General features: G+C 45.5%; 1 protein-coding gene across 1 annotated transcript; it reads left to right on the plus strand.

Annotated features, from left to right (window-relative positions):
- Positions 1-7,466: 7,466 nt before the first annotated feature.
- Positions 7,467-229,298, plus strand: LOC308122092 (protein turtle homolog B-like; the record flags this gene model as incomplete). The annotated part of the gene is made up of 20 exons (XM_080483725.1): positions 7,467-7,688; positions 40,564-40,755; positions 65,453-65,599; positions 100,418-100,569; positions 109,570-109,687; positions 128,632-128,773; positions 143,884-144,029; positions 146,512-146,654; positions 146,919-147,059; positions 147,135-147,251; positions 150,122-150,272; positions 151,770-151,893; positions 154,349-154,524; positions 170,975-171,201; positions 171,799-171,883; positions 192,638-192,802; positions 203,071-203,116; positions 216,974-218,611; positions 228,560-228,669; positions 229,108-229,298. The coding sequence occupies exons 1-20, from the start codon at positions 7,628-7,630 to the stop codon at positions 229,296-229,298; spliced, it is 4,272 nt and encodes a 1,423-aa protein (XP_080339851.1). The 5' UTR covers positions 7,467-7,627.
- Positions 229,299-288,358: the final 59,060 nt, after the last annotated feature.

Here is a 288,358-nt window from a genome sequence, read left to right on the forward strand (position 1 = left end):
CTATTTCTAGCCATTTTGTTGTGTGATCGAACCCTTGTTTCTGTTTTTTCTTTTCATTTCCCTTGGTATCTTTTATTATCGAATCTCTGAGCCGGGTTAATTTTCTGAGTATTGAGGCTCCCGTTGAACCCGTGTTTAGTTATCCAGCTGTCTAAATGTTTTGTCAGATCCGCACCCTGATTTTGAACAAATTTCCAATCTTTACATGTTAGGGTTTCACGTGGTTTTTGAACGTCCCTGTCCCATTTTGAATTAAATTTGGACGGACCGTACTACATAGGGTAGTCTATGGTTCCGCTTTATTACTTCTTCAACAGGGTAGTGGTTAATCTGTAACTGAACGCGGTAATTCTCGCTTCAACCCTCTCAGGTGGAGAATTCTTGCCTGTGCATCCACGTCAGCCCACTACTTACTTTCCTGTTGCTTTAAATGCCCGAAACCTAGTGGTTCTCAGTACATCCACACATTCATCATCATTCACACTTTTGGTGCAGGATTTTCGGAGACACAACAACCGCGGACCCCGCCGCCCTATACAACGAGTATTTCCCAGGCCCCGTTAACCTCAGTGTCTTTTCTTAATTTTACCTATAAGTGCCTAGGATTATAGGGTTTTACTACTGCGCTGCAACCCTCAGTTCAGCCAGTCTTTTAAAAACAACCAACTTACCCTTGGTGCGGTTCTGTCTCGCTTCTGGATGCCGTCAGCCGTCGGACTCCGACAGCTGGGGAGACCACCAGTCCCGGTGTTGAGCTATGCTCTCATTTTGTTATGATTTGCTATATGCTACATGTGTTGTATTAAAGTTTTTGTTTACAAGTTGTCAATGGCAACGCTGATCGATCATGTGACTAATGCTGATCTAATTGCTGACATGCAACACATGCGTAAATGAATAGGGTGTGTCCCCGGTGTGGGTGATCACAAAAAAGAGGAAATACATGTCTGTGCTGTGTCTTATGCCACGCTGAGAAAATGACTCTGCTAACACCCGGAAAAGGAGCTTAGGTCTCACCTAGTGAGCCTGCCACGGCCGTGGTCTTTCTGCTGATCTCCGCGTCTGTCGGAATCCTGAGGCGTTGTTGGCATCTGGCTCGAAGGACCAATTAAATGTCAGGTCCAACCTCTGAACATTTATTAATTCTGCAAGAAAGAACAGACACACAAGTTAAGTTTGGTTTTACTCGCGAGGAGAACAGACAGAGAGTGTTTCAGTTACAATCTCCAACCCGCTCTGAAAAACCTCTGCCGCCTCCTCTCTTTTTATTAGGGTTCCTCTTATCTGATTTCAAGGCACTTCCCATCTGCCGACCACATTCCTCCTTACCATGAAAGATCACAGTGGAGAAATACAAGTCGTAATAGATGAGAAAGAATGTTGGTACAATGAATGTGATAACTTTCGTAAGATTATTCCAACATTATTGATCAAAATATTGATACTATTGATCAGAACATTGGTACTATTGATCAGAACATCATTGATCAGAACATTGATACTATTGATCAGAACATTGATACTTTTGATCATATCATTGATACTATTTATCAGAACATTGATACTATTGATCAGAACATTGGTACTATTGATCAGAACATCATTGATCAGAACATTGATACTATTGATCAGAACATTGATGATTTTGATCATAACATTGATACTATTTATCAGAACATTAATACTATCGATCAGAACATTGGTACTATTGATCAGAACATTATTGATCAGAACATTGATACTATTGATCAGAACATTATTGATCAGAACATTGATACTATCGATCAGAAGATTAATACTATCGATCAGAACATTGGTACTATTGATCAGAACATTGGTACTATTGATCAGAACATTATTGATCAGAACATTGATACTATCGATCAGAAGATTAATACTATTGATCAGAACATTGGTACTATTGATCAGAACATTGGTACTATTGATCAGAACATTATTGATCAGAACATTGATACTATCGATCAGAACATTGATACTATCGATCAGAAGATTAATACTATCGATCAGAACATTGGTACTATTGATCAGAACATTGGTACTATTGATCAGAACATTATTGATCAGAACATTGATACTATCGATCAGAAGATTAATACTATCGATCAGAACATTGGTACTATTGATCAGAACATTGATACTATCGATCAGAACATTGGTACTATTGATCAGAACATTGATACTATTGATCAGAACATTATTGATCAGAACATTGATACTATCGATCAGAAGATTAATACTATCGATCAGAACATTGGTACTATTGATCAGAACATTATTGATCAGAACATTGATACCATCGATCAGAACATTGATACTATCGATCAGAACATTGGTACTATTGATCAGAACATTGGTACTATTGATCAGAACATTATTGATCAGAACATTGATACTATCGATCAGAACATTGATACTATCGATCAGAAGATTGGTACTATTGATCAGAACATTGGTACTATTGATCAGAACATTATTGATCAGAACATTGATACTATCGATCAGAACATTGATACTATCGATCAGAAGATTAATACTATCGATCAGAACATTGGTACTATTGATCAGAACATTGGTACTATTGATCAGAACATTATTGATCAGAAGATTGATACTATCGATCAGAAGATTAATACTATCGATCAGAACATTGGTACTATTGATCGGAACATTGATACTATCGATCAGAACATTGATACTATCGATCAGAACATTGGTACTATTGATCAGAACATTGATACTATTGATCAGAACATTATTGATCAGAACATTGATACTATCGATCAGAAGATTAATACTATCAATCAGAACATTGGTACTATTGATCAGAACATTGAAACTATTGATCAGAACATTGATCAGAACATTGATGCTATTGATCAGAACATCCTACTACAAAGACCAGAACACATCATCGGGCTTAAAGGTACAGCACTAAATTGGTTTCGATCATCATTTATCAGTCAGGTTCCACTTCGTTCATGTTTACGATAACTCTTCAGTCCAGACTGAAGTTAAACATGGAGTTCCACAGGGTTCTGTCTTAGGTCCTATAAGTTTCACTTTATACATGCTTCCTATAGGGAATAATATTAAAAAACACTTGATGAACTTCCGTTGTTATGCAGATGACACACAAATCTATTTATCCATGGAACCAGAGGATAATAACCAACGTTCTAAACTAGAAGCCGTCTTGAAGACATAAAGGTTGGATGAGCTGTAATTTCCTGCTCCTGAACTCTGATAAAACTGAAATTATTATATTTCGCCCAAAACATGTGAGAGAGAAATGATCTAAAGATCTAGTACCACTAGATGGTATTACTTTGTCCTCCAGTACCACTGTGAGGAACCTGGGAGTTCTTTTGGACCAGTATTTATCCTTCAACTCCACATTAAACAAATCTGCAGGACTGCCTTTTTTCACCTCCGTAATATTTCCAACATTAGAAACATGCTGACTCAGAGTGATGCTGAAAAAGTAATCCATCATTAATTACTTCCAGAGTAACTATTGTAACTCCCTATTATCAGGGTGAAACAATAACTGATTGAAAATGCTGCAGCCAGAGTCGTGACAAGAACCAGCATCAGAGATCAGCTCACTCCAATACTAACCTCGCTTCATTGGCTCCCTGTTCAATCTAGAAAAGAATTTAAAATCCTCCTTCTAACTTAGAACGCTCTTAACAACCAGGTTCCATCAGATCTTAAAGAACTGCTAGTCCCAGATCTCCCCAGAAGAACTCTTGGTTCTCAGTGCTGCCCCCTGGAGGTTTTCTAAAAGTAGAATGGAGGTAGAGCTTTCAGCTTTCAGGTTCCTCTGATGTGGAACCAGATCCCAGTTTCAGTTAGGGAGGCTGAAACAGGCTCTACTTTTAAGGTTCTACTCAAGACTTTTCTATTTACTGAAGCTACAGTGAGGACTGCTTCAAGACACTTTCACTCTCTCTCTACCTCTCTCTACCTCTCTCTACCTCTCTCTACCTCTCTCTCTACATCTCCCTCAACCTCTCTCCCTCTCTCTCTCCCTCTCTCTACCTCTCTCTCTACCTCTCTACCTCTCTTTACCTCTCCACCTCTCTCGCTACCTCTCTTTACCTCTCTCTACCTCTCTCTCAACCTCTCTCTCTACCTCTACCTCTCTCTACCTCTATCTCTACCTCTCTCTACCACTCTCTCAACCTCTCTTTACCTCTCTACCTCTCTCTCTATCTCTCTTTACCTCTCTACCTCTCTCTACATCTCTCTCTACCTCTCTTTACCTCTCTACCTCTCTCTCCACCTCTCTCTCAACGTCTATTTACCTCTCTACCTCTCTCTCTACCTCTCCACCTCTCTCTCTCTACCTCTCTCTACCTCTCTCTCTACCTCTTTCTCCACCTATCTACCTCTCTCTACCTCTATCTACCTCTCTCTCTCTACCCCTCTCTCTACCTCGCTCTACCTCTCTCTCAACATCTCTACCTCTCTCAATCTCTCTTTACCTCTCTACCTCTCTCCACCTCCCTTTACCTCTCCACCTCTCTCTCTCTACCTCTCTTTACCTCTCTCTACCTCTCTCTCTACCTCTCTCTACCTCTCTCAACCCCTCTTTACCTCTCTATTTCTCTCTCTACCTCTCTTTACCTCTCCACCTCTCTCTCTCTACCTCTCCCTCTCTCTACATCTCTCTCTACCTCTCTCTCTACCTCTCTTTACCTCTCCACCTCTCTCTCCCCCTCTCTCTACCTCTCTCTACATCTCTCTCTATTTTTCTTTACCTCTCTACCTCTCTCTCTACCTCTCTCTATCTCTCTCTACCTCTCTTTACCTCTCTCTACCTCTCTCTCAACCTCTCTCTCTACATCTACCTCTCTCTACCTCTCTCTACCTCTCTACCTCTCTCTCAACATTTCTACCTCTCTCTACATCTCTCTCTACCTCTCTCTACCTCTCTTTACCTTTCTACATCTCTCTCTACCTCTCTCTACCTCTCTCTCAACCTCTCTTTACCTCCCTCTCTACCTCTCTACCTTTCTCTACATCTTTCTCTACCTCTCTCTCCACCTCTCTCTCTACCTCTCTCTACCTCTCTCTCAACCTCTCTCTCTCTACATCTACCTCTCTCTACCTCTCTACCTCTCTCTCAACATTTCTACCTCTCTCTACATCTCTCTCTACCTCTCTTTACCTTTCTACATCTCTCTCTACCTCTCTCTCTACCACTCTACCTCTCTCTACCTCTCTCTACCCCTCTCTACCTCTCTCTCTACCTCCCTACCTCTCTCTACCTCTCTCTGTACCTCTCTCTCTACCTCCCTACCTCTCTCTACCGCTCTCTAACTCTCTCTCTACCTCTGTCTCTATCCCGCTCTACCTCTCTCTCTACCTCTCTACCTCTCTCTCTACCTCTATTTACCTCTCTCTACCTCTTTCTCTACCTCTCTACCTTTCTCTACCTCTCTCTCTCCACCCCTCTCTCTACCTCGCTCTACCTCTCTCTCTACCACTCTCTACCTCTCTCTACCTCTCTCTACCTCTCTGTCAACCTCTCTCTACCTCTCTTTACCTATCTACCTCTCTCTCCACCTCTCTCTACCTCTCTTTACCTCTCCAACTCTCTCTCTACCACTCTCTCTACCTCGCTCTACCTCTCTCTCTACCTCTCTACATTTCTCTACCTCTCTCTCTACCACTCTCTCTACCTCGCTCTACCTCTCTCTACTTCTCTCTACCTCTCTCAACCTCAACCTCTCTCTACATCTCTCTCAACCTCTCTTTACCTCTCTACCTCTCTCAACCTCTTTACCTCTCTACCTCTCTTTACCTCTCCACCTCTCTCTCTACCTTTCTTTACCTCTCTCTACCTCTCACTACCTCTCTCACTACCTCTCTACCTCTCTTTACCTCTCCACCTCTTTCTCTACCTCTCTACCTTTCTCTACTTCTCTCTCTCTACACCTCTCTCTACCTCGCTCTACCTCTCTCTCTACCTCTCTCTCAACCTCTCTTTACCTCTCTACCTCTCTCTCCACCTCTCTCTACCTCTCTCTCTACCTCTCTTCACCTCTCTTTACCTCTCCACCTCTCTCTCTACCTCTCTCTCAACCTCTCTCTACCTTTCTCTACCTCTCTCTCTACCACTCTCTCTACCTCGCTCTACCTATCTCTCTGCCTCTCTACCTTGCTCTCAACCTCTCTACATCTCTCTCTACCTCTCTTTATCTCTCTACCTCTCTCTCAACCTCTTTACCTCTCTCTACCTCTCTCTCTACCTCTCTACCTCTCTCTACCTCTCTCTCTCTCTACCCCTCTCTATACCTCTCTCTACCTCTCTCTACCTCTCTCCCAACCTCTCTTTACCTCTCCACCTCTCTCTCTCTCTACCTCTCTTTATTTATCTCTACCTCTCTCTCTCTACCCCTCTCTCTACCTCTTTCTACCTCTTTCTTCCTCTCTCTACCCCTCTGTCTACCTCTCGCTCTACCTTTCTCTACCCCTCTCTCTACCTCTTTCTACCTCTCTCTACCTCCCTCTCTACCTCTCTCTCAACCTCTCTCTACCTCTCTTTACCTCTATACCTCTCTCTACCTCTCTCTACCTCTCTCTCTCTCTACCCCTCTGTCTACCTCTCTCTCTACCTCTCTACCCCTCTCTCTACCTCTCTCTACCCCTCTCTCTACCTCTCTTTCTACCTCTCTCTCTACCTTCCCGACTTAAACCAGGGGGGGTTTCCAAGGCCCCCCCAATCTATCTCTCTGTCTATCCTATCCTTTCCTCTCCCCCCCTCCTCCGACTGGGTTCTACAAAGGTTCTTCCTGTTAGAGGAGTTTTTCTTTCCACAGTCACAAATCAATCTGCTGCTCATGTGGATTCCTTGGGTTTTTCTCTGTTAAAAGCTCCTAGAAATGACTGTTGTATTGGGTGCTATATAAATAAAGTTGAATTGAATTGAATTGAATTAATGGTGAAACTAAACTATGTCTGATTATTGTAGGTTTACGGCACAAAACTGCACTCCTGCTTTAGTCTTTATAATTGAAGCTGTAAGTCATCCATCCATTGTTCTATACTCAGGGAGAACTTGTAATCTCCACACAGATTTCAACCCAAGACATTTTCACTATGAGTCATCATTTGTTTCAGATTTAAAATTCCATTTAATCTGTATTTATTGAAGAAAAACTCTACTAGATAAGATATGAAGCTTCTGTTGACACAGTGTTTCAGTTTATATTTTAATCTATGTTAACATTGTGACGATGGTCAAAGCTGTGAGCATTACGACACGCTGTGAACGCAGCGCTCCAGCCAACTGAGCGGCAGCACAGGCAGCCAATCAGCGGGCAGTGGCCCTCCCGCGCCGGCCAATAGACGCCTGGCGGGGGCGGGCCAACGGCTGGCTGCTCGGCCCCAGCTGCCGCGATCCCATTGGCGCAGGTGATCCGTGTGAGGATGTGAGTGGAGCGCGAGGAGAGGGGAAGCGAGATGGAGGAGTGAGCGTCCAGCCAGGATCCCGCTTCGCTCCCGAGCCCCGTCCGGAGCCCCGTCCCGGCCGATGAGAGGCGTACCGACTGGGCGCTCTGAGATACGATGAGGTCAATCTGCGGCCGGTGACAGTACTATGATTTGGTATGTGGCCACTTTGATAGCAAGTGTCTTCAGCACCGGAGGATCGGCTCAAGGTGAGGGCACCGTCACGTCCGCCGTCCACCTCCATCCCCCGGTGTGCCCACGGCCCCCGGCTCCCTGCATGTGTGTGTTTCAACTTTGAAGGCGTGTTTGTGTCCCACGTTCCGCCAGGAACTTGATACAGCTGCGGACAGAGTCCCTGTTGAGTGTCTCGCTGCTCCGGGTCTGGCTCCCGGGTCTTGGCTCTCTGATACCGGGTCTGTCCCCCTCACTCTCCAGGAGCTCAGAAGACTTTCCCGGCTGCACTGGAAACACTTTGCGGGGAGTGACAGGTGATGTCGTGGAGTTGTGCTGTGCGGGGATCAAGCTGCGGGACTGCAGCAGCCGGTGTATGTCATCATTGCGGTGCGATGGTGGAGATGTCATGAAACCCTGCTCAATACCGACAGTGTCCGCTAGAGCGAGCTCTCCGTCCCCCGGGCTGAGGAGCAGGTGTTTCTCCATCATCCTCAGGCGTGATGCAGCTCTGCAGCTCTGCAGCTCTGCAGCTGTGCAGCCTAAGTGAGCCAGAGCTTTAAGGAAAAAAAAAAAAAAGCAGAACAAAAAGAAGAAAATTAGAAACATGGAGGAAAAAAAGAAAAAACTGAGGAAACTGACAAAAAAACAAGAAAAAATTAGAAAAAATAAAAAGCAATAGGAGGAAAATGAAAACATAAAAATGAAGAAAAACTAGAAAAAGTCAAAAATCAAAGGAAAAAATAATACAAATAATAAAAACGATGTGTTGGAGCTGCTCTCACTGTTGGGTTAGGGTTAGCAGCTGGAAACCAGCCCAGAGGGAGAAAAGGACTTTCCATTTAAAAAGTAGATCTACATTGCACATGTGAGACTTCATTAATGAAAGCAGATTATCTGGACCTAGAGCTTTTTGTTGAGATGCTTTTTCAATATTTCCAATAATTAGTATGTTTTGTGGCTCTCAGGTTGTATTTGGTGTCAAAGGGTGAAAGTAGTAGTTTTGGTGTTAAATGCTGCAGAGCTGAGATCAGCTGGAGGCAGAGCATGCTGCGCACTAATCTGCCCTCTCTGATCACTCTGATCACTCTCTGATCACTCTATAATGTTTGCATTAGGGAAAGTCTAACTCTTTCCTGCAGCTTTAAGTTGCTCCCTGCTGTAACACACCTTGTCTCCCCCTCAGCGTCTCCTCCTGTTCACATTTCAATGTGCTGCAGCGTTCTACATGCAGGACAGCAGATCTCCGTCAGCAGGGGGGAGACCTGTCTGTGTGTGTGTGTGTGTGTGTGTGTGTGTGTGTGTGTGTGTGTGTGTGTGTGTGTGTGTGTGTGTGTGTGTGTGTGTGTGTGTGTGTGTGTGTGTGTGTGTGTGTGTGTGTGTGTGTGTGTGTGTGTGTGTGTGTGTGTGTGTGTGTGTGTGTGTGTGTGTGTGTGTGGACAATAAGATGTGGTGGGGGGCCCTCAGCCATTCCTGGAGTAGCGTGGATTGATCTGAACTCCTCCAGACCAGGGACAGATCCTAATATTTATCCCACTAGTCGAGAGGACTAGTGAGCCATGGGTTGCACTAGTCCTGCAGACGTTGCACTCGTCCTGCACCCAGTGAAATATATTTTGTTAAACAAAAACAGTTTCATGTTACATTAAAATCATGATCATAGTAATAACAATAGATTTTTTTTAATGCTGCATTGTGTTGCAGGTACATCATCTTAGAGTTCTTCCTTTCTGTTACACGGCAACAAAGTAGCGAACGTAAAGTCAGAATGTGGCCACCCCCTGCCTGTACTGCCTCTTCACCTCAATATCTTCATTAGTCAGTGTTTCCAGGGCTTCACATTAAGGATGTTCACAACTTTTTACTTTAGAAGTTTAGTGGAAATGTATAAGCTTGGGTAAAGTATGAATTTGACCAATAAATACTTTGTAATATGTTTCTGTGATTGTTTTTTTAATTAAACTTGAGGTTATTTGACTCCAATTAAAAATGACAAACCTAATAGGATTTCACAAATAATTTTACAGTTTAACTTTCCATTAGAGTATACTTGCAGATTCTGACATAGTACTGAAACATTTAGACATTTAGGCCACGACAACGAATTAGAGTGTATGCATGGCGTTAATCCCTCCTGCAGAGACTGATGGAGGCTACAGAGCCTGTTACTGCTCATCTCCCCCTCCCTCCTGCTCATCCTGTTGTAAACAAACATGGCGGCCGCGTAGTGGTACGACCCGTAGTGGTACGACCCGTAGTGGTACGACCCGTAGTGGTACGACCCGTAATAAACTCCTCTCTACAGTAAAGTATGAAATGTACTAATGTATACATGTATTCTCTCTAAAGACAACTTGAGGTTAGTATCAGGACAGTAAAGGAAGCAGTACAGAGTATTTTTGTTCCATGTGGACAATGTGGAGGTCTGCGTGACGTCATCATCTCATAATAAACTAGTTCTACCTTTAGAACCTCAGAATGACTTTATTAATCCCTGGGGAAACTCTTGAGCAAGGCAGCAGCAACACAATGTTTCCAGCTCTAACGCAGCTCCAACCATTGGGACTATTTTCAGAGAGTTTAGCGTGGAGTAGCACGCAGCTTCACGGAGGAGTGAATCGCCTGCTGACAGCCTGGAGGAGCTGCTGCTCATTGTTCTGATGTCAGAGCTGTTCTCCTCCCAGAGCTGGAGTCTGAAAACACTGAGGTCTGGCTGCAGAGCGCCGCCCTGCTGGACTTCGGCTTTGCTAACATCCACGTTGCTGTGTTGCTTTGCTAACATCCACGTTGCTGCGTTGCTTTGCTAGCATCCACATTGCTACATTGCTTTGCTAGCATCCATGTTGCTGTGTTGCTTTGCTAACATACACATTGTTGCGTTGCTTTGCTAACATCCACGTTGCTGTGTTGCTTTGCTAGCATCCACATTGCTGCATTGCTTTGCTAGCATCCCCCGTTGCTGTGTTGCTTTGCGAACATCCACGTTGCTGTGTTGCTTTGCTAACATCCACATTGCTGCGTTGCTTTGCTAGCATCCCCCGTTGCTGTGTTGCTTTGCTAACATCCACGTTGCTGCGTTGCTTTGCTAACATCCATGTTGCTGTGTTGCTTCGTGGTGTTCTGAGTGTAAAATCCGTCCAAACAGCAACATGTTGCCATGAAAAGCTGGATAGCACAATGCTACTTCCCTAGCCTGCTCGCTGGCTGCAGAGCCAGGATTTCCTGGCAGAGCTGCTGGGGTTTTGCTTCAAGGCTTTGAAATGATCCTGACATTGTTTCTAGACGATGCTGACGTGTGTGTCTGCGGTCAGATCACTGTGGCGTGTTGCTGGTGAGGTCTGCGGTCAGATCACTGTGGCGTGTTGCTGGTGAGGTCTGCGGTCAGATCACTCTGGCGTGTTGCTGGTGAGGTCTGCGGTCAGATCACTGTGGCGTGTTGCTGGTGAGGTCTTCCTCAGTCTGACAGTTGTCCTGATCTGCTCACAGATCTCAGACAGAGTACAGAGCTTCCTCTCCTGGTGAACACTGAGGCAGCAGTGGGATGGGGGGGCGGATGTAGCACAGTACCTCCAGCAGGCAGGACCCCCCCCCCCATCCTGAATGGCAGCATGACGAATGTGAAGTAAATGTGTTTCTACTCATATCCAACCCTCAACCCCCCCAGCTCACTTTACAGTCCAGCTCTCCAATTCAGCGCAGTCAGCTTCTTCTCTGTCAAATTTTCCAGAGCCATTAAACATTAATGGGATTGGGCCATTAGATACCTCACCATGAGCTCTACATTCAGCTCCCGACCCGGATCTCCAGGTCCAACCCTGAATGTTCTGGAGATAGTTCACATTGTGACCCTGACGAGGGCTGCACATCATGTCACATTGACGGTCATCATGGCATCCTGTTTGGACAATCACATGGAGCCATGCTGCTCCACCCACCCAGTGTGTGCAGGTGTGGGTGACTGCAGCCTGTCCAAATCCAACGCCTGCATGAAAAAGCAGTTTCAGTATGATCAAGGTAGAAATTACAAGTTTCACTTTGGGTCAACAAATCAAAAAGGGTTGGCACTTTGGGTAAATTGGAATTTAAAAATCCGTCCATCCATATCCTCCCTCTTCTCCGTTTCCGGGTGGTGGTGGTGTCAGTCTGAGCACCGTCACCCAGATCACATTGCACCATTAAGAACCTTCCTGCAGGTGGAGAGCCCACAGGAAGGTGGCGCCCGGCGTGGGACATGAACCCTCTACCCTGAGACTGAGTCTCATGCTCTACCAGCTGAGCTACGGGGTACGGAATTTAAACATTACTTACTAAAGTTTTACTAGTTTTACTTTACTGCGCGATGCCTTCTGCAACAGCTGACAGCTGGCAGCTAACATACACGCTGCTACTGCTACGAGCTGCTCACATCTGGTATTTGCGCTAGTAGCCACGCTGCTATGGCTAATAGCCAAGCTGCTACTACTAATAGCTCTTATTCACGCTAGTAGCCACACTACTGCTGCTAAAAGCTGCTATTGGTGCTAGTAGCCATGCTACTACTGCTAATAGCTGCTAAAAGCTGCTATTAGCACTAATAGCCAAGCTGCTACTACTAATAGCTCTTAGTCACGCTAGTAGCCACGCTGCTACTGCTAAAAGCTGTTATTAGCGCTAGAAGCCACGCTGCTACTGCTAATAGCTGCTAAAAGCTGCTATTGGTGCTAGTAGCCATGCTACTACTGCTTAAAGCTGCTAAAAGCTGCTATTCGTGCTAGTAGTCACGCTGCTACTGTTAATAGCTCCTATTCGCGCTAGAAGCCACACTACTACTGCTAATAGCTACTAAAAGCTGCTATTCACGCTAGTAGTCACGCTGCTACTGCTAATAGCTGCTAAAAATAATGTACTTATTGTTTATTTCCCTCAGAAGCATCTTCCTATTGATACATGATAATAATAATATTATTACCTATAACTTATATAGTGGTTTTTGTAACACTCAGACGCTTAACATAGCGAAAAGAAAAATAAGGAGAAATAACAATGAAGATAAAAGAAGAGTGCAGGGAAAAGCAAGGTTGAACAGGTGGTGTTGTTCCTGATGGGTTGTGGGAGTGATTCCAGAGGGAGGAGGTGTGAGGAGGTTTGTGTGAGCAGAGTCGAGATGGGGAGTGGGGCGGTGTTGTTGCTGGAGGTTGGTAAGGTAGGGAGGGGCAAGGTTATAGAGGCACTTTTAGGTGAGGAGGAGGAGCTTATACTGAATGTGATATTGCACAGGGAACCAGTGGAGGTTCTGCAGGGTGGTGATGTGTTCTCTGGACTGGGGGTGAGTGAGGAGGCGGCAGCAGAGTTCTGGATGGAGGAGAGGATGACAGTGATGATGGAGGAGAGGATGATGGAGGAGAGGCTGATGGTGATGATGGAGATGATGACTGGGTGATGATGGAGGAGATGATGACTGGGTGATGATGGAGGCGATGATGACTGGGTGGTGATGGAGGAGAGGATGACGGGGTGATGATGGATGACTGGGTGGTGATGGAAGAGAGGATGACAGTGATGATGGAGGAGAGGATGATGGAGGAGAGGATGACAGTGATGATGGAGGAGAGGATGACTTGGTGATGATGGAGGAGATGATGACTGGGTGATGATGGAGAGGATGATGGAGGAGAGGATGACTGAGTGATGATGGAGGAGAGGATGACTGAGTGATGATGGAGGAGAGGATGACTGGGTGGTGATGAAGGAGAGGATGACTGGGTGATGATGGAGGAGAGGATGACTGGGTGGTGATGGAGGAGAGGATGACTGGGTGATGATGGAGGAGAGGATGATGGTGATGATGAAGGAGAGGATGACTGAGTGATTATGGGGGAGAGGATGACTGGGTGGTGATGAAGGAGATGATGACTGGGTGATGATGGAGGAGAGGATGACTGAGTGATGATGGAGGAGAGGATGACTGAGTGATGATGGAGGAGAGGATGACTGGGTGGTGATGAAGGAGAGGATGACTGGGTGGTGATGAAGGAGAGGATGACTGGGTGATGATGGAGGAGAGGATGACTGGGTGGTGATGAAGGAGAGGATGACTGGGTGATGATGGAGGAGAGGATGACTGGGTGATGATGGAGGAGAGGATGATGGTGATGATGAAGGAGAGGATGACTGAGTGATTATGGGGGAGAGGATAACTGGGTGGTGATGAAGGAGAGGATGACTGGGTGATTATGGGGGAGAGGATGACTGGGTGGTAATGAAGGAGAGGATGACTGGGTGGTGATGGAGGAGAGGATGACTGGGTGGTGATGGAGGAGAGGATGACTTGGTGATGATGGAGGAGAGGATGACTGGGTGGTGATTCAGGAGAGGATGACTGGGTGGTGATGGAGGAGATGATGACTTGGTGATAATGGAGGAGAGGATGACTGGGTGATGATGGAGGAGAGGATGACTGGGTGGTGATGGAGGAGAGGGTAATGGTGATGATAGAGGAGATGATGACTGGGTGATGATGGAGGAGAGGATGGAGGAGAGGATGACTGGGTGGTGATGGAGTTGAGGATGACTGGTGGTGATGGAGGAGAGGATGACTGGTTGGTGATGGAGGAGAGGATGACTGGTTGGTGATGGAGGAGAGGATGACTGGGTGGTGATTCAGGAGAGGATGACTGGTGGTGATGGAGGAGAGGATGACTGGGTGATGATGGAGGAGAGGATGACTCAGTGGTGATGGAGGAGAGGATGACTCAGTGGTGATGGAGGAGAGGATGACTGGGTGGTGATTCAGGAGAGGATGACTGGTGATGATGGAGGAGAGGATGACTCAGTGGTGATGGAGGAGAGGATGACAGTGATGATGGAGGAGAGGATGACTGGGTGGTGATGGAGGAGAGGATGACTCGGTGGTGATGGAGGAGAGGATGACTCAGTGGTGATGGAGGAGAGGATGACAGTGATGATGGAGGAGAGGATGACTCGGTGGTGATGGAGGAGAGGATGACTCGGTGGTGAGATGCTGGAAATTGTGAAACTGACTCAAATGAGTGAAATGAGTCAGACACCCGGTTCACTTGGATGAATGACTGAAAAAGCTTTGAGTCAGTTTAAGGAGTTGGGTTTCTCATCACTACTGTAGTAAAGTCCCATCTTCCCAAACAGCCACACACTTCATGCCATCAGACACACTGTCCAATCCACAGAGCTGAGGGTGGAGCCCAGGGTGGAGCTGCCTGAACACTCCAAAAAATCAGCTGATGCTTCGGTTGCATATCACAAATATGTTTGATTCAACATATTTCATTCTAATGGTTCATTCTAATACACGTTGTTCAGATAAGCTCATAAAAAGAGAGTCAATCTACTTAATGTGATTAAATGAGATTAACTGAAGAAAAGATCTTTTTGAGCCTAAATAGCAGCTTTAGAACTCAGAACATTCAGAATGCCGCGCAGCATTCATGCCCTATGTGGAGAGCCATTTTCTGACCTTGTGTATCACAATTCATTCTTTTATTGTGAGTCTTATGTTGACGGCAGTGACTACCAAAGAGTGCACATTGTGTAGAATCACACCATGTGGTCACCCGGAGAGACCCGGACTCCACAAGGTGTCCTCTAACAACTTGAGCAGCTCACTGCTGACACCAGCTCTTCTTCATCTTTCGCTGTGTCCCTGAGAAATGATGCAGAACTTTTGATCAAAGCCCCTTGAATTCCAGGAAACACTGGACCTGGGAGCAGCCTGGAGAAAAGGGTGGTGTGAAGGAACCCTCAGGGGGTCAGGGAGCTTCTCTAAGAGCTGCTGGAGGAAGAAGACATGTTGAGAGCAGCCAGAGAACGCTGGACCTGATGGAGCAGGGAATAGCTGTCATGTCTAAATACTGACATATTATTGTGTCTCCACCCGGTGAACTGAGTTCACAGTGAACTGAGTTCACAGTGAACTGAGTTCACAGTGAAATGAGTTCACAGTGAAGTGCGACAGGATTGGTGCACTGCAGTCCTGTTTTATAGCCCCAATACTTTGGTTTCTCCTTCATTACATGAATTCACACTCAGACCATTGATTAGCTCTGAGCTCCACCCTCAGTGTGGTGGTGCAATGTGCTCCCCCCTCAGTGTGGTGGTGTAATGTGCTCCCCCCTCAGTGTGTTGGTGTAATGTGGTCCAGCCTCAGTGTGGTGGTGTTATATGCTCCCCCCTCAGTGTGTTGGTGTTATATGCTCCCCCCTCAGTGTGTTGGTGTAATATGCTCCCCCCTCAGTGTGTTGGTGTAATGTGCTCCACCCTCAGTGTGGTGGTGTAATATGCTCCCCCCTCAGTGTGTTGGTGTAATATGCTCCCCCCTCAGTGTGTTGGTGTAATGTGGTCCAGCCTCAGTGTGGTGGTGTAATGTGCTCCACCCTCAGTGTGGTGGTGTAATATGCTCCCCCCTCAGTGTGTTGGTGTAATATGCTCCCCCCTCAGTGTGTTGGTGTAATGTGCTCCACCCTCAGTGTGGTGGAGTAATGGGCTCCCCCCTCAGTGTGGTGGTGTAATGAGCTCCACCCCAGAAATCCTTTGATTCTTCAACATTGTTCAGATGGTAGGAAGCTGATGTGGTTCTTGTCTTAATGGGGCTGTTGAATTTCAGGGTGGAGTCCAGAACTCCACCCAGATTTCTGCCTGATTTGATGTCCTGAGTGACCTGGAGTCAAGATGAGCACTGACCTTTAACCTTTCTTCTTTGGGGACAAAAACAATGAGCTGAGTTTTCTCTGGGTTGAGTTGTAAAAAGTGCTGACTCATCACTCCTTCATTTCCTCAGCCTGTATCAGGGGGCGTGGTCATTCACTGACACTGAGATATAGAGCTGAGTGATGTCCATTTACGAGCAGGCCTGGTGAGTTTGAGCTCAGAATATTGAAAGTAGAAGAAATTGGACTTGGACACGCACAAACTGATATTTCAATGTTTTTATAGTGTTGAATAAAAACCTCTGAAGCTCTCTGGGCCTTCTGCCTAAGGTGGTGCAACCTGGAGGCTTTGATCTTTTGGGGGGGGGGGGGCATCAAAAGCCCCGTTTCTACTGCACAAACCATCCGTCCCGCCGGGACTGAACGGGATGGTTCGGTCTGGTTTGGGTTTTCCTGTGTTGCCACTGCAAGAATTGTGGATGGTACCGAAATAACCTCTCCAAAGATGGAGGCTTTTCCGTCGCCCTGCTTTTGAGGTACTCAGGACATCTGAACCGTCTGGTTTTGAGAAGCCGCCTGCTTATTGGTCAGTGATTTATTACACACCCGCAATATTTTAATATGTCGGCTGTATGAATCCTCTGTTGTTAACATATTCAGCTTTGCACGGGTTGGTTTTTTGGGTGTTTTTTTGCGGCCACAAGAGCAGACGCAAGTCAGGACAGAGACCGGGACTCTGGAGCAGACGCTACGGCCGTAACCGAACTGGGATCGGAGCTCGGAGGCAGACGTGGACGTCCGTTGTCCAGCTGGGAGCAGCTCCGGTGTGCTGCCGAGTCCCCGTGTTGCACACACTGGCCAACTCTGGCGCACCGGCGTCCCGACACTGAACTTCCTGCTGGAACCCTAACCCTAACCCTGCTGGAGTGTGCAGACACGGAGCTACGGGGGCTGGTGATGCGATGTGATGCGACGTGACAATCGGATTTGGACCGCGTCCACACACGGTGCGCCGGAGCGCCAGGACACCGGAGCTGCCTTGAGCCCCGGTGTCAGTCCTTCAATCTCGTGCTCCCTCTCGGCGCCAACGTGTGATGCAACGTGACACCGGCGTCATGTCTTGCGCCGCGGGACCGGGGCCGGCTGGCGTTTGCTCTCTGGAAACCAACACGGAAGTTGCGGCTGCAGCTCTGTGGCTGCAAAAAATAAAACAATTAAAAAGTTAACAAAACAACTAGTAAAGTGGAGCATGTAAACAACAATGTAGTATTCATATGGCCGGGTTGGCCTGAGATTACTGTTTCAATGTCACATATCTGCAGAGCTCATCATCCCAACTACTTTTTAATCGTACCTTCTGCAGTGGAAACGCACAACAGATTTGGGGCTGGGTAGGCTTTACCATTGCGCTCCGTTATGTCCCGGCACATTTTGTGCGGTGAAAACGTGGCGACAGAGCGACGTCAAGACTTTGCCTTCTCCAAGGTGGTCCAAAGCGAACCGAACTGAAACAAACGGAATGAAACCAAACCAAACTGAACCCAACCAACAATGTACATGAACCAGTTCAAAGTTCAGTTCATAGTTCATAATTAAAAATTTTGAACTCAATTCACAGTTCCAAAGAATAACTAGTTCATAGTTCTTTTCTTTTTTTAACATGTTGCTGTGAGCTGTTCCCCTCAGAATCCTGGCATTTCCACATTGTTGCATCCATTCAGTCCTCACTAGTAGCAGCTTCTTTTTTCTTTTTTCTTTTTTCTTTTTTCTTTTCCCTTGTCCTGTTCGGCAGCTTGGGCCAACAATATGATGTGATTGAGAGCCTTCGGAGTCAGAACAGTTTTTGGTCTTGCAACAGGGAGAGACCTGGAGTCTCCTCCTGTTGTCTCCTCCGTCAGAAGTTGGCATGGCTGCTGTACACGACCGGGGGGGAACGCTCAAAGAGAGGGAGAAGAGAAGAGAAGGGGAGGGGGAGGGGTGAAGGGGATAACATACAATACCCTTGTTGTGCTACATATATTATTTGCAGTTATCACACTGATCCAAATACTTTACAACTGTTTTGGGATTAAACCAGCCTGAGCAGCTCTATCTAGACAGTAAGATGATTTCTTAGATTAACCAGCCTGAGCAGCTCTATCTAGACAGTAAGATGATTTCTTAGATTAACCAGCCTGAGCAGTTCTATCGGGACAGTAACGTGAAGCAGGAACATGAATTAACAAAGAGGCAACAACAAAGCATGTTTAAAAAAAAAAAAAGGTAGTGGCATGTCGTCCAGAAAGTACTGTAACCATACCAAGATGAAGTATTCATGGTGGAGACAGAGTCTGAGGTAGAGCTGCTGTCTTCTACTTGTTTTTGTAGTGATGCTTCACATTTTGATTGATTGATTGATTTTATTAATTTCAAGCAGAAACTGATCCATAGTTTCCATCACATCACACATAAACAATACATAGTAATACAAATGAAATAACTGATTACAACAAAATAAGTTTCTTTTGCTTGAAAGGGAGTGAAAAGAAGTAAAAATACTTGTTTACTTCCACCCCCAAGTACAATATATAACTAAATAATATTTGGAAGCTATCCTGTACCTATTTTAGCTTAATACTATCATTATGGTAATGAAAAAACTGTACATGTAAACATACAATTGTATATACACTGCTCAAAAAAATTAGAGGAACACTTTGAAAACACATCAGATTTCAATGGTGAAAAAGAAATGTTGGATATCTATACTGATATAGACAGTTTAATGTCTCAGGAACAAAAGGATGCCACATCTTTTGATTGAAATAAAAGTTTTCAGCATACACAGGGCTCAGTATATAGACACCCCAAAAATCAAAGTGAAAAAATGATGTGGCAGGCTCGTCCATTTTACCTAAATTCAATTTCTGCAACTCAAAATTCTTTTCAATATCTTGTGTGGCCCCCACGTGCTTGTATGCATGCTTGACAACGTCACGGCATGCTCCTAATGAGACGACGGATGGTGTCTTGTGGGATGTCCTCCCAGATCTGTCTAAGGGCATCAGTGAGCTCATGTAAAGTCTGAGGAGCAACCTGGCGGCGTCTGATGGACCGAAACATTATGTCCCAGAGGTGTTCTATCGGGTTTAGATCAGGTGATCGTGAGGGCCATTCAATTGTGTCAATTCCTTCATCCTCCAGATACTGTCTGCATGCTCTTGCCACATGAGGCCGGGCATTGTCGTGGACCAGGAGGAACCCAGGACCTACTGCACCAGCGTAGGGTCTGACCATGGGTGCAAGGATTTCATCCCGATACCTAATGGCAGTCAGACTGCCGTTCTCTAGCCTGTAGAGGTCTGTTCGTCCCTCCATGGAAATGCCTCCCCAGACCATCCCTGACCCACCACCGAACGGGTCATGCTGAATGATGTTGCAGGCAGCATAGCGCTCTCCTTGGCTTCTCCAGACCCTTTCACGTCTATCACAGGTTCTCAGGGTAAACCTGCTCTCATCTGTGAAAAGCACAGGGCGCCAGTGGCGGACTTGCCAATTCTGGTGTTCTATGGCAAATGCCAATCAAGCTCCACGGTGCTGAGCAGTGAGCACAGGGCACACTACAGGACATCGTGCCCTGAGGCCACCCTCGTGAAGTCTGTTTCTGACTGTTTGGGCAGAGACATTCACACCAGTAGCCTGCTGGAGGTCATTCTGTAGGGCTCGGGCAGTGCTCGACCTGTTCCTCCTTGCACAAAGCAGCAGATATCGGTCCTGCTGATGGGATGAGGACCGTCTATGGCCCTGTCCAGCTCTCCTAGAGTAACTGCCTGTCTCCTGGAATCTCCTCCATGCTCTGGAGATTGTACTGGGAGACACATCAACAGCACGCATGGATGTGCCATCCTGGAGGAGTTGGACAATCTGCGCAACTTCAGGAGGGTTAAGAAATCGCCTCATGCTCCCAGTCGTGATAATGACTCTAGCTAAAGCCAACACTTGTGGAAAAACAGTTGAAAAAGATCAAGAGGGAGGAACTTGAAATGGCCTCCACCTGCAAAACCAGTCCTGTTTTGGGGGCCATCTCGTTGTTGCCCCTCTAGTGCACCTGATGGTAATTCCATCAACACCAATGCAGCTGAAACTGATTAACAACCCCCTCTGCCACGTACCTGACCAAAACCTTATCAGAAAAGTGCAATTGAATTCATGCCATACCCTGATAAAAAACTGTTCCTTTAATTTTTTTGAGCAGTGTATATACACAACATCCATAGATAAACTGTCATAAACACTTACATTACCTCATCATCACTGCTGGTTTTAACTCCAGCCTTCATTCTGTCCAACACCATCAACAAACATCCCAAGTTCTTACTACTGTCAGACCCAACAGCAGGTAGAGCCCGTCCTCTGTCCTGTAGCGCAGCAACACCTTTTCTTTCTACTTCCATTTGAACTGATAAATCGGTGGCCATTGCTTGAGGTCACTCCCCAACCCATTCCAGAGCCGGACCCCCCCTGGTTTTTGGAGTTTCCATAGTGATTGTAATGAATGTTTGTAATTGTTACCCCAGACTTCAATACCATACGTTAAGTAAGGCAGAACAAGGAAACAGTACAAGAAATGCAGAGCTTTGTGGTCCAAAAGATATTTTGATCTATTAATTAAAGATATGTTTTATGAAATCTTATTTTGTATATGTTTGATGTGTGATTTCCAATCCAGCTTAATGTCAATAATCATTCCTAAAAATGTATTTCTGTATTTCTGACACTTTTTCAATTATTGTTCCTTCTATCTTTATTTTGATTTCTGTATCTCTATCATTTCCAAATAAAATGACTCTAGTTTTATCAAAGTTAAGAGACAACTTATTTATATCCATCTACATGTTGATTTTAATTCCTCATTAGCTATATCAATTAATATGTTTTGATTATCATGAGAATAAAATATATTAGTATCATCTGCAAATATCATTTTCAGTATATTGGATGTTTTAAATATATACTTTATATATAGAATAAATAATTTTGAAGCCAAAATATTTCCCTGCAGAACTCCATAAGCAATGCCCCGACTCTCTGATTCAAACCTCCCCATCTTCACAAACTGTGTTCTCTCTGATAAACCAGACACCCCCCTTATCAAATACCTTTCCTGTGTTTTCAGCAAGAGTGAATGATTGATAGTGTCAAAGGCTTTTTTTAGCTCTATAAATATTCTGTGTGTCTGGAGCCAGTACTCTCCTCCACCGCCGCTGGAGTTGCCATGGTTGTGGATGTGTTTGATCTAAAACCATATTGTCCTTTATTAAATATGTCACATGTCTAAGAAATGTACTAATCCTTTATTAAATAGTTTTTCTAATATTTTGAGAACTGAGGGAGCAGAGAGAGCGGTCTGGATGTGTTTGTTTCCATTTGTGAACATGGGTATTACTTTGGCTGTTTTCATGTTCTTAGGAAGTATTCCTGTGTGGAATGATATATTCCACATGTGAGTGAGACTTCTCAATACCTTCAATTACTGTTTCTACAATAAACAGAACAATCAGTTGATGTTTTGCTTTTACAACTATTGACAACATTTTTAACTTCAGCCTCACTCACATTTGAGAGAAAAATAGTTTTTGTAATTCTTTCAATCAGATTCTAATCATCCATGTTATTGTGTTCTGGGATTTCTTTTGCCAGTTCAGGGCCGACGTTTACAAAAAAACCATAAATGTGGATAAAGATCCTTTTTAGTTTCACCTTTTAATAGCTTATTTGGTATGTTCCAAATCCCTTTAATATTTTTATTTTCATTCAATACATCAGTGTAATATTTTTTCTGGCGAGTTCTTATTATGTTTGTTCATTTATTTCTATATTGCTTGTATCGCCTTTCTGTCTCATCTGTTTTTAATGTGAGCGACTGCCTGTATAAATCATTTGTCTTTTTACAAGCGTTTAATAAACCCTTGGTTAACCAGGGAGAGGTTGTTTTATGTTTAGGTGTATTGCCTTGACCCATTGGGCAATGCTTATCGTAAAGTGTGCAAAATATTTCAAGAAAATTGTTGAAGGCTCTATCCAGCTTTTCTTCCAAACTTCATTTAAAAGGTCAGATTGAAAGTGAGAAATGGCATCTTCCCTTCTTATTGGTTTAAAGATAGAATATTGTATATGTTTCTCATTTATGTGATTATCATTATATAAAGCAAATACTGGTAGGTGATAGTAGTTCTGTCACGTACCATTAATCCTCTAACTGAGGTATGTTCAATGTTATTTGTAAAATGAGTGGAGCGCTATGAGATGTGATTCTACTGCTCGTATTAGAGTTGGAAATAGACTCATACTATGTATTCTGTTTATAAATTCATCAGTCACTTTTCTTTTTTTTTTCTTTCATAATCTTTTTTTTTCATTTTGATGATGTATGCGGTGGTGCGACTCTGTGGTGGCTGCTGTTGCCAGATTGGCTGTTTCCCCCGAGATGATAAAGCTGCTGTTGCCAGTTTGGCTGTTTTCCCCCGACATTATAAAGTCCGTTTACGGTGAGCTTTAGCTGGGTTTTCACTGGAAGGCTCTATGGAAATCTGGCAACTCTCTTAAACAACGTTGAACTGTGAGAGCGCCGTTCACAAACGCCAGAATGAGCGCCGCTCATGTAACGTTTATCAATCAGAAACACAGAACGTTCTCTATCGTTACTAGGCTTCCCCTCCACCCAGAGATATATTGTATATATATATACCTCTATTGGAGTACCTGAACCCTCGGGTCAGGTGATGTGGATAATTTCTTTACTACAACCCACCTGTGGACGTGGCTGACCGCCTATTTAACCTGCAGATTTAACCTGTGTCACTGAGTTTCTTAGACGAGGAGCGTTGACAGCAAACACAGTGTGTGCCGCTTACCTTTACGGGTTGGAGAGAGAGCGATCGTCTCTCGTGGTGCCTGTGTTACGGCTGTCTTCGCCATTTAAATATCCTTGCTATCGCATTCTCTGTGTTAGCATAGAGCCTCTGTCGAGAGGCTTCTGTGCGGGGAACACAAGGGTCCTGTTCCCGGTCCCGATCGGGCGATGGGAAAAGGCTCCGTGAGATTGCTGACGGTCCATGGCGGCAATAAGCCGGCGTTTCCGTGTGGAGACGTCACACGTGAAGGACACAGGGCTCTCTTCTCTGTCCGCTGGGGCGTTGAGAAGTGGCTCACAAGTGCTGATTTCCACTCAGTTTTCATACGACTTCCTGATAAAGTTCGAGAAGAGGAGTGTGTACTGGTTTCGGGAGCACTTCCTTCCGGTAATCCCGTGCGGGGTTCTCGTGGATTGGGGCTCTGACCTAAGTGATGATAATAATAGTATTAAATAAATAAATAAAGCTCTATATATATATATATATATATATATATAAAAAAGACAATAAATTCATTGCGTCCATGGTTCATTGCTGTGTGGTGTGCCCATTGAAGATGGACACGATGTCTGGGGGAGGAACATGCAGCAACAGCTGTGGCCAAGCCATCTTTTTGTATGGATTGTTCAATTCTGCCGATGCGATCCCTAGAAGCTCGGCTCTGTGTTTTTAGAGCTAAGCGTAGAGGTGTGGTTGCATCACTTACTGTTCCTCCACAGACTAAGCACCTTAGGATAGGAGAATTGGGGGTGGCTCTGCTGTGGATTCCCACCCAAACTCTCCTTTCAGACCTGGTGTCAGTTGTAGGGTTGAGGACCTCGACACTGACAACCAAGAGGACATGGATGAGGAGATTGATGTCTTAGGCATGTCTGAAGATGGTGAGATCGAGGGGCTGGCTGAGGAGGGCGATCAGGCCAAGGAAACTAAACGCCAGCAGTTTAGGGGTCTAGGGGTCTAGTTCAGAGGGCTTCTCAGGCCTTAGGGCTTAGACTGGTAACAGCCCAAATCCCTCCTCTCTCACGCTTTGACGATGGGGAAGGTACCACCGATGAGGATAGGCCATTCGGGGTACCCCTCCTTCCTGATGTAGAGGACCTGATGCAGAGGGCATTTCAGAATTCCACCGCTAACCTTGTCTATTCAGCTACGGCTAGACGAAATTCTGCCATGCAGGATAAGGACAAGGTGGTTCTTTGCCTCGGCTGGATCAGTCTGTATCTGCCCTCCTGTTTCCGGCCAGCCCTGTATTAGGGCCAGCTACTCCATCAGGTGAATGCAAAATGCTGGATGCTTCGTTGGCAAAACTGCATCGGACAATGGCAGTTCAGACACAGCTGGCAAATACAGCATCAATCCTGACTCTGTACCAGCGGAGGTTGGTACATCTCCTAAACTCTGAGGTGGATACCTGCCTTATCTCCGTGATTTAGCTAGTTTCATCTACGTTGACAGCGTTGATGAAGGAACAGGCGGTGGTTGCTGGGAAGAGCCTGTCATCGCTCTGGGTCACCAGTCGCCAACTTTATTTGTCCAGATAAAGCTGCAGCCAGAGGCCAAAGGTGCTCTCCTCAAATTGCCTGTTGTACCGACAGCCATGTTTGGCCCTTGTGCCACTACTCTGCTGCAGCAGGTACAGGAATCCCACCACTGTGCTAAGGAGGTTTCCAGTGCACTGACCCCAGGACCAGGTCCAGGTGGTTGGCTCAGACCAGCGGAAAAAGGGTGGAAGCTCCCATACTGCAACAAAGGTCAGGCTGGGGTCCTGCTGATCTGAGAACTACACTGGAGACACGCCAGGGGCATGCAGGTGTCTGGGGGAGCAGCTAAGGGCAAATCTGGCAAAGGCAGGGGCAAGTCAAAGCCCCGGTCTTTTTCCTGACAACAGGTCGTACCCGGCCTGCTTCCAGCCAGCCTCAAGTCGGATTGCAGCCTGGAAGTCGCTGGGTGCGAGCTCCTGGGTGGTTTCGAGCAAACTGAATCCGATACTCCTGGATCCCATGATCCAGGGGTATCGGATTCAGTTTGCTCGGTGTCCCCCAACCTCGAGGGTGGTGGTGGATATTGAGCGAAAGGCTGTTCTTCAGTCGGAGGTCAGCACCCTTTTGAAGAAGGGAGCCATAAGGGAGGTACCCTGTGGGAATAGACAGGCTGGATTCTATTCCCGTTATTTTCTTGTCCCCAAAAGAGATGGGACACTGCGACCTATTTGGGATTTGAGAGGTCTGAACCAGTATCTCAAACGCCTGCCATGCAAGATGCTGACCATTCCTCGAGTAAGACAGTCCATCAACAAAGGAGACTGGTTTGTGAGAGTGGACCTGAAGGATGCCTACTGTCAGATTCCAATCTGGGACAAGCACTGGTGTTCTCTCTGGTTCGTATTCAACGGCAGGGAATACGAGTTCCGAGTCCTGCCATTTGGCATCTCCTTAGCCCCCCAAACCTTCACAAGGTGCATGGAGGCAGTACTGGGGCCTCTATGGCTGAAAGGTATACGGGTGCTAAACTACTTGGACGACTGGCTCCTATGTGCGCACTCAGAGGCTCGGTGCCGGGCAAATCTGGATGTTCTCTTGGACCATGTCCAGCACCTTGGCCTGTTGGTTCCATCCCAACAGACAAAATTCCTCGGTCTACAGATAGATTCCCAGGCAGGGCTACTGTCACTGACAATGGAAAGGCAGCAGTCCCTCAGGACATGCCTCTCCCAATTCCGGCAAGGGACCAGGGTCACAGGGAGGCTGTGTTTCCGACTTTTGGGTCTAATGGCGTCATCAGTTCGGGCTGTGCCTTTGGCCCTCCTGCACATGCACCCGGTACAAAGGTGCCTCATGTGCTACCAATGGAGTCGCATGACTCGCCTGGATGCAGTACTCCTCATCACCAGACGTTTACGGGCGGCTCCACTCTGGTGGGAAAACAAGGAGAACCTTGCCAAGGGCAGCAGGTTGGGTCCAGTGACGCATCGCCATCTCGTGATGACAGATGCGCTGGGGCGCAGTGTTCAGGGGGAGCAGGGTCAGTGGGCGCTAGAGCTGTCATCGGACCACTTACAATATCAACATGTTAGAACTGATAGCAGTCCATCTCGCCCTGCGACATCTTCTGCCGTAGCTCCAAGACCAGCATGTGCCGGTGAAGACAGACAGTGTGACTGCGGCTGATTTATCAACAGACAAGGCATGTTGGTTCCTCCCGTCTTTGCAGGCTGGCACACCGCCTATGGCTTTGGGCACACCCCAGGGTTCTGTCCCTGAGGGCAGTCCATGTGCCGGGGGTGGACAATCATGCAACAGATCAGTTGTCAAGAGGGGGTCCGGACCCAGGAGGGTGGAGACTACACCCTCAGGTTGTCCATGAAATTTGGCTCCGCTACGGATGTGCAGAAGTCGCCCTATTTTGCGTCACGAGAATCGACCCACTGCACTCTCTTCCCATGATCCTCCTCTCGGAGTGGATGCTCTTGCCCACCCATGGCCACAGGCGTTGCTGTACACCTTTCCCCCATTTTTCCTCCTTCCATCCATCCTGCGGAAGGTACCGATGGAGGAGAGGAGGTTGATCCTGGTGACTCCATATTGGCCACACATGACCTGGTTCTCAGACATCCTGCCATTACTGTACAGGACTCCATGGGAGCTCCCAGTGCGCCGGGACCTACTGTCTCAAGCACAGGGAACTCTGGTTCACCCCTTCCCTCAGGGCCTCCGGTTGTGGGTATGGCCTCCGAGGGGTCAGAGTTCCTAGCAATGGGGCTCTCCCGCTCGGTCGTTCGGTGAGCGGGTGCTGAGTGCAGACCAGCAGTAGTTATAAGTTTCCACTGTCAGCCAGCATTGGGTAGGCTGGTTGACTAGCTTCTTTACTTTCTAGTGAGGCCCTCGCGACTTGCAGGGCCAACTCCCCTTTGGTAGCGTCTGGCGCCAGGGTTCAGGCAGCAGCATCTTGCGTCCTGCAGAGCTGGCAAGGCTTTGGTATTATGTAGTCTATATAGTTTTTGAAACACATGGGTTTTGTAGAGCACTTTGTGGTGGGGACGTCTCATTGGAAGCTCACATATCTCAGGGGGGATGGTGCTGCCCATTGCAGTGTGTCTTTCAGATCTCCACGAGAGATATATATATATATATATATATATATATATATATATATACAATAGATCTCTGGGTGGAGGGGAAGCCCAGTAACGATATATAACGTATGGTTACGTTTGTAACCTTGGTTCTCTGAGTGGAGAGGATTCCCCTCCACCCTGAGGGTACTCTGGGATTCGTTCCATCAGTTAATATCACTCGGGAGGGGGCTGACGCAGGTTAAATAGGTGGTCAGCCACGTCCACAGGTGGTTTGTCTTAAAGAAATTATCCACGTCACCTGACCCGAGGGTTCAGGTACTCCAATAGAGATATATATATATATACAATATATCTCTGGGTGGAGGGGAAGCCTCTCCACTCAGAGAACCAAGGTTACAAACGTAACCATGCGTTCAGTTCACGTTTGCCCAAAATAAGAACGAGTTCATGAACGACCGTTCGCTGAACTCGTTCAGACACAACACTGCCAACCGAACCAAATGAAACCGAACCGAACTGAACTGAACCAAACCGAACCAAACTGAACCAAACCAAACTGAACCAAACCAAATGGAACCGAACTGAACTGAACCAAACCGAATCGAACCGAACCAAGCCAAACCGACCTGAACCAAGCTGAACCAAAGCATAATAATACAGTTTCTAGATAGATTTTACTAGATGCATTTTACTGATCCCCAAAGGAAAATGCTATCTATCTAGAAACTGTATTATCATGGTACCAATATGGAACCAAACCGAAACGAACCAAATCAAACCAAACCGAACCAACCTGAACCCAAATCGAACCAAACCTAGTCAAACTGAACCAAACTGAACCAAACCATAATACAGTTTCTAGATAGATAGCATTGTACTGAACCCCAAACGAAAATTAAACTGTCCTGCAGTTCATCAATAAACACAAAAACATCAGCCACACTTCTAGTCTGGTTCTGCAGGTTTCTTTTCCTCTGACTCTGGTTCTGCAAGTTTCTTTTCCTCTGAGTCTGGTTCTGCAGGATTCTCCTATGCGTCTGGTTCTGCAGTTTCTTCTGAGTCTGGTTCTGCAGGATTCTCCTATGAGCCTGGTTCTGCAGGTTCCTCCTCCTATGAGTCCAGCTCTGCATGTTCCTCCTCCTCTGAGCCTGGTTCTGCAGGTTCCTCCTCCTCTGAGTCTGGTTCTGCAGGTTCCTCCTCCTCTGTGCCTGGTTCTGCAGGTTCCTCCTCCTCTGAGCCTGGTTCTGCATGTTCCTCCTCCTCTGAGTCTGGTTCTACAGGTTCCTCCTCCTCTGAGCCTGGTTCTTCAGGTTCCTCCTCCTCTGAGTCTGGTTCTACAGGTTTCTCCTCCTCTGAGCCTGGTTCTGCAGGTTCCTCCTCCTCTGAGCCTGGTTCTACAGGTTCCTCCTCCTCTGAGCCTAAATCTGCAGTTTACTTCCTATTGAAGGGACTTTTGTGGTTTTTCACAGTAAAAGTGCCTATAAATGACAGTTATGTCCGTGGCCAGAATAGAATCAAAAAGAGAAGCAATAAAGCCTGAGTTGATGGTGTTTTGGTTTCACCATATTGTCTCTCTGCTTTTACCCCAACGCTCCTCTATTATTTACCCCCGAGGGCCAGAATCTGCCCGGCAGGATAAACAGGGGCCGGAACAGTTTTTTACACTATGTCAGTAAAAGTTGTTTGAAAATTCCGCAATAGTTGTTTCAGTGCTGCATCTCTCTCATTTCATCCATGTATAAGTTGAATTGTTCTCTGTTCTATTTGAAGTATAAAAGCTGCTATATAAATGCACTTGTTAGTACTATTGTTGTACTTTTTGTTCTAATACACCAGTTAGATGCCAAACAAACAAAATGAATGAATTGACTGAGCAATCAGAGAGAAAAGTGATGGGATGAGGACATTCCTCTGATGTGTCCTGTCGTCTCAATCCTGAAGGCCAAGATGAGAATCAGAACGTCTGTTTCTGTTTAAGTCAGAGATCAGAGGTGAAGAACACTCCACCACCCAATCCTCCACTCTTCTACTCGCAGTACTATCAGACAGTAAAACTTGCTGTAAGGTGTTTCCACATCAGCACCAGGAGTTCCTGAGTTCTTAATGTGACCTAATGCATCTGAAGATGGTTCTGGAATGGGCATGACGTTCCTCATATTCCTGGAACATCTTTTTGGCTCAGATGAATCTTCAAGAAGATCAAGAACACCCGCCTCCATCAGACACACCTGAGACATGGTTCATGTCCTCTGGGTCCTCCTTCACAGATTGAGCCCTGGGCGGCAGCCCACATCTCTCACAGCAGAACCCACAACTGAATAGAACAAATTCTCCTGATTGTACCAATGCTGACAGAGCGTAGACCCAGAGCGTAGACCCAGAGGGCTTGTATCACCTCATGTTCTCTGTTTTGTGACTGTGGGCCTTTGGAGGCTCGTTGGTATTAAAGCTGCTGCATGCAGAGAGTTGAAGTGCTGATCCACTCTGCTGACCGCTCTGGTCTGCTGCAGATCAAGTATGGGTCGGTTATATAAACTAACCTGTTCAGTCCAGTCAGAGTTCAGCTGAAGCTAGTATGGGTCGGTAATATAAACTAACCCGTTCAGTCCAGTCAGAGTTCAGCTGAAGGTAGTATGGGTCGGTTATATCAAACTAACCCGTTCAGTCCAGTCAGAGTTCAGCTGAAGCTGCTTTAGCCTTTGATTAGTCTTCCTCATGGTCTTCATCACTCTCTGCACTCTTTCTGCTGCTGCGTGTTTTCTGAAGCACATGGATCATTTAGAACTCTGCTGTGTAGAGCGGTCTTTATATTAATATATATAAAACAGTCCAACCCAGTCACTACCATACTCTTGTCCAAAGTATCTGTCTGACCTCGAGACGGCAAAACATCGATTTCATCCATTTATTGAATTTGGAGCTAAAAACAAGTTTTTGTCCTCCCCACAGTTTCTGGCGTTCCGCTCCACCAATCCTCGTTAGTTTTCATAGTTGCTGCTTCACTTTTACTTAAACCTGCTTTCAAGCTTGAATTTGTTGAATGACGGCGCCTCATTTACCTTTTTATTTTGGGATAGTTTATATTCATTTTAACTCTGAGGACGATCACAGCAATCCGGTTGCACTTTGGACAATATTTCTGATGTCTGCAGTCAGGTTAAGTGCACTGAGAAACATTTTTTTAAATGGAATTGGAACTCAAATTTGCCTTTAAAAAATTCAGAATTTTTTTCAGAGCAAATGACCTGAGCCTGCTCTGACCCCAGACTCACTGTCCTACTGTCCTACAACATTGTGGTCCTTATAGAGGACCCAGGAGCAGCCAGCGGACCATAGAGACGAGCCACTGGCTAAAAACATTCAAAAGAAGATTTGTGAACTTTAATCCCACGTCACATTGTTCAACACCACATATGGACAAAATCCAACATAAACATGAAGACGTAGATCTGTGGAGAGAAACATGAAGATGTAGATCTGTGGAGGGAAACATGAAGACGTAGATCTGTGGAGGGAAACATGAAGATGTAGATCTGTAGAGGGAAACATGAAGACGTAGATCTGTGGAGGGAAACATGAAGACGTAGATCTGTGGAGGGCAACATGAAGACGTAGATCTGTAGAGGGAAACATGAAGACGTAGATCTGTAGAGGGAAACATGAAGATGTAGATCTGTGGATGGAAACATGATGACGTAGATCTGTGAACATAAACATGAAGATGTAGATCTGTGAACATAAACATGAAGACGTAGATCTGTAGAGGGAAACATGAAGATGTAGATCTGTGGAGGGAAACGGCTCAGCTGCTGTGGAACACATTCAGCAGTACAAACGTACAGACGCAAGTCATTGTTCCATATTTAGTTATTAAAAGTTGATAGTTATTTGTATTCAGACCTTTTACGTCACAGTATGATGAGTGGACGTTACTGAAGCCTGGAGGACATTCCAGCTTTGTCTTCCTCCGTCTTTCCACACCAACATTATGGAATATTACAACACATCATTCTTCAGCAGATTCAGACCTGCATGATTTCCCTTTAACCAGGAGTTACAGTCCTCCTGGCAACAGACACAGACACCTGTGTGTGTGTGTGTGTGTGTGTGTGTGTGTGTGTGTGTGTGTGTGTGTGTGTGTGTGTGTGTGTGTGTGTGTGTGTGTGTGTGTGTGTGTGTGTGTGTGTGTGTGTGTGTGTGTGTGTGTGTGTGTGTGTGTGTGTGTGTGTGTGTGTGTGTGTGTGTGTGTGTGGTGGTACCGCGCCATGGTGTCCTCCCTGGAGTCTTTGATTGTAAATGAGCTAAACCCTTTGGGGGGGGTCTGCTCTCTCACCAACACACAGTGAAGTCAGACCTTTTTTTTATAATAGCACGATCTGCAATGATGTCACCAGCAGCCAATCAACACATATCACTGCGTGTGTGTGTGTGTGTGTGTGTGTGTGTGTGTGTGTGTGTGAGAGAGATGAAGGGGAGAGAGGTTTGGGTGTTCACTGGGAGAATCACACGCTCAGTTATTATCTGCTTCTTCCTGTGCATCTCTTGAACACACACACACACACACACACACACACACACACTTGAAAGTGCACGTTCCCACCACGTAACACACTGGAGGTGTGATCTGCAGTGCTGCTCAGCTCCACGATGGTGATAATGCTCTCCAACATCCTCCTGGTTGCTCTCCTCATATTGTTTGATTCACATTGAGTGATTTTTATTTTTTCATTCACATTTGGGCCGAATTAAATGATGAATATCTTCTGTTCTGTGGAAAACCAAGACAATTACTTGCTTTCTCACAATGACCTCAGTTCAAGGTGACTGGGGCTTTTCTTTCCTCCTTTACTCGCTGCAGCTTTCATTTGCATTTGAAAGCTCAAGCTGTGGAGTGAAGACGGATCATTTATGGTTAATGCTGATAAGAATTTACGCCCCGGCCTGGAATAGATATTAAATTGTAATGAAAGTGGCCTGATTTGTTTCTTCTGCTAGCACACACACTGGCAATTGTAAGTGCAATGTTGTTCTTTGAGTATTTCTGTTGTTGGTAAGCTCTTTTTCTGATTCTTAAAAAGACAGTACATCATTTAGAATAGTCATTACCAGTGCACCATATTTCACAAAGCCAGATGCACAGATGAAATATAAAAATACCATAAAAGACTGAACTGTAATAAATCACGCTTCCATGTTGAAGATGAAGCTCTACTGCCCCCTAGCTGCCCTCTGGCTTCCCCCCTGGCTGCCCCCTGGCTGCCCCCCTAGCTGCCCCCTGGCTTCCCCCCTAGCTGCCCTCTGGCTTCCCCCCTGGCTGCCCCCTGGCTGCCCCCCTAGCTGCTCCCTGGCTTCCCCCCTAGCTGCCTCCTGGCTTCCCCCGTGGCTGCCCCCCTGGCTTCCCCCTTAGCTGCCCCCCTAGCTGCCCCCTGGCTTCCCTCCTGGCTGCCCCCCTGGCTTCCCTACTGGCTGCCCCCCTGGCTTCCCCCCTGGCTGCCCCCCTGGCTTCCCCCCTAGTCCCCTTGGTTGCCCACCGGCTGCCCCCATAGTCCCCCTAGCTGCCCCCTGGCTTCCCCCCTGGCTGCCCCCCTGGCTTCCCCCCTAGTCCCCTTGGTTGCCCACCGGCTGCCCCCATAGGCCCCCTAGCTGCCCCCTGGCTTCCCCCCTGGCTGCCCCCATAGCCGAAGTGTCTGTGTGGGGTCACAAAGGTTTTGGGTGGCGCTCGGTGAACATTCATGGTGAAATCAGTGACGTCTGGATGCTTCTCATTTCCTGCAGGATTTCATGTTGGTTTTTTTTCTCAAGCTCATTTAGGTTCCAAAACTCTTGATATCAGAACCAGAACAGAGAAAAAATACTCAAAACTAAGAAGAGCTCTTAAACTGCTGCGTTCCATGAAGTGACAGGGAGAACCTGCCACCCCACCAGGAGCTGATAATCTCTTCTAATCCTCTAAAATCTACATCCAACAGGAGCACAGCAAACCAGCAGCTGGCATCAAGGTGAAACACGCATGGTTTACTTTCGACCACTAGGAGGCAGTATTGCAATCAATCCTCTTCCTTTTCTTCCAAAGAAGAGATTTGCTCTGCATAAATACAAAGAATAATTAAAAACAGACCACCTTTCTTAGATTAGTAGTCCAAGTTGTAGTTGTCAACATGTGCAGATGTCAGCACTATTTCAATGACATTAAACTGTTCTCTCCCGGGGAACTATTTTCTGACGGGCCGTGTTGTGAACATTAACAGAAGTCTATTTGAAGAAGAATTAAAATGAGAGAAACTTAGCATAAGCACTGATTGCTAACGAGCCATGGATCTCTCAATCCTCAACATTGAGCAATTCTGCCACTTTTCCATTTTCTAACCTGCTAAATGTTCTGAAGTGAAAACAGAGAAGAGACTGTGTCCGTCTCCCTGGGCGTCCTCACCACCACCTGACATCTGCCCTGGATTCTATTTGCAAATGGACCAGTGGTGACGTTAGTGGTAACAGTTAGTGTGCACACGTGGCTTTCAGCTCTCAACTCAACTCAACTTTATTTATAAAACACTTTAAAACAACACAGTCGGCTGTACGCAGACAAGAGCAGATCAAAATATAAACTTGATTAACAACACAGAATAAAAAACAACATAGAACAATAAAAACAAAATAAAACAATAAGAATAAGTAAAACTGTAAAAACAATAAAAGTCAAGCTCTCAGACTGAGTTAAAGTGTTTTCAGAGGTTTTACCAACAGGAAGTGAGTCGGCCTGTTTGATGTGCAGAGGAAAGTCATGGTGTCAGACAGACACACCGTCTCACTCCATCAACAGAGGGTCTTCTGTTCGGAGGACAAAGGTCCAGCAGGTATTGGACATGTCCCATTGGCCCAGCCATGTTTCTGACTGCCACCATGCTGTCAGACGAAGATCAGTGGAGAGAAGCCTCATTCATGTGGTTAATGTCCCCCTCCGTCCTCCGTTGGATCTGTCACTGTCGTCCTTTGGCCAACTGGCTCCGGTCCAGAAGTCTCAGACGTTTCTTCTTTAGAATGTCGTGGCGCTGCGGTTCAAGTGGAATGATCTGCAGTAACAACAGACTCCTAAACAGCAGTAAGACATCACGTCCTCATTCCTCTGTCTCTTTCTACTCAGGGACATTGACGTTGTTGCCTGTCTAAAGATAAAGTTCAGAAGCCTCCCCTCCCTTTTTCTTTAAAAATAAAACAAAAATGAACATTTGTTGTGTAAAATGTTCTTTAAAAAGGCTCACTGAGTGCTGGGTGCTTTGAACAGTGGGCAAAGCCAGGACAAGCAGGTCCTCTGATGGAGCAGAAAGGACAACTCTTTGAAACTGTGGGGTTACTCAGAGACACAAAGACATTTACTGCTAATACTCCATGTAAAACACGCCGGTGCAAACCTCCAATATGTTTGGTCAGTGGTGGTTGGTTTCACTTTTAGAGCGGCCCTCCACGGTGTGTCTGCTCTGTCTCTGAGTGTCTCTTTATTTACGTCCTTTACACTGCTCTGGTAAAGACCTTTCCCGCTCTCAGAGCCCAGGGACGTCCACACATTACCACTGAGCAGAGGACCGTCCTATCACGTCCTGGAAGGTTTGGTCTGATCATCAGCCTGGAGGAAGACATCAGGTGTCTTTAGTCCATCGATCCAGAGCTGCAGGAGCGCACTGTCCTCCTTTCAAAACGCAGGCATCTCAGGCAGTGGATCAGTCAGGTCCCTCCCATCAGGTGATCTTAGGCAGTGGATCAGTCAGGTCCCTCCCATCATCTGATCTCAGGCAGTGGATCAGTCAGGTCCCTCCCATCAGGTGATCTCAGGCAGTGGATCGCTCAGGTCCCTCACATCATCTGATCTCAGGCAGTGGATCAGTCAGGTCCCTCCCATCAGGTGATCTCAGGCAGTGGATCGCTCAGGTCCCTCACATCATCTGATCTCAGGCAGTGGATCAGTCAGGTCCCTCCCATCAGGTGATCTCAGGCAGTGATCTCAGGCAGTGGATCGCTCAGGTCCCTCCCATCATCTGATCTCAGGCAGTGGATCAGTCAGGTCCCTCCCATCAGGTGATCTCAGGCTGTGGATCGGTCGGGTCCCTCCCATCAGGTGATCTCAGGCAGTAGATCAGTCAGGTCCATCCCATCAGGTGATCTCAGGCAGTGGATTGGTCAGGTCCCTCCCATCAGGTGATCTCAGGCAGTGGATCAGTCAGGTCCCTCCCATCAGGTGATCTCAGGCAGTGGATCGGTCAGGTCCCTCCCATCATCTGATCTTAGGCAGTGGATTTGTCAGGTCCCTCCCATCAGGTGATCTCAGGCAGTGGATCAGTCAGGTCCCTCCCATCAGGTGATCTCAGGCAGTGGATCGCTCACGTCCCTCCCATCAGGTGATCTCAGGCAGTGGATCAGTCAGGTCCCTCCCATCGGGTGATCTCAGGCAGTGGATCGGTCAGGTCCCTCCCATCATCTGATCTTAGGCAGTGGATCGGTCAGGTCCCTCCCATCAGGTGATCTCAGGCAGTGGATCAGTTATGTCCCTCCCATCAGGTGATCTCAGGCAGTGGATCGGTCAGGTCCCTCCCATCAGCTGATCTCAGGCAGTGGATCGGTCAGGTCCCTCCCATCATCTGATCTCAGGCAGTGGATCAACTTGTCTTGAGGGTCACATGAAAAGTACTCTTGATAAAAGTAAGAGTAAAAACAGCGATCTAGTTATTTAGTGACGGAGAGAGACGGAGACAGAGAGAGACGGAGACAGACATACAGGAGACACTGACAGTTGAACTGAATCCTCCACCCTTCTACTCGCAGTACTATCAGACAGTAAAACTTGCTTTAAGGTGTTTCCACATCAGCACCAGGAGTTCCTGAGTTCTTAATGTGACCTAATGCATCTGAAGATGGTTCTGGAATGGGCCTGACGTTCCTCATGTTCCTGAACACCTTTTTGGCTCCAATGAATCTTCAGGAAGATGAAGAACCAGCTGTACTGGTGAAGTTAGTAACTGAGCGTGTGGATTAGTAGTGATGTGTTGATGTGTTCTACAGAGTGTCAGCATTCGCTCCCTGCAGCATCCTCCTCTCTGATCAACTCCATGGAGGTTCTCTGAATGCTGAGCGCTCTGGAGTGTGTCCACTGTTCAGTAGCTGCTGGGAGAAGACCTGGGGGGGTGGAGTCATATACTGTATACAGTATATCTAAACCCAGTTGCTGACCTGACTTGTTCTACGCCCTGGGTGAACACCCGCCTCCACCAGACACACCTGAGACGTGGTTCTCATGTCCTCTGGGTCCCCTTCACAGATTGAGCCCTGGGCGGCTGCCCACATCTCTCAAAGCAGAACCCACAACTGAATAGAACAAATTCTCCCGATTCAGCACATTCCTGACAGATTAATGAAAGTGATGATGAGCGATGGCCAGAGCAGCCTGCTGCAGAGCAGCTTTACTCATTAACTCGTAACACGGTGGAACAATAATGCTGACGGTGCGTAACGACTGGTGGTGATCCTCCATGTTTCCTGCTCTTACTTGTAGCTCAGGATAAAAGGTGGGGACTGATGGTGATGGAGTGACGCCTCCACCCTGAATCCTAGAATCCAGCTCAAAATGCTGATCCTGGTCAGGAACTGAGGTTCCTGCCAAACTTGTGGTGGTTCTGTGTGTGAACGCTCCTTTAACAGCTCCTCTACCGGTTCCTGTCTTTTCTCCTCCTGACTTCAAACTTCATCCACCAGATTAATTATTGTTTTAATGACCTCAGCATCAGCAGAAGGTTCCTCAGCTTTGACCAAGAGAGCAGCGATGCTGCTGCTGCTCTCTTGTACCAATGCTGACAGAGCGTAGACCCAGAGCGTAGACCCAGAGGGCTTGTATCACCTCATGTTCTCTGTTTTGTGACTGTGGGCCTTTGGAGGCTCGTTGGTATTAAAGCTGCTGCATGCAGAGAGTTGAAGTGCTGATCCACTCTGCTGACCGCTCTGGTCTGCTGCAGATCAAGTATGGGTCGGTTATATAAACTAACCTGTTCAGTCCAGTCAGAGTTCAGCTGAAGCTCCTTCTGCTGCAGCTCACCTTGGTTCTTTTTTACATTTGGACTCACTGCTGGGTGACGGAGGTTTGGAGGGTGGTGACATTGTAATCTGTGGACGTCCGAGTGGAGCAGCATTGACGTGATTACTCTGGCTTCGACTACGGTGTGGGATGAGGATTAAAAAGTAAAGCAGCACTTTTTTACCCACAAATCACTTTATTTCACCTTGATGTGGAGCTGATGGGCTGCGGGCCAGACAGGAGGCTCCGCCCACTGAGGACCTGTAATAGGATCTTTTTTTAAGAGATGTTTGATTTTCACGGACCCCTTGCAATTACACCACAGACCACTAGGGGTTGGTGGACCCCTGGTTGAGAATCACTGCTCTAACACTAGTCCCCTTTCCACCAGTGAATGGACCATCAACCTCAGAGGAGTCACTGGTCGACTCTTCATCCTCATAGGACGAGTCACTGCTCGACTCTTCATCCTCAGAGGAGTCACTGGTCGACTCTTCATCCTCATAGGACGAGTCACTGCTCGACCCTTCATTCTCAGAGGAGGAGTCACTGGTCAACTGTTCGTCCTCATAGGAGGAGTCACTGGTCAACCCTTCATTCTCAGAGGAGGAGTCACTGGTCAACTCTTCGTCCTCATAAGAGGAATCACTACTCGACACTTCATTCTCAGAGGAGGATTTACTGCTCGACTCTTCATTCTCAGAGGAGTCACTGCTCGACTCTTCATTCTCAGAGGAGGAGTCACTGCTCGACTCTTCATTCTCAGAGGAGGATTTACTGCTCGACCCTTCGTCCTCATAGGAGGAGTCACTGCTCGACCCTTCGTCCTCATAGGAGGAGTCACTGATCGACTCTTCATTCTCAGAGGAGTCACTGCTCGACATTTCGTCCTCATAGGAGGAGTCACTGCTCGACTCTTCGTCCTCATAGGAGGAGTCACTGGTCAACTCTTCGTCCTCATAGGAGGAGTCACTGCTCGACTCTTCATCCTCATAGGAGGAGTCACTGGTCAACTCTTCGTCATCATAGGAGGAGTCACTGCTCGACTCTTCATTCTCAGAGGAGGAGTCACTGCTCGACTCTTCATCCTCATAGGAGTCACTGGTCAACTCTTCGTCTTCATAGGAGGGGTCACTGCTCGACTCTTCATTCTCAGAGGAGGAGTCACTGCTCGACTCTTCATCCTCATAGGAGTCACTGGTCAACTCCAGGCACATGTACTACATGCCTGGAGTTGAGCTGTGTCCATAGTGACGTGTGGATGTGGCCATGTTGGCAGTGGACAGCATGAAGCTGAAATAAATAAAGGCGTCACTTAAAGACATTACACCACAATCACAATGAGAAGCTGCATTAGTTGTTTTAGCGAAAATGTGCTGAATATTGCCAACAATCATCTTTTTACAAAGATTTAACAAAGGAGCAAGAACAAATACAGAAGTACATGAATTCACACACACACACACACACACACACACACACACACACACACACACACACACACACACACACACACACACACACACACACACACACACACACACACACACACACACACACACACACACACACACGCCCACACACAGAAAGATTTACAAAACTCCTATTTTGATGTATAAATGTTGATAACAAACCAAAGCTGCTGAAGCTGTAGTAAACCTGTTTCCATCTCTTCTCCAGTCACATGTAGTCTGTCTGTCTCAGTCAGTGTCTCTCAGTCAGTGTCTCTCAGTCAGTGTTTCTCAGTCTGTGTCTTAGGTCAGTGTTTATCGGTCAGTGTCTCTCAGTCAGTGTCTCTCAGACAGTGTCTCTCAGTCAGTGTCTCTCAGACAGTGTCTCTCAGTCAGTGTTTCTCAGTCTGTGTCTCTAGGTCAGTGTTTCTCGGTCAGTGTCTCTCAGTCAGTGTCTCTCAGTCAGTGTTTCTCAGTCTGTGTCTCTCAGTCAGTGTTTCTCAGTCAGTATCTCTCAGTCAGTGTCTCTCAGTCAGTGTCTCTCAGTCAGTGTCTCTCAGTCAGTGTCTCTCAGTCAGTGTCTCTCAGTCAGTGAGGAGGAGGAGACATGAGAGGAATCTGACTACTGTTAGGGTGAAAGAATTACATGTGAACAATCCAGCCTGTGTCACCTGGTACAAGGTGCTGGTCCATGTTATACCTGTAATATTTGGTTTATTTCTACCATAACGTCCTTCAGTCAGTCTGTAGTCTCAGTCTGTATTGTGGAACATTTGATTTATAAAGTCTCAGTTGGACTAATAGCAGGTGAACAAGCTGTAAACAAAGTCCAGCTCATGGCGGCTGCTACCAGTTCACTGGTGGACAGAAATACACAACAATAACTTTATAATCACAAAATTCAAACTATAGTAATGTTCCATCTTACCTGTGAAAAGTAATCCCAGAGCCCTGCTTCCTACAGGAATACTCCACACGGTGCTCTGGTGTCTTGGATTCTCTGCTGCTGCAGTTTGTCTTTATGGACTTGACGACTGGGCCAAGATGGCCGCTGTAGTTCCTGCTCCGCGGCGGCCTATGTAGCATCTTCTCTTTGATATGTCTATGGGACATGACTCGATCGCTTTCCATCTCGGTTCGTCACATCAGCATATATAATAAAGGCCTTTATCATATACGTCTGTGCCGTCACAAGTCGGATTTCCGTGCTCCTGTTCTCACCTCCGGATCACCTCCAGACTTGTGCGCCTCCCTTTCCGGTAGAGATTGTATTTGTAAATTTGTATCGCAGTTTGTGAAAGTGTTTTATGTTTTGTTAATTTGTTTTCTGAAATGTAAATGTGTTATGGTAATGTTATTTTGTTTTATGAAATGGAAAAAGGTCAATTTGTCTTACATTTTGCAAAAGTGTTTCACATGTTGTAATGTTGTTTTGCTCCTCCCGGCCACAGTGCTAATGCCTGAGCACACAGCAGCAGCTGGCTGCTCACTCAGTGTCACTTCTACAATGTGCTGCACTTTTAAAGTAGTTGTTGCATCACCAAAGCCAAAATAAAAATAGTTCCTGTGTTTTAACAATGGAGGACAGCAGCTCTGTAGCTTACAGCTGCACCACTCATTCTACAGACTGAACTTCTTTGCAAAGTGCAGCACAAGCCCTCATTCTGATGTTGAAATGTAAAAGACATTGACAAATGCCCACATTACTGGATATGTGTCTGTATGTTTCTGCTGACGTATGAAGTGAACTAACTGTGGCTTGTCTTGTTCCCTGAAGGTGCCCACGGACTGCGCGAGGAGCCCCAGTTTGTGACGGCTGGCGCAGGAGAGAGCGTAATTCTGGGATGCCACGTGTCTCAGCCCCTGAACGGCCAGCCCTACGTGGTGGAGTGGTTCAAGTATGGAATGTCCATCCCCTTCTTCATCAACTTTCGCTTCTACCCTCCACACGTGGACCCGGAATACGCTGGTAAGCCTAGAGGGTTCATCCAGTGGCTCAGTGTGTGCTGAGCTTCAGGTTTTGTTCAGCTTCACACCATGTCAACGCTGCACATCGCATCATTTCCTGTTCATCTCAGATAATCTACATGTGCACGTGACACAAGAATAATTGAAAACACTGTAGTTTGCATACAGGGCCACTAGTTGGTGCTTTTTCCCAAGGATGTGAGACTATGCAGATGATATTGTCATTTTCTAGGCAGGTCAGGAAAAGACTGGTGATCAAGACCAGTGGACTTGTTCTCCAGCTGCCTCTCTGCCACCTCCAGCTGTCACTTTTACAACCCTCCTCAAACTTGGAGTTGTACTGAAACACCATCAGTCCCCCTGAAGACGCTCACCTGCTCTGATTTCATTGCTGATTCTACTCTGCAGCAGCTCAGATTAGTCAGCACAACGCTATTTATAGTATTCATAGTATTTATAATGTTTATAGTCTTGTTGGGGGTGAAGATTCCATGAACTCCTCCAGAAGTTTCTCCCCCGAAGGAAATACACCAGGGACAATAATCAGGCCATAAAACAGCAGGGGAGCGAGCCAGACCCCGGACGTGGCCAATGAGGATGCTCAAATCCAACCTGGACACCACAGGGGTCCGACATTCTAGCCTGGGTGAAACTTCTCATACCAAATCTCTCTGCTTCTCAATCTATCCTTCGACGGAGACACATGTCTCTGCCTCAGGATGATGAAGAGAGCACCCGAATAGGAACAAAAGAACAGAAGAAACATCAAGGCCAGCCCGCTGGACGAGCAGGACTCAGTTTGGACTACATCTTCTGTTTTCCTCTATTTTTCCTGTTTTTGAGGGATTCTTGAGACCAGAGCCATCGTCTCCTCTCCAAAATCATCCTCTCAGCTGTCCACTCCTGCAGCTGAAGCCAAGCCTCTGAATTCAGGACGCTGAATTCAGACCCGGTAACAACCAGTTACCACAGCCTCACAGAACCAACAGAACCACGGATGGTGCTGTTCCAACAGAACCGGAGGGTGAGAGCTTTGTCTGGGCAGAATAGTTAGAATGATGTTCTGTTGAAAATGCAATGTTTTTCAATGTGCCGCTCAGAAGGCCGCAGCATCTCCTATGTTTGTGTATGCGCGTTCACGCGCACCAACCAAGTCCAGGACTCTGGTTTTCCAACTCAGAACCAGAGGTCCAAGTGAGCTCCAGGCCCACTGGGAGCTCTGTGTGGAGGAACCAGGGTTCAGAACCGAGCCTCGCAGAATTCTCTGTCTTTCTCTTGTCTTCCTCCTCTCTCATTCTCCCCCTTTCTCCACTAACCCGGATCTCCTCGTAGCCCTGCTCCCTGCTTATCTGATCAAGATAAGCTCACACACACCAACTGCATGTTATCTGCTGCAAGAGCAAATCTACTTCGATCACAAGAGTTCTAACTGCAGGTCCCGACCTCCCCTTAGGACTCCGGTGCTCAGAACCGGGCCAACGGAACCGCCCGTTCGTTACGCCCTCGGTAGACTGCCTCGCTCCGAGACCGTCTTGTTTATCTGGCCGCTAAGCAACCGCCGCATCCCCAGAAAGAGCGAGTCAAACGCCTCTAGTGGTCGCATGGGTCATCGCAATCCCTCTTGACATCCACGTGGTGGACACATCAAGTCATTGCGCTCTCCCTCTGCGCGCCGCTGCACGCCCCTAGTGGCCATCACAGTCACCGCATTGACCCGCCGACGTCTGCCTCCACCTGGTGGACGTTCGAGGTCATTACACCTCCACCCTCATCTCTCCACACACACACACACACACACACACACACACACACACACACACACACACACACACACACACACACACACACACACACACACACACACACACACGCACACTCTCTTTGTACATAGTGTTGCTGTTTAATAGATTAGATCTCCGTGTTAGATGTCGTTTGCTACTTGAATGTGTTGATTTATGAGATGATTTCAGAATTATTTATGAATTAATACATTTTTATTAATAAACGCCTGTTAGCTGAATTGAACGCTTCTTGGTGATTATTGTGTATTTATTGTTGACAATTCACTGGTTTGTAACAGTCTGTGCTCTGATATCACACCTTCCAATTTATTTAAGATTGTTATATTTTACACTGAAATATTACCTTACTTAAATAAACTTTTACAAACGAGACTGATATTTTGGTATTAGCTATTTCCAGTTTATCTGGTGGTGCCCCAATTTATTATTAATACATAAATAACACATTTATGCAAATTAATAATTTTTTTATTAATAATTTTTTTTTGATAATTTATTCATTTTTTTCTTTAAGTAATTACTCAATTACTTTAGGAGTTGTTAATGAGTAAATGACCGTTTACTTCCATTAATAATTTAAATTTTTCATAAATTACTTCCAGTGATTTATTACTTTCAGTAATCTATTACTTACAGTAATTTAATTCTAATAACCAACCATAAATCCCAACAGTCTTTATAGGGTAATAGTATTTATAATGTTGATAGTCTTTATAATGTAATAGTATTTATAATGTTTATAGTGTTTATGGTGTTAATAGTGTTTATAGTGTTGGGCTTTATGGTTGGTTATTAGCATTAAATTACTGTAAGTAATAGATTATTGAAAGTAAGAAACCACAAAATAATTTTTGAAAATTGAAATGATGAATTATGAATTAATTATTATTATTAATTATTAATGGAAGTAAACTGTCATTTACTAATTAAAAACTACTAAAGTAATGGAGTAATTACTTAAATTTTATAAATTATCGCAAATTTATTGATCAATTATTAATTTGAATAAATTTGTTATTTATTCATTAATAATAAATTGGGGCACCACCAGATAATCTGGAAATAGCTAATACCAAAATATCAGTCTCGTTTGGAATAAGGTTTATTTAAGTTCTGTGTAAAATATAACAATGTTAAATGAAAAGGAAGGTGTGAGATCCGAGCTGTTACAAACCAGTGATGGAATTAAAGTTTAGAGTCCAGGCATAGTGTCAGGGTCCGAGGACAACCCAAAAACAGACTCGCACAACAAACTGGTGTTTGCTGGTTTATTTAAACAATCAAGGCAGGCAAGACTGCGTTCGGCTTTCAAAGAGGCAGTCCAAGTCCAAGCAGGGGTTGGTACACCCGCCACCCGCGCCAGGAGAACTGAACGCGGGATGCGGTCAGAGAATGCAGTGGGGCCGTCACCAGACTGAAACCCCAGCTGCCCGTTGAGCGCGGTGGTGGACAGGGGTTTCTCCAACGGATGCTTCCCCAGGTGGAGCTGGTCAACCAAGGACTGGTCCATCAGGTCAGCATTGGCCCTGGAGTCAATAAGCACCACCTGCTGGACAAAATGAGAAGCACAGGAGAGAGTGAGTGAGGCCGCCGCCCACGCCTCAGCTCGGCCGGTCAGATAGGAGATGGCGAAAGCCACCCAGGTACGGTCTGAGGGGTAGCTGGAGGGCTGCAGTTCAAACAAATGTAACCCGCACCGTGTTAGAAAGGTTCGGCAGTCCCCCAAGGCCCCCGAGAACTGGGTTGGTGCTGCCAACATCGGAACCGGAGCACCCGCGGCACTGGCGGAGGCGAGCATCGAGTTCCCTTCACGGCCATGAAAGACCTTGACTTGGTCACCCACCGCCGCTATGGCACCACCGAGGCGTCTTGGAGCCCCCGGACCCAGGCGTCCGCTGGGTTCATTTGTGGCTCGATTGTGCAGTCAGGGTCCGAGGAAAACCCAAAAACAGACTCGCACAACAAACTGCCGTTTGCAGGTTTATTTAAACAATCAAAGCAGACAAGACTGCGTTCAGCGTTTAAAGAGACAGTCCAGGCAGGGGTCGGTACACGGGGACATCCAAAACACAAAGGGTACGTCCGAATTGTCCCTCCTATCTCCTTATCTATGGACTTTACCTTAACCCCGGATGACATCACAGGGTTAAGGAAAGTGTTAAGAGGCTCCCTAAAGGAGATAGTGAAAGGTGTTAGGAGGCTACCTAAAGGAGTTAGTGAAAGGTGTAAGGAAGATTCCTAAAGGAGTTAGTGAAAGTTATTAGGATGCTTCTTAAAGGAGTTAGGAAAGGTGTTAGGATGCTTCCTAAAGGAGTTAGTGAAAGTTGTTAGGATGCTTCCTAAAGGAGTTAGTGAAAGTTGTTAGGAGGCTTCCTAAAGGAGTTAAGGAAAGGTGTTAGGAAGCTTCCTAAAGGAGTTAGTGAAAGGAGTTAGGAGGATTCCTAAAGGAGTCAGTGAGAGTTGTTAAGAAGCTTCCTAAAGGAGTAAGTGAAAGGCGTTAGGAGGATTCATAAAGGAGTTAGTAAAAGGTGTTTTAGGGGGGTTCCTAAAGGAGTTAGTGAAAGGTGTTAGGAGGCTTCCTAAAGGAGTTAAGGAAAGTTGTTAGGAGGCTTCCTAAAGGAGTTAAGGAAAGGTGTTAGGAAGCTTCCTAAAGGAGTTAGTGAAAGGAGTTAGGAGGATTCCTAAAGGAGTCAGTGAGAGTTGTTAAGAAGCTTCCTAAAGGAGTTAGTGAAAGGAGTTAGGAGACTTCCTAAAGGAGTTAAGGAAAGGTGTTAGGAGGCTTCCTAAAGCAGTTAAGGAAAGGTGTTAGGAAGCTTCCTAAATGAGTTAAGGAAAGGTGTTAGGAGGCTTCCTAAAGGAGTTAGTGAAAGGTGTTAGGAGGCTTCCTAAAGGAGTTAGTGAAAGGTGTTAAGAAGCTTCCTAAAGGAGTTAGTGAAAGGTGTTAGGAGACTTCCTAAAGGAGTTAGTGAAAGTTGTTAGTATGCTTCCTAAAGGAGTTAGTAAAAAGTGTTAGGAGGCTTCCTTAAGGAGTTAGTCAAAGGATTTAGGAGGCTTCCTAAAGGAATTAGTCAAAGGTTTTAGGAGGCTTCCTAAAGGAGTAAGTGAAAGGCGTTAGGAGGCTTCATAAAGGAGTTAGTAAAAGGTGTTTTAGGGGGGTTCCTAAAGGAGTTAGTGAAAGGTGTTAGGAGGCTTCCTAAAGGAGTTAAGGAAAGTGGTTAGGAGGCTTCCTAAAGGACTTAAGGAAAGGTGTTAGGAAGCTTCCTAAAGGAGTTAGTGAAAGGAGTTTGGAGGATTCCTAAAGGAGTCAGTGAAAGTTGTTAGGATGCTTCTTAAATGAGTTAGTAAAAAGTGTTAGGAGGCTTCCTAAAGGAGTTAGTCAAAGGATTTAGGAGGCTTCCTAAAGGAATTAGTCAAAGGTTTTAGGAGGCTTCGTAAAGGAGATAGTGAAAGGTGTTAAGAAGCTTCCTAAAGGAGTAAGTGAAAGGCTTTAGGAGGCTTTATAAAGGAGTTAGTAAAAGGTGTTTTAGGGGGGTTCCTAAAGGAGTTAGTGAAAGGTGTTAGGAGGCTTCCTAAAGGAGTTAAGGAAAGTGGTTAGGAGGCTTCCTAAAGGACTTAAGGAAAGGTGTTAGGAAGCTTCCTAAAGGAGTTAGTGAAAGGAGTTAGGAGGATTCCTAAAGGAGTCAGTGAAAGTTGTTAGGATGCTTCTTAAATGAGTTAGTGAAAGGTGTTAAGAAGCTTCCTAAAGGAGTTAGTGAACGGAGTTAGGAGACTTCCTAAATGAGTTAAGGAAAGCTGTTAGGAGGCTTCCCTAAATGAGTTAGTGAAAGGTGTTAAGAAGCTTCCTAAATGAGTTAGTGAAAGGCGTTAGGAAGCTTCCTAATGGAGTGAAGGAAAGGTGTTAGGAGACATCCTAAAGGAGATAGTGAAAGGTGTTAAGAAGCTTCCTAAAGGAGTTAATGAAAGGTGGCTTCATAAAGGAGTTGGTGAAAGGTGTTTTAGGGGGGTTCCTAAATGAGTTAGTGAAAGGTGTTAGGAGGCTTCCTAAAGGAGTTAAGGAAAGGTGTTAGGAGGCTTCCTAAAGGAGTTAGTGAAAGGTGTTAGGAGGCTTCCTAAAAGAGTTAAGGAAAGGTGTTAGGAAGCTTCCTAAAGGAGTTAGTGAAAGTTGTTAGGATGCGTCCTAAAGGAGTTAGTGAAAGGTGGCTTCATAAAGGAGTTAGTGAAAGGTGTTAGGAGGCTTCCTAAAGGAGTTAGTCAAAGTAGTTGGGATGCTTCCTAAAGGAGTTAGTGAAAGGTGGCTTCATAAATGAGTTAGTGAAAGGTGTTAAGAAGCTTCCTAAAGGAGTTAGTGAAAGGTGTTAGGAGGCTTCCTAAAGGAGTTAGTAAAAGGTGTTAGGAGGCTTCCTAAAGGAGTTAAGGAAAGGTGTTAGGAGGCTTCCTAAAGGAGTTAGTGAAAGGTGTTAGGAGGCTTCCTAAAGGAGTTAAGGAAAGGTGTTAGGAAGCTTCCTAAAGGAGTTAGTGAAAGTTGTTAGGATGCGTCCTAAAGGAGTTAGTGAAAGGTGGCTTCATAAAGGAGTTAGTGAAAGGTGTTAGGAGGCTTCCTAAAGGAGTTAGTCAAAGTAGTTAGGATGCTTCCTAAAGGAGTTAGTGAAAGGTGGCTTCATAAATGAGTTAGTGAAAGGTGTTAAGAAGCTTCCTAAAGGAGTTAGTGAAAGGTGTTAGGAGGCTTCCTAAAGGAGTTAGTTAAAGGTGTTAGGAGGCTTCCTAAAGGAGTTAAGGAAAGGTGTTTTAGGGGGGTTCCTAAAGGAGTTAAGGAAAGGTGTTAGGAAGCTTCCTAAAGGAGTTAGTGAAAGTTGTTAGGATGCTTCCTAAAGGAGTTAGTGAAAGGTGGCTTCATAAATGAGTTAGTGAAAGGTGTTAGGAGACTTCCTAAATGAGTTAGTGAAAGTTGTTAGTATGCTTCCTAAAGGAGTTAGTAAAAAGTGTTAGGAGGCTTCCTAAAGGAGTTATATTAAAGGAGGCTTCCTAAAGGAGTTAGTGAAAGGCGTTAGGAGGCTTCCTAAAGGAGTGAAGGAAAGGTGTTAGGAGGCTTCCTATAGGAGTTAGTGAAAGTTGTTAGGATGCTTCCTAAAGGAGTTAGTGAAAGGTGTTCGGGGACATCCTAAAGGAGTTAGTCAAATGTTTTACGAGGCTTCCTAAAGGAGTTAGTGAAAGGTGGCTTCATAAAGGAGTTAGTGAAACGTGTTAAGAAGCTTCCTAAAGGAGTTAATGAAAGGTGGCTTCATAAAGGAGTTGGTGAAAGGTGTTTTAGGGGGGTTCCTAAATGAGTTGGTGAAAGGTGTTAGGAGGCTTCCTAAAGGAGTTAAGGAAAGGTGTTAGGAAGCTTCCTAAAGGAGTTAGTGAAAGGAGTTAGGAGGATTCCTAAAGGAGTCAGTGAAAGTTGTTAGGATGCTTCTTAAATGAGTTAGTGAAAGGTGTTAAGAAGCTTCCTAAAGGAGTTAGTGAACGGAGTTAGGAGACTTCCTAAATGAGTTAAGGAAAGCTGTTAGGAGGCTTCCCTAAATGAGTTAGTGAAAGGTGTTAAGAAGCTTCCTAAATGAGTTAGTGAAAGGCGTTAGGAAGCTTCCTAATGGAGTGAAGGAAAGGTGTTAGGAGACATCCTAAAGGAGTTAGTGAAAGGTGTTAAGAAGCTTCCTAAAGGAGTTAATTAAAGGTGGCTTCATAAAGGAGTTGGTGAAAGGTGTTTTAGGGGGGTTCCTAAATGAGTTAGTGAAAGGTGTTAGGAGGCTTCCTAAAGGAGTTAAGGAAAGGTGTTAGGAGGCTTCCTAAAGGAGTTAGTGAAAGGTGTTAGGAGGCTTCCTAAAGGAGTTAAGGAAAGGTGTTAGGAAGCTTCCTAAAGGAGTTAGTGAAAGTTGTTAGGATGCGTCCTAAAGGAGTTAGTGAAAGGTGGCTTCATAAAGGAGTTAGTGAAAGGTGTTAGGAGGCTTCCTAAAGGAGTTAGTCAAAGTAGTTGGGATGCTTCCTAAAGGAGTTAGTGAAAGGTGGCTTCATAAATGAGTTAGTGAAAGGTGTTAAGAAGCTTCCTAAAGGAGTTAGTGAAAGGTGTTAGGAGGCTTCCTAAAGGAGTTAGTAAAAGGTGTTAGGAGGCTTCCTAAAGGAGTTAAGGAAAGGTGTTAGGAGGCTTCCTAAAGGAGTTAGTGAAAGGTGTTAGGAGGCTTCCTAAAGGAGTTAAGGAAAGGTGTTAGGAAGCTTCCTAAAGGAGTTAGTGAAAGTTGTTAGGATGCGTCCTAAAGGAGTTAGTGAAAGGTGGCTTCATAAAGGAGTTAGTGAAAGGTGTTAGGAGGCTTCCTAAAGGAGTTAGTCAAAGTAGTTAGGATGCTTCCTAAAGGAGTTAGTGAAAGGTGGCTTCATAAATGAGTTAGTGAAAGGTGTTAAGAAGCTTCCTAAAGGAGTTAGTGAAAGGTGTTAGGAGGCTTCCTAAAGGAGTTAGTTAAAGGTGTTAGGAGGCTTCCTAAAGGAGTTAAGGAAAGGTGTTTTAGGGGGGTTCCTAAAGGAGTTAAGGAAAGGTGTTAGGAAGCTTCCTAAAGGAGTTAGTGAAAGTTGTTAGGATGCTTCCTAAAGGAGTTAGTGAAAGGTGGCTTCATAAATGAGTTAGTGAAAGGTGTTAGGAGACTTCCTAAATGAGTTAGTGAAAGTTGTTAGTATGCTTCCTAAAGGAGTTAGTAAAAAGTGTTATGAGGCTTCCTAAAGGAGTTATATTAAAGGAGGCTTCCTAAAGGAGTTAGTGAAAGGCGTTAGGATGCTTCCTAAAGGAGTTAGTGAAAGGTGTTCGGGGACATCCTAAAGGAGTTAGTCAAATGTTTTACGAGGCTTCCTAAAGGAGTTAGTGAAAGGTGGCTTCATAAAGGAGTTAGTGAAAGGTGTTAGGAGGCTCCCTAAAGGAGTTAAGGAAAGGTGTTAGGAAGCTTCCTAAAGGAGTTAGTGAAAGTTGTTAGGATGCTTCCTAAAGGAGTTAGTCAAAGTAGTTAGGATGCTTCCTAAAGGAGTTAGTGAAAGGTGGCTTCATAAATGAGTTAGTGAAAGGTGTTAAGAAGCTTCCTAAAGGAGTTAGTGAAAGGTGTTAGGAGGCTTCCTAAAGGAGTTAGTGAAAGGTGTTAGGAGGCTTCCTAAAGGAGTTAAGGAAAGGTGTTTTAGGGGGGTTCCTAAAGGAGTTAAGGAAAGGTGTTAGGAAGCTTCCTAAAGGAGTTAGTGAAAGTTGTTAGGATGCTTCCTAAAGGAGTTAGTGAAAGGTGGCTTCATAAAGGAGTTAGTGAAAGGTGTTAGGATGCTTCCTAAAGGAGTTAGTGAAAGGTGGCTTCATAAATTAGTTAGTGAAAGGTGTTAGGAGGCTTCCTAAAGGAGTTAAGGAAAGGTGTTTTAGGGGGGTTCCTAAAGGAGTTAAGGAAAGGTGTTAGGAAGCTTCCTAAAGGAGTTAGTGAAAGTTGTTAGGAAGCTTCCTAAAGGAGTTAGTCAAAGTAGTTAGGATGCTTCCTAAAGGAGTTAGTGAAAGGTGGCTTCATAAAGGAGTTAGTGAAAGGTGTTAAGAAGCTTCCTAAAGGAGTTAATGAAAGGTGGCTTCATAAAGGAGTTGGTGAAAGGTGTTTTAGGGGGGTTCCTAAATGAGTTGGTGAAAGGTGTTAGGAGGCTTCCTAAAGGAGTTAAGGAAAGGTGTTAGGAGGCTCCCTAAAGGAGTTAAGGAAAGGTGTTAGGAGGCTTCCTAAAGGAGTTAGTGAAAGGTGTTAGGAGGCTTCCTAAAGGAGTTAAGGAAAGGTGGCTTCATAAATGAGTTAGTGAAAGGTGTTAGGAGACTTCCTAAATGAGTTAGTGAAAGTTGTTAGTATGCTTCCTAAAGGAGTTAGTAAAAAGTGTTATGAGGCTTCCTAAAGGAGTTATATTAAAGGAGGCTTCCTAAAGGAGTTAGTGAAAGGCGTTAGGATGCTTCCTAAAGGAGTTAGTGAAAGGTGTTCGGGGACATCCTAAAGGAGTTAGTCAAATGTTTTACGAGGCTTCCTAAAGGAGTTAGTGAAAGGTGGCTTCATAAAGGAGTTAGTGAAAGGTGTTAGGAGGCTCCCTAAAGGAGTTAAGGAAAGGTGTTAGGAAGCTTCCTAAAGGAGTTAGTGAAAGTTGTTAGGATGCTTCCTAAAGGAGTTAGTCAAAGTAGTTAGGATGCTTCCTAAAGGAGTTAGTGAAAGGTGGCTTCATAAATGAGTTAGTGAAAGGTGTTAAGAAGCTTCCTAAAGGAGTTAGTGAAAGGTGTTAGGAGGCTTCCTAAAGGAGTTAGTGAAAGGTGTTAGGAGGCTTCCTAAAGGAGTTAAGGAAAGGTGTTTTAGGGGGGTTCCTAAAGGAGTTAAGGAAAGGTGTTAGGAAGCTTCCTAAAGGAGTTAGTGAAAGTTGTTAGGATGCTTCCTAAAGGAGTTAGTGAAAGGTGGCTTCATAAAAGAGTTAGTGAAAGGTGTTAGGATGCTTCCTAAAGGAGTTAGTGAAAGGTGGCTTCATAAATTAGTTAGTGAAAGGTGTTAGGAGGCTTCCTAAAGGAGTTAAGGAAAGGTGTTTTAGGGGGGTTCCTAAAGGAGTTAAGGAAAGGTGTTAGGAGGCTTCCTAAAGGAGTTAAGGAAAGGTGTTAGGAAGCTTCCTAAAGGAGTTAGTGAAAGTTGTTAGGAAGCTTCCTAAAGGAGTTAGTCAAAGTAGTTAGGATGCTTCCTAAAGGAGTTAGTGAAAGGTGGCTTCATAAAGGAGTTAGTGAAAGGTGTTAAGAAGCTTCCTAAAGGAGTTAATGAAAGGTGGCTTCATAAAGGAGTTGGTGAAAGGTGTTTTAGGGGGGTTCCTAAATGAGTTGGTGAAAGGTGTTAGGAGGCTTCCTAAAGGAGTTAAGGAAAGGTGTTAGGAGGCTTCCTAAAGGAGTTAGTGAAAGGTGGCTTCATAAATGAGTTAGTGAAAGGTGTTAAGAAGCTTCCTAAAGGAGTTAGTGAAAGGTGTTAGGAGGCTTCCTAAAGGAGTTAGTGAAAGGTGTTAGGAGGCTTCCTAAAGGAGTTAAGGAAAGGTGTTTTAGGGGGGTTCCTAAAGGAGTTAAGGAAAGGTGTTAGGAAGCTTCCTAAAGGAGTTAGTGAAAGTTGTTAGGATGCTTCCTAAAGGAGTTAGTGAAAGGTGGCTTCATAAAGGAGTTAGTGAAAGGTGTTAGGATGCTTCCTAAAGGAGTTAGTGAAAGGTGGCTTCATAAATTAGTTAGTGAAAGGTGTTAGGAGGCTTCCTAAAGGAGTTAAGGAAAGGTGTTTTAGGGGGGTTCCTAAAGGAGTTAAGGAAAGGTGTTAGGAAGCTTCCTAAAGGAGTTAGTGAAAGTTGTTAGGATGCTTCCTAAAGGAGTTAGTGAAAGGTGGCTTCATAAAGGAGTTAGTGAAAGGTGTTAGGATGCTTCCTAAAGGAGTTAGTGAAAGGTGGCTTCATAAATTAGTTAGTGAAAGGTGTTAAGAAGCTTCCTAAAGGAGTTAGTGAAAGGTGTTAGGAGACTTCCTAAATGAGTTAGTGAAAGTTGTTAGTATGCTTCCTAAAGGAGTTAGTAAAAAGTGTTAGGAGGCTTCCTAAAGGAGTTATATTAAAGGAGGCTTCCTAAAGGAGTTAGTGAAAGGCGTTAGGAGGCTTCCTAAAGGAGTTAGTGAAAGTTGTTAGCATGCTTCCTAAAGGAGTTAGTGAAAGGTGTTCGGAGACTTCCTAAAGGAGTTAGTGAAAGTTGGCTTCATAAAGGAGTTAGTGAAAGGTGTTAGGATGCTTCCTAAAGGAGTTAGTGAAAGGTGGCTTCATAAATGAGTTAGTGAAAGGTGTTAAGAAGCTTCCTAAAGGAGTTAGTGAAAGGTGTTAGGAGACTTCCTAAATGAGTTAGTGAAAGTTGTTAGTATGCTTCCTAAAGGAGTTAGTAAAAAGTGTAGGGAGGCTTCCTAAAGGAGTTATATTAAAGGAGGCTTCCTAAAGGAGTTAGTGAAAGGCGTTAGGAGGCTTCCTAAAGGACTGAAGGAAAGGTGTTAGGAGGCTTCCTATAGAAGTTAGTGAAAGTTGTTAGGATGCTTCCTAAAGGAGTTAGTGAAAGGTGTTCGGAGACATCCTAAAGGAGTTAGTCAAATGTTTTACGAGGCTTCCTAAAGGAGTTAGTGAAAGATGGCTTCATAAAGGAGTTAGTGAAAGGTGTTAAGAAGCTTCCTAAAGGAGTTAATGAAAGGTGGCTTCATAAAGGAGTTGGTGAAAGGTGTTTTAGGGGGGTTCCTAAATGAGTTGGTGAAAGGTGTTAGGAGGCTTCCTAAAGGAGTTAAGGAAAGGTGTTAGGAGACTCCCTAAAGGAGTTAAGGAAAGGTGTTAGGAGGCTTCCTAAAGGAGTTAGTGAAAGGTGTTAGGAGGCTTCCTAAAGGAGTTAAGGAAAGGTGTTAGGAGGCTTCCTAAAGGAGTTAAGGAAAGGTGTTAGGAAGCTTCCTAAAGGAGTTAGTGAAAGGTGTTAGGAGGCTTCCTAAAGGAGTTAGTCAAAGTAGTTAGGATGCTTCCTAAAGGAGTTAGTGAAAGGTGGCTTCATAAATGAGTTAGTGAAAGGTGTTAAGAAGCTTCCTAAAGGAGTTAGTGAAAAGTGTTAGGAGGCTTCCTAAAGGAGTTATATTAAAGGAGGCTTCCTAAAGGAGTTAGTGAAAGGCGTTAGGAGGCTTCCCAAAGGAGTTAGTGAAAGTTGTTAGGATGCTTCCTAAAGGAGTTAGTAAAAAGTGTTAGGAGGCTTCCTAAAGGAGTTATATTAAAGGAGGCTTCCTAAAGGAGTTAGTGAAAGGTGTTCGGAGACTTCCTAAAGGAGTTAGTGAAAGGTGTTAGGAGACTTCCTAAAGGAGATAGTTAAAGGTGGTAGGAGGCTTCCTAAATGAGTTAGTGAAAGGTGTTAAGATGCTTCCAAAAGGAGTTAGTGAAAGGTGTTAGGAGGATTCATAAAGGAGTTAGTCAAAAGTTTTATGAGACTTCCTAAAGGAGTTAGTGAAAGGTGGCTTCCTAAAGGAGTTATTCAAAGGTGTTAGGATACTTCCTATAGGAGATAGTGAAAGGTGTTAGGAGGCTTCCTAAAGGAGTTAGTGAAAGGTGTTAAGCTTCCTAAAGGAGTTAGTGAAAGGTGTTAAGAGGGTTCCTAAAGGAGTTAGTGAAAGGTGTTAGGAGGCTTCCTAAAGGAGATAGTTAAAGGTTTTCGTAGGCTTCCTAAAGGAGTTAGTGAAAGGAGCCTTCTTAAAGGAGTGAAGGAAAGGTGTTACGAGACATGCTAAAAGTGTTAGTGAAAGGTGTTAAGAAGCTTCCTAAAGGAGTTAAGGAAAGGTATTAGGAGGCTTCCTAAAGGAGTTAAGGAAAGGTGTTAGGAAGCTTCCTAAATTAGTTAAGGAAAGGTGTTAGGAGGCTTCCTAAAGGAGTTAGTGAAAGGCGTTAGGAGGCTTCCTAAAGGAGTGAATGAAAGTTGTTAGGAGGCTTTCTAAAGGAGTTAAGGAAAGGTGTTAGGAAGCTTCCTAAAGGAGTTAGTGAAAGTTGTTAGGAGACTTCCTAAAGGAGTTAGTGAAAGGTGGCTTCATAAAGGAGTTAGTGAAAGGTGTTAGGAGGCTTCCTAAAGGAGTTAGTCAAAGTTGTTAGGATGCTTCCTAAAGGAGTTAGTGAAAGGTGGCTTCATAAATGAGTTAGTGAAAGGTGTTAAGAAGCTTCCTAAAGGAGTTAGTGAAAGTTGTTAGTATGATTCCTAAAGGAGTTAGTTAAGGGGGTTAGGAGGCTTCCTAAAGGAGTTATATTAAAGGGGGCTTCCCAAAGGAGTTAGTGAACGGTGTTAGGAGGATTCCTAAAAGGAGTTAGTGAAAGGTGTTAGGAGACTTCCCAAAAGGAGTTAGTCAAATGTTTTAGGTGGCTTCCTAAAGGAGTTAGTGAAATGTGGCTTCATACAGGAGTTAGTGAAAGGTGGCTTCATAAAGGAGTTAGTGAAATGTGTTAGGAGGCTTCCTAAAGGAGTTAGTCAAAGTTGTTAGGATGCTTCCTAAAGGAGTTAGTGAAAGGTGGCTTCATAAATGAGTTAGTGAAAGGTGTTAAGAAGCTTCCTAAAGGAGTTAGTGAAAGTTGTTAGTATGATTCCTAAAGGAGTTAGTTAAAGGGGTTAGGAGGCTTCCTAAAGGAGTTAGTGAAAGGTGTTAGGAGGCTTCCTAAATGAGTTAGTGAAAGGAGGCTTCCTAAAGGAGTTAGTGAAAGGTGTTAGGAGGCTTCCTAAAAGAGTTAGTGAAAGGTGTTAGGAGGCTTCCTAAAGGAGTTATATTAAAGGGGGCTTCCCAAAGGAGTTAGTGAAAGGTGTTAGGAGGATTCCTAAAAGGAGTTAGTGAAACGTGTTAGGAGACTTCCCAAAAGGAGTTAGTCAAATGTTTTAGGTGGCTTCCTAAAGGAGTTAGTGAAATGTGGCTTCATACAGGAGTTAGTGAAAGGTGGCTTCATAAAGGAGTTAGTGAAAGGTGTTAGGAGGCTTCCTAAAGGAGTTAGTCAAAGTTGTTAGGATGCTTCCTAAAGGAGTTAGTGAAAGGTGGCTTCATAAATGAGTTAGTGAAAGGTGTTAAGAAGCTTCCTAAAGGAGTTAGTGAAAGTTGTTAGTATGATTCCTAAAGGAGTTAGTTAAAGGGGTTAGGAGGCTTCCTAAAGGAGTTAGTGAAAGGTGTTAAGAGGCTTCCTAAATGAGTTAGTGAAAGGAGGCTTCCTAAAGGAGTTAGTGAAAGGTGTTAGGAGGCTTCCTAAAAGAGTTAGTGAAAGGTGTTAGGAGGCACCTCCCTCATCTGAACCCGAGCGGTGTTCTGTTATTGGACTTCTGTGCTAGTCACAGTTTGGCCATAACGAACACCATGTTTGAGCACAGGGGTGTCCATAAGTGCACTTGGCACCAGGACACCCTAGGCTGGAGGTCAATGATAGACTTTGTGGTCGTGTCATCTGACCTCCGGCCACGTGTCTTGGACACTCGGGTAAAGAGAGGGGCAGAGCTGTCAACTGATCACCACCTGGTGGTGAGTTGGATGCGCTGGACGGGGAGAAGGCCGGACAGACTCGGCAGGCCCAAACGTGTCACGAGGGTCTGTTGGGAACGCCTGGCCGAGCCCTCTGTCCGCGCAGTCTTCAACTCCCGCCTCCGGGAGAGCTTCTCACGGATTCCGGGGGAGGTTGGAGACATTGAGTCCGAGTGGACTATGTTCTCCACCTCCATTGTTGAAGCTGCTACTTGGAGCTGTGGTCGCAGGGTCTCTGGTGCCTGTCGTGGCGGCAACCCCCGAACCCGGTGGTGGACACCGGAAGTAAGGGATGTCGTCAAGCTGAAGAAGGAGTCCTATCGGGCGCTGTTAGCTCATAGGACTCCTGAGGCAGCTGACGGGTACCGGCAGGCCAGGCGGGCCGCAGCCCGGGCCGTGGTGGAGGCAAAAACTCGGGCCTGGGAGGAGTTCGGGGAGGCCATGGAGGAGGACTATCGGTCGGCCCCGAGGAAATTCTGGCAAACCGTCCGGCGCCTCAGGAGGGGGAAGCAGTTTTTCACCAACACCGTTTACAGTGGAGGTGGGGAGCTGTTGACCTCAACTGGAGATGTCGTCGGGCGGTGGAAGGAATACTTCGAGGACCTCCTCAATCCCACCATCACGTCTTCCGCTGAGGAAGCAGAGGCTGGGTTCTCAGAGGTAGACTCGTCCATTACCCGGGCTGAAGTCACCGAGGTAGTTGCTAAGCTCCTCGGTGGCAAGGCACCGGGAGTGGATGAGATTCGCCCTGAGTTCCTTAAGTCTCTGGATGTGCAGGGACTGTCGTGGCTGACACGTCTCTGCAACATTGCGTGGCGGTCGGGGACAGTGCCTCTGGAGTGGCAGACCGGGGTGGTGGTCCCTCTTTTTAAGAAGGGGGATCGGAGGGTGTGTTCCAACTACAGGGGGATCACACTCCTCAGCCTCCCTGGGAAAGTTTATTCCAGGGTACTGGAGAGGAGGATCCGGCCGTTAGTCGAACCTCGGATCCAAGAGGAACAATGCGGTTTTCGTCCAGGTCGTGGAACACTGGACCAGCTCTATACCCTCCACCGGCTACTCGAGGGTTCATGGGAGTTCGCCCAATCAGTCCACATGTGTTTTGTGGACCTGGAGAAGGCGTTCGACTGTGTCCCTCGGGACGTCCTGTGGGGGGTGCTCCGGGAGTATGGAGTCCGGGACCCTTTGCTAAGGGCTGTCCGGTCCCTGTACGCCCGGAGCAGGAGTTTGGTTCGCATTGCCGGCAGTAAGTCGGACCTGTTCCCAGTGCACGTTGGCCTCCGGCAGGGCTGTCCTTTGTCACCGGTTCTGTTCATAACTTTTATGGACAGAATTTCTAGGCACAGCCAGGGACCGGAGGGGGTCTGGTTTGGGGACCACAGGATCTCGTCTCTGCTTTTTGCAGACGATGTGGTCCTGGTGGCTTCATCAAACCTGGACCTTCAGCGTGCACTGGCGCGGTTCGCAGCCGAGTGTGACGCAACTGGGATGAGGATCAGCACCTCTAAATCCGAGGCCATGGTTCTCGACCGGAAAAAGGTGGCTTGCCCCCTTCAGGTCGGTGGAGAGCCCTTGTCCCAAGTGGAGGAGTTCAAGTATCTCGGGGTCTTGTTCACGAGTGGGGGGAAGATGGAGCGTGAGATCGACAGGCGGATCGGTGCAGCGTCTGCAGTTATGCGGTCGCTGTATCGGTCCGTCGTGGTGAAGAAGGAGCTAAGCCAAAAGGCGAGGCTCTCGATTTACCAGTCGATCTTCGTTCCTACCCTCACCTATGGTCATGAGCTTTGGGTCATGACCGAAAGAACGAGATCCCGGATACAAGCGGCTGAAATGAGTTTCCTCCGTAGGGTGGCTGGGCGCACCCTTAGAAATAGGGTGAGGAGCTCAGTCACCAGGGAGGAGCTCGGAGTAGAGCCGCTGCTCCTCCGCATCGAGAGGAGCCAGCTGAGGTGGCTCGGGCATCTGTTTCGGATGCCCCATGGACGCCTCCCTCGGGAGGTGTTCCGGGCATGTCCCTCCGGTAGGAGGCCTCGGGGCAGACCTAGGACACGCTGGAGAGACTATGTCTTTCGGCTGGCCTGGGAACGCCTCGGGGTCCCACCGGAAGAGCTGGAGGACGTGTCTGGGGCGAGGGAAGTCTGGGCTTCCTTGCTTAGACTGCTGCCCCCGCGACCCGGCCCCGGATAAGCGGAAGAAAATGGATGGATGGATGGATGTTAGGAGGCTTCCTAAAGGAGTTATATTAAAGGGGGCTTCCCAAATGAGTTAGTGAAAGGTGTTAGGAGGATTCCTAAAAGGAGTTAGTGAAAGGTGTTAGGAGACTTCCCAAAAGGAGTTAGTCAAATGTTTTAGGTGGCTTCCTAAAGGAGTTAGTGAAATGTGGCTTCATACAGGAGTTAGTGAAAGGTGTTAGGAGGCTTCCTAAAGGAGTTAGTCAAAGGTGTTAGGAGACTTTCTAAAGGAGTTAGTGAAAGGTGTTAGGAGGCTTCCTATAGGAGTTAGTGAAAGTTGTTAGAATGCTTCCTAAATTAGTTAGTGAAAGGTGTTAGGAGACTTCCCAAAAGGAGTTAGTGAAATGTGGCTTCATACAGGAGTTAGTGAAAGGTGTTAGGAGGCTTCCTAAAGGAGTTAGTCAAAGGTGTTAGGAGACTTTCTAAAGGAGTTAGTGAAAGGTGTTAGGAGGCTTCCTATAGGAGTTAGTGAAAGTTGTTAGAATGCTTCCTAAATTAGTTAGTGAAAGGTGTTTACAAGCTTCCTAAAGGAGTTAGTGAAAGGTGTTAGGAGACTTCCTAAATGAGTTACGGAAAGGTGTGAGGAGGCTTCCTAAAGGAGTTACTGAAAGTTGTTAGGATGCTTCCTAAAGGAGTTAGTGAAAGATGTTAAGAAGCTTCCTAAAGGAGTTAGTGAAAGGGGTTAGAAGGCTTCCTAAAGGAGTTATTGAAAGGTGGCTTCATAAAGTAGTTAGTGAAAGGCGTTAGGAGGCTTCCTAAAGGAGTGAAGGAAAGGTGTTAGGAGACATCCTAAAGGAGATAGTGAAAGGTGTTAGGAGGCTTCCTAAAGGAGTTAGTGAAAGATGTTAAGAAGCTTCCTAAAGGAGTTAGTGAAAGGTATCAGGAGGCTTCCTAAAGGAGTTAGTGAAAGGAGTTAGGAGACTTCCTAAAGGAGTTAGTGAAAGGTGTTAGGAGGCTTCCTAAAGGAGTTAGTGAAAGGTGTTAGGAGGCTTCCTAAAGGAGTTAGTGAAAGGAGTTAGGAGACTTCCTAAAGGAGTTAGTGAAAGGTGTTAGGAGGCTTCCTAAACAAGTTAGTAAAGGTGATCACTTTGCTGAGGCAGTCAGACTTTCACTGAGTGACGTCATAATAGTGCGACAGCGGCTCAAGTTAGGGACGTCTGCCATGGTGGGGAAAGAACTACAAGTTTCTGAAAATGGCCTACAAAAAGTTCATCTGGGTTCTAGATGATTTCAAGTTGTTCTAGGCCAGTCATTCTCAAAGTGTGGTACGTGTACCACTAGTGGTACTCGGGGCTCCCTCTAGTGGTACGCCAAAGGATCACTGAAATAAATATAAATGCTCTGACATCAACAGTTATTCATGGTAGCAGGCAAGAATTGATGGCAAGAGGTGGAGGTTTTTAACCCTTTGGGCCCTAAAGCTCATTTTGACTGTTTTCACTGCTGTTGTTTTTACCTTCATATCTCACTATATAAAGGGTTTTTCTTGAAAATTGTACCGGTGCCTGAACTAATCAGTAGCGGGGTCACAGGCTGTGCCAGTCGGCTGATGGTGGGCACAAGGGGGGCATCTCCGCCTGTACAGCTCCGGACAACGTTTCTGAACATGAATTTCCAAGAGTTCCTCCCCTGTACCATGAATAACGACATATACAATCGAGTTCTTATAAAAAAGAAAGTTTTTATGTGAAAACGGTTATTCAGCGGTGCTTTCTGTGGACTGACCCCGACAAAGGGACCTCATTTCTGCGTTTATACCCTAACTTAGTGTGTACTGCACCTGAAAACATGGGATGTAGCAGCTCTGTGAGAAAAGGCCTATCTGAGCTGATTATTGTGAAAAAAGTGAAGTATTTTGTTTGTAAAATTACTTTTCAGGTCGAGTCCCGGAGGTTAGCGGGTCGCTAAGCGTAGCATTCCGGGCGATCGTGACAGGAAGGGCTGCCGCTGCCGTGACGCTGCCGTGACGCTGCCGCAACGCTGCCGCAACGCTGTCGCCGCAACGCTGTCGCCGCAACGCTGTCGCCGTAACGCTGCCGCCGTGACGCTGCCGCCGTGACGCTGCCGTCACGCTGCCGTAACGCTGCCGCAACGCTGCCGTCTGCCGCAACGTTGCCGCAACGCTGCCGCCGTAACGCTGCTGCCGTCACGGTGCCGTAACGCTGCCGCTGTAACTCTGCCGCCGTAACGCTGCAGCCTGCCATCACGCCGCCGTCACGCTGCCGTCACACTGCTGTCACACTGCCATCACGCTGCCGTCAAGCAGTGGGACCCCAGCCCAGTGGGACCCCAGCCCAGGTCCCACTGCTTCACCTCACTCAGCAGTGGGACCCCAGCCCAGTGGGACCACAGCCCAGGGTCCCCACCGTCTCAAGCAGAGGAAGTCAGTTCATCTAGCTTGGCTGTTAATCCAGTAAAAGAGACTCACTGTACTGGTTGCTGAGGCAAACTCCTTGCTTGGATCCTCTATTTTAACACATTTTAAAACTGTCAGAAATGCTTCAGTTCTACTCTAAACTGAAACTGTTTTCTGATCAACTAAGTTGGACAGAATGTGATTCTCCTGTGCTGGTGGCATCTCCATGATGAAGACCCTCCAGAAAACAGTTACTTCTATACCTCTTACATATTCATACTTGATCCCCTTTGATTGGTCACTTTTCATCTGCAGTATTTGGCCATTTACAAAGTCATTGGTACTGCCATTTAATGAATTCATCATGTCATTAGTTATATTTTCTTAAAACAACATCATAGTTTGATTTTTGCTGCAGTAAACGTCAGGAGCTTCTCTCTGTCCACCATCTTGATGTCATCCCAGGCCCCTGGTACTTTTGCACCTGTTGCCTGGTTCCTCTTTCTGGTTCCTCCTTTTGGTCTTGCACAACATGTACCCGACAGTGATACCTGCCTTTTAATCCTGTGTGTGTGTATTGTGTGTATTGTGTGCATGTTTGTGCTCGTGGGTGTGCTTGTGCTGTGTAGAGAATGGCCATTGTACAATTAACTGTTGATTCTTTTGTAACTGATGTTGTAAAAATGTGCTATACCAAAAAAGTTGATTGATTGATTGAAGTAATAATGCCTATAAGTTAAAACTGTACATGAGAACCCAGCAATACCCCGTTCCGTGGCTCCATTTTTTCCTTGGGAACGAACACTAGGTAGTTTTTGCCCTTAGTGGTTTTTGCCATAGGGTTAACACTGGTCTTTACAGGCCCCTCCTGTCCCAGGTTGACTGGTCTTTACAGGTTCCTCCTGTCCCAGGTTTACTGGTCTTTACAGGCTCCTCCTGTCCTAGGATGATTGGTCTTTACAGGCTCCTCCTGCCCTAGGTTGACTGGTCTTTACAGGCCCCTCCTGTCCCAGGTTGACTGGTCTTTACAGGCTCCTCCTGTCCCAGGTTGACTGGTCTTTACAGGCTCCTCCTGTCCCAGGTTTACTGGTCTTTACAGGCCCCTCCTGTCCTAGGATGACTGGTCTTTACAGGCCCCTCCTGTCCTAGGATGACTGGTCTTTACAGGCCCCTCCTGTCCCAGGTTGACTGGTCTTTACAGGCCCCTCCTGTCCTAGGATGACTGGTCTTTACAGGCTTCTCCTGTCCCAGGTTGACTGGTCTTTACAGGCCCCTCCTGTCCTAGGATGACTGGTCTTTACAGGCTTCTCCTGTCCCGGGTTGACTGGTCTTTACAGGCCCCTCCTGTCCTAGGATGACTGGTCTTTACAGGCCCCTCCTGTCCTAGGATGACTGGTCCTTACAGGCCCCTCCTGTCCTAGGATGACTGGTCTTTACAGGCCCCTCCTGTCCTAGGATGACTGGTCCTTACAGGCCCCTCCTGTCCTAGGATGACTGGTCTTTACAGGCCCTCCTGTCCCAGGTTGACTGGTCTTTACAGGCCCTTGTTTATCAAAAATTACTTTAAACTAGATCTTAAGTGTTTAGCTAGGCAAGGGGTGAGCGAGCTTTCAACATAAAAGCCCTTGACTCCTTAAAAATAAAAGTCCTTGTATATCAAAACATTGTTGACTTCAAATTGGATATTACGTGTTTAGCTAGGCTAGGGGTGAGCTGGCTTTCAAAATAAAAGTCCTTGTTTATCAAAAATTACAATGTTGATTTGAAAATGGATATTAAATGTTTAGCTAGGCTATGGGTGAGCAGGCTTTGAAACTTTATTTTGAATATACAAATGTAAAGAAAAAGAAAGGAATGAAAAGAGAAACATTTAAATTTATATTGGTAATATAACAACAACAACAATGAAACAACACATCCCATTTGATCCATATTTGTATGAGGAAAAGGAGTAGGAAGAAGTAAAAAGAAAACTTCTTAACTAATATCCCTCAAACACTCGGTGACAAAAGTCCCTCATAATTTATAACCAACAATTGTCCAGAAGACTGTGATAGACTGTCCTACTGTTAATGCAGTATTCTCTAGTACAGTGGTTCTCAACCTTTTTGGGGTCCTGGACCCCCTGCATATTTAAGATCAACCCTGAGGACCCCCCGCCCCGCCCCCCACCCCTGTAAATGTAATAAGACAGGGGTCCTCAATTATTTACCCCCTGAGGACAAACATCAGAGCAGCAGGTCAAACCAGGGGCCGGAACAGTCGCAGGTTTTTTTCATGTCAGTAAAAGTTGTTTTAGCTGATGTTACCATGATTACTACTGTCATTGTTATTATCATCATTGTTATTATGAGTAGTAGTAGTCAAGGTAGTAGTAATAATTTAAGCTGGGATTTTCAAAACTTGTGTTGAGGGTCACATGAAAAAGCACATCCTCCTCTCTGATCAACTCCATGGAGGTTCTCTGAATGCTGAGCGCTCTGGAGTGTGTCCACTGTTCAGTAGCTGCTGGGAGAAGACCTGGGGGGGTGGAGTCATATACTGTATACAGTATATCTAAACCCAGTTGCTGACCTGACTTGTTCTACGCCCTGGGTGAACACCCGCCTCCACCAGACACACCTGAGACGTGGTTCTCATGTCCTCTGGGTCCCCTTCACAGATTGAGCCCTGGGCGGCTGCCCACATCTCTCAAAGCAGAACCCACAACTGAATAGAACAAATTCTCCCGATTCAGCACATTCCTGACAGATTAATGAAAGTGATGATGAGCGATGGCCAGAGCAGCCTGCTGCAGAGCAGCTTTACTCATTAACTCGTAACACGGTGGAACAATAATGCTGACGGTGCATAACGACTGGTGGTGATCCTCCATGTTTCCTGCTCTTACTTGTAGCTCAGGATAAAAGGTGGGGACTGATGGTGATGGAGTGACGCCTCCACCCTGAATCCTAGAATCCAGCTCAAAATGCTGATCCTGGTCAGGAACTGAGGTTCCTGCCAAACTTGTGGTGGTTCTGTGTGTGAACGCTCCTTTAACAGCTCCTCTACCGGTTCCTGTCTTTTCTCCTCCTGACTTCAAACTTCATCCACCAGATTAATTATTGTTTTAATGACCTCAGCATCAGCAGAAGGTTCCTCAGCTTTGACCAAGAGAGCAGCGATGCTGCTGCTGCTCTCTTGTACCAATGCTGACAGAGCGTAGACCCAGAGCGTAGACCCAGAGGGCTTGTATCACCTCATGTTCTCTGTTTTGTGACTGTGGGCCTTTGGAGGCTCGTTGGTATTAAAGCTGCTGCATGCAGAGAGTTGAAGTGCTGATCCACTCTGCTGACCGCTCTGGTCTGCTGCAGATCAAGTATGGGTCGGTTATATAAACTAACCTGTTCAGTCCAGTCAGAGTTCAGCTGAAGCTCCTTCTGCTGCAGCTCACCTTGGTTCTTTTTTACATTTGGACTCACTGCTGGGTGACGGAGGTTTGGAGGGTGGTGGAATTGTAATCTGTGGATGTCCGAGTGGAGCAGCATTGACGTGATTACGTCAGATGAGTTTAGACTCTGGTTTCGGCTACGGTGTGGGATGAGGATTAAAAAGTAGAGCAGCACTTTTTTTTACCCACAAATCACTTTATTTCACCTTGATGTGGAGCTGATGGGCCGCGGGCCAGACAGGAGGCTCCGCCCACTGAGGACCTGTAATAGGATCTTTTTTTAAGAGATGTTTGATTTTTCACGAACCCCTTGCAATTACACCACAGACCACTAGGGGTTGGTGGACGCCCGGTTGAAAATCACTGCTCTAGTAAACAAGCAGACCATCACTTAGATAAACTACTGTACTTGTCAAGTATCAATCCCCTCAGTTTAAGAAATGATATATCATTTCTTAAACTGAATTATATTTGCTGATTGTTTTATCTGAGTACTTAACCTGCTCCACCTCTTTACTCCACACATTGGGACACAGAAGCTTTTTAGACTTGTTTGCTCTTTAGGAACCTTGGAATTGATCTTTCTTCTAAAATCAGACCCTCTCACTGCCTCACTGAACATTTCCTGGATGTTTCCTGCTAATAACTGATGCTCTGCTTTATACAAAACCTGAATAGTGTTGAATTCTACCAGATCCATGAATTTTAACATTCTTGATTGTAGAAATAGTGAATTAGTGTGTTCACACAAGTCAACCATAGAGACAATTCTTATTGCTCTTTTCTGTAAAACACATATTGTTTGTAATGAACTTGTGTATGTGTTTCCCCAGAGCTCCACACAGGAAGTTAAATAAGGAAACACAGTGAATTCTAAAGACTGAAGAGTGATTTATGGTCCAGTAGATCTCTGGCTTTGGCCATGACGGTCAGACTTCTGGATCCTTTATGTTTGGATGTTTCATGTTTTATTTGAGCGAATGAGTTATCATCAATAATTACACCGAAAGACTTGTTCTGATCCGCCCTCTCTATACCTACATCCTCTATTATTACATTTTACCAGATAGATTATTTTATATTTACCAAAGATTATGATTTTTGTTTTACACAAATTTAATGATAATTTATTTTTGTCAAAAAATAATTTTATTTTATTTAGTTCTGAAGAGACTAACTCCAAACGTTGCTGCAAATCCTCACCACTACATAAAATATTTGTATCATCTGCAAATAATACAAAATTCACGAGTGTTGATATTGTTGATATATCAGGATTAATTGTGTCAAATGCTTTTTTAAGTCAATGAAACTCCAGCTGTGATTTTGTTAATGTTAAAAGAGCTTGCTATTTCTTCAATGAGTTCAGTTAAAGCTGATGATGTTGACCAGTTCGATCTAAATCCATATTGACTCTGATAACAGCTTGTATTTTTCTATCAATTTGTTGTAATGTCTGTTCTGTGTGTGCGTGGTGTGCTGTCTCCAGCTACCACTAGAGGGAGCTTGCGTACCACTGGTACCACAGTTTGCCAATCAGAGATTTTGTGATGATCAAGCATTAAGTTTAATTCAGCTGAATTGTAAAGGTGTTGAATCCATCTTGAATCACGTCCTGCTGTGTGTGTGTGTGTGTGTGTGTGTGTGTGTGTGTGTGTGTGTGTGTGTGTGTGTGTGTGTCTGTGTGTGTGTGTGTGTCTGTGTGTGTGTGTGTGTGTGTGTGTGTGTGTGTGTGTGTGTGTGTGTGTGTGTGTGTGTGTGTGTGTGTGTGTGTGTGTGTGTGTGTGTGTGTGTGTGTGTGTGTGTGTGTGTGTGCAGGCCGGGCCAGCCTGCACGGCAAGTCAGCACTGCGGATCGAGAACGTGCGCTCAGATGACCAGGGCTGGTACGAATGTAAGGTGCTGATGCTGGAGCAGCAGTACGACACCTTCCACAACGGCAGCTGGGTTCATCTGACCGTCAACGGTAAGCAGCACAAAGTACCCTGGCCTCACGGCGCCCCCTGCTGGCCCAAACTGCTTTAAGGAGCAGTCAAACAAAAGTCCTGGGGTAACAAACTCCCTACACAAACAAACGCCCTCTCTGAAACACACACGACTGAAAGAATGAGTAGAGACACTCCCTGTCTCATACTGACCCCTAACACACACACGCACACACACACACACACACACACACACACACACATTTTCTCAGAATTAACGACTCTGTTCCTTTAAATCTATCAGACGCTGGAGTTTAGAGACAAAGGAGTCCTGAAGGAGTAACAGTGGTGGTAACCGCACCGCCACAAATGATTCTGTCTGTTGATCAAATGTCTGCAAGGAGCAGCCGTGTTGACGGAGAAGCTGTGAAGGTGGATTATTTCTTCTTCCTCGTGTTTCAGTCAAGTGAAGGATTTGACTCAGACGTTGGAACCTAAAAAGCAGAACTTTTGTATAAAGTCTAACTTGTGTTTGTCTGGGATTCACCGGATGCCTTTGATGAAACTCTTCATGCAGCGCCACCTTCCTGTCAATAAGGCGAAGCGCAGAGTGCTGGAAGCAGTCAACATTACATCATGCAGCAGTGACTCTGAACAGCCTGCTGGTGTGCTGGACTGATGGAGGAGCCACATCCACCCATCAGCTCTGCTGCTATTTATAGCCCCCTGCAATCCAGCACTCTCCATGTTCCTCCGTCAGCCTCGCTGGCACTGGGGGTGGAACGCTGCTTCTAGAGTCCTGCAGACGTCCATGTTGACTGTGGCGCAGCTTTTTCCTGCTCTGGCGTCTCATCTATAAAACCTTGTTTAGGATTCTTACTAAAAACGTAAAAAGCTGAAAATGGTGTGCGCCCCAAAACATTGGATCGATAAAACACACACCTGCTGGCACTTTCCTTTTATAGACCTCAGTTCACCTGGAAGGTGAGGATTCAGGCCCCGCCCTCAACACGCCCTCTGCAAGCGTTCTGGGAAAACCAACACTGGTCGGAAGGCGGGGTCGTAGCGGGCGGCCTCAGGGATCGCTATTCAGCTGGTTCCTCAGCGACTTCTGGTGTGTAGTCCTTAAAGATCTGGATCGGTGCCCCTCGGTACTCCAGCTGATCAGCTCTTCAGTCAGTGGGATTATTACCGGCCAGGGTTCTATGTGCCCGCTCCAGCTCTGGAGGAATGTCTGGTCACCGAGGGTGGTGGGTCTGAGTCCTGGATTGACTCAAGGAGGCAGAGTACCCTGATGTTGTTTCTGCACCTCTAAAGATCAATAGCCTTAGCTGTTAGCGTAGCATTGCTATTTGCTAATGCCACACCTCTCCTCCAGTGCTTGGACTGGTTGGTCTTGCAGCTCAGCTCAGTGAATGTTCTGCTCTGGTTGTCTGCATTTTGTGGAGTCTCACTTCCAGAGCAGCGACAGCAGAAGTCGGCTGCGACGCTCGCTCCACCTTCTTCTAGCATATCAGCTCTGCGAGGTAAAAGGGACTAATGAAGCCTCTTATTGTATTTGTTTACTAGTTTGTTAATAAAAAAGTCTTACTAATTGCTCTCTATATACTAGCTGTTTATTAAGTACTATACTTTTCACCACTAGGAGGCGCTCTATATACTAGCTGTTTATTAAGTACTATACTTTTCACCACTAGGGGGCGCTCTCATTCTAAGAAAGGTCAGAATGTTGTGATGTGGTTTATGAACACATTGTGTGTAAATTACATTAACATTGACTGTAACTGAAGAATAATGAAGAACCAAGCTTTACCACCAGCTGCCGCTCTATAAATAGACAATTAGATGAATATACTGTATACGTGTAGACATGGAAGTACAGCAGGAATGTATGGGTGGACAATACGCAGAGGTAATTATATTTACAATATTGACAGTATTCACATTGTAAGAGTACTACGACCGTGGTATTTACACAGTATATTTCTCAGTTTCTGTTGTTGAACAATTTAGATGCTACTGGTCAATGCTACTGCTGGTTAATGATCCTACTGGTTAATACTACTACTGGTTAATGATCCTACTGGTTAATGATCCTACTGGTTAATGCTGCTACTGGTTAATGCTACTACTGATTAATGCTGCTACTGGTTAATGCTACTACTGGTTAATGCTACTGCTGGTTAATGCTCCTGCTGGTTAATGCTACTACTGATTAATGCTGCTGCTGGTTAAGGCAAGGCAAGCAAATGTATTTATAGAGCAGCGTTCAAACACAAGGCAAATCACAGAGCTTTATAAAGAAATGAAAGAAATACAGAATAAAGAAATACATTAAAGCTTTAGAAGAAATGAAAGAAATACATTAAAACAAATAATGAATAAAAGTATAATAATAAGATAAGAGATTATTCAGATTAGTTTACTAAGTAAGTAAAATCTATTGTTTATTCTACATCCTGTGCATCTAGGAATGTTTTGTTGGGGTCAGCGTGTGATCAGAATATGCAAATTACCCTAGTGGTAGGCTACCGGAAGGTTCTACCCTGTCAGAGGTAATTTACATATAAACGAATCGCCAAACAGAAGTAAATTGTTATTTACGGGTTGACAATTACTGATCACTAGCGGTAGGCCACCAAAGTAATGGATTACTGGAGTAATAGATTACTAAGGTAATGTACCAAGTGTAAGTTATGCAAAGCTATAAAGGTTGATTGGAGTAAATAGTCAGTTATCGGCCAACAGCTTTGAGCTAAAAAGGGTCGCCTGACGGGAGGAACCTCCACGGGGTCCAATCGCGAAGGCGGTCCACCAGTGGCACGACCGGTCAACAGGCGTGACGGGTCACTCCTTTGTTGACAACTGCGGGTCAGTGGCGTGACCTACCGAAGCGCCTGTGGACCCACAGGAGGCGACTCGCTGGAGTAACCGGGGAAAAGCTCAAGCTGCGAAGGCGTCACAAATGGCTATTGACCTATCAATGAACAACGGTACTTGATTACGAGTGATGATTAAATTACGGAGAGCAACCTATGATTCAAGTTATCAATGAAACAAACCTGCGATTTGTAAGTCAATAACTGAGGGGAGGCTGAATTACTTCGGTGGAGTGGACCACCGAAGGTGATCTGCAAGTAATTTAGAATGGATTGTTAATCAAACAAGTTTGGTTATTTATCTAATAACAATCGGGAGTAATCAAGGAGGAGTTGGAATTAATTAAGTAAAGTCGGGGTTTACTAATTAAATACAATGAGTTATTTGAATGAGCTAAACCATTGAAATTGAATTAAATGCAGTTAGGATTATTAATTGGATAAACTTGCGCTTTATGAATTAATAATACTGGATAATTGGATGCTGAGATGCACGAAAACCACTTAAAAATGATTAAAAGCACTCTTGAGTATTAATTGAATAAATTGACTAATTTATTAATTAATAAAGCATACACATTATCTATCTGCAACAAAAATAAATGAACAATAGCTTAGAGACAATTCAAGTTGTGATTAGGTTAACTGGGTAACAGATCAATCAATAATAGTGCGGGTAATTAACCACAGAAAATGCGATGAAACACTTAAAATTATTTAAAAGCAATGCGGGTTATTCCCGTGGAAAACCTGCATTCATTCGCCAACGCCTCCTAGGTGTGTTAAATTACCCAAAGCGTTAAAATCATTGAAATTGATTTAAACCATTCAAACTATTAATCAATTGAATATTACCGTTACTTAATCAAAGTCGGGGCACCAGCTGAAGTTAGGGTCTTAAACGAAACATCAGTCTTAAAAAGGAAAGTTCAATTAAAATGTTTAAATTATTATTTCTGATTGAAATGATAATCGCAATTTAACTGAAGCAGGAAAGGAAGGCTGTAAATCCGAGCACTGACTGTTACAACCAGCAGTTGTCGCTGAAAAGCACACAAAAACCACCAAGAATCGTTCAATTCAACTATTAAGTGTTTATTAACAAACGTCTATTCCTAAATCATCAATCTATGAATCACATCTAATCAATAAACATCAAGCAAGATCTCATAAAACAACACAATACAAAACAAAGCCAGCTAATAAAGTGTGTGTGTGTGTGTGTGAGTGTGTGTGTGTGTGTGTGTGTGTGTTCGAGTGTGGGGGAGCGATGTGTGTGAGTGGGTGTGTGTGTGTTCGAGTGTGGGGAGCGATGTGTGTGTGTGTGTGTGCGGGTTTGTGGAGCGAAAGGGGCGTGACTTGGTGAGAGGGTAATGACCACGAACGTCCACCAGAGGGAGGTAGACGTCGGCGGTCCGGTGTAATCACCCGATCTGGCCACTAGGTGCGCGTCGGCGCGCGGGGCAGTTGTGATGACTTAATGCAACCACCAGATGGCGGTACGAGCGGTTGCAATTACCCACGCGACTACCAGAGGGCGCCAAACGGCTCGGCGACCCGGCGAGGAAATCGATGTGATTACCCACCCGGTCACCAGAGGCGCTCGGCGTGCTCTGCCTGGGATAGCGTGACGTCACTGAGCTCCGCACGGGCCGTAGCCGTCGGGAGCGCGCCGGATTCCTTGTGGCCGAGAAATCCGAGCCGCAGTGAACTACACACGGTCCCAGGGACGCACTGAAAGGAGGCGCTTGGAGGCAGCGGCGGCCGTACCGTGCGCTGGTTAGTGAACAGGGAAACAGAGGAGAAGAGGAGAGAGAGAGAGGAGAGAGGAGGGGGTGTCTGACTGTGTACACTGACGCGACCGCCTCAGCTTACACGTACAGAGTCCAAAAACGGCTGTTCAGGCAGATATGGACTCTGGGAGCAGAAGCGTGAGCTGAGGATGAGGAGGCTCGCGCGTGCGTGCGATGATTCGCGTGGATGGCCGTCCACGCGTAGACACAAAAGTACTCAGAAACAGGGATCGGCGTCCCAAAGTTACAAGTACCAACAATAAACACACAGCAATAATAATATCACGTTATTCTAATTCCTGCCCAGACTCTAAGCCTTACTTGGTTGGACGAGGGGGAAACGTGCTTCCGTGGCCAGGTGAAATCCGTCGATTTGTGGCCGCGGGCGGTTCTCTGGCGTCCCAGAAAATAGAGACCTGACGTGGACTACGGAGGGGAAACCCGTAGTGTGATCCGAGGGGCGATCAGCAGCTTCTTGCGATGAGGGGGGGAGTGAAGAAGCGATGCTCAGGTCGGTCTGCAGACGAGCGTGCGGTTGCAGCGCGCGCTCGGGGTCCGGATGATGCAAACAAAAAAAGGAAGAAAAAAAAGAAGGGGAAACCAAAAATAAAGGGAATTCCCGCTTTTCTTGAGCTCGTCCAGCGAGGTGAAGAAAATTCAGGCCCGGTCCAGGTGCGTTAACACGAGGCGCTTTGTCTCCTTACGAAAAGGTGCGTCTGGGTTGACGCGATTTCGTTTTGGAAGAGGCTGGATCTCTTCCCGGGCCTGAATTTATACCGTTATGATGTCTTCCGGGCTCCCCGCGGCGTTGGCCGTGGTTCAGCCAATCCACGCGGGGTTGGCTTGCGCGTCACCGGGCCGGTGACCCGGTGATGACGGGATTTTGGGTCCTCCTGCCGTCGAGCTGCAGTGCCGCAGCTAGAGGAGGGGGGACCCGGGGGCCCCCCAGGGGGGGGTCATGTGATCAATGGCGAATTTTCCAGGGTTGAGCACATGGTTTCTTTGTTCTCAAAGAAACGTGGCTCACCCCCCTCCTCGCCCCCCCCCCCCCTTCCTCATGAGGGTGAGTGAACAAAGGATTTTGGCTCCAACATCCCCCCTTTGTTCCGAAGAGTGGGATGCAGGTCACAGTCTTTGGAGCAAACCTGGGCCGAACAATCCATAGAATCTGTGAACGTCCCCATGTCCTGTGAAACATACTGTCCTTCTCTGTCCACCAGTTCACATGTGAGGTTATTTCCTGAGCAGGCTGGGCTAGTCTGGGCAGGCTAAGGCTAGTCTGGGCAGACTTACTATTTCTATTCTAACTATCTAAGCACACATACATTTCATTTCTTAAGGGTCGTCACCAGTGAACATGAAAGAGGTAGGAAAGGGACAGGAGAGTGAGAAATAGGAAGGGAACGGGTGGTTAGGAAAAGGGTTAGTAGGCCGTGCCTTCACCTCTTGGTTGGGTGAGGGCTGGCCTATTGTGTGTTTGTGGATGGGCCCACAAAACGTGGCGAGACCAGGGTCAGGGAATCCAGTCGGGCCTGTAGTTTCTGGATGTACTTGTACATCGCGTACGCCACTACGGCCGTGATGATCCAGCCACTGAGCAACATTCCGAGCGCTGCCATGCTGATGGGATGGTCTTGGTATGGGTGTCCACCTGCCCGCCTAGGGAAAGTGGCTGAGAGCCCTGTGGGCTTTAAATTGAATTTAATCAATTTGGTTCCCTCAGCCAGAAGCTGGCTTTGGAGGGTGGCATCAATTGTGAAATTGTGCCCGACGAATGCATCCATCATCTCAATCTCCACCTCGTGTCGGTCGGCATCGAGATGATGGAGGATTATGTCGTCAATGTGTACTGTAGCCCCTGGTGGGACATTGAGGAATATTGTTTGATTGGGCAGGGTGAGCTTGGTGGCTATATCATGGCGGTCGTAGGACATGGTCGCTTCAGAATGAGGTGTGTTGACGAGCCATCGACTACCTGCTCTCTCTACTCTGGTCTCGGTTCCTTCATCTTTGATGGACAGACTACCTTGACATTTCTGCTCCGGGGCGTCTGCCCTCAGCCCACATAGATAGTTGGTGACATCTCTAATGAAAGGGTTGCTGGGACAGATCCAGTGAATGTCTTTGGTGTTTGTGCACATGCTGAGATTGGGGACCAGGTAGAGTGAGGGGTTGTCGTCGTGGTAGGCGAGTGTGGGTGGCGTTCGGAGGTGTACGTGTGTGTTACCCTCCCAGAATCCCACATTCAATACGGTTTTTAAACGGTACACATTCTGCTTTTCAATGATTGGTAGGTTTAGGATAAATCCTAACTCTAGGTTCTGTGGGTTCACAGAGATCGGAATAGCACTGCCGAGACTATATGCCAGATGTACCTGTGAAGGTTGTACAACAGTGGTGGTAGTGGTCTTGAGAATCTGTTCAACCAGTGTTAGTGGAACTAAGTACGTGGGGATCTTCCCGGTACTGAGGCTACTCACGGAGGAACTGACTTCTCTAAGGAGATCTTGCATAAGATCCCTGACTATTCGCACATACGTTATGTCCTCACTGACGATACTTGACAAGGTTGTTAAGGCATGCAAGGTGTTATTGATTAAAGCAGAATGCAAGTTTACAGTGAGTATGGTTCCCTGAACCGTTTTGGTCAAGCCTTGTAACTGTTCACTCTGTATTAGGAGTCTCTGTTGGATTTCCGGCATTTCTTCTTCGAGTTCCCCGACATGTCTCTGAAGGGCCTTCAGGCTGACCGAGTTGGCTGCGGAGAGGCCAATCGAGAACAGCGAGCCGATGCCTGCTGCTGCGGAGAGCAGTGCACCGAGGAACCGCTTGGGTCGCTTACCGTCGCTGAGGTCTTTCTCAGTGACCATGAATTTGTCCAACTGTTCAAGCATGTGAACCGTTGCCTGTTTCGCATGCTCGATGGTGTCGGTGGTCTGGATTCCGCTTAGCCTTCCCTCAGTCAGCTGGGGGGGCTTGCGGATGTGGTTGCGGTATACATCCCAGGGGTCTAGGCGCACGTAGAACCTCTGGGTGTATAAGCCGCACCGGGTGATGAGAAGTCCAGGCGACCCCTGAAGGATGATGCCCGTTGGGGGGCCTGGTTCAACTATCACCATGGATGAGGTGACTCGGAGGCTGAGCAGGATGCCAAAAATCCAAGGGAGATCCATCCTGGAACAGATGAAGCGGAGAGATGTGATCACTATTGGGGAGTGGATGGTGGTAGCAGGGTTAGTGCATGCAGGGTGTTATTTGCATGCAAGTTGCCAGGCCCTACTAGTGAGCTTGTTATTGGTCTTGGCCGAGAAGTTCTCCCCCCTCGCTTGGAGGGGTTTCAACCTCTCGGCCCGGGAGACTGAATGGCTTGAATGGTTTGATCTGATTTGCATGGACCCATTTGTATACCGGGGGTTGTCTTGGCTTTGGGATCCTGATCCGGTAAGCCACCGGTGACAGTTTCCCCACGATTTCAAACGGGCCCGACCACCTCGGGAGGAACTTCCTTGAGGTCCCTGCGGGATGAGCATATTTGAAGTAGAACACCTTGTCGCCCACCTGGTACTCCTTTGGGGATGCAGCGCGATCATAGTAGGCCTTTGCCCCCTGAGCGCTGGCTTCCAAGTTTCCTTGGGCCCAGGAGAAGGTGGTTTTAAGGTGTTCCCGCAAATCGGTCACGTATTGATGTGCAGTGTAGGCTGTGGCCACACTGACATCTTCGGGGTGGTACAACAAGTGGAGTGGAAGGGTCATTTCCCTGCCGGTCATCATCTCAAAGGGAGTGACTCCTGTGGAGCGGTGCGGGGTGGACCGAATGGCCATGAGCACCAGGGGGAGTTTCACGTCCCAATCCTTACCATTGCTGCTGACATACTTCCTGAGCATGTGCGTGATGGTACGGTTGGCCCGTTCAACTTGACCAGATGACTGGGGGTGGTATGCCAGATGGAATTTTACCTCCACTCCTAAGATGTGGTACAGGTTTGTCATGACTTGGGACGTGAAGTGAGTACCTCTGTCGGAGTCGATGGAAAGGGGAAGTCCCCAGCGGCTGAACACGTGGTTCAGAAGGAGCACAGCGGTCGTGGTGGCTGTGTCGTTGGGTGCTGGGAGGCACTCGACCCACTTGGTGAAGGAGCAAGTGACTGTGAGGAGGTATTTGTTACCTCTGGCGGACTTGGGGACAGGTCCGACCCAGTCTACTTGCAGGTGCGACCACGGGAAAGTGACCCCCCTCCTTTGGAGTGGGGCTCGGTTCAGTGGTTGTGACGGTTGGAACTGGCAGCAAACTAGGCAGCTCTGGACGTATAGTTTGGTGTCATGGGCCATGGTGGGCCAGTATGCCACCTGCTGGAGGGTTTGGAGGGTTGCGTGGGAGCCGCGGTGGCCACCCACCGGTAAATCATGTGCGTGTGCTAACATGATTCCCCTGTGGTCGGTGGGAACCACCCAACGGGTGGGACCCTGGCCTTTAGTGTGAACCAACAAGCCCTTCTCTAGCGTCAGGTGTGGCAGCTCGCGGAAGAAGGCTTTCAGTTCGGTTGGGCTGCCCGCTGGAGCTTGTGGGGTCCCGTCCGTGTACAGGTCCTCCACCAGCTGTCGGACAATCACGAGCACGGGGTCTTGTTCCTGCATCGCGATCAGGTCTGCATCACTTGGCTTGCGTCCGAGGTGAAGTGTCTGTGCGTCAGCGTCGGCACCCTCTTGCCTCTCTCGCGCTTGCCTGCGGGTGATAGCGTTGACCCCACACGGTTGAGGAGGGAGCCACTCGTGTCGGAATTCCCAAGGCCTACCCTGTTCTGCCCCCAGCTTGGCTAAGCGATCAGCCTCATCATTCCCAGCTTTGTCGGGTCCTTCAACTTGGGAATGACCCTTGACCTTTTTCCAGTACACAGTCATTCCCTTGTCAGTGACGAGCTGGTCACATGTCAAAAACAGCTCGGCGTGTTTGACGTCTTTGTTCCGGGCATTCTTCATGCCATTCGCTTTCCACGTGGGGAAGTGCGAAATGAAGCTATGGCGGGCATAGTTCGAATCAGAACAAATCACCAGTTGTCTGATGGATTGCCCAGCTGCTTGCTGGAGGGCGATGACCACTGCTGCGATTTCGGCGTACTGACTGGTTTTCGGACCCAGCTGGAAGTGATCAGGCACCTCGCTTCTGCCGACCCAAACAATGCCCACGCCTGCCCTCATTTGGCTGTCGTGGTGGAAAGAGCAACCATCGACATAGACTTTCGGCATGCCGTCACAGATGTTTTCATCATGGTAATGATGATTGGAAGGGAGGGTCTGTGTCTTGACCAGGAGAGGTTGGATGTTGGACTGTCCCTCACAGTCACAATGTTGGCACGCAGCCAGACCTTGGCCCAAAGCCATTTTGTGGTTTTGTGCGTATTTAACCTCGATGTCATAACCTTGGAGTGCCATCATCCAGGCCGCGATGCGGCTGTTGGACACGCGTCCTTCCCTGAGACGTTGGCTGTTCAGGAAAGAGACTGGTTGATGGCAGGTTTCGATTGTCACCTTCTGACCCCCAATGTAGCTGCGGAAGTGCTCCACAGCCCAGACGGTGGCGAGGAGAGATTTCTCACAGTCGGAGAACTTAATCTCTACACTGCTAAGAGGTCGGCTGGCGTAGGCCACGACTCTCTTGTCTGTGTCGTACTTCTGTGCCAGAGCCGCGCTCAGGCATTGAGCAGAGAACCCTGCCTCAAGGAGGAACTCTTTGTCCTTATCTGGGTACGCCAGACAGGGTGCCACGCAGAGTTTCTCCTTCATGAGGCGGAAGGATTGTTCTTGGGGGGCTCCCCACTCAAAGGCCTTGTCTTTGCGGAGGAGTTCTGTGAGGGGTCTGGCAATGTCCGCATAATCCTCGATGAATTGACGGGAGTAGTTGCAGACCCCAAGAAAGCTCCTCAGTTCTGACACATTAGTTGGGGCTTTGATGTCTTGGATGGCGCGAATCCTCCCCGCTTGGGGTTCGATTCCGTCAGCGCCAACTGTTAACCCCACGTATTCAACCCTGGTACGGCACCACTGACCTTTGCGAAGTGCCAGTTTGGCGCCTGCCGCCAGGAGCTGGTTCAAGACGTGTCTTATCTCGGCTAAATGCTCCTCAAAGGTGCAGCTTCTCATGAGGATGTCATCCACATAGATGAGGTTGCCTCGGGCGGCGGCGTCACTCATCGCTTTGTGGAGGAAGATGTTGAACTCAGATGGTGAGTTTGAGTAGCCGAATGGGCACCGGTTCCAGGTGTACTGGCGGTTGCCAAAGGAAAAAGCAAGTTTGTACTGGTCAGATGGATCCACTTTCATGGTCCAAAATCCATTTGCCACGTCGACTGTGGAAAAGAAACGAGCACCTTTTACTTTGGCCAGCTCCTGATCCAGGTGGATCATGGGCCAGCGAGAAAGAGGAACCTGTTTGTTCAGCGGGCGATAGTCGATGGTAAGCCGCCATTTACCAGTGGGTTTTAATACTGGCCAGATTGGCGAGTTGTACGTCGAGTTGCACTCTCGGATAATGTTCTTCTCTCGCAGTTTGTCAAGGATCTCCTGGATGGATTCATAGGCAGCCAGCGGGATTCTGTACTGGCGTACGAAGGATGGTGGCGCCATTGGGTCGGTAGGAATGCGCACTAGGTGAAGGTCTGTAACCCCACAATCATGTGCATCCCTAGCAAAGATCGCTTGAAATTCGCGGAAAACATTTCTGAGTGCTTCTCGTTGTTCCCGTGTCGTGAGAGCATCTGCTTTTTCAAGTTGCTGCTCAATCTCTGACTCAAAACCAGAGTACGGTTCCTCCGGTGCAGACCCTGGCTGCCCACCGGGGTTCTCAGCACTTTCTGGTTGAGTCGCCAGCGCGTACACTATCATGTCACCTTCGGTGCTGAGGGTTGAACCACAGATTGCCTCCTGTGCGAGGGCTTCGTGACGAGCAATGGTGATCATGCGGGTGGGGAACGTGTACAACACCTTGTCGAGTGTCTCGTCCCTGATGAGGGATGGAGGTAGGTCGCCAATGACGGGCACCCTGAGCTCGAAGTCGTGAAATGAGCTGTCGACCAAGACGCCTAGTGGTTTTCCCGCATTCACCTGAACCGGATTGTGGGTCAGGTTCTGGACTAGCAGGTAGGCTGAGCGGTTGGTTAGCTCTAGAAGGGGTGTGCCACAAATTGTCAGGCAAAGGTCAGAAAAGCACGGTAAGGGTTGAAAGAATGCTTGTGGGCCAAGCATCCTCTGCCCCTTGAGCAGTGCGAGACGGATTGGGAACCCGGCTGTCCGTGCTGGAATTGTGGCTTCCAACTCACTAGCAGCGTGACACGCCTGCGGGATCGTCTGACCGGATGCCATTTGCTCCGGCTCGGTCGTCAGATGCTGCGTGTCCGCGCTCGCCAGTGACCACAAAACCTGGTTCACGGCGTCCAGCTGGACTCCAAGCCTGACAAGGAGATCCGCTCCTATGTGACAAGGAGGGCGGAGCTGCGGGACGACACTCATATAGTGCATGGCTTTCTTCTGCCCTATCTGCACGGAGAGGGCACATACACCAGTTGCTTTGATTAGTGTCTGCGGCGACCCTGCAGCAAGCAGGCGATGGCTGTGCTGCACTTGGACAAGGAGTGCGTTGTGTTGGCACAGATCCTTTAGAAGATCGGCATCAATGGCAGATTTCTCTGACCACAGAGCCAAGAGTGTCTCTGGGACCAAGGTCCCATTCAGGTGTACCCCCCCCACGATGTGGGGATTGTATAGTGGAGATCCATCGTTCGCCAGTGCGCATAGGAATGATGGATGCTCTCTCAGAGACTGATAGCTCCTAGACTGCCGCGACTGCTGGCCGTCAGGGAGCATGACAAGAGGGGTGTTTGAGCCAGATTCTTTGGAAGGCGTACACATGGGATTAGAACTTCTGGACTCGATGGCAGCGTTCATGCTGTCAGAAGAGGGAGGGTCCATGTCTGGACCGATTCGAGTCGGGTTGCGTACTTGGGCCCAAAGGTACCCGCGACGGCAATCGATCAGTGGGGCTAATCGGTTAAGGAGATCTTGGCCAATGAGTAATGGTTCTGTGTCCAGCGTGGTGACATAGATGGGATGCACCAAAGACATCTCTTGGAAAGTGACATCCACCCAGACGCGTTGGGTGATGGGTGAAGTGTCCTGAGTGAAGCTTCTGATGTTAATGCTGCAAGCTTCGACCTGCAGTGGCTTTCCAAGAGACAGCAGAGCTCTCGCAAGCTCGGCGAAGGTGGCTGAACACATTAGGCTTATTTCGGACCCGGAATCTAACAGCGCGAGGGCGTTTACACATCCTCCCACCACCACGGATGTGTAGATGCGGTTGGCGTTCTCTCGGTGCACGAGATTGCCTAAGAAAGTCAGGAACGGCAAATCGGTGGACTGGGAAGCTGTCGTTCTTGAACGTTCTCCCGCCTCACCTGTTTCTCCCCCCCACCCGACAAGGTAAACCTTGTTTGTGGTGGGTCGGGGCCGCCGCTCTAGTCAGGAGGGAGGGGGCCTACGTCCCCGTCCCCTTGAGGGGGGGTGGCGCCCCCTTTGGTTGGACAGGTCCAAGTTCTGTACAGCCTCTTTGATGCAGGTTTGAACCCACTGCTGTAGCTCAGTCTTTAACTGGTCAGCTCTGTAGCGACCGTGGTCCCTTTCCGAACCTTTCATTTTCCACTTTGAATTCGGGTCGGGCCCTTTCTTCGGTTGGAAGTTTTGTTCTGACCTGGCCCATTTTCCACCCTTTTGATTCTGTTGTCCCCCCTTTTGATTTGGTTGTGCGCCTTTCTGCTCAGACGGAGAGGGTGTACCAGACCCTCCTCCAGCATTCGTTCTGGGTGTCGGCAACTCATCGCCCTCAAGCCTCAAATCCGTGTTTTCCCTTGGCTCCATTTCCAGGACCCTCTGGTCAATGTCAGGCTTCTTACCCGGGCATTGACGCAATTCCCACACCATCTGCGCGTGCTGGCGCAGTTCCTTCATGGTGGGTTTGGCGGTCCTGCAAAATAGAGCCACATCGAACCTCCCACTGTCGTGGAGGTTGTTGACAAACAGAGACTTGAAGGCGTGATCTTCCTCCAACCCCGGTGCATTGCGGCCTTGGAAGTAGGCCACTCGTAGGCGCCTGTAATACTCCTTTGGAGGTTCAGACTTCCGTTGGGTGATCGCGAATGCACCAAACGTTGCCGAAGCAGGGTCATTGTACAATGAATACTCTTCCCGGAGAGCCTGGCAGAGGGTGGAGTACCGGTCTCGGGTGTCTGGCGGCAGGGATTCCATGAAAACATGGACTGTTCTGGACGTTGTTTTCCAGAGAAGCTTTAGCTTCTCCCGCATGGAAGGACGTGCGATGTCGAGGAGGCAGCGTTCAACCTCACGGAGGTAGTCCTCGATACTCGCGTCCTTGTTGCTCGGGTCAAAGCGTTCGATGTCCTTTGCGAGGGATTCGAGCTGGCGGGTCCGGACATCCCACCCCCTCACGGGACTGGGGCCGTCAGAGTCCTCTGACGACAGTTCCCCGTGGACTGCTGTCTGACGCGGGTCGGGGCCGCTAGGGCCATACAAGGGAGGTCTACTGGGGTGTAGAGGCACCCTCCTGGACCCCTGCTCCCGACTGCTAGCGTCGCGTGGGGGCTGCAGATGGGAAGGAGTGGCGGAGTCGTCGAAGCGCACCGTGCTGCGGCTGCGCGTGGGCTGAAAAGAATCACCATCTAAGCTATATGAGGCGTCATACCTCTGCGTTGTGGCGCATGAGGAGTCGATAGTGCCAGACCTCTCTGGCGAAGCCAGATTACGACGACCCCAATTAGGGTCACGTTGCGCACCTAGGGTGGCAGTGTAAAGCTGGTGTCGGAGATTTTCTTCCCTCTCCATGCCCATCGCGATTAGCGACTGAGCTTCTTCTAGGTTTTCCTTTAACTCCTGGATCTGAGGCTCACTCTCTAGTGTGCACTCATCGACCTTCGTCTCCTTATGAGGAGGCAGAGCCCGTTGCTTCTCGGGCTCTGAAGGCTGATCCTCGTCCTTGGAGGCGTCCAGCTCCTGTCGGAGGCGAGCGTTGTCCTTGGATAGCCTCTGGTTGTCCAGACGCAGCCGATCCGTACGCTCCTCCGCCTCCTTTGACTGTAGCTCTGCTCTACGCTGGTAGAGCAGGCTGATCTGGCCCAGGACGTCCGGCACTGTACGTGCCGGCTTGTCCCCTGGGTTGTTGACAAAACTTACCAGCTCTCGGATCTTTTCTTCGCAAATCTCAACGCTGTAGCGTTCGAGATTTGCTTTCTCCTCCAAGGAGAGACGGACGAGGTGGGACACCACGTCTCGTATGGCCGGCTCAGTTAGCACCGGCGGAGCCTCGGCTCCCTGTGCCCGGGAACTCTTACCCTCCATTGAGTGGTTGAGATTTACGCCCGAAGTCAACAACGTTAGCTGTGGTTAACGGCAAATTAGCTTTGCTACTGCACAGGTAACGGCTGTACCTGTGTCTTACAAACCTCTCGGTTTCGTTAATTGCTCGAGCTGCACCCTATCCAAGTTAGTCAGATGCGTCTAACACCTTGGCGAGCAATATTGTTAGTGTCTATTAATCGTAGTCAGAAATCTTAACACAGCGTGTTAATCATGCGTAGAATGCAGGGAAAGCAAGGCACTAACCACTTCACAACTGATTTCACACCACAAGTGACTTTGTTCGACAGTGCTGAAAAAGTGTATCTTGAAAACCAATTCTGGGAGAATAAAGTTAACGGCTACACCTTAAGTGAACGATTCAGGATTATTTTGTGCAGTTATTCGTAACAATGCTGGTTTACAACAGCCTCACACGGGGCACCATTATGTTGGGGTCAGCGTGTGATCAGAATATGCAAATTACCCTAGTGGTAGGCTACCGGAAGGTTCTACCCTGTCAGAGGTAATTTACATATAAACGAATCGCCAAACAGAAGTAAATTGTTATTTACGGGTTGACAATTACTGATCACTAGCGGTAGGCCACCAAAGTAATGGATTACTGGAGTAATAGATTACTAAGGTAATGTACCAAGTGTAAGTTATGCAAAGCTATAAAGGTTGATTGGAGTAAATAGTCAGTTATCGGCCAACAGCTTTGAGCTAAAAAGGGTCGCCTGACGGGAGGAACCTCCACGGGGTCCAATCGCGAAGGCGGTCCACCAGTGGCACGACCGGTCAACAGGCGTGACGGGTCACTCCTTTGTTGACAACTGCGGGTCAGTGGCGTGACCTACCGAAGCGCCTGTGGACCCACAGGAGGCGACTCGCTGGAGTAACCGGGGAAAAGCTCAAGCTGCGAAGGCGTCACAAATGGCTATTGACCTATCAATGAACAACGGTACTTGATTACGAGTGATGATTAAATTACGGAGAGCAACCTATGATTCAAGTTATCAATGAAACAAACCTGCGATTTGTAAGTCAACAACTGAGGGGAGGCTGAATTACTTCGGTGGAGTGGACCACCGAAGGTGATCTGCAAGTAATTTAGAATGGATTGTTAATCAAACAAGTTTGGTTATTTATCTAATAACAATCGGGAGTAATCAAGGAGGAGTTGGAATTAATTAAGTAAAGTCGGGGTTTACTAATTAAATACAATGAGTTATTTGAATGAGCTAAACCATTGAAATTGAATTAAATGCAGTTAGGATTATTAATTGGATAAACTTGCGCTTTATGAATTAATAATACTGGATAATTGGATGCTGAGATGCACGAAAACCACTTAAAAATGATTAAAAGCACTCTTGAGTATTAATTGAATAAATTGACTAATTTATTAATTAATAAAGCATACACATTATCTATCTGCAACAAAAATAAATGAACAATAGCTTAGAGACAATTCAAGTTGTGATTAGGTTAACTGGGTAACAGATCAATCAATAATAGTGCGGGTAATTAACCACAGAAAATGCGATGAAACACTTAAAATTATTTAAAAGCAATGCGGGTTATTCCCGTGGAAAACCTGCATTCATTCGCCAACGCCTCCTAGGTGTGTTAAATTACCCAAAGCGTTAAAATCATTGAAATTGATTTAAACCATTCAAACTATTAATCAATTGAATATTACCGTTACTTAATCAAAGTCGGGGCACCAGCTGAAGTTAGGGTCTTAAACGAAACATCAGTCTTAAAAAGGAAAGTTCAATTAAAATGTTTAAATTATTATTTCTGATTGAAATGATAATCGCAATTTAACTGAAGCAGGAAAGGAAGGCTGTAAATCCGAGCACTGACTGTTACAACCAGCAGTTGTCGCTGAAAAGCACACAAAAACCACCAAGAATCGTTCAATTCAACTATTAAGTGTTTATTAACAAACGTCTATTCCTAAATCATCAATCTATGAATCACATCTAATCAATAAACATCAAGCAAGATCTCATAAAACAACACAATACAAAACAAAGCCAGCTAATAAAGTGTGTGTGTGTGTGTGTGAGTGTGTGTGTGTGTGTGTGTGTGTGTTCGAGTGTGGGGGAGCGATGTGTGTGAGTGGGTGTGTGTGTGTTCGAGTGTGGGGAGCGATGTGTGTGTGTGTGTGTGCGGGTTTGTGGAGCGAAAGGGGCGTGACTTGGTGAGAGGGTAATGACCACGAACGTCCACCAGAGGGAGGTAGACGTCGGCGGTCCGGTGTAATCACCCGATCTGGCCACTAGGTGCGCGTCGGCGCGCGGGGCAGTTGTGATGACTTAATGCAACCACCAGATGGCGGTACGAGCGGTTGCAATTACCCACGCGACTACCAGAGGGCGCCAAACGGCTCGGCGACCCGGCGAGGAAATCGATGTGATTACCCACCCGGTCACCAGAGGCGCTCGGCGTGCTCTGCCTGGGATAGCGTGACGTCACTGAGCTCCGCACGGGCCGTAGCCGTCGGGAGCGCGCCGGATTCCTTGTGGCCGAGAAATCCGAGCCGCAGTGAACTACACACGGTCCCAGGGACGCACTGAAAGGAGGCGCTTGGAGGCAGCGGCGGCCGTACCGTGCGCTGGTTAGTGAACAGGGAAACAGAGGAGAAGAGGAGAGAGAGAGAGGAGAGAGGAGGGGGTGTCTGACTGTGTACACTGACGCGACCGCCTCAGCTTACACGTACAGAGTCCAAAAACGGCTGTTCAGGCAGATATGGACTCTGGGAGCAGAAGCGTGAGCTGAGGATGAGGAGGCTCGCGCGTGCGTGCGATGATTCGCGTGGATGGCCGTCCACGCGTAGACACAAAAGTACTCAGAAACAGGGATCGGCGTCCCAAAGTTACAAGTACCAACAATAAACACACAGCAATAATAATATCACGTTATTCTAATTCCTGCCCAGACTCTAAGCCTTACTTGGTTGGACGAGGGGGAAACGTGCTTCCGTGGCCAGGTGAAATCCGTCGATTTGTGGCCGCGGGCGGTTCTCTGGCGTCCCAGAAAATAGAGACCTGACGTGGACTACGGAGGGGAAACCCGTAGTGTGATCCGAGGGGCGATCAGCAGCTTCTTGCGATGAGGGGGGGAGTGAAGAAGCGATGCTCAGGTCGGTCTGCAGACGAGCGTGCGGTTGCAGCGCGCGCTCGGGGTCCGGATGATGCAAACAAAAAAAGGAAGAAAAAAAAGAAGGGGAAACCAAAAATAAAGGGAATTCCCGCTTTTCTTGAGCTCGTCCAGCGAGGTGAAGAAAATTCAGGCCCGGTCCAGGTGCGTTAACACGAGGCGCTTTGTCTCCTTACGAAAAGGTGCGTCTGGGTTGACGCGATTTCGTTTTGGAAGAGGCTGGATCTCTTCCCGGGCCTGAATTTATACCGTTATGATGTCTTCCGGGCTCCCCGCGGCGTTGGCCGTGGTTCAGCCAATCCACGCGGGGTTGGCTTGCGCGTCACCGGGCCGGTGACCCGGTGATGACGGGATTTTGGGTCCTCCTGCCGTCGAGCTGCAGTGCCGCAGCTAGAGGAGGGGGGACCCGGGGGCCCCCCAGGGGGGGGTCATGTGATCAATGGCGAATTTTCCAGGGTTGAGCACATGGTTTCTTTGTTCTCAAAGAAACGTGGCTCACCCCCCTCCTCGCCCCCCCCCCCCTTCCTCATGAGGGTGAGTGAACAAAGGATTTTGGCTCCAACAGTTTTAAGTCCTGATTTAAAAGAAGTTAGTGTGTCAGCAGTCTTCAGGTGTTCAGGAGGTTTGTTCCACAGGTGAGGAGGTAGGAACTAAAAGCTGCTCCACCTTGTTTCTTCTGACTGTAGAAACAGTGAGTCAACCTCTTCCTGATGACCTCAGAGGTCTGGAGCTTTGATCTTCTACAATTCAATCTGAGATGATTTAGGCCGAGACCCTTCAAAGCTTTCAAGAGCAGAAGGACCATTCTGAAGTCCTTTGATACACAGGCAGCCAGTGGAGAGGGTGGAGCAGGGGGATGAGCTCCACCCTCAGTGTGGTGGGTGAATGTGCTCCATTCTCAGTGTGGTGGTGTGATGTGTTCCACCTCAGTGTGTTGGTCTAATGTGCTCTACCCTCGTAGTGGTGGTGTAATGTGCTCCCCCCTCAGTGTGGTGGGGGAATGAGCTCCACCCTCAGTGTGGTGGGGGAATGTGCTCCACCCTCAGTGTGGTGGGGGATGAGCTCCACCCTAAGCATGTTGGTGTATTGTGCTCCACCCTCAGTGTGGTGGTGTAATGTGCTCTAGCCTCAGTGTGGTGGTGTAATGTGCTCCCCCCTCAGTGTGTTGGTGTAATGTGCTCTAGCCTCAGTGTGGTGGTGTAATGTGCTCTAGCCTCAGTGTGGTGGTGTAATGTGCTCCCCCCTCAGTGTGGTGGTGTTATATGCTCCCCCCTCAGTGTGGTGGTGTAATGTGCTCCCCCCTCAGTGTGGTGGTGTAATGTGCTCCCCCGTCAGTGTGGTGGTGTAATGTGCTCTACCCTCAGTGTGGTGGTGTAATGTGCTACACCCTCGGTGTGGTGTTGTAATGTGCTAAACCCTCAGTGTGTTGGTGTAATGTGCTCCCCCCTCAGTGTGGTGGTGTAATGTGCTACACCCTCAGTGTGTTGGTGTAATGTGCTCTAGCCTCAGTGTGGTGGTGTAATGTGCTCCCCCCTCAGTGTGGTGGTGTAATGTGTAAACACTCCGTTACAATAATCCAACCCAGTGAAAATGAAAGCAGAAGAAGTTTCTCAGAATCTTGTTAATGCTCCTACTAGTTATTGCTGCTACTGGTTAATGCTCTACTGGTTAATGCTCCTACTAGTTATTACTGCTCCTGGTTAATGCTACTGCTGGTTAATGCTCCTACTAGTTATTACTGCTCCTGGTTAATGCTACTGCTGGTTAATGATCCTACTGGTTAATGCTGCTGCTGGTTAATGCCCCTACTAGTTATTACTGCTCCTGGTTAATGCTCTACTGGTTAATGCTACTGCTGGTTAATGCTCCTACTAGTTAATGCTGCTACTGGTTAATGCTCTACTGGTTAATGCTCCTACTAGTTATTACTGCTCCTGGTTAATGCTACTGCTGGTTAATGCTCCTACTAGTTATTACTGCTCCTGCTCTACTGGTTAATGCTACTGCTGGTTAATGATCCTACTGGTTAGTGCTGCTACTGGTTAATGCTGCTGGTGGTTAATGCTGCCAGTGGTTATTGCTGCTACTGGTTAATGGTCCACAGGTTAATGCTCCTACTAGTTAATGCTGGTACTGGTTAATGCTGCTGCTGGTTAATGCTCCTACTGGTTAATGCTGCTACTGGTTAATGATGTCACTGGTTAATGCTCTTACTAGTTATCGCTGCTACTGGTTAATGCTCCTATTAGTTTTTGCTGCTACTGGTTAATGCTGTTAAATATTGGTTAATGCTGATGCTTCCCACTGAGCAAATAGTGGTCCAAGACATGTGTAAAATACGGGTTCTACGTCCAGAAAGTGTTTCGATACGTCTTTCTTAAATGTTGTATTTACATCTTGTCTGGACGTCAATGAAAATACATTGAAGAAGAATGCTCATTGTTCTATCACGTGACATAGGTTCTGTTTAGTATTACCAATACCAACCCACACTCACATAAGCAAACTCCACAAACACCTCCAGCTAGATTTGAACCCACAACCTTGTCTCTGTGAGGCGAGCGCACTAACCACTGAGCCAATGAAACAACTTATCAGCACTGTCACTCATTGTAAAACATTTACTCATGTACATCGTTGTATTCTAAAGATGAAAGGTTCTCAAAGTGACGCGTTTCTCTCTGGAGACCTGAAAGGTCCAATACCTCGTGACCAAGACAATAAATGGTCAGAACTCAGACTTTGTCCATTAAACTTGACATGCTGTCTCCTCTTGCCTGTCATGATGGACGTCCCTCATTATTTTAATGACAAATCAGTCATCCTGCAGGCAGTTGGACTTAACAGACAACTTGTGACCCGTCCCTTTCAACTGATTCTGGGTGTCTTAGATGTTTATGTGTCAAATAGAATCCAGAGCACCGCCTGTTTAAACCTCTATTTCCTACTAGTTAATCATGTGTGAATCTCTGAGACAGGTTTTTCAGACTCCAGGCCCGTCTGACATCGCTGATCCTTGCTGTTCTCCAGTTTCACTCATAAACAGAACACAGTAGAACAGACTGATTTACACGGACTTTCCCACAGATCTCTTTTGTATACTTTATTTTGTTTTGTTTTCAACCATAAAAATTGCACTCTGACTTCCAATGTCAAAACCAGATGAGATGTTCTCTAACTTCCTGGTCAGAAGTGGAATTGTTTCATCAGTTTCTGAGCTTGATGTTCTATGTATCCTGTTTGTGTGTGTTTCAGCAGAGAGGCAGCAGTCCTGACAGTGACAGTACAGCCTACCTTCATGCTTCATTGTCCACCCATTCTCCATGTTTCCTCAGATCTACCAGAAGATGTGCTGCATGTTTGCCTGTGGCTTTGGGATTTCAGTGGCCAGCGCTTCTGATTTGCAGTTATTGAGAGTCCGCGTGTCCTTGAACGCACCACCAAGGAGTGTTCTAGAAATAGCACCTGCTCATAGGCAGGTCACATGACGAGAGGGGAACTCAGTGCTTTGGGGCTGTTGTCAGTGAAAAGGTGCTACATAAGTGAGTCCATTTCTTTGTTAGTGCAGAGAGCCTCCAGCTTCAGTCCTAAAATGATTAGACTGAGCATATGAAAGCAGGAAGTATGAGCCAATACAATCGGTATTGACTGTGTGTGTGTGTGTGTGTGTGTGTGTGTGTGTGTGTGTGTGTGTGTGTGTGTGTGTGTGTGTGTGTGTGTGTGTGTGTGTGTGTGTGTGTGTGTGTGTGTGTGTGTGTGTGTGTGTGTGTGTGTGTGTGTGTGTGTGTGTGTGTGTGTGTGTGTGTGTGTGTGTGTGTGTGAAACGAGGGCGGGGTCATTGTAAACCCCATGTTTTGGTATGAAGACGTGCCAGTACCCCTCCTCATGGTGCCGCCAGCCTGGGAGCTAGAGAGGTGCAACACTCCTGAAAGGCAAAGAGGAACCACTTCCTGGAGTGAGAAACATCCACCAACCTTCACTGCACATTTCTTTACAAACACACTCTGGACTCGTGTGGAGAGGAACTCATCTCCAGCCTTTAGCTGAAGAAGAGAACCCCAGACAGGGGTTCCTCTCTCGCCCCTCCTGTTTGCAATTAGCATTGAACCTTTAGCAGAAATGATGAGAGAACCCTACACTAAGTGGAATTACAGATAGAGGAAAAATGTATTACATGTATTTGTACACAGATGGCCTGCTTCTATACATTACTAACCCACTATCTTCTATACCAACACTCCTGAGTGACTTGGATGATTTTGGGAGTGTCATTGACGGATCTCTACAAAGATCAAGTAAGAAAGGCAGCAGGTCCCTCTCCAGAGGTTCTGTGACAGAGCCAGGAGCTGTGGAACCTGGCAGGCGTCATTCATCCTCTATAAGAACAAGAAGACATTTCAGCTGTCCGAGTCCTGCCCAACAAAATGACCTCAGAAAAGTGCTTGTGCTCTTCCCACCGTCCGGGCCAAAGGCTGTGCCGTGTGCTGCTAGTCCGTATCCGTCACATTTCAATCATGTTCAGCATCATGTTCTCATTAGCATGTTAGATGGCAGAGTTACGCGATGCGCCTGAATGCATCACTCATGCTGTCAGCTCCTGCAACTAAAACCAACCAGCATGGCGGCTCAGACACAAAACTTCTCTTTTATTACTGAAACAGTTCAGAGAAACGTTCCTGAAAACATTTGAAGTGAGAAATAAGCTGCTTCATGTGACTGCTGGAAGGGGTGAGGCCTGTTGTGAGGGGGGCGTGGCCTGTTGTGAGGGTGCGTGGCCTGCAAGTTGGACAACTTTTTCTCGGAGTATAGAATAGAATAGAATAGAATAGAATGTATTTATATAGCACCTTTCCCAGACATCAGTGACAAGGTGCTTAACACCACTAAAAACTGAAAAAATTAAATAAATAATGAAAAATTAAATGATCATTAAAAGTGTAGAAGCAAGAAAAAAGAAAAACATCCATGGTTTTACAGAAAAGTCAAATTGAGCAACATTGAGCAGCTCCAGGACAAAAATGTCTTTAACTGCTTCATGAAAACACCACAGGAGTCAAGACATCGCAGCTTCCACAGCTTTGGTTCCAGAGCTTCAAAGGCCCAGTCACCACGGGTTCTGAGCTCAGTGTGTGGAACCGTGAGCAGCATTAGTTGTTCAGACCTCAGCGTTCTATTTGGGGCAGGTGGAGGAAGGAGGGTGGAGATATAAGACGGGGTTTGGCCATGTAGTACTTTAAAAGTTAATACTAGTATTTTAAAACCAACACGGAACGTGATCAGGAACCAGTGAAAGGAGGAGAGGATGGATGGATGTGAAAGGAGGAGAGGATGGAGGGATGTGAAGGGAAGATAGGATGGAGGGATGTTAAGGGAGGAGCAGATGGAGGGATGTGAAGGGAGGAGAGGATGGATGGATGTGAAGGGAAGATCGGATGGCGGGATGTGAAGGGAGGAGCAGATGGAGGGATGTGAAGGGAGGAGAGGATGGAGGGATGTGAAAGGAGGAGAGGATGGAGGGATGTGAAGGGAAGATAGGATGGAGGGATGTGAAGGGAGGAGAGGATGGAGGGATGTGAAGGGAAGATAGGATGGAGGGATGTGAAGGGAAGATAGGATGGAGGGATGTGAAGGGAGGAGAGGATGGAGGGATGTGAAGGGAAGATAGGATGAAGGGATGTGAAGGGAGGAGAGGATGGAGGGATGTGAAGGGAAGATAGGATGGAGGGATGTGAAGGGAAGAGAGGATGGAGGGATGTGAAGGGAGGAGAAGATGAAGGGATGTGAAGGGAGGAGAGGATGGAGGGATGTGAGGGGAAGATAGGATGGAGGGATGTGAAGGGAGAAGAGGATGGAGGGATGTGAAGGGAGGAGAGGATGGATGGATGTGAAAGGAAGAGGATGGAGGGATGTGAAGGGAGGAGAAGATGGAGGGATGTGAAGGGAGGAGAGGATGGAGGGATGTGAGGGGAAGATAGGATGGAGGGATGTGAAGGGAGGAGAGGATGGAGGGATGTGAAAGGAGGAGACGATGGAGAGATGTGAAGGGAGGAGAGGATGGAGAGATGTGAAGGGAGGAGAAGATGAGGGGATGTGAAGGGAGGAGACGATGGATGGATGTAAAGGGAGGAGAGGATGGAGGGATGTGAAGGGAGGAGAAGATGGATGGATGTGAAGGGAGGAGAGGATGGAGGGATGTGAAGGGAGAAAATCTAGAAAATCATCTTACTGTCTAGATAGAGCTGCTCAGGCTGGTTTAATCTAATAACAGTTATAAAGTATTTGGATCAGTGTGATAACTGCAAATAATATATGTAGCACAACAAGGATATTGTATGTTATCCCCCCCCCCCTCTCTCTCTCTCAATATTATCTTCTCTTCTCTCTCTCTTTGAGCGTCCCCCCCTCTCCCCGTCCAGCAGCCATACCAACTTCTAATAAAGCAGCAGCAGGAGGAGACTCCAGGTCTCTTCCTGTTCAAGAACAAAAACTGTTCTGACTCCAGAAGGTTCTAGATCACATCATATTGTTTGGTCAAGCTGCCGAACAGGACAAGGGGAAAAATATATATATATATAATTTATTTATTTATTTATTTATTTTTCTTCCCCTTGTCCTATGTTATAATAAATCCTAAAACTTTACTTCAGGGGCCACATACAGTCCAGGTTCATCTTGAGTAGTCGGACCGGTAATATATTGCTGTAATAACCTTTAAATTTACACTCTAAAGTTTCTCTTTGTTGTGGTAGTACACAGTGTACACGATGGGACTGTCCTGAAGGAAATTCTCCCGACAACTTTGAAGGTAAATAACAGTGAACTATAAAATAAAGGCCTGCCTGAAACATCTGAGGATCCAGAGGTCTTGAGCCTGCAGGACCAACAGGATCCAGAGGTGCTGAGCCTGCAGGATCCAGAGGTCCTGAGCCTGGAGGATCCAGAGGTCCTCCGCCTGCAGGACCAGCCGGATCCAGAGGTCCTCAGCCTGCAGGACCAGCAGGATCCAGAGATCCTCAGCCTGCAGGGTCTAGAGGTCCTCAGCCTGCAGGACCAGCAGGATCCAGAGGTCCTCAGCCTTCAGGACCAGCAGGATCCAGAGGTCCTCAGCCTGCAGGACCAGCAGGATCCAGAGGTCCTCAGCCTGCAGGACCAGCAGGATCCAGAGGTCCTCAGCCTGCAGGGTTTAGAGGTCCTCAGGCCACAGGATTGGTTGTCAGGCTCTGGGCCCTGGGTCTGCAGGTCTCCGAGTCTCCAGCCACTTACAGTCCTTACTGCCACCAAGTGCCGAAATGTGATCTTAACAAAATCTTCATTCATCCATCCATCCATCCATCCATTTTCTTCCGCTTATCCGGGGCCGGGTCGCGGGGGCAGCAGTCTAAGCAAGGAAGCCCAGACTTCCCTCGCCCCAGACACGTCCTCCAGCTCCTCCGGTGGGACCCCGAGGCGTTCCCAGGCCAGCCGAAAGACATAGTCTCTCCAGCGTGTCCTCGGTCTTCCCCGAGGCCTCCTACCGGAGGGACATGCCCGGAACACCTCCCGAGGGAGGCGTCCATGGGGCATCCGAAACAGATGCCCGAGCCACCTCAGCTGGCTCCTCTCGATGTGGAGGAGCAGCGGCTCTACTCCGAGCTCCTCCCTGGTGACTGAGCTCCTCACCCTATCTCTAAGGGTGCGCCCAGCCACTCTACGGAGGAAACTCATTTCAGCCGCTTGTATCCGGGATCTCGTTCTTTCGGTCATGACCCAAAGCTCATGACCATAGGTGAGGGTAGGAACAAAGATCGACTGGTAAATCCAGAGCCTCGCCTTTTGGCTTAGCTCCTTCTTCACCACGACGGACCGATACAGCGACCGCATAACTGCAGACGCTGCACCGATCCGCCTGTCGATCTCACGCTCCATCTTCCCCCCACTCGTGAACAAGACCCCGAGATACTTGAACTCCTCCACTTGGGACAAGGTCTCTCCACCGACCTGAAGGGGGCAAGCCACCTTTTTCCGGTCGAGAACCATGGCCTCGGATTTAGAGGTGCTGATCCTCATCCCAGTTGCGTCACACTCGGCTGCGAACCGCGCCAGTGCACGCTGAAGGTCCAGGTTTGATGAAGCCACCAGGACCACATCGTCTGCAAAAAGCAAAGACGAGATCCTGTGGTCCCCAAACCAGACCCCCTCTGGTCCCTGGCTGTGCCTAGAAATTCTGTCCATAAAAGTTATGAACAGAACCGGTGACAAAGGACAGCCCTGCCGGAGGCCAAAGTGCACTGGGAACAGGTCCGACTTACTGCCGGCAATGCGAACCAAACTCCTGCTCCGGGCGTACAGGGACCGGACAGCCCTTAGCAAAGGGTCCTGGACTCCATACTCCCGGAGCACCCCCCACAGGACGTCCCGAGGGACACAGTCGAACGCCTTCTCCAGGTCCACAAAACACATGTGGACTGATTGGGCGAACTCCCATGAACCCTCGAGTAGCCGGTGGAGGGTATAGAGCTGGTCCAGTGTTCCACGACCTGGACGAAAACCGCATTGTTCCTCTTGGATCCGAGGTTTGACTAACGGCCGGATCCTCCTCTCCAGTACCCTGGAATAAACTTTCCCAGGGAGGCTGAGGAGTGTGATCCCCCTGTAGTTGGAACACACCCTCCGATCCCCCTTCTTAAAAAGAGGGACCACCACCCCGGTCTGCCACTCCAGAGGCACTGTCCCCGACCGCCACGCAATGTTGCAGAGACGTGTCAGCCACGACAGTCCCTGCACATCCAGAGACTTAAGGAACTCAGGGCGAATCTCATCCACTCCCGGTGCCTTGCCACCGAGGACCTTAGCAACTACCTCGGTGACTTCAGCCTGGGTAATGGACGAGTCTACCTCTGAGAACCCAGCCTCTGCTTCCTCAGCGGAAGACGTGATGGTGGGATTGAGGAGGTCCTCGAAGTATTCCTTCCACCGCCCGACGACATCTCCAGTTGAGGTCAACAGCTCCCCACCTCCACTGTAAACGGTGTTGGTGAAAAACTGCTTCCTCCTCCTGAGGCGCCGGACGGTTTGCCAGAATTTCCTCGGGGCCGACCGATAGTCCTCTTCCATGGCCTCCCCGAACTCCTCCCAGGCCCGAGTTTTTGCCTCCACCACGGCCCGGGCTGCGGCCCGCCTGGCCTGCCGGTACCCGTCAGCTGCCTCAGGAGTCCTATGAGCTAACAGCACCTGATAGGACTCCTTCTTCAGCTTGACGACATCCCTTACTTCCGGTGTCCACCACTGGGTTCGGGGGTTGCCGCCACGACAGGCACCAGAGACCCTGCGACCACAGCTCCGAGTAGCAGCTTCAACAATGGAGGTGGAGAACATAGTCCACTCGGACTCAATGTCTCCAACCTCCCCGGGAATCCGTGAGAAGCTCTCCCGGAGGCGGGAGTTGAAGACTGCGCGGACAGAGGGCTCGGCCAGGCGTTCCCAACAGACCCTCGTGACACGTTTGGGCCTGCCGAGTCTGTCCGGCTTTCTCCCCGTCCAGCGCATCCAACTCACCACCAGGTGGTGATCAGTTGACAGCTCTGCCCCTCTCTTCACCCGAGTGTCCAAGACACGTGGCCGGAGATCAGTAGACACGACCACAAAGTCTATCATCGACCTCCAGCCTAGGGTGTCCTGGTGCCAAGTGCACTTATGGACACCCCTGTGCTCGAACATGGTGTTCGTTATGGCCAAACTGTGACTAGCACAGAAGTCCAATAACAGAACACCGCTCGGGTTCAGATGAGGGAGGCCGTTCCTCCCAATCACCCCTTTCCAGGTCACACTGTCATTGCCCACGTGGGCATTGAAGTCCCCCAATAGAACAATGGAGTCCCCAGTTGGAGCACTATCCAGCACCCCTCCCAGGGACTCCAAGAAGGTCGGGTACTCTGTACTGCTGTTCGGTCTGTAGGCCGAGACAACAGTCAGAGACCTGTCCCCTACCCGAAGGCGTAGGGACGCGACCCTCTCGCTCACTGGGGTGAACTCCAACACATGGCGGCTGAGCTGTGGGGCAATAAGCAAGCCCACGCCAGCCCGCCGCCTCTCACCGCGGGCAACTCCAGAGAAGTGGAGTGTCCAGCCCCTGTCAAGGAGCTGGGTTCCAGAGTCCAAGCTGTGGGTGGAGGTGAGCCCGACTATATCTAGCCGGTATCTCTCTACCTCCCGCACAAGCTCAGGCTCCTTCCCCCCCAGCGAGGTGACGTTCCATGTCCCAAAAGCTAGGTTCCGTGTCCGGGGATCAGGTCGTCGAGGCCCCTGCCGTCGACTGCCACCCAATCCACATTGCACCCAACCCCTACGGTTGCCTCTGTGGGTGGTGAGCTCACAGGAGGAAGAGGAGGGACCCGCGTCATCCGTTCGGGCTGGGCCCGGCCGGGCCCCGCGGGCAAAGGCCCGGCCACCAGGCACTCGCATTCGAGCCCCAACCCCAGGCCTGGCTCCAGGGTGAGGCCCCGGCTGCGCCTCGCCGGGCGACGTGACTTTCCTCTTTTGTTGTATTTTCATAGGGGGCTTGTTGAACTGCTTTTGGTCTGACTCATCACCTAGGACCAGTTTGCCTTGGGAGACCCTACTGGGGGGCAAGCCCCCCGACAACGTAGCTCCTAGGATCATTCGGGTACTCAAACTCCCCCACCGCGATAAGGTGGCAGTTCAAGGGGGTCATAATGACATAATTTCTTCTCCCAATGAAGTTAGTTGAAAAAACGTTGCGTCACAAGATCAAGACGAGGTTTGTTCATGAATCAAGAAAGGAATCAAAAACAACATATTGAACCAACAGCTGGGGTATGAAATAACAATGAATTTATTCCCTGTTTTTCAAATAATATTGCATTTATTTATTTGAGATCAATTTAGATCAATACAGTAAAACTGCAAGAACAGGATGGACAACATCCTTTTTCCCGATTTCCGACATCAAAAGGAAAATGGAGTGATGGCACGGTACACGGACCAATGTGGTCTGATGACATTTAAAGACCAGGAAGAATAAATTGTAAATCAGATAAGTTGTGTGGTGTGAACATGAAAGGCATCACCTCCCGACTCTGTGACAGTGACCGTCACAAGTGGAATGGCTGAAGTGGTGGAAAACAGCTAAAACCACAACAACTGGGGAAAACAAACCTGCTAGCACAGCTACAAAAAACAAACGAAATGACGGTGAAGTAAAAGCGTAAAAAAAACACCATGGTGCAAACTGCAAAAAATTCAAAATTATTTAAAAAATATTGAAAACTACATTGAAAGCAGATACAAAAACAACAAATATAATGACAAGTTTACCGTCCAACATTATGGTTCAAGTAGAGCTCGCTCCCTATTATTATCAGGGACCAAGCCCCAAAGGCCGGGCCGCCATTATGTGCTAAATAAACTAGCTAACATGCTATTGCGTGCTACATAAACTAGCTAACATGCTAATGTGCAGTTTGTGGACTAGCTAACATGCTAATGTATCCTTTGTGGATTAGTTAGCATGCTAATGTGCAGTTTGTGGACTAGGTAATATCCTAGTATGTGGTTCATGGACCAGCTATCATGCTAATGTGCAGTTTGTGGACTAGGTAACATGTGGTTTGTGGACATGCTAACATGCAGTTTGTGGTCTTGCTAACATGCGGTTAGGGGACAAGCTAACGCGAAGTTAATGGAATAGCTAACATGCTAACAAGCAGTTTGTTGATTTGCTAATATGCTAATATGTCAATGCCAAAAACTCCTTCAAAATAAAAGTCCTTGTTTTTTACAATGACAATGTAACCCTTCAAATTGGATATTAAGTGTTCAGCTGGCTTTCAAAATAAAAGCCCATATTTTTTTTCAAAATAAATGTCCTTGTTTATTAAAAACTACACCATAATCCTGAAACAGAATTTTTTAGGTATTAGCTAGATTAGGGTTTAGTTGGCTTTCAATATATACCCCCCCCCCCCCCCCTCCCCAAACACACACATTGTTCGAAATAAAAGTCATTTTTTGTTAAAACCTTCAAAATTTATATTTTATCAATATTTAAATAGGCCAGAGGCCATGATTGGGCCAACCTATTTTTATTATTATTATTATTATTATTATTATTATTATTATTATTATTACGTTTTAAAATTTATTTTTCTCTTATTTTGAAAAAGAGCCTGACTTATTTAGTAAATGAGAGATCAGCAGTCATACATAAACTTTCAGTTCTGCCGTGAGCTGCAGTGCCACCTGGTGTCCCGCTGAGGAATCTGACACAGGGTCATTTACATAGCAGCTGTGACTGGCGGTTTTTCTGGGGGGGAGGGGTGGCGGGGTGTCTATGCCGACAGCGGTTCAGAAATTTGACATTTCACTACTTTCAGGTCGTATTGTCAGCCCACATCTCCACTGCACACTGACGTGCGCTAAACCTCGGCATGCACCATCTTCCACCATGTGTGATAGGACCCCTTCAGAATGTGTGAGGACCCCTTCAGTGTGTGATAGGACCCCTTCAGTGTGTGATAGGACCCCTTCAGAATGTGTGAGGACCCCTTCAGCGTGTGTGAGGACCCCTTCAGTGTGTGATAGGACCCCTTCAGAGTGTGATAGGACCCCTTCAGAATGTGTGAGGACCCCTTCAGCGTGTGTGAGGACCCCTTCAGTGTGTGATAGGACCCCTTCAGTGTGTGATAGGTCCCCTTCAGAATGTGTGAGGACCCCTTCAGTGTGTGTGAGGACCCCTTCAGTGTGTGATAGGACCTCTTCAGTGTGTGTGAGGACCCCTTCAGCGTGTGATAGGACCCCTTCAGCGTGTGTGAGGACCCCTTCAGTGTGTGTGAGGACCCCTTCAGTGTGTGATAGGACCTTTTCAGAATGTGTAAGGACCCCTTCAGTGTGTGATAGGACCCCTTCAGTGTGTGATAGGTCCCCTTCAGAATGTGTGAGGACCCCTTCAGTGTGTGTGAGGACCCCTTCAGTGTGTGATAGGACCTCTTCAGTGTGTGTGAGGACCCCTTCAGCGTGTGATAGGACCCCTTCAGCGTGTGATAGGACCCCTTCAGCGTGTGTGAGGACCCCTTCAATGTGTGTGAGGACCCCTTCAGTGTGTGATAGGACCTCTTCAGAATGTGTGAGGACCCCTTCAGTGTGTGATAGGACCCCTTCAGTGTGTGATAGGACCCCTTCAGAATGTATGAGGATTCCTTCAGTGTGTGATAGGACCTCTTCAGAATGTGTAAGGACCCCTTCAGTGTGTGATAGGTCCCCTTCAGAATGTGTAAGTTCCCCTTCAGTGTGTGATAGGTCCCCTTCAGTGTGTGTGAGGACCCCTTCAGTGTGTGATAGGACCTCTTCAGTGTGTGTGAGGACCCCTTCAGCGTGTGATAGGACCCCTTCAGCGTGTGCGAGGACCCCTTCAGTGTGTGTGTGGACTGGTTCAGCGGGTTTGAGGACCCCTTCAGTGTGTGCGTGGACTGGTTCAGCGGGTGTGAGGACCCCTTCGGCGTGTGCGAGGACCCCTTCAGTGTGGGCGTGGACTGGTTCAGCGGGTGTGAGGACCCCTTCGGCGTGTGCGAGGACCCCTTCAGTGTGGGCGTGGACTGGTTCAGCGGGGTGTGAGGACCCCGGGTGCAGCTCTAATTGGTCCAATATGTTTATTTGCAGAGCATAAATGCATGAAGATATGAATTATTGGGGTACCATGATGACTTTGGGTAAATGTTGCAGGCCTAAGGTTACAGCTAGTCAGAGTAGAAAATAGAATAGAATAGAATAGAATGCCTTTTATTGTCACTTGTACAGGTACAGTGAGATTAAAAACAACTCCAGTGACAGAGCAGCAGATAAAAAGGGCAGAATATAGTGCAAGAAGGAGGGTGGGGGTGTAGGGGGTAAGGTGCATGGTCCAGTCCTGTGAACGGTACAGAGTGTATTTACAGGAAATAAATAAAAACTATGAAAATTATATTGCACATTATGAGGTAGTCTGTAAAGTAAAGTCAGTGCATACGAGAGTTCACAGTGGTTATGGCTTTGGGGAAAAAAATGTTTTTGAATCTGTTTGTTCTTGATCTCATGACCCTGTAGCGCCTTCCCGAGGGCAGCAGGTCAAACAGGTCCGAGCCAGGGTGGGGGCTGTCCTTGGTGTAAATGTCCATCAGGGAGGGGAGAGAGCAGCCGATGATCCTCTGTGCTGCCTTTACCCCTCTGGAGCCTCTCCCTGTCTGCAGCGGTGCAGCTGCCGTACCATACTGTAATACAGTATGTCAGCAGGCTCTCGATTGATGAGCGGTAGAAGGTCAGCAGCAGGTTGGAGTCCAGGTTATACCTTTTGAGAACTCTCAGGAAGTGCAGCCGCTGCTGAGCCTTCTTGTTGATTGCAGTGATGTTCTCTGTCCAGGAGATGTTGTTGGAGAAAAACATTCCTCATTGACTGCTTTTTATTGAGACTTTCATTTATGTTGACCGCAACATCAGGTTTAGTTATTGATTGTTCTTACTGTGGACAGTTTTGTGTGGGTTCAATCTAACAGTCATAGTCTTAGCATTAGTAGGTCGCTACATGTTTAGCATTAGTTGGTGGCTATATGTTTAGTATTAGCAGCAAGCTACATGTTTAGCATTAGCATGTGGCTACATGTGTAGTATGAGCTGGTGGCTACATGTGTAGTATTAGCTGGTAGCTACATGTTTAGCATTAGCATGTGGCTACATGTTTAGCATTAGCATGTGGCTACAGGTTATGCAGACCATAGACATAAACACTAGACGCCGCACCGCCTGTCTCCGCCCGCCGCTCCGACACGTCACAGCGGCCGCCATCTTGTGAGTGGCAAGTCTGCCCCGTCAGCCTAAACAAGTCTATGTGACAGCGACGTGTTTTCTGAAGAAAACCACGCAGATATACATTTACATGACTGTGAAGAATCATTGCTTTCATTTTTAATTTATTAAATTAAAAACTGTTTCATTTATTTATTAATTTATCCAATGTAGCATACTTATAGAAAGTCTTGAGAGGAAATGGAAGAAGTTTGCAGATGGACATTGGGACGCTGTCCTCTCCTTTTAGAGCAGCATGATGGAGCCATGACAAAAATATGCAAAAGCGTTTATTTACACGCAATGTGACATTTATATACAATGAACATGTACATTAGGGCACAAGTTATAACATTTTTTGTGGAACAAATGTAGATTTTCTTATTTACATATTTGCACACAGTAACATATCTACCTATACTACATTATTTATCGTTACATATTTACCTTTAATATTACATAAAAAAAATTGTTACATATTTATGCTATACATTTATCTATTACATATTATATGACATTATTCTTACATATTAACCTCACATTATATAGTTGTTGTTACATATTTACCTATTATATTCGTGATTTATTCATTATATTTACATATTTGTTGTTCCATATATTTACATATTTATAGATTGATAACAGTAACCACAAACTAATTTTGAGGTTGCTTCATTTCACAAATTCAGAAGCCTTGGAAAAGGACTGTCTTGCACAGCCTCTTCCGTGAATTGCCAATTTGGAGTTTTAGTGTTCTCATTTTTGCAATGTGATGGAATCTTAGTTTGTGGAAAACTGAAACTACCACTGACATGAGCCCAAAGTGATGGTTTTCAATGCCATACTGTGTGTCCTCGATGTGCCCCTTGAGAAAAAATATGTCCTGTGATCCAATGTCTGCACGGACCAACCGGTTGAGAGAGGACACGCTCATGTTCTGCCCTGGTTCTGACTGGCGAATGAAACGCTCTGCTGAATTGACAACCTTCACTGTCCACTGGGAGGGCGACCTCCCACTGCTTCCTCGCCGTTTGGTTGGTGGGAAACCTTCAAATGCGCAAAAAGTCAGTAGCCGTCATATATGACCACAGTTCAGTTAAAAGCAACTAAGTTATTTTTAAATGTAATATTCTACACACTGCAACTAAAATAGCCTCCGTTAGATGAACCCAATAGATGTTGATATTGTTGGTGTTGTTGTTTGAGGGCGAGCTTCAGCCAGGGAATAGAGAGCATTTCCCATGGCTCCAGCTCATCTATATCCCAAGTTAATATTATATGAGCTAAACACAGCAACAACAACAAAAAATATGTTTTTCCTACCTGTGGAGGGTAATCCCACGCAGTCGATTGTCCTGATTTTGTCTATTAGCACAACCAAACGCAGTACAGTGATGCGGCATCGTTGCTGACGTCCTGACAAATGACACTCACAAGATGGTGGCCGCACTGACGTATGTTCCTGCCAGTCGGTGAGGCGTCTAGTGTATATGTCTATGATGCAGACAGGCCTTTGACCTTGAGCTGCTCAAATTTACTTTTTTTGTTTAACTGTTTTTCTTGCTGCTATATCTTTAATGATCTTATCTTTGCTTGATCTTTTTTCAGTTTTTAGTGCTGTAAAGCACCTTGTGACTCACGTCTGTGAGGGGTGCTATATAAATAAAATTCTATTATATTCTACATGTGTAGAATTAGCTGGTGGCTACATGTTTAGCATTGAGCTGATACAAAGACGAAGTATTTCCCTGTTCTGTAAATTCTTCTGATGGTTATTTTACACCAAGTTTACTTTTTGTCTCCACACCAGCACCCCCCACATTCTCAGACACCCCACCGCAGTATGTGGAGGCCAAGGAGGGAGGCAGTCTCACGTTAACCTGCACGGCCTTCGGACACCCCAAACCCTCTGTGAGCTGGCTGCGAGAGGGCAGCCTGGTGGTCAGCAGTGGCAAGTACAAGGTCTGTAGGTCGTCTGCTCATGTCTGTGTCACTGACTCACAATGTTTCACCCCCACACTCACCTGTAAAGAAGAACATCTCACCCTAATCATGACTCACCTGTAAAGAAGAACATCTCACCCTAATCATGACTCACCTGTAAAGAAGAACATCTCACCCTCCTCATGATCTGCAAAAGGAATAAGTCAAGCCCAAGGGTTGTGGTAGTGGAGGTTTATCACCAGGCCAGCAGAGGTCACTAACTAGTTCAGTGATTTCTTTACCAACAAAGTTCCTGGTTTGAGATCTCAGATAGACTCAACTGACAATTCTGGTAAAATCTTCAGTGACTTCATGCATGACAGAACATGGACTTTACTCTTCAGTCAGTGGATGATCAGACAGTGGATGATCAGACTGTTGGAAGGTTGTTAAAGGGTATCTCGGAGGAGATAATTTGTTATATCGTTAATCGTTCAATCATCAGCGGAACATTTCCAGGCCTTTGGAAACGATCAAAGATTATTCCTCTACCTAAGGATGGAAAACTGCCATTTACTGGTTCTAGTTGCAGACCAATTAATTTACTCCCTATACTCAATAAATTATTAGAAAAAATTGTTTTTAACCAAATTATTAACCAAAGTATTCAAATGAAAACAAACTCCTGACAAGTGCTCAGCATGTGTATAGACGGGCATTCTACTAACATAGCTCTAGCTCAGGTGACGGATGAGAATCAGTGAGTGGGAGCTGTTCTTTTGGATCTCACAGCAGCTTTTCATGTTATTGACCACTGCATTTTAATTGGAAAAACTCAAATATTATGGGTTCTCTCAAATGGACGAGCACTTCTCTGACTACTCGTGTTCAACAAGTGTTTTTAACTGCAGTTTGTTGAATACTAAAACGACATCATGTGGTCTGCCTCAAGGGAGCTGTATGAGTACTTTTATTTTCTATATTCATAAAGGATTTTCACTCTCAGTGATGAAGGCCAGTATTGTGATGTATACTGTACTGATGACATCACGCTGTATTCTTCTTCAGCAACAATATGTGAATAGAGCAGCACTCTAGAGGAGGAGTGAGACCTGGCAGTGAAGTGGAGCAAATGAATAAACTAGTGCTGAACACATCCTGAACTAAAAGCACTGTATTCAATAAGGTGTGTTCAGCCAGGTACCAATGCTCTTCATCTTCCACGAGAGGGCGCAGTAGAGCAGGTCTCTCAAGTCAAGCTGCTGGGTATGAGACTGACCAGTCAATCTCCCGGTCCGATCAGATCGATCACACTGTTGGCATGATGGACAGAGGTACTGCTATGGCTCAGACATGTCCTGCTTATTGTCCAACCCCTGTTCTTCAAAGTATTGTGTTGTCTCACCTTCATTACTGTCCAGTACTGTGGTCCAACGCTACACAGACGCAGGAAACTTCAGATGGCTCAGAACAGAGCAGCTCCAGTTGTGTCCACTGTCCGTTTCATACTAATGTTCCAGAGATGTCTCGGCTAATGGTGGACACAAAACTACAAGTGAGTCTTCTGATGTTTATGCATAAAGTTTGGACCGACGGAAGCCCAGATACTTTTACAATAAGCTAAGATTCAAGGGTTTCTGTCACAATTATTTGACTGGCCAAGTGTCATCAGGGGACGTGGACGTCCCTCGGCACAAAAAGAAGAGGAGCAGAGGCCTGGAACTCACGTCCTTTTAATATCAGAGACACTAAAAATACATTCTTTTATTAAAGGAAGATAAAAGAACTTCTATATCAAATGTAATCATTAACTGCTTTGTGCCACTAAACATTTGTTGTTATTATTTGTATTATTATTATTACTGTAATGTGTTTTATGCTGTTTTTAATGTTGTTGTTTTTTATCATTGGACCCCAGGAAGACCAGCAACCAGTTTGTGGGAGCGAATGGGGATCCTAATAAACTATAAACAATAAACTCACCTGTAAAGAACACCTCACCCTAATCATGACTCACCTGTAAAGAACATCTCACCCTCATCATGACACCCTCATCATGACTCACCTGTAAAGAACATCTCACCCTCATCATGACACCCTCATCATGACTCACCTGTAAAGAACATCTCACCCTCATCATGACTCACCTGTAAATGATAATATCTCACCCTCATCATGACTCACCTGTAAAGGACATCTCACCCTCATCATGACTCACCTGTAAAGAACATCTCACCCTCATCATGACTTACCTGTAAAGGACATCTCACCCTCATCATGACTCACCTTTAAATAACATCTCACCCTCATCATGACTCACCTGAAAAGGAGAATATCTCACCCTCATCATGACTCACCTGTAAATAACATCTCACCCTCATCATGACTTACCTGTAAAGAACATCTCACCCTCATCATGACTCACCTGTAAAGAACATCTCACCCTCATCATGACTCACCTGTAAAGAACATCTCACCCTCATCATGACTTACCTGTAAAGAACATCTCACCCTCATCATGACTCACCTGTAAAGGAGAATATCTCACCATCATCATGACTCACCTGTAAATAACATCTCACCCTCATCATGACTTACCTGTAAAGAACATCTCACCCTCATCATGACTCACCTGTAAAGGAGAATATCTCACCCTCATCATGACTCACCTGTAAAGAAGAATATCTCACCCTCATCATGACTCACCTTTAAAGAACATCTCCTCATCATGACTCACCTGTAAAGGACATCTCACCCTCATCATGACTCACCTGTAAAGGACATCTCACCCTCATCATGACACCCTCATGTGAATGTGAATATCTCACCCTCATCATGACTCACCTGTAAATAACATCTCACCCTCATCATGACTCACCTGTAAATGAGAATATCTCACCATCATCATGACTCACCTGTAAAGGACGCCTCACCCTCATCATGACTCACCTGTAAAGGAGAATATCTCACCCTCATCATGACTCACCTGTAAAGGAGAATATCTCACCCTCATCATGACTCACCTGTAAATAACATCTCACCCTCATCATGACACCCTCATCATGACTCACCTGTAAAGAACATCTCACCCTCATCATGACTCACCTGTAAAGGAGAATAACTCACCCTCATCATGACTCACCTATAAAGAACATCTCACCCTCATCATGACTCACCTGTAAAGAACATCTCACCCTCATCATGACCCACCTGGTAGCTGGAGTGGAGAATCGTAGATCGAAAACCACGGCAGCACACACAGCTCCAGTGCAGGGCAGGTAGACTCTGCCTACCACACAGACACAGGGTCAGAGGTCAAATGGTTGAGAATCCCTGGTCTATGATGCATTTGCATGAACCATTTAAGGTATATTTCTTTTAATTTCCCTAGACCCCCCCACCAGGGATGGTCGCCGCTTAAATATATTTTGGACACCTGGAAGTTTGGGATGTTTAGACTTTAGACTTTAGAGGTTAGACTTTGCTTTATTAAGCCCTTCGGATGACTCCGTCAGGGAGATTTGAGTTCCAGCAGCTTAATAGAAGAGGAGCAGCACACAGAGGATAACAAAGATGAGTTACAGAAAAAAAGGTAATTCGCCTTAACTTAACTAAATATAGAAGTGGCAAAAAGAATAAGACTCGCAAAAAATATTACAAAATATATCAGATAATATAAACTCTTAACTAACCTTAACTTACCTAGATATAGAAATGATAACCAGAATCAGCCTCCTAACAGAATCTAGGAGTGAAAGTGGCCAAAGGTTAAACTGCTCCGTGGTTACAGACACAATTATTGCACAAGTATGATCATTTGCAGTGAAGAGACAATGAGATGTTGCACAGTTTTGCATTATGGGATGTGAGATGTGGATGGTGAGGTGGATAGCGGCTACTGCTACTTCACTTCTGTCCTCTGTCCCCTCCTCCCCCCAAGTGAGGACTTGTACAGCCTGATGGCCTGAGGGACAAAAGACGTTCTTAAGTCTGTTGGTCCCACATTTGGGAAGAAGCAGTGTCTCTCTGGACATGCTCCTCTGGTTGTTGATGACGGTGTGCGGTGTGTGGTTTAGGATGGTCACCAGGATGTTTGGAATGTTTAGGATGGTCACCTGGATGTTTAGGATGTTCATGATGGACACCTGGATGTTTGGAATGTTTAGGATGGACACCTGGATGTTTAGGATGTTCATGATGGACACCTGGATGTTTGGAATGTTTAGGATGGACACCTGGATGTTTAGGATGTTCATGATGGTCACCTGGGTGTTTGGGATGTTTATGATGGACACCTGGATGTTTAGGATGTTCATGATGGTCACCTGGATGTTTGGGATGTTCATGATGGACACCTGGATGTTCGGAATGTTTAGGATGGTCATCTGGATGTTTGGGATCTTTTTGATGGACACCTGGATGTTTGGGATGTTTAGGATGGACACCTGGATGTTTAGGATGTTCACGATGGTCACCTGGATGTTTGGGATGTCCATGATGGACACCTGGATCTTTGGAATGTTTGGGATTGTCACCAGGATGTTTGAGACGTTTACATTGGACATCTAGATGTTTCAGATGTTTGGGATGGACACCTGGATTTTGGAGATGTTTGGCATTTTTAGGATTGTCACCTGGATTTATGAGATGTTTGGGATGAACACCTGGATGTTTGGGATGTTTATGATGGACACCTGGATGTTTGGGATGTTTAGGATGGACACCTGGAAGTTTAGGATGTTCATGATGGTCACCTGGATGTTTGGGATGTTCATGATGGACACCTGGATGTTTGGAATGTTTAGGATGGTCACCATGATGTTTGAGATGTTTAGGATGGACACCTGGAAGTTTGGGATGTTTAGGATGGACACCTGGATGTTTGGGATGTTTAGGATGGAAACCTGGAGGTTTTGGATGGAAAACTGGATGTTTGACATGTTTTGGATTTACACCTGGATGTTTGGATGTTTAGCATGGTCACCTGGATGTTTAGGATGGACATCTGGATGTTTGAGATGTTTAGGATGGTCACGTGAATGTTTTGGATGGAAAACAGGATGTTTGAGATGTTCATGATGGTCAGCTGGATGTTTGGGGTGTTTAGGATGGTCACCTGGATGTTTGGGAAGTTTAGAATGGTCACCTGGATGTTTGGGATGGTCACCTGGATGTTTGGGATATTTAGGATGGACACCAGGATGTTTGAGACGTTTACGTTGGACATCTAGATGTTTCAGATGTTTGGGATGGACACCTGGATGTTTGAGATGTTTCGCATGTTTAGGATTGTCACCTGGATTTATGAGATGTTTGGGATGAACACCTGGATGTTTGCAATGAACACCTGGATGTTTGGGATTGACACCCTGGGCGTTTGGGATGTTTACGATGGACACCTGGATGTTTCGGATGGAAAACAGGATGTTTGAGATGTTTTGGATTGACACCTGGATGTTTGGGATGTTTAGCATGGTCACCTGGATGTTTGAGATGTATAGGATGTTTCGGATCTATGGGATGGTCACCTGGACGTTTGGGATGTGTGGGATGTTTATGATGGTCACCTGGATGTTTGGGGTGTTTATGATGGTCACCTGGATATTTGAGATGTTTAGGATGGTCACCTGGATGTGTGGGATGTTTAGGATGGTCACCGGGATGTTCGGGGTTTTTAGGATGGTCACCTGGATCTTTGGAATGTTTGGGATTGTCACCAGGATGTTTGAGACGTTTACATTGGACATCTAGATGTTTCAGATGTTTGTGATTGACACCTGGATTTTTGAGATGTTTGGCATTTTTAGGATTGTCACCTGGATTTATGAGATGTTTGGGATGAACACCTGGATGTTTGGGATTGACACCCTGGGCGTTTGGGATGTTTACGATGGACACCTTGAGGTTTTGGATGGAAAACTGGATGTTTGAGATGTTTTGGATTTACACCTGGATTTTTGGGATGGTTAGCATGGTCACCTGGATGTTTAGGATGGATTTCTGGATGTTTGAGATGTTTAGAATGGTCACCAGGATGTTTGAGATGTTTAGGATGTTTGGGATGTGTAGGATGTTTGAGATGTGTAGGATGTTTGGGATGTGTAGGATGTTTGGGATCTATGGGATGGTCACCTGGACGTTTGGGATGTTTATGATGGTCACCTGGACGTTTAGGATGTTTGGGATGTTTATGATGGTCACCTGCTTATTTGAGATGTTTAGGATGATCACCTGGAAGTTTGGGATGTTTATGATGGTCAACTGGATGTTTAGGATGTTTGGGGTGTTTATGATGGTCACCTGGATATTTGAGATGTTCACGATGGTCACCTGGATGTTTAGGACATTTAGGATGGTCACCTGGATGTTTGGGGTGTTTATGATGGGCACCTGGATGTTTGGGATGTTTAGGATGGTCACCTGGATGTTTGGGGTGTTTAGGATGGGCACCTGGATGTTTGGGATGTTTAGGATGGTCACTTGGATGTTTGGGAAGTTTAGGATGGTCACCTGGATCTTTGGAATGTTTGGGATTGTCTCCTGGGTTTTTGAGATGTTTGGGATGGACACCTGGATGTTTGGGATCGAAAACTGGATGTTTGAGATGTTTAAGATGGACACCTGGATGTTTGCAAAGGACACCTAGATTTTTGGGATGGACACCTGGATGTTTTGGATGGAAAACTGGATGTTTGAGGTGTTTCGCATGGACACCTGGATGTTTAAGATGGACACCTGGATGTTTGAGATGTTTAGGATGGACACCTGGATGTTTGCGAAGGACACTTGGATGTTTGCGATGGACACCTGGATGTCTGAGATGGACATCAAACATCCAGAAGAAACGCTGAAATAAAGTGAAAGTGACTCCGGTTCTATTGTCCCATGAATTAATCTGCTCTAATCTCACCAAGTCAGCATTCACAAGTCAGGAAGGTTCTGGCTTTGGCTGCAGCAGCAGTGTTGCTCTGAGCTGCTGATGTGTTGGAATTCTTCATAATCTCAGAGAATGGTATCTGTAAACTGCTCTGCTGGGTTTCTCCCTCTGTGATTGGTCACCCCTGCAAGCTCCGCCCCTTTCAGGTGAATGCTCTGATCCTCAAGGGAAACTCTGGTTGAACTAGTGAGTTGATTACCTGCTTCCTGTTAATGCTGATCAGGATCCAGAATGTTTGGGTTAGTTAATCCAGACAACAGAGATATCATGGTATGTTAATGCAGGTAACAGAGATATCCTGGTATGTTAACCCAGGTTACAGAGATATCCTGGTATGTTAATTCAGGTAGCTGAGATGCACCCTGACCACACCAGGGGTCCAACCATGACGCACAAGTATAAAAGTCCAACACGCGAAAATCCAACCGTCTCCAAGACGGACTTGTGTCCACCCAGACGCAGGACTTCGTACGGAGACACAAGGAGCTGCGTGTCGACTCACACTGACTGGTTCGGAACACTTCCAACTGGCAGGACGAGCTGGAAAAGCCGTGGGACATATTTTGTTTGTTTCTCTTTTCTTTTTCTTCAACGGGACCCACACAGCTGCAAGCCAACTTCCTTCCCCTCCAGCCGTGCAGCTTCCCGGTGACTGCCAACCTGAAGCTCGCTTCTGCACCCACGCAAGAAGTGCCAGGTGACTCACAATCCCGTTCTGTGGACGCCCCCGTGTTCCACGCCGCAAAACGCAACTCAGGTCTTCCTGTCCCCGGGACACGAAAGACCAGCCCGCGGCCGTAAATCCCAGGATTCCCCCCGGCCGCGGAGACACGTCCCCCCCACCTTCTGATCAAGTAGGAGGCTGTGTCTGGGCAGAAGAGGTAGAATAACCTGCTGCTGAGATCGCTGGGTATTGATTTAGTGCTTGTGAGACTCTGGGATGCTGATTTCCTCCTCCGTTTACAAGCACTTTGTGCCGCGTGTAGATAGCCGTCTACGCAAACCACCGTTCACGCGCACGAGCACCCAGGAGTTATCCCGCGGCTATCAGAAGCTGAGACAGTCTGAGCCGCTGACCCAACTCCTGTTGATAACTGAGAGTGTTTATAGAGAACTGAACATGTTTCTAGAGACCTGGGAGTGTTTATAGAGAACTAGAGTGTTTATAAAGAACTAGAGTGTTTATAAAGATCTGAACGTGTTTATAGAGAACTGAGAGTATTTATAGAGAACCTAAAGTATTTATAAAGAACTGAACGTGTTTATGGAGACCTGGGAGTGTTTATAGAGAACTAGAGTGTTTATGAAGAACTAGAGTGTTTATAAAGATCTGAACGTGTTTATAGAGAACTGAGAGTATTTATAGAGAACCTAAAGTATTTATAAAGAACTGAACGTGTTTATGGAGACCTGGCAGTGTTTATAGAGAACTGTGAGTATTTATAGAGAACTGAGAGTATTTATAGAGAACCTAAATTATTTATAAAGATCTGAATGTGTTTATAGAGAACTGAGAGCGTTGATAGAGAAGTGAAGATGTTTATAGAAACCTGGAAGTAATTATAGAGAACTGAGAGTGTTTATAGAGAACCTAAAGTATTTATAAAGATCTGAACGTGTTTAAAGAGAACTGAGAGTGTTTATAAAGAACTGAGAGTGTTTATAGAGAACTGAGAGTGTTTATAGAGAACTGAGAGTGTTTATAAAGAACTGAGTGTTTATAGAGAACTGAGAGTGTTTATAAAGAACTGAGAGTGTTTATAGAGATTGTAAACTGATGCTGAGATGATTTTATTGGTTATTCAACATATATATTCTGTTTGTGTCATCTGAAATATCTTTGTCGATGAATAAAAGTCACCATTTTGACAAATGTCCAACAGCTGTGCCAATTTATTCAGAACTAAGATCACCAGATTATCGTCTCTGACACTGAGTAAAGAAGTGAAAACCTTCCAACGTCCAAGTATAGAAAATTCTTCTGAACGCTTCAAACTCAAACTGTTTATCCTTTAGCAGATTCTATAATATGTTTGATTTGTTCCAAATACACACATTTATTATTGATGAAAAACTAATTAATAAATCTTGTGTGTGTTCAGGTGTCTGATGGGAGTGTGACGGTGCTCTCCATCACCAGGGAGGACCGGGGATCCTACACGTGTCAAGCTGTCAGCCCCCAGGGTGAAGCCGTCCACACCACCAGACTGCTGGTCCAAGGTGAGTCCTCCTGCTGCTGCTCCTCAACGTGTCCACAACCTCCTACTGCTCCTTAATGTGTTTACTACCACCTACTGCTCCTCAACATGTTCACTATCACCTGCTGCTCCTCAACGTGTTCACTACCTCTTACTGCTCCTTAATGTGTTTACTACCACCTACTGCTCCTCAACATGTTCACTACCTCTTACTGCTCCTTAATGTGTTTACTACCACCTTCTGCTCCTCTGCATGTTCACTACCACCTACTGCTCCTCAATGTGTTCACTACCTCTTACTGCTCCTTAATGTGTTTACTACCACCTACTGCTCCTCAACATGTTCACTACCTCTTACTGCTCCTTAATGTGTTTACTACCACCTTCTGCTCCTCTGCATGTTCACTACCACCTACTGCTCCTCAACGTGTTCACTACCTCCTACTGCTCCTTAATTTGTTTACTACCACCTACTGCTCCTCAACATGATCACTACCACCTGCTGCTCCTCAACATGTTCACTACCACCTACTGCTCCTCAACATGTTCACTACCTCCTACTGCTCCTTAATGTGTTTACTACCACCTACTGCTCCTCAACATGTTCACTACCACCTACTGCTCCTCAACATGATCACTACCACCTGCTGCTCCTCAACGTGTTCACTACCTCCTACTGCTCCTCAACACATTCACCACAAACCTACTGCTCCTCAACATGTTCACTACCTCCTACTGCTCCTTAATGTGTTTACGACCACCTACTGCTCCTCAACATGTTCACTACCACCTACTGCTCATCAACGTGTTCACTACCTCCTATAGCTCCTTAATGTGTTTACGACCAACTACTGCTCATCAACATGTTCACTACCACCTACTGCTCATCAACGTGTTCACTACCTCCTATAGCTCCTTAATGTGTTTACTACCACCTACTGCTCCTCAACATGTTCACTACCTCTTACTGCTCCTTAATGTGTTTACTACCACCTACTGCTCCTCAACATGTTGATTACCACCTGCTGCTCCTCAACGTGTTCACTACCTCCTACTGCTCCTTAATGTGTTAACTACCACCTACTGCTCCTCAACACATTCACTACCACCTACTGCTCCTCAACATGTTCACTCCCTCCTACTGCTCCTTAATGTGTTTAGTACCACCTACTGCTCCTCAACATGTTCACTACCACCTGCTGCTCCTCAACGTGTTCACTACCTCCTACTGCTCCTTAATGTGTTAACTACCACCTACTGCTCCTCAACACATTCACTACCACCTACTGCTCCTCAACATGTTCACTACATCCTACTGCTCCTCAACGTGTTCACTACCTCCTACTGCTCCTTAATGTGTTTACTACCACCTACTGCTCCTCAACATGTTCACTACCTCCTACTGCTCCTCAACATGTTCACTACCACCAACTGCTAATCAACGTGTTCACTACCTCCTATTGCTCCTTAATGTGTTTACTACCACCTACTGCTCCTCAACATGTTGATTACCACCTGCTGCTCCTCAACGTGTTCACTACCTCCTATTGCTCCTTAATGTGTTTACTACCACCTACTGCTCCTCAACATGTTGATTACCACCTGCTGCTCCTCAACGTGTTCACTACCACCTGCTGCTCCTCAACGTGTTCACTACCTCCTACTGCTCCTCAACATGTTCACTACCACCTGCTGCTCCTCAACGTGTTCACTACCTCCTATTGCTCCTTAATGTGTTTACTACCACCTACTGCTCCTCAACATGTTGATTACCACCTGCTGCTCCTCAACGTGTTCACTACCTCCTATTGCTCCTTAATGTGTTTACTACCACCTACTGCTCCTCAACATGTTGATTACCACCTGCTGCTCCTCAACGTGTTCACTACCACCTGCTGCTCCTCAACGTGTTCACTACCTCCTACTGCTCCTCAACATGTTCACTACCACCTGCTGCTCCTCAACGTGTTCACTACATCCTACTGCTCCTCAATATGTTCACTACCACATACTGCTCCTCAACATGTTCACTACCTCCTACTGCTCCTTAATGTGTTTACTACAAACTACTGCTCCTCAACATGTTCACTACCTCCTACTGCTCCTTAACGTGTTTACTGCCACCTACTGCTCCTCAACATGTTCACTAGCAACTACTGCTCCTCAACGTGTTCACTACCACCTACTGCTCCTCAACATGTTCACTACCTCCTACTGCTCCTTAATGTGTTTACTACAACCTACTGCTCATCAACATGTTCACTACCACCGACTGCTCCTCAACATGTTCCCTACCCCCTACTGCTCCTCAACGTGTTCACTACCACCTACTGCTCCTTAACATGTTCACTACCTCACACTGCTCCTCAATGTGTTTACTACCTCTTACTGCTCCTCAACATGTTCACTACCACCTACTGCTCCTCAACATGTTCACTACCACCTGCTGCTCCTCAACATGTTCACTACCTCCTACTGCTCCTTAATGATTTTACTACCTCCTACTGCTCCTCAACATGTTCACTACCACCTACTGCTCCTCAACGTGTTCACTACATCCTACTGCTCCTCAATATGTTCACTACCACATACTGCTCCTCAACATGTTCACTACCTCCTACTGCTCCTCAATATGTTCACTACCACCTACTGCTCCTCAACGTGTTCACTACATCCTACTGTTCCTCAACATGTTCACGACCTCCTGCTGCTCCTCAACGTGTTCACTACCTTCTACTGCTCCTTAATGTGTTCACTACCAACTACTGCTCCTCAAAATGTTCACTACCACCTACTGCTCCTTAACATGTTCACTACCTCCTACTTGTCCTCAATGTGTTCACTACCTCCTACTGCTCTTCAACATGTTCATTACCACCTGCTGCTTCTCAACGTGTTCACTACCTCCTACTGCTCCTCAAAGCATTCACTACCTCCTACTGCTCCTCAACATGTTCATTACCACCTGCTGCTCCTCAACGTGTTCACTACCTCCTACTGCTCCTCAACGTGTCCTCTACCTCCTACTGCTCATCAACATGTTCACTACCACCTACTGCTCCTCAACGTGTTCACTACCTCCTACTGTTCCTCAACATGTTCACTACCTCCTACTGTTCCTCAACATGTTCACTACCTCCTCCTGCTCCTTAATGTGTTCACTACCACCTACTGCTCCTCAACGTGTTCCCTACCTCCTACTGCTCCTCAACGTGTTCCCTACCTCCTACTGCTCCTCAACGTGTTCACTACCTCCTACTGCTCCTCAACGTGTTCACTACATCCTAATGCTCCTCAACGTGTTCACTACCTCCTACTGCTCCTTAATGTGTTTACTACCTCCTACTGCTCCTCAACATGTTCACTACCTCCTACTGCTCTTCAACATGTTCATTACCACCTACTGCTCCTCAACGCATTCACTACTTCCTACTGCTCCTCAACGTGTTCACTACTTTCTACTGCTCCTTTTATTTGTTTACTACCATCTACTGCTCCTCAACATGTTCACTACCACATACTACTCCTCAACGTGTTCACTACTTCCAACTGCTCCTTAATGTGTTTACTACCTCCTACCGCTCCTCAACGTGTCCACTACCTCCTACCGCTCCTCAACGTGTTCACTACCACCTACTGCTCCGTAATGTGTTTACTACCACCTACTGCTCCTCAAAATGTTTACTATGACCTAGTGCTCCTCAACGTGTTCACTACTTCCTACTGCTCCTTAATGTGTTTACTACCATCTACTGCTCCTCAACATGTTCACTACCACATACTACTCCTCAACGTGTTCACTACTTCCTACTGCTCCTTAATGTGTTTACTACCACCTACTGCTCCTCAACGTGTTCACTACCTCCTACTGCTCCTCAACATGTTCACTACCACCTGCTGCTCCTCAACTTGTTCATAACCACCTACTGCTCCTCAACATGTTCACTACCACCTTCTGCTCCTTAATTTGTTCACTACCACCTACTGCTCCTCAACATGTTTACTACCACCTTCTGCTCCTTAATTTGTTCACTACCACCTACTGCTCCTCAACATGTTCACTACCACCTTCTGCTCCTTAATTTGTTTACTACCACCTACTGCTTCTCAACATGTCCATTACCTCCTGTTGCTCCTCAACATGTTCACTACCACCTACTGCTCCTCAACATGTTCACTATCTCCTTCTTCTCCTCAACTTGTTTATTATAGCATATAGAGCATCTTCCTGGTGTAACTCCAGGTAGCAGCCAGATTATAGAGCATCTTCCTGGTATAACGCCAGCTAATGTCCAGATTATAGAGCGTTGCCCTGGTGTGACTCCAGCCAGCAGCCAGACTATAGAGCATCTTCTTTGTGTAACTCCAGCTAATGTCCAGATTATACAGCATATTCCTGGTGTAACTCCAGGTAGCAGCCATATTATAGAGCAGGGGTCTCAAACTCAATGTACCCGAGGGCCGCTGGAGGCAGAGTCTGGGTGAGGCAGGGCCGCATCAGGGATTCCACAAAAAAGTTGTCCAAAAAATCCTCAAATGTCATTATTAACAGTTTTAATGATTTCTTCTGAACATGTTAGTCCTGAACATGAATGGAACTTTGAATGAAGATCATGAACGGCTCTTCTGAACATGGTTTCTCTTGCCTACACTTCTTATCACATATCTGAGCCACATTTGGGTTGAGAGAAGAAGCAGTTGAGACTCTTTCAATGTGTTTTGGTCCCTTGAACTGTGAACCGTCAACTCTCAGATAATACTAATGAAGTGAAAGTCTACTTTCATGATAAATGTATCGTAGAATCCCGTGTCCGGGGATCAGGTTGTCGAGGCCCCTGCCGTCGACTGCCACCAAATCCACATTGCACCCAACCCCTACAGTAGCCTCTGTGGGTGGTGGGCTCACAGGAGGAAGAGGAGGGACCCGCGTCGGGCTGGGCCCGGCAGGGCCCCACGGGCCAAGGCCCGGCCACCAGGTGCTCGCATGCGGGCCCCAACCCCAGGTCTGGCTCCAGGGTGGGGCCCCGGCTGCGCCTCACCGGGCGACGTTGCTTTCCTCTTTTGTTGTTTTGTCATAGGGGGCTTGTTGAAGTCAGCCTCCTCGGGAAAGTCTATTCCAGGGTACTGGAGAGGAGGATCCGGCCGTTAGTCAAACCTCGGATCCAAGAGGAACAATGCGGTTTTCGTCAGGGTCGCGGAACGCTGGACCAGCCTAATACTCTCCAACGGGTTCTCGAGGATTCATGGGAGTTTGCCCAATCAGTCCACATGTGTTTTGTGGATCTGGAGAAGGCGTTTGACCGTATCCCTCGGGACGTCCTGTGGGGGGGTGCTCCGGGAGTATGCAGTCTAAGGGCTGCTAAGGGCTGTCCGGTCCCTGGACGCCCGGAGCAGCAGTTTGGTTCGCATTGCCGGCAGTAAGTCGGACCTGTTCCCAGTGCATGTTGGCCTCCGGCAGGGCTGTCCTTAGTCACCGGTTCTGTTCATAGCTTTTATGGACAGAATTTCTAGGTACAGCCAGGGACCGGACGGGGTCCGGTTTGGGGACCACAGGATCTCGTCTCTGCTTTTTGCAGACGATGTGGTCCTGGTGGCTTCATCAAACCTGGACCTTCAGCGTGCACTGGTGCGGTTTGCAGCCAAGTGTGACCCAACTGGGATGAGGATCAGCACCTCTAAATCCGAGGCCATGGTTCTCCACCGGAAAAAGGTGGCTTGCCCCCTTCAGGTCGGTGGAGAGCCCTTGTCCCAAGTGGAGGAGTTCAAGTATGTCGGGGTCTTGTTCACGAGTGGGGGGAAGATGGAGCGTGAGATCGACAGGCGGATCGGTGCAGCATCTGCAGTTATGCGGTCGCTGTATCAGTCCGTCGTGGTGAAGAAGGAGCGAAGCCAAAAGGCGAGGCTCTTGATTTACCGCTCCATCTTCCTTCCTCCCCTCACCTATGGTCATGAGCTTTGGGTCATGACTGAAAGAAGGAGATCCCGGATACAAGCGGCTGAAATGAGTTTCCTCCGTAGGGCGGCTGGGCGCCCCCTTAGAGATAGGGTGAGGAGCTCAGTCACCAGGAGGAGCTCGGAGTAGAGCCGCTGCTCCTCCACATCCAGAGGAGCCAGCTGAGGCTTGGGCATCTGTTTCGGATGCTCCCCAGACGCCTCCCTAGGGAGGTGTCCCTCCGGTAGGAGGCCTCAGGACAGATAGAGGACACGCTGGAGAGCCTATGTGCCTTGGGGTCCCACCAGAAGAGCTGGAGGACGTGTCTGGGGCGAGGGGAGTCTTGACATCCCTGCTTAGACTGCTGCCTCCACGACCCGGCCCCGGATAAGAGGTGGACAATGGATGGATGGATGGATGGATGGATGGATGGATGGATGGATGGATGGATGGATAGTGGAATGTGGCACATCATCTCAAGATAGCAGCAAATCTTATCAGTTTCTAATGGTCTTTGAATTGACAAGAACAGTATCATATACTCATGCTGTAACTCTTTCATATTTTATGCGAATGGTGTTAACTTTTACTTTGACACTCACCAATCATGAAGATCACCATGGCAGCATCACACCCCACACAAAACACTCTTCACTCCTGGTTGCCCACCCACAACTAATAAACCAAACTAAACTAGATGAATTAATTAACTACATGAACAAAGCAACGAAAACACAACACAATCATTACCAACACTACAAACCTAATATAACCTCAACAACAGCTAAAACGCGAGGTACAGAAACTCCCATGATGCAATGCAGCGATCCGCTCCATGATCGCGGAGCGGATCGCTCCAGTGCATCATGGGAGTTCCTGTCCGTTGTGTTTTAGATGTAAATATTGGGGGTTATATATTGGCCCTATATCCTGGCCCCAATCCATTGGTCACTTTGGAGTAGGCAAGCTCAATGAGAATGGCCAGTGAATACTGGAGCTCTGCTCTCACCATGGCCTTTGTGTCACCAACACATTCTTCCCCTCCAAGCCACACCACAGAGTGTCCTGGAGACACCCTAGATCCCGTCACTGGCATCAACTGAACTTTATCACCAGGAGACTCTTGCTCAATCATGTGCTTGTCACCCGCAGCTACCACAGTGCTGACTGTGGCACTGACCACTACCTGGTCAGCAGCAAGGTGCGTCTTCAACCAAGACAAATTCACTGCCCCAAGCAGAAGGCCCATCCTCGTATTAACACTACCAGAACATCAGGGTCTGAACTAATTAAATGCTTTACCAGAACCATTGACGAGGCCCTCGATAACTGTCCAACTGACAATGCCACGGGACGGTGGAACCACATCCGCGATGCTGTGTGCTAGTCTGCCTTGGACACGTTCAGGAACAGAGAGAGGAAAAACGAGGACTGGTTAGAGGCAGGGATTGTTGAAATGGAGCCTGCCATAGCTATCAAGTGAGCCGTCCTGCTTGAACACAAGAGACAGCCCATGGAGACAACATTAACCTACTCTACCAGTCCCACAACAAAGCCTAACAAATCGCCCGCAGGTGTGCCAATGACTACAGGCTGAAACTGTGCCAGGATATTCAGACCTCTGCTGACTGTGGTAACATCCGCACCTTGAACCAGGGCATGAAGAAGGCATTGGCCCAAGCGTCATCAAGATCGCTCCTCTTAAATCAACCTTGGGAAGCATGATCCCAGACCGCAGCAAGCAGATGGAGAGATGGCCAGAGCACTACCAGGAACTTGTAAGGGTCCGTGTGTGTCTGTGTGTGTGTTCGTCAAGTATGCATCTCTTACTCGGTTTTCACTTCCTGTTTTGTTATGTAATCCTTCGTCTGTCTGCGTCTCAGTAACTTGCCTTTGCTGTGTTTGCCTCCTCTGTGTGTGTTTGTGATCAGTTTGATTTGTCTCACTGGTGTCTTCCCTCTCCTCATGTATTTAAACTCCTCTCCTTCATGTCTCTGTGTTCAAGCGTCATTGTTGCTCCGTCTTCATGACCCCAGCCCTCTCCCTGTGTACTCCCGTGTGGACTTGTCTTGTGTTTTGGATTTCTCCTGCGTGCCGACCCCTGTCTGGAACTGAACTGCCTTCTTGAACGCAGCTCGTAAATCTGTTTGCCTTGTTCCGACAATAAAACATGCAAACTCTAGTTTTCTGTGCGAGTCTGCTTCTGGGTTCTCCTCGGACCTTGACAGAACTGTACTCCAGAGAAAACATAGTTCCCACTGCCATCGAGAACACCACTTTACTGCCCACCATGGAGGAACTTGATGCCCCACCCACCATTGAGGAACTCGGCAAGACCATCAACTCACTAGACAGCGGAAAAGCCCAGGTAATGACAGAATCCTGCCGAAAGTCATCAAAGCCGGAAAGCACAGCTCTCTCATCTAACATCGCCACGACTCCTGCTGTCATGCTGGGAAGAAGGAGCAGTGCTTCAGGACATGCGTGATGCCAAGAGCATCACACTCTACAAAAACAAAGGGGACCATAGCGATTGTAACAACTATGGTGGAATATCCCTCCTCAGTGTTGTGGGAAAAGCCCTCACCCGAGTTGTCCTCAACAGGCTGCAGATACTTGCCGAACAAGTCTACCCAGAGGCCCCGTGCGGCTTCAGAGCCACAAGATCAACATGGTCTTCTCCCTCAGGCAGTTACAGGAGAAGTGCCATGAGCAGAGATGTCCCTTGTTCATCGCCCTCATCGACCTGACTCAGGCAATCGACCTGGCCGGCCCAACAGGCCTTTTCACTCTGTGTCCTCCCAAGCTCCTGAAGCTGATCATGTCCTTCCATGATGATATGAATGGTACTATTGAGCACAACGGATCATGTTCGGACCCCTTCCTATTTAAAAGCGGTGTCAAAGAAGGGCGTGTCCTCACGCCAACACTAATTGGCATCTTCTTCTCCCTGCTGCTTCCCTACGCCTTCCGACAGTTCGCGGTTGGCATCTTCCTCCACACCAGGAGCGACAGCAGCCTTTTCAACCTGGCATGCCTCCAAACAAAGACAAAAGTATGCAAAGTCCTCATCAGGGAGTTGCTTTATGCAGACGACACTGCCTAACTGCCCATTCTGAGGAGTCACTACAGGAGCTTATGACCTGTTTCACTGATGCCGGCACCAAGTTCAGTCTCACCATCAGCCTGAAGAAGACCAATATCATAGGTCAAGACATCAGCAGGGCTCCTCAAACTTCCATCGGTGACCACACCCTGGAGGTCATCGACAATTTCACATTCCTGGGCTCCAACATCTCCAGCAACCGTTCTCTGGATGCCAAGCTGAACGTGCGCATTGGCAAGGCAACAACAGCTATGGCTTGCCTCACAAAGAAAGTTTGAGGTAACACCATGCTGACGACCAACACAAAGGTGAAGGTGTACCAAGCATGTTTGCTGAGTACTCTTCTCTATGGAAGCGAAACATGGACCTTTTACTCCTACCAAGAACGCAGGCTCAACGCCTTCCACCTGCGTTGCCTCAGGCGACTTCTGGGCAACACCTGGCAAGATCGCGTCACCAACACAACATCTTGGCACAGGCAGGGATACTCATCATGTTTGCCATGCGAACGCAGAGATGACTGTGCTGGCTGGGCCATGTCTGCTGCATGGATGACAGCCGCATTCCAAAAGACATTCTTTATGGTGAGTTGGCCACTGGCTCCAGACCTATATGGCGGCCTGTACAGCGCTACAAAGATGTCTGTAATTGCGACCTGAAGGCAAGTGGCATTGATCCAGAGGACCTGGAAACAGCATCCTCAGAACGCATCAGCTGGCGGACAACCGTGAAAACTGGAACCAAAAAATCGGAATTGAGGAGAGAGACCAGATGGCAAGAACAGCGGCTCGGGAGACAGCAGAGAATACATTCAGCGCCCAGCACAACCCAGGCCAGCACGTTTACCTGCAGCAACGTGGCAGACCCTGCCTTTCAAGGATTGGTCTGTACAGTCACAGCAGGTGCTGCAACTCCACAGAGTAATCCACAGCGCAACTACTATAGTGTTTGAGACTGGCGCATACCAACAAATCTTCCAGCCTTTTGTGTTGGTAGACTCTTCAATATCCTTGAAACTCCGCCACCACTTCCATCAGGCAGAACACCGGTCACCAGGATCTTTAGACCCCAGAATTAAAGAGAGTGTCTGATGCACAGTGGCTCTTCACCGTGCCTGAATGAATCCCAACCTCTTCAATACCTTTTCCATGTTTGTGTGGAATGGCAGTAAAGAAGATCTCAAGTTTCTTCTTGCAAAGGGGCACAAAGTCTCTGAGCAGGGGACTCCTGGGCAGTGGAATCCTGTGTAGTGTACTCCTGGGCAGTGGACTCCTGAGCACTGGATGTCCTGAGTAGTGGGTGTCCTGAGTAGTGGGTGTCCTGAGTAGTGGACTCCTAAGCAGTGGACTCCTGGGCAGTGAACTTTTGAGCAGTGGACATCCTGAGCAGTGGGCTCCTGAGCAGTGGGCTTCTGAGTAGTGGACTCCTGTGTAGTGGACTCCTGTGTAGTGGACACCTGGGCAGTGGACTCCTGAGTAGTGGACTCCTGAGCAGTGGACACCTGGGCAGTGGACTCCTGAGCAGTGGCTTGGTCAAGGTGAAAGATGGCTGCTGCTGAGACATGCTGAGTAACTGAGTTATGACAATCCAGCAAATATCTCCCAGAGGAACGGTCATCCAAGCCTTTAACGGAGAATTCGAAAGTGTTGTCTTCAATCTGTAGACAATTCTGGCGAACAGTGACTCTAGAAGCTACTCTTGTGACATGTGCTTAGCAGCCAATGAAGTCTGATAACTCAGCAACATTACCCGACCAAAGACTACGAAAAGATGGCAAAGAAGATGGCAGAGGATATGGAGGAAGTGAAAAAGTAACTGAACTTCCTGACAGGAGAGTTGAGTGCTGTGGTTCAACAAAAAGACCTGTTGAAGATGATTAGAGGAAATGCGTCAACTGAGGGAAGCGGATCAGAGGATTGCAGAACTATAAATCAGACTGGATGATCTCCAGCAATATACAAGATTGGATGACTTGGTGATAACCGGCCTGATGACAACCCACCACACCTATGTAGAGCTGCAGCAGGGGAGAAGCAGGGCGAAGACGCACCACCAGGAGAACTCCATACGCTGGAACAACAAGTCATCAACGTCTCTCACAGTGGAGACATCCCACTGGACTGACACATATCAGTCTGTCACACCTCCCCTCAGAAACAGAGCAACATCCCAAAGATCCTTCTAAGATTCACTAACCACAAACACACAGTGGAGCTACTGAAGGTGACAAAGGAACTCCGGGGAACAGGCGTCTTGGGAAATTAACACCTCACAAGACAAAATGCAGAAAAAGCAAGACAGGCAAGGCTATTGGAGAAACAGAATAGGATTCAAGGTACATGGACAAGGAAGTGTAAGGTGATGATTCAACTTAACGGAACACCAGAGCAAGCAAAAGTAAGGTCAAAAAGAGAAATGAAAGACTTGGAACAATTTCAATAACTTTACCACTTGATGTGGTAAAATGAGTCATAAAAGGAACGTACTAGAACAATAGAAGATCTTACAGACTGGAAGGCTTTAGAATCTTCTGGTTCTAAACCCTCTGAGTTCCAACAGGACCTTGACCCTGATGGGTTCTTTCTGAGAAGCTCCATTTGGACTGTGGATGTTCCTCTGAAGATGGCATCACAGGAACAGAGGAACATTGTTCTACCATCCGTTTCAACAGCAGGAACCTCGGCAAGAACTTTCATCAAATCAAAGATCACTGAGGACAAATTAAGTTTAACTTTAATGTGGGAGCAATTTCAGTGACTTGGCTGGGTAATGACAGAAGGGACATTGAATTAGAAGACTATGATTTATTTCATGAAAATAGGGTCAACAGAAGGGGGGTGGAGGTTCCCTGTTTGTGAAAAAGAATCTAAACTGTAGGATTATTCTGGAAATGATCATGACTGTTGATGACTGATGGAGTGTGTTACTGCTGAAATTATAAATGAATGAGCTGCATCTCCAGAACTGCTGCTTCATGCTTTGACCAGTTTAACAGGATCATCTCAGTTCTATTCTAAAAAGAACAGTAAGGGTCTGTAGGTATGCTGAGACTTCAGGGTTGATTTGTTGAAATCATGTGAGCTCATGAAAACAACAGATTTTATCAACAATATGTTTAGTTTGGGACTAAATCCTTTAATATCAGAACCGAGCAGAATAACTAAGATAGTACAACTTTAATTGACAATATTTTTGTTCGGGACGTCTCCATCACACTTCTCTGCCCCCGATACCGATCCGATTTTTCACAATTGAGTATCGGCCGATACCGATACTTTCCCGATCCGATACTCACATTGCTATTGCAAAGATACTCAATAGTGTATTTTTGGAGCAACTAAGATGTCTGAAGCTAAAAGCACTATTGGCAGAAGCTTTGTTTACCTAGAAATTATTGTAAAACTCACTTATTGAATCAAAATTCTTCTCAGAATGACTTAAGAACGTATTTAAACTTTATTCAGTCAGAACAACAAAAACCCAGTTACACTCTGCAGTCTTGTTTCTCTTATTTATCTTAACTTAAACAACTTCACCTGGATTTTGTGGCAAATAAAACAAATTAAAAATGAAACCCAGTGAATCAGTTTGCCTAACATATAAACTATAAAGAACATAAACAGTATTCAATAAAACCAATCAGAAGAACCCAATTCCACTTCAAAGTGTCTTTGACTGGTTGGGTGGAAAATAAGTCCTACAAAAGTACAAATACAATAATAAAAATAAATAACTAAATCTTAAACATAAAAGCTCTTAGGCTCTAATGTAACTTCTTTGTGTATTAAATTTCAGTTTACCTTAAAGCAGTATGAGAGGCTTGACGTGAATGTCACTAAACATTTACATTTCAATGTGAATTATAAACACTTCATTCCACTTCAAAGTGGTAAAACCTGTTTAACAAAAGTACTCTGAACATAGTACTCTCAAAAATTCAGAATATCCCAGTCTCCCTTCAAACTAGAGGAACCTTCTGGGTTCATTTCTTCACCATATCGCTCCTCTGTGGGGGCTTTTCCACCGGAAAGAACCAGGTTCTAGTTCTGGTCCAGGGCCAGCCTTAGCACCAGTTCTTTGTCTTTCCACCACCAAAGCCCCAGCCTATCAGGGGCTAAACTGCTGCTATGCTGGCCCCACTTCGTTGCTGGACCAGAGAGGAGCCAGACTGGGACCCATCATCGGGTGGGGGCGGAGTTATCACCGGAGTTATCACTCCCTACAAGGAGGAAGCGAGACTGTACGGGCTTTCTGAAAACTCCAGCGAACACGGAGCCCCAGAGTGGTTATAGAGAAAAAAATAAAGATAACGCGTGGGAACGATATAATAAGTCGTTCCCTGAAGTTAATAATACGAGAGAACGGGATTATTTAATCCGCGTTCGCGGAGCCGCGGCTCTCGAGATGCTGAAGAGCTCCACCTGTCAGTCAGTTACGTCGGATGAACATTATTATATCTAACGTCGCGTCCAGGTCTTGTTTCACGTTCTGACCGCCGGCTGAGGAGCTGCAGCCGCTGAGCAAGGCAGTGTGAGGCTGCAGGGGGCGCTCCGCTCCACTACGAGATGCTCCAATATTATTTTAGAACCACAGAACTTCTTTATAATGAATGCTTTGGTTCATCAGGAACTACTAAACAGTAGTTTAGAGCTACGTTTTTAGAGCTAAAATGAGCCTTTTAATGGCTTCATGTGAAAGAGAACTTTAATCAGTGTTTACCTAGGTTACCATGGAAATGGCTGTAGAGCAGCATTCTATCATTCTATACCTCCATTCATCTCCGATGTTGAACCATTTGATTCAGACACGTCCAGAAATAAAGTGAAAGGAGCAGAAATTCACAGTGTAATGTGCAAATGTTGAAAAATAAGACCCAAGATCATACATGAGTTATTATTTTCCCTCTATGTCCACTCCGGGGCTCCGGACTAAAACAAGACGGACATGAAAAAACACCAATAGAGACAAGAAGAGACGTCATGTCTTTTTTCTCTTTGGTGCATCTGAGGTTCAGGTCAGACTAGATGGAGCGACCCGGACTAAACCGATGAATACAGTCCGTCTCCTGGTTCCTGTTTGAGCGCTGTCAGCGCCAAATTGGTGAAATAAGTGACCTATCACGTTTTGGAGTGACGCAGTGACGTAGCTCTCACTGGCTCTGTTAACGGTGGAAAAATAACCAGTTCTTTGGTGGTGCTCATTTAAGAACTGGCCCTGAACTAGAACCTGGTTCTTTTTGGTGGAAAAGCCCTATGTGGGTACTTATCCTTTATTTTAAAATCCTTTATTTTAAAGTGGAGAGTTTGCTGCTTCAGTGCGGCTTTTTCTTTAGTTGTTGTTGTAAACTGAGGGTACATCCACACAACGATAAAATTATCTTTGTCCTCCCTGGCCTTCTCCCAAAAAACCTCCGTCCACACCTCACTATGAACACTGCTCAACACGAGGCTTCGGCACATGTAGTACACATGCCAGGCCTTTAGGGGCGCTGCGACTCACCAAACACAACAAAAACACAGAAGACAGACCACATAGAAATTTAGAAGTAGACTCTAAAAATCTCTAAAATCCTATATGATTAATACTTCTGAGTTTAGTGAATAGTCAGTACAGTACATTTCCTTAATTGAAAAAAAAAACAAAAACACATTGACAGATGAAAGTGAGCATAGATGCAAAAGTTTACTGTTGTAGAGTTGATGTGATGTAGAGGGTGGGCTGAAAGGAAAGCATTGCTTCTGCCCAAACCCTTTTCTGGTTGGGTCTTTCGGTTGTGTTTTGAAGGGCATATACATTTGTTAAATGTAAACAACCAAAAATAGAACTTCATTTCATTTCCTGAGTCGTGGGTTTCCTGCGTAGTGGACTCCTGGGCAGTGAACGACCTAGGCAGTGGACATCTGAGCAGTGGACATCCTGAGTAGTGGGTGTCCTGAGTAATGGACTCCTGAGTAATGGACTCCTGAGCAGTGGACTCCTGAACAGTGGACATCCTGAGTAGTGGGTGTCCTGAGTAATGGACTTCTGAGAAGTAGACGTCCTGAGTAATAATTTCGTGAGCACTTGGTGTCTTGAGCAGTGAACTCCTGAGCAGTGGACTTCTGAGCAGCCAATAGCTTTATTCATGTTAAGGCGGTCACCATGCTAACAGCCAGTAGCTTCATTAATGTTCAAGCAGTCACCGTGCTAACAGCCAATAGCTTTATTCATGTTAAGGCGGTCACCATGTCAACAGCCAGTAGCTTTATTCATGTTAAAGCAGTCAGCGTGCTAACAGCCAGTAGCTTTATTAATGTTAAAGCAGTCAGCGTGCTAACAGCCAGTAGCTTTATTCATGTTAAAGCAGTCAGTGTGCTAACAGCCAGTAGCTTTATTCATGTTTATTCTTTATTCACCTGCTTGCTTTGGAAGGGTTTAGTTGGGTCCTGTTGTACTCTATCATTGTAAGAGCGCTTTGAGATGTTTGTTGATGTGATTTAGCGCTTTACAAATAAAATTGAATTGAATTGAATTGAATGTTAAAGCGGTCAGCGTGCTAACAGCCAGTAGCTTTATTCATGTTAAAGCGGTCAGCGTGCTAACAGCCAGTAGCTTTATTCATGTTAAAGCGGTCACCGTGCTAACAGCCAGTAGCTTTATTCATGTTAAAGCGGTCACCGTGCTAACAGCCAGTAGCTTTATTCATGTTAAAGCAGTCACCGTGCTAACAGCCAGTAGCTTTATTAATGTTAAAGCAGTCAGCGTGCTAACAGCCAGTAGCTTTATTCATGTTAAAGCGGTCAGCGTGCTAACAGCCAGTAGCTTTATTCATGTTAAAGCGGTCAGCGTGCTAACAGCCAGTAGCTTTATTCATGTTAAAGCGGTCACCGTGCTAACAGCCAGTAGCTTTATTCATGTTAAAGCAGTCACCGTGCTAACAGCCAGTAGCTTTATTCATGTTAAAGCAGTCAGCGTGCTAACAGCCAGTAGCTTTATTCATGTTAAAGGGCTGAGAACGCTAACAGCGAGTAGCTTTATTCATGTTAAAGCAGTCCGCGCGCTAACAGCCAGTAGCTTTATTAATGTTAAAGCAGTCAGCGTGCTAACAGCCAGTAGCTTTATTCATGTTAAAGGGCTGAGCGCGCTAACAGCCAGTAGCTTTATTCATGTTAAAGCAGTCAGCGTGCTAACAGCCAGTAGCTTTATTCATGTTAAAGGGCTGAGCGCGCTAACAGCCAGTAGCTTTATTCATGTTAAAGCGGTCAGCGTGCTAACAGCCAGTAGCTTTATTCATGTTAAAGGGCTGAGAACGCTAACAGCCAGTAGCTTTATTCATGTTAAAGCAGTCAGCGTGCTAACAGCCAGTAGCTTTATTCATGTTAAAGCAGTCAGCGTGCTAACAGCCAGTAGCTTTATTCATGTTAAAGCGGTCAGCGAGCTAACAGCCAGTAGCTTTATTCATGTTAAAACGGTCAGCGTGCTAACAGCCAGTAGCTTCATTCATGTTAAAGCAGTCAGCGTGCTTACAGCCAGTAGCTTTATTCATGTTGAAAGGCTGAGAACGCTAACAGCGAGTAGCTTTATTCATGTTAAAGCGGTCCTTGCGCTATCAGCCAGTAGCTTTATTAATGTTAAAGCAGTCAGCGTGCTAACAGCCAGTAGCTTTATTCATGTTAAAGCGGTCACCGTGCTAATAGCCAGTAGCTCTATTAATGTTAAAGCAGTCAGCGTGCTAATAGCCAGTAGCTTTATTCATGTTAAAGCAGTCAGCGTGCTAACAGCCAGTACACATTGAAAACATGCAGAACCAGGAACAGCCCTGGAAAGTCATGCATTAAAAACACTACCGTCTTTATTTTTTTCACATACATTCTACTGCAGCTAGAAATGTACTTCAATGTACTTCTAGAAATGTATTTCGATAAAAGTCAGTTCAAAGCTGCAGCCTTATAAACGCATCACTTTAAGGACTGTAGAGCAGACTGAACTCTGGGAAATGAGCTCTGGGAACTGCAAAAACTAAAACTATCTTTTACCCTGTAAAGATACTCCCCCCATTACTCTGTACTTTCTCTTGTTTTCCACGTTCAATAAATTACATATAAATTACTTATTTGCTTTGTGTCCATTGACTTCTATGTAGGTTGTATTTTAAATGTATAAACTTAACCCAGCTTTTTGGTAATACATGAAGTAAGTCCTACATGAGAAGTCGGTTTACGACAACGTTTCCCGTGACACCTAATCCGTTAAACAAAGGAATGCGTTTCCACTGCAGCAGCGTACACAGAGACAATGGTGGAGTTAGTATGCCGGGCCACTGGAGGGCGCTGTTGCTATATTTAGTAATGAAACCACACAGACGAGTGCAGAGAACAAAATGCTTTAAACTTGAAGAAAATGGAGAGAACCCGACATCCGCATGGACTGATGACACCCCGGATGCTATCAGGGAGAGTCTCAACTATTAAACTACTGATCTGGACCATAAAACTAGAATATGGACCGCAGGTCGTACCACTACGGGTCGTACCACTACGGGTCGTACCACTACGGGTCGTACCACTACGGGTCGTACCACTACGGGTCGTACCACTACGGGTCGTACCACTACCGGTCGTACCACTACCGGTCGTACCACTACCGGTCGTACCACTACCGGTCGTACCACTACCGGTCGTACCACTACCGGTCGTACCACTACCGGTCGTACCACTACCGGTCAGCCATGTTTGTTTACAAGTGGATGAGCAGATTGAAGGGGGGGAGGGAGAGAGATGCTCAGTAAGATCGCTCATAGCCTCCATCAGTCTCTGCAGGAGTAGGAATAGTGACCTCGAAAGAATTTTTCCACCTTGAGAGCCGAGATTAGAACTTCCCAGATACAGTGGACCGTGTAAACAGACCCTCCAAAAGTGAAGAAAGTTTTGCGGATACACTCGTATTCGTTGTTGTGTAAACGGGTCCTTAGTTTTGGATTCCTACTCTGATTGTTCTCTAAAATATCTACATCCTCATGCATTTCTTTTTGCTGCTAAATGTTATTCGGACCTTGGATTTGGAAGTAATTAATCAAATGAACATATATGCAAAACAATAAAATAACAGTTCCTTTGTGATCCTGATAGAAGTTACAACACATTCGGCCTACAAACCAAGAATATCAAATTAAAAGGTTTTAAAGAGGCACTAAGCCAAAGATCCTCTTATAAAGGTAAAACATCTGCAGACATCTAATGTTGGAATAATGTCTTCAATGAAAATAATAAAAGTGAAAAAAATGAATACCTTTAGACAGGATCTGTGTCTCTGTCTGTCCTCTTCTCTCCTCTGTCCCCTCACCTCAAGCTGCCAGCTCAGAGCCTGGTTCTGTAGGTTCTCCTCCTCTGAGTCTGGTTCTGTAGGTTTCTCCTCCTCAGCGTCTGGTTCTGCAGGTTTCTCCTCATCTGGGTCTGGTTCTTCAGGTTTCTCCTCCTCAGGATCTGATTCTGCAGGTTCTACTCCTCTCTGTCTGGTTCTGCAGGTTTCTCCTCCTCAGGATCTGGTTCTGCCGGTTTCTCCTCCTCTGGGTCTGGTTCTTCAGGTTTCTCCTCCTCAGGATCTGATTCTGCAGGTTCTACTCCTCTCTGTCTGGTTCTGCAGGTTTCTCCTCCTCTGGGTCTGGTTCTGCAGGTTTCTCCTCCTCAGGGTCTGGTTATGCAGGTTTCTCCTCCTCTGGGTCTGGTTCTGCAGGTTTGTCCTCCTCAGAGTCTGGTTCTGTAGGTTTATCCTCCACTGAGTCTGTCTCTGCAGGTTTCCTCCTGTTACAGGGAGTTTTTCCTGTCCGCTGTTGACTTGTACTGGACGCTGTGTGAATAAAGTTGAACTGAATTGAATGTTGGATCCAATCTGTGATGTTTGTGACGAAGACCAGTGCCTGAGTTCAGACGTAGTTCTCCCTCCCCACCAGGCCCTCCATTCATCCTGTTGCCCCCGGAGAATATGACGGTCAACATCTCCCAAGATGCCTTCTTCAGCTGCCAGGCGGAGGCCTACCCCCGCAACCTGACCTACAGCTGGTTCTTGGAGGACGACAACGTCTTCTTCAAGAAGTAACGTCATGGCTGCCTTCTTTATTTTCTATACGATGTTGTAGATTGTGATGCCTTGTGACGTTTCGTGATGCCTCGCGACACTTTTTGACACCTCGAGACGCAAAATGACGCATTGTGAAGCCTCGTCACGCCTCGTGATGCCTCGTGATGCTTTGTGACACCTCGAGACGCCTAATGACGCCTTGTGAAGCCTCGTGACGCCTCGTGATGCCTCGTGATGCTTCGTGACGCTTCATGACATCTCTTGACGACTCATGATACATCATGATACTTTTTGACAACTCGTGATGCTTTGTGATGTCTCATGACTCGTGATGCCTCGTTACAACTTGTGATGCTTTGTGACAATTTGGGAGTCTTCGTGATGCCTCGTGACGCTTCGTGAAGCAATGTGATGCTTTCTGACGATTAGGATGCATTCTGCTGTTACCAGTATTCATTTATTCACTCATTCACTCTTTCATTCATTCATTCATTCATTATTATATTTTGAACATAAGTAAAAACAACGTACATTGAAGTTGCATGTCTAGAGGAAGCGCAAGTTCTTTAAATACACTCTCCAGTCAATTTATTTGCATCTTTTTATTTAACCAATCACGTTTTCACAAAGCAAAGCAAAACAAAGCAAAGAAAGCAAGTGGGTAAGTAAAAGACAAATAAACATATTGTGTCACTGACAGTACGGTACGGTACGGTCCAGACCTTAATGTACCGTAGTGTACCAGACCATACCATACCATCCTGTACCAGACAGGACCGGACCATACAGTACTGACACATACTGTGCAATCGAAACGAGGCTTATGCAGCAAGTCTATTGATGATGGAAGCCATGTCAAGCTGTGGAGAGGAGATCAAATCAGACACGAAGAAATAAAAAAGAAAGAAAATGAGTAAATTTCAAATGAAAAACCTTGTTTTGACATTGGACCATGTGTCGCTTGATTAACTCAACATAACGTCAGAGCCAGTGGCAACAGGCCCAAGGGCTCATGTGCTCAGAAACCAAATGATGGCATCAGGCCACAAGACACAATCAGACGATCCAATCAGACGATCCAACCAGACGATCCTATCAGACGATCCGACCAGACGATCTGATCAGGGCATCACTGCTTGGCTACACCTCAAATGAATGTCTTTAAACTCGCCGAGGTCATATTGGACGCCACATAGCTTCTACTATCCTAATGCCTGCTGGGCTAAATGCGTTTTACTTTAGGATTTACTGTATTGGTAGATTTGATCTACTCCCATCAGCAGGGGTTCCTCCATTGGTTGAACTGCGCCCGAGTTGTAACAGACAAAACGATTCTCCAGAGGCCTGAACTATGAACCGAGATCAACAGATCCAGATCTCTGTTTCCTGGTTGACTGATCCTGATCACCGTTACTACCAAGCAGGTTATCAACTCGCTGGTTCAACCCAGACCTACGTGTGCTCGTTCACATTAAAGGGGTGGAGCTGAGAAGCTCATCCGGACCTTGATCTCCTCCAGGATGGTCTGCGGTCCTCCTCATCCTCATCCAGACCTTCATCTCCTCCAGCATGGTCTACTGTCCTCCTCATCCTCATCCAGACCTTCATCTCCCCCAGAATGGTCTACGGTCCTCCTCATCCTCATACAGACCTTCATCTCCTCCAGTATGGTCTACTGTCCTCCTCATCCTCATCCAGACCTTCATCTCCTCTAGGATGGTCTACTGTCATCCTCATCCTCATCCAGACCTTCATCTCCTCCAGGATGGACTCTACTGTCCTCCTCATCCTCATCCAGACCTTCCTCTCCTCCAGTATGGTCTACTGTCCTCCTCATCCAGACCTTCATCTCCTCCAGGATGGACTCTACTGTTCTCCTCATCCTCATCCAGACCTTCATCTCCTCCAAGATGGACTCTACTATCCTCCTCATCCTCATCCAGACCTTCATCTCCTCCAGTATGGTCTACTGTCCTCCTCATCCAGACCTTCATCTCCTCCAGGATGTACTCTACTGTCCTTCTAATCCAGACCTTCATCTCCTCCAGGATGGACTACTGTCCTCATCCAGAATTTCATCTCCTCCAGGATGGACTAATGTCCTCCTCATCCAGACCTTCATCTCCTCCAGGATAGACTCTACTATCCTCCTCATCCTCATCCAGACCTTCATCTCCTCCAGGATGGTCTACTGTCCTCATCATCTTCATCCAGACCTTCATCTCCTCCAGGTTGGACTCTACTATCCTCCTCATCCTCATCCAGACCTTCATCTCCTCCAGGATGGTCTACTGTCCTCCTCATCCTCATCCAGACCTTCATCTCCTCCAGGATGGTCTACTGTTCTCCTCATCCTCATCCAGACCTTCATCTCCTCCAAGATGGACTCTACTATCCTCCTCATCCTCATCCAGACCTTCATCTCCTCCAGTATGGTCTACTGTCCTCCTCATCCAGACCTTCATCTCCTCCAGGATGTACTCTACTGTCCTTCTAATCCAGACCTTCATCTCCTCCAGGATGGACTACTGTCCTCATCCAGAATTTCATCTCCTCCAGGATGGACTAATGTCCTCCTCATCCAGACCTTCATCTCCTCCAGGATAGACTCTACTATCCTCCTCATCCTCATCCAGACCTTCATCTCCTCCAGGATGGTCTACTGTCCTCATCATCTTCATCCAGACCTTCATCTCCTCCAGGTTGGACTCTACTATCCTCCTCATCCTCATCCAGACCTTCATCTCCTCCAGGATGGTCTACTGTCCTCCTCATCCTCATCCAGACCTTCATCTCCTCCAGGATGGTCTACTGTTCTCCTCATCCTCATCCAGACCTTCATCTCCTCCAAGATGGACTCTACTATCCTCCTCATCCTCATCCAGACCTTCATCTCCTCCAGTATGGTCTACTGTCCTCCTCATCCAGACCTTCATCTCCTCCAGGATGTACTCTACTGTCCTTCTAATCCAGACCTTCATCTCCTCCAGGATGGACTACTGTCCTCATCCAGAATTTCATCTCCTCCAGGATGGACTAATGTCCTCCTCATCCAGACCTTCATCTCCTCCAGGATAGACTCTACTATCCTCCTCATCCTCATCCAGACCTTCATCTCCTCCAGGATGGTCTACTGTCCTCATCATCTTCATCCAGACCTTCATCTCCTCCAGGTTGGACTCTACTATCCTCCTCATCCTCATCCAGACCTTCATCTCCTCCAGGATGGTCTACTGTCCTCCTCATCCTCATCCAGACCTTCATCTCCTCCAGGATGGTCTACTGTCCTCCTCATCCTCATCCAGACCTTCATCTCCTCCAGGTTGGACTCTACTATCCTCCTCATCCTCACCCAGACCTTCATCTCCTCCAGGATGGTCTACTGTCCTCCTCATCCTCATCCAGACCTTCATTTCCTCCAGGATGGTCTACTGTCCGCCTCATCCTCATCCAGACCTTCATCTCCTCCAGGTTGGACACTGCATTACCTTCTTCATTGCGATCACTAGCAAAAGTCTCCTCAAGCTCCAGCTCATCCAGAACAGCTGCTGGGATCCTAATGACAGTGTCACTCTAACACTCCATGTATCTCTGGCTTCCTGTCCTTTCCAGAATAAACTAACACTCCTCATGTATCTCTGGCTTCCTGTCCCTTCCAGAATAAACTAACACTCCTCACAGTGCACTGGCTTCCTGTCCCTTCCAGAATAAACTAACACTCCTCACGGTGCACTGGCTTCTTGTACCTTCTAGAATAAACTAACACTCCTCACGGTGCACTGGCTTCCTGTCCCTTCCAGAATAAACTAATACTCCTCACGGTGCACTGGCTTCTTGTACCTTCTAGAATAAACTAATACTCCTCACGGTGCACTGGCTTCTTGTACCTTCTAGAATAAACTAACACTCCTCACGGTGCACTGGCTTCCTGTCCCTTCCAGAATAAACTAACACTCCTCACAGTGCACTGGCTTCCTGTACCAGGCCAATAAGAAGAAGATTAATTGTATTTGAATCTCTTCTGCAGGTATGTTTTAAGTTTTTACTTCATTCCCGTTCATTTGTTCCACCCTCATGCACTGTATTTATATGTCCATGAGATGGAAGTACAATAATTTTTGTATTTGATTTTATTTCATTGTTCAGATTTGATGTTCAAAAATGTACTTTTAAAAAGTTGTGAGCGTTTTAATGGCTGAGTGACCAGAGTGCATAAAGGCCAATAAGAAGAAGATTAATTGTATTTGAATCTCTTCTGCAGCTAATAAACACTCAATCGACTCGTCATTGAAGTCCTAAGCAAACCCGTTACACTGGTGTCGTGACCCTTCGGATCTTCAGATCAGCTTGATGCTCCTCACCGTTGGGTGCTGTGCAGCCTTCCAGATCTACATTTCATGATCCGTGTGGTCAGGTTTTGGAGGGTCTGTGGTTTAGGACAATTTGTTTTTGTAGTTTTTTTTTTTCTTTCCAATCACACACAATGCAGGTACAGTTGATAGTTAAAAGCAGCTGCTAAAACAACTATGGATGGGTGTAATACTCCTACTTTACCTAAAGGCAGAGGTCTTTGGCTGAAGGATCTTGCAGAAAGTAGGGCTGTCGGACATTCAAGTTTCACGCCAGATGTTCGTGCAGGAACAGGGTTAAGTCAGAGCCGGGGTTGTACTCCTACTGGTGGGTTAATGAGGGAGGGTCCCCTTATTTCCACAGCTCGCAGTGACATTGATGCCAATTACCAATTTGCAGACATGGTAGGGCAGTCAGGTGCTCAAATAGGCGAATCCATTGTTTCTAAGCTGATGCCAGCTGGTGTTATTAACATGACGAAAGACAACCAGACGGCCTCTGCTGCCCAGAACTCACAACTGACATTACCAGACATGACATTCCACAGGTGACAGTCAATGTTAGACCTGATACAGTACTTCAGACTTACAGAGGTGACAACACTGACAAATACACAGTCCAGGACTGGATTGACATGACTCAAACTCAGCTCAGAAAACAGGAGGTGCCTGTGCATGAACAAGCAGGCGAGATCATGAGCCACTTAATGGGCAAAGCCAGAGATGTTGTGAACATTGCCCTGCGTAGGGATCCTTCACTTGATGTAAAAAGGAAGCCTGAACTGATAAATGATGTTGTTCTCCACTACTTCAGTGATGCTCCCTCATATCTTCCTCTTGCTGACTTTTACGCAACTCTACCCAAACACAGAGCAAACCCTGTTGACTACTGGATAAGACTGAATAAGGTGGCAGACCAGGCTCTTGAAGGTCTGCGCAGACGAGGGAAACAGACAGAGAACATGTCCAATGAAGTGGCCCTCATGATCGTGAAACACTGTCCCGACCCAGAGTTATCCTACGCCTTGAACTGTAAACCAATCCATGAGTGGACTTCACGTGATGTTCAGCTGAGGATTAATGATTATCAGAGTGAGTTAAGGACAGCAGGTAGGACCACTGGTGCTTTGCAGCTACAAAGCCCAACATCGTCCAGCCAAACAGCACATGATCAGTGTCACACTCTAAGTTCACGACCCTTACCCTCCTCTCTCGAAGTTCAACATCATGTGCATCACCCACCATGCTCCTCTTTAGCATCTGTCTCATTCCATGGTGGTCTGGAGCACGTGCAAAGCCGAGCAACTGTACCTCCTGTGGCACAAAACCTCCAACAGTCAGAGGAGCGACTAGTCACTCGTATGGTTGACGTGTTTCAGGAGATGATGGAGAAAATGTAGCAACGCGACACTTCTTTTCGTAGTCTGGGAGGGCGGTTCCTTAGTACCCCTCGTGAAACAGGTTTTAAAGTCTGCAATGACCCAAGCCACAGTACTACTTCGCACTGCATGTCTGAGAGACTGTGTTTTGCCTGCCTCACCCCTGGCACAATCAGACCAAATTGCCCTGCAACTAAATCCTCCCGACCTCAGTCAGGAGGAAATGAGCCAACCGGTATTTAGAGGGAGGCAGTACAGGTCTCAACACCAACCCCCTAAGTGATGACATGTCAGATGCTGAGTCTGTTTACACATCGGTGAAAAACTCCTGTAAAGAGTGTGAAAATGTTGTTTATCAGAATGTTCACAGAGTTGGCAGCAGTAACAGCCTCTTCTGCACGACTGCAAACATGGGTGGAACAGTGAACATGGGTGGAATGTTGGACAGTGGTTCAATGGCTTGCAGCATCAATGAAACGGCCGAAATGAAGCTGTGTGATAACAGACCGAAAACTGATTTATGTGAACGTGGTTCTTGTTGGATGTGATGTCCACCACATCCAACGAGGCTACCTACCTCGAGCCTGGATGCAAATATTTCATATGGGGGAAGTTACCCAAAAAAACACTGCTATTTCTCCAGGCAGCAGCGTCATGGCAGAACTCACCTCCTCCCGCACAGCTCCCAGGGGTGTTTTGGTTGCAAATATTGTAACTACACTATGGGGTGACGGATGGATCCCACTAAAACACAGGTTTACTTGTGTTATGGAGACGAAATGCAAAGCTGGCTGATGTCTACCTCATTGTAGCTCTTGAAGACGTGGATAGAGATGAGAAGGCAGAGGTCCCCCTTATGAACTGCGTCCAATCAACTCCACCATCAGCTGCAGACATCAGTTCAACCAACAACAAGCTCAGGTCAGTTGGGCTCAGTGAGGTTGAAATTGAGTCTTGCGAGGTATCTGAGGACTGCCAGAGGAGAATGGCTAATCTTGTTTTGCAGTATGAGGACGTCTTTTCACGAAACCACCTCGACTGTGGAGAGGCAAAAGGTTTGTACATCGCATGCACCTGTCAGACAACAGGCCGTTCAGACTCCCTTACAGACGAGTGCCCCCTAGCCAGTATCAGAAGCTATGTCAAGTGCTGAATTAGATGGAGGCAAAGGAAATCATTCGAAAATCGACAAGTGAGTATGCATCACCTTTGGTACTTGTGTGAAAAACAAATGGGGATCTCCGTATCTGCACAGATTTTCGCTGGTTGAACAAGAGAACCGTGAAGGATGCCCATCCTCTCCCTCATCAGGCAGATTGTCTGGCAGCACTGGGAGCGAACTGTCTTTTCAGCACCATATATTTGACCTCCGGGTTCTACAATATGCCACTCCATGAGGACGACAGGATATACTCAGCCTTTACCACACCAATGGGCTTATATGAGTGCAACCATCTGCCACAGGGCCTCTGCAATAGTCCCTGGAGTTTCATGCGCATGATGACCTGCATTTTCGGAGACCAGAATTATCTGAGTTTACTATCCCATTTGGAGAATTTCTTGGTGTTTGCACCTGATGAGGAGACTGCATTGCAGCAGCCGGAGATGGTGTTCAAGAGGCTTCGTGACCATAACTTGAAGCTGGCCCCCCAAAAGTGCTTCTTTCTCAGGAGGTCTGTCAAGTTTCAACAGATCCCAGTAAGGTTGAGAACATCACGAACATGACAACCGCTGACCTCACGTAGCCTGATGGCGTGACACCATCTCAGAAGCGGATAAGGTCCTTCTTGGGAATGATTCATGATTCACTATCAGCATTTTGTGCCCAGATATTCTGCCATCGCCAAGCTGCTATTTGATCGAATGAAGTGAAAAGGAAAAAGCGTAAACACCACAGAAACAAACTGTCGGGCAGGAAGTTGTATGCCACTGACTGAACGGTGGAGCAGGTTCAAGCTTTTCAACGCCTGAAGTCCTCACTGATTCACAGCGTCGTCCTGGCTCCTCAAGATTTCACCCGTCCCTTCATGTTGTCAACTGATGCCTCCCATAGGTGCTGTTTTATCTCAGGTTCAAGAAGGTGAGACATGAGCCAGACCCATTGCTTTCGCCTGTAAGTCTCTGTCGCAATCCCAAACTAATTACTCAGCTCACAGGTTGGAGTTTCTGGCCCTGAAATGGTCCATTTGTGACTGGCTGAAAGGCCACAAATTCACAGTTTGGACTGCCAACAATCCGCTTACTCATATCTTGACGAAACCAAAACTTGAGTGTTGTGAACAACGCTGGGTAGCCAAGTTGGTGAGCTACAACCTTGATATCAAGTATGTTCCTGGTAAGCAATACATTGTGGCTGATGCCCTGAGCCCTGTACCATTTATAAAGGAGAGTGTTGATCACAGATTGGTCGCTGAACCCTATGTTGGTTTTCTCACTGAGGTCAAAGACATGTCAAACATCTCTGTCCAGAATGTCTTCCGATCATCCAGTGGTCACAAGGAAGTGAGTGTCAAAGTCCAGTCAACATGCAGCCCACTGCAAATGCACACCCAGTCTGTTACAGGGGAGGACGTGTCTGCTGTATTACAGTCACACATTGAATGGGTTGCTGGTCTGAGAGCCCATGCTGTTGAAGTGTTGCATCATCTGCCCCAGTTGATTCAACCTGGTTAAGATGCCTTCCCAGCTTACACTGAGAAGAGGCTCCGTGACAAGCAGTTGGAGGACAGAACTCTTTCTCGTGTTCTGCACTATGTGGAGAGACACTGGCGGCCTTCTAGGAGAGAAAAATCTAAGGAGCCAGTTTCCAGAGAACCAAGCCTAAGCGCTTCCAATACGTTGTCCCCGATCCACTCAAGACTGAGGTTCTACATGGTGTAGACGATGGAGCAGGACATCAAGTTCAGTTCAGGAGCCTCAGCCTAACACGACAGAGGTTTTTCTGGCTGAACCTCGACAGAGATGTAAGAGACTATGTTCGTCATTGGCCGCGGTGCATCGTCAGTAAGACCATTGAGCCTGAGGGAAGGGCTCCTTTGGAGACAATACCATCAACCAGACCATTAGAGCTGGTATGTATTGACTTTTGGTCGGCCGAAGACTCCAGAAACAAATCTGTTGATGTTTTTGTGATAACAAACCATTTCACAAGAATGGCTCAAGCATTTCCATGTAAAGACCAGACAGCTAAGCAGGTGGCAAGAGTTCTCTGGGACCGGTACTTCTGTGTGTTTGGCTATCCAGAAAGGATTCATAGCGGCCAATGTGCTAACTTTGAGAGTCAGCTGATCAGTGAGCTCCTCCGAGTCTCAGGTGTCAGGAAATCACACACAACCCCCCCCCTACCATCCAATGGGAAATGGGAGTGTGGAGCGATTCAATCGGACCTTCGGTGGCATCATACGTGCATTGTCCCCTGAAGAGAAAGCTGACTGGCCACGAAGCTTGCAGACATTAACTTTCACGTATAACTGTGCTGTTCCTGAGACAACAAGTTATGTCCCCTTTTACCTCATGTTTGGTCGAGTACCCCGCTTACCTGTTGATGTCCTCTTTTGAACTGTTCTCCATGATTCTGCTGTGGTGAACTATGACAAGTATGTGGCATGTCTTCCCAGTGACCTGAAGGAGGTGATGGAGATTGCACAGGGCCGTGCTTCAAGAGAGCAGAAGAGACATGCTCGTTTGTACAACAGGAAAGTGAAGGGACCAAACATTGATGTCGGTGATAGAGTGCTCTTAGCCAACAGGAAGGAGAGGGGTAAAAAGAATCTTGCTGACTGGTGGGAATCAACCATCTACACTGTGGTGGATGTTAACCCAGAGAGGTACACATACAGGATCCACGACACAGTAACTGGACAGGAGAAAGTGGTTCACAGGAACCTGCTCATGCTGGTCAATGTCCTCCCTGTGGTTGCCCCATGTGAAACACCAGACCCTGCTTCATCCATGTCTGTCACAGAATCTTCACCCCCAGGAAGTGATGACATCAGGGAGGATGGTGAGGCCTTGTCTGAGAGAGTGAATGAGACCCTTTGTGGAGCTAGTGAGATCCTTGATGGTGGAAGTGCAGAAAACTCATCTGTGGCTGCAGAAGAACTGCGGAGCCCTTTGACCAATCCAGAGCCTGTGGACTCTGAGAGAAGAACCACAGCATGGATCACACATCTGTCAGCACCAAGCTCATCTAAAGGGGATGTTACCGACTCAACTATGACCTCTGACGCCAGAACTGCTCAGCCTTACTTGACGGACACACCACAGATCAGCATGTGTCTTGTAACTCTGTCCCTGTGACTGCCGTGGACGTCCCGGCCAGTGTGAGAGAGCCAGACCCTGCTCTCAACACTATGACACAATACAGCACAATACAGCAGTCAGTCCACACGCTGTGGACCAGACCCTGAATACACACTGGGACCGTTCAACTGCAGAAACTCAGGCCAGGTCTAAGTTTGGTCGCCTAATCAAACCTGTGAACAGGCTTATACAAACCATGTCCAGGCAGGATGTTGTTCAGCATAGCTCTGGGGGTCTTGCTCGGGGACTAAATAAATAAAAGCTGTTTGCAAATCTGTGTTCCAGGCTTTAACTCATATTTTGTTCAGATAGCCTATGACCTTTTTTGTTCTGGTGTTCTGTTCATCTGTTTTCATTTTCCATCTTCCATTGTGTTATGAGCTTGCACTACACTGTATGTTGGGGTGTACAAGGCACCTTGTTGACAGTTGCTGGATTGAGAGATAACCGCTGCTCTCATACCACTTCATCCTTATGGGATACTTTTGTTGTTAGTTTTTTTTAATGCCGACCCCTGGTAATTTGTGAAATTTTGCTATTTCTTGTGGTGTATATTGTGAAGTTTGTGCTCAGATTCGATAGAATTCAGTGGGGGTGGGTGTAACGGAGTAAAAAATGCATTTTATTAATTATTATTTTCAATCCATGTTTGTTATTATGTTGAGTATTTGTGAATTTGATCTCAATAGATTTTTTTTATTGCCAATGTTTTATTGATTTTGCGTTCTTTCTGAATCGCCTTTTTACACTCTCCCAATTGTCCCTCCCGGGCTTCCGTAGTTCCTCCCGTCAGACTCCTCAGTGCTGGTTTTAATGGCTGAGGGTAAGTTGTACGACAATTCACTGCTGCAACCTCGTGCTGTTTTCTTTGTAAATGTCGCAATTTATGTCAAGATTTTTGCTAAATATTGTTTATCATTGTTTGGTATCATGTTACTGAGCTGTTTTGTTTTGACCTTTATTTTAACTTTTAGAGGTGTACATAGTTTCATTCATTTTGGCGCGATTTGCCCCGTGACGTCTGCACACAGCACAGCTCAGGTGAACAATGTTTTTGTTTTGTGTTTAGGACCAGAGTGCATAAAGGCCAATAAGAAGATCAATTTTTATTGAATCTCTTCTGCAGGTATGTTTTAAGTTACTTAAGTTTACTTAACTTCCGTTCATTTGTTCCACCCTCATGCATTGTATTTATATGTCTATGAGATGGAAGTACAATGATTTTTGTATTTGATTTTATTTCATTGTTCAGATTTGATGTTCAAAAATGTACTTTTAAAAAGTTGTCAATACTGGTTTTAATGGCTGAGTGACCAGAGTGCAAAAAGGCTAATAAGAAGAAGATTAATTGTATTTTAATCTCTTCTGCAGCTAATAAACAAAGACTGGTGAACACTCAATCGACTCGTCATTGAAGTCCTAAGCAAACCCGATTCATAGAAACATTTTTATTTGTCAGGATTTCTGCCATGGGATTTATCTAAAGTAACTGAACCCATTTGCGGAATGTTTCTCCATAACCAAATCGTGACAAAACCTTGAAAAGATAAGGCCACTCAACTCTGTCGAATGCCTTCTCAGCATCAAGAGAGAGAAGTGCCCTATCTGCAGTGCCATCATAGCCATGAATAATGTTAAGGACCCTATGTACATTGTGCAGACCTTAACGACCCAAAATAAAACCAATTTGATCTCTATGGACGACCGATGTAAGGGAGTCTTGTAAACGAGTATTTTTACATCTGAGTTAAGCAAGTTAAGCTTCCCTCACATTAACAACTTGAGGGAATGGCTTCTTATCTCCTTCCCTCACATTATTAACTTGATGGAAGGACTTCTTATCTCCTTCCCTCACATTATTAACTTGATGGAACGACTTCTTATCTCCTTCCCTCGCATTATTAACTTGAGGGAACGACTTCCTGTCTCCTTCCCTCGCATTATTAACTTGAGGGAACGACTTCTTATCTCCTTCCCTCGCATTATTAACTTGAGGGAATGGCTTTTTATCTCCTTCCCTCACGTTATTAACTTGTGGGAACAACTTCCTGTCTCCTTCCCTTGCATTATTAACTTGAGGGAACAACTTCTTATCTCCTCCCTTCGCATTATTAACTTGAGGGAACAACTTCTTCTCTCCTTCCCTCACATTATTAACTTGAGGGAATGACTTATTATATTGTTCCCACGTGTAATTATTATTTTCTCTATAACCTCTCTGGTGCTCCGTGTTCACTGTAGATTTCAGAAAGCTGGTTCAGCATCTCTTCCGCTTCGTAGGTAGAGATAACTCAGATAGAGATAACTCAGATCCTGCTCTGGCCCTGCTTTGGCCCAGAAATGGTGTGGGACTGGCTTAGCACCCGTTTAGCCCCTGATAGGCCGGGGCTTTGGTGGTGGAAAGACAAAGAACTGGTGTCCCTGGACCAGAACTAGAACCTGGTTCTTTCCGGTGGAAAAGACCCCTGAGTGGAGTATTGTTAGGTGAGAGGAGACTCACGGACTGGATCATAGTGGAGGGAAGTCAAGCTGCTGAGCCGAAGGAGGGGGGGCGTGTCTGTGACAAACAGGGGCTCCTGTGAAGATGGGCCGGCACCAAACCGGATCAGATGGGTGAAATCCTTGGAGCTGAGGAGGTCCAGGAACAGGTGATTTGCTGGGTCAAGTGGTCCAGAGCGGGACGGAATGAAGCAGAGTGGGACAGAGTGGAGTGGGATGGAGCTGGACGGAGCATGGGAGACAGAGCGGCATGAAGCGGAGTGGGACGGAGCAGAAAGGGACGGAGTGGGACTGAGCGGTGTGGGACGGAGGGGAGTGGGATGGAGCGGGATAGAGGGGAGCGAGATGGAGCGGAGCGGGACAGAGAGGTGTGGGATGGAGCGGAGTGGGATGGAGCGGACCGGAGTTGGATGGCGCAGGAACGGAGCGGAGTGGGGCAGAGGGGAGTGGGACAGAACAGAGCGGCCTCCAGCTGCACACTGTGGCACCAGCAGTGGCATTTCTAGATGTAAATACTTGGTGGGGCAAGATTTTATTACTCCATTGAATTCCAAGTGTGTGCACAACTTTTTAGCCACAACAATAAACAACCATATAGGTTCAAAATGTTGAGCCTGTAAGATATCCGATCAATTAAAAATAAAATCTAAGCAAATGATAGGAATTGAACCAGGTCAAGTTTTTTGTAAGACAGAAGCATAACCAGTCAACCATCAGTGAAGCTGTGATGTCAAGAGATTTTTAGAAACTGTTGATCACCGTATAATTGAGTCCACTAGCTTCACTTTCTCCACTAAAGTAAGAGTTTCAAACTTGTACTCGTACTCGAAAATAAGTGACCTAATTACTTTTGATTCTTAACTGTTTGTTAGCTTTAGCTGCTCACAAGCTGATATTTGTGATGACTCACTCCGGTTGGGTGAAGCTCCGCCTCAATCAGCGACAGCCAATCATTTCTGAGCGTCTAAATTATGTTGTTAGTGGGCGGGGCTTCAAGCCCCAGGGTTGCTTGGTATACAGGTGTACCGGTGTCACTGTTGTTGTTTTTATCCGTCACCGTGTTGTAGCATCAAGGAGAGTGGTCAGTCTCTCCGTCGGGGAGCGTCTGGAAGTGTGTGTGTGTGTGTGTGTGTGTGGGGGGGGGGGATCACTATGGATTTTGAGGACGTGGGAGCGTGGTGAATGACGCGATCATCGGGGGGGTTACGAGATGTTTTCAACAATCGAAAGTGCAGGAAACAGCGCTCCGGTTTCTTTTTACATTTTTCATTTTTTCATTTTCATTTCCAAATTTATTTCGAGCTACACAACACACAACACAGGCATAAAAGCCAGAAAAAAATACAATAAAAGAAAAAATAATAATCAACACTCTAGCTCGAAAAGGAGTGGGAAGAAGACAAGCTTATTAACTCCAACCCCTGTTCATAAACTTAAATAATAATGATAATGTAGCTGCTACAATAACACTGTTAAAATAAAACAGAAAAATAAAACAACAAAAACAACATTTTAATAATTTTTTATTTTTTTCCGAGAGGTGTGAAAAAACGCCCGAGACGGGGTGCGCTCCCACTCCCGCGCTCCGACCCGAGATCCAAAACTGAATAGTGCTTCATACTCGACTTTGTTTACCAACAGCATTCCTGGACACAACTTCAAAATAAAAGTCAAAACAACATATTTTCAAAACAATCTTCTCCCAACCGACCCTAACTCATGTGAGTGAGCACTGACTCAAACAACCCGTGGAAACTCTGTAAAAAGAGAGAGAGAGAGAGACAGACAGACAGACAGACAGACATTCATTTTGGTATCGGTATCGTGACAACACCAAGCCCCACGAGGCATCGAAATCACTTGATCTGAATGAACGGAGCCACACTAATGAAATACACACTGCATGGTGAGAGAGGGGCGAGCTACACTAATGTAATACACACTGCGTGGTGAGAGAGGGGCGAGCTACACTAATGTAATACACACTGCGTGGTGAGAGAGGGACGAGCAACACTAATGTAATACACACTGCGTGGTGAGAGAGGGGCGAGCTACACTAATGTAATACACACTGCATGGTGAGAGAGGGGCGAGCTACACTAATGTAATACACACTGCGTGGTGAGAGAGGGGCGAGCTACACTAATGTAATACACGCTGCGTGGTGAGAGAGGGACGAGCTACACTAATGCACCATCAGTGTGGATCAGGAGGAAACAAGCTGAAGCAGCAAGAGGAGACCAGGAACCAGGGAGGACAGTCCTCACAGTAATTATGTACTATATAAGAGGAAGTTTTATTCAAAGAAAAGAAAATATTAGATAGTCTTAAAGTATTAATAACATACTTTGCATGCAGTCCTTTCTGATGACACCAGGTGGTGCTCAGCCCCCCCTGCCCCCAATGACCAGTCACCCCTGGGCACCAGCTATATATAAACATATTCAGTATTATAAATACATTGTCATCTTTACATCACACGTGGTTCTGTCCACAAATACTCGAGAAATATATGGAGAAACGACTGCTGTGACACTTTGTATGTGACGAGTTCAAGTGACTGATGTGTTGTTTCCTTTCTTTTCTTGTCTGCAGTGACTTAAAGCGTCGAGTCAGTATTCTTATTGATGGATCCCTCATCATCGCCCAAGTCAAGCCAGAGGATGCTGGGAAATACACCTGTGCTCCCAGCAACAGCCTGGGCCGGCCCCCCTCTGCCTCTGCCCACCTGACGGTGCAATGTAAGTATTCACCTGGCTCATCACATCACACACTTCCAAAGAGACCAAGGCAAAAGATTTTTTTCTTAAATAGACAAAGTGTACAAAACTCTCCCTCCAGAACCAATGAGAAGGAGTTACCTTCCTTCAGTCAATCATCAGAACCAGAGTCAGGAAGCTGGTTTTCTACAGTTTGAATCTCTGACTGGAGAGGTGATGGAGGGAGAAGGTGGAGGGAAGGAGGAGAATATTACTATTGCAACAACACATCAGTAGGGTAGAACTAACCTGTCTCACGACGGTCTGAACCAGCTCATGTTCCCTGTTAGTGGTGAACAATCCTACGCTGGTGAATTCTGCTTCACAATGAGAGGAAGAGCCGACAACCAAGGATCAAAAAGAACGCTTGGCCGCCACAGCACGGTTCTCCTGTGGGAACCTTTCTGACCACTCCTGCTTAAAGCCCAAAGAGTCAGAAGGTTGCTAAAGCACCAAACAGGAGCCCAGAGTACTCGGCCATCTTGGACCAGAGGGCAAGGTTCTGGGAAGGGAACTACCAGCGAAGTCCAGAGTCCTACTGGGCAACTTCAACGCTCACTTTGGCAATGACTGGGTGACCTGGAGGGGGAGGTTGGGAGGAGAGGTCTGATCTGAACCCGAGTGCTATGGCACATGGTGCCTCTTGTGCCTCTAGTGGAGAATGGTACATGGTGCCTCTAGTGCCTCTCGTGGAGAATGGTACATGGTGCCTCTAGTGGAGAATGGTACATGGTGCCTCTAGTGCCTCTCGTGGAGAATGGTACATGGTACTTCTAGTGGAGAATTGTACATGGTGTCTCTAGTGCCTCTAGTGGAGAATGGTACATGGTGCCTCTAGTGCCTCTAGTGGAAAATGGTACATGGTGCCTCTAGTGGAGAATGGTACATGCTGTCTCTAGTGCCTCTAGTGGAGAATGGTACATGGTGCCTCTAGTGCCTCTCGTGGAGAATGGTACATGGTGCCTCTTGTGCCTCTAGTGGAGAATGGTACATGGTGCCTCTAGTGCCTCTCGTGGAAAATGGTACATGGTGCCTCTAGTGGAGAATGGTACATGCTGTCTCTAGTGCCTCTAGTGGAGAATGGTACATGGTGCCTCTAGTGCCTCTTGTGGAGAATGGTACATGGTGCCTCTAGTGCCTCTAGTGGAGAATGGTACATGGTGCCTCTAGTGCCTCTTGTGGAGAATGGTACATGGTGCCTCTAGTGCCTCTAGTGGAGAATGGTACATGGTGTATCTAGTGCCTCTAGTGGAGAATGGTTAGAGCAGGGGTTTTTGTCCGAGGGGGTGAGTAGAGCAGGTGTTGTGCTCTGGGGGGGGGAGGGGGCTGTAGAGCAGTTGTTGTTGTCTGGGGGGGCAGTAGAGCAGGTGTTGTGTCTGGGGTGGCTTTGCTCTTCGGGGGCTGTAGAGCAGGTGTTGTTCTCTGGGGGGTGGGGGGGGGGCGGGCAATTGAGCAGGTGTTGTGCTCTGGAGGGGAGGGGGGGGGGGCAGTAGAGCAGGTGTTGTTATCTGGGGGGGGGCACTGTCCATTGATTTTGAGAGAACATTTCTGTTCATGTTCTTGCTCTCCTTGGTTTTATATATTTAAACTAAAAATGTGTTATGTGTCTATAAGAAGACGTTTTATTCACAGACAAGAAAATACTGTATATAATCTTAAAGAATTAATAACATACTTTGCATGCAGTCCTTTCTAACGACACCGGGAAGGGCTCAGCCCCCCCTGCCCCTTGTGACCAGTCGCCCCTGAACACAACAGTGATGCTACATGCTACACATCATTCTAGTGTGACTGATACGGTCATTACCAGTGAGCCGGAGTGTGTGTGCGTGTGTGACAGTGAGCTGGAGTGTGTGTGTGTGTGTGTGTGTGTGTGTGTGTGTGTGTGTGTGTGTGTGTGTGTGTGTGTGTGTGTGTGTGTGTGTGTGTGTGTGTGTGTGTGTGTGTGTGTGTGTGTGTGACAGTGAGCTTGAGTGTGTGTGCTGCTCATGCTGGCTGTCCTCTGGGGACACTAACCAGACACTCGTTATGTGAGGACGTCTCTGGCCCTGGTGCTCTAGCTGCTCATGTTGGCTGCACCAAAACTAAAAAGTAATCAGCAAGCTGCCAGTATTTCATGACAATATTCATTAGTGTTCATCAGCAGGTCCCAATGTTGTGCTGATATCATTGTTATTGATTTTCCATGTCCAGAGGGACATTTGGAACCAGCCTGGGTTTGTTCCTGAAGATGTTTTGATTGTAGAAACATACTGACACTGGTTTTCTGGAGAGTCACTTCTTCGTTCTTCTGTGTAGACACAGTGAGAAGCTGCTCTCAGACCATCAACACATTCCTTCATCACCGTACCATGAGCCGACTTCCCACGAGGTGTGATGTCCCTCAGAGCGCCAGTAATCCCCAGGCGCTGGATTCCCCCGTCCTCCGCTTACTTTCACCACTTCACGTGTCTTTTCCCTCCAGATCCTGCCCGGGTGGTAAACATGCCATCTGTCATCTATGTGGCCATTGGCCTGCCTGGCTTCATCCGCTGCCCTGTAGAGGCCAACCCTCCTGTGTCTCTGGTTCAGTGGAAGAAAGACGGCCTTCCTCTGCGGATAGACAAGGTGAGCTGGAGCGGAGCTGGAGCTGGAGCGGAGCTGCAGCTTTGGTTCCTCCACCCACACTGAACAGAAATGCCTCGTTTCTGCAGCTGAAGGCTCGTACAATCCACTGCTCGTCTCTGCTGGTCCTTTCCTGTAGACCTGAGGACGGTCACATTTAGAACAAGTGTCCTTCTCTTCTGGTTTGATTGGTAAATGCTCCAGGTTGAACAGAAAGCCTTGATGAAGAACTGAATGTGTTGCTGTCCATGACCTTTCTGTCCAAAGTACCCTGGTTGGAGCCAAATGGACGACGGGAGCATCCGTGTGGCCGAGGTGACGGAAGACTCTCTGGGCACCTACACCTGCATGCCTTACAACACCCTGGGATCCATGGGATGGTCCCCTCCTGCTCCCCTGGTGCTAAAGGTAACTCTGTCCCATGAGCCCAACGGCTGCAATGAGTCCATGCAGGAGGACTGACCAGCTGTTTGACCCGGGCAGGACCCTCCCAAATTCTCAGTGGTTCCTGGTGGGGAGTACCGGCAGGAGGCCGGGAGAGAGCTGGTCATCCCCTGTGAGGCCGAGGGAGACCCCTTCCCCAACATCACATGGAGGAAGGTACAAACGTCTGCATGCACCCCTGTGTGGCTGTTCGTCCATTACAACATTAGTTACAGCTGGAATCAATGTTATGGAGACACGCGAGTCCAAACCACCTGCAGATCCAGGATGTGGACTCAGATTCCTGAAGGTGTGCAGTGATCCCATCATATTCACTCAGTATGTGGTAAGAGGAGCCAAACACGATGGTGGAATGCTTTGGAGAGAGCAGTCAAACATCTTCTAGTGTTTGGAGAGAGCAGTCAACCATCTTCTAGTATGGGGAGAGAGCAGTTCTTCTAGGGTGGAGTCAGCAGATCTAGTGTGGAGAGAGCAGTTCTTCTGGTTTGTGGAGAGGGCAGTTCTAGTGCTGAGAGATCAGTTCAAGTTTAGAGAGAGCAGCTCCAGTGTGGGGAGAGGAGTTCTAGTGTGGAGAGAGCAGTTCAAGTTTAGAGAGAGCAGCTCTAGTGTGGTGAGAGGAGTTCTAGTGTGGGGAGAGCAGTTCTAGTGTGGAGAGAGTAGTTTGAGTGTGGAGAGCAGTTCAAGTTTAGAGAGAGCAGTTCTAGTGTGGAGAGAGGAGTTCTAGTGTGGAGAGATCAGTTCAAGTTTAGAGAGAGCAGCTCTAGTGTGGGGAGAGCAGTTCTAGTGTGGAGAGAGGAGTTCTAGTGTGGAGAGAGCAGTTCAAGTTTAGAGAGCAGCTCTAGTGTGGGGAGAGCAGTTCTAGTTTGGAGTTTAGAGAGAGCAGTTCTAGTGTTGGGAGAGCAGTTCTAGTGTGGAGAGAGGAGTTGTAGTGTGGAGAGAGCAGTTCAAGTTTAGAGAGAGCAGTTCTAGTGTGGAGAGAAGAGTTCTTTTCACAAGATGGGATCCTACAGTATATGGTTGTCATAAAGATGTTGGAGCTAAAAACTTCTGCACAAACTTTAGTTTGGCATTAAGTGGTGTTGAACTCTGCGCTCAGTAGACCTGAAATAAAATCTCACCACCAAGTATTTCCATGTTGAAACACCACTGCCTCTGGTGAAGAAACATCTGATCTCAATAAATAAATTCATTAGTTCAGTTTATGTTATAGATTTCTAGAGTGTGTGTGTGTGTGTGTGTGTGTGTGTGTGTGTGTGTGTGTGTGTGTGTGTGTGTGGGTGGGTGGGTGGGTGGGTGGGTGGGTGGGTGGGTGGGTGGGTGGGTGGGTGGGTGGGTGGGTGGGTGGTGTGAATATTTGTTCTGTTTTCATAGTTTTCGGGAATATCAAGTATGTATTGGAACTGTGTGTCTTAGAATACTAAGGTACTTTGTCATGACTTTATCTGAAAACTGTGAAGTAGATGAACTTCCACATTCAGCAGCCAGGGGGCGAACTGGAGGAGGAGCTACACCATGACATCTGATTCACTTCCTGCTCCTTTGCTTCTCTACGGGTGCGTCCTAAAAGTCCCTCCTATCTCCTTATCTATGGACGGGGTTAAGGAAAGGTGCTAGGAGGCTTCCTAAAGGAGTTAGTGAAAGGTGTTAGGAGGCTTCCTGAAGGAGTTGGTGAAAGGTGTTAGGAGGCTTCCTAAAGGAGTTAAGGAAAGGTGTTAGGAGGCTTCCTAAAGGAGTTAAGGAAAGGTGTTAGGAAGCTTCCTAAAGGAGTTAGTAAAGGTGTTAGGAGGCTTCCTAAAGGAGTTAAGGAAAGGTGTTAGGAGGCTTCCTAAAAGAGTTAAGGAAAGGTGTTAGGATGCTTCCTAAAGGAGTGAAGGAAAGGTGTTAGGAAGCTTCCTAAAGGAGTTAGTAAAGGTGATCACGGTGGTGAGGCAGTCAGACTTTCACTTAGTGACGTCATAATAATGCGACGGCGGCTCTAGTTAGTGACGTCTGCCATGGTGGGGGAAGAACTACAAGTTTCTGAAAATGAACTACAAAAAGTTCATCTGGGTTCTAGATGATTTCAAGTTGTACTAGGCAGATTATCTGCTCCTTTTTCAGTCATCCTGAGTTTCCCTGAACGCTCCGATGAGCGGGTTCCTTTAAATGTTGTCGCCGCAAGGAATTTTGGGAGAACATGAGCTGGTCTCCTTTGGTAAAGGAAGCATCAGTGGTTCCTAGGCTAAAGGAGGTTCTAAAGGAAGCCTCAGTGGTTCCTAGGCTAAAGGAGGTTCTAAAGGAAGCATCAGTGGTTCCTAAGCTAAAGGAGGTTCTAAAGGAAGCATCAGTGGTTCCTAAGCTAAAGGAGGTTCTAAAGGAAGCGTCAGTGGTTCCTAGGCTAAAGGAGGTTCTAAAGGAAGAAACGAGTCTCCTTTCCTTTGCTTATTGAGAATTCAGACAGTCCTTATCATGGCCGCCACACAAAACTTCTGGGGTGGAGAAGTGGGTGGAGAAGGAGACAGGAGGGACAATTCAGACGTACCCCAGGAGAAAGAAGGGACAATTCAGACGTACCCTTCTGGTTGTTGTTTGGTTCTTAAACCTTCAGTAGATCCAGATGTTCAACCAGAATGACCACAGTGAGCCGCTCTGTGCTGATGTGACCACAGAGAGCCGCTCTGTCCGGAATTGACCACATAGAGCCGCTCTGTCCTGAATTGACCACAGAGAGCTGCTCTGCCCGGAATTGACCACAGTGAGCCGCTCTGTGCTGATGTGACCACAGAGAGTTGCTCTGTCCTGAATTGACCACAGAGAGCTGCTCTGTCCTGAATTGACCACAGAGAGCCGCTTTGTCCTTAATTGACCACAGTGAGCCGCTCTGTCCAGAATTAACCACAGTGAGCCGCTCTGTCCTGAATTGACCACAGTGAGCCGCTATGTGCTGATGTGACCACAGTGAGCCGCTCTGTCCTATATTGACCACAGTGAGCCGCTCTGTGCTGATGTGACCACAGTGAGCCGCTCTTTGCTGCCGCTCTATGCAGGTGGGGAAGCCCAGCAGAAACAAGCACAGCGTCCTGCCGCAGGGCAGCTTACGGTTCAAGTCGCTCACCAAGGACGACCATGGGGACTGGGAGTGTGTCGCCACCAACGTCGCCACCAGCATCACTGCCAGCACGCACATCCAAGTCATAGGTACACACACACACACACACACACACACACACACACACACACACACACACACACACACACACACACACACACACACACACACACACACACACACACACACACACACACACACAGACCCACACTAGATGCAGCTCCTCATCCAATCAGTATTCTGCTTTGTTTCTCTGGCGACGCCTCCACCTGGTCAATCTATGTACTGCTGTTACTGTCGATACTCCAATTACCCTATTTTCCAGACTATGAGTTACTTTGTTTAGTCATTGAGCTGTTCGTGTCACTTACATTAAGAGACGACCTGTGAGAATACACCATTTGTGAGCACTACATGTAACTATGACCACAGAAAACTGCTACAGTTTCACAGAAAACCTTTTTTACTTCTGTTTTTAACTTAAAATGTCTCCATAAAGACACCTGTCCAGGGCAGAATTTCAAGTAAAAGGGAATCATGTGAGTTCCTGGAGAAAAGAAACTGTTAACGTCAAGTATTTGCCATTAGAACTGTTCATTTTGTCATCTGGTTTCTTTTCCACCGACAAAGTAAAGCAGGATGTTTCTACCTGCTGACACGTTTCCACTGCACCTGTAGTTTCCTCAGTGTCGTCTGTCGTCATGACGATTTGATCTTGATCAGGTGACCGGCCTCACAGATCTACCACGCCTTCGCCCCCGCCTGCCGGCCACAGACTAACCCTAAATCATTTTACTGAAAAAAACTAACAATACTCAGAGTTATTTTCTACAGTTTTATGTGCAACTTATTTACCTGCTTTTCATGATCACTTATATTATATTTCAAATATCAATTTAGAACTATACAGCACCCCCATCCAGCTCAGTAGGTAGAGCATGAGACTCTCAGTCTCAAGGTAGAGGGTTCATGTCCCCATCCAGCTCAGTAGGTAGAGCGTCAGACTCTCAGTCTCAAGGTAGAGGGTCCGTGTCCCATGCCGGGCGCCACCTTCCTGTGGGCTCTCCACCTTCCTGTGGGCTCTCCACCTGAAGGAAGGTTCTTAATGGGTGCTATGTCATCTGGGTGACAGTGCTCAGACTGACACCCCCACCACCCGGGAACAGATAAGAGGGTGGAGATGGATGGATGGATGGAGGGATGGATGGATGGAGGGAATGAGGGAGGGATGGATGGAGGGAGGGAGGGAGGGAGAGAGGGATGGATGGAGGGATGGATGGATGGATGGATGGATGGAACTATACAGCAGCTTCTACTACTACTCTATAATCATCAGTTCTAAGATGCTCAGCAGTTTACTGGCAGTGTTTGTACGCATCATTGATAGTTTTAGTCGATAACTATAAAAGATGTTTGTATAGATGAACTCAGCAGAATGTTGAAGTTGTAAAAGTGCAAACAGACATTTCTTTGTAAAACGTCTTTAATTTGTATTATCAGAGGCTGATGTGTGGAAACTTGGTTTGACACCTTGAATCCCACTGAGACTCTCCAGAAGCCCCTGGTTCACCTGTCCCCCCCTGCAGGCACAAGCCCCCACCCCCCCTCCGGAGTGGGCGTGGCGGCGTCCTCCACCTGGGCCAACGTGTCCTGGCAGCCCAGCTACGACGGAGGTTTCCCGCAGACATTCTCAGTCTGGTATGGCCATGTGTGAGTCTCCCAGCATGCTTTGCTTCCTGCTGCTTTCCTTGTGCCAATTAACACTCCTGGGTCCAGTTCACTACAGTACACATGGACAGTAGAGTCAAGTCTGCTCTGCTGCTGCTCTACTACTGCTGCTCTGCTGCTGCTGCTGCTCTACTGCTGCTGCTCTACTACTGCTGCTCTACTGCTGCCCCACTGTTGCTTTACTGCTGTTGCTGCTCTACTGCTGCTTTGCTGCTGCTGCTCTACTACTGCTCTACGGCTGCTCTACTGCTGCTGCTGCTGCTGCTGCTCTACTGCTGCTTTACTGCTGCTGCTGCCCTACTTATGTTCTACTGCTGATGATCTACTGCTGCTCTACCACTGTTGCTCTGCTGCTGTACTGCTACTCTACTGCTGCTGCTGTATTGTTGCTGTGATGCTGCTTCGCTGCTGCTTCGCTGCTGCTTTTCTGCTACTGCTGCTCTACTGCTGCTCCAGTGCTGCTGTACTGCTGCTACTCTACTACTGCTGCTCTGGGTCTAGATCAAGGGGATCTGGGGGTAGTGGGTCTAGTTCGGAGGAATCTGGGGGTAGGGAGTCTAGTTCAGGGGGATCTGTTGGTAGGGGGTCTAGTTCAGGGGAATCTGGGGGTAAGGGGTCTAGTTCAGGGGGATCTGTTTGTAGGGGGTCTAGTTCAGAGGAATCTGGTTGTAGGGGGTCTAGTGGAGGGGATCTGGTTGTAGGGGTCTAGTTCAGGGGGATCTGTTTGTAGGGGGTCTAGTTTAGAGGAATCTGGTTGTAGGGAGTCTAGTTCAGGGGGATCTGTTGGTAGGGGGTCTAGTTCAGGGGATCTGGTTGTAGGGGTCTAGTTCAGAGGAATCTGGGGGTAGGGGGTCTAGTTCAGGGGATCTGGTTGTAGGGGTCTAGTTCAGAGGAATCTGGGGGTAGGGGTCTAGTTCAGAGGATCTGGTTGTAGGGGTCTAGTTCAGGTGTTTAGGACAGGAGGAGGAAACACACTCACATGAGGAGAACATGCAGACTCTCAGATGATAATCCCTGAAGGCTGCTGGAGGCTGGACTCTAGTAGGTCACACCACCTGCTGGCTGATCTAATGCTAAAGCTGGGCTGAGCTAATCCTAATGCAGGGCTGATCTAATGCTGAGCTGATCTAATGCTAATGCTGGCTGATCTAATGGGAAAGCTGGGCTGAGCTAATGCAGGGGGGATGTAAGGTTAATGCAGAGCTGATCTAATACTAATCCAGGGCTAAATTAATCCTAATGCAAGGCAAATCTAATGCTAATGCAGGGCTGATCTAATGCTGGGCTGATCTAATCCTAATGCAGGGCTGATCTAAAGCTGGGCTGATCTAATTCTAATGCAGGGCTGATCTAATCCTAATGCAGGGCTGATCTAATCCTAATGCAGGGCTGATCTAATCCTAATGCAGGGCTGATCTAAAGCTGGGCTGATCTAATCCTAATGCAGGGCTGATCTAATGCAGGGCTGATCTAATCCTAATGCAGTGCTGATCTAATCCTAATGCAGGGCTGATCTAATGCAGGGCTGATCTCATTCTAATGCAGGGCTGATCTAAAGCTGGGCTGATCTAATACTAATGCTGGGCTGATCTAATCCTAATGCAGGGCTGATCTAATGCAGGGCTGATCTCATTCTAATGCAGGGCTGATCTAATCCTAATGCAGGGCTGATCTAATCCTAGTGCAGGGCTGATCTAAAGCTGGGCTGATCTAATCCTAATGCAGGGCTGATCTAATGCAGGGCTGATCTAATGCAGGGCTGATCTAATCCTAATGCAGGGCTGATCTAATGCAGGGCTGATCTAATGCTGGGCTGATCTAATCCTAATTCAGGGCTGATCTAATGCAGGGCTGATCTAATCCTAATGCAGGGCTGATCTAATGCTGGGCTAATCTAATCCTAATGCAGGGCTGATCTAATGCAGGGCTGATCTAATCCTAATGCTGGGCTGATCTAATCCTAATGCAGGGCTGATCTAATCCTAATGCAGGGCTGATCTAATGCTGGGCTGATCTAATCCTAATGCAGGGCTGATCTAATGCTGGGCTAATCTAATGCTGGCCATGAGTGGAGTGCAAACACACACACATTTACTCCTACAGCACAGTGACAGTCGACAGGAAGCCTCAGAGCATCTTTTCAGATTAAAATGACCTCCATAAACCTTACATACTCCACAATTGTGTGTGTGTGTGTGTGTGTGTGTGTGTGTGTGTGTGTGTGTGTGTGTGTGTGTGTGTGTGTGTGTGTGTGTGTGTGTGTGTGTGTGTGTGTGTGTGTGTGTGTGTGTGTGTGTGTGTGTGTGTGTGTGTGTGTGTGTGTGCGCAGCTGAATGCAGCATACGTCAATGTTGAACCAGCAAGAAACTGTTTTGATGAAGCAGCGCAGGATCAAAACCTGTTGTGTCTCACGGTGACTCTTCTGCCCCCCCTGCAGGATGAAGAGGGAACATTTAGGGCCACATGACTGGAAGTCCATGCCAGCGCCTGGAGGCCAGGACTGGATGGTGGTACCGGGCCTGGAGCCAGAGACAACCTACCAGTTCAGCATCCTGGCCCAGAACAAGCTGGGCTCCGGCCCCTTCAGCCAGGTCGTCACTGTGAACACACCAGGTGAGGGCTCGGTCACTGTGAACACACCAGGTCAGGGCTCAGTCACCTGCAGATCCCGAGGTGTTTCAGGAAGACACCGTTAGGGCTTTTCCACCAAAAAGAACCAGGTTCTAGTTCAGGGCCGGTGCCAGATTCAGTTCTTAAATGAGCACCACCAAAGCACCGGTTCTCTTTCCACCATTAACGGAGCTGATTTCAACAATTTGGCGCTGACAGCCTCATCCAGGAACCAGGAGACGGACTGTCTTCATGGGTTTAGTCCGGGTCGCTCCATCTCGTCTTACCTGAACCTCAGATGCACCAAAGAGCCAGAAGACATGACGTCTCTTCTTGTCTCTATTGGTGTTTTTTCACGTCCGTCTTGTTTTAGGCCAGAGCTCCAGAGTGGACATAGAGGGGAACAAAATTTTGGGCTGAAGATTCCATTGAACTCCTCCAGAAGTTTCTCCCCCAGAAGAGAAACACCAGGGACAATGAACAGGCCATAAAACAGCAGGGAGCAGGCCAGAGACCCCCGGATGTTTCCAACCCCCCATGTTGGTAACCAATGAGGATGGTCGAACCCGACCCGAACACCACAGGGGTCCACAATTCAACTTGGTGAGACTCTCTTCCGACCAACCCTCTCTGCTTCTCAATCCGACCACCGAGAGGGACACACGCCTCTACCTCAGGACGGTAAAGAGAGCACCGAGTAGGTCCAAAGGGCAGAACCAACGCCAGCCCGCTGGACTAGCAGGACACAGTTTGGACTGCTTCTTCTCTTTCTGTTTCCCTTCTTTTTTGGGGGGATTCTGGAGACTCGAGCAGTGTCTGCTCTCCTCCTCTCAGCTGCACCTCTGCAGCTGAAGCCAGGCCTCTGAATTCAGCGTCCTGAATTCAGACCCGGTAACAACCAGTTACCGCAACCTCACAGAACCGCACAGCGCCACGGACGGTGCTGTCCAGCACCAAACAACCGGACAGTAAGAGAGCTTTTGTCTGGGCAGAGATATTGTTAGGTTAGCGTGAAGCTAACATGATGCGTGTTTCAATGTGCCGCTGAGAAGGCCACAGCATCTCATATGTCTGTGTACGCACGTTCATGCCCACTAACCAAGTCCGGGAATTGGGTTTTCCACCTCAGAACCATAGGTCCAAGTGAGCTCCAGTCCACTGGACGGAACCGGCCGTTCGTTACGCCCTCGGTAGACTGCCTCGCTCCGAGACCGCCATCGCGCATGCAGGACGTTTTGTTTATCTGGCCGCTAAGCAACCGCCGCGTCTCCAGAAAGAGCGAGTCAAACGCCTCTTGTGGTCGCGTGGGTCATCGCAATCCCTCTTGACGTCCAACTGGTGGACGCATCAAGCCATTGCGCTCTCCCTCTGCGTGCCGCCGCACGCCCCTAGTGGTCGTCACGGTCATCACACTTACCCGCCAACGTCTGCCTGGTGGACGTTTGAGGTCATTACACCCATTCACCCTCATCAATTCACACTCACGCACACACGCACGCACACACACACACACACACACACACACACACACACACACACACACACACACACACACACACACACACACACACACACACACACACACACACACACACACACACACACACACACACACACTCTTTGTACATAGTGTTGCTGTTTAATAGATTAGATCTCCGTGTTAGATGTTGTTTGAATACTTGAATGTGTTGATTTATGAGATGATTTCAGAATTATTTATGAATTAATAAATTTTATTAATAAACGCCTGTTAGCTGAATTGAACTCTTCTTGGTGATTATTGTGTATTTATTGTTGACAATTCACTGGTTTGTAACAGTCTGTGCTCGGATCGCACACCTTCCCTTTTATTTAAGATTGTTATATTTTACACAGAAATATTAACAAACTAACATAAATAAGAAAATTTATGCAAATTAATGATTTTTCATTAATAAATTATTTTTGATAATTTATTCATTTTTAAGTAATTACTCAATTACTTTAGGAGTTGTTCATGAGTAAATGACCGTTTACTTGCATTAATAATTTCATTTTTTCATAAATTACTTCCAGTGATTTATTACTTTCAGTAATCTATTACTTACAGTAATTTAATGTTAAATAACCAACCATAAATCACAACAAAAATAATGTGTGAATGATCTTGGGTCTTATTGTTCACCATTCCAACATTCCATAGTGACTTTCTGCTCCTTTCACTTTATTTCTGGATGTATCTGAATCAAAAGCTTCAACATGGAGGAATGGAGGTGTAGAATGATAGAACGCTGCTCTACAGACGTTTCCATGGTAACCTAGGTAAACACTCTGATTAAAGTTCTCTTTCACATGAAGCCATTAAAAAGCTCATTTTATGCCTAAAAACTCCAAGCTTTTATTAACAGTAGTTTGTAGTTTGTTTAGTAGTTGCTGATGAACCAAAGTATTCATTATAAAGAAGTTCTAAAATAATATTGGAGCGTCTCGTAGCGGAGCGGAGCGCCCCCTGCAGCCTCAAACTGCCTTGCTCAGCGGCTGCAGCTCCTCAGCCGGCGGTCAAAACGTGAAACAAGACCTGGACGCGACGTTAGATATAATAATGTTCATCCGACGTTAATGTTTTTAAATTCTATCCGACGTAGCTGACTGACAGGTGGAGCTCTGCAGCATCTCGAGAGTCTGCAGCTGAGACAGGTCCTGCTGTGTTTGATCCTCGTGCTTTGAACCACTGTGCTGATGTTAAAGACCTGATGCACTATTTTAATTCACATTGTGGTTCTATTCTCCACCAGGTGGCTCCGCTAAAACGCAATAATGTCTCTCGAAATCTGTCCTGCCCCTGGATTGACGACAATATTAGGAATCTGACAAGATCCTGTCACAAAATTGAGCACCTTTGGAACGCTACCAAGCTTGAAGTCCATAGAGGACATCTCAGGGATCTAGTGTCTTCCTTAAACAAAACAATCTAGGAGGCAAGAACTAAGTATTTCTCTCAAATTGTACCCAACAAAAGAAATCCTAAAGTGCTGTTTGCCATGATGGACTCCATTGTGTCCCCTGCTACTATGGCTATCCCTGTCCTCAGTAAGGAAGACAGCAAATACTTTTTGAACTTTTTTATCAATAAGCTCCGGGACATAAAGCTTAAAACCCCACCTTTCTTTATGTAGCCCATCTCCACCTGAACCTCCTCCCAACAGATCGGCCTGTAGTTTGAGAGAAGGCTTGTGTCTAAGTTTGGCTTCTTAATGAGAGGTTTAATAACTGCTAGTTTAAAGAATTGTGGCACATAGCCTATTGTTAGAGACTGGTTAATAATTGCCAGTATAGAATTATTGATTAGTGGCAGTGCCTCTTTCAGAATTCTAGTAGGAATTGGGTCCAACAGGCTAGTAGTTGGTTTAGCAGAAGAAATAAGGGAATTTAGTTGGGCTAGTTGTGTTTGCTGAAAGCATTCCAGATGACTGTTAGGTTTAACCAGTTCCTCTGTTATGGGGCTAACGGACGGTAGGGTTTGATGGATGTTATCCCTAAGCGTTGTAATTTTATTTTGAAAGAACTTCATGAAGTCCTCACTACATACATTGATAGGAATGGTGGGCTCAACGCTATTTTGGTTCTTGGTCAGTTTGGCTACAGTACTGAAAAGAAACTGAGGGTTGTTTTTGTTTTCCTCTATTAAGGATGAGTAGTAATTAGTTCTACTTCTACTCAGAGCTTTCTTATAAGTTTTGAAGCTATCCTTCCAGGCTATATAATCTAGGTCTGTTTTTGTTGAACGCCAAGTTCTTTCTAATCTACAGGAGCGTTGTTTAAGCTGGCGGGTTGATGAGTTAAACCATGGGGATGACTTTTCCTGTTTTTTTCATTTTCATTTTTTGAGGAGCTATGTCGTCTAGCGTTGTTTTTAGCATATCTGTCAGACTGTTTGTTAGGTATTCAATGTCTGAGCGAGCAACAGTATACGGGTCAGGAAGATTCACTACTGATTCTATAGCAGAGGGAATTCTTTCCTTGAATTTAGTTACTATGTTATCAGAGAGAGACCTGGTTAACACGGCTTTAACCGGAGGGTTAGAACTATTTAGAACAAAGTCAAAGGTTATTAAGAAGTGATCTGACAGGAAATCATTGTGAGGAGAGATGGTCAGATGCTCTATATTCAAACCATAACTTAGAATAAGGTCTAGGGTGTGTAGATGTTTATGGGTAGGCCCGTCTACTACCTGAGAGAAACCTAGAGATTCAAGTGTAGATCTAAAGCTGCATTGAAACTATCATTTTCTAGGTCAACATGAACATTGAAGTCTCCTACCATGATAACCTTATCTTTAGTCAGGGCTAGATCTGACAACAATCCTGAGAATTCAGTTAGAAAAGTTGAATAAGGTCCGATAAATAATTACAAATTCTACAGAATTTACTATTTTATTTGACGGGTGTGGCATGGTCATGCTCAGACTCTCAAAAGAACTAAAGTTGGGTTTTGGGTTAATATTAATTAGTAACTGAGAGTTCTAGATGGCTTCCTCCACCCTCCTCCACCACTTTCACCAGCTATTTGAGTGTTAGTATGACTTGGAGGGGAGGCTTCATTTAGACTAACATACTCATCTTTACGTAGCCAGGTTTCTGTTCATTCAAAGAGATCAATGTTGTGTTCACTTATCAAATCATTGACTAGAAGAGCTTTGGATGATAAAGATCTAATGTTTAGGAAACCAAATTTAATTTGTTTGTCTTGATTTTGTCTAGTTTCACACTTGATATGGATGAAGTTTTTGTAGTCATTAGAAGTTGTTTTCCCAGGTTTAGATAGTTTTATACTTGTGGTGGTCCGAGGGATAGACACAGTCTCTATGGGATGTTTAATTAAGTTAGCTATGGTTGGTGACTGCCGAGAGGGAAACTCAGAGAGGCGTGTAGGACTGCGACTCTATTGCCTGGTCCCCACTCTGCTACATCAGGATGGAGGAGCTAAGCTTTTAACTATGTTTCTAGATAAGAGGTATGCTCCATCCAACGTGGGATGGATGGCGTCCCTCCTGATGAGACCAGGCTTGCCCCAGAAGGACTTCCAGTTATTAATGAAGCCTACCGAGTTACTGGGACACCACCCTGACAGCCAGCGGTTAAAAGATGACGTGCGGCTAAACATCTGGTCACTGATGAGGTTTGGGAGGGGGCCAGAGAAAACTACTTCGTCTGAAATGGTCCGCGCGTATGTGCACACTGACTCTACGTTAGCTTTGAGGACCTCAGACTTCTTCAGGCGAAGACTCTGTCGCCTGCTCTGGCCCCAGGAAGGCAGCTAACTGTGGCCGCTGGTTGTCCTCGGTTAACGTGTCTCACTATAGAGGAGCCAATAACCAGCGTGTCCTTCTCAACCAGCGTGCTGCTGAGTGGGGCAAACATATTGGAGACACTGACGGAGGCCTGCGGGGTGTAGCGGGGGTGTCCGGTAGACTTCTTGCTGCTACGTTTACCCCTGGCAGTCACCCAACCGCCCTGTTCCCCTGGCTGCTCGGGGGCCACTGAGGGGGGGCTAGGGTTAGCAGCTACCTGCGCTGCTAAGCTAGAATGCTCCGCTCCAGCTAAACCTGGCGGCTGCCTACTAGCTACAGGGCTAGCCCTAAGCTCGACAGAGAGGAGACGTTCCTCAAGCTGACTCAGCCTCGCCTCAAGTGCTACAATAAAGCTACAGGTCACAGGTCCCTGAGTCAGTAACTGAGGTCGAGGTGTAGCTAAACATCTGACATTTGGAGCAGGAAAAGATAGGAGGAGAGGAGGGGGAAGCCATGGCTAAACAGGTGCTAATAGGAGCTAAAAGTAAAGCAAACAGAGAGAAACTGGAAGGCAATCACCTTTTCGGTTTAGGGATCCGGTTCTTTCCGTCCAGTAGTTGGTTTTAGCCACCAGATGATCTTCAGTTGTACTGTTCCTTTAAGACCTCCGAGGTCCACAAACTGAGCTCCTTAATCAGCTGTCTCACACAAGTCAAGCAGTAGTTCAGTGGAAATAGTCTCCAACTGAGACACTTATTATGTCCCCAGATAGTAGTCCCCCCTCTATCAAACAGTACCTGGGTGAACTGAGCCTTTCAGCCAAAACAAAGCTGAGGAACTTAGGGCTGATCTTTGACCCGTCCATGTCCCTGGATCACCACTGGAGACAGCTGGTAAAGACCTGCTTCTTTCAGTTACCTAACATCACCAAGCTCAGGTCCATGATGTCCAGAGAAGAGCTCCAAATGATCATCCATGCATTTGTGTCCTCACGCCTGGACGACTGCAACAGCCTCTTCACATGCCTCAACAAAGAAGAGCTGCTCGGTTCCAGTTAGTCCAGAACTCAGCCTCCAGACTTTAGACCAGCACCACCAGGAGGAACCATCTTCCCCCTGTGTTAAGATCTCTTCACTGGCTCCCTGCTGAGCTTCTTGGTGCTAACGCTTCTGTCCTACATGGTCCAGCTCCTCCTTACATTGCTGACCTCATAAAGCCCTACATGGTCCAGCTCCTCCTTACATTGCTGACCTCATAAAGCCCTACAGCTCCACTCAGAGCTTGAGAATGTCTGGGCAGAACCTGTTAAAGGTTCCACGTACCTGCTTTAAAACCCGGGGAGACCGATCATTCAAAGCTGCTGCGCCCCGACTTTAGAATGAACTCCCACTGGACCTGCGCTCTCTGGACTCAGGGGACATCTTTAAAAAGTTCTGGACTCAGTGGACATCTTTAAAAATGTCTGGACTCAGTGGACATCTTTAAAAAGTGCCTAAAAACACATTTATTTGCTAAAGCATTCTAGTCCAATCGTCCCACACTGCCACTGACTCTCGGCATTCATTGTGTTTTTAAGATAGTTTTTTCTCTTATCTGTTTTTATTTGTTTTTACTGTGAAGCACTTTGTGACTCCGTGTCTGTGAAAAGCGCTATAGAAATAAAATTTACTTACTTACTTACTTCAACCTTGCTTCCGCCTTGTAGTTAGTGATACCTCTAGAGATAACTCCGCCCCCAGCTGATGACGCGTCGGGTCCCAGTCTGGCTCCTCTTTGGTCCCAGTCTGGCTCCTCTTTGGTCCAACTCTGGCTCCTCTGTGGTCCCAGTCTGGCTCCTCTCTGGCCCCAGTCCGGCTCCTCTCTGGCCCCAGTCCGGCTCCTCTCTGGTCCCAGTCTGGCTCCTCTTTGGTCCAGCAACGAAGTGGGGCCAGAGTAGCACCAGTTTAGCCCCTGTTTGGCCGGGGATTTGGCAAAAAGTGGAAGGAAAAGACAAAGAACTGGTGCAAAGGCTTGCCCTGGACCAGAACTAGAACGTGGTTCTTTCTGGTGGAAAAGCCCCCTCTGATAGGGCTTTTCCACCAAAAAGAACCAGGAGCTAGTTCGGGGCCAGTGCTAGAGCCAGTTCTTAAATGAGCACCACCAAAGAACCGGTTCTTTTTCCACCGTTACCGGAGCCAAGTGAGAGCCACGTCATTGCGTCACTCCAAAACGTGATACGTCACTGATTTCAACAATTTCCCGCTGACAGCGCTCATCCAGGTACAAGGAGACGGACTATATTCATCGGTTTAGTCCAGGTCGCTCCATCTAATTTGGCCTGAACCTCAGATGCACCAAAGAAAAAGAAGACATTACGTCTCTTCTTGTCTCTATTGGTGTCTTTTCACGTCCGTCTTGTTTTAGTCCGGAGCCCCGGAGTGGCCATAGAGGGAAAAAAAATAACACGTGTAAGAGTTTGGGTCTTATTTTTCAACATTTGGGCGTTACATTGTGAATTTCTGCTCCTTTCACTTTATTTCTGGGTGTGTCTGAATCAAATGCTTCAACATCGGAGAAGAATGGAGGTGTAGAATGATAGAACGAAGCTCTAAAAACTGTTTCCATGGCAACCTACGTAAACACACTGATTAAAGCTCTTTCACATGAAGCCGTTAAAAGGCTCATTTTATGCCCATAAAATCCAAGCTTTCATTTACACTAGTAAGTAGTTTGTGTTTTAGTTGCTGATGAACCAAAAGTATTCATTATAAAGAAGTTCTGTGGGTTAGAAAATAATATTAGAGCGTCTCGGAGCGGAGTGCAATGGAGCCGTACACCATTGCTCAGCGGCTGCAGCTCCTCAGCCTGCGGTCAGAACGCGAAATAATACCTGGACGTGACGTTAGTTAAAATAATGTTACCATGAAAAGTGTGAAAAATATATGACAATGGAAAACTGCTTCTAAATTATCGCCGATGCAGCTGACTGACACCAGAGGAGCGCGGCAGCGCTCTCGAGAGCCGCAGCTCCACGAACGCGGATTAAATAATCCCGTTTCCTTGTATTATTAACTTCAGGGAATGACTTATTATATCGTTCCCATGCGTATTTTTTATTTTTTTCTCTATAACCACTCTGGGGCTCCGTGTTCGCTGTAGTTTTCAGAAAGCCGGTACAACCCGCTTCCGCCTTTTAGGTAGCGATAACTCCAGCGATAACTCCGCCCCCAGCTGATGACGCGTCGGGTCCCAGTCTAGCTCCTCTTTGGCCCAGCAACGAAGTGGGGCCAGAGTAGCACCAGTTTAGCCCCTGTTTGGCCGGGGCTTTGACAGTGGAAATACAAAGAACTGGTGCTAAGTCTGGCCCTGGCTCCGAACTAGCACCTGGTTCTTTCCGGTGGAAAAGCCCCCTGAGAGCCTGCAGGAATGGTTTGATGAAGACAGGCCAAGATTCCCGTTGTCAGATGATCAACCTCAATACTTCATGGCCTCGGCCACACCCTGTTGTATAAAACCTTATTTCTATCTGATTCATTGTATTAATATGGAGTCAGAATGTTTCAGGTCACAGAGTTTGATAGTTTCATGTGATCAGATCAGATCAATCAATATATCAAACCCTGCTCTTTACCCATTGGATGGTTGTAGATCACCTGGCATTGCACCAAATGGTATTACATTATATTGAAGTATGTTGTATGTTACTGCATACAGTTATTTTGTATCACAGTATATTGAAGTTGTAACACACTATCACTGTATCATAACCCACCACACTATATTGTATTTCATCATACTGGATTATACTTACATTTTATACTACAACAGTTTCATAATACAGTTTACTGTACCATACTGGATCTTAAGTTAAATAGCAATTTTTATTATTTGCATTTCCTCCACATCGATTTGACCATGTTGTACTAGAATCATACACTATATCAGATCTCACCACGTGGTATTTTATAGTTTTGACATTTTCTATAATCAATGGCTTGAATTAGTTTAGCAGTAGATTGTAAAGAGTATCCAGAAAATCAAATAGAGCATTACGTCTGACTCCAGCTGCTTGAGAAAGGACTGGCTACAGGTGCTTCCATACTCTCTGCACTGGGTGCCGACCTTTGACCTTCAGATCACTGGTCAGTGGACCCCGGCCAGCGCCCGGAGGCCACTGTCCACTGTCCATCCACAACACGCTGGCAGACTGTTTGGTCCACCACACACAGAGTCGTGCTGTGGCACAATCAGCTCTTCACAATAAAAGTCAGGTTCATCTCTAATGAAAATCAAGGAAGCGCTTCACCTGCAGTTTCAGCCACTTTTTAAAGACACACCTGGAACCACCTGTTACCTGGGCGGTCAGAGGTTCAGCTCTGTGGAACAATCAGCAGGAGGCAGGACTGTGGTTTTATTCCAACTAAAGTTCCAAGACTCTGACTTGAGTCCAGAGTTGAGTGGAGCAAAGGTCTGAGTCGTTGCTCCACAGAATCCACAGAGACAGGTAGAACCAGGCTGAGTGCTGAGTCAGGTGAAACTCACTGAGTTAAGTCAATGAAGGTTCCAATAGGTTCCACAGAACTGAGTCCATTGATCTCCAGAAGGTTCCAAATAGCTGAGTCCATTGATTCGCTGAAGGTTCCACAGAACTGAGTCCATAGATCTCCTGAAGGTTCCACATAGCTGACTCCATTGATCTCCCGAAGGTTCCACAGAGCTGAGTCCATTGATCTCCTGAAGGTTCCACAGAGCTGTGTCCATTGATCTCCCGATAGTTCCACAGAGCGGAGTCCATTGATCTCCTGAACGTTCCCAGAGCTGAGTTCTTTGATAACCTGAAGGTCCCACAGAGCAGTGACCATTGATCTCCTGAAGGTTCCACATAGCTGAGTTCTTGGATAACCTGAAGGTTCCACAGAGCTGAGTCCATCGATCTCCCGAAGGTTCCACAGAGCTGAGTCCATTGATCTACAGAAGGTTCCACAGAGCTGAGTCCATTGATCTCCCAAAGGTTCCACAGAGCTGAGTCCATTGATCTCCTGAAGGTTCAACAGAGATGTGTCCATTGATCTCCTGAAGGTTCCACAGAGCTGAGTTCATTGATCTCCCGAAAGTTCCACAGAGCTGAGTCCATTGATCTCCTGAAGGTTCCAAATATCTGAGTTGATTGATCTCCTGAAGGTTCCCAGAGCTGAGTCCATTGACAGAGTATGGTTTGTTCAGGAGTTGGTGGATTCCTGGAGGGCGGGCAGGCGAGGCTGTGCAGCAGTGAGCAGAGCAGGTTTCAGCCTGGCGAGTCCCAGAACTGGTCCAGGGATTCAGAGAGGATGAGTCCCAGAACTGGTCCAGGGATTCAGAGAGGACGAGTCCCAGAGCTGGTCCAGGGATTCAGAGAGGACGAGTCCCAGAGCTGGTCCACGGATTCAGAGAGGATGAGTCCCAGAGCTGGTCCAGGGATTCAGAGAGGATGAGTCCCAGAGCTGGTCCAGGGATTCAGAGAGGACAAGTCCCAGAGCTGGTCCAGGGATTCAGAGAGGATGAGTCCCAGAGCTGGTCCAGGGATTCAGAGAGGATGAGTCCCAGAGCTGGTCCAGGGATTCAGAGAGGACAAGTCCCAGAGCTGGTCCAGGGATTCAGAGAGGATGAGTCCCAGAGCTGGTCCATGGATTCAGAGAGGACGGGTCCCAGAGCTGGTCCAGGGATTCAGAGAGGACGAGTCCCAGAGCTGGTCCAGGGAAATGGAGAGGACGAGTCCCAGAGTTGATGAGTGCCGGGCAGATGTCTTCTTCCAACTGCAGGCAGAGAGAAGCAGATGAAGCAGGAGCGAAGAGCAAGTTGACAAACCAACCATGAGAAGTGACACTGACTGTCCAGAGTGACGGCTGAAGGCAGCGTCAGTAGAGGAGCACCATCATCTGGACCAGCTGAGTTGTAGTGATCACCAGCCAGCTTGCCTGCGCACGCACGCCACACACACACACACACACACACACACACACACACACACACACACACACACACACACACACACACACACACACACACACACACACACACACACACACACACACACCCGCGCACACACATACGCGCAGACAAACACGCACGCACGCACGCATGCATGCATGCACACACACACACACACACACACACACGCACGCACACACACACACACATGCCCACGCACACACACACACACACACACACACACAGACACGCACGCACGCACGCACGCACGCATGCACACACGCACACACACACACACGCACACACACACACACACACACACACACACACACACACACACCCGCGCACACACATACGCGCAGACAAACACGCACGCACGCACGCATGCATGCATGCACACACACACACACACACACACGCACGCACACACACACATGCCCACGCACACACACACACACACACACACACACAGACACGCACGCACGCACGCACGCACGCACGCACGCATGCATGCACACACGCACACACACACACACGCACGCACACACACACACACATGCCCACGCGTGTGCGTGGGCACACACACACACACACACAGACACGCACGCACGCACGCACGCACGCACGCACGCACGCACGCACGCACGCACGCACGCACGCACGCACGCACGCACGCACGCACGCACATTAAACAGCACCTCTCTGCGGCTGCAGAAGTGCTGGGTGTAGCTGCTGACCACTTCCAGGTTTTGAGAAACAGCTGTGGAGTTAATGATCACATAAGTCATTTTATTTTTCATGCTGACTGAGATTAAAAAGCCAGCTCAGTGTTTTCCCAGTGTTTTTTTTTCTTGGTTCCTGGCTCTATTAAAGATGAGGCGATCAGAATGAATCACTGATCGATCTTTCGCCTCACGGCACTGACTGCAGTCTCCTTTATTGAATGTAAACGAAGCTGTCACACGTTATTACTTGAAGATAAGTGACACACTGAGCTTTGCCATAACAAGACGCTCGGCATCACCAAGGAGAAACCAGAGACAAAGTGTGTTCCACCTTTCAAAGTGAAAGTTCATGCTGGTAGTTGAGTCTCTTTGCTGACTGGATATATTCCGAGTTCTTGTGGTCAGTCCAAACTATGAACGGCTGTTCAGCCCCCTCCCGTCTATGTCTCCACTCCTCCAGCTCTAACTTGAATGCCTGCAGCTCTCGGTTCCTAATGTTGTAATTGCGCTCTGCCGGAGAGAGACACGCGAACAGAGGAAGAAGAGGTGAAGTTTGTGGTCGTAGGCTGAGCGCTGAGAAAGGACTGCTCCCACTCCAGAATCTGAGGCGTCCACCTCCACTACGAACTGGAGACTAGGAGCAGGTTGGAGCCGTACTGGAACAGAGGTCAATCCGTCCAGACTCTGGAAGGCCTGGGAGGCTTCAGGGTTCCAGACAAACGGGCGAGAAGTAGCGGTGAGTGTGGTGAGGGGGGCCACCGTTTTCCTGTTGTCCAATAGAAATTGGCAAACCCCAGGAATCGCTGGAGGTGCTTCTGAGTCTCGGGTTGTGGCCAGTCCTGGACCGCTGTGAGCTTCCTTGGATCCATCCTGATCACCACTTCGGAGTTGATGTAGCCTAGGAAGGATACCGTAGACTGATGGAACTCACATTTCTCCACCTTTACATTCAGGTGTTTCTTCTGAAGGCGTTCTAGGACCTGGTGAACATGCAGGGTGTGCTCCTCTGGATTGCCTGAGTGTATCAGGATGTCGTCTAGGTAGATAAACATGAAGTGATTGATCATGTCTCTCAGTACATCATTCATAAGGGATTCAAAGATGGCTCCAACGTTGGAGAGTCCAAACGGAAAGACCAGATATTCGAAGTGTCCTAGGGTTTGTGTTGAATGCCGTCTTTCACTTGTCCCCATGATGGATAGGACAAATTATTCCTGCCATTCGGGTCTGGACAGATTGTATAGGCAGCTGTGTGGCAACAAAGGTCCAGGCAGAAAGTCGATGGTACAGTCGTACGGACTGTATGGGGGTAAGGCCTGTCCTGACTGAAAACCAGGGCCAGGTCATGGTAGACTGCCAGAACAGTGGTGAGGTTGATGGTATCTGGAAGAACAGGTCGACATGGCCAGGTCGAGATGGCCAGGTTGAGAGGGACAGGTCGAGAGGGACAGGTTGAGAGGGACAGGTCAAGAGGGACTGGCCAGGGTTAAAGCGGAGTGTAAACTGTGATTTAGGCAATAGGTGCTCCAGGCTTGAACTCCTCCTTCACCCACTCGATCTGTGGGTTGTGACACCGCAACCAGGGATAACCTAACACCAATAGAGACACTGACTGAGGAATGAGGTGAAAGGTGACCATCTCCCGGTGGTTGCCATCGAGGATCAGAATCACCAGGGTGGTCCTATAGCTTTCCCGTGGGCTCACCACCTGCAGGAAAGGCTCTTCCTTAGTGCAATGTGATCTGGGTGACAGTGCTCAGACTGCCACCACCGCGACCCGGAAACGGATAAGCGGGAGAAGATGGATGGATGGATGGATGGATGGACGGACAGTCCTATAGCTAGAGCACATCGAAGAGATTGCCCCATCTGGAGCTCTCAGAGATGGTTGTTGATCCTGGTGCTGAGGTCAATGAGCTGGTCCAAATCCAGAGTTTGGTCCCGGGTTGACTCTCATCTCGAAGGTGATCCTGGAGGCCATGATAGAAGGCAGACTGGAAAGAACAGTCGTTCTATTCACTCCCCGCTGCTGGGGTCCGGAACGCGATGGAACCTGCCACACTACAGGAACCCCAGCGAAGGAGCATGAGTCGGTCGCTGGCCTCAATTCCTCGGACTGGATGGTCAAACATCTTTCGCATCTCATCAGTGAAGGCTTGGTAGGAGTGACACTCTTGAGTCTGGCTCTCCAACAACACAATACCCCAAGCTCTGGCAGTTCCAGACAGTAGTCCAATGAGGTACACAATCCGGACACGGTCAGAGGAGTCGGACTGGGGCTCTAGTTCAAACTCCAGGCTCATCTGGGTCAGGAAGGCCTGGCAGGATCCCAGATCCCGTTCGTACCTCTTGGGAGTTGGAGCTAAGGGTTCTCGGAAGCTGCCTACTGGAGCCTGGCTTGCGGCAGGAGCCGAGAGGTGAGGAGCCTGGGCAGCCCAGTTCAGATTGGGGGAGTGGTTCAGCTGTGCATACAAACTGCTCACCTGGGCGGTCAGCTGGGAAACCTGGTCCAAAATGGCCCGATCGTTCAATACCAGGCTATGGAGGAGGGTGTTGAACCGTACAATTATGGTGCAGAGACGGAGGCTCAGGTGCTCGATGCAACCAGGAAAGAGATTTAAAATTTAACAAATGACATTTTTTTAATTAAAAATTCTGCTGAGTCTTCCCTCCAGATGATTCTCCCAGGAGTTGGTTGGGTGAGGGCGGGGTGACTCACAGACAAGAGCAGAGGGGAGTTGAGCTGCTGAGCAGGTGTGCTGCTGTGTCTGTGCTGGGCAAAGTGGGCGAGCCGTTATCGGAGGGCTGAACCCCGCGGAGCCAAGGAGGACCAAGGATGGGTGATCTGCTGGGTCGGATGATCCAGAGCCAAGTGGATTCGGAGCTAAGTGGAACAGAGTGGAGCAAAGCGGAAAGCGGAAAGCGGAATGCGGAAGCGGTCTGGTGGGCAGGTGGCCAAGACCTGGTGAGTGGAGTTACCGGCTGGAAGGAAGGAGGAAGAGCTTCGGGTGGATGTGCATAACAACAGATCTCCGGGAGAAACTCAGGCTGGAGTGGGGCAGGGATTTCACTGAGGACGGAGTTAGAGAGCAGGGATTAGTCAGGAGCAGATATTTCACACGCTCCAACTGGCTTCAGGTCTGACCACTGACTGTTGTGATGCTACATCTCCCATCGAGTGGTATTGGAAGTCTGGTTAAATAACCCAGGACCTCATCAGGTAACGAACTCCACCTGATAACCGCAGCTGACCAGAATCAGAATATTATTCCAGCCAGTACTCCCATGTCTGTCAACAGCTGCCTGGCCACACCCACCTGAGAAACGAAGAGGGAGAAGCACTGCTGAGCAATAGTGCCCCTATGAGGCTACTGCAGAGCAAGACGTGACAGTTGCATGGCAAGGCATGCTGAATCGTGGTGAGGCATTGGCGAGGAGAGGAGTGCCAGGGTGTGGAGAAGTGAGGTGTTGAGGTGGCATGGCAAGGTGTTGGCAAGCTGTGGTGAGGCGAGAAGAGGCATGGCAAGGCAAGGTGTGGAGTGGAGTGGTGAAGTGTGGCAAGGTGTTGGCAAGAAGAAGTGTGGCGTGGTGTAATATGGCAAGGCATTGGGGTGGCGTGGTGTGGAGAGGTGTTGGCATGGCGAGGCATTAGCAGGGTGTGGTGAGGCAAGGTGTGGTGAGGCATTGGGGTGGCGAGGTGTGGTGTGGTAACACGTGGCGGGGAGACTTGGTGACGCCTTGGCATGGCATTGCGAAGTGTGGCGGGTGTTGGCAAGCTGTGGAAATGCTTTGGCAAAACATGGCAAGGCTTTGGCAAGGTGTGGCGAGGTGTAGTGTGGCATGATGAGGTATTGGCGAGACATTGGTAAAGCTTTAGCAAGGCATGGTGAGATGTGGTCTGGCATGATGAGACGTTGCCGAGGCATTGGTGTGGCGTTTGCATAGTGAGGCTTTGGCATGGCAAGGTTTTGGGGTTCCAAGGTGTGACATGGTGAAGCATGGCGAGACGTTGTCGTAGCTTTGTGAAGTGTGGCGGGTGTTGGCGACATGTGGCGAGGCTTTGGCAAGGCGTAGCGAGGTGTAGTGTGGCATGATGAGGCATTGGCAAGGCTTTGGCAAGGCATGGCGAGGCTTTGGCAAGGTGTGGTGAGTGTGGTGTGGCATGATGAGGCATTGGTGGGGCGTTGGCGTGGCATTGGCATGGTGAGGCTTTGGGGTGGCAAGGTGTGCCATGTTGGAGGTGTGGCGAGGGATGGCATGGTGAAGTGTGGTTAGGAGAGACGTGGCCACCATTGTTTTGCCAATGTTGTAAAGCTTTCACTAAAAAAACTGAAGGTCCTAAAGGACATGAACATGAAATTTACATGAAAACAATTTAAACAAGAATGTCCGTCACCCCTCTGCAGGAGGTCATGTGAGTGTTGATGTTCTGTCACTCAGCCTGGTCCAGATGTGTCCAGATGTGGGTTGCTTCCTCACACAGGCTTTCCTCACCCTCATGCTCTCTTGCAGTATTTCCTCTAAGTTCCCCTGAACCACCGGTGCTGCTAACCCCACCACGGTGCCTCACAGCCAATCGCACGGCGCAGGGCGTCCTACTCACCTGGATGCCGCCTGCCAACCACACGGCGCCTATCCAGCATTACATCATGGAGTTCCGCCTGGCCGAGCGTTGGGAGGTCCTGGACGCCAGCGTTCCTGCTGGGGAGACAGAACTGCTGGCCCGGGACCTGATCCAGGTGAGACGGTTTACTGAGGACCGTGAGCAAGACGGGGCTGGGGCCAGGGCTGGGGCTGGGGCTGGGGCTGGGGTGGGGGCGGGGTCAGGGGCCGGGGCGAGGGCTGGGGCGGGGGTCAGGGGCCGGGGCGAGGGTTGAGGCGGGAGTTAAGGGCTGGGGCGACGGCTGGGGCTAGGGCTAGGGCTGGCGCGGGGGCTGGGGTGGGGTAGGGTTTGGGATCAGGGCCCGGGACGAGGGCTGGGACGGGGGTGTGGCTGGGGCTAGGGCGGGGGAGGCCTCCACCTCCCCCATAAGCACCTCCATTTCACTATCCATGAAATTTGTTTTCCTCATCTTCCGTGCCAAGATGAAGTGTAAAATGTTGTGGATCAACAGTGAATCTGCAGGAATCTTCACAGTGGTGGTCTACACCATGGTGGTGGACTGTGTGTAGAGGAGGGGTGTGACCTGCACAACCTTCCAGGTGGTCTCTGATCCATAAACGGTAGTCAAAATTAGATTTGTGCATATTAAAAAAAGGCTTTCCTCTAGGACAAATCTAGCGTGGTTTGACCCAGACTGACGTCCTTCACCCTGGGATTCTCTTTTTTCTTCCAGGAGGCTTGGTACGAGTTCCGCATCACAGCCGTAATGGACGACATGATCAGCGAGCCAAGTAACATAGTGGGAGTGTCTAGCACAGGTGAGCCTCTACGGCGTCCATTTGATGGCATGAAGGTAGCAGTATGCAGAACAACCCCCCCACACGCCTCGTACTGGGAATAAAATGCACCATCTCCAGCTACACCTCCCCTCTTTCTCCTCTCTCTGCTCTCGCACCTCTTGGCTCTTCCTGGCTCAGTCCGCTCCCTGTGGGCAGGTTCCTCCTGCACATTAAACATATTTGTTTAATGAGGAGCACGGTGTGAAGCCAGCAACCGCTGAAAGTAACGATACGGAGGAAGAAGGTGTTCATCCAGAGCGGCAGGCGTCTGTTGAAGCAGAGAACCTGAGCAGCTCTGTCTGCTCTCACCGACATCCAGCCTCCGGCTGCAGAGGCTGAAGCCTCAACAAGCTCTACAGGCTGGAGAATGTTTCTATTGGTGAAATGAGCAACACCCAGGCTCCATGTGAGGGTGAACTGGAGTAAGACTCCGGATCAGACACTGGGTCTGTGTGTGAAAGCAACAGGAATACAGATGATCTCTATTCCCTAGAAGATATTAACAACTTCCTGGATGTAACTTACAAGAAGTCTGTTAAAATCAGTGAATACTTTAGTGACACAGACAAATTCATAAAATCTGTAGACATCCTGAAAAGATGGTAGGACCCGACCTGCTGGATGAAAAAAAGCGGTTTAGGCTCAAAAAGCACATCACGACACTAAGAAAGTTTAAAACTGACAGACCTGCCAGAAAAGCCAAGAAAACAAAGTGATCCTGTTTCACTTGGTGTTTTCATCTTTTCTCTGCTCTTGTCCTGCTGTCTGATCCTCAGTTCCCATCTCTCCATGCAGAACCTAAAAGTAGGATCTTTAAACATCAGTGGTGGAAGGGACAGACAGAAAAGACATTTAATATCCGAGGTCAAGACTCAGAAAAGGGTAGATGTGCTCTTCTTACAGGAGACACACACGGTTCCATCAGACGAGGCAGATTGGGGTCTAAGGTGGGGAGGATCATACTCTTTCAGTCATGGCACCAGTTTCACTGCAGGGGGCGCTGTTCTGGTTCCACCGTCTGCTAACGCTACTGAAGTGGTGAAGGGTGGAACTACAGAGCTCTGTGTTTTGTTTTGTTAACATCTCCGCCCCTAATCAAGGTCCAGAAAGAGAAGCTTCTTTAATCTGCTGAGGAACGAACTGGTTCACTGTCATGAGCAAATAATCATTGGTGGAGATTTTAACTGCACACTGGATTTTACCATGGACAGGACAGGTGAGGAGCCTCACCACAGTCTTCTCAAACATCCACAGTCCAGACAGTACACCTGGGTGAGGGCAGGTAACACCTGGGTGACAGGGTGTATACCTCCCAGAGTCTCAGCTCCAGACTGATTCACAGTAACATCAGTCCAGTTGGCTTCACTGATCACCACTTCATCACCAGAGACTTGGTCTGCTCACCAGGCAAGAGGGTCAAATCTCACTGCTTCTTTAACAACAAATCACTGCAGGACAGAACTTTCTGCCAAAACTCTGTTTTGTTCTGGAGCAATGGAAAGGAAATAAGGGACATTCTAGTTCCTTAATACAGTGGTGGGAGGTTGGGAAAGCACAAACAGCAACACACCTCCCATATTCCACTGCTGAAATCAAGGCAGCAGTTCAGGAGCTTGAAGCATTAAGAACATTGAGGTAAGATTAAAGAGGAACTCTGACCTGCTATGGGGAACCTGCTGCAGGAGAAGAAGTCTGAGTTCAGCTCCCTCCTGCAGGAAAGAGTAAAGGGAGCACTGGCCAGGTCACCTTTTCTCCAGTTAAGAGAGATGGATGTCCCACTTCTTTCTTTTTGAATCTGGAGAGAGGAAGCAGATGACCTGCCTGAAGCTCCCAGGGGGCAGACTGACCATGAGTCCTGAAGCTTCCAGGAGGCAGAGTCACCACGGGTCCTGAAGCTTCCAGGGTGACCACGAGTCCTGAAGCTTCCAGGGGGCAGACTGACCACGAGTCCTGAAGCTTCCAGGGTGACCACGAGTCCTGAAGCTTCCAGGAGGCAGAGTGACCACGAGTCCTGAAGCTTCCAGGGTGACCACGAGTCCTGAAGCTTCCAGGAGGCAGAGTGACCACGAGTCCTGAAGCTTCCAGGAGGCAGACTGACCACGAGTCCTAAAGCTTCCAGGAGGCAGAGTGACCACGAGTCCTGAAGCTTCCAGGGGGCAGACTGACCACGAGTCCTGAAGCTTCCAGGAGGCAGACTGACCACGAGTCCCGAAGCTTCCAGGGTGACCACGAGTCCTGAAGCTTCCAGGAGGCAGAGTGACCACAAGTCCTGAAGCTTCCAGGGTGACCACGAGTCCTGAAGCTTCCAGGAGTCAGAGTGACCACGAGTCCTGAAGCTTCCAGGAAGCAGACTGACCATGAGTCCTGAAGCTTCCAGGAGGCAGGGTGACCACGAGTCCGGTTAAGATGAGGAGCCATGCAGTGGTCTTCTACACTGACCTCTTCAGAGCAGAGCAGTGCAGCATGGAGTGTCGGGGGCAGCTTTTGGAGGGGCTTCCTCAGCTCAGCCTGGAGAAGGCTGCCATGGACAGTGAGCTGACTCTGGAGGAGCTGACAGTTGCCGTCATCCAGTTGTCATCAGGCCGGGCTCCTGGGATTGATGGTCTCTCTGCTGACCTCTGAAGCACTTCTGGAACATTCTTGGTCCTGATGTCCATGCTGTCCTGATGTCCATGCTGTCCTGATGGAGTTTTGCAGAGCAGGCTCTCTTCCTGTTTCCTGTCGACAGGCTGTACTTTCCCTCCTGCCCAAGAAGGGAGACCTGGCCTTACTGAAGAACTGGAGGCTGGTGGCCCTGCTCTGGACGGACTACAAAGTGCTCTCCAGAGCTCTTTCTAACAGACTTAAGAACATTCTGGAGTTGATTGTGCATACTGACCAAACATACTGTGTACCTGACAGAACTATCATGGACAATCTTTTCCTCTTGCGAGATGTTTTCGATGTTTGTTTGTCTGATAGCAATGTTAATGTTGGGATTGTGTGTTTGGACCAGGAGAAAACCTTCGACAGGGTGGATCACTCATATTTGTTTTCTACACTCTTTTGGTCTTGGTGATGGTTTTCTGTCATGGATCAGCTTATTGTATATTGGTGCACAAGTATTGGTGAAAACAGGGGTGGGTCTGAGTCGGCCGGTCCCTGTGCAACGGCAGGGCAAGGCAAGGCTGTCCTATTTCAGGACAACTTTATAGTCTGGTTATTGAGCCCTTGTGTAGATTGAGGGAACGACTCGGTGGCCTCTCTTTACCTGGGTCCCTGAACCTTGACTTTCATTTAACTGTTTCTGCGTATGCAGATGATGTCACCATCTTTGTAAAGGATCAGGGGGACGTGCATTGCTTGCAGGACGCCCTGTCTTTATATGAAAAAGCCACTTCTGCACGGTGAACTGGGGAAAAAGCGAAGACTTGTTGCTGGGACGTTGAAGGGATCAAGCAGACCCCACTCTGCCTGGGGGGCTTCAGTGAGGGAGGGAGGGCTCGAAAATGTGAGTGTTTTTGGAGGGCTTTCAGGCTAAGAACTGGGAGGGTGTTAAGGAGAAGGTGTGTGCACGGCTGTCCAAATGGAAATGACTGCTACCCCAGTTCTCAGTGTTGGGAAAGTTCAGTTTCTTCATGAACCAGTTCAAAGTTCAGTTCATAAATTTTAAAATGAACTAGTTCAGTTCATAGTTCTAAATTCACAGTTCCAGAAATGACAATGACAGTTCTCCATTGTTACCCCCCAGTCAGTCCTCACTAGTAGCAGCTGCAGCCCCCCCCCCCCCCCCCCCCCCCCGACAGGATATTCTCATAACCATGAGGACAAACCTGCTGCTTCAATGGTCTTTATGAATGAGGAATTATGAAAACAAACAAAACTAACATTAGTTCTTAAGGTGCAAAGGGAAATATACCAGGCAGGTTCTACAAACAAATTGCAACTTAAAATAGTAAAACCCTCAAGGAATGTTTTAGCTCCTGGCACATCCCTTGAAAGGCCAGTTCAATGAGCCTCTCAGGTTGGTTTTACCAGTTGCTTCTTGAAACCCAGTGGGCAAAATTTATACCAAAAGGTAAGATTTTTGTCACCTGGATCCTCACAGACTTTTTTCATAAAATGATTTTAAGTACCAGGATTTCTGCACTATTGAACACACCGGAATATAAGCCGCAGCCACCAAATTTAAAAAGGAAGAAAAGAAAAAGAAATGCCGGAAATATGTGATACCCCTGAACGCATCACCCAGTATCAGCAGCTTGAAGCTTGTTAACCCTTAAAAAGCCGAGTCGTCCTCCGTCCTCCGTCCTCCGTCCTCCGTCCTCCGTTCAGAGCATGTTAAAAAAAAAGGTAGCGGTCCAGAAAGTACGGTAACCATACGAAGATGAAGTATTAATGGTGGAGACAGAGTCTGAGTTAGAGCTGCTGTCTTCTACTTGTTTTTGTCGTGATGCTTCACATGTTGATGACGTATGCGGCGGAGCCACTCTGGTGGCTGCGGTTGCCAGATTGGCTGTTTTCCCCCGACATGTTAAGGCCCGTTTACAGTGAGCCTTACTGGGTTTTCACTGGAAGGCTCAAAAATCTGGCAACTCTCTAAAACAATGGTGAACTGTGAGAGCCGAACCAGAATGAGTGCCGCTCACAGTGACGTTCACCAGACAGAAATACAGAATGTTCAGTTCACGTTGGCTCAAAATATGAACGAATTCATGAACGAACGTTCACTGAACGAGTTCAGGTACAACACTACCAGTTGTCATATAGGGGAAGAGTCCCGGTGGCCAATAACTTAGTCGCCTCGGCTCTTTGGCACAAGTTCAATGGCCTGACTCCACCAAGGACTCTGGTTGAGGTCATTCAGAGGAGCATGGTGGATTTCTTCTGGTCTGGAAAACACTCGATTGGAGAGCACTTCCAGTGGGTGGCTGCAAGGGATGGCTGCCTAGATTTCGGCTCCTCAAACCATGGCTTACAATTTTGTTATTAAGACAGTTTGAGTGGACAACTAGAAATTTTTTGTGTTGAGTACTGAGCCAATCTGGTAGATTTATAGTCCACAACACGGATTGCACTTTTTGTCTTTCTCTATGGATGAGGAACTCTCTCTCACTCTGTTTATGTTCTTTGTTTTCTCAATAAGAGACACTGGGATGTTCTCTCCCTCTGCCTTTGTTTACTTAATTAAGTCATCATTTGGGGGCTGGATTGATATATCGGATTTTTGATAAGGAAAATGATTGCTGTCTTTGGATATATTACACTTGGTCTATTATATTTACTCAATGGTTTACTGTTTTAGCTCGGTATTTGGTTGGGTCCTGCTCGATCGCAGCCCTTTGTTCATACCACTCACTGATCAATATAAAAGCATTTGTTTTCTTTACTCTTTTGTATGTCTTAACATTCTGTTTTGGGTTGTTTCTGTTATGTTATTGGGGTTATGGTGCCACCTTGGGGTTTTCAGGAATATTATCAGGGATGTATCTTTTTCATGGTTTGGGGAACATACACAGAAACTAATGCTGCTTAATATGAGGAAATCCTATTTAAACGATGTACTTACTACTCTGATTAGAACATCCATCCATATCCTCCCTCTTATCTGTTCCCGGGTGGTGGGGGTGTCAGTCTGAGCACCATTACCCAGATCACATTGACCCATTAAGAACCTTCCTGCAGGTGGAGAGCCCATGGGAAGGTGGCACCCGGCGTGGGACATGAACCCTCTACCTTGAGACTGAGAGTCTCATGGTCTACCTACTGAGCTGGCCGGGGGACATGAACCCTCTACCTTGAGACTGAGAGTCTCATGCTCTACCTACTGAGCTGGCCGGGGGACATGAACCCTCTACCTTGAGACTGAGAGTCTCATGCTCTACCAGCTGAGCTGGCCGGGGGACATGAACCCTCTACCTTGAGACTGAGAGTCCCATGCTTTACCAGCTGAGCTGGCCGGGGTAACCCTGATTAGAACAGTGAACAATATTTTGAGTATAATGCAATTGAGTGGGTGATTTATCAATCCTGGTATGGAATTGTGATGGCTTAAATATACCCCACAAACGAGTGTCCTTCGGTTGAGCACTCCTGAACTAATGTGGCCTCTCAACTGTCAATTTTAACATCTGTCACTATACCAGTGACTGTCCCAGTTCTACTACTGAATGATTTATCTGGGCTAGGTCTGTCAAGGGCAGTGAGGCGGTTAATACTTGCTGGTATCACGGCTGCAAAAAAGTTTGTCACATTGCGATGGAAGCCCCCCCCACTCTCTGTCCTCAAACACTGGATTCTCACTTTTTTAGATGTTGTAGTCATGGAGATGTCAACTAGCAGAATTAATGGTGCAAAATAATCCACCCTGAAGAGCTGGAGAGTGGCGGCCAACTCATTAAAGGACTTATTAAAGTGATTATGTCCTGATTCGGTCCAGCCAGTAGGCTATGAAGACCCCTCTCTACTCCGGTCTATGATATTTGGTCTTGGGTGGGTGGGTGGGTGGGTGGATGGGGGGAGGGAAGGCGGCACACCTTGTGTTTGTTTCCTTTCTTTCCTGTTTGTTTGTCAGTTGATATTTTGGTTTATGTTCTTGGTTAATTCGGCGGTTCTTGTGGCCTAAGCAATATTGCAGGTCAGAGAATTTATATAATGTACGCTTGAGATGGACAATACGATAACAACTGAAGGTGTGGTTTAGCAATATGTACTTGTTTTCACCATATGCTGCCCAATTTAATTTAACATAATTATTATATTTTTGTTTTTTTTGTTTTGTTTATGTTTTTGTTGTTTTGTTTTTCTTTTTGTGTTATGTAAAATAAGTGTTGTATCTTGTTTAATCGGACTCAATTAATTTAAAAAAATTAATTTGATCACAAAAAAGAAAACACTGGATTCGTGCTGCAGCGCTCTATTTGCCGGTGGCTGAAGGGGGACAGGGGCTGATTGACATCCGGTCCAGAATGGCCTCCTTCAGGCTGCAGGCTGCACAAAGACTGTTGGACACACCTGGTCCAGGTTGGACTGATACAGATGGACTGCTCCAGGAGACCTGGATGCTTGGGCTAGGACAAACAGCTTGTCCTCCTGCAGGACGATGAGGCAGACCTTAGGGGTTTGACTCCGTTCTACAGCTTCCGTGCTGCAGGCGCGGTGGACTTTAAAGAGAGAGCGTACCCCAGTGGAACGTCCTGGTATGTGGGTGTTTGAGGAACCCTTGTTCTTCAATGACTTTCTGAAGACTCAGACGTTTCAATCTGCCAGCCTGCAAACAAACCTCAGAGAAGCTGGCTGCACCAAGCTGGGTCACCTGATGAAGATGACTGCAACGTCCATGGACACCCTAAGGAGGAGGAGCAACATCACCTCTACCAGGCTCCTCAGGAGAGCGGTGGAAGACTTGAGAAGGAGGAGCAACATCACCTCCTCCTGGCTCCTCAGCAGAGTGGTGGAAGACCTGAGAAGGAGGAGCAACATCACCTCCTCCTGGCTCCTCAGCAGAGTGGTGGAAGAAGTCTACACTGCTCTACCACATTCCCTCAGATTGTTTGGAAAGAGCAGCAGTTTGTACGATCAATGGGATGAAGGAGGTGATTACAGCTTCCCTTCTCTGCTCATCACCCCAGCAGTGGGGGAGGGGCAGGAGGGAGGAGATCATCCCCCAGCAGTGGGGGAGGGGCAGGAGGGAGGACATCTGTCTTTTACATCCCCTCATCTGGACACTTTCAGGGATGCAGGGAGACAACCCTTGTCCCACCTCGGTGTGAAGGTTCTCAACCTACGGTCTCTAGCAGGGTTGAAGGAGTCGAGGTGGTCTGAGCTTCTTGGCACGGACACTTCCTCGAACACCAGCATGAGGTCCCTGTACCAGCTATAGGTCCCTGTACCAGCTGGAGGTCTCTGTACCAGTTATAGGTCCCTGTACCAGCTGGAGGTCTCTGTACCAGGTGGAGGTCCCTGTACCAGCTGGAGGTCCCTGTACAAGCTGGAGCTCTCTGTACCATCTGGAGGTCTCTGCACTAGCTATAGGTATCTGTACCAGCTGGAGGTCTCTGTACCAGCTGTAGGTCTCTGTACCAGCTGGAGGTCCCTGTACAAGCTATAGGTCTCTGTACCAGCTGGAGGTCCCTGTACCAGCTGGAGGTCTCTGTACCAGCTGCCCGTTGAAGAGCGGACAGCAGACCTCCAGTGGAGAGTCGTACATGGTGCAACAGCAACCAATAGGTACGGTGCACACCTGGATCCAGGGGTGGGGGAGGAGTGTAGGTTTTGTACACAGATTTGTTTTCACAAAGCACTGTTTGAACTTTTAAAAATGTGTTTTCAGTGTTTGGAGAGGCTTTTCCTCACAGTTTGTTTATATTTGCTCCAAAATACTGTGAAAGAAGAAAAGTTTTCAAACGATGATGAACTTCCTGTCTGCCACTGCTAAGCTGGCCATTTGGCTGACCTGTAAGAACAAGACACAAGGTGTAGGCAGGGTGGAGGTGGTCCCGGTTCTGCAGGGTCTGCTGGAGGCCAGACTGAGGGTGGAACACACTAATTACAGGATGAGGGACAATGTGATGCTTTTCAGGAGATTTGAGCTGTTAGGGGGGTTTTGTGCTCGGTGGGGGGCCATGGTGATCTGAATAGAAGCTTTTGACTAAGAAAGCTCATTTTATGGGTTTGATTGTTGCTGTGGTGCAGTAAATGATTTAAAGAAAGGGATTTTTAAAACCAAAACCAAAACCTCTCCTCTCCTCTCCTCTTTTGTATGGATTTTGACATTAGGAGGAGCAGACCTGGCCCAGAACTCCTCTACTAGACGTTTTCTCCATTCCTCCAGAAGACGTCCTCAGGGACCCAGAATGAAAGTTTTCTGTACATCTTTCCTTGACATTGTAAGGACAAGTCCAGTATATCGACATGACCGTCAGACAGTAGGACCACAGGTCCAGTTTATAGACATGACCTTCAGACAGTAGGACCACAGGTCCAGTTTATAGACATGACCTTCAGACAGTAGGACCACAGTCCCAGTTTATAGACATGACCTTCAGACAGTAGGACCACAGGTCCAGTTTATAGACATGACCTTCAGACAGTAGGACCACAGGTCCAGTTTATAGACATGGCCTTCAGACAGTAGGACCACAGGCCCAGTTTATAGACATGACCTTCAGACAGTAGGACCACAGGTTTCGATCAGCTTCCTGCTCAACTCTCTCGCTCCTCATATTTTTCTTCATTAATCTTAAGTTACAACACAACAGTAAATACGATTCAGCACCTATGTCAAAAACTACACTTCCCAAACAGACATGTGACGCATCCATTTCCCATAAGGCATCTTTTTTTTAAATTGACAGACAAGCCTGCAACAACAGCCCATTAATCCAAACGTGATGAGACAATCACAGTATATACAATTAGATTCAAATGTGCTGTGAATTAGAATTTGCTGTTGAAGTAGAATTAATGGTAGGGTCGGTATATTGCTTTGAGTAATGTTGAATGGTGTTTAATGAAGTGCTCAGTGAGAGTATTTATTGAGTATCTGTACATGCTGCGCCTCTCTGATATCCTCTCAACATGCATGTGACAAGGTGACACTCCATCTCCATGCATTTTGCCACATAAAACACTTGAAAACTTCCGTCATTACTGCTGAAGGTACTTAAAGGGGACATGTCATCCAAAATTGACTTCCTAAAGGTTGTCCTACAGTACTAATCGTCCTCATACCTGGAATGACACTGAAGTGAAAACAGTCTGTCCTCTCTCTCTCTGGCTTGTTTCATTTTTTCTAAAGTGTGTTGCTCCAACGAGCCAATCAGAAATCAAACCCTGCGTAGCGGCACCAGGGTTGTTAGCCAACCCCAATCCAGGTAGACCCTTTGACCCGCCCACAACCAGGCGTTCAGCCAGCACTCGGTTTGTTTCCCCTGGTTACCGCTGCAGGTAAACTAACCTGCTAAAGATACCAGCAAAACACTCCAGATGCTCCGTTATTGATGGTATCCAGGAGCAGAGGAGTCTTCTTCTTCTTCTCTTGCGTTTTGGGCAGGCTGGGCTCCATCTAGTACATTGCTGCCTTTCCATTTCCATTTCTTTGCTGTATCCATCATGTAGGATCCAAGAGCGCCTCAGATCCTGAGGTGCAGGTTGGTACTGCAAATAACTTCCCACTGCGCCGCGGCTACTTCCTTCCTCTGTAATTCAGGACCCAGTATTGTCTTGATTGAAAAGGTTGTTAAGCCAATTTCCCCAAGTCTTTTAAAAAGACGGCTTATTTGGTTTAGGGTTAGTAAATTACGCAGTTCATCAGATTGTGCTGAACAGTCTCTTCACTTCCACACTCAAACAGGCCATTTGTTCTTTTTCCAATTACAGCCAAATCTGAGCCAGACCAGAGTGTCCTAATCTTAATCTGAAGAATAGGATCTGTTGAACTCTACCCTTTCCCCTACAGGAGTCCCCACCTTTAACACGTTGTTGAATTGAGTAATAATGTCTCCCCCTCGTCTCTGTGTCCCACTGTCTCTGCCAGATTTGGGATATCATCTTTCCCACGACGCTATTATATTGTGAAGACCTGATAGATGTGATTACATTGATAGAGCCATGACTCAGGGCCTTTTTAGCAGCTGCATCTGCCACCTCATTGCCTGTGATTCCCACGTGAGCAGGGACCCACATAAACACCACTGATAGGCCTATCAGCCAATAGGCAGACAGAATCTCAAATAGTAGCTCAGATTGCACCTTCCTGTCTGCAGGGCCATGAAAGCAGCTGCTGAGTCTGAGCACTTCCTATCTGCAGGGCCATGAGAGCAGCTGCTGAGTCTCAACACTTCCTGTCTGCAGGGCCATGAGGGCACCTGCTGAGTCTCAACACTTCCTGTCTGCAGCGCCATGAGAGCAGCTGCTGAGTCTCAACACTTCCTGTCTGCAGGGCCATGAGAGCACCTGCTGAGTCTCAACACTTCCTGTCTGCAGGGCCATGAGAGCACCTGCTGAGTCTCAACACTTCCTGTCTGCAGGGCCATGAGAGCAGCTGCTGAGTCTCAGCATATGAACCTATTATTCTAATGCACATAACAATACTATAACTTCTGTGGTAAACACAGACACATTATTTGGAAGCCGGTAACCCTGACTAACGTCAGCCTCAGGAATGTGCACAGCAAACGCAGCTGGGCTGGTTGAAGGATCCACAGACCCTCTGTATTAATCTGGACGTGTCCATCCCAGTGCTGACCACATCAGCGGAGTTTCCTTTGCCCTTTTCCCTGAGAATGTCTTGAGCAGTCCAGTCTGTTTCAGCCTCTGGAAGCACCCATGGGGGGACAGAGGGCCACACCACCCTCGGAGCCATGTCCAAGACCCAGAACTCAGGGGATTTCCCCCCATACTCTTTTAACAAATGCTCCTCTCCCCTGCCCACCCTGAGCTGCCTCCTCACCCTCCTGCAGCAGACATTTCACCGGGTGACACTCGTCCTGGCTCTGGATTCTTCCAGCATACTGGAGGCCTAACTTTTCTGGCCTCAGCCACAGGGGCATGTCTCCACACTGCACTAGAAGAGATAGGGGTGCTCCTGATTGCTCTACAACAGAGCCTCAAGGCTTTAGCCTGCACCACATCCAGTTTGACAAGGTTTGTCTTTGCTGCACTCCCATACGCCAAATACCCCTAGTGGAGAGAAGAGAGAACCACTGCCAGATAGATAATGAGCAGAGTGCCTTTATCTGCCCCCCAGCTACTCCCTGCAAGGCACCACACAACATTTTGAATTTTATCACATTTATTCAGTTTTCTGAATTCGGGCCTTCCACCTAAAAATTTAAAGCTTTTAATTTTTTTCCAAAGATTTGTTATTCACGCTGAACCCTTCAGACCCGACTCTACGTTTATTTCCAAATGTCATGTATTTGCTTTTTCCAGCAGATATTTTGAACCCCATCTCCCCGCCCACTCTGCCACTCTAGCCACGGCTCCTTGCATTTTCTCCATTATAAACTTTATATTGCGCCCCCTCTTCCAAATTGCCCCATCATCTGCAAAAAGCGATAGTCTAGAACTCCCATCAATATTTTCCAAAACATTATTAAACATTACATTAAAAAGTAGGGGGCTTATTACGCTTTCCTGGGGTGTCCCATTGTCCACTTCCATAACCTCAGACAACGTACACCTACCCTCACTTGGATTCTACGGTTATGTGCAGCCTCTCACTTCAGCTTGGTCTAACTTTATCATGAGGCCGTCCCTCCACAACACATCATCGACCTTCTCCATGTCGCGAAACGCTGCAACAGCAGCCTCCTTATTGGTCAGGGCTTTCTTCACTTCACTATCCAACAATACAACTGAATCCATTTGTCCTCTTCCTAACCTAAACCCATTTTGGAATTTTTGATAACTTTCCCTCTTTCTCCAGCTTATACAGAAGTATGTCCTCTATCGTCCTCCAGAATGGTGATTCTTTCCATAATCTTCCAAATGACTGGAGTCAAATCTCTTGGTCTGTATAACCCTGGGCTCTTAGCTTCCTTACCTGCCTTCAAAATGGGCACCACCACTGCATGCCTCATGCAGCTGGCACCTCTGCACTTTACCATACATTGTTTATCAGTGCTAAAATCTCATTCAAAACATTTTATCAATTTTTTTGTAAATCTCGTAACCAAACCCATCCTTACCTGGTGATGTCTTAGCTCCTCTATGTATAGCATTCTGTAGCTCCCTTAGTGAGAAGAACAAGTTAACCAGGTCAGAATTATCAAGGTTTACACCAACTTTAAACTCCTGGTTAGACAAAGTGTTATTCCTCTCTCAGAGCCCACCCTCCCCAATATTACCCCCCCAATGGACTTCTTGAATCCTCCTAGCCAGCATACCTGCACTCTACCTGTCGCTCCAGGCCTCTATCACCCCGTCCTCCAGAACAGGAACACACCTAAACCTGCCCTCTACCTGTCGCTTCAGGCCTCTATCCCCCCCGTTCTCCAGAACAGGAACACCCCTAAACCTTCCCTCTACCTGTCGCTTCAGGCCTCTATCCCCCCGTCCTCCAGAACAGGAACACCCCTAAACCTGCCCTCTACCTGTCGCTCAAGGCCTCTATCCCCCCGTCCTCCAGAACAGGAACACCCCTAAACCTGCCCTCTACCTGTCGCTCCAGGCCTCTGTCCCCCCGTCCTCCAGAACAGGAACACCCCTAAACCTGCCCTCTACCTGTCGCTCCAGGCCTCTGTCCCCCCGTCCTCCAGAACAGGAACACCCCTACGCCTTCAGACACCCGACATGCGACGCACAGCTGACGAAACTTCTGCCCCTGACGTCTGCACACCCAGCTTGTTCCAGGACTTCCTCCAGCATTCTGGTTTTGCTGTCTTTATTATTCTACGAGCGTCGGCCCTCAGTCTTTTATACTCAACAGCATTCTGTTCTGAAAGGAACTTCCTTAATACCCTGTAAGCTTTATTCCTCTTTTTCACATTTTCAGTACATGCTCAGTTCCACCACGGAACACGAATCCCCAATATTACCCCCCCAATGGACTTCTTGAATCCTCCTAGCCAGCATACCTGCACTCTACCTGTCGCTCCAGGCCTCTATCACCCCGTCCTCCAGAACAGGAACACACCTAAACCTGCCCTCTACCTGTCGCTCCAGGCCTCTATCCCCCTGTCATCCAGAACAGGAACACACCTAAACCTGCCCTCTACCTGTCACTTCAGGCCTCTATCCCCCCGTCCTCCAGAACAGGAACACCCCTATACCTGCCCTCTACCTGTCACTCCAGGCCTCTATCCCCCTGTCCTCCAGAACAGGAACACACCTAATCCTGCCCTCTACCTGTCGCTCCAGGCCTCTGTCCCGCAGTCCTCCAGACCAGGAACACCCCTACGCCTTCAGACACCCGACATGCGACGCACAGCTGACGAAACTTCTGCCCCTGACGTCTGCACACCCAGCTTGTTCCAGGACTTCCTCCAGCATTCTGGTTTTGCTGTCTTTATTATTCTACGAGCCTCGGCCCTCAGTCTTTTATACTCAACAGCATTCTGTTCTGAAAGGAACTTCCTTAATACCCCACAAGCTTTATTCCTCTTTTTCACATGTTCAGTACATGCTCAGTTCCACCACGGAACACGAACCCTTTTCTTTGCTCCTACCTTCTGAGGGATGAACTTACAAACATTATGAGTAATAATCCCACACAGAGACTCACACCGTTCATCCTCAGATCCTTGGCTAACCAGGTCCAGGTCCCTGTTACACCCCGAAACAAATTCCCTCCACCTTGCTTGACTAAAATCTAAAGATTTTGCCCTACTTCACCCCTCCTTCAAAAGAGTATTCCCAAACTTTATCATAATTTGTAAATGACCGCTCCCTATAGAGCTTCTATGTAAAGTACCCCCCTCCCCCCCTCCCACTCCCCGCTCCTCGCCAGAGCTGAAGACGCCAGTGCCAAGTCAATGCATGAATGTCCTCCTGATCTCATGTCAAACCTTGTGGGTCTACCGTCATTTAAACACACTAAATCATTATACTCTATAAAATCCTCAAGCCCCTCCCCATTAAGATCCTGCCTGCTCCTTCCCCAGAGGGGGCTGTGCTCATTACAACCCCCACCCACAGGACTGGTGCTCCTGCTGACGGCTGAATATGTTCTAAAGTGTCATCATTAAAGTGCATACATGGATTATATGAATTCACTACATCTGTTTTACCTCTAACTGTGAGTTTAGTGTTAAACTGCGATACTGAATCCCTTCTTGAATAAATATTGCTCACCCCCCTCCAGGCCTACACGGTCTGCCCTCTCACTACCATACCCAGGCACCACAAAATCTAAACAAGGTTTTAACCATGCACACATATTAAATCAGGCTTATATTTAATTTAATCAATATATTTTTTAAACTCCTGTTCATTCGGCATAAGGCTACGAGCATTCCAGTGTAGCACCTGGAACATTTAACCTGCAGAACCTTCCCGGCTCATCTGATCCTTTGAGCGAGCGTGAGACAGGTCCTCCTAAAAACCTTTACATTATTGTTTTAATGTCACTTGAAGTCTTAACCTGTCTTGCTGCCCACAAAATCTCAACTAACAAAGCAAAAAATGCCATTTTGTCAATAACCAAGCTGTTTTCTGGGACGTCAATGGCCTCATTTGTCTCATCCCGGCCAGCTCAGTAGGTAGAGCATGAGACTCTCAGTCTCAAGGTAGAGGGTTCATGTCCCATGCCGGGCGCCACCTTCCTGTGGCTCTCCACCTACAGGAAGGTTCTTAATGGGTCAATGTGATCTGGGTGACGGTGCTCAGACTGACACCCCCACCACCCGGAAATAGATAAGCGGGAGAACATGGATGGATGGACGGTTCTACTGCGCCCTCTGGTGGACGTCTCCCTGAGTCGCTTTAACCTTTCTGACAGCCTCTGCATAAGATATATTTCCCGCCTGTTTTACGGTCTCCACTTTCTGAGCTTGGATAAGAGCTGCACATCCTCAATTAGCCGTCACATGGTTTCCCCACAATTACAGCCCTTTAATTCACTGTTTCCACGTTCTGATCGGTCGTGCTCTTCACCACATTTCCCACATCTCTTCTCACTCCGGCACACGGCTGCAACATGTCCAAATCTTTGGCACTTATAACAACGAAGAGGTGGCCGAACATTTGGTTTGACTTGTTAGGCCATGTACCCCAGGGAAACTCTCTGAGGGAGCGCATTCTACTCTCTTCAGCCCCCTCCTTTCTCGTCTTAAACCTTCGCACACCCACCAGATCTCCTCCTTTCAGATTTCCCAGTAACTCTTCCTCAGGAATGTCGGTGTCGACATAGAGCCATTGAAAGACCCTCGATCAGGATCTGGCACTAAGCATTGAACCACATGTTTATCCAACTCACTAATCTTTAGTTTTTTTCCTCTGAGCCTCAGACTTGCAAACTATCAAAACGTTCCCATTTGACAGGATTTTAGCGTGCTGAAGGTGTCCAATTTTGTCCCATAACGCTGAAGATAATTTAAGAGGGTTAGGAACTTTTCTCACCCATCACGGAACTTCAAAATAATCTTAAATTCTTCCTCCTCTGCCCTTACCATTTTGTACCCTCTTCATCTCGATTTTACTTCTGCTCAGCCTCCCCCCCCCTGTCGCTCTCAGCACTATAGGAGAGTTTTTATAACATCGGCCAGAACAACACTGGATTGGCTGCAAAACTTCTAATAAAGCAAATGTGGGAACTGTAAGTAAAACATTCAGATTTCTATGCTTTTCTATTACTTTTGAAGCAGCAGGCTGGTTAGTTTGCCACAGCTGAGGACAGTTGTTTAGTGTTGTTTGTTGTGAGGTATTGTTCATGTCTATAGAGGATCATTTAATGATCCATCTCAGTGTGACTTGCACATAGTTATTATAGTCATTTTTCTGTTTTAATACTTTTTATGAAATATTTCTGCAAGTATTTTAATTGCAGACAGAACATGGGGCCGAACGCGTCATCGGCTGGGGGCGGAGTTATCTCTGGAGGTATCACTCCCTACAAGGAGGAAGTGAGGCTGTACCGGCTTTCTGAAAACTCCAGCGAACACGGAGCCCCAGAGTGGTTATAGAGAAAAAATAAAAATAACGCGTGGGAACGATATAATAAGTTGTTCCCTGAAGTTAATAGTACGAGGAAACGGGATAATTTAATCCGCGTTCGCGGAGCCGCGGCTCTCGAGTTGCTGCAGATCTCCACCTGTCAGTCAGATATAATAATGTTCATCCGACATTAATGTTTAAAAATTCTATCCGACGTAGCTGACTGACAGGTGGAGCTCTGCAGCATCTCGAGAGCCGCGGCTCCGCGAACGCGGATTAAATTATCCCGTTTCCTCGTATTATTAACTTCAGGGAACGTTTTATTATATCGTTCACACGCGTATTTTTATTTTTTCTCTATAACCACTCTGGGGCTCCGTGTTCGCTGGAGTTTTCAAAAAGCCCGTACAGTCTCGCTTCCTCCTTGTAGGTATTGATACCTCCAAAGATAACTCCGCCCCCAGCTGATGACGCTTCGGGCCCCAGTCCGGCTCCTCTCTGGTCCCAGTCTGGCTCCTCTCTGGTCCCAGTCTGGCTCCTCTCTGGTCCCAGTCCGGCTCCTCTCTGGTCCCAGTCTGGCTCCTCTTTGGTCCCAGTCTGGCTCCTCTCTGGTCCAGCAACGAAGTGGGGCCAGAGTAGCACCAGTTCAGCCCCCGATAGGCCGGGGCTTTGGCAGTGGAAAGACAAAGAACTGGTGCTAAGGCTGGCCCTGGACCAGAACTAGAACCTGGTTCTTTCTGGTGGAAAAGCCCCCTTCATTGCTTGGCTAAAGTGACTCTCTGACTCCGCTCTGGCTCCTCTCTGGCCCCGCTTTGGCCCTGCTCTGGCTCTGGCTCCTCTCTGGCCCCGCTCTGGCTCTGGCTCTGGCTCTGGCCCCGCTCTGGCCCAGCAACGATGTGGGGTCAGCTTAGCACCAGTTTAGCCCCTGTTTGGCTGGGGCTTTGTCAGTGGAAAGACAAAGAACTGGTGCTAAGGCTGGCCCTGGACCAGAACTAGAACCTGGTTCTTTCTGGTGGAAAAGCCTCCTGAGTGTCGGAGGCACTCATTGTAGATTGGTGTAGATCAAATCAGCTTTTAGCTTTTATGTAAAGTCTTTGAGAAATACCAGTCTGGTTTTAGAGCTCTACATTTAGAGCTCTACATTTAGAGCTCTACATAGCCCAGAAACTGTCCTCCTCCTGGCCGCTGGCAGAGGTGAGGGTGCTATTTGAATTCTTTGAGATTTGAGTGCAGCCTTTGACACTGTAGAATACACAGTTTGAATGGAACCCCTCCAGACATGGTTGGTACCAGGGACTCTGGACTTAATCGGTTCTCCTCTTGTCCTTCAGATGGAACTTTCTCTGTCTCCATCGGTAACCATTTTTCTTCTTCAGCCCCGTTACCTGTGGTGTACCGCAAGGCTCCATTTTAGGTCCAATTTTATTTTCCATTTATTTCCTCCCACTCGGTCCTTTAATTCAACAACATAAAGTGTCTTATCATTTTTCTGGAGAGGACACACAGATCTACCTCCTCTGAGATCTGCTGACTTGGCAGGCCTTGCTGCTGTTTTTAACTGTCTTAATGACCTTAACTGCTGGAGGGCGCCAAACCTTCTCCAACTCACTCAGACTATTGTGTGGGTTTGGGGGTCTGAAGAGAATAATCTCAGATTAGGACTGTTTGCCAACAACCTTGGTCCATTGTCCTCCAATATGAAGCCAGTGGTCAGAAATCTGGAGTGTTATTCCATCCTGACCTCAGTTTGGCCCCCAACATCAAAGTGTTGCCCCGTCCTGGTTCCTCCAGTTCCTCTGATCTCCAAACTGAAGCCAAAGCTCTCTGGCCCAGATTTAGAAAAACTCATTAATTCTCTCATCTTCACCCTCGACCACTGCAGCTCCCTGCTATCTGGTCTCCCTTCAAAGCTCCTCCATCACCTCCACCTTATCCAAACTGCAGCAGCCAGGCTTCCCTCCACCCTCCCTGTCTGCCTTACAAGTCATTTTAAGATTTTGCGGATTACTTTTAAAGCTCTTCATGGTCTGGCGCCCAGTGATCTTACTGACCTGCTGACCCAGTACAAACTGCTCGCAGCCTTAGATCATCGGGTGGAGACCTTCTGGTCATCCCTAAGTCACAACTTAAATCTAAGGGTGACCGTGCTTCTGAACCAGGGCGGCGCCCCTCGACTTTGGAATGACCTGCCCAAGGAGATAAGACGTGCAGAATCAGGGACTTCTTTTAAATCTCTTTTAAAAAGCCACTTTTATAGACTCGCTTTTAATTCAAGCCTCCATTTTTAATAAAATGTTGTCCTTTGATCTTTTTACATGCTCTCTCTCTCTGGGCCTCCTACACCAGGGGGGTTTGGTCGGCAATAATAATCGTTTTTGTCTATAATTTTCTGCTTGTTTTCTGTTAATAAACATGTGTTTGTCTGTCTCTTCGATCGCTTGTCTCCTCTGTCTCACCTGACATTTTGTGTGTGTTTTTACTGTAAAGCACTTTGTGCAACATGTGTTCTGAAAAGTGCAATATAAACAAAGTTATTAGTATCATCATCATCATCATCATCATCATCATTATTATTATTATATATAATAATAAGAAGGTTTAATAAGAAGGTTTAATAAGAAGGTTTAAAAACATGTACCTGACAAATGCTGAGTTTTCTTGTTTGTTTTGTGCTTTTAGTATTGTAACATTTGGTGATTGTTGATTTGGGCTGGTTTAAACACCACTTGGCCTTTTGGTTCCGCCCAGCCTGTCCTGGCCCAGCTTCGGGTGGGCGGGGCTTTTTTCAGGAAGCTTCCTTCTGTGTCAGAGGACCTGAGAGAGGACTGAGAGTCTCCAAGCTTGCTGTGAGGCTGGAGGTCAATGTTTTCTTGAACTTTTGGAAAGTCAATGTTCCAAATAAAACACACTTCATTTTCGAAATGCCGACTTGCCGACATCCTTTCTCCTGGGCTGAACAACGTCCAGGGAGGACGAGGTGACCGGTCGGTCCGTCCCAGAGCATTCACATTTTATTTCCTCCCTGAAGTTCAACTGTTTCTCCTCAACAGCTTCAGTAGAACAAACTGCAGTGGAACAACGCAGCGACACATTTCCTCATTTGCTCAGGTCTAATCTAGTCTGTCAGCGTGCAGCTGCCTGAGTGAGCGTCGTGTTCCTTTGAGGCACTGTAACTGTAACTGTAACTGTAACTGTAACCTGACCGCTGTGTTCAGTGAGCGTGAGCGGTTCTAGTGTTTAGCACAGTGTAGGTAAGTGTAACCTGGTGGAGACAGAAAAAGTATTGATTTTCTGCTTTTTTTATAAATGGATATAAAGTTGATATTCAGGCCCTGTTTACTCGACAGCGAATACGAGTGTATCCGCAAAATGTTCTTGACTTTGGGGGTCCATTACACGACACCGGTGTTCTGAGCCACTGCATCCTTAAGTTTTATCTGGGCTCCTGAAATGGAAAGGTTCTTTCACGGTCGTGATTCGGTCCTGCAGAGACTGATGGCGGCGGAGCTTGTTACTGCACTACTCACCTCTCTTTGTGGTAAATACTTCTTCTGCTCATGCTCCAGGAAAGCAACATGGCCGCCCCCTCGTGGTTTGACTGGCGGTCGTATTCTAGTTTTGTTTTCCAGATCAGTAGTTTACTAGTTGAGACTCACCCTGATCGCATCCGATTCCTCATCAGCCACTAGAATGCCGCTTCTCTCCATTTTCTTCACGTATTGTATTGTTCTCTGCAGACACGTCTGTGTGGTTTCATTACAAAAATAAGTGACAGCACCCTCCTGTGGCCCGGCACCCTATCTACATCCTTGTCCGTGTGTCTGCTGCTCATGGATTAGGTGTTGTTGTGTAAACGGGGCCTGAACCAAACCGTTGAGTTCAGTAAATACTCTGTTGGCTCTTCAGTTTCACCACTTCACTCGGCTGGGGTATGACAGGACAGGAGTCGCAGCGCCCTCTGCTGGATACAGAACACAAGGACTTGCATCTTATTCGTGCAAAATAAGTGCAAACATCGGCGTCAATCGGCCAACCTTTGGTCAATTCCCGGTGATCCTCTTCTGGCTGTAATTGGCTGATTAATGGGTTGGGCTCTAACCCTGCGCCTTTTCTCCCTTTTCATCCACCCTCCCTCTTCCTCTGACTCTGGCCTCGCAGACTTCTTCCCTCCCCCGGAGTTGGTGGAGGAGCGTGGCCTGGCACGGCCGGTGGTGGCCGGCATCGTGGCCACCATCTGCTTCCTGACGGCGGCCGTCCTGTTCAGCACCATGGCAGCCTGCTTAGTCAACAAGCAGCGCCGGAGGAAACTCAAGAAGAAACGAGGTGAGAAGCTGCTGACGCTGTGTGAACACTTCAACTCCACTGAAGAACTTTAATCAGTTGAACCTCAAGTGATGGAACTTGTCCCCACCCGGCCTGCAGGCTCACCTCCCACAGTGAAAGCATTAACTGCAACCTAACCCTCAGGGGTTCACATGGTTCTCCTTTCCTGGGTTAAAGAGGGAAAACATCTGGGGCCTGTACTACTCCCCATGATAAACATAGCAGGATATCTATGTTACCTGGATTAACATAGCAGGATATCTCTGTTACCTGGATTAACATAGCAGGATATCTCTGTTACCTGGATTTACATACCAGGATATCTCTGTTACCTGGATTAACATAGCAGGATAGCTCTGTTACCTGGATTAACATAGCAGGATATCTCTGTTACCTGGATTAAAATACCAGGATATCTCTGTTACCTAGATTAACATAGCAGGATATCTCTGTTACCTGGATTAACATTCCAGGATATCTCTGTTACCTGGATTAACATAGCATGATATCTCTGTTACCTTGATTAACTAACCCAGACATTCTGGATCCTGATCAGCATTAATAGGAAGCAGGTCATCAGCTCACTAGTTCATCCAGAGTTTCCCTCCAGGCCACACAGTGGCGCAGTGGCCTGACAGCAAGAAGGAAGGTCATGGGTTAAAATATAGCCCAGGGCCTCTCTGTGTGGAGTTTGCATGTTCTCCCCGTGTGTGCATGGGTTTCCTCCAGGTACTCTGGTTTCCTCTCACATTCCCAAAAACATATCCCTGAGCAAGACCCTTGTCCCCCCAGCTCCCCCTGAGCGCTGCTTTGTGTGGCTGCTACCGAGGGGTCATTTGGGATGGGATTAATACTTTGCTTAAATCAGTGCATTGACATGAAAGGGGCGGAGCTTGCAGTGTGTGACCAATCACAGAGGGAGAAACCCTGCAGAGCAGCTGATTTTACCATAGAGGAGCAGTTAATCTCTGAGATTATGAAAAATTCCAACACATCTAGCAGTTCAAAGCAACACTGCTGCTGCAGCCAAAGCCAGAACCTTCCTGACTTGTTTTTATTATAAAAGGTTGTTGTCATTTTTTGCCGTCATCCGTCAGTAAAAAACGATGAAAAACCAGTGAAATTAAGTGGTGATACTTGATCTCCACCCATCGAGCTTTCTCAACCTCCCTCTTGCTGTGACGTAGGAGGAGTACAAGGCTCCAGCAGTAACAGGCTCCATTCAGAGAGTTATGATTGATTAAAGTCTCTGACACTTCATTACTCCTGCCAAGCAGTTTAGACTGAGCGGAGCGGACGACCGGGCCAAGATGGCGGTGCCTCCGCTCGCCAGCGCCAAGAGGTGGTAGTGGTCGATGAGGCGTCTGCTCTTTATTAATTCTATGGAAAATCCCCTCAAAAAAAAAAAAAAAGAAAGCAGCAACAGGATATGAAAATGCAGCATTCCCTGCAGACCCTCCTCCTACGTCACTTCTTCATTCCTCTCCAATCTCGACCTCTGGCAGAGGGTTCGCTAGTCAACAGGGGGCATCCAATGAAGGCAAATGCACCTTTGACCTTGTTTTTCAAGGAAAAATGATTGAATTAACATGCGATATGGTGTCATAGGCACATTAAGCTCATTATTCCAGATAAACTCTAATGGAGCGAAACAGACTTAGAACAAGTCAAGAACAAGAGCAATTAAAGCTGCAAGCAGCCTTGATCATCATGGCCTCTGGCCCTTTTAAATATTGATAAAATATACATTTTGAAGGTTCAAACAAAAAATAATTTTCAATTTGAAAATGTGGGGTCTTTTACTTTGAAAGCCAACTAAACTCTAAATTAGCCAATCTCTAAATATCTATTTTTGAGGATTGTTTTTTTGTTTCATTTTTGATAAACAAGGATTTTTATTTTAAAGGAATTTGGGGCTTTTATTTTGAATGCCAGCTCACCCTCGCTAACAATGTAAAATCAATTTCTAAGATTTTTAATATCATTTAAAAAAGCAAGGACCTTTTTTTTTATTGGGGGCTTATATTTTGAAAGGCAGCTCAACCCTAGCCTACCCAAACACCTAATATCCAGTTTGAAGTCAACATTGTAATTTTTGATAAACAAGGACTTTTATTTTAAAATAGTTTGGGGCTTTTATTTTGAAAGCCAGCTCACTCCAGCCTAGCTAAACACTTAATATAGATTTTTAAATCCACATTGCCATTTTTGATAAACAAGGACTTTTATTTTGAAGGAGTTGGGGCTTTTATTTGTAAAGTCAGGACATGCAGGTGAAGTGGTCAGTTAGATAAGCATGGTATGACGTAATCCTGGTGTGAATGATGTCACAGTGTCTGACCAGCTGCTCGTAGTGATGTCATCACAGTGAAGACAGGAGACATTTTATCTTCATACTTTGGAAACAACTCCTCTGAATTAACAGTTTTCGGGCAAATATTTTGACAGAATGATCATTTCTTGGGAGGAAAATGTGTCGTCTTTCAGTCTGTGTGGGTTTTGAAGCAGTCAGACATAAACTGTGGACACTAGGAGGCGCTGTTTGATGCAGACGCACCATTTTGCTCCATCTGACTCAATGATTAATGTTGCTTCAAATCACAGAAAAAAAAAAAAGGACAGCATTGTTCTCTCTCATCAAAAAGCTCATGTTTTATGGAACGTTCCCCTCATGTGTGACATCGTCTTGTTCTGCAGGTTCTCCTCGTGCTTCTGATCTGCTGGTTCTGTGGCTCAGAGTAACGGTTTAGCCACAGTCACCACTTGATCGGGGGGTTCTGTCACCACTCTTTTTGAGGAGACATCTTGGTTTTCCATGTATTTGAATGAGAGGAGGGTGGAGGAGGGAGGCGGAGATAACCAATACGATATTCACCCTCAGAGGAGAGAGCGTTTGCATGAGGGCCTTTTTTAGGTGAAAATCTTACTTTGAAAGGAAAATTGCAGACTTCCTGTTGAATTTAGATCAGTGGTATCAACACATGATTTTTAGGTGTTCATCAGATGAACAATTGACTTTTGGTTTGATCTCCCAACGACATTCCTACGGGCCGTGGTGGCCATTTTAGTGTTTCTAGGGGGCACTAGAGAGCACATTTTGGAACTCTGGAGTTAAAATTTTACATGTCCTTAAATTTTTCGTCAGTTTTGATGAGCGTGCCAAATTTGGTCAACATTAGAGCGTTTTTAGGGGTTTAAATTTGGGTCTAATGATGCAGCGGAATAAGAAGAAGAAAAAAGAATAAACCTTTTAAAATCAAGAGGCTCCTCGCCTCTTTCCTTTTGGGCACGGTCCCTAAGAACCTCCTTCAAAGCTCAGAGACCAGGATTTATTAGGTTCTGTCAAAAAGATTGTTCTAGATACTTTCTCCTCTCCTCTCCGCTGCAGCTCAGTGCTGAACCCGCCCACCAATCACCATCATCTAAGAATGAGCTGGGAATTTTCCAAGAGATCTGATTGGTCAGGAGGCGGAGCTTGAGACTCAGTGTGATCTTATCCAGAACATATTCTGCTCCGGAGCAGGTTAGACATTCAGAGTCAGTTACCATGGTGATTTATCCTGGGAAAAAGTGAACCAACGTCGTAGTACGGATACCCAGAGTAAATCCTGAAGTTACCCAGATATGAGAAAACCTGAGTTAATCCTGAAGTTACCTAGAAAAGAGAAAACCAGAGTTAATCCTGAAGTTACCTCCATAAGAGAGTAAACCAGAGTTAATCCTGAAGTTACCTCCATAGTAGAGAGAAAACCAGAGTTAATCCTGAAGTTACCTAGAAAAGAGAAAACCAGAGTTAATCCTGAAGTTACCTCCATAAGAGAGAAAACCAGAGTTAATCCTGAAGTTACCTGGATCCGAGGAAATCCAGCGTCGTGGTCCCAGCCCTACAGAGGTCACAAGTACTTTAAGTTGGACTTCAGGCTTTTGAGTAAAAGCAGAAACGTTATCGTCACTGTGACTCTGAGGGAAGAAACTTTATCGATTGAAAAATTATTCTCAAATCTGAGTAGCGAGAAAGGAAGAGAAATTTAGAGACAAAACCCCGGACTCCCCACTTCACTCCGGACCCACTACCTCACCCTGTACCGCCAACCTCACCCTGGACACCCACCTCACCCCAAACCTCCCACCTCACCCCGGACCCCCCACCTCACCCCAAACCCCCCACCTCACCCCGGACCCCGTACCTCACCCTGGACCGCCAACCTCACCCTGGACCCCCCACCTCACCCCAAACCTCCCACCTCACCCCGGACCACCAACCTCACCCTGGACCCCCCACCTCACTCCAAACCCCCAACCTCACCCCGGACCGCCTACCTCACCCTGGACCCCCACCTCACTCCAAACCCTCCACCTCACCCTTGACTCCCCACTTAACTACGGCCCCCTACCTCACCTCGGACCCCCTACCTCACCCTGAACCCCCCCACCTCACCACGGACCTCCTCACCTCAAACTGGAACCCCCACATCAGGCCCCCCACCTCGCCCAAGACCCCCCACATCAGGCTCAACCCCCCACCTCACCCTGGACCCCCCACCTCAGCCTTTACCCGCCACCTCACACTGAACCCCCCACCTCAGCCCCAGCCCATGACCTCACCCTAGACCCCTCACATCAGGCCCAACCCCCCACATCAGGCTCGACCCCCCAACTCACCTTGGCCCCCACCTCACCCTGGATTCCTCACCTCACCCCGGACCATAGAACCCTAGAACCTAAGACCCATTGAACCACAGAACGATAGAACCTAAGAACCATAGAACTATAGAATCTGAGAACCATCGAAACTATGAACCATTGAACCATAGAACAGTACAATAGTAGAACCATAGATCCATTGAACCAAAGAATCATTGAACCATAGAACAGTAGAACAGTAGAACCATAGATCCATTGAACCATAGAATCATTGAACCATAGAACAATACAACCATTGAACTATTGAACATTGGACCATTAACCATAGAACCATTGAACATAGAACCATTGAACAATAGAATGATAGAACCATAGAACCATTTAACAAAGAATCATCGAAACTAAGAACCATTTAACCATAGAGCCATAGAAACATTGAACCATAGAATTATAGAACCATAGATCAATTGAACCATAGAACAATAGAACCATTGAACCATAGAACCATTGAACCGTTGAAACGTTGAACCAATGAACCATGGAACAATAGAACCATAGAACAATAGAACCATAGAACCAATGAACAATAGAACCATAGATCACTTGAACAATAGAACCATTGAACCATTGAAACGTTGAACCAATGAACCATGGAACAATAGAACAATAGAACAATAGAACCAATGAACAATAGAACCACAGAACAATAGAACCATAGAACGAGTCTTGAAGTGGGGTTGCCAACCGTCCTTTGAAAAATGGAGTCATTTCGTATTTGCAAACAGAAGTAGGCGTCCAGCTGAAAAGGGACGTGAGAATCAAAAATAGACTGTAAAATGTCAGTGGAATTTACGACCAGCCTTATTTCCTTATATCAAAACTTAGGGTAGAGTTATTCCCCCGCCTCTCCTGCTCTGTGACCAATGAGCTGACAGCATACTCACACAGGAGTAGGACACTGCGGTGGAACAGCCTGAACACAGGCAGTATTTTTGCTGCGAGAGCAGCTCCATTCCACTGCACAGCTTCATGACCTCAGCAGTTCCAGGGGCTCTTTTCTTTCACCTGACTGTTGCTGCAGTTCTGCATCTGAAGGATTCAATATGGTGAAGCCTGGGTTTTGCTGCCCCGGCCTCAGGCTCACAGGCTCCTTAATTCTGGCTGTCCACCAACACTGAGACAATTCCAGTGAAAGTCATGACCTATGTGAAGCCGGCCCCTCACCTCTCGCAAAAATCAGTGAAATGAGTCCCAATCGTTTGTGCTGGTTTGTGCCGAACAAATGATTGTTTGTGCTGCTTCAGTTTTTAAGATATTAAACAATATTTAAAAGGTCAATCTAAGTTCATGCAGCCCCCCGTCCAGGTGCAAACTGAACAAAAATGGTGTCAACCGTTAGTGCTGGTTAGTGCTGAAAGAATGATGGTTTGTGCTGAAAGAATGATGGTTTGTGCTGCCTTCATTTTGAAGATATTAAATAAAGAATATTAGAAACGGCGAGCATTCATGTGAGCGGCCGGGCGCGAGGCGGAAGGCACCGTGCAGCACCAACGGAGCAACTTTTAAGTTCACACAGCCTCTCCACTTCCTCCGTCGTTAGTGCTGGTTAGTGCTGGTTAGTGCTGAAAGAATGATTGTTTGTGCTGCTTTGGTTCTGTTGAGCTGCTGGAAACACAGAGAAGGTTCTCCTGGTTCTGTTGAGCTGCTGGGGACAGAAAAGGTTCTTCTGGTTCTGTTGAGCTGCTAGAGATACAGGGAAGGTTCTCCTGGTTCTGTTGAGCTGCTGGGGACAGAAAAGGTTCTCCTGGTTCTGTTGAGCTGCTGAAGACACAGGGAAGGTTCTCCTGGTTCTGTTGAGCAGCTGGGGACAGAGAAGGTGCTCTGGTTCTGATGAGCTGCTGGAGACAAGGAAGGTTGTCCTGGTTCTGTTGAGCTGCTGAAGACACAGGGAAGGTTCTCCTGGTTCTGTTGAGCCGCTGGAGACACAGAGAAGGTTCTCCTGGTTCTGTTGAGCTGCTAGGGACAGAGAAGGTTCTCTGGTTCTGTTGGATCTCTTTGGCTCTCTACGACTGTATTCCAAATAAATCAATCTAATCAATAATGTTTCCAAAAAGCTGTAGTTTTGGTCAGGATGTCTACTGCCTCAGTGTTTATCTGTGGAGACGGAGGTTTGATGATGGAGGTCGGATGATGGAGCTTTGATGATGGAGCTTTGATGATGGAGGTCTGATGATGGAGGTCTGATGATGGAGGTTTTATGATGGAAGTTGGATGATGGAGGTTTTATGATGGAGGTCTGATGATGGAGGTTAGATGATGGACGTTTAATGGAGGTAAGATGATGGAGGTCTGATGATTTAGGTTTGATGATGCAGGTTAGATGATGGAGGTTAGATGATGGAGGTTTGATGATGGAGGTTAGAAGATGGAGGTTAGATGATGAAGGTTTTATGACGGTGGTTTGATGATGGAGGTCGGATGATGGAGGTTAGATGATGGAGGTTTGATGAAGTAGGTTAGATGATGGAGGTTTGATGATGAAGGTTTTATGACGGAGGTTTGATGATGGAGGTCGGATGATGGAGGTTTGATGACGGAGGTTTGATGACGGAGGTCCGATGATTGAAGTTTTATGATGGAGGTATGATGACAGAGATGATGGAGGTCTACACCTACATTTGACCTGCACCTTACCCGCACCCCACCTTCAACCTCCACCTCACCCCCACTTTCATGCTCCACCTCACCCATACCGCAATTTGCCTTTTAAAATAAGACTTGCAAACGCTCTCTCCTCTGAGGGTGAAGATCATATTAAATGACAGAGGAGACTCTCCTGCTCAATAAGTCACTTCAACTTTTTGAATTGTCGAGCGCTTTTCTTTTTATTCAAGGTCAAAGTTCTGAATGCCGAATCCCTCCGCCTCCCTCCTCCACCCTGCGCCTCCCTCCGCCTCCCTCCGTCTCCCTCCACCTCCCTCCTCCACCCTCCGCCTCCCTCCTCCACCCTCCGCCTCCCTCCTCTCATTCAAATACATGGAAAACCAAGATGTCTCCTCAAAAACAGTGGTGACAGAACCCCCCGATCAAGTGGTGACTGTTGCTAAACCGTCACTCTGAGCCACAGAACCAGCAGATCAGAAGCACGAGGAGAACCTGCAGAACAAGACGATGTCACACATGAGGGGAACATTCCATAAAACATGAGCTTTTTGAGGAGAGAGAACAATGCTGTCCTTTTCTTTTCCTGTGATTTGAAGCAACATTAATCAATGAGTCAGATGGAGCAAAATGGTGCGTCTGCATCAAACAGTGCCTCCTAGTGTCCAGAGTTTATGTCTGACTGCTTCAAAACCCACACAGACTGAAAGACGACACATTTTCCTCCCAAGAAATGATCATTCTGTCAAAATATTTGCCCGAAAACTGTTAATTCAGAGGAGTTGTTTCCAAAGTATGTAGATAAAATGTCTCCTGTCTCCACTGTGATGACATCACTACCTGCAGCTGGTCAGACACTGTGACATCATTCACACCAGGATTACGTCACACCATGTTTATCTAATGCCCGGTTCACACTGCAGGATAATGAGGCTGAGTTTTAGCTCCGATTCTCCCTTCCAACAATCTTAGGGACGCTCAGATCATCATGAGATAATCTTATGAGATATTCCTGCAGTCTGTGGTGTCTTCAGACTGCTGTCCTCTGCTCAGAATGATGTCATGACGCTCTCGTTTCTAATGGGGACATTCAACATGTTGGATTGTTTTGGCCGAGTTCTCCTGGTGTGTGGTGTCCCCCGAGGGCAAAACCAGCAGGAGCCTGTTGACTGTGACGCGTAGCCAATCAGAAAGCCAGGTGACGTAGTGGCGAGGAAACGCCGGACCGGACCGACAACCATGCTCCCGTTGTCTCCACTCCTTTCCTCTTCTTCTTCTTCTTCTTCTTCTTTGAGTTCTTAACGGTGGATGGCTACTCCACTCCTTTGACCAACGCCTCTTCTTTTTAAAATGTGTTTTATCTTATAAAAACACCACAAGCGATCGCCGACACATCCTCTTCGCCCGCCATGTTTGTTCCGCCATGCTGGAATCACGTCTGATGTGGGGTCGTTCACCAGTGAAATGGGTTGGTGCTGCACACCACACACTGTACCACCACAACTGTTCAACCTGGGATTATTATTACAATTTTTACTTCAAATTGGATATTAAGTGTTTATCTAGGCTAGGGGTGAGCTGCCTTTCAAAATAAAAGCCCCACATTCTTCAAAATAAAAGTCCTTTCTTGTTAAAACCTTCAAAATGTATATATTATCAATATTTAAATGGGCCAAAGGCCATGATTCAGCCGACCCTGATGGGCCAGATTCCAGAGTGCGAGGTCCCAATCAAGGCTGTTTGCAGCTTTAATTATTATTATTATTATTATTATTATTATTATTATTATTATTATTATTATTATATTGAATTATGATTGAATTATTTCTTCTGGGTGGGTGGATGGATGGATGGATGGATGGATGGATGGATGGATGGATGGATGGATGGATGGATGGATGGATGGATGGATGGATGGATGGATGGATGGATGGATGGATGGATGGATGGATGGATGGATGGCATTAAGAATGTCCTGGTGACGTACATTGGGATGGTGTTCAGTGGAGACTACATCTTCTCCTGGACCAACTTCATCGGTTTGAACATCAGTATTGCTGGAAGTCTGGTGTATTCCTACATCACCCTGAGAGAAGAGCAGTCCAGCAAAGCAACTGAAAGCACCAAGATGGAAATCAAAGGCAAGGTTGTTGTATGACGGAGACACTGGATTTTACCTTTTTTTGGGGGGATGGAGAAGTGATAGATGGATGGAGAATGGATGGATGGTGAATGGATATATGGATGGTTGGATAATGGATGGGTGGGTGGATGGATGGATGGATGGATGGATGGATGGATGGATGGATGGATGGATGGATTAAAGGTGTCACTGAATCCATACAGTTCACATCGTCACACATCGTCCGAAGAAGAATTCCTGACGCTCAGTCGGCGTGGTCTCCTCTGGAGCTCCAGGGTGTGCAGCAGAGTGCATCAGAGTGCAGCAGTAACAACGCTCATGTTCTACTATTTAGAAAACGTTTCTGGAATTGTTGGTCAGAGCTGCTTATCATGAAAACCATCAAATACCTTTTTACTGCGTTGGAAATATTGAGGCTTTGTCTGGAAATCAGCACCCAGACTCTGGAACTTCCTCCACCCAAACATCCGACAGTCTGACTCCATCACATCCTTCAAGTGTAAACTCAAAACCCACCAGTTCAGACTTTCACTGTATACTTCACTGATTCACTTCACTTGCTTTTATCTTTTGTTTTCTATTCTTATGATTTGTTTATGTCTTGATGTTTTTATGCATTTATTCTCTTGTAAGGTGACCTTGGGTGACCTGAAAGGTGCCTCCAAATGAAATGTATTATTTTTTATTATTATTTTTGAAAAACCCTCTGCTCCTCCTCTGCATGTGTTTGTGTTGTTCTCCTAGTTCCTCCTCCTCTGCATGTTTAACCTCTGAACGGCAGTAATGGTGTGTTTTCTCTCTTTTTCTCTTTTGTTCCCAGACCCTCCTCTTTCCATAACCCACTGCAGAAAAAGCATGGAGACTCCGTAAGTAAGAGCTCATGGCACAGCAGAACAGCTCAACGGGAATTTCTCTGAGCTTCTCTCCGTCGACAGGAAGTGAATCAACAACACTGACCTGCAGATGGCGCTGCAGGAACTCAACCTGCTGCTCATTTCAAAACACCAATTTTGTCATTTAACTAACCCCCAAAACTCCACCCTATTGGTAGAGTGTGTGTAGATGAGGTGGCATTATAACACTGTCAATCTGGTAATCTGGTAGCCATCAGATGATTCCCAGGAGGGTACTATCTGATGGCCGGATACTCGTCTGGTACTATCAGTGAGAAAAGGACTGGTGGTCTAAAAGCCCATCTTTGACTGCCCGTGAGAAGCTGTGATATTCTGCGTTATTCTGTAGAGTGTCTGGGAGCACTTTCCATCTTTGGCTTTATATGAAAAGGCCGATGGAGGGAAGGCAGACTTTCTTTTGGGAATATTACCCTGGACCACCCTGGACCACCTTGGACCACCCTGGTCACCCTGGACCACCCTGGACCACCCTGGTCACCCTGGTCATCCTGGACCACCCTGGTCACCCTGGTCACCCTGGACCACCCTGGACCACCCTGGATACAGACCTTAATGCTCTGCTTGTTGGTTGGGAGCGTAGCTGTACATATGTTTTTAGAGGGGGTGGGGCAGCATCATTGAGGATTTTATGTACCAGGCGGATATCAGAGTACCTGATTAAGTTGTCGGAGCTTAGTATTCTGTATTTTTCGAGTATGTTGCAATGGTGGTACCTCTGGGGTTTTTTATGGAGTATTTTCCAGGCCTGATTATGTAGTGATCTGAGAGGGTTTAACATGGTCTGTTTGGCTTGAGACCATGATGACATACAGTACAGAATATGTCATATGATCATTGCTTTTAAAGTGATTTTGCTGCTTCCGATGACCGAGGGTCCCTGATGTGCCTGAAATTGGCGATGTTCACTTTTAGAATATGACATATCTTTTTGACATGATTCTTGAAATTAAATGTCGGATCCTGGATCACATCTCGGTATTTGACTTCATCAACCTTTTTAATCAAATAACTATTCATATAAATATTTGGGAGACCACCTTGATTTTTGTTTGTTTAAAGAAAACATAGTAAGGCTTTTCTCTGTTTAGTGTGAGGCAGGACATTTTCAGCCACTCTGTTGTTCATCGCCCTGGACGGCTGAGCTGCCACAAGATTTACATTTGAACCGTGAGTGAAGACCGTGTCGTCGGCATACATCAAGACCTCAACATCCTTGCAGATGGAAGGAAGGTCATTGATGTACATGCTGAAGAGCAGCGGCCCCAGAATAGACCCTTGAGGAACCCCTGTCGTACAGCATCTGAACTGTGAGGTTTTATTGTTTATTCTTACGCACTGAGAATGGTCCGCGAGGTAACTGATGGTGTTTGCGGAGAGATTGAAATCCAGCAGTTTGTCAGCAGCACTGAGTGGTTAACGGTGTCCAGTGCCCCACGCAGATCCAGGAAAATGGCCCCAACCACCCCTCCCTTGTCTAGACTGGATTTGATCACCTCAAGGAAATAACATGCTGTGTCGGTGGAATGTTTGGATCGGAAACCAAATTGCATGGGATGTAACATTTTTCCATTGTCAAGGTCTGACCTGCTGTCAATCAGCTGTTCAGCAGCAATTTGTTCAATAACCTTTGAAACTGCAGGAAGTAAACAAATGGGTCTATAATTCTTAATGTCCTTTCTGTTTCCTGATTTGAAGATGGGAGTTACAACTACTGTTTTAAAGGAGGTTGGGAATACACATTCTCTAAGCGAACGATTAATTATATGCGTAATTGGTCCTGTAAAGGCCTCTTTATATGTCTTTAGTAAGAGCGGATCAAGTCCCCATGAGTCTTTAGCTCTTGAATTTGAGAGTGACGAGATCATATTGTTGACCTTTGCTTCACTCACGTCGTCCTTATCTAATACTTCTACAAATGTGCGTCTCAGTCCCTCTGAGAGACCATAGGCCCTGGTCTCTCAGAGGCTGCTGGTGATGGTAAAGGTGGCTTTATGTTGTCGGGTTTACTTAGTTCTAAGATCGAGTTGATAAAATAGTCATTAAACAAGTTTACAAGGCTGTCCTTTATAGTGACTTGTGTTCCAGGTGTGGGTATTCTGTTAATGCAAGAGTTTATGTTGAGTTCAATGGTTCCATTTCAAGTCCGTTCTCTCCCAGATAACTTGTCAATACACTTCCATATAATTTTACTTTTCCCTTTAGCCTGTTATATTGATTCTAAGAAGAAGTCTGCTTTTGCTCTTCTGAGCTGTCCTGTAACTTTATTTACTTTAAGGCTGTAGCCCAGCTATTCCTATTTTCTATTCGAAAGGGCTCTGAGTTCTGTGACACATAACTCTCGTATTTTGATAAGTCTCGCGTGACTATCTTTTGTGTCATTCTGTGCTTGGGCTTCTGATATTGTTTACACTAACGGCACAACTACTTATTTGAAATGAATACTTCCTGGAAACAGTTAACTAAAATCATTCCCATTTTAATAAAAAACAAACTCCATTAAACAGGTGCATAAACAAATGATACTGGCAACAATTCACAATAACTCAAAATTATCCAATTGATATAATCAGGTTGAATAAAATGTATTTTCTATCACAGTGTGCACACTGGTAATTAGTTCATAATCATTTTAACCCAAAAAACTCAAAGCGCAGGCCTGCTTCGTTGCCCGGGATTCCACACAGCAAAATAAGGAATATCCTCAGTCCTTTCCTCACTGAGGAGGCGAAAAAACAAAACAAAGTGGTACCTGGTCCCACGGAACTGGAAGGATTCACTCCTACCAGTCTGACAGGCTCAGTCCGGGAACAGCTGATCGACGACACCGGGAAACAGCTGATCGGCGCCACTGCAGCACCAGCGTCCTTCCCGTTGCCAGAGGAACTCTGAGTTTTCTGGTCACTCAGAGCGCTATCTGGTTTTGTCTTGCTGTCTCCAGGTGGGAAACAGCAGGGTGAGCTACCTGCTCAGCTGTGGTGGCTGCCCCTGAAGCCGCTGGCCGGTGGTGAGGTGAATCAATCACTCACTGAACTAGTGAGTGATCTTCCAGCTGTCAAAGCCACAGATCGCAACTTCGGGTGGAAGTTATCTGTTGCGCATCCAGCTGTCTTTTCACAGTCCTCTCCCAGATCGTCTCACTGACAGATCTGTCCACCGCGGCACGCAAAACACCAGCTTCGCTCCCTGTGTGCGGACCGGTGTTTCTCAATCACCAACGCGCCTCGAGTCTCCAGCTGACCTCCTAATTAAATCAACAACTCCCTTCACCTGATCTCTGACGCTCCTTTCCCCGTCACAGGTGAAGGTTCACACAACAAATCAAAACAGAACAACAGTAATGTTGTTACACAGAGAGAAAGAAAGAAAGACAAGAAACAGAAGCTCCAAATGTAGAGTTCCTCCCTTTAACGGGAGAGAGAAAATCCCCTCAGCAGTCTAGGCCTAGAGCAGCTCAACTTAGTGCTCCTATTTTATTCCTAATGAGAAGCTTTATCAAGGAGGAAGGTTTTTAGTCTACTCTTAAATAAACTAATGGTGTGGGCCCTTCGGACCGAGGCTGCTAGTTGATTCCAGAGTAAAGGAGCCATATGGCTGAAACTCCTGCCTCCTGTTTTACTTTGAAGGACTTTAGGGATTACCAACAGTCCTGCATCCTCAGAGCCAAGGGCTCGTCGAGGGTGAGACACTTCGAGAAGTTTCTCCATATAGGACGGAGCCTGGTGATGAAGAGTTTTATATGTGGTCAGAAGGATGTTGAATTTTATTCTAGATTTGATTGGAAGCCAGTGTAAGGATGCTAAGACTGGGGAGATGTGCTCTCTTCTTCCAGTTCTGGTTAGTAAACCTGCAGCAGCGTTCTGCACTAGCTGGAAGATCCTAACAGAGGAGTTTGGACATCCTGACATTAGGGAGTTACAATCATCTAATCTTGAAGTCACAAAGGCATGAATCATTTTTTCTGCATCTTTGAAGGACAAGAAGTTTCAAATTTTTGCAATATTCCTTAGATGGAAGAAGGCTGTCCTGGAGACATGTTTAACATGGGACATAAAGGACAGATCCTGATCAAAAATAACACCCAGGTTCCTAATATCACTGTTAGAGGTTAAGGTAATATTATCTAAGGTAATCAGACTATCTGAAAAGTTATCCCTGAGCTTTTTAGGACCTACGATTAGAACCTCAGTCTTGGATGTGTTGAGCATTAAGAAGTTGATAGACATCCAGGACTTAACGTCCCTGAGGCAGGACAAGAGTTTAACAAGTTGGTCGGCCTGATTGGCTTTAACTGATAAATATAGCTGAGTATCATCTGCATAACAATGAAAGTTAATGTTGTGTTTCCTAATAATATTTCTGAGTGGTAACATATAGAGATTAAACAATATGGGTCCGAGGACGGAGCCTTGTGGTACTCCACACAGGACCCGTTCATGCATTGAAGATTTGTTATTTACATGAACAAATTGAAACCGGTCAGATAAATATGATTTAAACCAGTTTAAGGCTAAGTTTTTAATGCCGACGGCATCTTCTAATCTCCTTAAAAGTATATTATGATGGACAGTATCAAATGCGGCACTAAGGTCCAGAAGAAGTAAAACAGATAGAAAACCTCTATCTGAGGCCATTAGAAGGTCATTAGTAGCTTTTAGCAGTGCAGTCTCTGTACTGTGGTTCATTCTGAAGCCGGACTGAAGGTGCTCTAACAGATTATTCTCCTGCAGATAATCCTTTGAGTTGTTTAGCGACTACTTTCTCCAGAACCTTTGACAGGAAAGGAAGATTGGAGATCGGCCTGTAGTTTGAGAGAAGGCTTGTGTCTAAGTTTGGCTTCTTAATGAGAGGTTTAATAACTGCTAGTTTAAAGGATTGTGGCACATAGCCTATTGTTAGAGACTGGTTAATAATTGCGAGTATAGAATTATTGATTAGTGGCAGTGCCTCTTTCAGAATTCTAGTAGGAATTGGGTCCAACAGGCTAGTAGTTGGTTTAGCAGAAGAAATAAGGGAATTTAGTTGGGCTAGTTGTATTTGCTGAAAGCATTCCAGATGACTGTTAGGTTTAACCAGTTCCTCTGTTATGGGGCTAATGGACGGTAAGGTTTGATGGATGTTATCCCTAAGCGTTGTAATTTTATTTTGAAAGAACTTCATGAAGTCCTCACGACATATATTGATAGGAATGGTGGGCTCAACGCTATTTTGGTTCTTGGTCAGTTTGGCTACAGTACTGAAAAGAAACTGAGGCTTGTTTTTGTTTTCCTCTATTAAGGATGAGTAGTAATTAGTTCTACTTCTACTCAGAGCTTTCTTATAAGTTTTGAAGCTATCCTTCCAGGCTATATAATCTAGGTCTGTTTTTGTTGAACGCCAAGTTCTTTCTAATCTACGGGAGCGTTGTTTAAGCTGGCGGGTTGATGAGTTTAACCATGGGGATGAGGTTTTTTCATTTTCCTTTTTTGGGGAGCTATGTCGTCTAGCGTTGTTTTTAGCATATCTGTCAGACTGTTTGTTAGGTATTCAATGTCTGAGCTAGCAACAGTATACGGGTCAGGAAGATTCACTACTGATTCTATAGCAGAGGGAATTCTTTCCTTGAATTTAGTTACTATGTTATCAGAGAGAGACCTGGTTAACACGGCTTTAGCCGGAGGTTTATAACTATTTAGAACAAAGTCAAAGGTTATTAAGAAGTGATCTGACAGGAAATCATAGTGAGGAGAGATGGCCATCTGCTCTATATTCAAACCATAAGTTAGAATAAGGTCTAGGGTGTGTAGATGTTTATGGGTTGGGCCGTCTACTACCTGAGAGAAACCTAGAGAGTCAAGTGTAGATCTAAAGCTGGCACTGAAACTATCATTTTCTACGTCAACATTAACATTGAAGTCTCCTACCATGATAACCTTATCTTTAGTCAGGGCTAGATCTGACAACAATTCAGAGAATTCAGTGAGAAAAGTTGTATAAGGTCCAGGAGGACGATAAATAATTACAAGTTCTACAGAATTTACTATTTTATTTGACGGGTGTGGCATGGTCATGCTCAGACTCTCAAAAGAACTAAAGTTGGATTTTGGGTTAATATTAATTAGTAACTGAGAGTTCTAGATGGCTGCCTCCACCCTCCTCGACCACTTTCACCAGCTATTTGAGTGTTAATATGACTTGGAGGGGAGGCTTCATTTAGACTAACATACTCATCTTTACGTAGCCAGGTTTCTGTTAATCCAAAGAGATCAATGTTGTGTTCGCTTATCAGATCATTGACTAGAAGTTACATGACATGGGCAGGTTTCAGCCGGTCCACTGAAACCCGGACATGCCTACCCACCATGTTCACCACAAAGTTCTTCAGCCCCGCTTCCAGGACATGAAACGGGCCATCATATGGCGGCTGAAATGGGGAAGGGTGAGCATCATGGCGAATGAACACATATTCAGCTGCCATCAAGTTCTTTGGGACATAGGACCGGGGAAGACAGTGATGAGCTGGAACCGGGTTGAACCTGCGGGCCGGCTCCTTGAAAGCCATCTTCCTGGCTGTAACCATCCAGGGTTCTGATTGTTCTGGCAGGAACTCTCCGGGGACCCTCAGAGGCTGACCAAACACCAGCTCAGCCGACGACGCCAGCAGGTCTTCCTTCGGGGCCGAATGCAGGCCCAACATGACCCACGGCAGCCGATCCATACAGTTGCTGTCCATGAGAGTGGCTCGTAGAGCGGCCTTCATTGTGTGAGGAAAACGCTCGCACAGTCCATTGGCTTGCAGGTTGAAAGCCGTCGTCCGGTGTAGCTGCACCCCCAGGCTCTTTGCCACCTCTGTCCACAGCTCCGAGGTGAACTGGGAGCCTCTGTCCGATGTGACATCCAATGGCGTGCCAAACCGGGCCACCCATGTGGAAATAAAGGCGCGTGCCACCTCAGCTGACGTGGTTGATGAGACAGGGACGACCTCTGGCCACCTAGTTGTCCTGTCCACCATGGTGTGGAGGTGAGTAAAGCCTTGGGAGGAAGGGAGCGGACCCACCAAGTCCAGATGTACAAAGTCGAACCTTCTATCAGGAATCAAAAATGGCTCCAACTTGGTGTGGCGATGTACTTTGGCCCGCTGACATGCCACACAGGAGGCTGCCCAGCTCCTGACGTCCTTTCTAAGCCCTGACCAGACGAACCTTGCCCCCACTAGTTTGACTGATGCCCTCACCCCTGGATGTGAAAGAGTGTGTATTGCAACAAAAACCTGGCGTCGCCAGCCGGCAGGTACCGTGGGGCGAGGCTGTCCAGTAGAGACGTCACAGAAGAGCGTGGTCCCACTGTCATGGAAGACCACATCCTCTAGCCGTAACCCCGTCGCAGCTGTCCTGAATGACTGGATTTCAGCATCTGCCTGCTGGTCAGTGGCCATAGCAGGGGAGTCCACACTCAGCTGCACAGAGTTTACTCCTGCCTGGGAGAGGCAGTCAGCCACTGCGTTGTTTTTCCCAGCCACATCCCGAATGTCAGTGGTAAACTCTGAAATGGCAGAGAGGTGGCGCTGCTGCCTTGCAGACCACAGCTCTGAGGTCTTGGCCATAGCGAAGGTGAGGGGTTTGTGGTCCACCAAAACGGTGAACTCCCGGCCCTCCAGCAAAAACCTAAAGTGACATGTGACGAGGAAAAGAGCCAAGAGTTCTCTGTGAAACGTGCTGTACTTCCCTCATTGTCACGCAGCTGCCTGCTGAAAGACGCCAGAGGCTGCCAGGCTCCACCCACTGTTCACATACTGCCCCCACTGTGTAGTCCGAGGCATCAGTGGTGAGCGCCACCAGAGCCGTTGGGAGATGGGTGCGCAAGCATGGCGGTGTTGGAGAGCGCAACCTTGGCCTTCTCAAATACCAGGAGTTTTTCTGCGGACCAGTCCATGTCCTGCTGGGCCTTTCCGCTCCTCAGTGCTTCAGACAGGGGTGAGCTGCGTGGGCGATGAAGCGGTTGTAAAAGTTCCCCATTCCGAGAAATTCCTGCACCGACTTGATGGTTTGAGGACGTGGAAAGGCAGTGATTGCTTCCTCCTTAACTGGTGAGTGGACCACTCCCCATGAAGAGACTTGGTGGCTCAGAAATTCAATCTCTGACAGCCCAAACTGACATTTACCCGGGTTCACGATGAACCCAGGCTCATGAAGTCTCTCGAAGAGCTGTCGCAGTTGCAGCAGGTGCTCCTCAGGTGAGGCGCTGGCCACCAGGATGTCATCCAGATCGACAAACAGGAAGGGCAACCCCCTTAACACAGAGTCCATCAACCGCTGGAACGTTTGTGCTGCACCTTTAAGCCCGAACGGCATCCTGAGGAACTCAAAAAGTCTAAATGGTGTGATGAGGGCAGTCTTGGGCACGTGCTGAGGATGGACCGGTACCTGGTGGTAGCCTCTCACCAAATCCACCTTGGAAAAAATTACTTTCCCTGCCAGGTGGACAGAGAAGTCTTGGATGTGTGGGATTGGATACCGGTCATGCTTTGTGATATAGTTAAGGTGCCGAAAGTCCCCACAAGGCCTCCAACTACCATCCGCTTTAGGGACCATATGCCAAGGTGAAGCCCACGGGCTGTCAGAGCGCCGCACAATCCCAAGCCGTTCCATAGTGGCAAACTCCTCCTTAACAATCGCCAGCTTAGCAGGATCCAGCCTGCGAGGACGTGCAAAAACCGGCGGGCCAGTCGTGGAGATATAATGTTCCACACCGTGTTTAACGATGAAGGCTGAGAAGGTAGGGACTGTCAGTTCAGGAGACTCAGCCAGCAGCTGCTGGTACACATCTCCCGTGGCCAAGATATTGGTGAGGGATAACATCCCCCCCCCCCCCTCCCCAACGTGCAGGAGTAAGAGGAGAATGAGACGGCGTCCACAAGCTGGTGTTTTGCCATGTCCACTAATAGTCCATGAGTTCACAGGAAATCATCTCCCAGGATGGACACGGACACAGCAGCCATGACAAAATCCCATCGAAACTGACGGCCATCAAAACACACAGACAGGAACCTGGTGCCAAAGGTGCGGATGGGAGTCCCGTTAGTGCCATCCAGAGGCCGCCCCTTCCCACCGCTCGCGATGTCGGTAGAGGAGGCGGGGATGATGCTCCGCTGTGCGCCGGTATCCATGAGGAAACGCCTCCTGGATAAAGTGTCTTTAATGAACAGCAGCTTCCCAGTGTTCCCAGCAGCCACAGCTGCTATGGAGCGCCGGGTCTAGCGTTTCCCGGCACCATGAAAGAGCAGGGCGGCGTGCAGAGCGGCGGGCAGGACGGCGGGCAGGACGGCGTGCAGGGCGGCGTGCAGGGCGGCGTGCAGGGCGGCGTGCAGCGCGGCGTGCAGCGCGGCGTGCAGCGCGGCGTGCAGCGCGGCGTGCAGCGCGGCGTGCAGCGCTTGGCTCTGCTCCCGAGACGCCGGTGGAAGAAACACCACTGGCTGTCCTCTTTGCGCCAGTCTCTCGCCGTTGCGATGGCCGCCGGTGCGTTCTCCTGTGGCTGGTGTTGAGGCTCCGCTGGCCACACGGCATGTACTCCGTATGGCGTGCTGCGAGCAGAATCCGATCGGCTTCCTCCGCCAACCCCCGATAGTCCTTAGCCTGCACCAGAGGCAAAGTGGCCAGAGCCGTGCGCACCTGCGGCGGGAGCTGACGTAGAAACAGCCGGGTAAAGAGGAACGAGGAGTCACCTGATCCCAGCAGCGCCAGCATATTGTCCATCAGCTCCGTGGGTTTACTGTCCCCCAAACCGTTGAGTGACAGCAGGCGCTCCACTCGTTCCGCGGCGGACAGCTGGAACAGACGGAGGAGCTGATTCTTGAGAGCGGTGAATTTGCTTTGCACTGGCGGGTCTCACAGCAGCCCCATCACGTGGCGGGTGGTGGATGAATCTAATGCCGTGACAACATGGTAGAATTTCGTGTTGTCCGCCGTGATGCCTCGGAGCTGGAACTGGGCTTCGACATGCTGAAACAACGGCTCCGGGTCATGTTGCTAAAACTCAGGTAATTTGACGGTAGCGGCAAACCTCGCGGCCCCCTCGATAGACATGTTCAAATGTCAGGGTCACCAATGTGGAAGCCACGGAAGAGGAGACGGACAGAGTTGTCGAGTGGGTTTCTTTAATACATCACACAGCCGCACAGTAGACCTGTCAAACATTTCCCTTGTGACATCACTGCCCTTCCACTTTGAATGAGAGAACCTCCCTCAAGGTGCACCACAATAACAACATTAAATGACATTTCAGGAGATAGACAAATTGTGACTCCAACACATTCCAAGCCATTGTGAGGCAGATCGATCTGTTTGCATTGGATATTACTTTTAACATAGAATGTAACACATCACCTCCTTTTTTATGTGGTCTGTCACGTCTGAATACATTGTAATTCTGAAAAGTGTAGGCACCTGCTGGGCTATTTTTCATCAGCCATGTTTCTGAGACCCCTAAATAGTCTAGATTTGAATCATATAAAAATGTTTCCAGTTGTTCCGTTTTAGATATAAGGCTTCTGATGTTGATGTGTCCACCAAAAATCTCCTTTGGTTTTAACTTCAGGGTCCCAAGGAATTTTCGCATGATTAATAGTTTGTAGGAGTTTTGTTTTGCAGTTGTCTGTTTGTTACCTTAGTTGTTGAAAGTTTGGGTACTGCTGGTGGTCGTAGTTCTGGATCGTAGCTCCTGGCCCGCTGCTAGTGGTTGTAGCTCCGATGTAGGCCCGCGGCCCGCTGCTCGGGCTCTTAGCTCCAGTGCTAACTCGTGGCCCATTGGTGGTGCTCGCGTCTCCGGTGCTGGCCCGCTGCCCGCTGGTCTTAGCTCCAGTGTTAACCCGTGGCCCGCTGGTGGTGCTCGTAGTTCCAGTGCTCGCCTGCGGCCTGCTGGTGGTGCTCGTGTCTCCGGTGCTCGCCCATGGCCCACTGGTCTTAGCGCCAATGCTAACCCTTGGCCCGCTGGGGGTGGTCGTGGTTCCAGTGCTAGCTCGTGGCCCACGGCTGGGGGAAGCAGCTTTGGCGCTAGCCCAACAGGCCCCGCTGCTGGTAGAGAAGGTTCTGATATTGGCCCGCAACCCGCTATAGGTGGTGGAAGCAGCAGTGTTAACCTGTGCCACGTTGTTGTTGGTACTGGCCCTGGCGCTGGCCTGATGAGCCCCGCAACTGCTGGTGGTAGCTACGGTACTGGCCCGTGGCCTGCTGTTGGTAGTAGTAGCATCGGTGCTCGCCCGAGCCACACAGCTCATGGTATTAGCGTCGGTGTTAGCCCCTGGGGTCCGGGATTTAATTCAATATCTCCTGCCAATAAAATCATCATCATATAGTGCAACAGTGCAGTCCAGACATTCCTTGTCCCATTTTCTCTCCCATGTGTTTCTTGCACTTGTATTTATCTGGCCTGTCTGCCACTCTCTCTCTCCCTCTTCTATTCCTCTCTCTCCCTGTCCTATCCCATGTACTTCTCCCCCCAACCGGTCAAGGCGGATGGCCACCCTTCCAGAGTCTAGGCTCCGCCCCACGCTTTCTTCCTGAAGAGGGAGTTCTTATGAACTTATCTTCCTGCGAGGGAGTTTTTCCTGGTTTCCACTGTTGCTTGTTACATCCGCGTGCTTTGGAAGGTTTAGTTGGGTTCTGTTGTTCTCTATCATTGTAAGAGCGCTTTGAGATGTTTGTTGATTGGATTTGGCGCTTTACAAATAAAATTGAATTGAATTGAATTGAATTAAATCGAATTGAATTGAATTGCACTTGTGGATTCCCCTTATCCAGAAAGTTGGAGTACAAAAGGAGTTGGCTGCTGGGAGGTAAGCTCTTTTATTTACCTACCAGCAGGTAGCGATACGGGGAAGAGAGGATGCAGAGTGTAAGTCGGACAGTGCTTGTCACCACTTTCGGTTGTTTAAGAACAGTTCTCCCGTAACATCACTGAACTGTCTTACAACAAGAACGAGTTATGGGTTTAAAGTAGCTGTGTTCCAAGTGAGGATGCTGTCATGACCGAGCCGCGGCTATCTTTTGTTCTCAGGACTTTACAGGGATTTACATTAGCATGGTAGCTTGTTTATGTAGCACATAATAGCAGGTCAGCTCACAAACAAGGACTTTCATGGTAATCCTGGTGTGAATGATGTCACAGTGTCTGACCAGCTGCAGGTAGTGATGTCATCACAGTGGATCTACATACTTTGGAAACAACTCCTCTGAATTAACAGTTTTCGGGCAAATATTTTGACAGAATGATCCTTTCTTGGGAGGAAAATGACTGAAAGACTGAAAGACGACCGTCTTTCTTGTCTGTGTGGATTTTGAAGCAGTCAGACATAAACTCTGGACACTAGGAGGCGCTGTTTGATGCAGACGCACCATTTTGCTCCATCTCACTCAATGATTAATGTTGCTTCAAATCACGGGAAAAAGAAAGGACAGCATTGTTCTCTCTCATCAAAAAGCTCATGTTTTCATGGAACGATGTCACACATGAGGGGATCATGTGTGACATCGTCTTGTTCTGCAGGTTCTCCTCGTGCTTCTGATCTGCTGGTTCTGTGGCTCAGAGTGACGGTTTAGCCACAGTCACCACTGTTTTTGAGGAGACATCTTGGTTTTCCATGTATTTGAATGAGAGGAGGGAGGCGGAGGGTGGAGGAGGGAGACGGAGGGAGGCGAAGGGATTCGGCGTTCAGAACTTTGACGGTGAATAAAAAGAAAACTGCTCGACGAGTCAAAAAGTTGAACTAACTTATTGAGCAGGAGAGTCTCCTCTGTCATTTAATTGTGTTTTGAAGCCGATACGATATTCACCCTCGGAGGAGATAGCGTTTGCAAATCTTATTTTGAAAGGCAAATTGCGTACTTCCTGACGGATTTAGGTCAGTGGTACCATGTTGCGTGATTTGTAGGTCAATTGAGTTTTAGTTTGATCCCTCTACGACATTCCTACGGGCTGTGGTCGCCGTTTTAGTGTTTCTAGGTGGCGCTAGAGAGCACATTTTGGTACTCTGGGGGTTATTCTTTATTTTTCCTTATGATCAGCATGACAAATTTGGTGAGCATTTGACCATGTTTCGGGGTGAAATGTATTCCCCCACAGAGGTAATAGCATTTGTGCGAGGGCCGTTTTTGGGTGAAAATCTTACTTTGAAAGAAAAATTACAGACTTCCTGTTGAATTTAGGTCAGGGGTATTAAGTGCATGAATTTTAGGTCTTGATAAGACGAACAATTGAGTTTTGGTTTGATCTCCCTACGACATTCCTACGGGCCGTGGTGGCTGTTTTAGTGTTTCTAGGTGGCTCTCTCGAGCCACCTAGAAACCTAGTCATCTAAAAAGTCACTGTTGGGTTTCGGGGGCGGTAACCATAGAAACAATGGTGGGAGTGGGACCAGACGGCTCACAGACAGTGGATTCAAATGATCTGTAGGCAGGCAGAGACACCGCCGACACTTTCCACTTCTTGCAGTGAATTATCGTGAGTGCTTTCAACGTATCTTTAAGGTGTGCTTGTGTCAACATTCCTAAATTCTTGAGAGGCAGTTGTTTTGTACCATTAAACCTTGACATGGTGTTTAGAGGCATGTCTTCAGGTGTTTTGGTGATGGGTCTCCAGCCAGTAGAAAAATATGGACCTTCAAAACACTTTGAACACGTGTCTTATTGTCTTATTGTTCATGTAACTGACATTGTCTGCTAATGACTGATTATGAAGTAAATGTTTAGAAGTGTAGCTCATGTTAATTTCACTTGTCATGTAGTTCAACTCTCTGTCAGTAAACTCCGACATTGAATTCCTTCATGTTCTGTTTGATAGGTCCTCCTCAGGCAAGGTGAGCCCAGAGAGTGTCCGCTCCAAGGCTTCCCCATCAGAAACCTCTGAAGACAGTCATGACCAGCGTGGAAAGAAACCACCTCCAAGTCCAGGAAGAAAAGAGGAATTGTCTTTATACAAGAAGACCAAAAGAGCAATAACCAGCAAGAAGTACACCATCTCCAAACAGGAAGCTGAAGCAACATCACCAATAGAACTCATCAGTCGAGGTCCAGATGGACGCTTTGTCATAGATCCCACTGACAGAGAAATGTCTGTCAAGCCACGACGAATTGAGGGCTTCCCCTTTGTGGAAGAATCAGACCTCTATCCCGAATTCCGACAGTCAGATGAAGAGAATGATGAGCCCAGGCCTTTGCCACCAGTAATGCCCCCGCTTCGGCCTCACCAGTTTTCCCCTATCTCCAGTCAGGAATCTTACCTGCAACCTCCAGCCTACAGCCCGCGTTTCCACGGGCCCTTTGAAGGTATGAGCATCATGGAGAGCAGTCGGCTCCAGGCCACAGGGCAGATCCGAGGCTCTCTCCACCAGAGGGCTTTCTACGGCTATCTGGGATACCCTGGAGATCACGATCCCCCACCCCCTTTTTACATGCCCGATACCAGCCCACTCAGCTCCGTGATGTCCTCCCCTCCATACCTGGCCGAAGGTCCTTTCGGTCACCCTATGATTCCTGAAGAAATAGGAGAGGGTGACTTTCCACAATATGCCGTCTCTGGTTTTCCTCTTCCTCTGACCATCACCACTTCCTCTCATTCTCCAGAGATTTGGCAGGGACTGGATTTCACTTTTGCAAGTCTGGAGGGGCCCCAATTCATTTTCCCTCCACATCACCCTCTGCATCTCCGCCATGAAACCCCCTATCCCCCACCACCTCGTGTTCTTCCCCTCAGTGCTTTCCAGTCTTCTCCCCTTCCAATGCCCACCTACCCAGCTGTCCTTCCACTGGAGGCCCCAAAGAGCCAGTCGAGCAAGTCTCCCAGCAAGGCCAAGCCTCATGGCTCACCAGTCAGGCATCTGGCTATGCAAGAGGCACATTTAGGGCAGCTCAGACACACAAACCACAGTATGGGTGTGCCGGTTTTGCCTTACACCGATCCAATGGCCCACATCATTCCGAGTACCTACAGTAGCTTGGACACACGATGGTTTGAAACTACCCCAAGTTTCAGTCCTAGACAAGCTCGTAGGATGGATCCTGGCTTGCATCAGGTGGTTCTCCAGCCTTCTCGACTCTCACCCCTAACTCAAAGTCCACTTAGCTCCCACGAGGGCTCTCCTGAGATTGTAGTACGTCCCAGGCCGCGTGCTGGCTTTGTCCAACCTACCATACCCCCAGAGATGTCTGAGATCACCCTCCTCCCTCCTTCGACAGCAAACTTCTCAAGAAGATCCTCCCCCTCCTCATCCCCTGCTCTAGGGCAGGGTAGAAGGAGAGCAAGCCCCAGCTATCATTCCCACATGGCCTTTGCCAGCTCTGCAGCCAGCTACCCAGCCTCCCAGTCCCCGTCACCCCCCATGGAAAGCAGTAACATGTTTGGGCAGAGGCCATCTCTGAGGAGGACTGAGGAGGGGATTCTTCCATCTGAGTCCTCTCCACCCCAGTTGTCAGCTTCAGGGTAGGTCCATTAGGCATGCAGACCGGGAAACCGTCCAGAGTCATCTGCCCCAACCCATAATGCTTTGATGTATGGAATTGCACCAACATTTTGGTTACTGAAGTGCTGTCTAATATCCATCATGTTTTAATATCATCTGTCTGGCAGCCATAGTTGTATAATTTAGTTACTGACTTTTTGAAAAGTGATCAACTATATTTTCAGAAGCAGTAAAAAAAACTACTTTAAGGTTTAAAGAAAATATTCTGGTTATGATTGATTTGCTGAGTTCTACATGTTCTCAGTTTCATTTCAATCTGGTCAAAGCTGCTTTTCATGTCAAACATTGACTTAGAGGAATCCGCCCGTAATGAATCTGTGAAGCACTGTCCCAAAATCCTTTTCAGAAATTACAAAGCCATTTTCCGTCAAAACAAACATCTCAAGTCAATGTACACATTGGATTGATTGAAAACTAAAATTTGCTTCACAGATAACATATCTTTACGGGCTGCTGTCCATCCTTCATATGGCCGGTACTGAGTCCCAAATCCTGGGAAACTGCAGACTTCACCACAAAATCCCTATTTGTACCATCTATATCATGCGCTACCCTGCTTTCACCTAACAGGAGGAATCCCATAATATTCATCCAACTGATTCCCTCATTATATCTAACTCCAAGCCTCTGAAGATGCCTTCATCATGCAGAAGGATGCTTTAAGAAGAGTCCATCCCGGCAGGCCCTGCGGCCCATCCTCAGCCTTAGTAACCTGATTGCCATTCCAGTTCTCCCTTTCCTTCCAACCTCTCAGATTGTTTCCTATTATTTACCCCTTCCCTTTCTGTAACCCTTGTCTCCCCAATCCCCTCAAATGCCACCAGGTCCCATCCAGGTCTGACTACCAAGGAAAGGTTGATGGGCAAAGTGTGTCACAGGGCCTGTCCGCTTGTTTTGTGCTGCAATGTCTCCATCATGATGACTTAGGGGCAGTGTGGTGCTTCATGATGGCTCCTGGAGTCTTACCTGCTTTGTTTTTGATTGATCTCAGCTATCTGGGCAGCGTTGTTGTGACCAGGTCCTCTACACCGCAATAGGTAAGGGTTGGATCCATGTCTGAAAGGGGGGGGTTAACAGGTGGGACTTTTTGATCACCTCGTCCTTTAAAGGGGAATACAAGACTTTCAGTCTTTGATTTGTTCCTTCCTTCAGTCAACACTTGTAATTCCTTTCAGTTCCTTCTTTTCGTCTTGTTTTTTTCAAAGTGGTGATGCATTTTAAGTTCTGCAGTCTTAATTCAATATATTAATATATGATATTATGCATCTGCCTCCTGTGAGCTAAAAGCCTCGGTCAGGAACACGTCACCAACATGGTTTCACGCTTCAGTTGTTTGCTAACTGACCACAATGACATGCAACTTTTGACTCAGGGCTTCACACTTCACACAGTTAGACAATTATACTGCCACTGAATCGTTTCAACACTCGCCCCAATGGAACTGACTGCTGATGTACAAGGAACATCTAAAAGAGTCTCTGACAACAGTGACAAGTTTTCCTAACCTGTGGTTGAAAACGTTTGGTAAGACTTCTCTGTAGTCATGTCCACTTTGTGAAGTGGTGAATACATTGACAACTGCTGAGAGAGGAGATAAAAACCATGAGAAGAAGCATTGACCCATTTAACTGGAGCTACTCATCCAGTCACTGGTTCATCGGCAGCTCAGCGCCTGAAAAGAAAAGAGGTCTGGATTAAACTTGAGCTTTCAACAGCTGTGGGCGCGGTTTCTTCCACAGAGTACTTCAGCTTTACAATACTCACAGTACTCACAGTGCTCATAGCAGTAAAGGTCCTCCATCAGCCTAAACATCAATCATTGTCAACCTCCATCAGTCTAAACCTCCGTCAGTTTAAACATCTGTCAGTCTAAACTTCCATTAGTCTAAACATCAATCATTGTAAACCTCCATCAGTCTAAACAAGAACCCAGTAGCTCTGGAGCATGAGCAGTCGGAGGGTACAGATCGCTCTGTCCACCTCAGAGGTTGTCATTTTATATCTTTAACTGTTGCTGAGCCATGAAACAAAAGTTCATTTTGTGTACACGTGTCTAAACCTCCATCAGTAAACCTCCATCAGTCGACACATTTGCCAGTTTAAACATCTGTCAGTCTAAACCACCATCAGTCTAAACCTCCATCAGTCTAAACATTTGTCAGTAAACATCCATCAGTCTAAACATTTGTCATTGTAAACCTCATTCAGTCTAAACCTCAGTCATTGTAAACCTCCATCAGTCTAAACCTGCATCAGTAAACCTCCATCAGTCTAAACCTCCATCAGTCTAAACATTTGTCAGTCTAAACCTCCATCAGTCTAAACATCTGTCAGTCTAAACCTCCATCGGTCTAAACCTCCATCAGTAAACATTTGTCAGTCTAAACCACCATCAGTCTAAACCTCCATCAGTAAACCTCCATCAGTAAACCTCCATCAATAAACCTCCTTCAGTCTAAACCTCCATCAGCCTAATCCTCCCTCAGTCTAAACCTCATCAGTAAACCTCCATCAGTCTAAACCTCCATCAGTCTAAACTTCCATCAGTAAACCTCCATCAGTAAACCTCCATCAGTCTAAACTTCCATCAGTAAACCTCCGTCAGTAAACCTCCATCAGTCTAAACATTTGTCAGTCTAAATCTCCATCAGCAAACCTCCATCAGTCTAAACTTCCTTCAGTCTAAACATTTGTCAGTCTAAACCTCCATCAGTAAACCTCCATCAGTCTAGACCTCCTTCATTCTAAACATTTGTCAGTTCAAACCTCTATCAGTCTAAACTTCCATCAGTAAACCTCCATCAGTCCAAACCTCCATCAATAAACCTCGATTAATCTAACCATTTGTCATTCTAAACCTCCATCAGTAAACATCCATCAGTCCAAACCTCCATCAATAAACCTCCATCAGTCTAACCATTTGTCATTCTAAACCTGCATCAGTAAACAACCATTAGTAAACTACCATCAGTAAACCTCCATTAGTCAAAACACTACACTCTGGACTCACTTCCTTAATGTTCCATAACGTAACGATCCATAAGGTTCCATAAGGATCCCTAACGTAACATAACGATCCATAAGGATCCATAACGTAACGTAACATTCCATTAGGATCCCTAACGTAACGTAACGATCCATAAGGTTCCATAATGTAACGTAACGTTCCATAAGGATCCATAACGTAATATAATGATCCATAAGGTTCCATAAGGATCCATAACATAATGTAACGATCCATAAGGATCCATAACGCAATGTAACGTAACGTTCCATAAGGATCCGTAACGTAATGTAACGATCCATAAGCTTCCATAACGTAACGTAACGATCCATAAGGTTCCATAACGTAACATAACGTTCCATAAGGATCCATAACGTAACGTGACGATCCATAAGTTTCCATAACGTAACGTAATGATCCATAAGGTTCCATAACGTAACAATCCATAAGGTTCGATCAGGATCCATAACGTAATGTAACGTAACGATCCATAAGGTTCCATAATGTAACGTAATATTCCATAAGGATCCATAACGTAACATAACGATCTATAAGGTTCCATAACATAACATAACGTTCCATAAGGATCCATAACGTAACTTGACGATCCATAAGTTTCCATAACATAACGTAATGATCCATAAGGTTCCATAACGTAACATAACGATCCAGAAACTATCGCCACTTCTGCTGCCCGGCATTCTCCACCTTACCTCAAGTATTTTATGTTTCACTTTATGAGTTCTGAGCCTCTGGATCTTTATTTTATTTAAATTGTGATTGTTCAGACGGGAGATGGAGGATCTCCTCACACAAGAACCCAGTTGCTCTGGAGCATGAGCAGTCGGAGGGTACAGATCGCTCTGTCCACCTCAGAGGTTGTCATTTTATATCTTTAACTGTTGCTGAGCCATGAAACAAAAGTTCATTCTGTGTACACTTGCTGTGTACATGAATGACAATGAAGTTATTTCAGTAAGACACTGCAGCTGTAACCACAGTGAAGCTCAGGGTCAGAGGTCAGAGGTCAGCTGTAACCACATTGAAGCTCAGGGTCAGAGGTCAGCTGTAACCACAGTGAAGCCTTGGGGTCAGAGGTCACTGCAGCTGTAACCACAGTGAAGCCTCTGGGTCAGAGGTCACTGCAGCCTCAGGGTCAGAGGTTTTATATACAAGCATAATTCTATGTAGAAGCCAGGATGTATGGTGGGTGAGCCTGTGGCAGCGTGTGAGAACGTTCTCCCTCTGGTCATGATGACCTCTGACCTCTGACCCCAGCCTGGTTGATCCTTCAGCCATCATGATGTCAGTGACATGAAGCATATTGCGAGCTGAGCCCAGCTTTTGTAGTGTAAAGACGTCCCACTGACTGATGAGGTGTTTTCTTACCTGCTGCTCACTGGAAGCAACTTCTCCAGTTTTCACTGCAGCTCAGGCAGGAGATGCTGACGCTCTCCAGAGCTTCATTCTGTCTGGACGGACCCTGGACTCCATCAGATCATCATGGAAGCTCTGAAGCCAAAGAGCAAAGAGAGAATAGAATCACTGAAAGCAGTTTGTGTTGGAGCCACTTTATGTTTCATAGAGGATTATATTTTCTCTTTGTTCTCTGTGGGTTCCCCTGTGCTCCCCTGTTTACTGGCCATATGTGCAGATTTTATGTTGGCCCAGGAGGTGGAGCTAAGACACGGTGGAGGTCATAAAGCCTCCAGGTAATCATGACAGGTGTGCAGGACAGGATGAGACAGTCTTTGAACCATGTTAGGGGGGAGGTCAGGTGGCAGTAGGAGGAAAGGTTGGATGGGGTCATAGAAACTCAGTAGTGAGACATGTCCAAGGACAAACTAGACATTGGACCTGATCATTGTTGTCCCTGAATGTGTTGGAAACCTAGTTACCTGTCCTCACCGGAGTAGCATCTTAAATAGGCAAAGGTGCTGCTCCAGTTTGTTTCCATCACCTTGATCTGCTCTCTGGAGAATACAGTCAGGATCCCCCCCCCCCCCCCCTTCCCCCCAACAACAGATTAAAATATGTTGTTAAACCAATAAAACATGCAGTAGCAGCAAAGTTACACTTTGATTAAAGTCAAACTGTCATTTAACAAGATTAATCAGCCAACTGGAGACAAGATGTAGAATCAGTTGATGTTTTACTTTGACAATGTGATCATCAAACAACGGTTGATGGTTCAAACCCCTTTAGGAATGTAGTGATGTCATTTAAAGACACAGCGTCCAACACAAAGAGTCCAGAATAAATATCTCAGCCAAGTGCTTCAGTCCTTTCTGCCATACGACACACATCTATTGAATAATTGATAACTATTATTGTAGTACCTGGTGCTCTCATTCATGGTGTTACAGCCACAGCTGGATGACTCATCCAGATGTTGGTGGGATTTTAACAAACAACCAACATGCAGCCAGTCTTTACAAAGTTTACACTGCTTCCATTCCAGCATTTCTGTGTCTGGATAAAAAATCCTGCAGAACAAGAGACGTATTCACATTATTTTAGTTTGTTTATTTCATTTAGAATCAAATTAATTAAATAAAGATATGGACAAATGTGATTACTACTGAATGTGACTGGATGAAAAGGAGAGAAGAACAATCTTATAGTGATCTGCCTCCTACACACACACACTCATTATGAACCAATGGATGGAGACAAAGCACTAACCAGGTGTTCCTGTTACCTGTTGACAGCTAGATTTTCTCTGATCGCAATAAATTGAAGGATTAACTCTGGTTTTCTCTTCTGAGAATCTTAATATTAATCTTAACCAGAGAAAACCAGATATAACTACTCCTGATATAACTACTCCTATTGTCATTGATACTGATATAACTACTGCTACTCCTACTGTCATTAATACTGATATAACTACTGCTACTGCTACGAGTATAGCGGTGCCCGTAACAGCGCCATCTTAGATTTCTGCACTGGCATCTCTTGCATTATTTTCTACCCACAGAACTTCTTTATAATGAAGAAATACTTTGGTTCATCAGGAACTACTAAACAAACTACAAACTACTGTAAATGAAAGCTTGGAGTTTTTAGACCTAAAATGAGCTTTTTAATGGCTTCATGTGAAAGAGAACTTTAATCAGAGTGTTTGCCTAGGTTACCATGGAATCGGCTGTAGAGCAGCATTCTATCATTCTACACCTCCATTCCTCCATGTTGAAGCTTTTATTCAGACACGTCCAGAAATAAAGTGAAAGGAGCAGAAAATCACTATGGAATGTTGGAATGGTGAAAAATAAGACCCAAGATCATTCAGGTTATTATTATTATTATTATTATTATTATTATTATTATTATTATTATTATTATTTTCTCTATCTCTATCTCCGGGGTTCCAGACTATTCAATTCAATTCAATTCAATTTTATTTGTAAAGCTCTAAATCACATCAACAAACATCTCAAAGCCTCTTACAATGATAGAGAACAACAGAATCCAACTAAACCTTCCAAAGCAGCAGATGGAACAAGCAACAGTGGAAACCAGGAAAAACTCCCTCGCAGGAAGAAAAGTTCATAAGAACTCCCTCTTCAGGAAGAAAGCGTGGGGCGGACCCTAGACTCTGGAAGGGCAGCCATCCGCCTTGACCGGTTGGGGGGAGAAGTACATGGGATAGGACAGGGAGAGAGAGGAATAGAAGAGGGAGAAAGAGAGTGGCAGACAGGCCAGATAAGTACAAATACTAAGAAAAGTCTATGATGAGCGTTGGTCTGATGATGAACCAATCTCAGTCTGGAGTTTAAGGGCCGTGCCGTTGCGGTGGGGTCACGGTGCTGTGGTGGGGTCAGGTAGTAGGACCGTGGCAACTCCACTCTGGGAGTCTTGGGTCTGATCCCCTGGATCCTGCTCCCCTCCTGTCAGGGAGAAAAACAGACGGCGGCAGTATCTGGTGGCTACAGTAATGTTGTTACACAGAGAGAAAGAAAGAAAGACTAAAACAAGACGGACGTGAAAAACCAGCACTAGAGCGACGAGGAGCCTCAATGTTTTCATGAGGTTCAGGTCAGACTAGATGGAACAACCCGGACCAAACCACTGGTACAGTCCATCTCCTGGTTCCTGGATCCTGCCGGATGGTGGAACCAGTGATGTAATGACGTGGCTCTCTCTGGCTCCGTTAACGCTGGAAAAAGAACCGGCTCTTTGGAGCTGCTGATAAAGCACTGAGCTAGTACCTGAACTAGAACCTGAACAAGAACCTGAAGTAGAACCTGAAGTAGAACCTGAAGTAGAACCTGAACTAGAGCTTGAACTAAAACCTGATCTAGAACCTGAACTAGTATCTGAACTAGTACCTGAACTATAACCTGAACTAGAGCTTGAACTAGAACCTGAACTAGAACCTGAACTGGAACCTGAACTAGTATCTGAACTAGTACCTAAACTAGAACCTGAACTAGAACCTGAACTAGTATCTGAACTAGTACCTGAACTATAACCTGAACTAGAAACTGAATTACAACCTGAACTAGAACCTGAACTAGAATCTGAACTAGAAACTGAATTACAACCTGAACTAGCACCTGGTTCTTTAGCTGGTTCTCATGAGGGTAAACTCAGAGTAGCTTTAAGAACCGCAAGTTATGTTTTCAGAACACTTTCTGACATGTGAGTGAAAATATTTTCATTGTGTCGCCACAGACCTACAGCAAGGCAGCAGTCGTATGAAGTTCTGCTGGTACTGGGATGAAATGAGGCAAACACTCACACTCCCACAGAGTTCCTGTTGTCTGACTTAGATTGATGAAGATTCATCCCTTCTTTTTCTGAAGATGTGACCTCATCCCTTCTTTTTCTGAGGATGTGACCTCATCCCTTCTTTTTCTGACGACGTGACCTCATCTTAAATTCACAAGTCGGATTATTTGATGCCGCCTAAAGAAGCAGTGTTTGCTGGTCCACAGCCCAGCTGGGCCTGGTTCAGAGGCCCGGCAGGGTTCTAAACACCTGGACCATGACGAGTCCAGCAGCAGACCAGGAGGACCATAAAGACGATGAAGACCAGAGGTTTTGTTGGAAGACATTTTCTGCCTCTGCAGCAGCTCTGGTTACTGCTTCAGTCCATTCCTACTGGCAGTATTGCAGTATTGTCAGGTGTGAAGAGTAGTCTGAGTACCATAGTGCATCATGGCTCTGAAACCTGCTGAAGACCTGCACAGTTTAGGACCAGCTGAGCTCTGAGAACCAGGATAGACCTTCATTCCTGACTGGCTCCTTCACTTGCATTGTTTCACAGAGGATCACAAAGACTGGATCCAGGGCTGGACCAGGAGCTGGACCAGGAGCTGGCCCAGGAGTTGGACCAGAAGCTGGACCAGGAGCTGGACCAGGAGCTGGACCCAGAGCTGGGCCCAGAGCTGGACCCAGAGCTGGACCAGGAGCTGGACACAGAGCTGGATCAGGAGCTGAACCAAGAGCTGGACCCAGAGCTGGACCCAGAGCTGGACCAGGAGCTGGACCAGGAGCTGGACCCAAAGCTGAACCTAGAGCTGGACCCAGAGCTGGACCCAGAGCTGGACCAGGAGCTGGACCCATATTTTGAATCCCAGGAAGTATTTGCAAGGTTCGCACTCTGATGTGACGTTACGCTGTGTCCACTGGGGCGTGTCCCTCACAGCTCTTCTTCTGTTTAAAGAGCAGAAACGCTGTTGCATGTCTGTGGCAGTGTCCATAGCCCATAGCATGTCCTCCTGGCCTCCTTACTTCAGCACCTCCAGCAGCGTCTGCTCAGGATAAAGTGCTGCAGTTAGATTCCTGGTGGACACGTGGCCTACATCCCCCATAATGCACCTGCACTCTCTGCACTCAGCCATTCAGTCTGTCTTCTCTGGACTGCAGAACAGTTCTGACCTGTCCTGCTACACACTGAGATTCTGTCAGGAACAAACCTTTTATCAGTGGTGGGGTGGGGGAGGTGGGGGGGTTCAAGCCAACTCGCCCAAGAAAGTGTTTTCAAAGGTATTCCCCTTTAAAGTCGTGTTCCATGTGCAAACTGCCATGCATGCCATTGCTAAATATTGCTCTTCCATTTGAAAAAACTAAACAACTTCTGATGGATAAATTCTTGTTACATTTGTTGTCCTGGTGCTTCGCTTTTCTTTGGCTTATTTTCCATGATGTGACTGTTCCCGAGTCGCCATCCCCCCCCCCCGCCATCCCTCCCCCTGTCAGCATGGTGAAGCCCATTGTAGACAGTATCCATGTACTGATGACGCTTTGTTGCTCAACTAACCACCTCCAGTTTCTCTCCACAGCCACGGTGCGACGCTGGCTGCTCTCTAATGTCTCCTCTGTTTCTTTGCCTCTGAATGGGAGGGGTGGGGGGTCGGGGGGGGGGGGGGGGGGTCGTCACCATTAGCCTCAGCAATGCCCCAAGGAAACATCTACATCGGTTCAGAGAGGAACAAACACCTAATCTGCTGACATGTCAATTACAAATTTAGAAAAATGCAGTATTGTTGCAGAATTTTCCTCTGAATCCAACAGTGCAAGTCCCTTGAATGTCCCTTGAGAACTTTACTGGACTGAGGCCTTCAGGGGTGGAAGATCTTTCACATCAATTGAGCAAAACTACAATTTCAAGGTTCACAATTTCTACTAGAGTCAGTCAGAAACTGCCAAGAGAGAAGTCAATCCAGAGGATGTTGTGGGGTTGGAGTGAGCTGGGTTCTGGGTACTGGGTTGCTCCTCCAGTCCTCTAGTTGCTCCTCCAGTCCTCTGGTTGCTCCTCCAGTCCTCTAGTTCCAGTCCTCCAGTCCTCTGGTTGCTCCTCCAATCCTCTAGTTGCTCCTCCAGTCCTCTGGTTGCTCCTCCAGTCCTCTGGTTGATGAACCATGAGTTTCCGCTCTGCTTCTCTCCTCTTCACCAGGAGACGAGTCCTCCCAAGGTCTGAGAGGATTGAAGCACTGAGATCCCAACGAAATGGAAAGACCAAGAAGATGATGAACAACAACAACTCCAAACCCAGAAGAAAAACAGGTGTGAGGTCAACTCTCCTCTCCTCTCCTCTCCTCTCCTCTCCTCTCCTCTCCTCTCCTCTCCTCTCCTCTCCTCCCCCCTGGGATTCATCCTGGACTGGTCCTGGGATGGTCCTGGACTGGTCCTGGGATGCTCCTGGGATGGTCCTGAAGTGGCCCTGGGATGGTCCTTGACTGGTCCTGGGATTCATCCTGGACTGGTCCTGGGATGGTCCTGAAGTGGTCCTGGGATGGTCCTGGACCGGTCCTGGGTTCATCCTGGACTGGTCCTGAAGTGGAGTCTTATGTGTCTCCTGCTGCATCCCGCCTGATTCCAGCGATCTGATTGGTTGTTGTCCAGGGCTCTGTGATGACATCATCATGAGGTTCAGGCAGTGGAAGCAGGAAACATGTAAACATGCAGGACATGACCCACCTGCATTTTTCTGTCTGCCCCCAGGTGTCTCCACCTCTCAGGTAGTCCAGCCCCAGGAAGCTCTCTACCTCCGCAGGAAGAGGAAGCGGCCCGTCCTCTATGACCCCTACACTCGCTTCTCTGCCCTGCTGTACCGCCGCCCGCTGCCCGAGGACCACAAGGCCATTCTGGCCAGCATGGACCACATAGACCTGGACAGTGCCACCATCCTGTGAGGACGTGCAGTGCAGCAAGGACCCAGAGAGTGCCAGCCCCAAAATCTCCTCCTGACACAGCTAGAGGTTCTGCCAGTGGCTCTAGATGGGGATCCAGTAGCAGACCAGAACCTGGTCCCGGACTGAAGTCCTGCTTGTAGAGGGTTTTCCTCTGAAAAACTTCCCATGGTGTAGTTCCTGCCTCTACCACCGGAGGCTCCTCCTGGTTTCACACAAATACTGATAGCTGCTTTTCAACATTTACTTTGTTTTTTCATTTGGATCCTGAGCCTCAAATCGGTACCAGTACCACACCTTGTGGTACTCCACAGCTCCTCAACCCGATACCAGTACCACACTCTGTGGTACCCCACAGCTCCTCAACCCGGTACCAGTTCACCACCCTGTGGTAATCTCTAGCCATTGTCCCACCACACTTTTTGTGCCGTGACAGAATGGGGCGGGGCGGGGCGAGTTCTGTCGTGGTCCCACAGAATAAGTTGTGGATGGTACAGAAAAAACCGCGATCACCACCAACAATTTTTCGTCTCCCCTCCATTGAGGTCCCAAGCACTGAGGAAGGGTCTCAGGAGGCGGGGTTACAATGCAGCCGTCTAGTGATTGGTCAGTGACAATGGTCACTCTGGACTTGCCCTTAATATTTAAATATTTCATCGGCTCTAAACCCTCCTGTTGTAGTTTACACACACCACTTTGCTCACTGCATGTTTAGTGAACTGGGTTGATTGAAATGTGGGACTCCACTGCCCCCTGGTGTTCAGACGAGGTGCAGACACTCCTCTCAGTAACAGGAGGGGCGGAGCTTCAGCAGGAGCTGGACGCTGCTGTTCACAAGGTGAAAGTTGAACCTGTGTCACAGAGAACGACTCGGATTGCCTGCCACTTCCACGATCTTCACCTGCCGCGTTTCCACAGCCTTCACAACCCCACCTCCTTCACAACCCCTTGTCGTTCACAATACCACCTCCTTCACAACCCCTCATCATTCACAACCCCACCTCCTTCACAACCCCTCAACGTTCACAACCCCACCTCCTTCACAACACCACCTCCTTCACAACTGCTCATCGTTCACAACCCCACCTCCTTCACAATCCCACCTCCTTCACAACCGCTCATCATTCACAACCCCACCTCCTTCACAATCCCACTTCCTTCACAACACCAGCTCCTTCACAACTCCTCATCGTTCACAACCGCACAAAGTTATCAGGTTTTTCAAGGTAACTGTGGCAACACTTCCTACATTTTCACCGTACTTTCTGTAGTGGGACTGTGCAACAGTTTGTTCTGGGTGAACTTTTCTGTACCATACCGGCATACGGTAGTACCATATCATACTGTACTGTACCATACCGTACCGTGCCGTGCCGTGCCGTGCCGTACTGTACCGTACCCTCCCACTCTGCCCCACTCTGCCACGGACTGCTGCGGAACAACAGCCTATGTGGTACTCCACTTACTCCCACTGGATCATCCCTTGCTCGTCCCGTCTATACACACACACACACACACACACACACACACACACACACACACACACACACACACACACACACTCACGAGAACACAGCACCTTGCTGGTCTTCCTCCACTGCAGCTTGATTAGAAGTTTGTGCGTCTCAGGGCAGCGATGACACCGTGACCCTGTGACCCTGTGACCTGTCAGGAAGTGATCAGGACAAACAGGAGAAACAACATTCAGCTGCTTACTTCACACAGGTCCAGAGGGATCTTGAAACCAGCTCCACCCAGTAAACCTGATCTCACTGATTTCCAAATGTTGGCACTGCAGCAAAATCTGCTGGGCCCGGAGCCCCTGGTGGTGAGGGTGGGGAGTGTCAGCGTCTGGGCCCAGACCTTCTGCTCTGATGATGTTAGAATAGAACCATTTGTACATGTCAAAGAAAACCATTTTAAGAGCTGGGAAGCTTTTATTTTGAAGTTTTCTGTCTTGATTGTCTGCCAGCACTGGAATGTTTTTTTTATGTCATTAGAAGTTAAAAGTCTATCCGGAGAGCGGGTTAGCGTCCTGATAGAAGGAGCAGTGGAGGGGAGGGAGCAGTGCAAGGGCATGTGCAGGAGACTTTTCAGACTAAAGTGAAGCCAGCTTTATTTGGCCTTAAAGGACTTCTGGACAGTGGCCTGCTTCACTTGTGTCAAACTTTGATTTGTGTTTCATTTTTGTGTCTTTGTGCCTCTGATGGCGCCTTTATTGTGCCGAGTAGCGTCCCGCTGTAGTGAGACCGTCAAGGCTTTGCAACGTGAGGAGCGTGAGCCCAGCGCTCCTCCTCCTCCACCAGTCCAACTTACCCCTCCTCCACTGCTCCAACTTACCCCTCCTCCACCAGTCCAACTCACTCCTCCTCCACTGCTCCAACTTACTTCTCCTCCTCCACCAGTCCAACTTACTCCTCCTGCTCCACCAGTCCAACTTACCCCTCCTCCACCAGTCCAACTCACTCCTCCTCCTCCACCAGTCCAACTTACCCCTCCTCCACTGCTCCAACTTACCTCTCCTCCACCAGTCCAACTTACCCCTCCTCCACTGCTCCAACTTACCCCTCCTCCATCAGTCCAACTCGCTCCTCCTCCTCCACCGGTCCAACTCACTCCTCCTCCTCCTCCACTGGTCCAACTCACTCCTCCTCCACCGGTCCAACTCACTCTTCCTCCTCCACTGGTCCAACTCACTCCACCTCCACCAGTCTAACTCACCTCCACTGGTCCACGTCGCTCCTCCTCCACCAGTCCACGTCGTTCCTCCTCCACCGGTCCAACTCGCTCCTCCTCCACCGGTCCAACTCGCTCCACCTTCACTGGTCCAACTCGCTCCACCTCTACTGGTCCACGTCGCTCCTCCTCCACCGGTCCAACTCGCTCCACCTCCACTGGTCCACGTCGCTCCTCCTCCACCGTTCCAACTCGCTCCACCTCCACTGGTCCACGTCGCTCCTCCTCCACCGGTCCAACTCACTCCACCTCCACCGGTCTAACTCACTACACCTCCACTGGTCCACGTCGCTCCTCCTCCACTGGTCCAACTCGCTCCACCTCCACCGGTCCATGTCGCTCCTCCTCCACCGGTCTACGTCGCCCCTCCTCCACCGGTCCAACTCACTCCTCCTCCCAACGGTCCAACTTGCTCCTCCTCCACCGGTCCAACTCGCTCCACCTCCACTGGTCCACGTCGCTCCTCCTCCACCGGTCCAACTCGCTCCACCTCCACTGGTCCTCGTCGCTCCTCCTCCACCGGTCAAACTCGCTCCACCTCCACCAGTCTAACTCACTCCACCTCCACTGGTCCACGTCGCTCCTCCTCCACCGGTCCACGTCGCTCCTCCTCCACCGGTCCACGTCACTCCTTCTCCACCGTTCCATGTTGCTCCTCCTCCACCGGTCCATTTCACTCCTCCTCCACCGGTCAACGTTGCTCCTAATCCACCGGTCCAACTCGCTCCACCTCCACCGGTCCAACTCGCTCCACCTCCACTGGTCCACGTCGCTCCTCCTCCACTGGTCCACGTTGCTCCTCCTCCACCGGTCCACGTCGCTCCTCCTCCACCGGTCCAACTCACTCCTCCTCCCAATGGTCCAACTTGCTCCTCCTCCTCCACCAGTCCAACTTACCCCTCCTCCACCAGTCCAACTCACTCCTCCTCCTCCACCAGTCCAACTTACCCCTCCTCCACCGGTCCAACTTGCTCCTCCTCCACCGGTCCACGTCGCTTTTCCTCCACCGGTCCACGTCGCTCCTCCTCCACCGGTCCAACTCACTCCTCCTCCACCGGTCCAACTTGTTCCTCCTCCACCGGTCCAGGAGGCCCAGTGCAGCGGGAGCTGGATATTCCCAGGGTCTACTGTGATGCTGCTTTGACTTATGACTGGATGAGAAAGTGCCATAACAACAGAAACACTCCTCATACTGCTGTTAGTTCACATATTAGCATTTTATTTTGTAAGACTTCCTTTCAAGGTGCTCAGATTCCACAGGCCACATGAGCCAAGCGTGTTTGAGCTGTGATGTGTATTCATCACTTCAGCGGAGTCTCACATGGTCTTCTTAAACCTGCCAAAGCTGAAGAGCTGACATTCAGTTCGCTCCTCCATAACAGCGTCAAAGCAAAGTTTTGTTTGGATTCATGCACATTTCAGTTTCATTTTCAACTTGATATTTCAAGACATATACAGCAGGTCTTGTCTTGGAGTGGAATCCAGTGTGAGGAGTACCTATGGTCCTCAGTCCTCACTGCCAGGGGTCTGAGGCAGAGCAGGTCAGGTTAGTATCAGGACTTACTACACCTTCTTGTGGTATGATGTGGACGAGCAGGTCAGCTTGATACCTTTGCCTGAGACATGACATCTTAAGTCTTATTAAGTATTGTGTGTCTAAGAAACTACCGCCTTTACTTTGTGGATCTTTGTTGGAGTCGTGAATGAAGCTTTTATTATTGAGAAAAACGTGAGTATGGTGATTGATTTTACAGACTCAATATTCGGTGAGAGTGAAAATCCAAGAGTTTGATGAATTGAAAGGAAGAAATCAGTTAATGAAGTTGTGCTGTCAAACTGACACCATCCTTCCTCAATGTTTCTTCCATTTCCACTCCCAACCTGGTTTTGCTGGTTTTTGTGCAGACAGAAAGTTTGTAATAATGATCATGGTACCTTAGAGCACCTCCGTCTCTCTGGAAGGAAACTCAGAGATCATCAGGCGAAGGAGGTGTTAATGAAGACACGTTGAACACCACAGTTAGGACCATTTCTTTCACTTAACAGGAAGTTATCAAACACACAAGCAGCAGACGTTATTCCAGCCTGAGTCCGGGAGGCGGAGTCACTGACACATTCAGACCTTTGGAGCACAATGATAGTCTGCTTGAATATAAAGGATTGTATAATTAAATCAGCATGTCATCATATCCTCATATTTAAATTATATCTAAAATCAACCAATCTAGAAAACATTTCTACAATAATAATCAATATTGATTACAACTTACTTATTGGTCAAATATATGTATGTAGTTAGAGAAACGGTATACTTTTATCTGAGCTGAAATTAAACTTCTTGACCACGTAAGGCAGAAAAAAATCCAATACCTTGACAAGTACTGACAAAAATATGATTTGATTTGGACCATAATTAGACAAACCGACAATACATGCAATTTGAAGGTCAAATTAAAATATATGTCATTTTAGATTCTTTCATTTCACTTTGCATTTTGTTGATAAAGAATAAAAACGTATTACTATTAATCTGTAGAATTTCTCCACTTTAAAAGTCTCCACTAACCCTTTTTTGTGTTTCTGGTACATCTAGTTCATACAGGTCACTGGTTAATGAGCCAGATCACTACGATCAGGGTGTGTGGAGTTCACTTTACTGAAAATCTGCATTTCATTTACTCCTGTTGTACATTGCCATGTTGGACCATGGTCGCACTGTAACTGTGTGTTTTTCAATGAAACCTGAGTCATTTCCATGAGGAATCAAACCTTTACTAAACCAACCCGCATTGACAAAGTCTGCGGACGCTGCGCATGGAGAAGAAAACAGGAAGCTGTTGGAGACGGTTGGATGCTCAGCAGCTCGTTACCCACTTCCTCTCAGTTTGACCTCGGTGGTGCTGAAATGAATCGATCATTGGAGGTGATCGGCTTGTTGGTGCTAATGCTAATGCTAACCGTTTTTCCATATTTTTCAAGAGTTCAAACTGTTTTATATTTCTTTAAGTCTGCTCAGAACTGTCCAACAGTGCTTATTATTTAAGGACTTCCTCTTTGTCTTTCGGTGGTGTCCTGCAGGGAAGCAGGGTGCCAACACATCTTAGATGTCTCGTTGAGATTTCCTTTGTAATTTAGGAAACTGGTGAAGAAACCCAGCACTTGGATGAATAAATTAATAAAAGAAGAACAGTCGATTAAACAAAAAGTTTATATTTTGCATTGGAAAACTGCCACCATTACTGTAACTTTCACTCATAGTAGATTTGTTGGTTTGGCTTTACGCTGCTGAATCAGTCAGACCTGAGAATTCTATTTCTTAAATTAATATTTCACCAAAACCACCTCCAGAAATTACAAAGTAAATCTGAAATAGAAGAAAATAGAAGGTAAATCTTCCTTTAACTCCAGATTTGGAGATTTTCATGTGGTTGTTTCTGTGTTGACGTGGTGCTGAAGTGACTTTATTGGTCCACACGCTGCAGGCTGGCAGCGTGCTCGATAGAGCTCCACTGGTGCTCAGGAGTCAAAGTGAGGTCTGTTTGAAGGAACATCTCAGTACTGTATCCCTCCAGCTGGAGCTGAGAACCTCTGGTGCTAAAGAGAGCTTTTTACTTTCTAAACCTTGGTTGGGTTCAACACCTCAGACTGCACATTGTTTGGAAGTAAAGCAAGTTCATTCACACACTTGTTGTGACGGTAGAAATGAAACGTATCACTGAGGGTTTTGTATTCAAGTACACAAAATACCATCCTGGCACTTTGGCAACGAATAGCAACACTAACAGGAGAGTAAAATACTCCATGAGGCACCGCTCAGTGAGCATGGTGAGGTTTGTCCAGGAGGAGCAGCCTGCAGGGCTGACGTTGCTCCTCAAGGATTCAAGGTTCCAGATTAGAGGGGAACCTTGTTCTTATGCCTCCGCTCTGTTCCTGTCACGGCTTCCTGCTGTCGCTCGCAGCCTCCAGATGATGAAGCTGGAGTCGAATTACAAGCACCTGGCTCTGCATGTTTGAAGAGAGGGTGGATGATTTAATGAAAGTGGCAGAATTAGCATGACTGTATGAAATCTACTTGCGAAGCCTGGAAACAGGCATAACAATAACTTTTAATAATAATTTAAAAGATCATTTGAAAAGTCACCATGTAAATAATATCTTCAATGAGCATACTTTGTTCATATATATATATATATATATATATTAATTAGGGATGTCCTGATCACACTTTTTTGCCCCCCATACTGATCCGATATTTCAGAATTGAGTATCGGCCGATACCGATACTTTCCCGATCCGATACTCACATTACTATTGCAAATATACTCAATCGTGTATTTTTGGAGCAACTAAGATGTCTGGAGCTAAAAGCACTATTGGCAGAAGCTTTGATTACCTAGAAATTATTGTAAAACTCACTTATTGAATCAAAATTCTTCTCAGAACGACTTAAGAACATATTTAAACTTTATTCAGTCATCACAACAAATTTTGTGGCAAATAAAACAAATTAAAAATGAAACCCAGTGAATCCGTTTGACTAACATATAAACTATAAAGAACATAAACAGTAAAACCAATCAGAAGAACCCAATTCCACTTCAAAGTGTCTTTGACTGGTTGGGTTGAAAATAAGTCCTACAAAAGTACAAATACAATTATAAAGATAAATAAATAAATCTTAAACATAAAAGCTCTTAGGCTCTAATATAACTTCTTTTTGTATTAAATTTCATTTTACCTTAAAGCAGTATGAGAGGTTTGACCTGAATGTCACTAAACTTTTACATTTCTATGTGAATTATAAACACTTCATTCCACTTCAAAGTGGTAAAACCTGTTTGACAAAAGTACTCTGAACATAGTACTCTCAAAAACTTATTGAGAATATCCCAGTCTCTCTTCAAACTAGAGGAACCTTCTGGGTTCTTGTTTCACCATATCGCTCCCCACCCCTCACTATGAACACGGCTCAACACGAGGCCTCAGGGCATGTTAGTACACATGCCAGGCCTTTAGGGGTGCTGTGACTCACCAAACACAACATAAACGCAGAAGAAGACAAACCACATAGAAATTTAGAAGTAGACTTCTGCACATAAACACATAAACCACTATATATAACTCTAGTTTTATAGGTCTATGGCCCCGCTCCGCCTGCTTCTAGCTTCTGCAGCTCCACCGGAGCTTGTAGTCCCTGATTGTTGTGGTTATTAGGTGACGTCGCGGAGGACCCCTCCTCCGCGACGTCACCTTGGTCATTGCGTCATCTTTTGTCCACGGATGATGGTCTTTGCTGAGCGTACTCCACCGCATGTTTACTTTTTAGATGTCTTATCAGATTAGTTGTGTTAAACGAAGCTCTGGTGCTCCACCTCTCAGGACTGTGGTGAAGCTCTGGGGCTCCACCTCTCGGGACTGTGGTGAAGCTCTGGTGCTCCACCTCTCGGGACTGTGGTGAAGCTCTGGGGCTCCACCTCTCGGGACTGTGGTGAAGCTCTGGTGCTCCACCTCTCAGGACTGTGGCGAAGCAAATAGTCCAATTTGGCGGCTGGACTGGTTTGGTTATCAACCTAAAAATCGCTCCAGACTGCTGATTTATCCTCTCAATGGCTTCAGGCTGCTCACCTCAGTTTACGGCAGGTCGCACACGGGGCTCGCTTTACGGCAGCTGACGGGAAAAATTATTATTATTTATTTATTTATTTTAGATCGACGGGGTGATCGGCTGGATTTGCCGATTGATTCCCCGATATCGCCCCGATCCGAGATCTACCGATCTGATCGGGACATCCATAATATACATCCATAATATATATATATATATATATATATATATATATATTTGGTTTTTTTGTAGAAAATCTGATGTATATCAGCTAAAGCCTGAGTGAGATCTGAGTCGTGAAGAGTAGGGTCTACTTCAAACACACAATATACAGACCTGTGTCTATACTGTATTTAAGTGATGGAAATCTTCTAATGATAGAATGATAGAATTTAGTTAAATAATTTAATATTATAGAGCTAGAATATATATATATATATATATACACAAAATATAATATATATGTACACAAAATCATCATGGGGACAGTAACTTGTTTTCCAGAATGTATAAGTCTATATTCTATTATTTTTATATCCATTTGTTGCTTTCCACTGTAGCGATGCAGAAGAAGAGAAACATGGTCTTTGCTGTGCAAATTTGTGTGCAAAATACAAAAAGTAATGGTGCACCAAACTGTCCTGTACACCCTCACCGTCTGTCGCACAGAAACTCAGAGAACCTGCAGCAAACTAGTTTTTGATAGCGTACATTCAGTGTTGGTGTCGGTGTTGAAAGGTGTGCAGGCTGCCTCTGGCTTCTTTATTTTCCAGCTACTGCACTCACTTCTTTTATTTTTATTGACAAAATAAAAGCTTTGCCATGAAAGATTTTTTTTCTTATGATGGTGCCCTGTTTGCAGCCTGTATCTCAGCTCAGAAACACACCTGTGTGTGTGTGTGTGTGTGTGTGTGTGTGTGTGTGTGTGTGTGTGTGTGTGTGTGTGTGTGTGTGTGTGTGTGTGTGTGTGTGTGTGTGTGTGTGTGTGTGTGTGTGTGTGTGTGTGTGTGTGTGTGTGTGTGTGTGTGTGTGTGTGTGTGTGTGTGTTTGCCAAAAAGTTGTAAAACGTCACATTTACTGTTCATTCATACAACTGGTGCTATTAAAGAAAAAACATCTGTGGTGCTTTTATTTTTTAAGTTGTTTCCTTACTTCAGAGAAAATGTAGCTTCCCAATCCTGTACTGTACTGTGTACTGCAGTGTACTGTCGGTAAGGGGCTGTCCTGCCGCCGGGGGCTGTTCTATTGCCAGGGGTCGCCGTGACGCCGGGAGTCGTCCTGACGCCGGGGGCCGCCCCAATGCTGGGGGTCGCCCAGACGCCAGGGGTCGCCCGCACGCCGGGAGTCGTTATGATGCCGGGGGCCGCCCCAATGCTGGGGGTCACCCCGATGCCAGGGGTCGTCCCTCCCTCCGCTGTGATACTCCCTCCCTCCACTGTGAGCCTCCCTCCCTCGGCTGTGAGACTCCCTATCCCCACTGTGAGGCTCCCTTCCTCAACTTTAGGCTCCCTCCTTCCACTGTGAGACTCCCTCCGTCCACTGTGAGCCTCCCTCGCTCAATAGTGAGACTCCCTCCCTCCGGTATGACTCCCTCCCTCCACTGTGAATCTCCCTCCATTGTGAGACTCCCTCCTACCACTGTGAGACTCCCTCCCTCCACTGTAAGGCTCCCGCCACTGTGAGAGTCCCACCTTACACTGTGAGACACCCTCCCTCCACTCTGAGACTCCCGTCCTCAACTTTAATCTCCCTCCCTCCACTGTGAGAATCCCTCCCTCCACTGTGAGCCTCCCCTTGAGACACACTCGGTCCAATCTGAGAGTCCCGTCTTCAACTTTAGGCTCCCTCCCTCCACTGTGAGACTCCCTCCACTGTGAGGCTCCCTGCCTCCACTGGAGACTCCCTCCCTTTGCTGTGGGATTCCCTCTCCCCAGTGTGAGGCTCCCTCAATGCACTGTGAGGCTCCCTCAACTGTAAGGCTCCATCCACATTGAGACTCCCTCCCTCCACTGTGAGCCTCCGTCGCTCAATAGTGAGACTCCCTCCCTCCGGTATGACTCCCTCCCTCCACTGTGAATCTCCCTCCACTGTGAGGCTCCCTCCACTGAGAGACTCCCTGCTTCTGCTGTGAGACTCCCTCCCTCCACTGTCAGACACCCTCCCTCCACTCTGAGACTCCCTTCCTCCACTTTAATCTCCAACCCTCCACTGTGAGCCTCCCCTCCTCTGCTGTGAGACCCACTTCACTCACTCCACTGTGAGGTTCCCTCCACTGTTAGACTCCATCCCTCCACTCTGAGACTCCGTTCCTCCACTTTAGGCTCCCTCACTCCACTGGGTGCCTCACTCCTTTCGCTGTGAGACTCCCTCCCTCCGCTGTGACTGCCTACACTGTGAGATTCTCTCCCTCCACTGTGAGGCTCTATCAACTGTGAGGCTCCCTCTCTCCGCTGTGAGACTCCCTCTACTGTTAGGTTCCTTCCACTGTGAGGTTCCTTCCACTGTGCGACTCCATCCCTCTGCTGTGAGAATCCCTCCCTCCGCTGTGAGACTCCCTCCGCTGTGAGGATCCCTCGACTGTGAAACTCCCTCCCTCCACTTTTATCCTCCGTCCCAAAGCTGTAAGACTCCCTCCCTTCACTGTGAGTACCCTCCACTCTAAGGCTCCCTCCCTCGACTTTGAGACGGCCTCCCTCAACTATAGGATTCCCTCCATCACAGTGAGGCTCCCTCCGCTGTGAGACTCCCGCCCTCTGCTGTGAGGCTCCTTTCACTGTGAGTAGCCTCCACTCTAAGGCGCTCTCCCTCCACTATTAGACCCCCTCCCTCCACTGTGAGACTCCCTCCACTGTGAGACTCCCACCCTCCACTGTGATGCTCAGTCCAAATTGGAGGAATCACTTTAAAGGGAGCCTCAAAGTGGAGGGAGGGAGTCTCACAGTCGAGAGAAGGAGCCTCACTTAGGAGGGAGTCTCATGAGTGGAGGAAGGGAGCCTTATTGTGGAGGGACACTCACAGTGGAGCTAGTTTCAAAGTGGAGGTTGGGACTCTAACAGTGGGTGGAGCCTCACAGTGTATGGAGTTCGTCTCACAGTGGAGGGAGGATCATATTGTAGGGAGGGAGTCTCACAGTGAAGGGAGGGAGATCACAGTGGAGGGAGCTTTACAGTCGAAAGACACTCAAAGTGGAGGGAATCTTAAAGTGGAGGGCTGGAGTCTTCTAGTGGATGGAGTCTCACTGGAAGGAGTCTCAAAGTTGAGGGAGCATCTGAGTGGATGGAGGGAGTCTCACAGTGGAGGGAGGGGGTCTCACAGTGAAGGGAGCCACACAGTGGAAGGATGGCGTCTCACAGTAGAGGGAGGGAATCTCAGATTGGAGGGAGGGGGTCTTACAGGGGAGGCAGGAAGTCTCACAGCAGAGAAGGTTGGGGGCTCACAGTGGAGGGAGGGAGCCTAAAGTGGAGGAAGGGAGTCTCAGAGTTGAGGGAGGGAGGCTCACAGTGGAAGGAGGGAGCCTAAAGTTAAGTAAGGGAGTCTCGGAGTGGAGGGAGGGTGTCTCACAGTGGAGGGGGGAGTCTCACAGCAGAGTGATGGACCCTCACAGTGGAGGGAGGGAGTCTCATAGCAGAGGGAGGGAGTCTCACAGTCGACGGAGGGAGGCTCACAGTGGAGGGAGGGAGCCTAAAGTGGAGGGAGTCTCACAAAGGAGGGAATCTCACTATAGGGAGGGAGCCTAAGTGGAGGGAGGGTGCCTCACTGTGAGGGAGGGAATCCTATAGTGGAGGGAGGGAGTCTCACAGTTTACGGAGGGAGCATTACAGTGTTAGGAAGTCTCAAAGTGGAGGGAGGGAAACTCAGATTGGAGGGAGGGAGTCTTACAGTGGAGGCACGGAATCTCACAGTGAGGGAGGGAATCCTATAGTGGAGGGAAAGTGCCTTAGAGTGGAGGGAGGTTGTCTCACAGCAGAGGGAGGGAGGCTAACAGTGGAGTGAGTGAGTCTCACAGTGGAAGGAGCCTCACAGTGGTGGGAGGGAGTATAACAGTGAAGGGAGGGAGGCTCACAGTTGAAGGAGGAAGTCTCACATTGAGGGAGTCGCACAGCGGATGGAGGGACTCTTACAGCAGAGGGAGGGAGCCTAAAGTGGACGAATTGACTCTCAGAGTGGAGGAAGAGAGATGACAGTGGAGGAAGTCTCACAGTGGAGGGAGACACAGTGGAGGAAGTCTGACAGTGGAGGGAGTTTCACAGTGGAAGGAGGGAGTCTCACAGTGAAGGGAGCCTCACAGTGGAGGTAGGGAGTCACAGTGCATGGAGGGAGTCTCACAGTGGAGGGAGCCTTACAGTGGAGGGAGGGAGTCACAGTGCATGGAGGGAGTCTTAAACTGGAGAGAGGGAGATCAGAGTGGAGGGGAGCCTTACAGTGGAAGGACTCTCAATGTGGAGGGATGCTCCACATTGAGCATCCCTGTGAGGGAGGAGGCTCACAGTGGAGTGAGGGAGTCTCACAGTGGAGGTAGCCTCACAGTTGAGGGAGCCTTACAGTGGAAGGAGTGTCAAAGTGGAGGAAGCCTCACAGTAGAGGGAGAGAGTCATAGAGGAGGGAGGGAGTCTCACAGCGGAGGGAGCCTCACAGTGGAGGGAGTCTGACAGTGGAGGGAGTTTCACAGTGGAGGGAGGGAGTCACAGTGCATGGAGGGAGTCTCACAGTGGAGGGAGGGAGTCACAGTGCATGGAGGGAGTCTTAAACTGGAGAGAGGGAGAATCACTATGGAGGGAGGGTATCCTATAGGGCACGGAGGAAGTCTCAAAGTGGAGGGAGGCTCATAGTGGAGGGAGGGAGTCTCACAGTGGAGGGAGGAAGTCTCACAGTGGAGGTAGCCTCACAGTGGAGGGAGTCTCAATATGACGGCAGTGGAGCGAAGGTGTTTCACAGTGGAGGGAGGGTGTCTCACACCAGAGTGGAGGAAGAGAGATGACAGTGGAGGAAGTCTCACAGTGGAGTGAGTGAGTCTCACAGTGGAGGGAGAGAGTCTCACATTGAAGGAGCCTCACAGTGGAGGGAGGGAGGCTCACAGTGGAAGGAGGGAGTCATCGCGGAGGGAGGGAGTCTTACAGCAGAGGGAGTGAGGCTCAGAGCAGAGGGAGGGAGCCTAAAGTGGAGAAATTGACTCTCAGATTTGAGGGAGGGAGATCACAGTGGAGGGAGGGAGTCATAGCGGAGGGAGGGTGTCTCACAGTGGAGGGAGTTTCACAGCGAAGGGAGCGAGTCTCACAGTGAAGGGAGACTCACAGTGGAGGGAGGGAGTCGCACAGGGGAGGGAAGCCAACAGTGGATGGAACCTCACAGTGGAGGGAGTCTCACAGCAGAGGGAGGGTGCCTCACAGTGGATGCAGTCTCACAGAGAAGGAAGGCAGCCTTACAGTGGAGGGAGGGAGTCTCACAGTGGAGTGAGGGAGTCTCACAGTGGAGGGAGCCTCACAGTGGAGGTAGGGAGTCACAGTGCAGGGAGGGAGGCTCACAGCGGAGGGAGCCTTACAGTGAAGGGAGGGAGTCTAACAGTGGAGGGAGGGAGGCTGACAGTGGAAGGAGGGAGACTTACTTACAGTATGAGGGAGGGTGATTCACAGTTGAGGGAGGGAGTCGCACAGTGGATGGAGAGAGTCTTACAACAGAGGGAGGGAGATCATAGTGGAGGGAGGGAGTCATAGAGGAGGGAGGGAGTCTCACAGCGTAGGGAAGTAGGCTCACATTGGAGTGAGGGAGTCTCACAGCTGAGGGAGGGAGTCTCACAGTGGAGGGAGCCTCACAGTGGAGGGAGGGATGCTTGGATTGGAGGGAGGGAGCCGAAGAGTGGAGGGACACTTACAGTTGAGGGAGGGAGTCTTATAGTAGAGGGAGCCTTACAGTTGAGGGAGGGAGTCTGAAACTGGAGAGAGGGAGAATCACAGTGGAGGGAGGGTATCCTATAGTGCACGGAGGAAGTCTCACAGCGGAGGGAGAGAGTCACAGCGGAGGCAGGGAGTCTCACAGTGGATGGAGGGAGGTCACAGTGGAGGGAGCCTTACAGTGGAAGGACACTCACAGTGGAGGGACACACAGTGGAGGGAGGGAGTCATAGTGGAGGGAGGGAGTCTCACAGCGTAGGGAAGGAGGCTAGCAGTGGAGTGAGGGAGTCTCACAGCTGATGGAGGAAGTCTCACAGTGGAGGGAGACACAGTGGAGGGAGGGTGTCCACACTGGGGAGGGAGGGAGGCTCAAAGTGGAACGAGGTAGCTTTAACTGTGAGGGAGGGAGTCTCACAGCGGAGGGAGGGAGGGAGGCTCACAGTGTAGTGAGGGAGTCTCACAGTGGAGGGAGGGAATCTCACAGTGGAGGGAGGGAGGCTCAAATTGTAGGGAGGGGGCCTAATAGTGGAGGGATTCTCACTGTTCAGGGAGGGAGTCTTATAGTAGAGGGAGCCTCACAGTGGAGGGAGGGTGTTACACTGGGGAGGAAGGGAGGCTCAAAGTGGAACGAGGGAGCTTTACTGTGAGGGAGGGAGTCTCACAGCGGAGGGAAGGAGGCTCACAGTGTAGTGAGGGAGTCTCACAGTCCAGGGAGGGAGTATCAATGTGGAGGGAGCCTCAGAGTTGAACGACCCTCACAGTGGAGGGAGTCTTACAGTGGATGGAGTGTCAAAGTTGAGAAATCCTCACAGTGGTGGGATGGCGTCTCACAGTGGAGGGAGGGAGGCTCACAGTGGAGGGAAAGAGCCTAAAGTGTAGGAAGCCTCACAGTGGAGGGAGGGTATCCCACAGCAGAGGGAGGGAGTCTCACAGTGGAGGCTGGGAGTCTCAGAGTAAAGGGAGTGAGTCTCAGAGTGGAAGGCCTTATAGTGAGGGAGGGAGTCTTATAGTAGAGGGAGCCTCACAGTGGAGGGAGTTTCACAGTGGAGGGAGGGAGTCTCACAGTGGAGGGAGCCTTAAAGTGGAGGGAGGATCATATTGTAGGGAGGGAGTCTCACAGTGAAGGGAGGGAGATCACAGTGGAGGGCGCTTTACCACTGTAAAGACACTCAAAGTGGAGGGAATCTTAAAGTGGAGGGCTGGAGTCTTCTAGTGGATGGAGTCTCAATATGACGGCAGTGGAGGGAAGGTGTTTCACAGTGGAGGGTGGGAGTCGCACAGGGGAGGGAGGGGAAACACAGTGGAGGGTATTTGGTTGATCAGTGAAAGTACGAGTTTGTTCTTGTGAAATGTAAAAATATTTATAAAATCAAGCATAGTATCTGTAGCACCTTTTTGGTCACAAATGATGAAAATGACAATTTCAGAGTAAATCCAATGAATAAGCAGTTTGAAACTGCTTGAACATGCTACTGCATATTGTATGTGTTTGATCAGTGAAAGTACGAGTTAGTTCTTGTGAAATATAAACTTTTTTCCAAAACCATGCTCGGTTTCTCGTCTGGAGCACGTTTTTGGCCAAAATGATGAAAATCACAATATTACCGTAAATCCAATGAATAAACAAGTTGAAACTGCTTGAATATGCTGAATCAACATTGTATGTGGTTGATCAGTGAAAGTACCAGTGTGTTTTCGTGATTATAAACATTTTTCCAAAATAACGCTCAGTATCTCGTCTGGAGCACGTTTTTGGTCACAAATGATGAAAATGACAATCGCAGAGTAAATCCAATGAATAAGCAGTTTGAAACTGCTGGAACATGCTCCTGCATATTGTATATGTGGTTGATCAGTGAAAGTATGAGTTAGTTCTTGTGAAATATAAACATTTTTCCAAAATCAAGCTCGGTATCTCGTCTGGATCACGTTTCTGGCCATAAATGATGAAAATAAAAAATATTATTGTAAATCCAATGAATAAATAAGCTGAAACTGCTTGAATATGCTGAATCAATATTGTATGTGGTTGATCAGTGAAAGTACGAGTGTGTTTTCGTGATTATAAACATTTTTCCAAAATCAAGCTCTGTTTCTCGTCTGGAGCCCGTTTTTGGCCAAAATAATGAAAATGACAATTTCCGAGTAAATCCAATGAATAAGCAGTTTGAAACTGCTTGAACATGCTATTGCATATTGTATGTGGTTGATCAGTGAAAGTACCAGTGTGTTTTCGTGATTATAAACATTTTTCCAAAATAACGCTCAGTATCTCGTCTGGAGCACGTTTTTGGTCACAAATGATGAAAATGACAATCGCAGAGTAAATCCAATGAATAAGCAGGTTGAAACTGCTTGAACATGCTATTGCATATTGTATGCGGTTGATCAGTGAAAGTACGACTTTGTTCATGTGAAATATAAAAATGTTTCCAAAATCACGCTCAGTATCTCGTCTGGAGCACGTTTTAGGCCAAAATGATGAAAATGACAATATTACTGTAAATCCAATGAATAAACAAGTTGAAACTGCTTGAATATGCTGAATCAACATTGTATGTGGTTGATCAGTGAAAGTACTAGTGTGTTTTCGTGATTATAAACATTTTTCCAAAATCACCCTCAGTATCTCGTCTGGAGCACGTTTTTGGTCACAAATGATGAAAATGACAATTGCAGAGTAAATCCAATGAATAAGCAGTTTGAAACTGCTTGAACATGCTACTGCATATTATATGTGGTTGTTCAGGGAAAGTACGAGTTTGTTCTTGTGAAATCTAAACTTTTTTCTAGAATCAAGCTCGGTATCTCGTCTGGATCACGTTTTTGGCCATAAATGATGAAAATCACAATATTATTGTAAATCCAATGAATAAATAAGCTGAAACTGCTTGAATATGCTGAATCAATATTGTATGTGGTTGATCAGTGAAAGTACGAGTGTGTTTTCGTGATTATAAACATTTTTCCAAAATCAAGCTCTGTTTCTCGTCTGGAGCCCGTTTTTGGCCAAAATGATGAAAATGACAATATTACAGTAAATCCAATGAATAAACAAGTTGAAACTGCTTGAACATGCATTGGATGTGGTTAATCAGCGAAAGTACGAGTTTTTTCTTGGGAAATATAAACATTTTTCCAAAATCAAGTTTGGTTTCTCGTCTGGAGCACGTTTCTGGCCACAAATGATGAAAATGACAATATTACTGGAAATCCAATGAATAAACAAGTTGAAACTGCTTGAATATGCTGAATCAACATTGTATGTGGTTGATTAGTGAAAGTATGAGTTAGTTCTTGGGAAATATAAACATTTTTCCAAAATCAAGCTCTGTTTCTCGTCTGGAGCCCGTTTTTGGCCAAAATGATGAAAATGACAATATTACAGTAAATCCCATGAATAAACAAGTTGAAACTGCTTGAACATGCATTGGATGTGGTTAATCAGCGCAAGTACGAGTTTTTTCTTGGGAAATATAAACATTTTTCCAAAATCAAGTTTGGTTTCTCGTCTGGAGCACGTTTCTGGCCACAAATGATGAAAATGACAATATTACTGGAAATCCAATGAATAAACAAGTTGAAACTGCTTGAATATGCTGAATCAACATTGTATGTGGTTGATTAGTGAAAGTATGAGTTAGTTCTTGGGAAATATAAACATTTTTCCAAAATAAAACTCAGTATCTCGTCAAGTGCACGTTTCTGGCCACAAATGATGAAAATGACAATATTACTGTAAATCCAATGAATAAACAAGTTGAAACTGCATGAACATGGTGAATCCATATTGCATGTGGTTGATCAGTGAAAGTACCAGTGTGTTTTCGTGATTATAAACATTTTTCAAAAATCACGCTCAGTATCTCGTCTGGAGCACGTTTTTGGTCACAAATGATGAAAATGACAATTGCCGAGTAAATCCAATGAATAAGCAGTTTGAAACTGCTTGAACATGCTACTGCATATTGTATGTGTTTGATCAGTGAAAGTACGAGTTAGTTCTTTTGAAATATAAACTTTTCCAAAATCACACTCAGTATCTCGTCTGGAGCACGTTTTTGGTCACAAATGATGAAAATGACAATTTCAGAGTAAATCCAATGAATAAGCAGTTTGAAACTGCTTGAACATGCTACTGCATATTGTATGTGTTTGATCAGTGAAAGTACGAGTTAGTTCTTGTGAAATATAAACTTTTTTCCAAAACCATGCTCGGTTTCTCGTCTGGAGCACGTTTTTGGCCAAAATGATGAAAATGACAATATTACCGTAAATCCAATGAATAAGCAGTTTGAAACTGCTTGAACATGCTACTGCATATTGTATGTGTTTGATCAGTGAAAGTACGAGTTAGTTCATGTGAAATATAAACATTTTTCCAAAATCAAGCTCTGTTTCTCGTCTGGAGTCCGTTTTTGGCCAAAATGATGAAAATGACAATATTACAGTAAATCCAATGAATAAACAATTTGAAACTGCTTGAACATGCATTGGATGTGGTTGATCAATGAAAGTTCGAGTTTGTCTTGTGAAGTATAAACATTTTTACAAAATCACCCTCAGTATCTCGTCTGGAGCACGTTTCTGGCCACAAATGATGAAAATGACAATATTACTGGAAATCCAATGAATAAATAAGCTGAAACTGCTTCTACATGGTGAATCCATATTGTATGTGGTTGATCAGTGAAAGTACGAGTGTGTTTTCGTGATTATAAACATTTTTCTAAAATCAAGCTGTTTCTCGTCTGGAGTACGTTTTTGGCCACAAAAGACGAAAAAGACAATTGCCGAGTAAATCCAATGAATAAGCAGTTTGAAACTGCTTGAACATGCTACTGCATATTGTATGTGTTTGATCAGTGAAAGTACGAGTTAGTTCTTGTGAAATATAAACTTTTTTCCAAAACCATGCTCGGTTTCTCGTCTGGAGCACGTTTTTGGCCAAAATGATGAAAATCACAATATTACCGTAAATCCAATGAATAAACAAGTTGAAACTGCTTGAATATGCTGAATCAACATTGTATGTGGTTGATCAGTGAAAGTACCAGTGTGTTTTCGTGATTATAAACATTTTTCCAAAATAACGCTCAGTATCTCGTCTGGAGCACGTTTTTGGTCACAAATGATGAAAATGACAATCGCAGAGTAAATCCAATGAATAAGCAGTTTGAAACTGCTGGAACATGCTCCTGCATATTGTATATGTGGTTGATCAGTGAAAGTATGAGTTAGTTCTTGTGAAATATAAACATTTTTCCAAAATCAAGCTCGGTTTCTCGTCTGGATCACGTTTCTGGCCATAAATGATGAAAATAAAAAATATTATTGTAAATCCAATGAATAAATAAGCTGAAACTGCTTCTACATGGTGAATCCATATTGTATGTGGTTGATCAGTGAAAGTACGAGTGTGTTTTCGTGATTATAAACATTTTTCCAAAATAACGCTCAGTATCTCGTCTGGAGCACGTTTTTGGTCACAAATGATGAAAATGACAATTTCAGAGTAAATCCAATGAATAAGCAGTTTGAAACTGCTTGAACATGCTACTGCATGTGTGTTTTCGTGATTATAAGAATTTTTCTAAAATCAAGCTGTTTCTCGTCTGGAGCACGTTTTTGGCCAAAATGATGAAAATGACAATATTACTGTAAATCCAATGAATAAAGAAGTTGAAACTGCTTGAATATGGTGAATCCATATTGCTTGTGGTTCCTCAGTGAAAGTACGAGTTTGTCTTGTGAAATATAAACATTTTTCCAAAATCAAGCTCGGTTTCTCGTCTGGAGAATTTAAAAAAATTTAATTTAAAAAAATTAAATGTGGTTTCCTAAACATTAGATCTTTATCATCCAAAGCTCTTCTAGTCAATGATCTGATAACCGAACACAACATTGATCTCTTTGGATTAACAGAAACCTGGCTACGTAAAGATGAGTATGTTAGTCTAAATGAAACCTCCCCTCCAAGTCATATTAACACTCAAATAGCTCGTGAAAGTGGTCGAGGAGGGGGCGTGACAGCCATCTTTAACTCTCAGTTACTAATTAACATGAACCCAAAACCCAACTTTAGTTCTTTTGAGAGTCTGAGCATGACCATGCGACACCCGTCAAATAAAATAGTAAATTCTGTAGAATTTGTAATCATTTATCGTCCTCCTGGACCTTATTCAACTTTTCTAACTGAATTCTCTGAATTTTTGTCAGATCTAGCCCTGACTAAAGATAAGGTTATCATGGTAGGAGACTTCAATGTTCATGTTGACGTAGAAAATGATAGTTTCAGTGCCAGCTTTAAATCTACACTTGACTCTCTAGGTTTCTCTCAGGTAGTAGACGGGCCTACCCATAAACATCTACACACCTTAGACCTTATTCTAACTTATGGTTTGAATATAGAGCATCTGACCATCTCTCCTCACAATGATTTCCTGTCAGATCACTTCTTAATAACCTTTGACTTTGTTCTAAATAGTTATAAACCTCCGGCTAAAGCCGTGTTAACCAGGTCTCTCTCTGATAACATAGTAACTAAATTCAAGGAAAGAATTCCCTCTGCTATAGAATCAGTAGTGAATCTTCCTGACCCGTATACTGTTGCTAGCTCAGACATTGAATACCTAACAAACAGTCTGACAGATATGCTAAAAACAACGCTAGACGACATAGCTCCTCAAAAAATGAAAATGAAAAAACAGGAAAAGTCATCCCCATGGTTTAACTCATCAACCCGCGAGCTTAAACAACGCTCCCGTAGATTAGAAAGAACTTGGCGTTCAACAAAAACAGACCTAGATTATATAGCCTGGAAGGATAGCTTCAAAACTTATAAGAAAGCTCTGAGTAGAAGTAGAACTAATTACTACTCATCCTTAATAGAGGAAAACAAAAACAACCCTCGGTTTCTTTTCAGTACTGTAGCCAAACTGACCAAGAACCAAAATAGCGTTGAGCCCACCATTCCTAACAATATATGTAGTGAGGACTTCATGAAGTTCTTTCAAAATAAAATTACAACGCTTAGGGATAACATCCATCAAACCCTACCGTCCGTTAGCCCCATAACAGAGGAACTGGTTAAACCTAACAGTCATCTGGAATGCTTTCAGCAAATACAACTAGTCAAACTAAATTCCCTTATTTCTTCTGCTAAACCAACTACTAGCCTGTTGGACCCAATTCCTACTAGAATTCTGAAAGAGGCACTGCCACTAATTAATAATTCTATACTCGCAAAGTTTTAAACCAGTCTCTATCAATAGGCTATGTGCCCCAATCCTTTAAACTAGCAGTTATTAAACCTCTCATTAAGAAGCCAAACTTAGACACAAGCCTTCTCTCAAACTACAGGCCCATCTCCAACCTTCCTTTCCTGTCAAAGGTTCTGGAGAAAGTAGTCGCTAAACAACTCAATGATTACCTGCACGAGAATAATCTGTTAGAGGACCTTCAGTCCGGCTTCAGAATGAACCACAGTACAGAGACTGCACTGCTAAAAGTTACTAATGACCTTCTAACGGCCTCAGATAGAGGTCTTCTATCGGTTTTAGTTCTTCTGGACCTTAGTGCCGCATTTGATACTGTCGATCATAATATACTTTTAAGGAGATTAGAAGATGCCGTCGGCATTAAAAACTTAGCCTTAAACTGGTTTAAATCATATTTATCTGACCGGTTTCAATTTGTTCATGTAAATAACAAATCTTCAATGCATGAACGGGTCCGGTGTGGAGTACCACAAGGCTCCGTCCTCGGACCGATATTGTTTAATCTCTATATGTTGCCACTCGGAAATATAATTAGGAAACACAGCATTAACTTTCATTGTTATGCAGATGATACTCAGCTATATTTATCAATTAAAGCCAATCAGGCCGACCAACTTGTTAAACTAGAGTCCTGCCTCAGGGACGTTAAGTCCTGGATGTCTATCAACTTCTTAATGCTCAACACATCCAAGACTGAGGTTCTAATCCTAGGTCCTAAAAAGCTCAGGGATAACTTTTCAGACAGTCTGATTAGGTTAGATAATATTACCTTAACCTCTAACAGTGATATTAGGAACCTGGGTGTTATTTTTGATCAGGATCTGTCCTTTATTTCCCATGTTAAACATGTCTCCAGGACAGCCTTCTTCCATCTAAGGAATATTGCAAAAATTAGAAACTTCTTGTCCTTCAAAGATGCAGAAAAAATTATTCATGGCTTTGTGACTTCAAGATTAGATTATTGTAACTCCCTAATGTCAGGATGTCCAAACTCCTCTGTTAGGACCTTACAGCTAGTGCAGAACGCTGCTGCACGTTTACTAACCAGAACTGGAAGAAGAGAGCACATCTCCCCAGTCTTAGCATCCTTACACTGGCTTCCAATTAAATCTAGAATAGAATTCAAGATCCTTCTGATCACATATAAAACTCTTCATCAGAAGGCTCTGTCCTATATCGAGAAACTTCTAGAAGTTTATCACCCTCCACGAGCCCTTCGCTCTGAGGATGCAGGACTGTTGGTAATCCCTAAAGTCCATAAAAGTAAAACAGGAGGCAGGAGTTTCAGCCATATGGCTCCTTTACTCTGGAATCAACTACCAGCCTCGGTCCGAAAGGCCGACACCATTAGTTTATTTAAGAGTAGACTAAAAACATTCCTATTTGATAAAGCTTATCCTTAGGAATAAAATAGGAATAAAATAGGACCACTAAGTTGAGCTGCTATAGGCCTAGACTGCTGAGGGGATTTTTTCTCTCCCGTTAAAGGGAGGAACTCTACATTTGGAGGTTCTGTTTCTTGTCTTTCTTTCTTTCTCTCTGTGTAACAACATTACTGGAGCCACCAGACACTGCCGCCGTCTTTTTTATCCCTGACAGGAGGAGAGCAGGATCCAGGGGATCAGACCCAAGACTCACAGAGTGGAGTTTACGACGGTCCTACTACCCGACCCCACCACAGCACCCCACCGCAACGGCAACGGCCCTTAAACTCCAGACTGAGATCAGCTCATCATCAGACCAACGCTCATCATAGACTTTTCTTAGTATTTGTACTTATCTGGCCTGTCTGCCACTCTCTCTCTCCCTCTTCTTTTCCTCTCTCTCCCTGTCCTATCCCATGTACTTCTCCCCCCAACCGGTCAAGGCGGATGGCCGTCCTTCCAGAGTCTAGGGTCCGCCCCACGGTTTCTTCCTGAAGAGGGAGTTCTTGAACTTCTCTCCATGCGAGGGAGTTTTTCCTGGCCACTGTTGCTTGTTACACCTGCTTGCTTTGGAAGGGTTTAGTTGGGTCCTGTTGTACTCTATCATTGTAAGAGCGCTTTGAGATGTTTGTTGATGTGATTTAGCGCTTTACAAATAAAATTGAATTGAATTGAATTGAATTGGAGCACGTTTTTGGCCAACATGATGAAAATTACAATATTACAGTAAATCCAATGAATAAATAAGCTGAAACTGCTTGAATATGCTGAATCAATATTGTATGTGGTTGATCAGTGAAAGTACGAGTGTGTTTTCGTGATTATAAACATTTTTCCAAAATCAAGCTCTGTTTCTCGTCTGGAGCCCGTTTTGGGCCAAAATGATGAAAATGACAATATTACAGTAAATCCAATGAATAAACAAGTTGAAACTGCTTGAACATGCATTGGATGTGGTTGATCAATGAAAGTTCGAGTTTGTCTTGTGAAGTATAAACATTTTTACAAAATCACCCTCAGTATCTCATCTGGAGCACGTTTTTGGCCACAAAAGACGAAAAAGACAATTGCCGAGTAAATCCAATGAATAAGCAGTTTGAAACTGCTGGAACATGCTCCTGCATATTGTATGTGGTTGATCAGTGAAAGTATAAGTTAGTTCTTGTGAAATATAAACATTTTTCCAAAATCAAGTTTGGTTTCTCGTCTGGAGCACGTTTCTGGCCACAAATGATGAAAATGACAATATTACTGGAAATCCAATGAATAAACAAGTTGAAACTGCTTGAATATGCTGAATCAACATTGTATGTGGTTGATTAGTGAAAGTATGAGTTAGTTCTTGGGAAATATAAACATTTTTCCAAAATCAAACTCAGTATCTGGTCAAGTGCACGTTTCTGGCCACAAATGATGAAAATGACAATATTACTGTAAATCCAATGAATAAACAAGTTGAAACTGCATGAACATGGTGAATCCATATTGCATGTGGTTGATCAGTGAAAGTACAGGTGTGTTTTCGTGATTATAAACATTTTTCAAAAATCACGCTCAGTATCTCGTCTGGAGCACGTTTTTGGTCAAAATGATGAAAATGACAATTGCCGAGTAAATCCAATGAATAAGCAGTTTGAAACTGCTTGAACATGCTACTGCATATTGTATGTGTTTGATCAGTGAAAGTACGAGTTAGTTCTTTTGAAATATAAACTTTTCCAAAATCACACTCAGTATTCTCGTCTGGAGCACGTTTTTGGTCAAAAATGATGAAAATGACAATTTCAGAGTAAATCCAATGAATAAGCAGTTTGAAACTGCTTGAACATGCTACTGAATGTGTGTTTTCGTGATTATAAGAATTTTTCTAAAATCAAGCTGTTTCTCGTCTGGAGCACGTTTTTGGCCAAAATGATGAAAATGACAATATTACTGTAAATCCAATGAATAAAGAAGTTGAAACTGCTTGAATATGGTGAATCCATATTGCTTGTGGTTCCTCAGTGAAAGTACGAGTTTGTCTTGTGAAATATAAACATTTTTCCAAAATCAAGCTCGGTTTCTCGTCTGGAGCACGTTTTTGGCCAAAATGATGAAAATTACAATATTACCGTAAATCCAATGAATAAACAAGTTGAAACTGCTTGAATATGCTGAATCAACATTGTATGTGGTTGATCAGTGAAAGTACCAGTGTGTTTTCGTGATTATAAACATTTTTCCAAAATAACGCTCAGTATCTCGTCTGGAGCACGTTTTTGGTCACAAATGATGAAAATGACAATCGCAGAGTAAATCCAATGAATAAGCAGTTTGAAACTGCTGGAACATGCTCCTGCATATTGTATATGGTTGTGGTTGATCAGTGAAAGTATGAGTTAGTTCTTGTGAAATATAAACATTTTTCCAAAATCAAGCTCGGTATCTCGTCTGGACACGTTTCTGGCCATAAATGATGAAAATAAAAAATATTATTGTAAATCCAATGAATAAATAAGCTGAAACTGCTTCTACATGGTGAATCCATATTGTATGTGGTTGATCAGTGAAAGTACGAGTGTGTTTTCGTGATTATAAACATTTTTCTAAAATCAAGCTGTTTCTCGTCTGTAGTACGTTTTTGGCCAAAATAATAAAAATGACAATTGCCGAGTAAATCCAATGAATATAAACATTTTTCCAAAATCAAGCTCGGTTTCTCGTCTGGAGAATTTAAAAAAATTTAATTTAAAAAAATTAAATGTGGTTTCCTAAACATTAGATCTTTATCATCCAAAGCTCTTCTAGTCAATGATCTGATAACCGAACACAACATTGATCTCTTTGGATTAACAGAAACCTGGCTACGTAAAGATGAGTATGTTAGTCTAAATGAAGCCTCCCCTCCAAGTCATATTAACACTCAAATAGCTCGTGAAAGTGGTCGAGGAGGGGGCGTGGCAGCCATCTTTAACTCTCAGTTACTAATTAACATGAACCCAAAACCCAACTTTAGTTCTTTTGAGAGTCTGAGCATGACCATGCGACACCCGTCAAATAAAATAGTAAATTCTGTAGAATTTGTAATCATTTATCGTCCTCCTGGACCTTATTCAACTTTTCTAACTGAATTCTCTGAATTTTTGTCAGATCTAGCCCTGACTAAAGATAAGGTTATCATGGTAGGAGACTTCAATGTTCATGTTGACGTAGAAAATGATAGTTTCAGTGCCAGCTTTAAATCTACACTTGACTCTCTAGGTTTCTCTCAGGTAGTAGACGGGCCTACCCATAAACATCTACACACCTTAGACCTTATTCTAACTTATGGTTTGAATATAGAGCATCTGACCATCTCTCCTCACAATGATTTCCTGTCAGATCACTTCTTAATAACCTTTGACTTTGTTCTAAATAGTTATAAACCTCCGGCTAAAGCCGTGTTAACCAGGTCTCTCTCTGATAACATAGTAACTAAATTCAAGGAAAGAATTCCCTCTGCTATAGAATCAGTAGTGAATCTTCCTGACCCGTATACTGTTGCTAGCTCAGACATTGAATACCTAACAAACAGTCTGACAGATATGCTAAAAACAACGCTAGACGACATAGCTCCTCAAAAAATGAAAATGAAAAAACAGGAAAAGTCATCCCCATGGTTTAACTCATCAACCCGCGAGCTTAAACAACGCTCCCGTAGATTAGAAAGAACTTGGCGTTCAACAAAAACAGACCTAGATTATATAGCCTGGAAGCTATATAGTAAACAACTCAATGATTACCTGCACGAGAATAATCTGTTAGAGGACCTTCAGTCCGGCTTCAGAATGAACCACAGTACAGAGACTGCACTGCTAAAAGTTACTAATGACCTTCTAACGGCCTCAGATAGAGGTCTTCTATCGGTTTTAGTTCTTCTGGACCTTAGTGCCGCATTTGATACTGTCGATCATAATATACTTTTAAGGAGATTAGAAGATGCCGTCGGCATTAAAAACTTAGCCTTAAACTGGTTTAAATCATATTTATCTGACCGGTTTCAATTTGTTCATGTAAATAACAAATCTTCAATGCATGAACGGGTCCGGTGTGGAGTACCACAAGGCTCCGTCCTCGGACCGATATTGTTTAATCTCTATATGTTGCCACTCGGAAATATAATTAGGAAACACAGCATTAACTTTCATTGTTATGCAGATGATACTCAGCTATATTTATCAATTAAAGCCAATCAGGCCGACCAACTTGTTAAACTAGAGTCCTGCCTCAGGGACGTTAAGTCCTGGATGTCTATCAACTTCTTAATGCTCAACACATCCAAGACTGAGGTTCTAATCCTAGGTCCTAAAAAGCTCAGGGATAACTTTTCAGACAGTCTGATTAGGTTAGATAATATTACCTTAACCTCTAACAGTGATATTAGGAACCTGGGTGTTATTTTTGATCAGGATCTGTCCTTTATTTCCCATGTTAAACATGTCTCCAGGACAGCCTTCTTCCATCTAAGGAATATTGCAAAAATTAGAAACTTCTTGTCCTTCAAAGATGCAGAAAAAATTATTCATGGCTTTGTGACTTCAAGATTAGATTATTGTAACTCCCTAATGTCAGGATGTCCAAACTCCTCTGTTAGGACCTTACAGCTAGTGCAGAACGCTGCTGCACGTTTACTAACCAGAACTGGAAGAAGAGAGCACATCTCCCCAGTCTTAGCATCCTTACACTGGCTTCCAATTAAATCTAGAATAGAATTCAAGATCCTTCTGATCACATATAAAACTCTTCATCAGAAGGCTCTGTCCTATATCGAGAAACTTCTAGAAGTTTATCACCCTCCACGAGCCCTTCGCTCTGAGGATGCAGGACTGTTGGTAATCCCTAAAGTCCATAAAAGTAAAACAGGAGGCAGGAGTTTCAGCCATATGGCTCCTTTACTCTGGAATCAACTACCAGCCTCGGTCCGAAAGGCCGACACCATTAGTTTATTTAAGAGTAGACTAAAAACATTCCTATTTGATAAAGCTTATCCTTAGGAATAAAATAGGAATAAAATAGGACCACTAAGTTGAGCTGCTATAGGCCTAGACTGCTGAGGGGATTTTTTCTCTCCCGTTAAAGGGAGGAACTCTACATTTGGAGGTTCTGTTTCTTGTCTTTCTTTCTTTCTCTCTGTGTAACAACATTACTGGAGCCACCAGACACTGCCGCCGTCTTTTTTATCCCTGACAGGAGGAGAGCAGGATCCAGGGGATCAGACCCAAGACTCACAGAGTGGAGTTTACGACGGTCCTACTACCCGACCCCACCACAGCACCCCACCGCAACGGCAACGGCCCTTAAACTCCAGACTGAGATCAGCTCATCATCAGACCAACGCTCATCATAGACTTTTCTTAGTATTTGTACTTATCTGGCCTGTCTGCCACTCTCTCTCTCCCTCTTCTTTTCCTCTCTCTCCCTGTCCTATCCCATGTACTTCTCCCCCCAACCGGTCAAGGCGGATGGCCGTCCTTCCAGAGTCTAGGGTCCGCCCCACGGTTTCTTCCTGAAGAGGGAGTTCTTGAACTTCTCTCCATGCGAGGGAGTTTTTCCTGGCCACTGTTGCTTGTTACACCTGCTTGCTTTGGAAGGGTTTAGTTGGGTCCTGTTGTACTCTATCATTGTAAGAGCGCTTTGAGATGTTTGTTGATGTGATTTAGCGCTTTACAAATAAAATTGAATTGAATTGAATTGAATTGGAGCACGTTTTTGGCCAACATGATGAAAATTACAATATTACAGTAAATCCAATGAATAAATAAGCTGAAACTGCTTGAATATGCTGAATCAATATTGTATGTGGTTGATCAGTGAAAGTACGAGTGTGTTTTCGTGATTATAAACATTTTTCCAAAATCAAGCTCTGTTTCTCGTCTGGAGCCCGTTTTGGGCCAAAATGATGAAAATGACAATATTACAGTAAATCCAATGAATAAACAAGTTGAAACTGCTTGAACATGCATTGGATGTGGTTGATCAATGAAAGTTCGAGTTTGTCTTGTGAAGTATAAACATTTTTACAAAATCACCCTCAGTATCTCATCTGGAGCACGTTTTTGGCCACAAAAGACGAAAAAGACAATTGCCGAGTAAATCCAATGAATAAGCAGTTTGAAACTGCTGGAACATGCTCCTGCATATTGTATGTGGTTGATCAGTGAAAGTATAAGTTAGTTCTTGTGAAATATAAACATTTTTCCAAAATCAAGTTTGGTTTCTCGTCTGGAGCACGTTTCTGGCCACAAATGATGAAAATGACAATATTACTGGAAATCCAATGAATAAACAAGTTGAAACTGCTTGAATATGCTGAATCAACATTGTATGTGGTTGATTAGTGAAAGTATGAGTTAGTTCTTGGGAAATATAAACATTTTTCCAAAATCAAACTCAGTATCTGGTCAAGTGCATGTTTCTGGCCACAAATGATGAAAATGACAATATTACTGTAAATCCAATGAATAAACAAGTTGAAACTGCATGAACATGGTGAATCCATATTGCATGTGGTTGATCAGTGAAAGTACAGGTGTGTTTTCGTGATTATAAACATTTTTCAAAAATCACGCTCAGTATCTCGTCTGGAGCACGTTTTTGGTCAAAATGATGAAAATGACAATTGCCGAGTAAATCCAATGAATAAGCAGTTTGAAACTGCTTGAACATGCTACTGCATATTGTATGTGTTTGATCAGTGAAAGTACGAGTTAGTTCTTTTGAAATATAAACTTTTCCAAAATCACACTCAGTATTCTCGTCTGGAGCACGTTTTTGGTCAAAAATGATGAAAATGACAATTTCAGAGTAAATCCAATGAATAAGCAGTTTGAAACTGCTTGAACATGCTACTGAATGTGTGTTTTCGTGATTATAAGAATTTTTCTAAAATCAAGCTGTTTCTCGTCTGGAGCACGTTTTTGGCCAAAATGATGAAAATGACAATATTACTGTAAATCCAATGAATAAAGAAGTTGAAACTGCTTGAATATGGTGAATCCATATTGCTTGTGGTTCCTCAGTGAAAGTACGAGTTTGTCTTGTGAAATATAAACATTTTTCCAAAATCAAGCTCGGTTTCTCGTCTGGAGCACGTTTTTGGCCAAAATGATGAAAATTACAATATTACCGTAAATCCAATGAATAAACAAGTTGAAACTGCTTGAATATGCTGAATCAACATTGTATGTGGTTGATCAGTGAAAGTACGAGTGTGTTTTCGTGATTATAAACATTTTTCTAAAATCAAGCTGTTTCTCGTCTGTAGTACGTTTTTGGCCAAAATAATAAAAATGACAATTGCCGAGTAAATCCAATGAATAAGCAGTTTGAAACTGCTTGAACATGCTACTGCATATTGTATGTGTTTGATCAGTGAAAGTACGAGTTAGTTCTTTTGAAATATAAACTTTTCCAAAATCACACTCAGTATTCTCGTCTGGAGCACGTTTTTGGTCAAAAATGATGAAAATGACAATTTCAGAGTAAATCCAATGAATAAGCAGTTTGAAACTGCTTGAACATGCTACTGAATGTGTGTTTTCGTGATTATAAACATTTTTCTAAAATCAAGCTGTTTCTCGTCTGTAGTACGTTTTTGGCCAAAATAATAAAAATGACAATTGCCGAGTAAATCCAATGAATAAGCAGTTTGAAACTGCTTGAACATGCTACTGCATATTGTATGTGTTTGATCAGTGAAAGTACGAGTTAGTTCTTTTGAAATATAAACTTTTTTCCAAAATAACGCTCAGTATCTCGTCTGGAGCACGTTTTTGGTCACAAATGATGAAAATGACAATTTCAGAGTAAATCCAAATAATAAGCAGTTTGAAACTGCTTGAACATGCTACTGAATGTGTGTTTTCGTGATTATAAGAATTTTTCTAAAATCAAGCTGTTTCTCGTCTGGAGCACGTTTTTGGCCAAAATGATGAAAATGACAATATTACTGTAAATCCAATGAATAAAGAAGTTGAAACTGCTTGAATATGGTGAATCCATATTGCTTGTGGTTCCTCAGTGAAAGTACGAGTGTGTTTTCGTGATTATAAACATTTTTACAAAATCACCCTCAGTATCTCGTCTGGAGCACGTTTTTGGCCACAAAAGACGAAAAAGACAATTGCCAAGTAAATCAAATGAATAAGCAGTTTGAAACTGCTGGAACATGCTCCTGCATATTGTATGTGGTTGATCAGTGAAAGTACGAGTTAGTTCTTGTGAAATATAAACATTTTTCCAAAATCAAGTTTGGTTTCTCGTCTGGAGCACGTTTCTGGCCACAAATGATGAAAATGACAATATTACTGGAAATCCAATGAATAAACAAGTTGAAACTGCTTGAATATGCTGAATCAACATTGTATGTGGTTGATTAGTGAAAGTATGAGTTAGTTCTTGGGAAATATAAACATTTTTCCAAAATCAAACTCAGTATCTCGTCTGGTGCACGTTTCTGGCCACAAATGATGAAAATGACAATATTACTGGAAATCCAATGAATAAACAAGTTGAAACTGCTTGAATATGCTGAATCAACATTGGATGTGGTTAATCAGCGAAAGTACGAGTTTTTTCTTGGGAAATATAAACATTTTTCCAAAATCAAGTTTGGTTTCTTGTCTGGAGCACGTTTCTGGCCAAAAATGATGAAAATGACAATATTACTGGAAATCCAATGAATAAAGAAGTTGAAACTGCTTGAACATGGTGAATCCATATTGCTTGTGGTTCCTCAGTGAAAGTACGAGTTTGTCTTGTGAAATATAAACATTTTTCCAAAATCAAGCTCTGTTTCTCGTCTGGAGCAAGTTTTTGGCCAAAATGATGAAAATGACAATATTACAGTAAATCCAATGAATAAACAAGTTGAAACTGCTTGAACATGCATTGGATGTGGTTAATCAGCGAAAGTACGAGTTTTTTCTTGGGAAATATAAACATTTTTCCAAAATCAAGTTTGGTTTCTCGTCTGGAGCACGTTTCTGGCCACAAATGATGAAAATGACAATATTACTGGAAATCCAATGAATAAATAAGCTGAAACTGCTTCTACATGGTGAATCCATATTTTATGTGGTTGATCAGTGAAAGTACGTGTGTTTTCGTGATTATAAACATTTTTCTAAAATCAAGCTGTTTCTCGTCTGGAGTACGTTTTTGGTCACAAATGATGAAAATGACAATTTCAGAGTAAATCCAATGAATAAGCAGTTTGAAACTGCTTGAACATGCTACTGCATATTGTATGTGTTTGATCAGTGAAAGTACGAGTTAGTTCTTGTGAAATATAAACTTTTTTCCAAAACCATGCTCGGTTTCTCGTCTGGAGCACGTTTTTGGCCAAAATGATGAAAATGACAATATTACCGTAAATCCAATGAATAAGCAGTTTGAAACTGCTTGAACATGCTACTGCATATTGTATGTGTTTGATCAGTGAAAGTACGAGTTAGTTCTTGTGAAATATAAACTTTTTTCCAAAACCATGCTCGGTTTCTCGTCTGGAGCACGTTTTTGGCCAAAATGATGAAAATGACAATATTACCGTAAATCCAATGAATAAACAAGTTGAAACTGCTTGAATATGCTGAATCAACATTGTATGTGGTTGATCAGTGAAAGTACCAGTGTGTTTTCGTGATTATAAACATTTTTCCAAAATAACGCTCAGTATCTCGTCTGGAGCACGTTTTTGGTCACAAATGATGAAAATGACAATCGCAGAGTAAATCCAATGAATAAGCAGTTTGAAACTGCTGGAACATGCTCCTGCATATTGTATATGTGGTTGATCAGTGAAAGTATGAGTTAGTTCTTGTGAAATATAAACATTTTTCCAAATTCAAGCTCGGTATCTCGTCTGGATCACGTTTCTGGCCATAAATGATGAAAATAAAAAATATTATTGTAAATCCAATGAATAAATAAGCTGAAACTGCTTCTACATGGTGAATCCATATTGTATGTGGTTGATCAGTGAAAGTACGAGTGTGTTTTCGTGATTATAAACATTTTTCTAAAATCAAGCTGTTTCTCGTCTGGAGTACGTTTTTGGCCAAAATAATGAAAATGACAATTGCCGAGTAAATCCAATGAATAAGCAGTTTGAAACTGCTTGAACATGCTACTGCATATTGTATGTGTTTGATCAGTGAAAGTTCGAGTTAGTTCTTTTGAAATATAAACTTTTTTCCAAAATAACGCTCAGTATCTCGTCTGGAGCACGTTTTTGGTCACAAATGATGAAAATGACAATTTCAGAGTAAATCCAATGAATAAGCAGTTTGAAACTGCTTGAACATGCTACTGAATGTGTGTTTTCGTGATTATAAGAATTTTTCTAAAATCAAGCTGTTTCTCGTCTGGAGCACGTTTTTGGCCAAAATGATGAAAATGACAATATTACTGTAAATCCAATGAATAAAGAAGTCGTAACTGCTTGAACATGGTGAATCCATATTGCTTGTGGTTCCTCAGTGAAAGTACGAGTTTGTCTTGTGAAATATAGACATTTTTCCAAAATCAAGCTCGGTTTCTCGTCTGGAGCCCGTTTTTGGCCAAAATGATGAAAATGACAATATTACTGTAAATCCAATGAATAAACAAGTTGAAACTGCTTGAACATGCATTGGATGTGGTTAATCAGCGAAAGTACGAGTTTTTTCTTGGGAAATATAAACATTTTTCCAAAATCAAGTTTGGTTTCTCGTCTGGAGCACGTTTCTGGCCACAAATGATGAAAATGACAATATTACTGGAAATCCAATGAATAAATAAGCTGAAACTGCTTCTACATGGTGAATCCATATTGTATGTGGTTGATCAGAGAAATTACGTGTGTTTTCGTGATTATAAACATTTTTCTAAAATCAAGCTGTTTCTCGTCTGGAGTACGTTTTTGGTCACAAATGATGAAAATGACAATTTCAGAGTAAATCCAATGAATAAGCAGTTTGAAACTGCTTGAACATGCTACTGCATATTATATGTGGTTGTTCAGATAAAGTACGAGTTTGTTCTTGTGAAATATAAACTTTTTTCTAGAATCAAGCTCGGTATCTCGTCTGGAGCACGTTTTTGGCCATAAATGATGAAAATGACAATTTCAGAGTAAATCCAATGAATAAGCAGTTTGAAACTGCTTGAACATGCTACTGAATGTGTGTTTTCGTGATTATAAGAATTTTTCTAAAATCAAGCTGTTTCTCGTCTGGAGCACGTTTTTGGCCAAAATGATGAAAATGACAATATTACAGTAAATCCAATGAATAAACAAGTTGAAACTGCTTGAACATGCATTGGATGTTGTTAATCAGCGCAAGTACGAGTTTTTTCTTGGGAAATATAAACATTTTTCCAAAATCAAGTTTGGTTTCTCGTCTGGAGCACGTTTCTGGCCACAAATGATGAAAATGACAATATTACTGGAAATCCAATGAATAAATAAGCTGAAACTGCTTCTACATGGTGAATCCATATTGTATGATGTTGATCAGTGAAAGTACGTGTGTTTTCGTGATTATAAACATTTTTCTAAAATCAAGCTGTTTCTCGTCTGGAGCCCGTTTTTGGCCAAAATGATGAAAATGACAATATTACAGTAAATCCAATGAATAAAGAAGTCGTAACTGCTTGAACATGGTGAATCCATATTGCTTGTGGTTCCTCAGTGAAAGTACGAGTTTGTCTTGTGAAATATAAACATTTTTCCAAAATCAAGCTCGGTTTCTCGTCTGGAGCCCGTTTTTGGACAAAATGATGAAAATGACAATATTACTGTAAATCCAATGAATAAACAAGTTGAAACTGCTTGAACATGCATTGGATGTGGTTAATCAGCGAAAGTACGAGTTTTTTCTTGGGAAATATAAACATTTTTCCAAAATCAAGTTTGGTTTCTCGTCTGGAGTACGTTTTTGGCCAAAATAATGAAAATGACAATTGCCGAGTAAATCCAATGAATAAGCAGTTTGAAACTGCTTGAACATGCTACTGCATATTGTATGTGTTTGATCAGTGAAAGTTCGAGTTAGTTCTTTTGAAATATAAACTTTTTTCCAAAATAACGCTCAGTATCTCGTCTGGAGCACGTTTTTGGTCACAAATGATGAAAATGACAATTTCAGAGTAAATCCAATGAATAAGCAGTTTGAAACTGCTTGAACATGCTACTGAATGTGTGTTTTCGTGATTATAAGAATTTTTCTAAAATCAAGCTGTTTCTCGTCTGGAGCACGTTTTTGGCCAAAATGATGAAAATGACAATATTACTGTAAATCCAATGAATAAAGAAGTCGTAACTGCTTGAACATGGTGAATCCATATTGCTTGTGGTTCCTCAGTGAAAGTACGAGTTTGTCTTGTGAAATATAAACATTTTTCCAAAATCAAGCTCGGTTTCTCGTCTGGAGCCCGTTTTTGGCCAAAATGATGAAAATGACAATATTACTGTAAATCCGATGAATAAACAAGTTGAAACTGCTTGAACATGCATTGGATGTGGTTAATCAGCGAAAGTTGGAGTTTTTTCTTGGGAAATATAAACATTTTTCCAAAATCAAGTTTGGTTTCTCGTCTGGAGCACGTTTCTGGCCACAAATGATGAAAATGACAATATTACTGGAAATCCAATGAATAAATAAGCTGAAACTGCTTCTACATGGTGAATCCATATTGTATGTGGTTGATCAGAGAAATTACGTGTGTTTTCGTGATTATAAACATTTTTCTAAAATCAAGCTGTTTCTCGTCTGGAGTACGTTTTTGGTCACAAATGATGAAAATGACAATTTCAGAGTAAATCCAATGAATAAGCAGTTTGAAACTGCTTGAACATGCTACTGCATATTATATGTGGTTGTTCAGATAAAGTACGAGTTTGTTCTTGTGAAATATAAACTTTTTTCTAGAATCAAGCTCGGTATCTCGTCTGGAGCACGTTTTTGGCCATAAATGATGAAAATGACAATTTCAGAGTAAATCCAATGAATAAGCAGTTTGAAACTGCTTGAACATGCTACTGAATGTGTGTTTTCGTGATTATAAGAATTTTTCTAAAATCAAGCTGTTTCTCGTCTGGAGCACGTTTTTGGCCAAAATGATGAAAATGACAATATTACAGTAAATCCAATGAATAAACAAGTTGAAACTGCTTGAACATGCATTGGATGTTGTTAATCAGCGCAAGTACGAGTTTTTTCTTGGGAAATATAAACATTTTTCCAAAATCAAGTTTGGTTTCTCGTCTGGAGCACGTTTCTGGCCACAAATGATGAAAATGACAATATTACTGGAAATCCAATGAATAAATAAGCTGAAACTGCTTCTACATGGTGAATCCATATTGTATGATGTTGATCAGTGAAAGTACGTGTGTTTTCGTGATTATAAACATTTTTCTAAAATCAAGCTGTTTCTCGTCTGGAGCCCGTTTTTGGCCAAAATGATGAAAATGACAATATTACAGTAAATCCAATGAATAAAGAAGTCGTAACTGCTTGAACATGGTGAATCCATATTGCTTGTGGTTCCTCAGTGAAAGTACGAGTTTGTCTTGTGAAATATAAACATTTTTCCAAAATCAAGCTCGGTTTCTCGTCTGGAGCCCGTTTTTTGACAAAATGATGAAAATGACAATATTACTGTAAATCCAATGAATAAACAAGTTGAAACTGCTTGAACATGCATTGGATGTGGTTAATCAGCGAAAGTACGAGTTTTTTCTTGGGAAATATAAACATTTTTCCAAAATCAAGTTTGGTTTCTCGTCTGGAGCACGTTTCTGGCCACAAATGATGAAAATGACAATATTACTGGAAATCCAATGAATAAGCAGTTTGAAACTGCTGGAACATGCTCCTACATATTGTATGTGGTTGATCAGTGAAAGTATAAGTTAGTTCTTGTGAAATATAAACATTTTTCCAAAATCAAACTCAGTATCTCGTCTGGTGCACGTTTCTGGCCACAAATGAGGAAAATGACAATATTACTGTAAATCCAATGAATAAAGAAGTTGAAACTGCTTGAACATGGTGAATCCATATTGCTTGTGGTTCCTCAGTGAAAGTACGAGTTTGTCTTGTGAAATATAAACATTTTTCCAAAATCAAGCTCTGTTTCTCGTCTGGAGCCCGTTTTTGGCCAAAATGATGAAGATGACAATATTACAGTAAATCCAATGAATAAACAAGTTGAAACTGCTTGAACATGCATTGGATGTGGTTAATCAGCGAAAGTACGAGTTTTTTCTTGGGAAATATAAACATTTTTCCAAAATCAAGTTTGGTTTCTCGTCTGGAGCACGTTTCTGGCCACAAATGATGAAAATGACAATATTACTGGAAATCCAATGAATAAGCAGTTTGAAACTGCTGGAACATGCTCCTACATATTGTATGTGGTTGATCAGTGAAAGTATAAGTTAGTTCTTGTGAAATATAAACATTTTTCCAAAATCAAACTCAGTATCTCGTCTGGTGCACGTTTCTGGCCACAAATGAGGAAAATGACAATATTACTGTAAATCCAATGAATAAAGAAGTTGAAACTGCTTGAACATGGTGAATCCATATTGCTTGTGGTTCCTCAGTGAAAGTACGAGTTTGTCTTGTGAAATATAAACATTTTTCCAAAATCAAGCTCTGTTTCTCGTCTGGAGTTCGTTTTTGGCCAAAATGATGAAGATGACAATATTACAGTAAATCCAATGAATAAACAAGTTGAAACTGCTTGAACATGCATTGGATGTGGTTAATCAGCGAAAGTACGAGTTTTTTCTTGGGAAATATAAACATTTTTCCAAAATCAAGTTTGGTTTCTCGTCTGGAGCACGTTTCTGGCCACAAATGATGAAAATGACAATATTACTGGAAATCCAATGAATAAATAAGCTGAAACTGCTTCTACATGGTGAATCCATATTGTATGTGGTTGATCAGTGAAAGTACGAGTGTGTTTTCGTGATTATAAACATTTTTCTAAAATCAAGCTGTTTCTCGTCTGGAGTACGTTTTTGGTCACAAATGATGAAAATGACAATTTCAGAGTAAATCCAATGAATAAGCAGTTTGAAACTGCTTGAACATGCTACTGCATATTGTATGTGTTTGATCAGTGAAAGTACGAGTTAGTTCTTGTGAAATATAAACTTTTTTCCAAAACCATGCTCGGTTTCTCGTCTGGAGCACGTTTTTGGCCAAAATGATGAAAATGACAATATTACTGTAAATCCAATGAATAAACAAGTTGAAACTGCTTGAATATGCTGAATCAACATTGTATGTGGTTGATCAGTGAAAGTACCAGTGTGTTTTCGTGATTATAAACATTTTTCCAAAATAACGCTCAGTATCTCGTCTGGAGCACGTTTTTGGTCACAAATGATGAAAATGACAATTGCAGAGTAAATCCAATGAATAAGCACTTTGAAACTGCTTGAACATGCTACTGCATATTATATGTGGTTGTTCAGGGAAAGTACGAGTTTGTTCTTGTGAAATATAAACTTTTTTCTAGAATCAAGCTCGGTATCTCGTCTGGAGCACGTTTTTGGCCATAAATGATGAAAATCACAATATTATTGTAAATCCAATGAATAAATAAGTTGAAACTGCTTTAATATGCTGAATCAATATTGTATGTGGTTGATCAGTGAAAGTACGTGTTTTTTCTTGGGAAATATAAACATTTTTCCAAAATCAAGTTTGGTTTCTCGTCTGGAGCACGTTTCTGGCCACAAATGATGAAAATGACAATATTACTGGAAATCCAATGAATAAATAAGCTGAAACTGCTTCTACATGGTGAATCCATATTGTATGTGGTTGATCAGTGAAAGTACGTGTGTTTTCGTGATTATAAACATTTTTCTAAAATCAAGCTGTTTCTCGTCTGGAGTACGTTTTTGGTCACAAATGATGAAAATGACAATTTCAGAGTAAAGCCAATGAATAAGCAGTTTGAAACTGCTTGAACATGCTACTGCATATTGTATGTGTTTGATCAGTGAAAGTACGAGTTAGTTCTTGTGAAATATAAACTTTTTTCCAAAACCATGCTCGGTTTCTCGTCTGGAGCACGTTTTTGGCCAAAATGATGAAAATGACAATATTACTGTAAATCCAATGAATAAACAAGTTGAAACTGCTTGAACATGCATTGGATGTGGTTGATCAATGAAAGTTCGAGTTTGTCTTGTGAAGTATAAACATTTTTAAAAAATCACCTTCAGTATCTCGTCTGGAGCACGTTTTTGGCCACAAAAGACGAAAAAGACAATTGCCGAGTAAATCCAATGAATAAGCAGTTTGAAACTGCTGGAACATGCTCCTACATATTGTATGTGGTTCCTCAGTGAAAGTACGAGTTTGTCTTGTGAAATATAAACATTTTTCCAAAATCAAGCTCTGTTTCTCGTCTGGAGCCCGTTTTTGGCCAAAATGATGAAAATGACAATATTACAGTAAATCCAATGAATAAACAAGTTGAAACTGCTTGAACATGCATTGGATGTGGTTAATCAGCGCAAGTACGAGTTTTTTCTTGGGAAATATAAACATTTTTCCAAAATCAAGTTTGGTTTCTCGTCTGGAGCACGTTTCTGGCCACAAATGATGAAAATGACAATATTACTGGAAATCCAATGAATAAATAAGCTGAAACTGCTTCTACATGGTGAATCCATATTGTCTGTGGTTGATCAGTGAAAGTACGAGTGTGTTTTCGTGATTATAAACATTTTTCTAAAATCAAGCTGTTTCTCGTCTGGAGTACGTTTTTGGTCACAAATGATGAAAATGACAATTTCAGAGTAAATCCAATGAATAAGCAGTTTGAAACTGCTTGAACATGCTACTGCATATTGTATGTGTTTGATCAGTGAAAGTACGAGTTAGTTCTTGTGAAATATAAACTTTTATCCAAAACCATGCTTTGTTTCTCGTCTGGAGCACGTTTTTGGCCACAAATGATGAAAATGACAATATTACTGGAAATCCAATGAATAAATAAGCTGAAACTGCTTCTACATGGTGAATCCATATTGTATGTGGTTGATCAGTGAAAGTACGTGTGTTTTCGTGATTATAAACATTTTTCTAAAATCAAGCTGTTTCTCGTCTTGAGTACGTTTTTGGTCACAAGTGATGAAAATGACAATTTCAGAGTAAATCCAATGAATAAGCAGTTTGAAACTGCTGGAACATGCTCCTGCATATTGTATATGTGGTTGATCAGTGAAAGTATGAGTTAGTTCTTGTGAAATATAAACATTTTTCCAAAATCAAGCTCGGTATCTCCTCTGGATCACGTTTCTGGCCATAAATGATGAAAATAAAAAATATTATTGTAAATCCAATGAATAAATAAGCTGAAACTGCTTCTACATGGTGAATCCATATTGTATGTGGTTGATCAATGAAAGTACGAGTGTGTTTTCGTGATTATAAACATTTTTCTAAAATCAAGCATTTTCTCGTCTGGAGTACGTTTTTGGCCAAAATAATGAAAATGACAATTGCCGAGTAAATCCAATGAATAAGCAGTTTGAAACTGCTTGAACATGCTACTGCATATTGTATGTGTTTGATCAGTGAAAGTACGAGTTAGTTCTTTTGAAATATAAACTTTTTTCCAAAATAACGCTCAGTATCTCGTCTGGAGCACGTTTTTGGTCACAAATGATGAAAATGACAATTTCAGAGTAAATCCAATGAATAAGCAGTTTGAAACTGCTTGAACATGCTACTGCATGTGTGTTTTCGTGATTATAAGAATTTTTCTAAAATCAAGCTGTTTCTCGTCTGGAGCACGTTTTTGGCCAAAATGATGAAAATGACAATATTACTGTAAATCCAATGAATAAAGAAGTTGAAACTGCTTGAATATGGTGAATCCATATTGCTTGTGGTTCCTCAGTGAAAGTACGAGTTTGTCTTGTGAAATATAAACATTTTTCCAAAATCAAGCTCGGTTTCTCGTCTGGAGAATTTAAAAAAATTTAATTTAAAAAAATTAAATGTGGTTTCCTAAACATTAGATCTTTATCATCCAAAGCTCTTCTAGTCAATGATCTGATAACCGAACACAACATTGATCTCTTTGGATTAACAGAAACCTGGCTACGTAAAGATGAGTATGTTAGTCTAAATGAAGCCTCCCCTCCAAGTCATATTAACACTCAAATAGCTCGTGAAAGTGGTCGAGGAGGGGGTGTGGCAGCCATCTTTAACTCTCAGTTACTAATTAACATGAACCCAAAACCCAACTTTAGTTCTTTTGAGAGTCTGAGCATGACCATGCGACACCCGTCAAATAAAATAGTAAATTCTGTAGAATTTGTAATCATTTATCGTCCTCCTGGACCTTATTCAACTTTTCTAACTGAATTCTCTGAATTTTTGTCAGATCTAGCCCTGACTAAAGATAAGGTTATCATGGTAGGAGACTTCAATGTTCATGTTGACGTAGAAAATGATAGTTTCAGTGCCAGCTTTAAATCTACACTTGACTCTCTAGGTTTCTCTCAGGTAGTAGACGGGCCTACCCATAAACATCTACACACCTTAGACCTTATTCTAACTTATGGTTTGAATATAGAGCATCTGACCATCTCTCCTCACAATGATTTCCTGTCAGATCACTTCTTAATAACCTTTGACTTTGTTCTAAATAGTTATAAACCTCCGGCTAAAGCCGTGTTAACCAGGTCTCTCTCTGATAACATAGTAACTAAATTCAAGGAAAGAATTCCCTCTGCTATAGAATCAGTAGTGAATCTTCCTGACCCGTATACTGTTGCTAGCTCAGACATTGAATACCTAACAAACAGTCTGACAGATATGCTAAAAACAACGCTAGACGACATAGCTCCTCAAAAAATGAAAATGAAAAAACAGGAAAAGTCATCCCCATGGTTTAACTCATCAACCCGCGAGCTTAAACAACGCTCCCGTAGATTAGAAAGAACTTGGCGTTCAACAAAAACAGACCTAGATTATATAGCCTGGAAGGATAGCTTCAAAACTTATAAGAAAGCTCTGAGTAGAAGTAGAACTAATTACTACTCATCCTTAATAGAGGAAAACAAAAACAACCCTCGGTTTCTTTTCAGTACTGTAGCCAAACTGACCAAGAACCAAAATAGCGTTGAGCCCACCATTCCTAACAATATATGTAGTGAGGACTTCATGAAGTTCTTTCAAAATAAAATTACAACGCTTAGGGATAACATCCATCAAACCCTACCGTCCGTTAGCCCCATAACAGAGGAACTGGTTAAACCTAACAGTCATCTGGAATGCTTTCAGCAAATACAACTAGTCGAACTAAATTCCCTTATTTCTTCTGCTAAACCAACTACTAGCCTGTTGGACCCAATTCCTACTAGAATTCTGAAAGAGGCACTGCCACTAATTAATAATTCTATACTCGCAAAGTTTTAAACCAGTCTCTATCAATAGGCTATGTGCCCCAATCCTTTAAACTAGCAGTTATTAAACCTCTCATTAAGAAGCCAAACTTAGACACAAGCCTTCTCTCAAACTACAGGCCCATCTCCAACCTTCCTTTCCTGTCAAAGGTTCTGGAGAAAGTAGTCGCTAAACAACTCAATGATTACCTGCACGAGAATAATCTGTTAGAGGACCTTCAGTCCGGCTTCAGAATGAACCACAGTACAGAGACTGCACTGCTAAAAGTTACTAATGACCTTCTAACGGCCTCAGATAGAGGTCTTCTATCGGTTTTAGTTCTTCTGGACCTTAGTGCCGCATTTGATACTGTCGATCATAATATACTTTTAAGGAGATTAGAAGATGCCGTCGGCATTAAAAACTTAGCCTTAAACTGGTTTAAATCATATTTATCTGACCGGTTTCAATTTGTTCATGTAAATAACAAATCTTCAATGCATGAACGGGTCCGGTGTGGAGTACCACAAGGCTCCGTCCTCGGACCGATATTGTTTAATCTCTATATGTTGCCACTCGGAAATATAATTAGGAAACACAGCATTAACTTTCATTGTTATGCAGATGATACTCAGCTATATTTATCAATTAAAGCCAATCAGGCCGACCAACTTGTTAAACTAGAGTCCTGCCTCAGGGACGTTAAGTCCTGGATGTCTATCAACTTCTTAATGCTCAACACATCCAAGACTGAGGTTCTAATCCTAGGTCCTAAAAAGCTCAGGGATTACTTTTCAGACAGTCTGATTAGGTTAGATAATATTACCTTAACCTTTAACAGTGATATTAGGAACCTGGGTGTTATTTTTGATCAGGATCTGTCCTTTATTTCCCATGTTAAACATGTCTCCAGGACAGCCTTCTTCCATCTAAGGAATATTGCAAAAATTAGAAACTTCTTGTCCTTCAAAGATGCAGAAAAAATTATTCATGGCTTTGTGACTTCAAGATTAGATTATTGTAACTCCCTAATGTCAGGATGTCCAAACTCCTCTGTTAGGACCTTACAGCTAGTGCAGAACGCTGCTGCACGTTTACTAACCAGAACTGGAAGAAGAGAGCACATCTCCCCAGTCTTAGCATCCTTACACTGGCTTCCAATTAAATCTAGAATAGAATTCAAGATCCTTCTGATCACATATAAAACTCTTCATCAGAAGGCTCTGTCCTATATCGAGAAACTTCTAGAAGTTTATCACCCTCCACGAGCCCTTCGCTCTGAGGATGCAGGACTGTTGGTAATCCCTAAAGTCCATAAAAGTAAAACAGGAGGCAGGAGTTTCAGCCATATGGCTCCTTTACTCTGGAATCAACTACCAGCCTCGGTCCGAAAGGCCGACACCATTAGTTTATTTAAGAGTAGACTAAAAACATTCCTATTTGATAAAGCTTATCCTTAGGAATAAAATAGGAATAAAATAGGACCACTAAGTTGAGCTGCTATAGGCCTAGACTGCTGAGGGGATTTTTTCTCTCCCGTTAAAGGGAGGAACTCTACATTTGGAGGTTCTGTTTCTTGTCTTTCTTTCTTTCTCTCTGTGTAACAACATTACTGGAGCCACCAGACACTGCCGCCGTCTTTTTTATCCCTGACAGGAGGAGAGCAGGATCCAGGGGATCAGACCCAAGACTCACAGAGTGGAGTTACGACGGTCCTACTACCCGACCCCACCACAGCACCGGGACCCCACCGCAACGGCACGGCCCTTAAACTCCAGACTGAGATCAGCTCATCATCAGACCAACGCTCATCATAGACTTTTCTTAGTATTTGTACTTATCTGGCCTGTCTGCCACTCTCTCTCTCCCTCTTCTTTTCCTCTCTCTCCCTGTCCTATCCCATGTACTTCTCCCCCCAACCGGTCAAGGCGGATGGCCGTCCTTCCAGAGTCTAGGGTCCGCCCCACGGTTTCTTCCTGAAGAGGGAGTTCTTGAACTTCTCTCCATGCGAGGGAGTTTTTCCTGGCCACTGTTGCTTGTTACACCTGCTTGCTTTGGAAGGGTTTAGTTGGGTCCTGTTGTACTCTATCATTGTAAGAGCGCTTTGAGATGTTTGTTGATGTGATTTAGCGCTTTACAAATAAAATTGAATTGAATTGAATTGAATTGAATTGGAGCACGTTTTTGGCCAACATGATGAAAATTACAATATTACAGTAAATCCAATGAATAAATAAGCTGAAACTGCTTGAATATGCTGAATCAATATTGTATGTGGTTGATCAGTGAAAGTACGAGTGTGTTTTCGTGATTATAAACATTTTTCCAAAATCAAGCTCTGTTTCTCGTCTGGAGCCCGTTTTGGGCCAAAATGATGAAAATGACAATATTACAGTAATACCTAAAGGAATAAACAAGTTGAAACTGCTTGAACATGCATTGGATGTGGTTGATCAATGAAAGTTCGAGTTTGTCTTGTGAAGTATAAACATTTTTACAAATTCACCCTCAGTATCTCATCTGGAGCACGTTTTTGGCCACAAAAGACGAAAAAGACAATTGCCGAGTAAATCCAATGAATAAGCAGTTTGAAACTGCTGGAACATGCTCCTGCATATTGTATGTGGTTGATCAGTGAAAGTATAAGTTAGTTCTTGTGAAATATAAACATTTTTCCAAAATCAAGTTTGGTTTCTCGTCTGGAGCACGTTTCTGGCCACAAATGATGAAAATGACAATATTACTGGAAATCCAATGAATAAACAAGTTGAAACTGCTTGAATATGCTGAATCAACATTGTATGTGGTTGATTAGTGAAAGTATGAGTTAGTTCTTGGGAAATATAAACATTTTTCCAAAATCAAACTCAGTATCTGGTCAAGTGCACGTTTCTGGCCACAAATGATGAAAATGACAATATTACTGGAAATCCAATGAATAAACAAGTTGAAACTGCTTGAATATGCTGAATCAACATTGTATGTGGTTGATTAGTGAAAGTATGAGTTAGTTCTTGGGAAATATAAACATTTTTCCAAAATCAAACTCAGTATCTGGTCAAGTGCACGTTTCTGGCCACAAATGATGAAAATGACAATATTACTGTAAATCCAATGAATAAACAAGTTGAAACTGCATGAACATGGTGAATCCATATTGCATGTGGTTGATCAGTGAAAGTACAGGTGTGTTTTCGTGATTATAAACATTTTTCAAAAATCACGCTCAGTATCTCGTCTGGAGCACGTTTTTGGTCAAAATGATGAAAATGACAATTGCCGAGTAAATCCAATGAATAAGCAGTTTGAAACTGCTTGAACATGCTACTGCATATTGTATGTGTTTGATCAGTGAAAGTACGAGTTAGTTCTTTTGAAATATAAACTTTTCCAAAATCACACTCAGTATTCTCGTCTGGAGCACGTTTTTGGTCAAAAATGATGAAAATGACAATTTCAGAGTAAATCCAATGAATAAGCAGTTTGAAACTGCTTGAACATGCTACTGAATGTGTGTTTTCGTGATTATAAGAATTTTTCTAAAATCAAGCTGTTTCTCGTCTGGAGCACGTTTTTGGCCAAAATGATGAAAATGACAATATTACTGTAAATCCAATGAATAAAGAAGTTGAAACTGCTTGAATATGGTGAATCCATATTGCTTGTGGTTCCTCAGTGAAAGTACGAGTTTGTCTTGTGAAATATAAACATTTTTCCAAAATCAAGCTCGGTTTCTCGTCTGGAGCACGTTTTTGGCCAACATGATGAAAATTACAATATTACAGTAAATCCAATGAATAAATAAGCTGAAACTGCTTGAATATGCTGAATCAATATTGTATGTGGTTGATCAGTGAAAGTACGAGTGTGTTTTCGTGATTATAAACATTTTTCCAAAATCAAGCTCTGTTTCTCGTCTGGAGCCCGTTTTGGGCCAAAATGATGAAAATGACAATATTACAGTAAATCCAATGAATAAACAAGTTGAAACTGCTTGAACATGCATTGGATGTGGTTGATCAATGAAAGTTCGAGTTTGTCTTGTGAAGTATAAACATTTTTACAAATTCACCCTCAGTATCTCATCTGGAGCACGTTTTTGGCCACAAAAGACGAAAAAGACAATTGCCGAGTAAATCCAATGAATAAGCAGTTTGAAACTGCTGGAACATGCTCCTGCATATTGTATGTGGTTGATCAGTGAAAGTATAAGTTAGTTCTTGTGAAATATAAACATTTTTCCAAAATCAAGTTTGGTTTCTCGTCTGGAGCACGTTTCTGGCCACAAATGATGAAAATGACAATATTACTGGAAATCCAATGAATAAACAAGTTGAAACTGCTTGAATATGCTGAATCAACATTGTATGTGGTTGATTAGTGAAAGTATGAGTTAGTTCTTGGGAAATATAAACATTTTTCCAAAATCAAACTCAGTATCTGGTCAAGTGCACGTTTCTGGCCACAAATGATGAAAATGACAATATTACTGTAAATCCAATGAATAAACAAGTTGAAACTGCATGAACATGGTGAATCCATATTGCATGTGGTTGATCAGTGAAAGTACAGGTGTGTTTTCGTGATTATAAACATTTTTCAAAAATCACGCTCAGTATCTCGTCTGGAGCACGTTTTTGGTCAAAATGATGAAAATGACAATTGCCGAGTAAATCCAATGAATAAGCAGTTTGAAACTGCTTGAACATGCTACTGCATATTGTATGTGTTTGATCAGTGAAAGTACGAGTTAGTTCTTTTGAAATATAAACTTTTCCAAAATCACACTCAGTATTCTCGTCTGGAGCACGTTTTTGGTCAAAAATGATGAAAATGACAATTTCAGAGTAAATCCAATGAATAAGCAGTTTGAAACTGCTTGAACATGCTACTGAATGTGTGTTTTCGTGATTATAAGAATTTTTCTAAAATCAAGCTGTTTCTCGTCTGGAGCACGTTTTTGGCCAAAATGATGAAAATGACAATATTACTGTAAATCCAATGAATAAAGAAGTTGAAACTGCTTGAATATGGTGAATCCATATTGCTTGTGGTTCCTCAGTGAAAGTACGAGTTTGTCTTGTGAAATATAAACATTTTTCCAAAATCAAGCTCGGTTTCTCGTCTGGAGCACGTTTTTGGCCAAAATGATGAAAATTACAATATTACCGTAAATCCAATGAATAAACAAGTTGAAACTGCTTGAATATGCTGAATCAACATTGTATGTGGTTGATCAGTGAAAGTACCAGTGTGTTTTCGTGATTATAAACATTTTTCCAAAATAACGCTCAGTATCTCGTCTGGAGCACGTTTTTGGTCACAAATGATGAAAATGACAATCGCAGAGTAAATCCAATGAATAAGCAGTTTGAAACTGCTGGAACATGCTCCTACATATTGTATGTGGTTGATCAGTGAAAGTATAAGTTAGTTCTTGTGAAATATAAACATTTTTCCAAAATCAAACTCAGTATCTCGTCTGGTGCACGTTTCTGGCCACAAATGAGGAAAATGACAATATTACTGTAAATCCAATGAATAAAGAAGTTGAAACTGCTTGAACATGGTGAATCCATATTGCTTGTGGTTCCTCAGTGAAAGTACGAGTTTGTCTTGTGAAATATAAACATTTTTCCAAAATCAAGCTCTGTTTCTCGTCTGGAGCCAGTTTTTGGCCAAAATGATGAAAATGACAATATTACAGTAAATCCAATGAATAAACAAGTTGAAACTGCTTGAACATGCATTGGATGTGGTTAATCAGCGAAAGTACGAGTTTTTTCTTGGGAAATATAAACATTTTTCCAAAATCAAGTTTGGTTTCTCGTCTGGAGCACGTTTCTGGCCACAAATGATGAAAATGACAATATTACTGGAAATCCAATGAATAAATAAGCTGAAACTGCTTCTACATGGTGAATCCATATTGTATGTGGTTGATCAGTGAAAGTACGAGTGTGTTTTCGTAATTATAAACATTTTTCTAAAATCAAGCTGTTTCTCGTCTGGAGTACGTTTTTGGTCACAAATGATGAAAATGACAATATTACTGTAAATCCAATGAATAAACAAGTTGAAACTGCTTGAACATGCATTGGATGTGGTTGATCAATGAAAGTTCGAGTTTGTCTTGTGAAGTATAAACATTTTTACAAAATCACCCTCAGTATCTCATCTGGAGCACGTTTTTGGCCACAAAAGACGAAAAAGACAATTGCCGAGTAAATCCAATGAATAAGCAGTTTGAAACTGCTTGAACATGCTACTGCATATTGTATGTGTTTGATCAGTGAAAGTACGAGTTAGTTCTTGTGAAATATAAACTTTTTTCCAAAACCATGCTCGGTTTCTCGTGTGGAGCACGTTTTTGGCCAAAATGATGAAAATGACAATATTACAGTAAATCCAATGAATAAACAAGTTGAAACTGCTTGAACATGCATTGGATGTGGTTAATCAGCGAAAGTACGAGTTTTTTCTTGGGAAATATAAACATTTTTCCAAAATCACCCTCAGTATCTCGTCTGGAGCACGTTTTTGGCCACAAAAGACGAAAAAGACAATTGCCGCGTAAATCCAATGAATAAGCAGTTTGAAACTGCTTGAACATGCTACTGCATATTGTATGTGTTTGATCAGTGAAAGTACGAGTTAGTTCTTGTGAAATATAAACTTTTTTCCAAAACCATGCTCGGTTTCTCGTGTGGAGCACGTTTTTGGCCAAAATGATGAAAATGACAATATTACAGTAAATCCAATGAATAAACAAGTTGAAACTGCTTGAACATGCATTGGATGTGGTTAATCAGCGAAAGTACGAGTTTTTTCTTGGGAAATATAAACATTTTTCCAAAATCACCCTCAGTATCTCGTCTGGAGCACGTTTTTGGCCACAAAAGACGAAAAAGACAATTGCCGCGTAAATCCAATGAATAAGCAGTTTGAAACTGCTGGAACATGCTCCTGCATATTGTATGTGGTTGATCAGTGAAAGTATAAGTTAGTTCTTGTGAAATATAAACATTTTTCCAAAATCAAACTCAGTATCTCGTCTGGTGCACGTTTCTGGCCACAAATGAGGAAAATGACAATATTACTGTAAATCCAATGAATAAACAAGTTGAAACTGCTTGAATATGCTGAATCAACATTCTATGTGGTTGATCAGTGAAAGTACCAGTGTGTTTTCGTGATTATAAACATTTTTCCAAAATAACGCTCAGTATCTCGTCTGGAGCACGTTTTTGGTCACAAATGATGAAAATGACAATTGCAGAGTAAATCCAATGAATAAGCAGTTTGAAACTGCTTGAACATGCTACTGCATATTATATGTGGTTGTTCAGGGAAAGTACGAGTTTGTTCTTGTGAAATATAAACTTTTTTCTAGAATCAAGCTCGGTATCTCGTCTGGAGCACGTTTTTGGCCATAAATGATGAAAATCACAATATTATTGTAAATCCAATGAATAAATAAGCTGAAACTGCTTGAATATGCTGAATCAATATTGTATGTGGTTGATCAGTGAAAGTACGAGTGTGTTTTCGTGATTATAAACATTTTTCCAAAATCAAGCTCTGTTTCTCGTCTGGAGCCCGTTTTTGGCCAAAATGATGAAAATGACAATATTACAGTAAATCCAATGAATAAACAAGTTGAAACTGCTTGAACATGCATTGGATGTGGTTAATCAGCGAAAGTACGAGTTTTTTCTTGGGAAATATAATCATTTTTCCAAAATCAAGTTGGGTTTCTCGTCTGGAGCACGTTTCTGGCCACAAATGATGAAAATGACAATATTACTGGAAATCCAATGAATAAACAAGTTGAAACTGCTTTAACATGCATTGGATGTGGTTGATCAATGAAAGTTCGAGTTTGTCTTGTGAAGTATAAACATTTTTACAAAATCACCTTCAGTATCTCGTCTGGAGCACGTTTTTGGCCACAAAAGACGAAAAAGACAATTGCCGAGTAAATCCAATGAATAAGCAGTTTGAAACTGCTGGAACATGCTCCTGCATATTGTATGTGGTTGATCAGTGAAAGTATAAGTTAGTTCTTGTGAAATATAAACATTTTTCCAAAATCAAACTCAGTATCTCGTCTGGTGCACGTTTTTGGCCAAAATGATGAAAATGACAATATTACAGTAAATCCAATGAATAAATAAGCTGAAACTGCTTGAATATGCTGAATCAATATTGTATGTGGTTGATCAGTGAAAGTACGAGTGTGTTTTCTTGATTATAAACATTTTTACAAAATCACCCTCAGTATCTCGTCTGGAGCACGTTTTTGGCCACAAAAGACGAAAAAGACAATTGCCGAGTAAATCCAATGAATAAGCAGTTTGAAACTGCTGGAACATGCTCCTACATATTGTATGTGGTTGATCAGTGAAAGTATAAGTTAGTTCTTGTGAAATATAAACATTTTTCCAAAATCAAACTCAGTATCTCGTCTGGTGCACGTTTCTGGCCACAAATGAGGAAAATGACAATATTACTGTAAATCCAATGAATAAAGAAGTTGAAACTGCTTGAACATGGTGAATCCATATTGCTTGTGGTTCCTCAGTGAAAGTACGAGTTTGTCTTGTGAAATATAAACATTTTTCCAAAATCAAGCTCTGTTTCTCGTCTGGAGCCAGTTTTTGGCCAAAATGATGAAAATGACAATATTACAGTAAATCCAATGAATAAACAAGTTGAAACTGCTTGAACATGCATTGGATGTGGTTAATCAGCGAAAGTACGAGTTTTTTCTTGGGAAATATAAACATTTTTCCAAAATCAAGTTTGGTTTCTCGTCTGGAGCACGTTTCTGGCCACAAATGATGAAAATGACAATATTACTGGAAATCCAATGAATAAATAAGCTGAAACTGCTTCTACATGGTGAATCCATATTGTATGTGGTTGATCAGTGAAAGTACGAGTGTGTTTTCGTGATTATAAACATTTTTCTAAAATCAAGCTGTTTCTCGTCTGGAGTACGTTTTTGGTCACAAATGATGAAAATGACAATATTACTGTAAATCCAATGAATAAAGAAGTTGAAACTGCTTGAACATGCATTGGATGTGGTTGATCAATGAAAGTTCGAGTTTGTCTTGTGAAGTATAAACATTTTTACAAAATCACCCTCAGTATCTCATCTGGAGCACGTTTTTGGCCACAAAAGACGAAAAAGACAATTGCCGAGTAAATCCAATGAATAAGCAGTTTGAAACTGCTTGAACATGCTACTGCATATTGTATGTGTTTGATCAGTGAAAGTACGAGTTAGTTCTTGTGAAATATAAACTTTTTTCCAAAACCATGCTCGGTTTCTCGTGTGGAGCACGTTTTTGGCCAAAATGATGAAAATGACAATATTACAGTAAATCCAATGAATAAACAAGTTGAAACTGCTTGAATATGCTGAATCAACATTGTATGTGGTTGATCAGTGAAAGTACCAGTGTGTTTTCGTGATTATAAACATTTTTCCAAAATAACGCTCAGTATCTCCTCTGGAGCACGTTTTTGGTCACAAATGATGAAAATGACAATATTACAGTAAATCCAATGAATAAAGAAGTTGAAACTGCTTGAATATGGTGAATCCATATTGCTTGTGGTTCCTCAGTGAAAGTACGAGTTTGTCTTGTGAAATATAAACTTTTTTCCAAAACCATGCTCGGTTTCTCGTCTGGATCACGTTTCTGGCCATAAATGATGAAAATAAAAAATATTATTGTAAATCCAATGAATAAATAAGCTGAAACTGCTTCTACATGGTGAATCCATATTGTATGTGGTTGATCAGTGAAAGTACGAGTGTGTTTTCGTGATTATAAACATTTTTCTAAAATCAAGCTGTTTCTCGTCTGTAGTACGTTTTTGGCCAAAATAATAAAAATGACAATTGCCGAGTAAATCCAATGAATAAGCAGTTTGAAACTGCTTGAACATGCTACTGAATGTGTGTTTTCGTGATTATAAGAATTTTTCTAAAATCAAGCTGTTTCTCGTCTGGAGCACGTTTTTGGCCAAAATGATGAAAATGACAATATTACTGTAAATCCAATGAATAAAGAAGTTGAAACTGCTTGAATATGGTGAATCCATATTGCTTGTGGTTCCTCAGTGAAAGTACGAGTTTGTCTTGTGAAATATAAACATTTTTCCAAAATCAAGCTCGGTTTCTCGTCTGGAGCACGTTTTTGGCCAAAATGATGAAAATTACAATATTACAGTAAATCCAATGAATAAATAAGCTGAAACTGCTTGAATATGCTGAATCAATATTGTATGTGGTTGATCAGTGAATGTACGAGTGTGTTTTCGTGATTATAAACATTTTTCCAAAATCAAGCTCTGTTTCTCGTCTGGAGCCCGTTTTGGGCCAAAATGATGAAAATGACAATATTACAGTAAATCCAATGAATAAACAAGTTGAAACTGCTTGAACATGCATTGGATGTGGTTGATCAATGAAAGTTCGAGTTTGTCTTGTGAAGTATAAACATTTTTACAAAATCACCCTCAGTATCTCGTCTGGAGCACGTTTTTGGCCACAAAAGACGAAAAAGACAATTGCCGCGTAAATCCAATGAATAAGCAGTTTGAAACTGCTGGAACATGCTCCTGCATATTGTATGTGGTTGATCAGTGAAAGTATAAGTTAGTTCTTGTGAAATATAAACATTTTTCCAAAATCAAACTCAGTATCTCGTCTGGTGCACGTTTCTGGCCACAAATGATGAAAATCACAATATTATTGTAAATCCAATGAATAAATAAGCTGAAACTGCTTGAATATGCTGAATCAATATTGTATGTGGTTGATCAGTGAAAGTACGAGTGTGTTTTCGTGATTATAAACATTTTTCCAAAATCAAGCTCTGTTTCTCGTCTGGAGCCCGTTTTTGGCCAAAATGATGAAAATGACAATATTACAGTAAATCCAATGAATAAACAAGTTGAAACTGCTTGAACATGCATTGGATGTGGTTAATCAGCGAAAGTACGAGTTTTTCTTGGGAAATATAATCATTTTTCCAAAATCAAGTTGGGTTTCTCGTCTGGAGCACGTTTCTGGCCACAAATGATGAAAATGACAATATTACTGGAAATCCAATGAATAAACAAGTTGAAACTGCTTTAACATGCATTGGATGTGGTTGATCAATGAAAGTTCGAGTTTGTCTTGTGAAGTATAAACATTTTTACAAAATCACCTTCAGTATCTCGTCTGGAGCACGTTTTTGGCCACAAAAGACGAAAAAGACAATTGCCGAGTAAATCCAATGAATAAGCAGTTTGAAACTGCTGGAACATGCTCCTGCATATTGTATGTGGTTGATCAGTGAAAGTATAAGTTAGTTCTTGTGAAATATAAACATTTTTCCAAAATCAAACTCAGTATCTCGTCTGGTGCACGTTTCTGGCCACAAATGAGGAAAATGACAATATTACTGTAAATCCAATGAATAAAGAAGTTGAAACTGCTTGAACATGGTGAATCCATATTGCTTGTGGTTCCTCAGTGAAAGTACGAGTTTGTCTTGTGAAATATAAACATTTTTCCAAAATCAAGCTCTGTTTCTCGTCTGGAGCCCGTTTTTGGCCAAAATGATGAAAATGACAATATTACAGTAAATCCAATGAATAAACAAGTTGAAACTGCTTGAACATGCATTGGATGTGGTTAATCAGCGAAAGTACGAGTTTTTTCTTGGGAAATATAAACATTTTTCCAAAATCAAGTTTGGTTTCTCGTCTGGAGCACGTTTCTGGCCACAAATGATGAAAATGACAATATTACTGGAAATCCAATGAATAAATAAGCTGAAACTGCTTCTACATGGTGAATCCATATTGTATGTGGTTGATCAGTGAAAGTACGAGTGTGTTTTCGTGATTATAAACATTTTTCTAAAATCAAGCTGTTTCTCGTCTGGAGTACGTTTTTGGTCACAAATGATGAAAATGACAATATTACTGTAAATCCAATGAATAAAGAAGTTGAAACTGCTTGAACATGCATTGGATGTGGTTGATCAATGAAAGTTCGAGTTTGTCTTGTGAAGTATAAACATTTTTACAAAATCACCCTCAGTATCTCATCTGGAGCACGTTTTTGGCCACAAAAGACGAAAAAGACAATTGCCGAGTAAATCCAATGAATAAGCAGTTTGAAACTGCTTGAACATGCTACTGCATATTGTATGTGTTTGATCAGTGAAAGTACGAGTTAGTTCTTGTGAAATATAAACTTTTTTCCAAAACCATGCTCGGTTTCTCGTGTGGAGCACGTTTTTGGCCAAAATGATGAAAATGACAATATTACAGTAAATCCAATGAATAAACAAGTTGAAACTGCTTGAATATGCTGAATCAACATTGTATGTGGTTGATCAGTGAAAGTACCAGTGTGTTTTCGTGATTATAAACATTTTTCCAAAATAACGCTCAGTATCTCCTCTGGAGCACGTTTTTGGTCACAAATGATGAAAATGACAATATTACAGTAAATCCAATGAATAAAGAAGTTGAAACTGCTTGAATATGGTGAATCCATATTGCTTGTGGTTCCTCAGTGAAAGTACGAGTTTGTCTTGTGAAATATAAACTTTTTTCCAAAACCATGCTCGGTTTCTCGTCTGGATCACGTTTCTGGCCATAAATGATGAAAATAAAAAATATTATTGTAAATCCAATGAATAAATAAGCTGAAACTGCTTCTACATGGTGAATCCATATTGTATGTGGTTGATCAGTGAAAGTACGAGTGTGTTTTCGTGATTATAAACATTTTTCTAAAATCAAGCTGTTTCTCGTCTGTAGTACGTTTTTGGCCAAAATAATAAAAATGACAATTGCCGAGTAAATCCAATGAATAAGCAGTTTGAAACTGCTTGAACATGCTACTGAATGTGTGTTTTCGTGATTATAAGAATTTTTCTAAAATCAAGCTGTTTCTCGTCTGGAGCACGTTTTTGGCCAAAATGATGAAAATGACAATATTACTGTAAATCCAATGAATAAAGAAGTTGAAACTGCTTGAATATGGTGAATCCATATTGCTTGTGGTTCCTCAGTGAAAGTACGAGTTTGTCTTGTGAAATATAAACATTTTTCCAAAATCAAGCTCGGTTTCTCGTCTGGAGCACGTTTTTGGCCAAAATGATGAAAATTACTATATTACAGTAAATCCAATGAATAAATAAGCTGAAACTGCTTGAATATGCTGAATCAATATTGTATGTGGTTGATCAGTGAATGTACGAGTGTGTTTTCGTGATTATAAACATTTTTCCAAAATCAAGCTCTGTTTCTCGTCTGGAGCCCGTTTTGGGCCAAAATGATGAAAATGACAATATTACAGTAAATCCAATGAATAAACAAGTTGAAACTGCTTGAACATGCATTGGATGTGGTTGATCAATGAAAGTTCGAGTTTGTCTTGTGAAGTATAAACATTTTTACAAAATCACCCTCAGTATCTCGTCTGGAGCACGTTTTTGGCCACAAAAGACGAAAAAGACAATTGCCGCGTAAATCCAATGAATAAGCAGTTTGAAACTGCTGGAACATGCTCCTGCATATTGTATGTGGTTGATCAGTGAAAGTATAAGTTAGTTCTTGTGAAATATAAACATTTTTCCAAAATCAAACTCAGTATCTCGTCTGGTGCACGTTTCTGGCCACAAATGATGAAAATCACAATATTATTGTAAATCCAATGAATAAATAAGCTGAAACTGCTTGAATATGCTGAATCAATATTGTATGTGGTTGATCAGTGAAAGTACGAGTGTGTTTTCGTGATTATAAACATTTTTCCAAAATCAAGCTCTGTTTCTCGTCTGGAGCCCGTTTTTGGCCAAAATGATGAAAATGACAATATTACAGTAAATCCAATGAATAAACAAGTTGAAACTGCTTGAACATGCATTGGATGTGGTTAATCAGCGAAAGTACGAGTTTTTTCTTGGGAAATATAATCATTTTTCCAAAATCAAGTTGGGTTTCTCGTCTGGAGCACGTTTCTGGCCACAAATGATGAAAATGACAATATTACTGGAAATCCAATGAATAAACAAGTTGAAACTGCTTTAACATGCATTGGATGTGGTTGATCAATGAAAGTTCGAGTTTGTCTTGTGAAGTATAAACATTTTTACAAAATCACCTTCAGTATCTCGTCTGGAGCACGTTTTTGGCCACAAAAGACGAAAAAGACAATTGCCGAGTAAATCCAATGAATAAGCAGTTTGAAACTGCTGGAACATGCTCCTGCATATTGTATGTGGTTGATCAGTGAAAGTATAAGTTAGTTCTTGTGAAATATAAACATTTTTCCAAAATCAAACTCAGTATCTCGTCTGGTGCACGTTTTTGGCCAAAATGATGAAAATGACAATATTACAGTAAATCCAATGAATAAATAAGCTGAAACTGCTTGAATATGCTGAATCAATATTGTATGTGGTTGATCAGTGAAAGTACGAGTGTGTTTTCGTGATTATAAACATTTTTACAAAATCACCCTCAGTATCTCGTCTGGAGCACGTTTTTGGCCACAAAAGACGAAAAAGACAATTGCCGAGTAAATCCAATGAATAAGCAGTTTGAAACTGCTGGAACATGCTCCTACATATTGTATGTGGTTGATCAGTGAAAGTATAAGTTAGTTCTTGTGAAATATAAACATTTTTCCAAAATCAAACTCAGTATCTCGTCTGGTGCACGTTTCTGGCCACAAATGAGGAAAATGACAATATTACTGTAAATCCAATGAATAAAGAAGTTGAAACTGCTTGAACATGGTGAATCCATATTGCTTGTGGTTCCTCAGTGAAAGTACGAGTTTGTCTTGTGAAATATAAACATTTTTCCAAAATCAAGCTCTGTTTCTCGTCTGGAGCCAGTTTTTGGCCAAAATGATGAAAATGACAATATTACAGTAAATCCAATGAATAAACAAGTTGAAACTGCTTGAACATGCATTGGATGTGGTTAATCAGCGAAAGTACGAGTTTTTTCTTGGGAAATATAAACATTTTTCCAAAATCAAGTTTGGTTTCTCGTCTGGAGCACGTTTCTGGCCACAAATGATGAAAATGACAATATTACTGGAAATCCAATGAATAAATAAGCTGAAACTGCTTCTACATGGTGAATCCATATTGTATGTGGTTGATCAGTGAAAGTACGAGTGTGTTTTCGTAATTATAAACATTTTTCTAAAATCAAGCTGTTTCTCGTCTGGAGTACGTTTTTGGTCACAAATGATGAAAATGACAATATTACTGTAAATCCAATGAATAAACAAGTTGAAACTGCTTGAACATGCATTGGATGTGGTTGATCAATGAAAGTTCGAGTTTGTCTTGTGAAGTATAAACATTTTTACAAAATCACCCTCAGTATCTCATCTGGAGCACGTTTTTGGCCACAAAAGACGAAAAAGACAATTGCCGAGTATATCCAATGAATAAGCAGTTTGAAACTGCTTGAACATGCTACTGCATATTGTATGTGTTTGATCAGTGAAAGTACGAGTTAGTTCTTGTGAAATATAAACTTTTTTCCAAAACCATGCTCGGTTTCTCGTGTGGAGCACGTTTTTGGCCAAAATGATGAAAATGACAATATTACAGTAAATCCAATGAATAAACAAGTTGAAACTGCTTGAACATGCATTGGATGTGGTTAATCAGCGAAAGTACGAGTTTTTTCTTGGGAAATATAAACATTTTTCCAAAATCACCCTCAGTATCTCGTCTGGAGCACGTTTTTGGTCACAAATGATGAAAATGACAATTGCAGAGTAAATCCAATGAATAAGCAGTTTGAAACTGCTTGAACATGCTACTGCATATTATATGTGGTTGTTCAGGGAAAGTACGAGTTTGTTCTTGTGAAATATAAACTTTTTTCTAGAATCAAGCTCGGTATCTCGTCTGGAGCACGTTTTTGGCCATAAATGATGAAAATCACAATATTATTGTAAATCCAATTAATAAATAAGCTGAAACTGCTTGAATATGCTGAATCAATATTGTATGTGGTTGATCAGTGAAAGTACGAGTGTGTTTTCGTGATTATAAACATTTTTCCAAAATCAAGCTCTGTTTCTCGTCTGGAGCCCGTTTTTGGCCAAAATGATGAAAATGACAATAATACAGTAAATCCAATGAATAAACAAGTTGAAACTGCTTGAACATGCATTGGATGTGGTTAATCAGCGAAAGTACGAGTTTTTTCTTGGGAAATATAAACATTTTTCAAAAAATCAAGTTGGGTTTCTCGTCTGGAGCACGTTTCTGGCCACAAATGATGAAAATGACAATATTACTGGAAATCCAATGAATAAACAAGTTGAAACTGCTTTAACATGCATTGGATGTGGTTGATCAATGAAAGTTCGAGTTTGTCTTGTGAAGTATAAACATTTTTACAAAATCACCTTCAGTATCTCGTCTGGAGCACGTTTTTGGCCACAAAAGACGAAAAAGACAATTGCCGAGTAAATCCAATGAATAAGCAGTTTGAAACTGCTGGAACATGCTCCTGCATATTGTATGTGGTTGATCAGTGAAAGTATAAGTTAGTTCTTGTGAAATATAAACATTTTTCCAAAATCAAACTCAGTATCTCGTCTGGTGCACGTTTCTGGCCACAAATGAGGAAAATGACAA

Source organism: Lipophrys pholis (genome assembly GCF_963383615.2).
Source record: "Lipophrys pholis genome assembly, chromosome: 16".
NCBI lineage: Eukaryota > Metazoa > Chordata > Actinopteri > Blenniiformes > Blenniidae > Lipophrys > Lipophrys pholis.